Here is a 288358-nt window from a genome sequence, read left to right as displayed (position 1 = left end):
TGCAGGGTGTTGGTAGTGTAGTGGTGCAGCCTCGGTAGTGCAGGGTGTTGGTAGTGTAGTGGTGCAGCCTCGGTAGTGCAGGGTGTTGGTAGTGTAGTGGTGCTGCCTCGGTAGTGCAGGGTGTTGGTAGTGTAGTGGTGCAGCCTCGGTAGTGCAGGGTGTTGGTAGTGTAGTGGTGCAGCCTCGGTAGTGCAGGGTGTTGGTAGTGTAGTGGTGCAGCCTCGGTAGTGCAGGGTGTTGGTAGTGTAGTGGTGCAGCCTCGGTAGTGCACGGTGTTGGTAGTGTAGTGGTGCAGCCTCGGTAGTGCAGGGTGTTGGTAGTGTAGTGGTGCAGCCTCGGTAGTGCAGGGTGTTGGTAGTGTAGTGGTGCAGCCTCGGTAGTGCACGGTGTTGGTAGTGTAGTGGTGCAGCCTCGGTAGTGCAGGGTGTTGGTAGTGTAGTGGTGCAGCCTCGGTAGTGCAGGGTGTTGGTAGTGTAGTGGTGCAGCCTCGGTAGTGCAGGGTGTTGGTAGTGTAGTGGTGCAGCCTCGGTAGTGCAGGGTGTTGGTAGTGTAGTGGTGCAGCCTCGGTAGTGCAGGGTGTTGGTAGTGTAGTGGTGCAGCCTCGGTAGTGCAGGGTGTTGGTAGTGTAGTGGTGCAGCCTCGGTAGTGCAGGGTGTTGGTAGTGTAGTGGTGCAGCCTCGGTAGTGCAGGGTGTTGGTAGTGTAGTGGTGCAGCCTCAGTAGTGCAGGGTGTTGGTAGTGTAGTGGTGCAGCCTCAGTAGTGCAGGGTGTTGGTAGTGTAGTGGTTCAGCCTCAGTAGTGCAGGGTGTTGGTAGTGTAGTGGTGCAGCCTTGGTAGTGCAGGGTGTTGGTAGTGTAGTGGTGCAGCCTTGGTAGTGCAGGGTGTTGGTAGTGTAGTGGTGCAGCCTCCATGGTGCCCTGACTTCATGTTAACTGCTATGGATTCCCCCGTATACCATGTATTATGTCTTCCATTCACTCATAAGTGCTGACAGGTATTTCCTGCTGATTGGTCACTGTCAGCGCGCTGCGTTCTACATTATTTAGGAGCAGGTGTATACTGTAGCCCCCTTTGTTGTTAGTAATATTCAGCTGAGATTTGTGTTCTTGTCTGTGACGCCACTGGCATATGTATAATGGGTGTAAGAAATGCGGGGAACATGGGCCCCTGGGTATGGGGGGCCACACACTACATGCTCATACTTACTACTCTGTCAGTCCAGTGCCAGCTTCAGAGCTGCCCATATCACCGGGATAATGGCTGCCACGGCTATTTTCCATTGATTCATGCTTGCGCAATAGAGGTGTCCCCAGGAACGTGGCACGTTGGGTGGTCTCTGCTTTGTTTGAGCCCCCAGATTGTCTGATGAATCCACAGTAATGGTCAGTGTTATATTGTTTGTGTAGAGGATGAGTCCTAGGTCTACTGTGTGAGGTTTATGGCCACTTTCTGATGACTCCACACTGGCCACGGTTGGCACAAGAGGTGGTGTTGGAGAACTTCCCCTTTGAAGAGAGTTGTCACTGTCAGTAAGGAATGACCTGTGAACCTTCCTTGTGGTGGGACACAATGTTGTGCTAGAAAAGGTGAGTTTGGTTCTCCACAACACTAGAGGCACCTGGGACTTACCTGTAGGTCACCTGCACTTGGTTACATGGAGTTTGGGATGTAGCTGATTGTTGACAATGATGTTTTGTCCACCCGTCATATTTATTCAGTTAACAGAGCTGTAAATAATGTGTCTGTGTTCTTCTTTATTTGGGTTAAGTTCATTGGGGGGATTGAGTGGTTGTTTTTTGTGCCTATTCAAAGCCATGAACCACTAGGAACCTATTCCATGTCCATTTGCTCTCTACCTAACCCCTTCGCAGGTTCTTACAGCAGTTACAGCCTGCAGACTCGGCATCTCAGCCTTACCCTTGGTTTGCAGCACAGGTGCCGTCCTCAGCAGGGTTTCTGGAGGTTGGGGAGAAGTCGCATTGATGTACACGTCTTCCTCATCTTCCTGCTTAGTGTACACTGAGGATAATGACAGACAATAATCAGCGGATTACAAAAAGAAACATTCTGTAATGCGTAAAATTCTTATGTCCACTTTCGGCAATAAAAAGCGAAAGCATTTTATTACTCATCTGTGGCCGGGAACCCAGGCCGGCATAGCTGAGATCTCAGGGGATTAATCCCTTATGCTGGGGCGCCATTTTCACATAATCTAGGCTAATACTAGTGGCTGCAGCGATCAGTAAGTCAACTCCCGGTTCGGGGGAGAGTGAATGTATTATAGAAGATCTGTACTGGGGGACTGGTGTAGTTAAATGTTGCAGCTGACAGGGAAAGATTCCAGGCTGCCGTGCAGGGTTAAGCACTTGTATTACAACTGTTGTAAATGCTACCAAAACCTCCTGCACAACATGTATCTGGTAATGAACTTCACAATTGTGTAAGACCCCTATAGCCCACGAGAGGGTCTTCTGCCTATAGCAGCTGCCCGTTGTTCTCTTAATGTTTGATATACACATCGGTACTTAGGACACCACCAGGACTTAAACCTCTAGCTTTTGCGGCTTAGTCAATTGGCTGGAGACCGCTGGATTATTGGATGGAGTAGTAACTGCAGGCAATCTCAGAATGGCAAGAAAACCATTAACAGGATCATGACTGTAGGATACTAGATGTGTTCAGGATTCAGGTGCAAGGTGTGCCAAGGATCCCCCAGTATAGTAATATGCATACTTGCCTACCTGACCCTCTCCATGAGGGAGAAAATGCTCTGTTCCTGGACTTTCCTGGTAATGTATGAGACACCTTTCTTATCAATTACCTAGCTCACCACAGGTGAAATGTAGCTAAGGAATGAGTGCACAGATTTGAAACAGCTGGAATGCAGTACAAGGATATAACATATAGAATACTTTTGATTGTAGTGAACATCCACTGTAATAAAAATATGCTCAGTACTTGTATTAGAGCAACAGAGTAATAATTTATAAAACAAGAAACCTCAGTCCAAGGCTGAATGATCTGCAGAGATTACACAGAGATCCAATATGAGATAGCAGTGGTAATTAGCCAGGGTTTCCAGTGAGGCACAGGGAGGCACAGGGAGGCATAGGTGAGATCCACAACAATAGTTAATGCTCTGCGCATACAGCAAATACTTAAAGCAGCAAGGACAAGGTATAATAGTACCGGCACTTAGCTGAGAGAACACTAGGAACATGGCTAGGTACGGCAGGAACCGTTTCAGGAGCAGGGACTGACTGACAAGGCTTCCAACAAAACATGGAGACTGGAACAGGAACTAGAAGCTGGAAACAGAACCTATCACCGGCAAGGCTGTCCAGGGCTGGCTGCCTTTTACCAGGAGCAGGGACCAATGGCTGAGAGCCAGGCAGACAAGACCATCTTAATGACCGAATAGATTGCAACTGGAAGCTGCACGTACAGATGGGTCCATGTTTATCTTGACCTTTAATAGGATTAACTGAGACTGGGCAGTCGGATTTAAACCCCTGATGTAATGACTTAATCCCCTGCTGTATTGTTCTCTGAATTGTATTGCAGCTGAGAACAATAGATGAAGGGTTTATGTAAATAAACCATGGTGTGCCTAGACGCAGCACAGAAGCCAAGATAACTGAGGATCTATCTGTACATAAGCAGCTGACTATGAACAGCCGGGACCACAATCCTTAGTGCCTAGCAATGACCAGGACTCCCTATCAAGATGAGCTGTGGCGGCGTCTCATACCAGTATCTGCTGATAATGAAGCTTTTCCACCCACACTAAAAACTAGAGATGTGCGGCGGGCACTTTTCATGTTTTGTGTTTTGGTTTTGGGTCTAATTTCCCGCTCGTGTTTTGGTTTTGGTTTTGGATCTGGATGATTTTTGGGGGGGAAACATAAAAACAGCTAAAATTTTGGGGTAATTTTGATCCTACGGTATTATTAACCTCAATAACCATAATTTCCACTCATTTCCAGTCTATTCTGAACACCTCATACCTCACAATATTGTTTTTAGGCCAAAAGGTTGCACCGAGGTTGCTGGATGACACAAGTGTGCGGCACAAACACCTGGCCCATCTAGGAGTGGCACTGTAGCCCCACTGCACTAATGGCGGATACCGGATGCACATCTAACACCAGCATATTTGTTATGGCCTCAGTAATCCACTTTGCAACAGGGTATATATATATATATATATATATATATATATATATATATACGCCAGTACCACTGTAATTATACGGCAGGATCACTGGAGTTATACGGCAGTATCACTGGAATTATATGGCAGTACTGCTGGATATATACGGCAGTATCAATGGACATATACGGCAGCATCACTGGACATATACGGCAGGATCACTGGACTGTACTTATACGCCAATATCACTGTAATTATACGGCAGGATCACTGGAATTATACGCCAGTATCACAGGAATTATACGCCAGTATCACAGGAATTATACGCCAGTATCACAGGAATTATACGTCAGTATCACTGGAATTATACACCAGTATCACAGGAATTATACGCCAGTATCACGGGAATTATACGCCAGTATCACAAGAATTATACGCCAGTATCACGGGAATTATACGCCAGTATCACGGGAATTATACAGCTATATCACTAGAATTATACAGCAATATAACTAGAATTATACGCCAGTATCACGGGAATTATACGCCAGTATCACGGGAATTAAACGCCAGTATCACTGGAATTATACGCCAGTAACACTGGATATATGGCAGCAGAGGACACCACCACTGTGACTGGTCACTAGACTGATGCTGCACAAGACACTACCCCTGGTCTGGTGCAAGACAACACAGCAAAACTGCAAGGGACTTATACAGCAGCACTGGGGACATATAGCAGCAGAGGACACCAACACTGTGACTGGCTGGACTGATGCAGCACAATACACTGACTACACTGGACTGGACTGAGCAGCACAACACAGCACAAGACTCGTCACCCCCACTTTCCCGCCCCCACACAGACACTGAGGATGAAGACACGTCCTCTCACTACACTCTTCGAGACTGGAGTGAAAATGGCCTCGAAGCGCGGCTCCTTATATGGAATACAAACCCCGCGAGAATCCGACAGCGGGATGATGACGTTTTGTCTCATTCTGGTTTCCGAGTCAGGCGGGAAAATCCGAGCCTGACTCGGATCCGGGCTCGTGATGTGAAGTCCAGTAGGGTTCAGTTCTCTGAGAACCAAACCTGCTCATCTCTACTAAAAACCAATCACATCACCAAGCAAAACACATGACCCAGCTACCGTGAAGTTATAGGTGAGAAAAGACTCACTATGTCAGGAACAAGCAGAATAAGGTCACCCAGGCAACACATACTGTATATAATATCCCGCATCCTGAGGAATCCAAATGTATAACATACATAAATCCACTCCTGTCCACGAACCTAAACTACCACTTTACTTTCAGCCAAACATTAAAACAATACAGAACAAAGAAAATAACTTGGATATTTGAGATGTGTGCAAGGCAGCTTTAACTGGACCAATCTCCTAGGTATGTCACCACACCCAATGCAAATGTTTGACCCAAAATTGATCAGGGGGTAGCACCTGTATAAGTGCCCAATAGTGAATAATAAGAGAAATTATATATTATACATCCCTTATGTGTGTATAATGGGAATCCTTCCTCTGTTCCATAATTTCTTTGCTTGGTCAATATCTTGATGGATTGTATCTCAGTTCAGGGGTGTGGTATGTTGGGTTGACCACATTTAGGTCGACAATGTCTAGGTCGACCACTATTGGTCGACAGTAAGTAGGTTGACATGGTTTCTAGGTCAACAGAGACTCTATGTCGACATGTACTAGGTCGACATGACAGAAGGTCGACCTGGGTTTTTTCATTTTTTTTTGTCATTTTCTCCGTAGAGTGACTGGGAACCCCAATTAGTGCACTGTGTCCCCTTGCATAGCTCACTTCACCCTTTATTTTTAGAGTGATGTGGAAACACACTTACAACACCATTGGAATGGATATTTAAAGTTATGGTGGAACACAAAGAAACCCAGATAGGAGTTTATCTTCCAGTAAATCCATGAATGTGGTACACATATTACATTAAAACCACCTGTGTAAAGTGAAAGATACCAGTACCTTTATGTGTTACACCTATTTACCTTTTGAAGTGAGTTTGGTACGCACTATTTCATCTGTTCGGTGAAGGTCTCAAAGGGTGATTGAGAAGATATAAAGATACCTTGACACACATCATTCTTGGGGTTCCACTGTGAATTGGGGTACGCACCCCCTGGCTAAATGTGTTTTTATCCATTCTCTAACCATTACAGGCGTTTGAGATTTTGGAATTTGAACTAAAAGATTTTGGAGCACACAGTATTACACATTGCTGTTTATTTAATTGTTCCCTTGCATTCCATCAAGATACTGGACAAGCTAAGAAATTAAGGAACAGAGGAAGTTTTCCCATTATACACACGCAAGGGATGTATAATATATAATTTCTCTTATTATTCACTATTGGGCCCTTATACAGGTGCTAGTCCCCGATCAACTTTGGGTCAAACATTAAAACAATGCTAATCAAAACTGATAATAATCCCAAACTGTGTTTATTATTCTCAAACCTATCCAGCATTATATGTTTTAAATTTAATTATGTATTAAATATAATAAATAAAATGCTCACACCTATTCCTTGGTGGTCTAGGGGGATCTAGAGCCCTACATTGGCTGCTAGGTCCACCTGTCCCTTACCAGTAAACCATCATGACCTCCTCTGCAAGCTCATGAGTGAGAGTGAGATCAGGAGGTGCAGGTAGAACCGGCCAGCACAGCTAGATTACTTTCACACCATCCTTAAGTGGCTGCAGCTCATTTACAAGGAAACGGCTGCCTGGAATGGCTATATTATCCCATGGATGGGCCACTAGGCTTTCAGATATATCACGTCCCCCCTGACACCTCACTCTGTCACCCCACTACAGCTGACATTTGGGAAGCAGAGCTTATGCCGTCAGTTACTCCTTCTATGCTCACATGGACACAGATACTCAGTTGAAATAAAGTGTACAGAACTGGGTCTAAATGTACTCACCTCCGCGTTGCCGGTGGTCCGGGTCTTTCAGCAGGTCTGCCCATTTTTAAAGCAGCAACCAGGTTGGTTTTGCCTTGTAAGTGATTGCTGCTTTACCAGCCAATCAGCTACTAACTTTCATTTTTCTAACACAGCCTGTGACATGACAGTTTGGAGCTGATTAGCTGGTACTTTATCTCAATCCAAGTCTTAGTAAATAGACCTCATAGTAACTAATCTGCAAAAGTGTTTCATTCTGAAAAGTTGACTATTATCTCTGAATAATCTCTTACATCTGAAACAGCATCTTGCGACCTAGGGAATGATTTTTTGCAGCACCCGAGGCCAAGTTTCCTATTGAGAAATTTAGAAAGAAATATGAAATGAAGTGAATTGTGTTTGTAGGTCATCCTTAGGGCGGGATGTATTAAAATACATCGCCGCCCCTCGCCGCCTGCCGCAGCGATGCTGTACTAACATATGTGATTAACATCACAATGCGGTGCAGAGACCGCCCGCAATACCTGTGAGAAGGATTGCGGAGGTTCTCTGTGGGTACCATCACCTCCCAGACCCGGGAGGTGACGTGTGCAGGGAGTCCCCGCGCTCCTCATTCTCCCCCTGCTGCCGGAAGGACAAATGGCCGTGCTGCGGGTGAGAAGGAGGAGTGGGGCTGCACTAGTATCACAGAGGCAGCGGCTTACTGCTCACAGGTATGCGGGGATGGTCATCGCGAGTGGCGCAGGGTGGTGAGATGCGGCGCCGGTAAGAATCCCATAGGCTTCTATAGGGTATTGCTATCAAAAGATGGCGATACCCAAGGTGTCGAAAACCCTGCGGCCGGGGTTTAGTACATTGACCATAAATAATTTGAATTGGTCCTGGATCACCAACTCAGAGCACCCCTGCAAGTGTTTTGAGGCGCCCTAGGCTGCGGCACACAGTTTAAGAACCACTGTATTAAGAATTAAGACATCGGGGGTAATTCAGATCTGATCGCTGTTCTGAGAATACGCAAGGCGGACCATTATCAACTGCAGGTCAGTGCACACACCAGCAGGTAATCTGCCGCAGGGCAGTGCACACACCAACAGGTAATCTGCCGCAGGTCAGTGCACACACCAGCAGGTAATCCACTGCAGGTAAATGCACACACCAGCAGGTAATCCGCTGCAGGTCAGTGCACACACCAGCAGGTAATCTGCCACAGGTCAGTGCACACACCAGCAGGTAATCTGCCACAGGTCAGTGCACACACCAGCAGGTAATCTGCCACTGGTCAGTGCACACACCAACAGGTAATCCGCTGCAGGTCAGTGCACACACCAGCAGGTAATCCGCTGCAGGTGAGTGCACACACTAGCAGGTATTCCGCCGCAGGTCAGTGCACACACCAGCAGGTAATCCGCTGCAGGTCAGTGCACACACCAGCAGGTAATCTGCCGCAGGTTAGTGCACACACCAGCAGGTAATCCGCTGCAGGTCAGTGCACACACCAACAGGTAATCCGCCGCAGGTGAGTGCACACACTAGCAGGTATTCCGCCGCAGGTCAGTGCACACACCAGCAGGTAATCCGCTGCAGGTCAGTGCACACACCAGCAGGTAATCTGCCGCAGGTTAGTGCACACACCAGCAGGTAATCCGCTGCAGGTCAGTGCACACACCAACAGGTAATCTGCCGCAGGTGAGTGCACACACTAGCAGGTATTCCGCCGCAGGTCAGTGCACACACCAGCAGGTAATCCGCTGCAGGTCAGTGCACACACCAACAGGTAATCTGCCACAGGTCAGTGCACACACCAACAGGTAATCCGCTGCAGGTCAGGGCACTCCAGCAGGTAATCCACCGCAGGTCAGTGCACACACCAACAGGTAATCTGCCACAGGTCAGTGCACACACCAACAGGTAATCCGCTGCAGGTCAGTGCACACACCAACAGGTAATCTGCCGCAGGTCAGTGCACACACCAACAGGTAATCCGCTGCAGGTCAGTGCACACACCAGCAGGTAATCTGCCGCAGGGCAGTGCACACACCAGCAGGTAATCCACCGCAGGTCAGTGCACACACCAACAGGTAATCTGCCACAGGTCAGTGCACACACCAGCAGGTAATCCACTGCAGGTCAGTGCACACACCAACAGGTAATCCGCTGCAGGTCAGTGCACACACCAGCAGGTAATCTGCCACAGGTCAGTGCACACACCAACAGGTAATCCACTGCAGGTCAGGGCACTCCAGCAGGTAATCCACCGCAGGTCAGTGCACACACCAACAGGTAATCTGCCACAGGTCAGTGCACACACCAACAGGTAATCCGCTGCAGGTCAGTGCACACACCAACAGGTAATCTGCCGCAGGTCAGTGCACACACCAGCAGGTAATCTGCCGCAGGGCAGAGCACACGCCAGCAGGTAATCCACCGCAGGTCAGTGCACACACCAACAGGTAATCTGCCACAGGTCAGTGCACACACCAACAGGTAATCCGCTGCAGGTCAGTGCACACACCAGCAGGTAATCTGCCACAGGTCAGTGCACACACCAACAGGTAATCCGCTGCAGGTCAGGGCATTCCAGCAGGTAATCCGCTGCAGGTCAGTGCACACACCAACAGGTAATCTGCCGCAGGTCAGTGCACACACCAGCAGGTAATCCACCGCAGGTCAGTGCACACACCAACAGGTAATCTGCCACAGGTCAGTGCACACACCAACAGGTAATCCGCTGCAGGTCAGTGCACACACCAACAGGTAATCTGCCGCAGGTCAGTACACACACCAGCAGGTAATCCTCCGCAGGTCAGTGCACACACCAGCAGGTAATCCTCCGCAGGTCAGTGCACACACCAGCAGGTAATCCTCCGCATGTCAGTGCACTCCAGCAGGTAATCCACCGCAGGTCAGGGCACACACCAACAGGTAATCCGCCGCAGGTCAGTACACACACCAGCAAGTATTCCGCCGCAGGTCAGTGCACACACCAACAGGTAATCTGCCGCAGGTCAGTGCACACACCAACAGATAATCCTGCCGATATATAAAAGTTCACTTATAATTTGTTAATAACATCTGAATGATGATTCGTCACCACAGAATTACACGGCAACAGCAAAGCCATCACACGTTTGCAGATACAGTAGGAAAAAGGGATTTTCTGTACATTGGGGTAGATGTATGATGCAGCGCTATGCGGCTTAGTGGTATCAGAGCACATTTTGTGCTGCAGAACCTGCTTCTCCCCATGTACTAATCCAATGCTGTGAAATCGCCCCTATCATTGGGGGTAATTCAGAGCTGATCGCTGGGCAATGATTTTTGCAGCGCTGCGATCGGATAGTGTACAGGGGAGTGTATTGTCGCTGTGTAAGTGTGTGATCGCATGTATAGCAGAGCGGTACAAACTGATTTTGTGCAGTCTCTGCGCAGCACAGGACTTACTCAGCCGCTGCGATCACTTCAGCCTGTCCGGGACCGGATTTGATGTCAGACACCCGCCCTGCAAACGCTTGGACACGCCTGCGTTTTTCCGGATACTCCCTGAAAACGGTCAGTTGCCACCCACAAATGCCCTCGTCCTGTCAGTCTCCCTGCGACCGGCTGTGCGAATGGATTCTTTGCACAAACCCATCGCTGAGCGGCGATCCGCTTTGTAGCCGTGCAACGCGCCTGCGCATTGCGGTGCATACGCATGCGCCGTTTATGTCTGATCGCCCGCTGTACGAAAATGCACAGCCGCGATCAGATCTGAATCAGAGCGTCGATGTGCAAGCAAATGTATGACTGGTCAGTGGCACGACGGGTCTGACCACTGCAGCTATCGATTTCAGCAGCAGCACAGCGTTATCCGCATGCACAGCACACACCGGCGCACGTGCGCAATCTATGCAGCCACAGCGGACAGAGGGATAGAGCACATGGAGTTATATCACGCTCCCTTCTTGGCAAAACATAGAATAATACATCCTGCCAGTGTCAGGACCCACACATACTAAATGGGGAAAGCGGGTAAAAACAATAAAGGATCGATAGCCGCATATTAATACATCTCTCCTTTATTTATTTATTTATCTATTAATGTATTGATTTATTAACAGTTTCTTATATAGCGCCTAATTCAGACCTGATCGTAGATGTGCGAAAAAACGCACATCTACAATCAAAATCTCGTCCGTTTGGGGGGACGCCCAGCACAGGGCAAGACCGCCCCGCATGCCAGACCCTAAGCGGTGATGCTTTAGCACCTGCCAAGTAGCTCCCTATGCCACCTGCCATGATTTTGACCGCAGCGGCTGCATATGACGTCACACAGCCGCCGCGGCCCGCCCCACAATGGTCCGGACAGCACCTCTCAACACCGCTGACACCCCCCCAACCACCTCTGCCTGTCAATCAGGCAGAGGCGATGGCACAAGTGAGATGCCTTCACATCTTACTGTGCCCACACGGCATAGGGATTCAGCCTGAGATTGCTGCCACGACCAGGTCTGAATTAGGCCCATAGCGCAGCATATTCCGTTGCACTTTAGAATTGGAACAATAGAGATAACACGAAATTGGGTAATAACAGACAGACATAGAGGTACGAGGGCCCTGCTCGCAAGCTTACACTCTATAGGGAAATAGGCATTGATACACAATGGTAGGTGCTACCTATTGCATAATGGTCCACCAGATTACAGAGGGCTGTACAATATGGTCACACAGATATGGTGGCTTGGGGTTAGGAGGGAGGGAAAGTGAAGGAAGAGAAGATATGTGAGGACTGTACAGAGGGGATGCAACTGGATAGGGAAGTTTCTGAAGGTTATGTGCGCGGTTCCAGGGAGCTTAGTGTTCTGGGAACGCATGAAGGTTTGGAGACTAGAGGAGAGTCTGATGAGAAACGCTTTCACGTATTAACTTGCAGTTTGGTATTATAAACACAACTGGAGATAAGATCCCACTGAGATCCCAACTTGCAGTTTGGTACGGAGAGTCTTAAAACGTCAGAGCTTTAGGAGCACAATGTACCTCTGAGGTAGGTGCTCCCAGCATTACTTGTAGAACACAAATGTTTCAGGAAAGACTCTTATGTGGGACATTCTTTGATATACTGTAAATAAGTACTAACACATAACTGTTATTGTATTACCTGTGGCTAATATTTATGGTTCTAAATATCCAAAAAATAATAATTTAAAAGTCAACCAGAAGAGTATCCCCTGTGCTGATCCACTATGCAAACCGTTATATGGACAGGGAACTGTAATCTATTGTGTATGGGGGATCCGGTCAGGATCCCTCATACACAATACTGATGCTGAAATCCCAACACTGCTAGGAATTCTGGCATCCCAAATAGGAATGCAATCCCGGGATTACATACATGTGTGGGTGTCCTGCTCTCCTATGTCAGACAAGAAGGAGGCAATTGTGCACGTGTTACTGCAGGATTACATACTCAGGTTCCGGGGCCACACACATGATAACAGCCAGTGCCGTTTCTAGCGGCGGGCGAGCCGTGCCCACGGGGCAACCGCAGCAGTACTAGTTTGCTCTTATCTGCTCTCCCTCCTCCCTCTCATAGTACTCCACTCAGGGGGTGTCATTTCGTGAATTGACACGTTTGCGTAGTGATGTCACGACGCAACTGTGTTATTTTACGACAGTCTGCCCCCAAGTGGAGTACTATGGGAGAGAGGAGGGAGAGCAGGATAGAGGAACTGGTGGCTGACACTAGTGAGTATACACCCCTGGCAACGAGCATTACCCCTGACAACAAGTATTACCCCTGTCAATGAGCATTACACACCGTTAGGAGCGAGCATGACACCCAGTGTCAGAGCTGAAACCCCTGGCAAAGAGCATGGAACATCTAGCAACGAGCATGGAAGCCCTGGCAATGAGCATGGGACCACTGGCAATGAGCATGGAACACCTAGCAATGAGCATGCAACCCCTGGCAATGAGTATGGAACACCTAGCAATGAGCATGGAACCCCTGGCCATGAGCATGGAACCCCTGGCAACGAGTATGGAACCCCTGGTAATGAGCATGGAACCCCTGGCAATGAGCATTGAACCCCTGGCAATGAGCATGGAACACCTGGCAATGAGTATGGAACCCCTGGTAATGAGCATGGACCCGTGGCAACAACCATGGAACCCCTGGCAATGAGTATGGAACCCCTGGCAATGAGCATGGAACACCTAGCAATGAGCATGGAACCCCCTGGCAATGAGCATGGAACCCCTGATAACAAGCATGGAACCCCTGGCAACGAGTATGGAACCTCTGGCAATCAGCATGGAACACCTAGCAATGAGCATGGAACCCCTGGCAATGAGCATGGAACACCTAGCAACGAGCATGGAACCCCTGGCAATGAGTATGGAACACCTAGCAATGAGCATGGAACCCCTGGTAACAAGCATGGAACCCCTGGCAACGAGTATGGAGCCCCTTGCAATCAGAATGGAACACCTAGCAATGAGCATGGAACCCCTGGCAATGAGCATGGAACACCTAGCAACGAGCATGGAACCCCTGGCAATGAGCATGGAACACCTAGCAATGAGCATGGAACCCTTGGCAATGAGCATGGAACCCCTGGCAATGAGCATAGGAGCCCTGGAAATGAGCATGGGAGCCCTGGCAACGAGCATGGAACCCCTGGCAACGAGCATGGAACCCCCGGCAACGAGCATGGAACCCCTGGCAATGAGTATGGAACACCTAGCAACGAGCATGGAACCCCTGGCAATGAGCATGGAACCCCTGGAAACGAGCATGGGAGTCCTGGCATTGAGCATGGAACCCCTGGCAATGAGTATGGAACACCTAGCAACAAGCATGGAACCCCTGGCAACGAGCAATGGGGAACCCCTGGCAATGAGCATGGAACCCCTGGCAATCAGCATGGAACACCTACTAATGAGCATGGAACCCCTGGTAATGAGTATGGAACATCTAGCAACAAGCATGGAACACCTAGCAATGAGCATGGAACCCTTGGAAACGAGCATGGTAGCCCTGGCATCGAGCATGGAACCCCTGGCAATGAGCATGGAACCCCTGGAAACGAGCATGGGACCCCTGGTAATGAGCATGGAACTCCTGGCAACAAGCATGGAACCCCTGGAAACGAGCATGGGACCCCTGGCAATGAGCATGGAACCCCTGGCAACGAGCATGGAACCCCTGGTAATGAGCATGGGACCCCTGACAACAAGCATGGAAGCCCTGGCAACGAGCATGGAACCCCTGGTAATGAGCATGGAACTCCTGGCAACAAGCATGGAACCCTTGGAAACGAGCATGGAACCCCTGGTAATGAGCATGGAACCCCTGGAAACGAGCATGGGACCCCTGGCAATGAGCATGGAACCCCTGGTAATGAGCATGGAACCCCTGGAAACTAGCATGGAACCCCTGGAAACTAGCATGGAAGCCCTGGCAATGAGCATGGAACCCCTGGTAATGAGCATGGAACCCCTGGAAACTAGCATGGAAGCCCTGGCAATGAGTACGGAACCCCTGGTAATGAGCATGGAACCCCTGGAAACTAGCATGGAAGCCCTGGCAACAAGCATGGAACACCTGGAAACGAGCATGAAACCCCTGGCAATGAGAAGGTAATTTAAAAGTAATTAGAAGCTTTACTGTAGGGCATAATGTATCATGGACACTGCGGTTGTGGCATAATATGGTGCAGGGGGTGTAATATGGTGTAAGGGGCATTACTGTGTGGGGCTTAATATGGTCTGTTGGTACAGGGTCAAAAACGGATGTAATGTAGTCTTTTCCTTTGAGACCTCGCCTGTTTTAGCGAGGCCATGCCTGATTTACGTGAGGCCACGCCCCCTCACAGGGAGCGCAAAATCATTATATGTATAGGGGGGGCATTTTTTACTCTTCACACTGGGAGCCGAATTGTCTAGAACCAGCCCTGGTAACAGCTGTGAGTATAATCACACATCACACCTTGAAGACTTATTACATATACGCACATCATTATCTCCCATTATAAGCAGGCTGGACCGCACGGGCGGTCACACAGGGGCCACATGCCAAGAGGGGGACGCAATCCATCATTTTCTATCCCCTGAGTAACGTCATGTTAGTCCCCTGTAAAGAGCGGTTGCCGCAGCGGTTTCTAGTTGCCGTATATACAGCGACACCATTGCTCATGTGATACAGTTATTCCTATCTTCACAGATTGTATCAGTACAGCTTAAAGAGAATTAACCCATTATCATTCAGTTTCCCTCCTGTCCAATCTATATGTCCTTGACATTTTCACCATTGTTTAAGCTGCAATCTGACACCAGAATCCCGACACTGCTCTGAACGCCGACGCCAGCCTCCTGTAAGTGCAGGTGCCATACCTGAGGTCTGAGATTACCGCCCCTGGAGATGAGGAACCACAACCTTGCTAGACTGTGACGTTACAGCATCTTTCTATTCCGGTGTAGACCAAACCTCCAATACAGCGTAATTACCTGCCCTCATCTCCTGGTCGCTGACGCTCATCACGCCCCCCGCAGGTGGATCTGTCGCTGGTCAGGCTGTTCTGCGAGCTGCACGTTAGGAACTCTGCCGGACTGTGCTGAGACTCTGCGGTAAAACCTTTTATTATGTATTTCCCCAGACTAATATGACCACGATTAGAGAAAAGGGGAAATGAGCGTCCTGTGTGCAGATACGGTGATAAAATGGTGTGATGGCATCTTGTAGATAGTTACAGCCAGCCTCCACCACTGTTACGTGATAAATGTCTATTTATAAACAGAAGGAGTCTCCCTCAGCAAGAAAACGCAGTTCGGGAAAGAGAGACGTAAAACCTCTTTTTGGGGGAGATCTTATTAAATGAGTCCAGTTAAAATATAACTTTTAATAAATACTTAATAAATTCATAGAAACAGACATGTATTATATCTAGAGAAAATTTCTTGAACAAGCATGCTATTGGGTGAAACGCGCGTCAGACTTCCGGTATTCTTCTGGTTTCCGGCGACTCATGGTGCGCACACAGTCACCGGTCCAGGACACCTCAGCAGAGAAAAATTACCTTCAGCATTATAAGCGGCTACAGGAGCACAGGAATCCCTTTACTCGTTTCCACGTTCTGTCATCAGCACGGAGCGGTGATGTCACCCTGCAATGTCGGATGATAACAGGCCCAGTGCCGTAACTAGACATTTTAGCGCTGTGTGCAAGAAACAGCATCAGCGCTCTCCCCCCATATACAAAACAGGGTCAATGTGCAAGCCAAAAATATAGGGGTGTGACTTCATGGGGAAGGGGCGTGGCCACAGAGCTCATTTTTACACATTACATAAGGCAGAGCTCCATTTTAAACAGTACGGCAGGTATAATCCCCTTTTACACATTACGGCAGGAAGAGGTCCCCTTTTTTACACATTAGGCAGGCAGAGTCCCCTATTTTTTTACACATTACTGTAGCAGAGTCCCCCTTTTTACACATTAAGCGAGCAGAGTCCACCTTTTTTATACATTTCATCAGCAGAGTCCCTCTTTTTATACATTAGGCAGGCAGAGTCCCCATTTTTTACAAATTAGGCAGGCAGAGTTCCTCTTTTTTACACTTTATGGCAGTAGAGTCCCCCTTTTTTACACATTAGGCAGGCAGAGTCCCTTTTTTTACACATTAGGCAGGCAGAGTCCCCTTTTTTACGCATTACAGTAGCAGAGTCCACCTTCTTACACATTAAGCAAGCAGAGTCCACCTTTTTTTACACATTACATCAGCATAGTCTCCTTGTTTTTACACATTAGGCAGACAGAGTCCCCCTTTTTTACAAATTAAGCAGGCAGAGGGGCGGGGTGTGTTTGTGTCATCAGCAGAGTTCCCCTTTTTTCCATATTAAGCAGGCAGAGGAGTGGTGGTGGTGTTTGTGTGTGTGTGTGTGTTTTTTACTCGCCTGAGGGTAGGCCACGATCCAGCATCCACACAACTCGGTCTGGCAGCAGCTACACATCGCCGGCGGGACAAGCTGGGCTCAGGGATGGAGTTGGGGAAATGGCGCCAGTGGCCTCAGGAGACAGCCGGCGGCGCCAGCGGTACTCAGCCTCGGAGTGGAGGGATGCTGCTCTCACTTGGCGGCTGCGCCAGACCTCCCAGTCCCTTGCACACACAGCCGAACTTAGGGACGGCAGCGGCGGGGCAGGGGGAAGGTGTGTACTGCCAGATGTCAGATACGACAGCACTCAGTGGTGGGTATACAAGAGGCGGGACACAAGCAGGAGCAAACGCAAGATTTTTATTGGGGGGTTTCCGTATGTATATTATACACACATGTCATTGGTAGATAGATAGATAGATAGATAGATAGATAGATAGATAGATAGATAGATAGATAGATAGACAGACAAAATTATGGTGTTAATGAAAAGAATCCTAAAAAAAATTGCAAGACAGAAATTTATTTATATATATATCGCTTGGCTCCGGCACTCAAAAAACAGATAGATCTGTGACAGATGCTCTCACATATAAATCGACATACTCATACAAAGGCTCTGTACAATGATCGGCACAACACGCAGTACTCTCAAATCATTTGTGCCGTTCATTGGGTGTCATTCCGACCCGTTCTCACACAGCGGTTTATCGCTGTGGTGCGAATGGGTGAGGAATGCGCATGCGCGGCGGCAGCAGTGCGCGTGCGCGATGTTGCCCGTTGACAGGGGTCGCCGGGTTACATCGCGTCTTACAAAGGAAGTGGTCGCAGAACCGGCCGCAAAGAAGATTGACAGGCAGAAGGCGTGCCAGGGCGGATCTGGACCGTTTGGAGCCGTTTTCGGGGAGTGGTGAGTAAAACGCAGGCGTGTCCAGAAGAACGGAGGGCGGATGTCTGACGTCAAAGCCGGCTCCAGCATCGCACGGATCGTCGCACAGGGTTAGTAGGTACAGGGCTGGTCATCTTTTGCTTGAAATTTTTTAGCTTAGCAGGGCTGCACAAAGGTCGCACCCCTGCTAAGCTACAATCCACTCCCCCATAGGCGTGGGCTAGATGATCGCAGCAGCAGCTAAAAGTTGCTGGCTGCGATCAACTCGGAATGACCACCATTGTACAGAGTGCTGGTCGGTGAAGAACCTCCTCCCTCTCTCTTCCCTTGCGCACTGCCCGACAATTGGTGGGATCAGCAGCCAGCGCTTCCTTTACTTTACGTAAAGCCACAGTTTCCTGATGTGGAAGCGCTAGCAGCACAAACAGGCAGGAAGTGGCCGGCAGCTCTGATCGGGTCTGCGGCTGGTGTGGAGACGGAGACAAGGCTGTCTCCATCTCTGAAGTTTTTTGGTCCATTAGAGTGGGTTTCTGGGTACTCAGAAACCCCCCCTGCATGCGCCACTGACATGCAGCGGCGGCAGGACATGAAGTAGTGACTGAGTGACTGGCAAAAACGGCCGTACGGGGGGGTATAATGCCAGATGGTGCGCCTTCACTGCAGTTGCGCTGTGGACAATGCACCATTGGCACACACCTACAGGGTCGGACTGGCCCACAGGGGTTCCAGGGAAACCACTGGTAGGCCCCACTGCCCGAGGGCCCACTCCTTCCTCTAGGGACCAGGCGTCAGACTGTGCACTTGTATTATACACGGTAGATATGTTGCATTACACTGCACTAAACTATTGTGTATTTCAAGCCTCTTTGTAGGCTGGCCACACCCCCTTTATAGGCTGGCCACACCCCTAAGTATGGGCCTCTATAACTGCATCCCCCTGGTGGGCCTTTCATGGCCCAGTCCGACACTGCACACCTAGTTTCGGTAGCTGCACTGATTGGTGACAGCAGAAACGGCTCTATCCTTTCTCACTCTGCGATTAACCCTCTCATCATCCATTCACTGCAAGAAATGACACACGGAAGACAGTAGAGGTTAATTGGAGGGATAAGCGCAGTCTAATGTTTTCATTTAATTCTGTGCACATACTCTAATGCGGTGGTTGCTGTATACAAGTGTAATGAAAATAAGATAAGTAATAACATAGTGATTGGATACATTGTACATGTATTTGTTACCCCTGTGTGACCTACAGTAGTGAAATCGATGATATCTGAGACACAACAGTACACTTGAATGTTGCGCTGAGTTTATATCATATTGTGTTTAAGTGATTCACATCGGTGGAAATGGTTTACAGTGAGGTTGGGATCCCTGTGTGAAGTCATCTGTGATTATTGATACATATGTGTATAAATCGTGAAGTATGAGATATAGAGTGACAGTGTTTGGAGACCCTGCACATATGTAATGGCGTTTATGTGATCTGCAACAGTAAAACAGAAGCATCTGACACACAATGATATATTGGTTTTCTGCGCTGATGATGCATCATATGATGCTTATATGATCTCAATCAGGGGTGGGGAACCTTTTTTCTACCAAGGGCCATTTGGATATTTATAAAATCGTTCGGGGCCCATGCAAAAATTATCAACTTAATAATTAGCCTTCCCCCAGTAGATATGCCCCCAGTAGTTATGCCCCAGTAGATATGCCCCTAGTCAGTTGTTATGCCCCAGTAGATATGCCCCTAGTCAGTTGTTATGCCCCAGTAGATATGCCCTCAGTCACTTATTATGCCCCATCACTTGTTATGCCCCATTAGATATGCCACCCGTAAGTTGTTATGCCCCATTAGATATGCCACCCGTAAGTTGTTATGCCCCATTAGATATGCCCCATAGTAGCGACGCTTACACACACACACACATTAAAAGAAAAAAACACAATACTCACCAGCCCCGCTCCTGCTTCCAGACCGCTGCCCTCCGCCTGCACGCCCGCACCTCAGAACTATGGGAGAGAAGTCATGACGTCTCTCCCGTAACGCCGCACGGCAGCACACGCACACTGCCGGAGCTCAGGAGTGAGCTCCTGCCCCCGGCTGCTACTGAGGGTAAGAAGCCAGGCGCCCACTAGTAACAAAATCTCAGCGGGCGCCCGGCTAGGTGAGCCTGGCCGGGCCGAATCAAGTGGCTCTGCGGGCCTTATATGGCCCTCGGGCCTGAGGTTCCCCACCCCTGATCTGAATCAATGAGACTGGAGATTTCAGATACACCGTGACAGTGAGACCGGATATCAGTGCGGAAGGCCATTACTGAGACATACATGTGTAAGCCGTGACGCAGTTATTAGTAAAAGAATCTCCCAGGGATACTCTCCTGTCTGATGTATATAGAATAGAAGCGCTTCAGCACTTTTCTTGGGAAGATTGTTGGAAATTGTATGGAACAATGAGCCGAATTCAGACCAGATCGCTGCAGTGCGTATTCGCACAGCAGCCGAGCGGGTCTGTACTGCGCATGTGCCGGAGCCGCAGTGTGCCGGCGCATGCCAGACAGCCGACGGCCATCTCAGGCCAGCGATCGCCTTTGCCTGATTGACAGGTAGAGGCGGTCGCTGGGCGGGAGGGGCCGGGCCGGCGGCGTCGGGATGGCGTTTTAAGGGCGTGACCCGGGCAGCGACGTTAGCTACCTGCCAGCGCGCAGGAGCTGCTCGTCAAGTACAATAGCATCGCCGACGTGCGATGCTTTTGTACTTGTGCAGGTGGGGGGGGGGGGGGGGGCTAGGGCTAGACATACGGGGTGAACTAACCCTGTGCTGGGCGTTCCCTCCTGGGCTTCTGCGTTTTCTTGCTGAGGGAGACGCCTTCTGTTTATTCAGTCATTGTTAAACCAAGGGACGCAACGCCAACACTACAATATATAGTGGAATTATCCCCTTATACATATTATATGTTGGTACATACCAATGTGTACATAATATTGTGAGAAATTACTATTGTCTGGTGCGGGATCAATATACTTGTTCCTAGTCAAATGTCTATGTCTTATTCCATTAACCCTTTCTCCTTTATGTCAGTGCACTACTGTTGGGTTATTAAAACACTTCAGGTTTTTTTTATACTCCCAGTCCCTGATAAGGATTACTCTATATATTTATTATTGACATCTTCAGAATAATGGCTAAACCCAACGGGATCACCTCTCCTTCTAGTGGTCAAGTTCTGGTTCTCCAGGTACGTGTATAACAAGGCGATTTCAACATCCCTATTGACATCCCCACACAATCTCCTGCCTCTAAACTCCTTAACCTCACCTCTTCACTTGGTCTCTCCCAGTGGACCTCCTCACCCTCCCATGTGAATGGGAACTCACTGGATCTGGTCTTCACTCACTGCTGTGATATTTCTGATTTTTCCAACTCCCCATTTCCCCTCTCTGACCACCACCTGCTCTCCTTTAACCTATCTCTCTCGACTTCCCCATCTCTACCTCCTAAGGCTACCATCACTAAGCGTAACATTGAAGCTATTGACACCACATTCCTTTCCTCCCTGTTTGACTCACTTCTCTCTCCTCTTCTCTCTCTCACATGCCCTGAACAAGCCACTTCCACATACAATGCTTCCCTTACTTCTGCTCATGACTCTGTTGCTCCACCAACCACTATTCACCCTCGCAAATTAACACCTCAACCCTGGCACACCAAATGCACCAGATATCTGCAAAAATGCTCACGTACTGCTGAGTGACACTGGAGGAAATCACGCTCTAAGGCAGACTTCCTCCATTTCAAACTTATGCTTTCATCCTTCAGTGCTGCCCTTTCTCTTGCTAAACAGTCATACTTCAAGAACCTCATCTCCTCCCAGTCTTCCAACCCCCGGCGCCTCTTTGCCACTCTCAACTCACTCCTCTGCCCACCTCCACCTCGTCTCCCTTCCTCACTCTCTGCTCTTGACTTTGCCACTTACTTCACATCCAAAATTGACTCCATACGTCAGGACATCACATCACACCAGACCATCAGTAACCAGCCTTCTCCCATCCCTTACCAACCCTCCCCATCCCTCGCACCAACTCTGTCATCTTTCTCCCATGCATCTGGAGAGGAAGTCATGGCCCTCATTCATTCCTGTCCCCTCACCACCTCCCCACTTGACCCTATCCCCTCCCGCCTCCTCCGCTACCTCTCTTCTTCTGCTTGTTCCCATCTTTCCCACCTTCTCAATCTTTCCCTATCATCAGGCACTGTCCCCTCTGCCTTCAAGCATGCACTCATCTCTCCTATTCTTAAAAAACCTACCCTTGATCCAAACACTCTCTCCAACTACCGACCCATCTCTCTCCTCCCTTTTGCCTCCAAACTCCTTGAGCGTATTGTCTACAACCGCCTTACTTCCTTTCTTTCCTCACACTCACTGCTTGACCCATTCCAGTCTGGCTTCCGTCCTCTCCACTCCACTGAAACTGCCTTTACAAAAGTATGCAATGACCTCCATGCTGCTAAATCTAAGGGACACTACTCTCTACTTATTCTACTTGATCTCTCTGCTGCTTTTGACACTGTGGACCATCCACTTCTACTGCAAATCCTTCACTCCATTGGTCTGCGTGACACTGCCCTCTCTTGGTTGTCGTCCTACCTTTCTGACCGTTCATTCTCTGTCTCCTCTCATGACTCCACCTCCCCCTCACTTCCACTAACTGTAGGGGTACCCCAAGGTTCTGTCCTTGGTCCTCTTCTCTTCTCTCTCTATACGTCCTCACTAGGTAAGCTCATTAGTTCTTTTGGCTTCCAATATCATCTCTATGCTGATGACACTCAAATCTATCTTTCCTCTCCAGACCTCTCCCCTACTCTCCTCACTCGTATCTCCAACTGTCTCTCTGCTACCTCTTCCTGGATGTCCCAGCGCTTTCTTACACTTAACATGTCTAAGACCGAGCTGATCATCTTCCTCCCTCCCGCATACCCTCACCTCCTACAATCTCATTATCTATTGATGGCACTACTATCTCCTCTACCCCCCAAGTGCGCTGTCTTGGAGTAATCCTTGACTTCTCCCTCTCCTTCAATCCACACATTCAGCACCTCTCACAAACCTGCCGTTTTCATCTAAAAAATATTTCCAGGATCAGACCCTTTCTCACCCAGGATGCTACTAAGACTCTTATCCACTCACTGGTCATCTCCAGACTGGACTACTGTAATCTCCTCCTGACTGGCATTCCTGACAAATACCTCTCTCCACTCCAATCTATCCTCAATGCTGCTGCCCGGCTCATTTTCCTCACCAAACGCACTACGTCCACCTCTCCTCTCTTACTAGACCTTCACTGGCTCCCCTTCCCTTTCAGAATCCATTTCAAGCTTCTCACACTTGCTTACAAAGCCCTCACCCACTCCTCTCCCATCTACATCTCTGATCTTATCTCGCTTTACACTCCCACCCGTCCTCTTCGCTCTGCTAATGCTCGCCGACTCTCCTGCCTACGGATTACTTCCTCCCACTCCTACCTCCAAGATTTTTCACGCGCTGCACCACTTCTCTGGAATTCCCTACCTCTCCCCTTCAGACTCTCCACCTCTCTACAAAACTTCAAACAGGCTCTCAAGACCCATTTCTTCACCATACCCAGCCACATCTCATCCTAAACCTCTGTTCCACGCTCTCTATGTACCCCATCTGTCTCACCCCTGTCTGTCTACCCCTCCCCTTTAGAATGTAAGCTCTCACGAGCAGGGCCCTCTTCCCCTCATGTGCTTACCCTTTTCTTACTTTAATAATCTTCAGCTGCACCAAATCCAGCAGTCTTCTGCCACCTGATACTTATTCCAGTGTCATCTGCTGATGTAACTATGTTTATTTACCCTGTACTTGTCCTATATTGTCGTCAACTGTAAGTTGCTGTTTTCCTGTTTGATTATTTGTTTATGTACTCTGTAATTGGGCACTGCGGAACCCTTGTGGCGCCATATAAATAAAGGATAATAATAATAATAATCGTATTTATGTACAGTGTAATATGTCTGATCTGTGGCCACGCTGGTGGGATCTGATGACACATTGTCTCACGCACAGCCAGACCTAAAGGGGCAGCACGCCCAGGAGGCCAGGCAGAGCAGAGGACCGGTACAGTATTGGAGCAAGGTGTCCTGATTGCTAGACCCATGGAGGTTGCAATCAGTCATGACATCTGCTGTGACCAGGGTTCATTGATGAAACCCTTCATCCAGAGTAGAGGTGGGCACGGACCCACCGTGTTTGGTTTTGGATCTTGGTTTCTTGAAAAATTGATAATAAAATTGGGAGACAAAATTATATTGCGATTGGGCGTGGCTGTGTGATGCCATAACGTCACGTGCCGGCAGCCAGGACCAGGAGAAAGGAGGCGGCTATACTGTCTCCTGCATATATGCTGCCATTGTCTGCTTGACTGTCAATATACAGTACTGGTGGAGTGTGTCTCTTAAATGGCAGGCGGATACCTCTAATTGTGAATGATGTAAGATTATTATGTGTGCTGCAATTAATACTTTTATTATTATACTCACCGTGTTGCGGACCTTGTTTTTTTATTGATCAGAGACTACTAAGTGAAACCTAGGGGGGGGGGGGGGGGGGAACAAACCCAAGAGGGAGCTGCAACAAGTGACGTTCTATAGTTCTACAGTACACTAACCTCAACACATGATGATATACTTTCTGCTTTGCATACGTATATATATATATATATATATCCAATACCGGCGGCACTCCAAAAGAAAAGACAGTACTCAACTGCTTTCAAGCAACGTTTCAGCGCTTTATTGCGCTTTTGTCAAGCATGAAGTAACAAACAAGACTTACCACATTTATACCCCCAGCTCCCCGGCACCACAAAGACGCCAGTGTTCTCTTCCGGTCAATCAGCCCGGGACGTTGAAACACTACGTCATTTTCACATAATTTAAAGTGCACTGTGCATAATAAAACAAAAGTGACAATATAAAAAACAGAACCAAATGTATCACATTAAGAACATACAGCAGCAATATTAATCCTCAAGTAGTTACTCAAAATATATCTAACAAAGATAATTATTATACGGACTCCACCAAACGTTCGAGCCACAAACTTGATATTAAAGTTACTTTGTATCTGTCAACATAATAGTAGCTTGACCATAAACACAATCCAGTGTATATAATTCATCAGATCTCATATAAGATTAGATATTACGAATACCCCATGTTTACAATGGATACTAATTAAAGAAAGCATTGCAGCCCCAAGGATTCATTTAACCCCTTCGGGGCCAATGTGTCAAGTCGGTTAATCCATCTTGATTCTAAGCGCAATAAGGATTTAGGCCGATCTCCCCCCCGAACCGAGGCCGGTACATGGTCTATAATACGGTAGCGCAATGTAGACAAATTATGTAGGGTAAATCATTGAAAGAAGCACTCCCGTATTCACAGTTCCTGAGGGCTCCCAGGTTATCTAGTGAGAGACAAGAGGGTATGAAACAAGTTGATACAACTTACACTAAATTTGTTCAAAGAGGTTATGATGTAGCAATTCTTCACAGTGGCAAACGCAGGATTTGCATGGGGGGGTGGTTTCCAGAACTGGGTGGAGCCAATCACGGGGGTGGGGACTGGAGTGACCCAGTACATGCTGGGTCCGTAAAACTAGTGTGTCTGTGTGTGTGTGTGTGTGTGTGTGTGTGTGTGTGTGTGTGTGTGTATATATACATATATATATATATATATATATACATATCTACACATATATATACCGTATATACACACATATATATATATGTATATATATATATATATATATATACATACATACATATACACAGATACATAGCATATTAAACATGCATACATATATACATACATACATACAGTACACGTATATATACACATGTATATATATATATATATATATATATATATCATATGTGTGTGTGTGTGTTTATATGTATGTATATACATGTGTATATATGTATGCACATGGATATATATGTACTGTAATTAAAATAAAGTAAACTTTTATTAAGCACTTACAAGTGCCACCAGGAAGACAGCAGGCTGCAGAGGACGCTAGACAGCCATTAATAATACTCATGCAACTATAAAAAATAAAAAAAAGGTGTTTTTTTTGGGTGGAGGGGGGTTTCTGGGTGCTCGGAAACCCCCCCTGGGTGCGCCACTGCTTCAGAAGTTAAAAAAGAAAGCGTTGCCAATCCCTATACACCAATTAAATAATTATAGCACTAAAAAGATTAAAACCATAAAACATATTTGGGTAAACAAGTTTAATCATATGAGTGGCTATATCAAAAAGGAGGCTAAGAAATTGTGGCCGATTATCTCTACAGATAAAGATCTAACTCCCTTCCACGACACCCGACTGATGCCATGCTATCAGAGAGGGAAAAATCTTAAAGACTACCTTGTACGTAATGACATTACAGGTATGGGTAAATCAAAGAATACTACAACTTTTTTGAGAAGAAAAAGAAATGGTTGTTTCAAGTGTCCGAACTGTACAACATGTGGATACTTGCAACCGGGAACATTCTTTTACCATCCTTATTCTGGTGAAAAGTTTAATATCCGCTTCCCGTTGATGTGTACCTCGAGTTTTGTCATATATACTATTACGTGTCCCTGTGCTAAAATGTACGTAGGAAAAACGGATTGTCAGTTTAAGACCCGCAAGGCTCAACATCGCCATGCTATCAGGAACGCACTGGCTTCAGGCGTAAGTGAACAGCCTGTCGCCAGACATTTTGTTACTGATAAACATAATTTGTCTACATTGCGCTACCGTATTATAGAGCATGTACCGGCCTCGGTTCAGGGGGGGGGGGGGGGGAGATCGGTCTAAATCCTTATTGCGCTTAGAATCAAGATGGATTAACCGACTTGACCCATTGGCCCCGAAGGGGTTAAATGAATCCTTGGGGCTGCAATGCTTTCTTTAATTAGTATCCATTGTAAACATGGGGTATTCGTAATATCTAATCTTATATGAGATCTGATGAATTATATACACTGGATTGTGTTTATGGTTAAGCTACTATTATGTTGACAGATACAAAGTAACTTTAATATCAAGTTTGTGGCTCGAACGTTTGGAGGAGTCCGTATAATATTTATCTTTGTTAGATATATTTTGAGTAACTACTTGAGGATTCATATTGCTGCTGTATGTTCTTAATGTGATACATTTGGTTCTGTTTTTTATATTGTCACTTTTGTTTTATTATGCACAGTGCACTTTAAATTATGTGAAAATGACGTAGTCTTTCAACGTCCCGGGCTGATTGACCGGAAGTGAACACTGGCGTCTTTGTGGTGCTGGGGAGCTGGGGGTATAAATGTGGTAAGTCTTGTTTGTTATTTCATGCTTGACAAAAGCGCAATAAAGCGCTGAAACGTTGCTTTAAAGCAGTTGAGTACTGTCTTTTCTTTTGGAGTGCCGCTGGAATTGGATGTATGCTTTGTTACCCGAGTGTAATAAAACTTGGAAGGCACCTAGCACCTATTAGTGCATAAAGCAAAGGAGTGCCGGTATCCTGTTTATATATATATATATATATATATATATATAGTGATGTGCACCGGAAATTTTTCGGGTTTTGTGTTTTGGTTTTGGACTCGGTTCCGCGGCCGTGTTTTGGATTTGGACGCGTTTTGGCAAAACCTCCCTGAAAATTTTTTGTCGGATTCGGGTGTGTTTTGGATTCGGGTGTTTTTTTACAAAAAACCCTCAAAAACAGCTTAAATCATAGAATTTGGGGGACATTTTGATCCCATAGTATTATTAACCTCAATAACCATAATTTCCACTCATTTCCAGTCTATTCTGAACACTTCACAATATTATTTTTAGTCCTAAAATTTGCACCAAGGTGGCTGTGTGGCTAAGCTAAGCGACCCAAGTGGCCGACACAAACACCTGGCCCATCTAGGAGTGGCACTGCAGTGTCAGACAGGATGACACTTTAAAAAATTAGCCCCAAACATCACATGATGCAAAGATAAATAAAAAAAAAAAGAGGTGCAAGATGGAATTGTCCTTGGGCCCTCCCACCCACCCTTATGTTGTATAAACAGGACATGCACACTTTAACAAACCCATCATTTCAGCAACAGGGTCTGCCACACGACTGTGACTGAAATGACTGGTTGGTTTGGGCCCCCACCAAAAAAGAAGCAATCAATCTCTCCTTGCACAAACTGGCTCTACAGAGGCAAGATCTCCACCTCCTCCTCATCGTCCAATTCCTCACCCCTTTCACTGTGTACATCCCCCTCCTCACAGATTATTAATTCGTCCCCACTGGAATCCACCATCTCAGGTCCCTGTGTACTTTCTGGAGGCAATTGCTGGTGAATGTCTCCACGGAGGAATTGATTATAATTCATTTTGATGAACATCATCTTCTCCACATTTTCTGGAAGTAACCTCGTACGCCGATTGCTGACAAGGTGAGCGGCTGCACTAAACACTCTTTCGGAGTACACACTTGTGGGAGGGCAACTTAGGTAGAATAAAGCCAGTTTGTGCAAGGGCCTCCAAATTGCCTCTTTTTCCTGCCAGTATAAGTACGGACTGTGTGACGTGCCTACTTGGATGCGGTCACTCATATAATCCTCCACCATTCTTTCAATGGTGAGAGAATCATATGCAGTGACAGTAGACAACATGTCAGTAATCGTTGGCAGGTCCTTCAGTCCGGACCAGATGTCAGCACTCGCTCCAGACTGCCCTGCATCACCGCCAGCGGGTGGGCTCGGAATTCTTAGCCTTTTCCTCGCAGCCCCAGTTGCGGGAGAATGTGAAGGAGGAGCTGTTGACGGGTCACGTTCCGCTTGACTTGACAATTTTCTCACCAGCAGGTCTTTGAACCTCTGCAGACTTGTGTCTGCTGGAAAGAGAGATACAACGTAGGTTTTAAATCTAGGATCGAGCACGGTGGCAAAAATGTAGTGCTCTGACTTCAACAGATTGACCACCCGTGAATCCTGGTTAAGTGAATTAAGGGCTCCATCCACAAGTACCACATGCCTAGTGGAATCGCTCTGTTTTAGCTCCTCCTTCAATGTCTCCAGCTTCTTCTGCAAAAGCCTGATGAGGGGATTGACCTGACTCAGGCTGGCAGTGTCTGAACTGACTTCACGTGTGGCAAGTTCAAAGGGTTGCAGAACCTTGCACAACGTTGAAATCATTCTCCACTGCGCTTGAGTCAGGTGCATTCCCCCTCCTTTGCCTATATCGTGGGCAGATGTATAGGCTTGAATGGCCTTTTGCTGCTCCTCCATCCTCTGAAGCATATAGAAGGTTGAATTCCACCTCGTTACCACCTCTTGCTTCAGATGATGACAGGGCAGGTTCAGGACTGTTTGCTGGTGCTCCAGTCTTCGGCACGCGGTGGCTGAATGCCGAAAGTGGCCCGCAATTCTTCGGGCCACCGACAGCATCTCTTGCACGCCCCTGTCGTTTTTTAAATAATTCTGCACCACCAAATTCAATGTATGTGCAAAACATGGGACATGCTGGAATTTGCCCATATTTAATGCACACACAATATTGCTGGCGTTGTCCGATGTCACAAATCCCCAGGAGAGTCCATTTGGGGTAAGCCATTCTGCGATGATGTTCCTCAGTTTCCGTAAGAGGTTGTCAGCTGTGTGCCTCTTATGGAAAGCGGTGATACAAAGCGTAGCCTGCCTAGGAACGAGCTGGCGTTTGCGAGATGCTGCTACTGGTGCAGCCGCTGCTGTTGTTGCTGCGGGAGGCAATACATCTACCCAGTGGGCTGTCACAGTCATATAGTCCTGACCCTGCCCTGCTCCACTTGTCCACATGTCCGTGGTTAAGTAGACATTGGGTACAACTGCATTTTTTAGGACACTGGTGACTCTTTTTCTGAGGTCTGTGTACATTTTCGATATTGCTTGCCTAGAGAAATGGAACCTAGATGGTATTTGGTACCGGGGACACAGTATTTCAATCAAGTCTGTAGTTGCCTATGAACTAACGGTGGATAACGGAAACACGTTTCTCACCGCCCAGGCTGCCAAGGCCTCAGTTATCCGCTTTGCAGCAGGATGACTGCTGTGATATTTCATCTTCCTCGCAAAGGACTGTTGGACAGTCAATTGCTTACTGGAAGTAGTACAAGTGGTCGTCCGACTTCCCCTCTGGGATGACGATCGACTCCCAGCAGCAAGAACAGCAGCGCCAGCAGCAGGAGGCGTTACACTCAAGGATGCATCGGAGGAATCCCAGGCAGGAGAGGACTCGTCAGACTTGACAGTGACTTGGCCTGCAGGACTATTGGCATTCCTGGGTAAGGAGGAAATTGACACTGAGGGAGTTGGTGGTGTGGTTTGCAGGAGCTTGGTTACAAGAGGAAGGGATTTAGTGGTCAGTGGACTGCTTCCGCTGTCATCCAAAGTTTTTGAACTTGTCACTGTCTTATGATGAATGCGCTGCAGGTGACGTATAAGGGAGGATGTTCCGAGGTGGTTAACGTCCTTACCCCTACTTATTACAGCTTGAGAAAGGCAACACACGGCTTGACACCTGTTGTCCGCATTTGTGTTGAAATAATTCCACACCGAAGAGCTGATTTTTTTGTAATTTGACCAGGTATGTCAATGGCCATATTCCTCCCACGGACAACAGGTGTCTCCCCAGGTGCCTGACTTAAACAAACCACCTCACCATCAGAATCCTCCTTGTCAATTTCCTCCCCAGTGCCAGCAACACCCATATCCTCATCCTGGTGTACTTCAACAGTGACATCTTCAATTTGACTATCAGGAACTGGACTGCGGGTGCTCCTTCCAGCACTTGCAGGGGGCGTGCAAATGGTGGAAGGCGCCACCTCTTCCCGTCCAGTGTTGGGAAGGTCAGGCATCGCAGCCGACACAATTGGACTCTCCTTGGGGATTTGTGATTTAGAAGAACGCACAGTTCTTTGCTGTGCTTTTGCCAGCTTAAGTCTTTTCATTTTTCTAGCGAGAGGATGAGTGCTTCCATCCTCATGTGAAGCTGAACCACTAGCCATGAACATAGGCCAGGGCCTCAGCCGTTCCTTGCCACTCTGTGTCGTAAGTGGCATATTGGCAAGTTTACGCTTCTCCTCAGACGCTTTTAATTTTGATTTTTGGGTCATTTTACTGAACTTTTGTGTTTTGGATTTTACATGCTCTCTACTATGACATTGGGCATCGGCCTTGGCAGACGACGTTGATGGCATTTCATCGTCTCGGCCATGACTAGTGGCAGCAGCTTCAGCACGAGGTGGAAGTGGATCTTGATCTTTCCCTATTATACCCTCCACATTTTTGTTCTCCATTTTTTAATGTGTGGAATTATATGCCAGTATATCAATAGCAATGGCCTACTACTATATATACTGCGCACAACTGAAATGCACCACAGGTATGGATGGATAGTATACTTGACGACACAGAGGTAGGTAGAGCAGTGGCCCACTGTACCGTACTGCTATATATTATATACTGGTGGTCAGCAAACTGTGCAAAACTGAAATGCACCACAGGTATGGATGGATAGTATACTTGACGACACAGAGGTAGGTAGAGCAGTGGCCTACTGTACCGTAATGCTATATATTATATACTGGTGGTCAGCAAACTGTGCAAAACTTAAATGCACCACAGGTATGGATGGATAGTATACTTGACGACACAGAGGTAGGTAGAGCAGTGGCCTACTGTACCGTACTGCTATATATTATATACTGGTGGTCAGCAAACTGTGCAAAACTTAAATGCACCACATGTATGGATGGATAGTATACTTGACGACACAGAGGTAGGTAGAGCAGTGGCCTACTGTACCGTACTGCTATATATTATATACTGGTGGTCAGCAAACTGTGCAAAACTTAAATGCACCACAGGTATGGATGGATAGTAAACTTGACGACACAGAGGTAGGTAGAGCAGTGGCCTACTGTACCGTACTGCTATATAATATATACTGGTGGTCAGCAAACTGTGCAAAACTGAAATGCACCACAGGTATGGATGGATAGTATACTTGACGACACAGAGGTAGGTAGAGCAGTGGCCTTCTGTACCGTACTCCTATATATTATATACTGGTGGTCAGCAAAATTATGCACTGTACTCCTACTATATACTACAATGCAGCACAGATATGGAGCGTTCTTCAGGCAGAGAACGTATAATACTGGTGGTCACTGGTCAGCAAAACTCTGCACTGTACTCCTCCTATATAATATACTGGTGGTCCCCAGTACCCACAATAAAGCAGTGTGAGCACAGATATATGCAGCACACTGAGCACAGATATGGAGCATTTTTCAGGCAGACAACGTATACTGGTGGTCACTGGTCAGCAAAACTCTGCACTGTACTCCTCCTATATAATATACTGGTGGTCCCCAGTACCCACAATAAAGCAGTGTGAGCACAGATATATGCAGCACACTGAGCACAGATATGGAGCGTTTTTCAGGCAGACAACGTATAATACTGGTGGTCACTGGTCAGCAAAACTCTGCACTGTACTCCTCCTATATAATATACTGGTGGTCCCCAGTCCCCACAATAAAGCAGTGTGAGCACAGATATATGCAGCACACTGAGCACAGATATGGAGCGTTTTTCAGGCAGACAACGTATACTGGTGGTTACTGGTCACTGGTCAGCAAAACTCTGCACTGTACTCCTCCTATATAATACTGCTGGTCCCCAGTCCCCACAATAAAGCAGTGTGAGCACAGATATATGCTGTAGTGATGAGCGGGTTCGGTTCCTCGGAATCCGAACCCCCCCGAACTTCAGCCTTTTTACACGGGTCCGAGGCAGACTCGGATCTTCCCGCCTTGCTCGGTTAACCCGAGCGCGCCCGAACGTCATCATCCCGCTGTCGGATTCTCGCGAGGCTCGGATTCTATCGCGAGACTCGGATTCTATATAAGGAGCCGCGCGTCGCCGCCATTTTCACACGTGCATTGAGATTGATAGGGAGAGGACGTGGCTGGCGTCCTCTCCGTTTAGAATAGAAATAGATAGAGAGTGAGAGTGAGACACTTGATTTACTGGAGCTTAGGAGTACTCAGAGAGTGCAGAGTTTACTAGTGACTGACCAGTGACCACCAGTGCAGTTTTATTATTATTTAATATAATCCGTTCTCTGCCTGAAAAAAAACGATACACAGTGACACAGTATACCATATCTGTGCTCAGCCTCAGTGTGCTGCATCATCTATGTATATCTGACTGCTGAGTGCTCACTGCTCACACAGCTTAATTGTGGGGGAGACTGGGGAGCAGTTATAGCAGGAGTACATTAACAGTGCACACTTTTGCTGCCAGAGTGCCACTGCTAGTGTGACTGACCAGTGACCACTGACCACCAGTATATTGTGATTGTCTGCCTGAAAAAATTAAACACTCGTCGTGTGGTGTTTTTATTCTATAAACGCATTCTGCTGACAGTGTCCAGCAGGTCCGTCATTATATAATATATACCTGTCCTGCAGTAGTGATATATATATATTTTTTATATCATTATCATCCAGTCTATATTAGCAGCAGACGCAGTACGGTAGTCCACGGCTGTAGCTACCTCTGTGTCGGCAGTCGCTCGTCCATCCATAATTGTATACCACCTAACTGTGGTGTTTTTTTTTTTTCTATCTTCTTGATACTAGTAGCTTACTTTAGGAGTCTGCAGTGCTGACAGTGTCCAGCAGGTCCGTCATTATATAATATATACCTGTCCGGCTGCAGTAGTGATATATATATATTTTTTATATCATTATCATCCGGTCTATATTAGCAGCAGACGCAGTACGGTAGTCCACGGCTGTAGCTACCTCTGAGTCGGCAGTCGCTCGTCCATCCATAATTGTATACCACCTACCTGTGGTGTTTTTTTTTTTTCTATCTTCTTGATACTAGTAGCTTACTTTAGGAGTCTGCGGTGCTGACAGTGTCCAGCAGGTCCGTCATTATATAATATATACCTGTCCGGCTGCAGTAGTGATATATATATATTTTTTATATCATTATCATCCAGTCTATATTAGCAGCAGACGCAGTACGGTAGTCCACGGCTGTAGCTACCTCTGTGTCGGCAGTCGCTCGTCCATCCATAATTGTATACCACCTACCTGTTGTGTTTTTTTTTTTTCTATCTTCTTGATACTAGTAGCTTACTTTAGGAGTCTGCAGTGCTGACAGTGTCCAGCAGGTCCGTCATTATATAATATATACCTGTCCGGCTGCAGTAGTGATATATATATATTTTTTATATCATTATCATCCGGTCTATATTAGCAGCAGACGCAGTACGGTAGTCCACGGCTGTAGCTACCTCTGTGTCGGCAGTCGCTCGTCCATCCATAATTGTATACCACCTACCTGTTGTGTTTTTTTTTTCTATCTTCTTGATACTAGTAGCTTACTTTAGGAGTCTGCAGTGCTGACAGTGTCCAGCTGGTCCGTCATTATATAATATATACCTGTCCGGCTGCAGTCGTGATATATATATTTTTTTTATATCATTATCATCCAGTCTATATTAGCAGCAGACGCAGTACGGTAGTCCACGGCTGTAGCTACCTCTGTGTTGGCAGTCGCTCGTCCATCCATAATTCTATACCACCTACCTGTGGTGTTTTTTTTCTTCTATCTTCTTGATACTAGTAGCTTACTTTAGGAGTCTGCAGTGCTGACAGTGTCCAGCAGGTCCGTCATTATATAATATATACCTGTCCGGCTGCAGTAGTGATATATATATATTTTTTATATCATTATCATCCAGTCTATATTAGCAGCAGACGCAGTACGGTAGTCCACGGCTGTAGCTACCTCTGTGTCGGCAGTCGCTCGTCCATCCATAATTGTATACCACCTACCTGTTGTGTTTTTTTTCTTTCTATCTTCTTGATACTAGTAGCTTACTTTAGGAGTCTGCAGTGCTGACAGTGTCCAGCAGGTCCGTCATTATATAATATATACCTGTCCGGCTGCAGTAGTGATATATATATATTTTTTATATCATTATCATCCAGTCTATATTAGCAGCAGACGCAGTACGGTAGTCCACGGCTGTAGCTACCTCTGTGTTGGCAGTCGCTCGTCCATCCATAAGTATACTAGTATCCATCCATCTCCATTGTTTACCTGAGGTGCCTTTTAGTTGTGCCTATTACAATATGGAGAACAAAAATGTTGAGGTTCCAAAAATAGGGAAAGATCAAGATCGACTTCCACCTCGTGCTGAAGCTGCTGCCACTAGTCATGGCCGAGACGATGAAATGCCAGCAACGTCGTCTGCCAAGGCCGATGCCCAATGTCATAGTACAGAGCATGTCAAATCCAAAACACCAAATATCAGTAAAAAAAGGACTCAAAAATCTAAAATAAAATTGTCGGAGGAGAAGCGTAAACTTGCCAATATGCCATTTACCACACGGAGTGGCAAGGAACGGCTGAGGCCCTGGCCTATGTTCATGGCTAGTGGTTCAGCTTCACATGAGGATGGAAGCACTCAGCCTCTCGCTAGAAAAATGAAAAGACTCAAGCTGGCAAAAACACAGCAAAGAACTGTGCGTTCTTCGAAATCACAAATCCACAAGGAGAGTCCAATTGTGTCGTTTGCGATGCCTGACCTTCCCAACACTGGACGTGAAGAGCATGCGCCTTCCACCATTTGCACGCCCCCTGCAAGTGCTGGAAGGAGCACCCGCAGTCCAGTTCCTGATAGTCAGATTGAAGATGTCAGTGTTGAAGTACACCAGGATGAGGAGGATATGGGTGTTGCTGGCGCTGGGGAGGAAATTGACCAGGAGGATTCTGATGGTGAGGTGGTTTGTTTAAGTCAGGCACCCGGGGAGACACCTGTTGTCCGTGGGAGGAATAGGGCCATTGACATGCCTGGTGAAAATACCAAAAAAATCAGCTCTTCGGTGTGGAAGTATTTCAACAGAAATGCGGACAACATTTGTCAAGCCGTGTGTTGCCTTTGTCAAGCTGTAATAAGTAGGGGTAAGGACGTTAACCACCTCGGAACATCCTCCCTTATACGTCACCTGCAGCGCATTCATCATAAGTCAGTGACAAGTTCAAAAACTTTGGGCGACAGTGGAAGCAGTCCACTGACCAGTAAATCCCTTCCTCTTGTAACCAAGCTCACGCAAACCACCCCACCAACTCCCTCAGTGTCAATTTCCTCCTTCCCCAGGAATGCCAATAGTCTTGCAGGCCATGTCACTGGCAATTCTGACGAGTGCTCTCCTGCCTGGGATTCCTCCGATGCATCCTTGCGTGTAACGCCTACTGCTGCTGGCGCTGCTGTTGTTGCTGCTGGGAGTCGATGGTCATCCCAGAGGGGAAGTCGTAAGAGCACTTTTACTACTTCCACCAAGCAATTGACTGTCCAACAGTCCTTTGCGAGGAAGATGAAATATCACAGCAGTCATCCTGCTGCAAAGCGGATAACTGAGGCCTTGGCATCCTGGGCGGTGAGAAACGTGGTTCCGGTATCCATCATTACTGCAGAGCCAACTAGAGACTTGTTGGAGGTACTGTGTCCCCGGTACCAAATACCATCTAGGTTCCATTTCTCTAGGCAGGCGATACCGAAAATGTACACAGACCTCAGAAAAAGACTCACCAGTGTCCTAAAAAATGCAGTTGTACCCAATGTCCACTTAACCACGGACATGTGGACAAGTGGAGCAGGGCAGGCTCAGGACTATATGACTGTGACAGCCCACTGGGTAGATGTATGGACTCCCGCCGCAAGAACAGCAGCGGCGGCACCAGTAGCAGCATCTCGCAAACGCCAACTCTTTCCTAGGCAGGCTACGCTTTGTATCACCGCTTTCCAGAATACGCACACAGCTGAAAACCTCTTACGGCAACTGAGGAAGATCATCGCGGAATGGCTTACCCCAATTGGACTCTCCTGTGGATTTGTGGCATCGGACAACGCCAGCAATATTGTGTGTGCATTAAATCTGGGCAAATTCCAGCACGTCCCATGTTTTGCACATACCTTGAATTTGGTGGTGCAGAATTATTTAAAAAACGAGAGGGGCGTGCAAGAGATGCTGTCGGTGGCCAGAAGAATTGCGGGACACTTTCGGCGTACAGGCACCACGTACAGAAGACTGGAGCACCACCAAAAACGCCTGAACCTGCCCTGCCATCATCTGAAGCAAGAAGTGGTAACGAGGTGGAATTCAACCCTCTATATGCTTCAGAGGTTGGAGGAGCAGCAAAAGGCCATTCAAGCCTATACAACTGAGCACGATATAGGAGGTGGAATGCACCTGTCTCAAGCGCAGTGGAGAATGATTTCAACGTTGTGCAAGGTTCTGCAACCTTTTGAACTTGCCACACGTGAAGTCAGTTCAGACACTGCCAGCCTGAGTCAGGTCATTCCCCTCATCAGGCTTTTGCAGAAGAAGCTGGACACATTGAAGGAGGAGCTAACACAGAGCGATTCCGCTAGGCATGTGGGACTTGTGGATGGAGCCCTTAATTCGCTTAACAAGGATTCACGGGTGGTCAATCTGTTGAAATCAGAGCACTACATTTTGGCCACCGTGCTCGATCCTAGATTTAAAACCTACCTTGGATCTCTCTTTCCGGCAGACACAAGTCTGCTGGGGTTCAAAGAACTGCTGGTGATAAAATTGTCAAGTCAAGCGGAACGCTACCTGTCAACATCTCCTCCTTCACATTCTCCCGCAACTGGGGGTGCGAGGAAAAGGCTCAGAATTCCGAGCCCACCCGCTGGCGGTGATGCAGGGCAGTCTGGAGCGACTGCTGATGCTGACATCTGGTCCGGACTGAAGGACCTGACAACGATTACGGACATGTCGTCTACTGTCACTGCATATGATTCTCTCCCCATTGAAAGAATGGTGGAGGATTATATGAGTGACCGCATCCAAGTAGGCACGTCAGACAGTCCGTACTTATACTGGCAGGAAAAAGAGGCAATTTGGAGGCCCTTGCACAAACTGGCTTTATTCTACCTAAGTTGCCCTCCCACAAGTGTGTACTCCGAAAGAGTGTTTAGTGCCGCCGCTCACCTTGTCAGCAATCGGCGTACGAGGTTACATCCAGAAAATGTGGAGAAGATGATGTTCATTAAAATGAATTATAATCAATTCCTCCGTGGAGACATTCACCAGCAGCAATTGCCTCCACAAAGTACACAGGGAGCTGAGATGGTGGATTCCAGTGGGGACGAATTGATAATCTGTGAGGAGGGGGATGTACACGGTGATATATCGGAGGATGATGATGAGGTGGACATCTTGCCTCTGTAGAGCCAGTTTGTGCAAGGAGAGATTAATTGCTTCTTTTTTGGTGGGGGCCCAAACCAACCCGTCATTTCAGTCACAGTCGTGTGGCAGACCCTGTCACTGAAATGATGGGTTGGTTAAAGTGTGCATGTCCTGTTTATACAACATAAGGGTGGGTGGGAGGGCCCAAGGACAATTCCATCTTGCACCTCTTTTTTCTTTCATTTTTCTTTGCGTCATGTGCTGTTTGGGGAGTATTTTTTGGAAGGGCCATCCTGCCTGACACTGCAGTGCCACTCCTAGATGGGCCAGGTGTTTGTGTCGGCCACTAGGGTCGCTTAGCTTAGTCGTCACACAGCTACCTCATTGCGCCTCTTTTTTTCTTTGCGTCATGTGCTGTTTGGGGAGTATTTTTTGGAAGGGCCATCCTGCGTGACACTGCAGTGCCACTCCTAGATGGGCCAGGTGTTTGTGTCGGCCACTAGGGTCGCTTAGCTTAGTCGTCACACAGCTACCTCATTGCGCCTCGTTTTTTATTTGCGTCATGTGCTGTTTGGGGAGTATTTTTTGGAAGGGCCATCCTGCCTGACACTGCAGTGCCACTCCTAGATGGGCCCGGTGTTTGTGTCGGCCACTAGGGTCGCTTAGCTTAGTCGTCACACAGCTACCTCATTGCGCCTCTTTTTTTCTTTGCGTCATGTGCTGTTTGGGGAGGTTTTTTTGGAAGGGCCATCCTGCGTGACACTGCAGTGCCACTCCTAGATGGGCCAGGTGTTTGTGTCGGCCACTTGTGTCGCTTAGCTTAGCCATCCAACGACCTCGGTGCAAATTTTAGGACTAAAAATAATATTGTGAGGTGTGAGGTGTTCAGAATAGACTGGAAATGAGTGGAAATTATGGTAATTGAGGTTAATAATACTATGGGATCAAAATGACCCCGAAATTCTATGATTTAAGCTGTTTTTTAGGGTTTTTTGAAAAAAACACCCGAATCCAAAACACACCCGAATCCGCCAAAAAAAATTCGGTGAGGTTTTGCCAAAACGCGTTCGAACCCAAAACACGGCCGCGGAACCGAACCCAAAACCAAAACACAAAACCCGAAAAATTTCCGGTGCACATCACTACCAATTAGGCAAAGATGTTTGTACCCTGTCCCTTACTGTCTTATTGAGCCCGTCCATTACCACAGAGACAGTCACCTCCCTGTAATTCGCATCGTTCCCTGTATCTGATACCCCCATGTATCTATCTATTATTTGTAAAGCCCTATGGAAATATTCAGATGCCATTTCATTTTCTCTCTGTTTTATGGTGAACATTCTTCTCCACTTAACAGTAGTGGGGAAATACAACTCTAGTTGCATGTAAATTCGTTCCATGTTCTCCTGATTGTGTTCGTCAGTCATAGAACCATCCGACTCTAATCTACAATCAGTGATAAATTTTTGGGTGTCAATATTAGGGGGTAGGCACGCTTTCAAAAGTATCCGCCAATCTTTGTTTGCAGGTTCATAGGCATTACACAGACCTTTTACATACTTCTGACATCTGGCTAAATGCTTCCGGGGATCGGGGAATTCTAAAATGATTGACCGAAGTTCTGATCTGGACCACGGGCAATACATTGCATTATTCCTGGTGAGGATTACTCCCTGACTATTGGTTCCCCCATTGGGAGTTACTATTTCCAAGACAGGATGTAATCCTACCATTCTATTCCTAACCTGCTCACTGCGAGGTGTTAATGTCACTGTGTAATGAACAGTCTCACACTTACCGATGTCTGTGATCTCACCAGTCCTTTCAATAAAGAATACTGTTACTGCTCTTACCAGTTGGACAGGCCCCACCTGCATTTCCTGTAAGGCAATTGCCTGGATGAGGGCTGAGAGTGGCATGGATGCATAATTTTCCTCTGACCTATGACCTTGGAGAGAGTTCAAAACAGAATACAACTTGCAAGGGTTAAGGTTAACACATTGATTCTGCATTCTACTATCATTTACAGATATACCATTTAGAGATGAGCGCCTGAAATTTTTCGGGTTTTGTGTTTTGGTTTTGGGTTCGGTTCCGCGGCCGTGTTTTGGGTTCGAACGCGTTTTGGCAAAACCTCACCGAATTTTTTTTGTCGGATTCGGGTGTGTTTTGGATTCGGGTGTTTTTTTCCAAAAACACTAAAAAACAGCTTAAATCATAGAATTTGGGGGTCATTTTGATCCCAAAGTATTATTAACCTCAAAAACCATAATTTACACTCATTTTCAGTCTATTCTGAATACCTCACACCTCACAATATTATTTTTAGTCCTAAAATTTGCACCGAGGTCGCTGTGTGAGTAAGATAAGCGACCCTAGTGGCCGACACAAACACCGGGCCCATCTAGGAGTGGCACTGCAGTGTCACGCAGGATGTCCCTTCCAAAAAACCCTCCCCAAACAGCACATGACGCAAAGAAAAAAAGAGGCGCAATGAGGTAGCTGTGTGAGTAAGATTAGCGACCCTAGTGGCCGACACAAACACCGGGCCCATCTAGGAGTGGCACTGCAGTGTCACGCAGGATGTCCCTTCCAAAAAACCCTCCCCAAACAGCACATGACGCAAAGAAAAAAAGAGGCGCAATGAGGTAGCTGTGTGAGTAAGATTAGCGACCCTAGTGGCCAACACAAACACCGGGCCCATCTAGGAGTTGCACTGCAGTGTCACGCAGGATGGCCCTTCCAAAAAACCCTCCCCAAACAGCACATGACGCAAAGAAAAAAAGAGGCGCAATGAGGTAGCTGTGTGAGTAAGATTAGCGACCCTAGTGGCCGACACAAACACCGGGCCCATCTAGGAGTGGCACTGCAGTGTCACGCAGGATGGCCCTTCCAAAAAACCCTCCCCAAACAGCACATGACGCAAAGAAAAAAAGAGGCGCAATGAGGTAGCTGACTGTGTGAGTAAGATTAGCGACCCTAGTGGCCGACACAAACACCGGGCCCATCTAGGAGTGGCACTGCAGTGTCACGCAGGATGTCCCTTCCAAAAAACCCTCCCCAAACAGCACATGACGCAAAGAAAAAAAGAGGCGCAATGAGGTAGCTGTGTGAGTAAGATTAGCGACCCTAGTGGCCGACACAAACACCGGGCCCATCTAGGAGTGGCACTGCAGTGTCACGCAGGATGTCCCTTCCAAAAAACCCTCCCCAAACAGCACATGACGCAAAGAAAAAAAGAGGCGCAATGAGGTAGCTGACTGTGTGAGTAAGATTAGCGACCCTAGTGGCCGACACAAACACCGGGCCCATCTAGGAGTGGCACTGCAGTGTCACGCAGGATGTCCCTTCCAAAAAACCCTCCCCAAACAGCACATGACGCAAATAAAAAAAAGAGGCGCAATGAGGTAGCTGACTGTGTGAGTAAGATTAGCGACCCTAGTGGCCGACACAAACACCGGGCCCATCTAGGAGTGGCACTGCAGTGTCACGCAGGATGTCCCTTCCAAAAAACCCTCCCCAATCAGCACATGATGCAAAGAAAAAGAAAAGAAAAAAGAGGTGCAAGATGGAATTGTCCTTGGGCCCTCCCACCCACCCTTATGTTGTATAAACAAAACAGGACATGCACACTTTAACCAACCCATCATTTCAGTGACAGGGTCTGCCACACGACTGTGACTGATATGACGGGTTGGTTGGACCCCCCCCAAAAAAGAAGCAATTAATCTCTCCTTGCACAAACTGGCTCTACAGAGGCAAGATGTCCACCTCATCTTCACCCTCCGATATATCACCGTGTACATCCCCCTCCTCACAGATTATCAATTCGTCCCCACTGGAATCCACCATCTCAGCTCCCTGTGTACTTTGTGGAGGCAATTGCTGCTGGTCAATGTCTCCGCGGAGGAATTGATTATAATTCATTTTAATGAACATCATCTTCTCCACATTTTCTGGATGTAACCTCGTACGCCGATTGCTGACAAGGTGAGCGGCGGCACTAAACACTCTTTCGGAGTACACACTTGTGGGAGGGCAACTTAGGTAGAATAAAGCCAGTTTGTGCAAGGGCCTCCAAATTGCCTCTTTTTCTTGCCAGTATAAGTACGGACTGTGTGACGTGCCTACTTGGATGCGGTCACTCATATAATCCTCCACCATTCTATCAATGTTGAGAGAATCATATGCAGTGACAGTAGACGACATGTCCGTAATCGTTGTCAGGTCCTTCAGTCCGGACCAGATGTCAGCATCAGCAGTCGCTCCAGACTGCCCTGCATCACCACCAGCGGGTGGGCTCGGAATTCTGAGCCTTTTCCTCGCACCCCCAGTTGCGGGAGAATGTGAAGGAGGAGATGTTGACAGGTCGCGTTCCGCTTGACTTGACAATTTTGTCACCAGCTGGTCTTTCAACCCCAGCAGACCTGTGTCTGCCGGAAAGAGAGATCCAAGGTAGGCTTTAAATCTAGGATCGAGCACGGTGGCCAAAATGTAGTGCTCTGATTTCAACAGATTGACCACCCGTGAATCCTTGTTAAGCGAATTAAGGGCTGCATCCACAAGTCCCACATGCCTAGCGGAATCGCTCCCTTTTAGCTCCTTCTTCAATGCCTCCAGCTTCTTCTGCAAAAGCCTGATGAGGGGAATGACCTGACTCAGGCTGGCAGTGTCTGAACTGACTTCACGTGTGGCAAGTTCAAAGGGCATCAGAACCTTGCACAACGTTGAAATCATTCTCCACTGCACTTGAGACAGGTGCATTCCACCTCCTATATCGTGCTCAATTGTATAGGCTTGAATGGCCTTTTGCTGCTCCTCCAACCTCTGAAGCATATAGAGGGTTGAATTCCACCTCGTTACCACTTCTTGCTTCAGATGATGGCAGGGCAGGTTCAGTAGTTTTTGGTGGTGCTCCAGTCTTCTGTACGTGGTGCCTGTACGCCGAAAGTGTCCCGCAATTTTTCTGGCCACCGACAGCATCTCTTGCACGCCCCTGTCGTTTTTTAAAAAATTCTGCACCACCAAATTCAAGGTATGTGCAAAACATGGGACGTGCTGGAATTTGCCCATATTTAATGCACACACAATATTGCTGGCGTTGTCCGATGCCACAAATCCACAGGAGAGTCCAATTGGGGTAAGCCATTCCGCGATGATCTTCCTCAGTTGCCGTAAGAGGTTTTCAGCTGTGTGCGTATTCTGGAAAGCGGTGATACAAAGCGTAGCCTGCCTAGGAAAGAGTTGGCGTTTGCGAGATGCTGCTACTGGTGCCGCCGCTGCTGTTCTTGCGGCGGGAGTCCATACATCTACCCAGTGGGCTGTCACAGTCATATAGTCCTGACCCTGCCCTGCTCCACTTGTCCACATGTCCGTGGTTAAGTGGACATTGGGTACAACTGCATTTTTTAGGACACTGGTGAGTCTTTTTCTGACGTCCGTGTACATTCTCGGTATCGCCTGCCTAGAGAAGTGGAACCTAGATGGTATTTGGTAACGGGGGCACACTGCCTCAATAAATTGTCTAGTTCCCTGTGAACTAACGGCGGATACCGGACGCACGTCTAACACCAACATAGTTGTCAAGGACTCAGTTATCCGCTTTGCAGTAGGATGACTGCTGTGATATTTCATCTTCCTCGCAAAGGACTGTTGAACAGTCAATTGCTTACTGGAAGTAGTACAAGTGGGCTTACGACTTCCCCTCTGGGATGACCATCGACTCCCAGCGGCAACAACAGCAGCGCCAGCAGCAGTAGGCGTTACACGCAAGGATGCATCGGAGGAATCCCAGGCAGGAGAGGACTCGTCAGAATTGCCAGTGACATGGCCTGCAGGACTATTGGCATTCCTGGGGAAGGAGGAAATTGACACTGAGGGAGTTGGTGGGGTGGTTTGCGTGAGCTTGGTTACAAGAGGAAGGGATTTACTGGTCAGTGGACTGCTTCCGCTGTCACCCAAAGTTTTTGAACTTGTCACTGACTTATTATGAATGCGCTGCAGGTGACGTATAAGGGAGGATGTTCCGAGGTGGTTAACGTCCTTACCCCTACTTATTACAGCTTGACAAAGGGAACACACGGCTTGACACCTGTTGTCCGCATTTCTGGTGAAATACCTCCACACCGAAGAGCTGATTTTTTTGGTATTTTCACCTGGCATGTCAACGGCCATATTCCTCCCACGGACAACAGGTGTCTCCCCGGGTGCCTGACTTAAACAAACCACCTCACCATCAGAATCCTCCTGGTCAATTTCCTCCCCAGCGCCAGCAACACCCATATCCTCCTCATCCTGGTGTACTTCAACACTGACATCTTCAATCTGACTATCAGGAACTGGACTGCGGGTGCTCCTTCCAGCACTTGCAGGGGGCGTGCAAATGGTGGAAGGCGCATGCTCTTCACGTCCAGTGTTGGGAAGGTCAGGCATCGCAACCGACACAATTGGACTCTCCTTGTGGATTTGGGATTTCAAAGAACGCACAGTTCTTTGCGGTGCTTTTGCCAGCTTGAGTCTTTTCAGTTTTCTAGCGAGAGGCTGAGTGCTTCCATCCTCATGTGAAGCTGAACCACTAGCCATGAACATAGGCCAGGGCCTCAGCCGTTCCTTGCCACTCCGTGTGGTAAATGGCATATTGGCAAGTTTACGCTTCTCCTCCGACAATTTTATTTTAGGTTTTGGAGTCCTTTTTTTACTGATATTTGGTGTTTTGGTTTTGACATGCTCTGTACTATGCCATTGGGCATCGGCCTTGGCAGACGACGTTGCTGGCATTTCATCGTCTCGGCCATGACTAGTGGCAGCAGCTTCAGCACGAGGTGGAAGTGGATCTTGATCTTTCCCTAATTTTGGAACCTCAACATTTTTGTTCTCCATATTTTAATAGGCACAACTAAAAGGCACCTCAGGTAAACAATGGAGATGGATGGATTGGATACTAGTATACAATTATGGACGGGCTGCCGAGTGCCGACACAGAGGTAGCCACAGCCGTGAACTACCGCACTGTACTGTGTCTGCTGCTAATATATAGACTGGTTGATAAAGAGATAGTATACTCGTAACTAGTATGTATGTATAAAGAAAGAAAAAAAAACCACGGTTAGGTGGTATATACAATTATGGACGGGCTGCCGAGTGGCGACACAGAGGTAGCCACAGCCGTGAACTACCGCACTGTACTGTGTCTGCTGCTAATATATAGACTGGTTGATAAAGAGATAGTATACTCGTAACTAGTATGTATGTATAAAGAAAGAAAAAAAAACCACGGTTAGGTGGTATATACAATTATGGACGGGCTGCCGAGTGCCGACACAGAGGTAGCCACAGCCGTGAACTACCGCACTGTACTGTGTCTGCTGCTAATATATAGACTGGTTGATAAAGAGATAGTATACTCGTAACTAGTATGTATGTATAAAGAAAGAAAAAAAAACCACGGTTAGGTGGTATATACAATTATGGACGGGCTGCCGAGTGCCGACACAGAGGTAGCCACAGCCGTGAACTACCGCACTGTACTGTGTCTGCTGCTAATATATAGACTGGTTGATAAAGAGATAGTATACTCGTAACTAGTATGTATGTATAAAGAAAGAAAAAAAAACCACGGTTAGGTGGTATATACAATTATGGACGGGCTGCCGAGTGCCGACACAGAGGTAGCCACAGCCGTGAACTACCGCACTGTACTGTGTCTGCTGCTAATATATAGACTGGTTGATAAAGAGATAGTATACTCGTAACTAGTATGTATGTATAAAGAAAGAAAAAAAAACCACGGTTAGGTGGTATATACAATTATGGACGGGCTGCCGAGTGCCGACACAGAGGTAGCCACAGCCGTGAACTACCGCACTGTACTGTGTCTGCTGCTAATATATAGACTGGTTGATAAAGAGATAGTATACTCGTAACTAGTATGTATGTATAAAGAAAGAAAAAAAAACCACGGTTAGGTGGTATATACAATTATGGACGGGCTGCCGAGTGCCGACACAGAGGTAGCCACAGCCGTGAACTACCGCACTGTACTGTGTCTGCTGCTAATATAGACTGGTTGATAAAGAGATAGTATACTACTAATATTATATACTGGTGGTCAGGTCACTGGTCCCTAGTCACACTGGCAGTGGCACTCCTGCAGCAAAAGTGTGCACTGTTTAATTTTAATATAATATTATGTACTCCTGGCTCCTGCTATAACCTATAACTGGCACTGCAGTAGTGCTCCCCAGTCTCCCCCACAATTATAAGCTGTGTGAGCTGAGCAGTCAGACAGATATATAATATATATAGATGATGCAGCACACTGGCCTGAGCCTGAGCAGTGCACACAGATATGGTATGTGACTGACTGAGTCACTGTGTGTATCGCTTTTTTCAGGCAGAGAACGGATATATTAAATAAACTGCACTGTGTGTCTGGTGGTCACTCACTATATAATATATTATGTACTCCTGGCTCCTGCTATAACCTATAACTGGCACTGCAGTAGTGCTCCCCAGTCTCCCCCACAATTATAAGCTGTGTGAGCTGAGCAGTCAGACAGATATATATAATATTATATATAGATAATAGATGATGCAGCACACTGGCCTGAGCCTGAGCAGTGCACACAGATATGGTATGTGACTGACTGAGTCACTGTGTGTATCGCTTTTTTCAGGCAGAGAACGGATATATTAAATAAACTGCACTGTGTGTCTGGTGGTCACTCACTATATAATATATTATGTACTCCTGGCTCCTGCTATAACCTATAACTGGCACTGCAGTAGTGCTCCCCAGTCTCCCCCACAATTATAAGCTGTGTGAGCTGAGCAGTCAGACAGATATATATAATATTATATATAGATAATAGATGATGCAGCACACTGGCCTGAGCCTGAGCAGTGCACACAGATATGGTATGTGACTGAGTCACTGTGTGCTGTGTATCGCTTTTTTCAGGCAGAGAACGGATTATATTATGTACTCCTGGCTCCTGCTATAACCTATAACTGGCACTGCAGTAGTGCTCCCCAGTCTCCCCCACAATTATAAGCTGTGTGAGCTGAGCAGTCAGACAGATATATATAATATTATATATAGATAATAGATGATGCAGCACACTGGCCTGAGCCTGAGCAGTGCACACAGATATGGTATGTGACTGAGTCACTGTGTGCTGTGTATCGCTTTTTTCAGGCAGAGAACGGATTATAAATAAAAGTGGTGGTCACTGGTCACTATCAGCAAAACTCTGCACTGTACACTACTGAGTACTCCTAATGCTCCCCAAAATTAGTAAATCAAGTGTCTCTCTAATCTATTCTAATTCTAAACGGAGAGGACGCCAGCCACGTCCTCTCCCTATCAATCTCAATGCACGTGTGAAAATGGCGGCGACGCGCGGCTCCTTATATAGAATCCGAGTCTCGCGATAGAATCCGAGCCTCGCGAGAATCCGACAGCGTCATGATGACGTTCGGGCGCGCTCGGGTTAACCGAGCAAGGCGGGAAGATCCGAGTCGCTCGGACCCGTGAAAAAAAACATGAAGTTCTGGCGGGTTCGGATTCAGAGAAACCGAACCCGCTCATCTCTAATACCATTGACTGTAGCCATCTTTTCCCCTTCGACCTGTGTCGGTAATGGTGTGTTCGTGCCCTCATTTCTGCTAGGTTTGGAACTTGCTTTGCGAGTTTGTTTCCTTTGCACCTCCCCCTCTTGTTGCCACAAGTTTAAACAATCTGTATGTCTAATCCTTTGTTTTCTGGATTTTATCAGACATATCCTAATCCTTATATTCTGTAATACCTCTGGTTCAAAGCTGCCCACCCTAGGGAATGATACCCTATCTTTGTCAGTCATACGTACCCATTCATCACAATAAACTTCAGCGTGTGGACCATATTTCCCACACATTATAAACCTCGCTGACCCCTTGGGCAGCGGCTCTCCAGCCTGAACCCTAGCTACCATACGTCTCTCACTTGAGCAACTGGCTCCCATAATTGTGGGCCTTTTCCCACAAACACCAAAATACTCAATGCAAGCAGACAGTGAAAGTTCTCCGAGCGCTCTTCACCCGCTCTCGCCCACGTTGGCCAGTACTACGATACACTGTCGATAGTGAATCGCAATGTACCCAACCTAGGGCCCCTAACTGGCTTCTATTTACTGGAAGTTTTTAGGAGTGACATACCTTTTCCAGTAAATATCTGCCATTGGAGATTTTCCTGAGAGAGACCAGTGAAAACTCCCTATGCACTTGCACACAAATCACGCTTGCGTATGCTCTACACAGCGCTGATGATACCGTGATTTTACGCAAAAGCTCGTAAAGGGGTATCAAGATGCGCTATGTATTGCACCCACAAACATGCGGTCCAATCACACAGCGTATAGGTACTTGTTACCTACCCGCTCTACGACCACTGGAATCGAATCACAAGCTGCGAAACCTCAGCTGGAGCATATCAAAAAAACTACATGGGTCACAAATCACAATTCCCTACCACGCTCTTGTGCAAGTCTCCTCACGACTTGCGTACTTTACTATCTATACTAACGTGAGTCAGCCGCCTCACGCCACCAAGCCTCCACTCACTTGGTGTACCAATGACAGGATCATGAATTCCCGGGTTCAAATCCTCTCACTCCACTTTCAGCTCACACAAATACACAGCATTTTTCTGTACAGAAAATTTCCTCTCTTTCTGATCGTCAGCTTTTACCCCAGAGGCAATACAGTTTAAACAAAATTCTTATACTAATCTGCTTTCGAAACCGGATAGTTATGTGCTATTGTATTTAAAGTATACTACCCCACCTTTTAATTGAAGGAACTATCGTGTAATTTGTACTTAGCGTCCGCACTCTTACACACTTTGTGTAAACACGCGACCATGCATGCCTTTTACGCTGCGTGCGCGGTCCTGTACTTTGTCCGGGCCACGTGTACAAAACGTGCGTCCACAATAAAACAAATCACACAGTCTCTATAAATGTGAGCAATACTAACTATAATCGCTCACTTAACACAACCCACACTTGTTCTGTATAACCCTTTACGACTGTTTTTATAATGACTCCCTTAAATACATTTACTTCAAATTTATCTATATAACAAACAAATGTATCCGATTTCACACAGATCTATAATGACTGCAATAATCTATAATTTAAATGATATGATTCAGATTGGATAGCTATCTTGCAGAACATACACTGATATGAATATACACATATTTATAATAATATTATATATATGTACCATTCACTGGGCTTCTAATGAGACACCTTACCTCTTCACTGCCTCTAATTTGCATATCAAAGATATTTGCTGTTCACTACTAAAAAAAGGTAGTTACACAGGTTAATTTGCATTTCAATGGCTATACTCCCTAGTAAGCAGACTCTACAGGTCTTGGAAGAAAGAAAGAAAAAGAAAAAAACCAAAACTCTTTTTTTTTCTTTTTCACAGACAAGAAGGAAAAAAAATTCACTTATCTCACCATTTACTCTCACTAGGCCCAATTTAAACTATTTGTAATTGACTATTGCATGGGTTAAATAAATTCATTCGTAACTCATAAATGATGCTGGATGTGACAAAGGAAACTGATTGTTCTGAGCACACTGAAAATCAGCTATTTAGAAAGTGACCTTCCTAAAATGGCCACTGCTCCTCCCCCTTCCACATCCATGAGGTTTACACAAGATGGTGGACAGGCCATGTGGTTAGTCCAAAATGGAGGACATCACACTCCACACTGGTACCAATGTTACTTTAGGCCTGAGTTTAAAAAAGTATACAAAATTTCTAAGCATGCTAACACAGCCATGTCATGGATATGCAGCAACTTTTAAATGTACTTTTAAATCTACTTAACAGATAAACAATCCAATCTGAATCAAACACAATATGACTTATTTGACCTTTGTTTTGCAACAATATGTGAGAGGGTATGCAAAGTATAGGTACGCCCTGTGTACGGTTTTTTTTTTGCCAAGAAAAATTACACAGATTTTTTAAAATAGCTTTTTTCCTGTTTACCTATAGGTTCTATCAGCACCTCTGCAGATCAGACAGAGCAGACGCAATCTAACAGCACACAAATAGGGTTTTTAGAACATCCAACAACCAGAAAAAGGTTTAACGTAGATATCTTTCCACCTTTTGCTGATAGATTAAAGTCTGCTATGACCTGCTAGCCTGTGAGCATGTGAAAACCGGATGAGCTCCCAATTGTAAATGTTGATTTACTTACAGGCCTAAAAGCTATACTTTAAATACACTTAATCCGCTTTAATATTAAGCCGCTGCGGCCGCTGTAATTACCTTTCACCCTTATATTGTTCACAAACCTTACGTACACAAGATCGTACCGTGTACGCACTCTACGTACGTACGCCGAAAGGGCGTGGTGACTACACAGTTTGCGTACACAGGCCTATACGCTGTTAGCACAATGCAGCAGCCCAAGTGGCTGCAAATACACTTTAAACCTTAGCAAGGAAATGGGACACGACACCAATTGTAATTCAAAAACTATGTTGAGGTCCAACCCACAATGGTTATCTTTACTAGTAGGGGGTTACAACAATATTACAATACAATTAGAGAAAAAAGGCTACAGTCAATGGTACATACGTTTGGGTTTCGCCTGCGCTTCCCGGTCCGGTCCTCAATCATCAAGGTAGATGATCTTCAGAGTCTGTGAGAGTGACCTGGCCTGCAGCTGGCTATTTATACATTTGTCCAAAACCTAACACAATGGAAACTGTAATCTCTTTGTCCATTGGACACAGGGATGGTTATTTACAGTACAGGAGAGGTCATAGGTCAGTTTGAATAGGTGGGCGATGTCTGTTCCAGGTGCAGATGCAGATGTTCTCCTCTGGGTTCCCGCCGCATATCAAGTGTACAGTAAATACAGTTATTATGTATATTCTGTTCCTGCGCATAACTATTCTCAGGAGCGTGCGATCTTCTGCAAACTAACACCGGAATATTGCTCTTAAAATACCTTACAGCTGAATACCAGACACCACCTTATAACCTAGTTCTGTCCCCACCTATCCTGTAAAGGTGAATCCCTTTGTTCTTATACCATTTAAACATGTGTAACTCGTTGGTGTGGTGCAGGGAGACTATGTGTACATTGTGCACTATGTGGATGAAATATGTAATGTGTTTTTATGGCTTTTCCATGCGATTACAAACACTACCGTAATTACTCATACCACGCGCTAATACGCAGGACCGCGGGAGCGACCATACGCAAATTGATAAGATGCGCACACACGGCAGAGCAAGTACGCGCACGGAGGCCATCTGTGTGTAGTTTGTACGTGATGTGTGTACTGCAATATTTTTCGACTTCAACAGGGTGTATGTAAGTGTGTTTGTTTCAGTAAAGTGTATAAGTGTGACTGTCAGTGTGTTTGTGTCAGTAAGTTTATGTGTGTGTGTGTGTGTGTGTCTGTTCCAGTGACCGATATACAATACATGGTACATTCCAGAGACCAATATACATTAAATGGAGTATTCCAGGGACCATGTGCCATAGACTGATATAAACTACAGGGAGTATTCCAGGGGACAATATACTGTATAATACATGGTGCATTCAAGAAACCAATATAAATATATTAAAGGGAGTATTCCAGGGACCCATATCCAACACAGTGATCATTAAAGAGACAAAAATACAATACAGGGTGCATTCCAGAGAACAATATACAATACAAAGAGCATTCCAGAGAACAATATACAATACAAAGAGCATTCCAGAGAACGCTATACAATACAAAGAGCAATTCAGAAACAGACACACAATACATTGAGCTTACCAAAGAACAATATACACAGCCAGTGGCGGATCCAGGGGGGGGGGCACTCGGGCCCGTGCCCCCCCTGTCATTTGTGGCAGTGTTTTACTTTTTTTTTAATTGGCCTCAGCTCTGCTGCAATCTCCCCGTAATAGAGCCAGCGGGCACTAGGGCACGAGTTCCAGCGCAAGCGTCCCGGCGGTCAGAGCCGGATTACGGAAGGGGGGCTCTGAGGGTAAGTACACCGAACCCCCATCTGAAAGGGAGCCCTGCCACCCGCCACGGATCGGATTTCTATTACCGACCCGTGGCGTAGTGCTGTGCTCCCGACCGACTGCCGTCGTATTCACACGGTCAGCCGCCAGCGCTGCACTGCACCTCCTCCTGCCTCGTAACCAATGCAACCCGGCACCCACACACGGTGTGAACACGTCACGTCACACTGTGCGCTGCCGCTCTCTCCTCCTGTACCGCGCCGCACGCTGCCGCTCTCTCCTCCTGTGCCTGCTGTTTATGAGCACCGTTAGGACTGGAGTCACAAACGCTCACTCCTGTCCTAGGATGCCAGCCAGTGGGGCAAAGCCACAAGGTATTTGCTAAGTAAATGTGGGAGGGGAGGGGGGGCTGCAAGTTTGTCAGGGAATCCTTCATTGTTTCTTTCCTGACACAAAGTTATGTTCCTGTATCTCCCCCTCAGCACCCTCACCCTCCCTGTCTCTCCCCCTCAGCACCCTCACCCTCCCTGTCTCACCCCTCAGCACCCTCATCCTCCCTGTCTCTCCACCTCAGCATCCTCACCTTCCCTGTCTCTCCCCCTCAGCACCCTCACCCTCCCTGTCTCTACCCCTCAGCACCCTCACCCTCCCTGTCTCACCCCTCAGCACCCTCACCCTCCCTGTCTCTCCCCCTCAGCATCCTCACCCTTCCTGTCTCTCCCCCTCAGCACCCTCACCCTCCCTGTCTCTCCCCCTCAGCACCCTCACCCTCCCTGTCTCACCCCTCACCCTCCCTGTCTCTCCCCCTCAGCACCCTCACCCTCCCTGTCTCTCCCCCTCAGCACCCTCACCCTCCCTGTCTCACCCCTCAGCACCCTCATCCTCCCTGTCTCTCCCCCTCAGCACCCTCACCCTCCCTGTCTCTCCCCCTCAGCATCCTCACCCTCCCTGTCTCTCCCCCTCAGCATCCTCACCCTCCCTGTCTCTCCCCCTCAGCACCCTCACCCTCCCTGTCTCTCCCCCTCAGCACCCTCACCCACCCTGTCTCTCCCCTCAGCACCCTCACCCTCCCTGTCTCTCCCCCTCAGCACCCTCACCCTCCCTGTCTCACCCCTCAGCACCCTCATCCTCCCTGTCTCTCCACCTCAGCATCCTCACCTTCCCTGTCTCTCCCCCTCAGCACCCTCACCCTCCCTGTCTCTACCCCTCAGCACCCTCACCCTCCCTGTCTCACCCCTCAGCACCCTCACCCTCCCTGTCTCTCCCCCTCAGCATCCTCACCCTTCCTGTCTCTCCCCCTCAGCACCCTCACCCTCCCTGTCTTTCCCCCTCAGCACCCTCACCCTCCCTGTCTCACCCCTCACCCTCCCTGTCTCTCCCCCTCAGCACCCTCACCCTCCCTGTCTCTCCCCCTCAGCACCCTCACCCTCCCTGTCTCACCCCTCAGCACCCTCATCCTCCCTGTCTCTCCCCCTCAGCACCCTCACCCTCCCTGTCTCTCCCCCTCAGCATCCTCACCCTCCCTGTCTCTCCCCCTCAGCATCCTCACCCTCCCTGTCTCTCCCCCTCAGCATCCTCACCCTCCCTTTCTCTCCCCCTCAGCACCCTCACCCTCCCTGTCTCTCCCCCTCAGCACCCTCACCCACCCTGTCTCTCCCCTCAGCACCCTCACCCTCCCTGTCTCTCCCCCTCAGCATCCTCCCCCTCCCTGTCTCTCCCCCTCAGCACCCTCCCCCTCCCTTTCTCTTCCCCTCAGCACCCTCCCCCACCCTGTCTCTCCCCCTTTTTATGTGTATGTGGTATATTATGCAAGATGACAATACACATTTTTTTGTATAAAAAAAAATGAAAACTTTTTTTTTTTTTTTTGCAACCTGTGCCCCTTTCCCTCCCCACTTATATGTGTGTCATAGGGGCCCACATCACACTGACTTATATGTCACCCTCTCTCTGTCACCTACTGCCAGTCATCCTCTCCCTGTCACCCACTGCCAGTCTCCGTGTCACCCACTGCCAGTCTCCCAGGCATCCACTGCTAGTCACTCTATACCCAGTCACATTCTCCCACTCACCCTCTCTCCCACTGCCAGTCACTCTCCATCAACCACTAGCTGTCACCAACTGACAGTCACTCTCCCTGTCACCTACTGCAAATCGCTCTCTCTCACACACTCTCCCTGTCCTGTGAGGCCACACCCCTTGTAGTGGGGGGACACCCCTTTTCTGGGAGTGCATGCGCTGCAGTCGCACGCAAATGTACTTGCCCCTTCCATGGTGCCCCCCCTGTCATTTTCTTCTGGATCCGCCCCTGTACACAGCCAACCCCTATTCAACAAGCTATTCTTAGGAAATAAGCCATTATCATCTGTCTGTCCAGTTATGACTTGTAAGACCCTGATAGTACCTAAGGAACCTAAGAAAAAAAGTTGTTGCAATAATCCGCAATACACCAGAATATACAAGAAAAGTATTTTTATTTTTTTTTGCAATTATAGCTATAGCATAGTCGTTCCAAACTTTCTTCAGTCACTGTTCCCTGGAATATCATAATTTTTTTCATAGCACCGCCAGGACACAAGTTTCTTACAGAAAAATTCAGCAAAAATTATTAAATTAAGTAAATTGTGTTTACAGTATATGTCAATCAGAACCGTCTTAACAGTATTGTAGGTCAGGTGCAAAGCGCTACAGTCCTGTCCATCTCTCCACCTGCTTCCATACAGTGAATGTCTGACAGAACTCTGATTGGTGGATAGCTACAGCCATCCACCAATCAGCATGATGACAGCCACTCACTGTCTGGCTGCAGGCTGGGAGGAGGCAGGAAGAGAATGCTGCCTCACCACATGCTTCTGCTCGGAGGCCCCTAGAATTCTGGTGCCCTAGGCAGCTGCCCTGTGTGCCTATATATTCAGATGGCCCTGATGTCATCCTTAGGGTCAGTTATGTGGTGGTAGACAGGACTGTGTGAATGGCATTAGAACGCTGTTGGGGGGGCGTGGTCCGGACAATGCAGGTGTGTCCAGCCACTGTGACCCAAAATATGGCGGGTAGATGCCTGCCAGCGCAGCAGGATGCGCAGGCGGAGAGCTACTCAGCAGGTTCAAAAGCATCACCCCCGTGCAATGCTTTTGCGCTTGTGCAGGGGGGATGGGGGGCAGGGCCTGACATGCGGGGCTGACTAGCCCTGTGCTGGGCGTCCCCCCACGTCAGAGAATCTGATCGTAGATGTACTAAATTTATCTCATCTACGATCATCTCTGAATCCCCCCCTTAGTTCATTTTACCACAAGGTCACCCGGACATCAATAATCTTACTGAGCCTCAAAGTTCTTTTCAATATATTGTTTATTATTTCACAGTAGAATATATGAGCTCAATTCCTACATATAATTCTTATTATATTTTCTAAATATTGCATTTTTTCTAATTTTTGTGCAACTTACCATACATTCTTGAAAACATGAAAAGACACACAGCATACACATCCTACTGACCAATGCGGTCCTCTAATGGCGGATAGATCAATGGAAGGTGGTGTTCTTCAATCACTTTTTTCCTAAACGTTAGAGGAAATCTGCGCCGCTTGTCAGGTATTAGCGGAGAAGGTGGCTATGGGGACCTGAGCTCGGAGGGCCCGCCTTTACAATAAACGTTACATGTGTTATATACATATTTCACCATGGGTTGGTACATAAGGGCCCTTACAAACTTTGGCCTTATATCTAGGTATGCCCCTGGACCTGCTCATTGTAATGTGGCATGATATGAACTAGAGGAACTGTAAGGTGGCAGAATATGAACCGGGGACACTGTATATCATAATGTGAATTTGTGGTACTGTGTTGCATAACATGTCCTGGCAGCCCTACAAAGCGACATAACATGAAGAAGGGCACTACCATGATTCCTAAAATATACTATGGCACTACTATGGGGCACAACATTAACTAGGGCACTGCTATGGGGTACAACATTAACTAGGGCACTGCTATGGGGCACAACGTTAACTAGGGCACTGCTATGGGGCACAACATTAACTAGGGCACTGCTATGGGGCACAACGTTAACTAGGGCACTGCTATGGAGCACAACGTTAACTAGGGCACTGCTATGGGGCACAACGTTAACTAGGGCACTGCTATGGGGCACAACATTAACTAGGGCACTGCTATGGAGCACAACGTTAACTAGGGCACTGCTATGGGGCACAACATTAACTAGGGCACTACTATGGGGCACAACATTAACTAGGGCACTGCTATGGGGCACAACATTAACTAGGGCACTGCTATGGGGCACAACATTAACTAGGGCACTGCTATGGAGCACAACGTTAACTAGGGCACTGCTATGGGGCACAACATTAACTAGGGCACTGCTATGGGGCACAACATTAACTAGGTCACTACTATGGGGCACAACATTAACTAGGGCACTGCTATGGGGCACAACATTAACTAGGTCACTACTATGGGGCACAACATTAACTAGGGCACTGCTATGGGGCACAACATTAACTAGGGCACTGCTATGGAGCACAACGTTAACTAGGGCACTGCTATGGGGCACAACATTAACTAGGGCACTGCTATGGAGCACAACGTTAACTAGGGCACTGCTATGGGGCACAACATTAACTAGGGCACTGCTATGGGGCACAACATTAACTAGGTCACTACTATGGGGCACAACATTAACTAGGGCACTGCTATGGGGCACAACATTAACTAGGTCACTACTATGGGGCACAACATTAACTAGGGCACTGCTATGGGGCACAACATTAACTAGGGCACTGCTATGGGGCACAACATTAACTAGGGCACTGCTATGGGGCACAACATTAACTAGGGCACTGCTATGGGGCACAACGTTAACTAGGGCACTGCTTGGGGCACAACGTTAACTAGGGCACTGCTATGGGGCACAACGTTAACTAGGGCACTGCTATGGGGCACAACATTAACTAGGTCACTACTATGGGGCACAACATTAACTAGGTCACTACTATGGGGCACAACGTGGGGGCACTACTATGGGGCACAACGTTAACTAGGGCATCCCATAGCCAACCTGTACAGGGGACAAGTGTTGTGCAATTAAACAATACTTAAAGCATGGCCTCTATAAGAGGAGATATATAATATTTCAAGTGGTTCCAGTCTACAAAACTTGCTTAAACTTTTGCAAAACCCCAACCGAAACTTTTTGTAAAACCCCAACCGAAACCATCCCCCAAAATTATTTTATTTACAGGACAGGATGGAGGTGTAGTGACAGAGCTGTGTGTGTGTGTGTGTGTGTGTGTGTGTGTGTGAGGTTAGTACAGGAATAGCAGAGAGATACAGGACAGGATGGAGATGTAGTGACAGAGCTGTATGTGTGGGGTTAGTACAGGAATAGCAGAGAGATACAGGACAGGATGGAGGTGTAGTGACAGAGCTGTGTGTGTGTGGTCAGTATAGGAATAGTAGAGATATAAAGGGCAGGATGGAGGTGTAGTGACAGAGCTGTGTGTGTGTGTGTGTGTGTGTGTGTGGGGTCAGTACAGGAATAGTAGAGAGATACAGGACAGGATGGAGGTGTAGTGACAAATATGTGTGTGTGTGTGTGTGTGTGTGTGTGTGTGTGTGTGTGAGGTTAGTACAGGAATAGCAGAGAGATACAGGACAGGATGGAGATGTAGTGACAGAGCTGTATGTGTGGGGTTAGTACAGGAATAGCAGAGAGATACAGGACAGGATGGAGGTGTAGTGACAGAGCTGTGAGTGTGGGGTCAGTACAGGAATAGTAGAGATATACAGGGCAGGATGGAGGTGTAGTGACAGAGCTGTGTGTGTGTGTGTGTGTGTGTGTGTGTGTGTGTGTGTGTGTGTGTGTGTGTGTGTGTGGGGTCAGTACAGGAATAGTAGAGAGATACAGGACAGGATGGAGGTGTAGTGACAGATGTGTGTGGGGTCAGTACAGGAATAGTAGAGAGATACAGTATAGGATGGAGGTGTAGTGACAGTGCTGTGTGTGGGATCAGTACAGGAAAAGTAGAGAGATACAGGACAGGATGGAGGTGTAGTGACAGAGCTGTGTGTGTGAGGTCAGTACAGGAATAGTAGAGAGATACAGGATAGGATGGAGGTGTAGTGACAGAGCTGTCCTGTATCTCTCTACTTTTCCTGTACTGCTGCTGCTCCCAGGCAGGTGAGCTCAGGTTGTTGGTGCTTTTTCGAGTAGTCTCCTTCGGCAGAGGCTAGGACCCCCACCCAGCACTAGACATTGTCAGTAGCTAGTTCAGGGTCAGTGTGGCAGCAGCTGGTTGCATGGGTTGGAACCCAAGGTGGAGGAGGAGAATAGGTGAGAGCTGGTGGCTTGCATGTTGAAGCAGTTTGGTGAAGCAGAGAGGTATCCATTCTGGCAGGCCCTAGTTGGGAAGGCCGGATAGGAGCAATAGGCCTTAGGCCTTTCTGAGAGGCTGGTAGTCCAGTACAGAGACAGGCTTGAGGACTCCGCATTTATAGGAGTATAAACCAAGTCCTCTCAGAGGGTGAGAGGAGGTGGCAGAGGCCTCAGGCACATCTCCTGGATCCTGTAGTGATAAGGTCGGTCCTGCTCAGATTCCATTGTCTTTGGGGATCTGAGCTGAGAAAGTGAAAGTGAAAGAGAAAGTGGTCCTCAGATCCACGTTGCTGCCAACCATCATGTGTAGTGAGGAATCCATGGAGAAGTAGACCATAGAAAGTCAACAGCACTGCAGTGCCTGGTTGCTGGGTGAGGTAGTGACTAGCCCGGTTACTCTAGATCATCTCGGGGGAACTGTTTATGGGAAATGTTTTGCCCCTGAATGGAGATCTCGCCTGGTGTGACCACTAAGTACAATAGCAAAAAACTCTTAATAGATGGACTGAATGATGCAAGACGGAGTGGATGGCTAAATAACTTTGTCTTAATGTGACTGGCCTGCAGAATGGGACCAGGGTGGATGTCCTGAATGATGGAGGCCCAGAATGAAGACATTAAATATGTTGGTCCAGAATGTAAGGCATACAATGTGATGGTTCAGAGATGAAAGCACAGTCTAAGGCATTAATTATGGAGGAATGGAAGGTCTTGATGATGAAGGTTCTTAAGGATGGAGGTCCAAAGTAGTGGGCATAACTCATGCAGAACCTGAGTGAATGGCATTATTGTTGGTGATTCATTATTACGTAAATGAATACATGTGAGCAGCTGTATATGGATGACATTCCACAATGTTCCTATATCTGCGGCATCACATGGAGATCTACGGTAATATGGTAAGGAAACTGAAATGGTCATTAGTAGATACATTTACTATCAGACTAATATCCTGAGCAGTCGTTGTGCTGGTACAGGGAAAAGGGGAATCCTGGCTAATGGCTGCTATATTAAATTTTCATTTCACATATGTACAGAAAGCGCCGAGAGCAGTGGTCATCATTCCACGAGTAGTTAGTGTCATCATAACTCCAAAACTGAGCGCAGTCCTCACCTCCTCCGAGACCATGACCAAACCAGTTATCCGGTTGATCAGACCGCCAAAACCTGAAATACACAACCGAGAACGGTGACAAAAATACTAGTCTACTAATTATATATAACTGCCCCTACTAAATATACTGTAACACCCCAATACCCCGCCTCCTATTACACATTCTCTAATACCCCAACACCCCCGCCTCCTACTTCACATTCTATAATACCCCATTATCCTGCCTCCTATTACACTTTCTCTAATACCCCAAAACCCCCGTCTCCTACTACACATTCTATAATACCCCATAATTCTGCCTCCTACTACACATTCTCTAATACCCCAACACCCCGCCTCCTACTACACATTTTATAATACCCCATTGTCCTGCCTCCTACTACACATTCTATAATACCCCATTATCCTGCCTCTTACTACACATTCTATACTACCCCATTATCCTGCCTCCTACTACACATTCTATACTACCCCATTATCCTGCCTCCTACTACACATTCTATACTACCCCATTATCCTGCCTCCTACTACACATTCTATACTACCCCATTATCCTGCCTCCTACTACACATTCTATACTACCCCATTATCCTGCCTCCTACTACACATTCTATACTACCCCAATATCCTGCCTCCTACTACACATTCTATACTACCACATTATCCTGCCTCCTACTACACATTCTATACTACCCCATTATCCTGCCTCCTACTACACATTCTATACTACCCCATTATCCTGCCTCCTACTACACATTCTATACTACCCCATTATCCTGCCTCCTACTACACATTCTATACTACCCCAATATCCTGCCTCCTACTACACATTCTATACTACCCCAATATCCTGCCTCCTACTACACATTCTATACTACCACATTATCCTGCCTCCTACTACACATTCTATACTACCCCAATATCCTGCCTCCTACTACACATTTTATAATACCCCATTGTCCTGCCTCCTACTACACATTCTATAATACCCCATTATCCTGCCTCTTACTACACATTCTATACTACCCCATTATCCTGCCTCCTACTACACATTCTATACTACCCCATTATCCTGCCTCCTACTACACATTCTATACTACCCCAATATCCTGCCTCCTACTACACATTCTATACTACCCCAATATCCTGCCTCCTACTACACATTCTATAATACCCCATTATACTGCCTCCTACTACACATTCTATACTACCCCATTATCCTGCCTCCTACTACACATTCTATACTACCCCATTATCCTGCCTCCTACTACACATTCTATACTACCCCATTATCCTGCCTCCTACTACACATTCTATAATACCCCATTATCCTGCCTCTTACTACACATTCTATACTACCCCATTATCCTGCCTCCTACTACACATTCTATACTACCCCATTATCCTGCCTCCTACTACACATTCTATACTACCCCAATATCCTGCCTCCTACTACACATTCTATACTACCCCAATATCCTGCCTCCTACTACACATTTTATAATACCCCATTGTCCTGCCTCCTACTACACATTCTATAATACCCCATTATCCTGCCTCTTACTACACATTCTATACTACCCCATTATCCTGCCTCCTACTACACATTCTATACTACCCCATTATCCTGCCTCCTACTACACATTCTATACTACCCCAATATCCTGCCTCCTACTACACATTCTATACTACCCCAATATCCTGCCTCCTACTACACATTCTATAATACCCCATTATACTGCCTCCTACTACACATTCTATACTACCCCATTATCCTGCCTCCTACTACACATTCTATACTACCCCATTATCCTGCCTCCTACTACACATTCTATACTACCCCATTATCCTGCCTCCTACTACACATTCTATAATACTCCATTATCCTGCCTCTTACTACACATTCTATACTACCCCATTATCCTGCCTCCTACTACACATTCTATACTACCCCATTATCCTGCCTCCTACTACACATTCTGTAATACCCCATTATCCTGCCTCCTACTACACATTCTATAATACCCCATTATCCTGCCTCCTACTACACATTCTATATTACCCCATTATCCTGCCTCCTACTACACATTCTCTAATACCCCAACACCCCCGCCTCCTACTTCACATTCTATAATACCCCATTATCCTGCCTCCTATTACACTTTCTCTAATACCCCAAAACCCCCGTCTCCTACTACACATTCTATAATACCCCATAATTCTGCCTCCTACTACACATTCTCTAATACCCCAACACCCCGCCTCCTACTACACATTTTATAATACCCCATTGTCCTGCCTCCTACTACACATTCTATAATACCCCATTATCCTGCCTCTTACTACACATTCTATACTACCCCATTATCCTGCCTCCTACTACACATTCTATACTACCCCATTATCCTGCCTCCTACTACACATTCTATACTACCCCATTATCCTGCCTCCTACTACACATTCTATACTACCCCATTATCCTGCCTCCTACTACACATTCTATACTACCCCATTATCCTGCCTCCTACTACACATTCTATACTACCCCAATATCCTGCCTCCTACTACACATTCTATACTACCACATTATCCTGCCTCCTACTACACATTCTATACTACCCCATTATCCTGCCTCCTACTACACATTCTATACTACCCCATTATCCTGCCTCCTACTACACATTCTATACTACCCCATTATCCTGCCTCCTACTACACATTCTATACTACCCCAATATCCTGCCTCCTACTACACATTCTATACTACCCCAATATCCTGCCTCCTACTACACATTCTATACTACCCCATTATCCTGCCTCCTACTACACATTCTGTAATACCCCATTATCCTGCCTCCTACTACACATTCTATAATACCCCATTATCCTGCCTCCTACTACACATTCTATATTACCCCATTATCCTGCCTCCTACTACACATTCTCTAATACCCCAACACCCCCGCCTCCTACTTCACATTCTATAATACCCCATTATCCTGCCTCCTATTACACTTTCTCTAATACCCCAAAACCCCCGTCTCCTACTACACATTCTATAATACCCCATAATTCTGCCTCCTACTACACATTCTCTAATACCCCAACACCCCGCCTCCTACTACACATTTTATAATACCCCATTGTCCTGCCTCCTACTACACATTCTATAATACCCCATTATCCTGCCTCTTACTACACATTCTATACTACCCCATTATCCTGCCTCCTACTACACATTCTATACTACCCCATTATCCTGCCTCCTACTACACATTCTATACTACCCCATTATCCTGCCTCCTACTACACATTCTATACTACCCCATTATCCTGCCTCCTACTACACATTCTATACTACCCCATTATCCTGCCTCCTACTACACATTCTGTACTACCTCATTATCCTGCATCCTACTACACATTCTATACTACCCCATTATCCTGCCTCCTACTGCACATTCTATACTACCCCATTATCCTGCCTCCTACTACACATTCTATACTACCCCATTATCCTGCCTCCTACTACACATTCTATACTACCCCAATATCCTGCCTCCTACTACACATTCTATACTACCTCATTATCCTGCATCCTACTACACATTCTATACTACCCATTATCCTGCCTCCTACTACACATTCTATACTACCCCATTATCCTGCCTCCTACTACACATTCTATACTACCCCATTATCCTGCATCCTACTACACATTCTATACTACCCCATTATCCTGCCTCCTGCTACACATTCTATACTACCTCATTATCCTGCCTCCTACTACACATTCTATACTACCTCATTATCCTGCCTCCTACTACACATTCTATAATACCCCATTATCCTGCCTCCTACTGCACATTCTATATTACCCCAATATCCTGCCTCCTACTACACATTCTATACTACCCCAATATCCTGCCTCCTACTACACATTCTATAATACCCCATTATACTGCCTCCTACTACACATTCTATACTACCCCATTATCCTGCCTCCTACTACACATTCTATACTACCCCATTATCCTGCCTCCTACTACACATTCTATACTACCCCATTATCCTGCCTCCTACTACACATTCTATAATACCCCATTATCCTGCCTCTTACTACACATTCTATACTACCCCATTATCCTGCCTCCTACTACACATTCTATACTACCCCATTATCCTGCCTCCTACTACACATTCTATACTACCCCATTATCCTGCCTCCTACTACACATTCTATACTACCCCATTATCCTGCCTCATACTACACATTCTATAATAACCCATTATCCTGCCTCCTACTACACATTCTATACTACCCCATTATCCTGCCTCCTAATACACAATCTATACTACCCCATTATCCTGCCTCATACTACACATTCTATACTACCCCATTATCCTGCCTCATACTACACATTCTATACTGCCCCATTATCCTGCCTCCTACTACACATTCTATACTACCCCATTATCCTGCCTCATACTACACATTCTATAATAACCCATTATCCTGCCTCCTACTACACATTCTATACTACCCCATTATCCTGCCTCATACTACACATTCTATAATAACCCATTATCCTGCCTCCTACTACACATTCTATACTACCCCATTATCCTGCCTCCTACTACACATTCTATATTACACCATTATCCTGCCTCCTACTACACATTCTATACTACCCCATTATCCTGCCTCCTACTACACATTATATACTATCCCATTATCCTGCCTCCTACTACACATTCTATACTACCCCATTATCCTGCCTCCTACTACACATTCTATACTACCCCATTATCCTGCCTCCTACTACACATTCTATACTACCCCATTATCCTGCCTCCTACTACACATTCTATACTACCCCATTATCCTGCCTCCTACTACACATTCTATAATACCCAATTATCCTGCCTCCTACTACACATTCTATACTACCCCATTATCCTGCCTCCTACTACACATTCTATAATACCCCATTATCCTGCCTCCTACTACACATTCTATACTGCCCCGTTATCCTGTCTCCTACTACACATTCTATACTACCCCATTATCCTGCCTCCTACTACACATTCTATACTACCCCATTATCCTGCCTCCTACTACACATTCTATACTACCCCATTATCCTGCCTCCTACTACACATTCTGTAACACCCCATTATCCTGCCTCCTACTACACATTCTATACTACCCCATTATCCTGCCTCCTACTACACATTCTATACTACCCCATTATCCTGCGTCCTACTACACATTCTATACTACCCCATTATCCTGCCTCCTACTACACATTCTATACTACCTCATTATCCTGCCTCCTACTACACATTCTATACTACCTCATTATCCTGCCTCCTACTACACATTCTATACTACCCCATTATCCTGCCTCCTACTACACATTCTATACTACCCCATTATCCTGTATCCTACTACACATTCTATACTACCCCATTATCCTGCCTCCTACTACACATTCTATACTACCCCATTATCCTGCCTCCTACTACACATTCTATACTGCCCCATTATCCTGCCTCCTACTACACATTCTATACTACCCCATTATCCTGCCTCCTACTACACATTCTATATTACACCATTATCCTGCCTCCTACTACACATTCTATACTACCCCATTATCCTGCATCCTACTACACATTCTATACTACCCCATTATCCTGCCTCCTACTACACATTCTATACTACCCCATTATCCTGCCTCCTACTACACATTCTATAATACCCCATTATCCTGCCTCCTACTACACATTCTATACTACCCCATTATCCTGCCTCCTACTACACATTCTATAATACCCCATTATCCTGCCTCCTACTACACATTCTATACTGCCCCATTATCCTGCCTCCTACTACACATTCTACACTACCCCATTATCCTGCCTCCTACTACACATTCTATACTACCCCATTATCCTGCCTCCTACTACACATTCTATACTACCCCATTATCCTGCCCCCTACTACACATTCTATACTACCCCATTATCCTGTATCCTACTACACATTCTATACTACCCCATTATCCTGCCTCCTACTACACATTCTATACTACCCCATTATCCTGCCTCCTACTACACATTCTATACTGCCCCATTATCCTGCCTCCTACTACACATTCTATACTACCCCATTATCCTGCCTCCTACTACACATTCTATAATACCCCATTATCCTGCCTCCTACTACACATTCTATACTACCCCATTATCCTGCCTCCTACTACACATTCTATACTGCCCCATTATCCTGCCTCCTACTACACATTCTATACTACCCCAATATCCTGCCTCCTACTACACATTCTATACTACCCCATTATCCTGCCTCCTACTACACATTCTATATTACCCCATTATCCTGCCTCCTACTACACATTCTATAATACCCCATTATCCTGCCTCCTACTACACATTCTATACTACCTCATTATCCTGCCTCCTACTACACATTCTATACTACCCCATTATCCTGCCTCCTACTACACATTCTATAATACCCCATTATCCTGCCTCCTACTACACATTCTATACTACCCCATTATCCTGCCTCCTACTACACATTCTATACTATCCCATTATCCTGCCTCCTACTACACATTCTATACTACCTCATTATCCTGCCTCCTACTACACATTCTATACTACCCCATTATCCTGCCTCCTACTACACATTCTATACTACCCCATTATACTGCCTCCTACTACACATTCTATACTACCCCATTATCCTGCCTCCTACTACACATTCTATACTACCCCATTATCCTGCCTCCTACTACACATTCTATACTACCCCATTATACTGCCTCCTACTACACATTCTATACTACCCCATTATCCTGCCTTCTACTACACATTCTATACTACCCCATTATCCTGTATCCTACTACACATTCTATACTACCCCATTATCCTGCCTCCTACTACACATTCTATACTACCCCATTATCCTGCCTCCTACTACACATTCTATACTACCCCATTATCCTGCCTCCTACTACACATTCTGTAATGTCCCATTATCCTGCCTCCTACTACACATTCTATACTACCCCATTAGCCTGCCTCTTACTACACATTCTATACTACCCCATTATCCTGCCTCCTACTACACATTCTATAATGTCCCATTATCCTGCCTCCTACTACACATTCTATACTACCCCATTATCCTGCCTCTTACTACACATTCTATAATACCCCATTATCCTGCCTCCTACTACACATTCTAAACTACCTCATTATCCTGCCTCCTACTACACATTCTATAATACCCCATTATCCTGCCTCCTACTACACATTCTATACTACCCCATTATCCTGCCTCCTACTACACATTCTATACTACCCCATTATCCTGCCTCCTACTACACATTCTATACTACCCCATTATCCTGCCTCCTACTACACATTCTATACTACCCCATTATACTGCCTCCTACTACACATTCTATAATACCCCATTATCCTGCCTCCTACTACACATTCTATACTACCCCATTATCCTGCCTCCTACTACACATTCTATACTACCCCAATATCCTGCCTCCTACTACACATTCTATACTACCCCATAATCCTGCCTCCTACTGCACATTCTATACTACCCCATTATCCTGCCTCCTACTACACATTCTATACTACCCCATTATCCTGCCTCCTACTACACATTCTATACTACCCCAATATCCTGCCACCTAATACACATTCTATACTACCCCATTATCCTGCCTCCTACTACACATTCTATACTACCATATTATCCTGCCTCCTACTACACATTCTATACTACCCCATTATCCTGCCTCCTACTACACATTCTATACTACCCCATTATCCTGCATCCTACTACACATTCTATACTACCCCATTATCCTGCCTCCTACTACACATTCTATACTACCCCATTACCCTGCCTCCTACTACACATTCTATACTACACCATTATCCTGCATCCTACTACACATTCTATACTACCCTATTATCCTGCCTCCTGCTACACATTCTATACTACCTCATTATCCTGCCTCCTACTACACATTCTATAATACCCCATTATCCTGCGTCCTACTACACATTCTATACTACCCCATTATCCTGCCTCCTACTACACATTCTATACTACCTCATTATCCTGCCTCCTACTACACATTCTATAATACCCCATTATCCTGCGTCCTACTACACATTCTATACTACCCCATTATCCTGCCTCCTACTACACATTCTATACTACCCCATTATCCTGCCTCCTACTACACATTCTATACTACCCCATTATCCTGCCTCCTACTACACATTCTATACTACCCCATTATCCTACCTCCTACTACACATTCTATACTACCCCATTATCCTGCCTCCTACTACACATTCTATAATACCTCATTATCCTGCCTCCTACTACACATTCTATAAAACCCCATTATCCTGCCTCCTACTACACATTCTATACTACCCCATTATCCTGCCTCCTACTACACATTCTATACTACCACATTATCCTGCCTCCTACTACACATTCTATACTACCTCATTATCCTGCCTCCTACTACACATTCTATAATACCTCATTATCCTGCCTCCTACTACACATTCTATACTACCCCATTATCCTGCCTCCTACTACACATTCTATAATACCCCATTATCCTGCCTCCTACTACACATTCTATACTACCCCATTATCCTGCCTCCTACTACACATTCTATACTACCTCATTATCCTGCCTCCTACTACACATTCTATACTACCCCATTATCCTGCGTCCTACTACACATTCTATACTACCCCATTATCCTGCCTCCTACTACACATTCTATACTACCTCATTATCCTGCCTCCTACTACACATTCTATACTACCTCATTATCCTGCCTCCTACTACACATTCTATACTACCCCATTATCCTGCCTCCTACTACACATTCTATACTACCCCATTATCCTGCCTCCTACTACACATTCTATATTACCCCATTATCCTGCCTCCTACTACACATTCTATACTACCCCATTATCCTGCCTCCTACTACACATTCTATACTACCCCATTATCCTGCCTCCTACTCCACATTCTATACTACCCCATTATCCTGCCTCCTACTACACATTCTATAATACCCCATTATCCTGCCTCCTACTACACATTCTATACTACCCCATTATCCTGCCTCCTACTACACATTCTATACTACCTCATTATCCTGCCTCCTACTACACATTCTGTAAAACCCTTTTATCCTGCCTCCTACTACACATTCTATAATACCCCATTATCCTGCATCCTACTACACATTCTATACTATCCCATTATCCTGCCTCCTACTACACATTCTATACTACCCCATTATCCTGCCTCCTACTACACATTCTATACTACCCCATTATCCTGCCTCCTACTTCACATTCTATAATACCCCATTATCCTGCGTCCTACCACACATTCTATACTACCCCATTATCCTGCGTCCTACTACACATTCTATACTACCCCATTATCCTGCCTCCTACTTCACATTCTATAATACCCCATTATCCTGCGTCCTACCACACATTCTATACTACCCCATTATCCTGCGTCCTACCACACATTCTATACTACCCCATTATCCTGCGTCCTACTACACATTCTATACTACCCCATTATCCTGCCTACTGCTACACATTCTATACTACCCCATTATCCTGCATCCTACTACACATTCTATACTACCCCATTATCCTGCCTCCTACTACACATTCTATACTACCCCATTATCCTGCCTCCTACTACACATTCTATACTACCCCATTATCCTGCCTCCTACTACACATTCTATAATACCCCATTATCCTGCCTCCTACTACACATTCTATACTACCCCATTATCTTGCCTCCTACTACACATTCTATAATACCCCATTATCCTGCCTCCTACTACACATTCTGTAATACCCAATGATCCTGCCTCCTACTACACATTCTGTAATAACCCATTATCCTTCCTCCTACTACACATTCTATACTATCCCATTATCCTGCCTCCTACTACACATTCTATACTACCCCAATATCCTGCCTCCTACTACACATTCTATACTACCCCATTATCCTGCCTCCTACTACACATTCTATACTACCCCATTATCCTGCCTCCTGCTACACATTCTATACTACCCCATTATCCTGCCTCCTACTACACATTCTATAATACCCCTTTATCCTGCCTCCTACTACACATTCTGTAATACCCCATTATCCTGCCTCCTACTACACATTCTATACTACCCCATTATCCTGCCTCCTGCTACACATTCTATACTACCCCATTATCCTGCCTCCTACTACACATTCTATACTACCCCATTATCCTGCCTCCTACTACACATTCTATAATACCCCATTATCCTGCCTACTGCTACACATTCTGTAATACCCCATTATCCTGCCTCCTACTACACATTCTATACTACCCCATTATCCTGCCTCCTGCTACACATTCTATACTACCCCATTATCCTGACTCCTACTACACATTCTATAATACCCCTTTATCCTGCCTCCTACTACACATTCTGTAATACCCCATTATCCTGCCTCCTACTACACATTCTATACTACCCCATTATCCTGCCTCCTACTACACATTCTATAATACCCCTTTATCCTGCCTCCTACTACACATTCTATAATACCCCATTATCCTGCCTCCTACTACACATTCTATACTACCCCATTATCTTGCCTCCTACTACACATTCTGTAATACCCCATTATCCTGCCTCCTACTACACATTCTATACTACCCCATTATCCTGCCTCCTACTACACATTCTATAATACCCCTTTATCCTGCCTCCTACTACACATTCTATAATACCCCATTATCCTGCCTCCTACTACACATTCTATACTACCCCATTATCCTGCCTCCTACTACACATTCTATATTACCCCATTATCCTGCCTCCTACTACACATTCTATAATGTCCCATTATCCTGCCTCCTACTACACATTCTATACTAACCCATTATCCTGCCTCCTACTACACATTCTATACTACCCCATTATCCTGCCTCCTACTACACATTCTATACTACCCCATTATCCTGCCTCCTACTACACATTCTATACTACCCCATTATCCTGCCTCCTACTACACATTCTATACTACCTCATTATCCTGCCTCCTACTACACATTCTGTAAAACCCTTTTATCCTGCCTCCTACTACACATTCTATAATACCCCATTATCCTGCATCCTACTACACATTCTATACTATCCCATTATCCTGCCTCCTACTACACATTCTATACTACCCCATTATCCTGCCTCCTACTACACATTCTATACTACCCCATTATCCTGCCTCCTACTTCACATTCTATAATACCCCATTATCCTGCGTCCTACCACACATTCTATACTACCCCATTATCCTGCGTCCTACTACACATTCTATACTACCCCATTATCCTGCCTCCTACTACACATTCTATAATACCCCATTATCCTGCCTCCTACTACACATTCTATACTACCCCATTATCCTGCCTCCTACTACACATTCTATACTAACCCATTATCCTGCCTCCTACTACACATTCTATACTACCCCATTATCCTGCCTCCTACTACACATTCTATACTACCCCATTATCCTGCCTCCTACTACACATTCTATACTACCCCATTATCCTGCCTCCTACTACACATTCTATACTACCTCATTATCCTGCCTCCTACTACACATTCTGTAAAACCCTTTTATCCTGCCTCCTACTACACATTCTATAATACCCCATTATCCTGCATCCTACTACACATTCTATACTATCCCATTATCCTGCCTCCTACTACACATTCTATACTACCCCATTATCCTGCCTCCTACTACACATTCTATACTACCCCATTATCCTGCCTCCTACTTCACATTCTATAATACCCCATTATCCTGCGTCCTACCACACATTCTATACTACCCCATTATCCTGCGTCCTACTACACATTCTATACTACCCCATTATCCTGCCTCCTACTTCACATTCTATAATACCCCATTATCCTGCGTCCTACCACACATTCTATACTACCCCATTATCCTGCGTCCTACCACACATTCTATACTACCCCATTATCCTGCGTCCTACTACACATTCTATACTACCCCATTATCCTGCCTACTGCTACACATTCTATACTACCCCATTATCCTGCATCCTACTACACATTCTATACTACCCCATTATCCTGCCTCCTACTACACATTCTATACTACCCCATTATCCTGCCTCCTACTACACATTCTATACTACCCCATTATCCTGCCTCCTACTACACATTCTATAATACCCCATTATCCTGCCTCCTACTACACATTCTATACTACCCCATTATCTTGCCTCCTACTACACATTCTATAATACCCCATTATCCTGCCTCCTACTACACATTCTGTAATACCCAATGATCCTGCCTCCTACTACACATTCTGTAATAACCCATTATCCTTCCTCCTACTACACATTCTATACTACCCCATTATCCTGCCTCCTACTACACATTCTATACTACCCCAATATCCTGCCTCCTACTACACATTCTATACTACCCCATTATCCTGCCTCCTACTACACATTCTATACTACCCCCATTATCCTGCCTCCTGCTACACATTCTATACTACCCCATTATCCTGCCTCCTACTACACATTCTATAATACCCCTTTATCCTGCCTCCTACTACACATTCTGTAATACCCCATTATCCTGCCTCCTACTACACATTCTATACTACCCCATTATCCTGCCTCCTGCTACACATTCTATACTACCCCATTATCCTGCCTCCTACTACACATTCTATACTACCCCATTATCCTGCCTCCTACTACACATTCTATAATACCCCATTATCCTGCCTACTGCTACACATTCTGTAATACCCCATTATCCTGCCTCCTACTACACATTCTATACTACCCCATTATCCTGCCTCCTGCTACACATTCTATACTACCCCATTATCCTGACTCCTACTACACATTCTATAATACCCCTTTATCCTGCCTCCTACTACACATTCTGTAATACCCCATTATCCTGCCTCCTACTACACATTCTATACTACCCCATTATCCTGCCTCCTACTACACATTCTATAATACCCCCTTTATCCTGCCTCCTACTACACATTCTATGATACCCCATTATCCTGCCTCCTACTACACATTCTATACTACCCCCATTATCTTGCCTCCTACTACACATTCTGTAATACCCCATTATCCTGCCTCCTACTACACATTCTATACTACCCCATTATCCTGCCTCCTACTACACATTCTATAATACCCCTTTATCCTGCCTCCTACTACACATTCTATAATACCCCATTATCCTGCCTCCTACTACACATTCTATACTACCCCATTATCCTGCCTCCTACTACACATTCTATATTACCCCATTATCCTGCCTCCTACTACACATTCTATAATGTTCCCATTATCCTGCCTCCTACTACACATTCTATACTACCCCATTATCCTGCCTCCTACTACACATTCTATACTACCTCATTATCCTGCCTCCTATTACACATTCTATACTACCCCATTATCCTGCCTCATACTACACAATCTATACTACCCCATTATCCTGCGTCCTACTACACATTCTATACTACCCCATTATCCTGCCTCCTACTACACATTCTATACTACCCCATTATCCTGCCTCCTACTACACATTCTGTAATACCCCATTATCCTGCCTCCTACTACACATTCTATACTACCCCATTATCCTGCCTCCTACTACACATTCTATAATACCCCATTATCCTGCCTCCTGCTACACATTCTATAATACCCCTTTATCCTGCCTCCTACTACACATTCTATAATACCCCATTATCCTGCCTCCTGCTACACATTCTATAATACCCCCTTTATCCTGCCTCCTACTACACATTCTATAATACCCCATTATCCTGCCTCCTACTACACATTCTATAATACCCCATTCTCCTGCCTCCTACTACACATTCTATACTACCCCATTATCCTGCCTCCTACTACACATTCTATACTACCCCCATTATCCTGCCTCCTACTACACATTCTATACTACTCCATTATCCTGCCTCCTACTACACATTCTATACTACCCCATTATCCTGCCTCCTACTACACATTCTATACTACCCCCATTATCCTGCTTCCTACTACACATTCTGTAATACCCCATTATCCTGCCTCCTACTACACATTCTATACTACCCCATTATCCTGCCTCCTACTACACATTCTATACTACCCCCATTATCCTGCCTCCTACTTCACATTCTATAATACCCCATTATCCTGCGTCCTACCACACATTCTATACTACCCCATTATCCTGCGTCCTACTACACATTCTATACTACCCCATTATCCTGCCTCCTGCTACACATTCTATAATACCCCTTTATCCTGCCTCCTACTACACATTCTATAATACCCCATTATCCTGCCTCCTACTACACATTCTATACTACCTCATTATCCTGCCTCCTATTACACATTCTATACTACCCCATTATCCTGCCTCATACTACACAATCTATACTACCCCATTATCCTGCGTCCTACTACACATTCTATACTACCCCATTATCCTGCCTCCTACTACACATTCTATACTACCCCATTATCCTGCCTCCTACTACACATTCTGTAATACCCCATTATCCTGCCTCCTACTACACATTCTATACTACCCAATTATCCTGCCTCCTACTACACATTCTATAATACCCCATTATCCTGCCTCCTACTACACATTCTATAATACCCCATTCTCCTGCCTCCTACTACACATTCTATACTACCCCATTATCCTGCCTCCTACTACACATTCTATACTACCCCATTATCCTGCCTCCTACTACACATTCTATACTACTCCATTATCCTGCCTCCTACTACACATTCTATACTACCACCATTATCCTGCCTCCTACTACACATTCTATACTACCCCCATTATCCTGCTTCCTACTACACATTCTGTAATACCCCATTATCCTGCCTCCTACTACACATTCTGTAATACCCCATTATCCTGCCTCCTACTACACATTCTATACTACCCCATTATCCTGCCTCCTACTACACATTCTATAATACCCCATTATCCTGCCTCCTGCTACACATTCTATAATACCCCTTTATCCTGCCTCCTACTACACATTCTATAATACCCCATTATCCTGCCTCCTGCTACACATTCTATAATACCCCTTTATCCTGCCTCCTACTACACATTCTATAATACCCCATTATCCTGCCTCCTACTACACATTCTATAATACCCCATTCTCCTGCCTCCTACTACACATTCTATACTACCCCATTATCCTGCCTCCTACTACACATTCTATACTACCCCATTATCCTGCCTCCTACTACACATTCTATACTACTCCATTATCCTGCCTCCTACTACACATTCTATACTACCCCATTATCCTGCCTCCTACTACACATTCTATACTACCCCATTATCCTGCGTCCTACCACACATTCTATACTACCCCATTATCCTGCGTCCTACCACACATTCTATACTACCCCATTATCCTGCGTCCTACTACACATTCTATACTACCCCATTATCCTGCCTACTGCTACACATTCTATACTACCCCATTATCCTGCATCCTACTACACATTCTATACTACCCCCATTATCCTGCCTCCTACTACACATTCTATACTACCCCATTATCCTGCCTCCTACTACACATTCTATACTACCCCATTATCTTGCCTCCTACTACACATTCTATAATACCCCATTATCCTGCCTCCTACTACACATTCTGTAATACCCAATGATCCTGCCTCCTACTACACATTCAGTAATACCCCATTATCCTGCCTCCTACTACACATTCTATACTACCCCATTATCCTGCCTCCTACTACACATTCTATACTACCCCATTATCCTGCCTCCTACTACACATTCTATAATACCCCATTATCCTGCCTCCTACTACACATTCTATACTACCCCATTATCCTGCCTCCTACTACACATTCTATAATACCCCATTATCCTGCCTCCTACTACACATTCTATACTACCCCATTATCCTGTCTCCTACTACACATTCTATAATACCCCATTATCCTGCCTCCTACTACACATTCTATAATACCCCTTTATCCTGCCTCCTACTACACATTCTGTAATACCCCATTATCCTGCCTCCTACTACACATTCTATACTACCCCATTATCCTGCCTCTACTACACATTCTATACTACCCCATTATCCTGCCTCCTACTACACATTCTATACTACCTCCTACTACACATTCTATACTACCCCATTATCCTGCCTCCTACTACACATTCTATACTACCCCATTATCCTGCATCCTACTACACATTCTATACTACCCCATTATCCTGCCTCCTACTACACATTCTATACTACCCCATTATCCTGCCTCCTACTACACATTCTATACTACCCCATTATCCTGCCTCCTACTGCACATTCTATAATACCCCTTTATCCTGCCTCCTACTACACATTCTATAATACCCCATTATCCTGCCTCCTACTACACATTCTATACTACCCCATTATCCTGCCTCCTACTACACATTCTATAATACCCCATTATCCTGCCTCCTACTACACATTCTATATTACCCCATTATCCTGCCTCCTACTACACATTCTATAATACCCCATTATCCTGCCTCCTACTACACATTCTGTAATACCCCATTATCCTGCCTCCTACTACACATTCTATAATACCCCATTATCCTGCCTCCTACTACACATTCTACACTACCCCATTATCCTGCCTCCTACTACACATTCTGTAATACCCCATTATCCTGCCTCCTACTACACATTCTATAATACCCCATTATCCTGCCTCCTACTACACATTCTATATTACCCCATTATCCTGCCTCCTACTACACATTCTATAATACCCCATTATCCTGCCTCCTACTACACATTCTGTAATACCCCATTATCCTGCCTCCTACTACACATTCTATATTACCCCATTATCCTGCCTCCTACTACACATTCTATAATACCCCATTATCCTGCCTCCTACTACACATTCTATATTACCCCATTATCTTGCCTCCTACTACACATTCTGTAATACCCCATTATCCTGCCTCCTACTACACATTCTATACTACCCCATTATCCTGCCTCCTACTACACATTCTATAATACCCCTTTATCCTGCCTCCTACTACACATTCTATAATACCCCTTTATCCTGCATCCTACTACACATTCTATACTACCCCATTATCTTGCCTCCTACTACACATTCTGTAATACCCAATGATCCTGCCTCCTACTACACATTCTGTAATACCCCATTATCCTGCCTCATACTACACATTCTATACTACTGCATTATCCTGCCTCCTACTACACATTCTATACTACCCCATTATCCTGCCTCCTACTACACATTCTATACTACCCCATTATCCTGCTTCCTACTACACATTCTGTAATACCCCATTATCCTGCCTCCTACTACACATTCTATACTATCCCATTATCCTGCCTCCTACTACACATTCTATACTACCCCATTATCCTGCCTCCTACTACACATTCTATACTACCCCAGTATCCTGCCTCATACTACACATTCTATACTACCCCATTATCCTGCCTCCTACTACACATTCTATACTACCCCAATATCCTGCCTCTTACTACACATTCTATACTACCCCATTATCCTGCCTCCTACTACACATTCTATACTACCCCATTATCCTGCCTCCTACTTCACATTCTATACTACCCCATTATCCTGCCTCCTACTACACATTCTATAATACCCCATTATCCTGCCTCCTACTACACATTCTATAATACCCCATTATCCTGCCTCATACTACACATTCTATACTACCCCATTATCCTGCGTCCTACTACACATTCTATAATACCCCATTATCCTGCCTCCTACTACACATTCTATAATACCCCATTATCCTGCCTCCTACTACACATTCTATAATACCCCATTATCCTGCCTCATACTACACATTCTATACTACCCCATTATCCTGCCTCCTACTTCACATTCTATACTACCCCATTATCCTGCCTCCTACTACACATTCTATACTACCCCATTATCCTGCCTCCTACTACACATTCTATACTACCCCATTATCCTGCATCCTACTACACATTCTATAATAACCCATTATCCTGCCTCCTACTACACATTATATACTACCCCATTATCCTGCCTCCTACTACACATTCTATACTACCCCATTATCCTGCGTCCTACTACACATTCTATAATACCCCATTATCCTGCTTCCTACTACACATTCTATACTACCCCAATATCCTGCCTCCTTCTACACATTCTATACTACCCCAATATCCTGCCTCCTACTACACATTCTATAATACCCCATTATCCTGCCTCCTACTACACATTCTATAATACCCCATTATCCTGCCTCCTATTACACATTCTATAATACCCCATTATCCTGCCTCCTATTACACATTCTATACTACCCCATTATCCTGCCTCATACTACACATTCTATAATACTGCATTATCCTGCCTCCTACTACACATTCTATAATACCCCCATTATCCTGCCTCCTACTACACATTCTATACTACCCCATTATCCTGCTTCCTACTACACATTCTATACTACCCCATTATCCTGCCTCCTACTACACATTCTATACTACCCCATTATCCTGCCTCCTACTACACATTCTATACTACCACATTATCCTGCCTCCTACTACACATTCTATACTACCCCATTATCCTGCCTCATACTACACATTCTATACTACCCCATTATCCTGCCTCATACTACACATTCTATACTGCCCCATTATCCTGCCTCCTACTACACATTCTATACTACCCCATTATCCTGCCTCATACTACACATTCTATAATAACCCATTATCCTGCCTCCTACTACACATTCTATACTACCCCATTATCCTGCCTCATACTACACATTCTATAATAACCCATTATCCTGCCTCCTACTACACATTCTATACTACCCCATTATCCTGCCTCCTACTACACATTCTATATTACACCATTATCCTGCCTCCTACTACACATTCTATACTACCCCATTATCCTGCCTCCTACTACACATTATATACTATCCCATTATCCTGCCTCCTACTACACATTCTATACTACCCCATTATCCTGCCTCCTACTACACATTCTATACTACCCCATTATCCTGCCTCCTACTACACATTCTATACTACCCCATTATCCTGCCTCCTACTACACATTCTATACTACCCCATTATCCTGCCTCCTACTACACATTCTATAATACCCAATTATCCTGCCTCCTACTACACATTCTATACTACCCCATTATCCTGCCTCCTACTACACATTCTATAATACCCCATTATCCTGCCTCCTACTACACATTCTATACTGCCCCATTATCCTGCCTCCTACTACACATTCTATACTACCCCATTATCCTGCCTCCTACTACACATTCTATACTACCCCATTATCCTGCCTCCTACTACACATTCTATAGTACCCCATTATCCTGCCTCCTACTACACATTCTGTAATACCCCATTATCCTGCCTCCTACTACACATTCTATACTACCCCATTATCCTGCCTCCTACTACACATTCTATACTACCCCATTATCCTGCGTCCTACTACACATTCTATACTACCCCATTATCCTGCCTCCTACTACACATTCTATACTACCTCATTATCCTGCCTCCTACTACACATTCTATACTACCTAATTATCCTGCCTCCTACTACACATTCTATACTACCCCATTATCCTGCCTCCTACTACACATTCTATACTACCCCATTATCCTGTATCCTACTACACATTCTATACTACCCCATTATCCTGCCTCCTACTACACATTCTATACTACCCCATTATCCTGCCTCCTACTACACATTCTATACTGCCCCATTATCCTGCCTCCTACTACACATTCTATACTACCCCATTATCCTGCCTCCTACTACACATTCTATATTACACCATTATCCTGCCTCCTACTACACATTCTATACTACCCCATTATCATGCATCCTACTACACATTCTATACTACCCCATTATCCTGCCTCCTACTACACATTCTATACTACCCCATTATCCTGCCTCCTACTACACATTCTATAATACCCCATTATCCTGCCTCCTACTACACATTCTATACTGCCCCATTATCCTGCCTCCTACTACACATTCTACACTACCCCATTATCCTGCCTCCTACTACACATTCTATACTACCCCATTATCCTGCCTCCTACTACACATTCTATACTACCCCATTATCCTGCCCCCTACTACACATTCTATACTACCCCATTATCCTGTATCCTACTACACATTATATACTACCCCATTATCCTGCCTCCTACTACACATTCTATACTACCCCATTATCCTGCCTCCTACTACACATTCTATACTGCCCCATTATCCTGCCTCCTACTACACATTCTATACTACCCCATTATCCTGCCTCCTACTACACATTCTATAATACCCCATTATCCTGCCTCCTACTACACATTCTATACTACCCCCATTATCCTGCCTCCTACTACACATTCTATACTACCCCATTATCCTGCCTCCTACTACACATTCTATACTACCCCAATATCCTGCCTCCTACTACACATTCTATACTACCCCATTATCTTGCCTCCTACTACACATTCTATATTACCCCATTATCCTGCCTCCTACTACACATTCTATACTACCCCATTATCCTGCCTCCTACTACACATTCTATAATACCCCATTATCCTGCCTCCTACTACACATTCTATACTACCCCATTATCCTGCCTCCTACTACACATTCTATACTACCCCATTATCCTGCCTCCTACTACACATTCTATACTACCCCATTATCCTGCCTCCTACTACACATTCTATACTACCCCATTATCCTGCCTCCTACTACACATTCTATACTACCCCATTATCCTGCCTCCTACTACACATTCTATACTACCCCATTATCCTGCCTCCTACTACACATTCTATACTACCCCATTATCCTGCCTCCTAATACACATTATATAATAACCCATTATCCTGCCTCCTACTACACATTCTATACTACCCCATTATCCTGCCTCCTGCGACACATTCTATACTACCCCATTATCCTGCCTCCTACTACACATTCTATACTACCCCATTATCCTGCCTCCTACTACACATTCTATACTACCCCATTATCCTGCCTCCTACTACACATTCTATACTACCTCATTATCCTGCCTCCTACTACACATTCTATACTACCCCATTATCCTGCCTCCTACTACACATTCTATACTACCCCATTATACTGCCTCCTACTACACATTCTATACTACCCCATTATCCTGCCTCCTACTACACATTCTATACTACCCCATTATCCTGCCTCCTACTACACATTCTATACTACCTCATTATCCTGCATCCTACTACACATTCTATACTACCCCATTATCCTGCCTCTTACTACACATTCTATACTACCCCATTATCCTGCCTCCTACTACACATTCTATACTACCCCATTATACTGCCTCCTACTACACATTCTATACTACCCCATTATCCTGCCTCCTACTACACATTCTATACTACCCCATTATCCTGCCTCCTACTACACATTCTATACTACCTCATTATCCTGCATCCTACTACACATTCTATACTACCCCATTATCCTGTATCCTACTACACATTCTATACTACCCCATTATCCTGCCTCCTACTACACATTCTATACTACCCCATTATCCTGCCTCCTACTACACATTCTATACTACCCCATTATCCTGCCTCCTACTACACATTCTGTAATGTCCCATTATCCTGCCTCCTACTACACATTCTATACTACCCCATTATCCTGCCTCTTACTACACATTCTATACTACCCCATTATCCTGCCTCCTACTACACATTCTATAATGTCCCATTATCCTGCCTCCTACTACACATTCTATACTACCCCATTATCCTGCCTCTTACTACACATTCTATAATACCCCATTATCCTGCCTCCTACTACACATTCTATACTACCTCATTATCCTGCCTCCTACTACACATTCTATAATACCCCATTATCCTGCCTCCTACTACACATTCTATACTACCCCATTATCCTGCCTCCTACTACACATTCTATACTACCCCATTATCCTGCCTCCTACTACACATTCTATACTACCCCATTATCCTGCCTCCTACTACACATTCTATACTACCCCATTATACTGCCTCCTACTACACATTCTATACTACCCCATTATCCTGCCTCCTACTACACATTCTATAATACCCCATTATCCTGCCTCCTACTACACATTCTATACTACCCCATTATCCTGCATCCTACTACACATTCTATAATACCCCATTATCCTGCCTCCTACTACACATTCTATACTACCCCATTATCCTGCCTCCTACTACACATTCTATACTACCCCATTATCCTGCCTCCTACTACACATTCTATACTACCCCATTATCCTGCCTCCTACTACACATTATATACTACCCCATTATCCTGCCTCCTACTACACATTCTATACTACCCCATTATCCTGCCTCCTACTACACATTCTATACTACCCCATTATCCTGCCTCCTACTACACATTCTATACTACCCCATTATCCTGCCTCCTACTACACATTCTATACTACCCCATTATCCTGCCTCCTACTACACATTCTATACTACCCCATTATCCTGCCTCCTGCTACACATTCTATACTACCCCATTATCCTGCTTCCTACTACACATTCTATACTACCCCATTATCCTGCCTCCTACTACACATTCTGTAATGTCCCATTATCCTGCCTCCTACTACACATTCTATACTACCCCATTATCCTGCCTCTTACTACACATTCTATACTACCCCATTATCCTGCCTCCTACTACACATTCTATAATGTCCCATTATCCTGCCTCCTACTACACATTCTATACTACCCCATTATCCTGCCTCTTACTACACATTCTATAATACCCCATTATCCTGCCTCCTACTACACATTCTATACTACCTCATTATCCTGCCTCCTACTACACATTCTATAATACCCCATTATCCTGCCTCCTACTACACATTCTATACTACCCCAGTATCCTGCCTCCTACTACACATTCTATACTACCCCATTATCCTGCCTCCTACTACACATTCTATACTACCCCATTATCCTGCCTCCTACTACACATTCTATACTACCCCATTATCCTGCCTCCTACTACACATTCTATAATACCCCATTATCCTGCCTCCTACTACACATTCTATAATACCCCATTATCCTGCCTCCTACTACACATTCTATAATACCCCATTATCCTGCCTCCTACTGCACATTCTATACTACCCCATTATCCTGCCTCCTACTACACATTCTATACTACCCCATTATCCTGCCTCCTACTACACATTCTATACTACCCCATTATCCTGCCTCCTACTACACATTCTATACTACCCCATTATCCTGCCTCCTACTACACATTCTATACTACCCCAATATCCTGCCTCCTACTACACATTCTATACTACCCCATTATCCTGCCTCCTACTGCACATTCTATACTACCCCATTATCCTGCCTCCTACTACACATTCTATACTACCCCATTATCCTGCCTCCTACTACACATTCTATACTACCCCAATATCCTGCCTCCTAATACACATTCTATACTACCCCATTATCCTGCCTCCTACTACACATTCTATACTACCATATTATCCTGCCTCCTACTACACATTCTATACTACCCCATTATCCTGCCTCCTACTACACATTCTATACTACCTCATTATCCTGCATCCTACTACACATTCTATACTACCCCATTATCCTGCCTCCTACTACACATTCTATACTACCCCATTATCCTGCCTCCTACTACACATTCTATACTACCCCATTATCCTGCATCCTACTACACATTCTATACTACCCCATTATCCTGCCTCCTGCTACACATTCTATACTACCTCATTATCCTGCCTCCTACTACACATTCTATAATACCCCATTATCCTGCCTCCTACTGCACATTCTATATTACCCCATTATCCTGCCTCCTACTACACATTCTATACTACCCCATTATCCTGCCTCCTACTACACATTCTATACTACCCCATTATCCTGCCTCCTACTACACATTCTATACTACCCCATTATCCTGCCTCCTACTACACATTCTATACTACCCCAATATCCTGCCTCCTACTACACATTCTATACTACCCCATTATCCTGCCTCCTACTGCACATTCTATACTACCCCATTATCCTGCCTCCTACTACACATTCTATACTACCCCATTATCCTGCCTCCTACTACACATTCTATACTACCCCAATATCCTGCCACCTAATACACATTCTATACTACCCCATTATCCTGCCTCCTACTACACATTCTATACTACCCCATTATCCTACCTCCTACTACACATTCTATACTACCCCATTATCCTGCCTCCTACTACACATTCTATACTACCCCATTATCCTACCTCCTACTACACATTCTATACTACCCCATTATCCTGCCTCCTACTACACATTCTATAATACCTCATTATCCTGCCTCCTACTACACATTCTATAAAACCCCATTATCCTGCCTCCTACTACACATTCTATACTACCCCATTATCCTGCCTCCTACTACACATTCTATACTACCACATTATCCTGCCTCCTACTACACATTCTATACTACCTCATTATCCTGCCTCCTACTACACATTCTATAATACCTCATTATCCTGCCTCCTACTACACATTCTATACTACCCCATTATCCTGCCTCCTACTACACATTCTATAATACCCCATTATCCTGCCTCCTACTACACATTCTATACTACCCCATTATCCTGCCTCCTACTACACATTCTATACTACCTCATTATCCTGCCTCCTACTACACATTCTATACTACCCCATTATCCTGCGTCCTACTACACATTCAATACTACCCCATTATCCTGCCTCCTACTACACATTCTATACTACCTCATTATCCTGCCTCCTACTACACATTCTATACTACCTCATTATCCTGCCTCCTACTACACATTCTATACTACCCCATTATCCTGCCTCCTACTACACATTCTATACTACCCCATTATCCTGCCTCCTACTACACATTCTATACTACCCCATTATCCTGCCTCCTACTACACATTCTATACTACCCCATTATCCTGCCTCCTACTACACATTCTATACTACCCCATTATCCTGCCTCCTACTACACATTCTATACTACCCCATTATCCTGCCTCCTACTACACATTCTATAATACCCCCTTATCCTGCCTCCTACTACACATTCTATACTACCCCATTATCCTGCCTCCTACGACACATTCTATACTACCTCATTATCCTGCCTCCTACTACACATTCTATACTACCCCATTATCCTGCCTCCTACTACACATTCTATACTACCCCATTATCCTGCCTCCTACTACACATTCTATAATACCCCATTATCCTGCCTCCTACTACACATTCTATAATACTGCATTATCCTGCCTCCTATTACACATTCTATACTACCCCATTATCCTGCCTCCTACTACACATTCTATACTAACCCATTATCCTGCCTCCTACTACACATTCTATACTACCCCATTATCCTGCCTCCTACTACACATTCTATACTACCCCATTATCCTGCCTCCTACTACACATTCTATACTACCCCATTATCCTGCCTCCTACTACACATTCTATACTACCTCATTATCCTGCCTCCTACTACACATTCTGTAAAACCCTTTTATCCTGCCTCCTACTACACATTCTATAATACCCCATTATCCTGCATCCTACTACACATTCTATACTATCCCATTATCCTGCCTCCCACTACACATTCTATACTACCCCATTATCCTGCCTCCTACTACACATTCTATACTACCCCATTATCCTGCCTCCTACTTCACATTCTATAATACCCCATTATCCTGCGTCCTACCACACATTCTATACTACCCCATTATCCTGCGTCCTACTACACATTCTATACTACCCCATTATCCTGCCTCCTACTTCACATTCTATAATACCCATTTATCCTGCGTCCTACCACACATTCTATACTACCCCATTATCCTGCGTCCTACCACACATTCTATACTACCCCATTATCCTGCGTCCTACTACACATTCTATACTACCCCATTATCCTGCCTACTGCTACACATTCTATACTACCCCATTATCCTGCATCCTACTACACATTCTATACTACCCCATTATCCTGCCTCCTACTACACATTCTATACTACCCCATTATCCTGCCTCCTACTACACATTCTGTAATACCCAATGATCCTGCCTCCTACTACACATTCTGTAATACCCCATTATCCTTCCTCCTACTACACATTCTATACTACCCCATTATCCTGCCTCCTACTACACATTCTATACTACCCCAATATCCTGCCTCCTACTACACATTCTATACTACCCCATTATCCTGCCTCCTACTACACATTCTATACTACCCCATTATCCTGCCTCCTGCTACACATTCTATACTACCCCATTATCCTGCCTCCTACTACACATTCTATAATACCCCTTTATCCTGCCTCCTACTACACATTCTGTAATACCCCATTATCCTGCCTCCTACTACACATTCTATACTACCCCATTATCCTGCCTCCTGCTACACATTCTATACTACCCCATTATCCTGCCTCCTACTACACATTATATACTACCCCATTATCCTGCCTCCTACTACACATTCTATAATACCCCATTATCCTGCCTACTGCTACACATTCTGTAATACCCCATTATCCTGCCTCCTACTACACATTCTATACTACCCCATTATCCTGCCTCCTGCTACACATTCTATACTACCCCATTATCCTGACTCCTACTACACATTCTATAATACCCCTTTATCCTGCCTCCTACTACACATTCTGTAATACCCCATTATCCTGCCTCCTACTACACATTCTATACTACCCCATTATCCTGCCTCCTACTACACATTATATACTACCCCATTATCCTGCCTCCTACTACACATTCTATAATACCCCATTATCCTGCCTACTGCTACACATTCTGTAATACCCCATTATCCTGCCTCCTACTACACATTCTATACTACCCCATTATCCTGCCTCCTGCTACACATTCTATACTACCCCATTATCCTGACTCCTACTACACATTCTATAATACCCCTTTATCCTGCCTCCTACTACACATTCTGTAATACCCCATTATCCTGCCTCCTACTACACATTCTATACTACCCCATTATCCTGCCTCCTACTACACATTCTATAATACCCCATTATCCTGCCTCCTACTACACATTCTATATTACCCCATTATCCTGCCTCCTACTACACATTCTATAATGTCCCATTATCCTGCCTCCTACTACACATTCTATACTACCCCATTATCCTGCCTCCTACTACACATTCTATACTACCTCATTATCCTGCCTCCTATTACACATTCTATACTACCCCATTATCCTGCCTCATACTACACAATCTATACTACCCCATTATCCTGCGTCCTACTACACATTCTATACTACCCCATTATCCTGCCTCCTACTACACATTCTATACTACCCCATTATCCTGCCTCCTACTACACATTCTATACTACCCCATTATCCTGCCTCCTACTACACATTCTATACTACCATATTATCCTGCCTCATACTACACATTCTATACTACCCCATTATCCTGCCTCATACTACACATTCTATACTACCATATTATCCTGCCTCATACTACACATTCTATACTACCTCATTATCCTACCATATACTACACATTCTATACTACCCCATTATCCTGCCTCCTACTACACATTCTATAATACCCCTTTATCCTGCCTCCTACTACACATTCTATACTACCCCATTATCCTGCCTCCTACTACACATTCTATACTACCCCATTATCCTGCCTCCTACTACACATTCTATACTACCCCATTATCCTGCCTCCTACTACACATTCTATAATACCCCATTATCCTGCCTCCTACTACACATTCTATACTACCCCATTATCCTGCCTCCTACTACACATTCTATAATACCCCATTATCCTGCCTCCTGCTACACATTCTATAATACCCCTTTATCCTGCCTCCTACTACACATTCTATAATACCCCATTATCCTGCCTCCTGCTACACATTCTATAATACCCCTTTATCCTGCCTCCTACTACACATTCTATAATACCCCATTATCCTGCCTCCTACTACACATTCTATAATACCCCATTCTCCTGCCTCCTACTACACATTCTATACTACCCCATTATCCTGCCTCCTACTACACATTCTATACTACCCCATTATCCTGCCTCCTACTACACATTCTATACTACTCCATTATCCTGCCTCCTACTACACATTCTATACTACCCCATTATCCTGCCTCCTACTACACATTCTATACTACCCCATTATCCTGCTTCCTACTACACATTCTGTAATACCCCATTATCCTGCCTCCTACTACACATTCTATACTACCCCATTATCCTGCCTCCTACTACACATTCTATACTACCCCATTATCCTGCCTCCTACTTCACATTCTATAATACCCCATTATCCTGCGTCCTACCACACATTCTATACTACCCCATTATCCTGCGTCCTACTACACATTCTATACTACCCCATTATCCTGCCTCCTACTTCACATTCTATAATACCCCATTATCCTGCGTCCTACCACACATTCTATACTACCCCATTATCCTGCGTCCTACCACACATTCTATACTACCCCATTATCCTGCGTCCTACTACACATTCTATACTACCCCATTATCCTGCCTACTGCTACACATTCTATACTACCCCATTATCCTGCATCCTACTACACATTCTATACTACCCCATTATCCTGCCTCCTACTACACATTCTATACTACCCCATTATCCTGTCTCCTACTACACATTCTATACTACCCCATTATCTTGCCTCCTACTACACATTCTATAATACCCCATTATCCTGCCTCCTACTACACATTCTGTAATACCCAATGATCCTGCCTCCTACTACACATTCTGTAATACCCCATTATCCTGCCTCCTACTACACATTCTATACTACCCCATTATCCTGCCTCCTACTACACATTCTATACTACCCCATTATCCTGCCTCCTACTACACATTCTATAATACCCCATTATCCTGCCTCCTACTACACATTCTATAATACCCCTTTATCCTGCCTCCTACTACACATTCTGTAATACCCCATTATCCTGCCTCCTACTACACATTCTATACTACCCCATTATCCTGCCTCCTACTACACATTCTATACTACCCCATTATCCTGCCTCCTACTACACATTCTATACTACCCCATTATCCTGCCTCCTACTACACATTCTATACTACCCCATTATCCTGCCTAGTACTACACATTCTATACTACCTAATTATCCTGCCTCATACTACACATTTTATAATACCCCATTATCCTGCCTCCTACTACACATTCTATACTACCCCATTATCCTGCCTCCTACTACACATTCTATACTACCCCATTATCCTGCCTCCTGCTACACATTCTGTAATACCCCATTATCCTGCCTACTACTACACATTCTATATTACCCCATTATCCTGCCTCCTACTACACATTCTGTAATACCCCATTATCCTGCCTCCTACTACACATTCTATAATACCCCATTATCCTGCCTCCTACTACACATTCTATAATACCCCATTATCCTGCCTCCTACTACACATTCTATACTACCCCATTATCCTGCCTCCTGCTACACATTCTATACTACCCCATTATCCTGCCTCCTACTACACATTCTATACTACCCCATTATCCTGCCTCCTACTACACATTCTATAATACCCCATTATCCTGCCTCCTACTACACATTCTATACTACCCCATTATCCTGCCTCCTACTACACATTCTATACTACCCCATTATCCTGCCTCCTACTACACATTCTATACTACCCCATTATCCTGCCTCCTACTACACATTCTATACTACCCCATTATCCTGCCTCCTACTACACATTCTATACTACCCCAATATCCTGCCTCCTACTACACATTCTATACTACCCCATTATCCTGCCTCCTACTGCACATTCTATACTACCCCATTATCCTGCCTCCTACTACACATTCTATACTACCCCATTATCCTGCCTCCTACTACACATTCTATACTACCCCAATATCCTGCCTCCTAATACACATTCTATACTACCCCATTATCCTGCCTCCTACTACACATTCTATACTACCATATTATCCTGCCTCCTACTACACATTCTATACTACCCCATTATCCTGCCTCCTACTACACATTCTATACTACCTCATTATCCTGCATCCTACTACACATTCTATACTACCCCATTATCCTGCCTCCTACTACACATTCTATACTACCCCATTATCCTGCCTCCTACTACACATTCTATACTACCCCATTATCCTGCATCCTACTACACATTCTATACTACCCCATTATCCTGCCTCCTGCTACACATTCTATACTACCTCATTATCCTGCCTCCTACTACACATTCTATAATACCCCATTATCCTGCCTCCTACTGCACATTCTATATTACCCCATTATCCTGCCTCCTACTACACATTCTATACTACCCCATTATCCTGCCTCCTACTACACATTCTATACTACCCCATTATCCTGCCTCCTACTACACATTCTATACTACCCCATTATCCTGCCTCCTACTACACATTCTATACTACCCCAATATCCTGCCTCCTACTACACATTCTATACTACCCCATTATCCTGCCTCCTACTGCACATTCTATACTACCCCATTATCCTGCCTCCTACTACACATTCTATACTACCCCATTATCCTGCCTCCTACTACACATTCTATACTACCCCAATATCCTGCCACCTAATACACATTCTATACTACCCCATTATCCTGCCTCCTACTACACATTCTATACTACCATATTATCCTGCCTCCTACTACACATTCTATACTACCCCATTATCCTGCCTCCTACTACACATTCTATACTACCCCATTATCCTGCATCCTACTACACATTCTATACTACCCCATTATCCTGCCTCCTACTACACATTCTATACTTCCCCATTATCCTGCCTCCTACTACACATTCTATACTACCCCATTATCCTGCATCCTACTACACATTCTATACTACCCCATTATCCTGCCTCCTGCTACACATTCTATACTACCTCATTATCCTGCCTCCTACTACACATTCTATAATACCCCATTATCCTGCGTCCTACTACACATTCTAAACTACCCCATTATCCTGCCTCCTACTACACATTCTATACTACCTCATTATCCTGCCTCCTACTACACATTCTATAATACCCCATTATCCTGCGTCCTACTACACATTCTATACTACCCCATTATCCTGCCTCCTACTACACATTCTATACTACCCCATTATCCTGCCTCCTACTACACATTCTATACTACCCCATTATCCTGCCTCCTACTACACATTCTATACTACCCCATTATCCTACCTCCTACTACACATTCTATACTACCCCATTATCCTGCCTCCTACTACACATTCTATAATACCTCATTATCCTGCCTCCTACTACACATTCTATAAAACCCCATTATCCTGCCTCCTACTACACATTCTATACTACCCCATTATCCTGCCTCCTACTACACATTCTATACTACCACATTATCCTGCCTCCTACTACACATTCTATACTACCTCATTATCCTGCCTCCTACTACACATTCTATAATACCTCATTATCCTGCCTCCTACTACACATTCTATACTACCCCATTATCCTGCCTCCTACTACACATTCTATAATACCCCATTATCCTGCCTCCTACTACACATTCTATACTACCCCATTATCCTGCCTCCTACTACACATTCTATACTACCTCATTATCCTGCCTCCTACTACACATTCTATACTACCCCATTATCCTGCGTCCTACTACACATTCTATACTACCCCATTATCCTGCCTCCTACTACACATTCTATACTACCTCATTATCCTGCCTCCTACTACACATTCTATACTACCTCATTATCCTGCCTCCTACTACACATTCTATACTACCCCATTATCCTGCCTCCTACTACACATTCTATACTACCCCATTATCCTGCCTCCTACTACACATTATATACTACCCCATTATCCTGCCTCCTACTACACATTCTATACTACCCCATTATCCTGCCTCCTACTACACATTCTATACTACCCCATTATCCTGCCTCCTACTACACATTCTATACTACCCCATTATCCTGCCTCCTACTACACATTCTATAATACCCCATTATCCTGCCTCCTACTACACATTCTATACTACCCCATTATCCTGCCTCCTACGACACATTCTATACTACCTCATTATCCTGCCTCCTACTACACATTCTATACTACCCCATTATCCTGCCTCCTACTACACATTCTATACTACCCCATTATCCTGCCTCCTACTACACATTCTATAATACCCCATTATCCTGCCTCCTACTACACATTCTATAATACTGCATTATCCTGCCTCCTATTACACATTCTATACTACCCCATTATCCTGCCTCCTACTACACATTCTATACTAACCCATTATCCTGCCTCCTACTACACATTCTATACTACCCCATTATCCTGCCTCCTACTACACATTCTATACTACCCCATTATCCTGCCTCCTACTACACATTCTATACTACCCCATTATCCTGCCTCCTACTACACATTCTATACTACCTCATTATCCTGCCTCCTACTACACATTCTGTAAAACCCTTTTATCCTGCCTCCTACTACACATTCTATAATACCCCATTATCCTGCATCCTACTACACATTCTATACTATCCCATTATCCTGCCTCCTACTACACATTCTATACTACCCCATTATCCTGCCTCCTACTACACATTCTATACTACCCCATTATCCTGCCTCCTACTTCACATTCTATAATACCCCATTATCCTGCGTCCTACCACACATTCTATACTACCCCATTATCCTGCGTCCTACTACACATTCTATACTACCCCATTATCCTGCCTCCTACTTCACATTCTATAATACCCCATTATCCTGCGTCCTACCACACATTCTATACTACCCCATTATCCTGCGTCCTACCACACATTCTATACTACCCCATTATCCTGTGTCCTACTACACATTCTATACTACCCCATTATCCTGCCTACTGCTACACATTCTATACTACCCCATTATCCTGCATCCTACTACACATTCTATACTACCCCATTATCCTGCCTCCTACTACACATTCTATACTACCCCATTATCCTGCCTCCTACTACACATTCTATACTACCCCATTATCCTGCCTCCTACTACACATTCTATAATACCCCATTATCCTGCCTCCTACTACACATTCTATACTACCCCATTATCTTGCCTCCTACTACACATTCTATAATACCCCATTATCCTGCCTCCTACTACACATTCTGTAATACCCAATGATCCTGCCTCCTACTACACATTCTGTAATAACCCATTATCCTTCCTCCTACTACACATTCTATACTACCCCATTATCCTGCCTCCTACTACACATTCTATACTACCCCAATATCCTGCCTCCTACTACACATTCTATACTACCCCATTATCCTGCCTCCTACTACACATTCTATACTACCCCATTATCCTGCCTCCTGCTACACATTCTATACTACCCCATTATCCTGCCTCCTACTACACATTCTATAATACCCCTTTATCCTGCCTCCTACTACACATTCTGTAATACCCCATTATCCTGCCTCCTACTACACATTCTATACTACCCCATTATCCTGCCTCCTGCTACACATTCTATACTACCCCATTATCCTGCCTCCTACTACACATTCTATACTACCCCATTATCCTGCCTCCTACTACACATTCTATAATACCCCATTATCCTGCCTACTGCTACACATTCTGTAATACCCCATTATCCTGCCTCCTACTACACATTCTATACTACCCCATTATCCTGCCTCCTGCTACACATTCTATACTACCCCATTATCCTGACTCCTACTACACATTCTATAATACCCCTTTATCCTGCCTCCTACTACACATTCTGTAATACCCCATTATCCTGCCTCCTACTACACATTCTATACTACCCCATTATCCTGCCTCCTACTACACATTCTATAATACCCCTTTATCCTGCCTCCTACTACACATTCTATAATACCCCATTATCCTGCCTCCTACTACACATTCTATACTACCCCATTATCTTGCCTCCTACTACACATTCTGTAATACCCCATTATCCTGCCTCCTACTACACATTCTATACTACCCCATTATCCTGCCTCCTACTACACATTCTATAATACCCCTTTATCCTGCCTCCTACTACACATTCTATAATACCCCATTATCCTGCCTCCTACTACACATTCTATATTACCCCATTATCCTGCCTCCTACTACACATTCTATAATGTCCCATTATCCTGCCTCCTACTACACATTCTATACTAACCCATTATCCTGCCTCCTACTACACATTCTATACTACCCCATTATCCTGCCTCCTACTACACATTCTATACTACCCCATTATCCTGCCTCCTACTACACATTCTATACTACCCCATTATCCTGCCTCCTACTACACATTCTATACTACCTCATTATCCTGCCTCCTACTACACATTCTGTAAAACCCTTTTATCCTGCCTCCTACTACACATTCTATAATACCCCATTATCCTGCATCCTACTACACATTCTATACTATCCCATTATCCTGCCTCCTACTACACATTCTATACTACCCCATTATCCTGCCTCCTACTACACATTCTATACTACCCCATTATCCTGCCTCCTACTTCACATTCTATAATACCCCATTATCCTGCGTCCTACCACACATTCTATACTACCCCATTATCCTGCGTCCTACTACACATTCTATACTACCCCATTATCCTGCCTCCTACTACACATTCTATAATACCCCATTATCCTGCCTCCTACTACACATTCTATACTACCCCATTATCCTGCCTCCTACTACACATTCTATACTAACCCATTATCCTGCCTCCTACTACACATTCTATACTACCCCATTATCCTGCCTCCTACTACACATTCTATACTACCCCATTATCCTGCCTCCTACTACACATTCTATACTACCCCATTATCCTGCCTCCTACTACACATTCTATACTACCTCATTATCCTGCCTCCTACTACACATTCTGTAAAACCCTTTTATCCTGCCTCCTACTACACATTCTATAATACCCCATTATCCTGCATCCTACTACACATTCTATACTATCCCATTATCCTGCCTCCTACTACACATTCTATACTACCCCATTATCCTGCCTCCTACTACACATTCTATACTACCCCATTATCCTGCCTCCTACTTCACATTCTATAATACCCCATTATCCTGCGTCCTACCACACATTCTATACTACCCCATTATCCTGCGTCCTACTACACATTCTATACTACCCCATTATCCTGCCTCCTACTTCACATTCTATAATACCCCATTATCCTGCGTCCTACCACACATTCTATACTACCCCATTATCCTGCGTCCTACCACACATTCTATACTACCCCATTATCCTGCGTCCTACTACACATTCTATACTACCCCATTATCCTGCCTACTGCTACACATTCTATACTACCCCATTATCCTGCATCCTACTACACATTCTATACTACCCCATTATCCTGCCTCCTACTACACATTCTATACTACCCCATTATCCTGCCTCCTACTACACATTCTATACTACCCCATTATCCTGCCTCCTACTACACATTCTATAATACCCCATTATCCTGCCTCCTACTACACATTCTATACTACCCCATTATCTTGCCTCCTACTACACATTCTATAATACCCCATTATCCTGCCTCCTACTACACATTCTGTAATACCCAATGATCCTGCCTCCTACTACACATTCTGTAATAACCCATTATCCTTCCTCCTACTACACATTCTATACTACCCCATTATCCTGCCTCCTACTACACATTCTATACTACCCCAATATCCTGCCTCCTACTACACATTCTATACTACCCCATTATCCTGCCTCCTACTACACATTCTATACTACCCCATTATCCTGCCTCCTGCTACACATTCTATACTACCCCATTATCCTGCCTCCTACTACACATTCTATAATACCCCTTTATCCTGCCTCCTACTACACATTCTGTAATACCCCATTATCCTGCCTCCTACTACACATTCTATACTACCCCATTATCCTGCCTCCTGCTACACATTCTATACTACCCCATTATCCTGCCTCCTACTACACATTCTATACTACCCCATTATCCTGCCTCCTACTACACATTCTATAATACCCCATTATCCTGCCTACTGCTACACATTCTGTAATACCCCATTATCCTGCCTCCTACTACACATTCTATACTACCCCATTATCCTGCCTCCTGCTACACATTCTATACTACCCCATTATCCTGACTCCTACTACACATTCTATAATACCCCTTTATCCTGCCTCCTACTACACATTCTGTAATACCCCATTATCCTGCCTCCTACTACACATTCTATACTACCCCATTATCCTGCCTCCTACTACACATTCTATAATACCCCTTTATCCTGCCTCCTACTACACATTCTATAATACCCCATTATCCTGCCTCCTACTACACATTCTATACTACCCCATTATCTTGCCTCCTACTACACATTCTGTAATACCCCATTATCCTGCCTCCTACTACACATTCTATACTACCCCATTATCCTGCCTCCTACTACACATTCTATAATACCCCTTTATCCTGCCTCCTACTACACATTCTATAATACCCCATTATCCTGCCTCCTACTACACATTCTATACTACCCCATTATCCTGCCTCCTACTACACATTCTATATTACCCCATTATCCTGCCTCCTACTACACATTCTATAATGTCCCATTATCCTGCCTCCTACTACACATTCTATACTACCCCATTATCCTGCCTCCTACTACACATTCTATACTACCTCATTATCCTGCCTCCTATTACACATTCTATACTACCCCATTATCCTGCCTCATACTACACAATCTATACTACCCCATTATCCTGCGTCCTACTACACATTCTATACTACCCCATTATCCTGCCTCATACTACACAATCTATACTACCCCATTATCCTGCGTCCTACTACACATTCTATACTACCCCATTATCCTGCCTCCTACTACACATTCTATACTACCCCATTATCCTGCCTCCTACTACACATTCTATAATACCCCATTATCCTGCCTCCTACTAAACATTCTATACTACCCCATTATCCTGCCTCCTACTACACATTCTATAATACCCCATTATCCTGCCTCCTGCTACACATTCTATAATACCCCTTTATCCTGCCTCCTACTACACATTCTATAATACCCCATTATCCTGCCTCCTGCTACACATTCTATAATACCCCATTATCCTGCCTCCTACTACACATTCTATAATACCCCATTATCCTGCCTCCTACTACACATTCTATAATACCCCATTCTCCTGCCTCCTACTACACATTCTATACTACCCCATTATCCTGCCTCCTACTACACATTCTATACTACCCCATTATCCTGCCTCCTACTACACATTCTATACTACTCCATTATCCTGCCTCCTACTACACATTCTATACTACCCCATTATCCTGCCTCCTACTACACATTCTATACTACCCCATTATCCTGCTTCCTACTACACATTCTGTAATACCCCATTATCCTGCCTCCTACTACACATTCTATACTACCCCATTATCCTGCCTCCTACTACACATTCTATACTACCCCATTATCCTGCCTCCTACTTCACATTCTATAATACCCCATTATCCTGCGTCCTACCACACATTCTATACTACCCCATTATCCTGCGTCCTACTACACATTCTATACTACCCCATTATCCTGCCTCCTACTTCACATTCTATAATACCCCATTATCCTGCGTCCTACCACACATTCTATACTACCCCATTATCCTGCGTCCTACCACACATTCTATACTACCCCATTATCCTGCGTCCTACTACACATTCTATACTACCCCATTATCCTGCCTACTGCTACACATTCTATACTACCCCATTATCCTGCATCCTACTACACATTCTATACTACCCCATTATCCTGCCTCCTACTACACATTCTATACTACCCCATTATCCTGCCTCCTACTACACATTCTATACTACCCCATTATCTTGCCTCCTACTACACATTCTATAATACCCCATTATCCTGCCTCCTACTACACATTCTGTAATACCCAATGATCCTGCCTCCTACTACACATTCAGTAATACCCCATTATCCTGCCTCCTACTACACATTCTATACTACCCCATTATCCTGCCTCCTACTACACATTCTATACTACCCCATTATCCTGCCTCCTACTACACATTCTATAATACCCCATTATCCTGCCTCCTACTACACATTCTATACTACCCCATTATCCTGCCTCCTACTACACATTCTATACTACCCCATTATCCTGCCTCCTACTACACATTCTATACTACCCCATTATCCTGCCTCCTACTACACATTCTATAATACCCCATTATCCTGCCTCCTACTACACATTCTATAATACCCCTTTATCCTGCCTCCTACTACACATTCTGTAATACCCCATTATCCTGCCTCCTACTACACATTCTATACTACCCCATTATCCTGCCTCCTACTACACATTCTATACTACCCCATTATCCTGCCTCCTACTACACATTCTATACTACCCCATTATCCTGCCTCCTACTACACATTCTATACTACCCCATTATCCTGCATCCTACTACACATTCTATACTACCCCATTATCCTGCCTCCTACTACACATTCTATACTACCCCATTATCCTGCCTCCTACTACACATTCTATACTACCCCATTATCCTGCCTCCTACTGCACATTCTATAATACCCCTTTATCCTGCCTCCTACTACACATTCTATAATACCCCATTATCCTGCCTCCTACTACACATTCTATACTACCCCATTATCCTGCCTCCTACTACACATTCTATACTACCCCATTATCCTGCCTCCTACTACACATTCTATACTACCCCATTATCCTGCCTCCTACTACACATTCTATACTACCCCATTATCCTGCCTCCTACTACACATTCTATACTACCCCATTATCCTGCCTCCTACTACACATTCTATACTACCCATTATCCTGCCTCTTACTACACATTCTATATTACACCATTATCCTGCCTCCTACTACACATTCTATACTACCTCATTATCCTGCCTCCTACTACACATTCTATAATACCCCATTATCCTGCCTCCTACTACACATTCTATATTACCCCATTATCCTGCCTCCTACTACACATTCTATAATACCCCATTATCCTGCCTCCTACTACACATTCTATAATACCCCATTATCCTGCCTCCTACTACACATTCTATATTACCCCATTATCCTGCCTCCTACTACACATTCTATAATACCCCATTATCCTGCCTCCTACTACACATTCTGTAATACCCCATTATCCTGCCTCCTACTACACATTCTATAATACCCCATTATCCTGCCTCCTACTACACATTCTACACTACCCCATTATCCTGCCTCCTACTACACATTCTGTAATACCCCATTATCCTGCCTCCTACTACACATTCTATAATACCCCATTATCCTGCCTCCTACTACACATTCTATATTACCCCATTATCCTGCCTCCTACTACACATTCTATAATACCCCATTATCCTGCCTCCTACTACACATTCTGTAATACCCCATTATCCTGCCTCCTACTACACATTCTATATTACCCCATTATCCTGCCTCCTACTACACATTCTATAATACCCCATTATCCTGCCTCCTACTACACATTCTATATTACCCCATTATCTTGCCTCCTACTACACATTCTGTAATACCCCATTATCCTGCCTCCTACTACACATTCTATACTACCCCATTATCCTGCCTCCTACTACACATTCTATAATACCCCTTTATCCTGCCTCCTACTACACATTCTATAATACCCCTTTATCCTGCATCCTACTACACATTCTATACTACCCCATTATCTTGCCTCCTACTACACATTCTGTAATACCCAATGATCCTGCCTCCTACTACACATTCTGTAATACCCCATTATCCTGCCTCATACTACACATTCTATACTACTGCATTATCCTGCCTCCTACTACACATTCTATACTACCCCATTATCCTGCCTCCTACTACACATTCTATACTACCCCATTATCCTGCTTCCTACTACACATTCTGTAATACCCCATTATCCTGCCTCCTACTACACATTCTATACTATCCCATTATCCTGCCTCCTACTACACATTCTATACTACCCCATTATCCTGCCTCCTACTACACATTCTATACTACCCCAGTATCCTGCCTCATACTACACATTCTATACTACCCCATTATCCTGCCTCCTACTACACATTCTATACTACCCCAATATCCTGCCTCTTACTACACATTCTATACTACCCCATTATCCTGCCTCCTACTACACATTCTATACTACCCCATTATCCTGCCTCCTACTTCACATTCTATACTACCCCATTATCCTGCCTCCTACTACACATTCTATAATACCCCATTATCCTGCCTCCTACTACACATTCTATAATACCCCATTATCCTGCCTCATACTACACATTCTATACTACCCCATTATCCTGCGTCCTACTACACATTCTATAATACCCCATTATCCTGCCTCCTACTACACATTCTATAATACCCCATTATCCTGCCTCCTACTACACATTCTATAATACCCCATTATCCTGCCTCATACTACACATTCTATACTACCCCATTATCCTGCCTACTTCACATTCTATACTACCCCATTATCCTGCCTCCTACTACACATTCTATACTACCCCATTATCCTGCCTCCTACTACACATTCTATACTACCCCATTATCCTGCATCCTACTACACATTCTATAATAACCCATTATCCTGCCTCCTACTACACATTATATACTACCCCATTATCCTGCCTCCTACTACACATTCTATACTACCCCATTATCCTGCGTCCTACTACACATTCTATAATACCCCATTATCCTGCTTCCTACTACACATTCTATACTACCCCAATATCCTGCCTCCTACTACACATTCTATACTACCCCAATATCCTGCCTCCTACTACACATTCTATAATACCCCATTATCCTGCCTCCTACTACACATTCTATAATACCCCATTATCCTGCCTCCTATTACACATTCTATAATACCCCATTATCCTGCCTCCTATTACACATTCTATACTACCCCATTATCCTGCCTCATACTACACATTCTATAATACTGCATTATCCTGCCTCCTACTACACATTCTATAATACCCCCATTATCCTGCCTCCTACTACACATTCTATACTACCCCATTATCCTGCTTCCTACTACACATTCTATACTACCCCATTATCCTGCCTCCTACTACACATTCTATACTACCCCATTATCCTGCCTCCTACTACACATTCTATACTACCACATTATCCTGCCTCCTACTACACATTCTATACTACCCCATTATCCTGCCTCCTACTACACATTCTATACTACCCCATTATCCTGCCTCCTACTACACATTCTATACTACCCCATTATCCTGCCTCCTACTACACATTCTATACTACCCCATTATCCTGACTCCTACTACACATTCTATACTACCCCATTATCCTGCCTCCTACTACACATTCTATACTACCCCATTATCCTGCCTCCTACTACACATTCTATAATACCCCATTATCCTGCCTCTTACTACACATTCTATACTACCCCATTATCCTGCCTCCTACTACACATTCTATACTACCCCATTATCCTGCCTCCTACTACACATTCTATACTACCCCATTATCCTGCCTCCTACTACACATTCTATACTACCCCATTATCCTGCCTCATACTACACATTCTATATTAACCCATTATCCTGCCTCCTACTACACATTCTATACTACCCCATTATCCTGCCTCCTAATACACAATCTATACTACCCCATTATCCTGCCTCATACTACACATTCTATACTACCCCATTATCCTGCCTCATACTACACATTCTATACTGCCCCATTATCCTGCCTCCTACTACACATTCTATACTACCCCATTATCCTGCCTCATACTACACATTCTATAATAACCCATTATCCTGCCTCCTACTACACATTCTATACTACCCCATTATCCTGCCTCATACTACACATTCTATAATAACCCATTATCCTGCCTCCTACTACACATTCTATACTACCCCATTATCCTGCCTCCTACTACACATTCTATATTACACCATTATCCTGCCTCCTACTACACATTCTATACTACCCCATTATCCTGCCTCCTACTACACATTATATACTATCCCATTATCCTGCCTCCTACTACACATTCTATACTACCCCATTATCCTGCCTCCTACTACACATTCTATACTACCCCATTATCCTGCCTCCTACTACACATTCTATACTACCCCATTATCCTGCCTCCTACTACACATTCTATACTACCCCATTATCCTGCCTCCTACTACACATTCTATAATACCCAATTATCCTGCCTCCTACTACACATTCTATACTACCCCATTATCCTGCCTCCTACTACACATTCTATAATACCCCATTATCCTGCCTCCTACTACACATTCTATACTGCCCCATTATCCTGCCTCCTACTACACATTCTATACTACCCCATTATCCTGCCTCCTACTACACATTCTATACTACCCCATTATCCTGCCTCCTACTACACATTCTATAGTACCCCATTATCCTGCCTCCTACTACACATTCTGTAATACCCCATTATCCTGCCTCCTACTACACATTCTATACTACCCCATTATCCTGCCTCCTACTACACATTCTATACTACCCCATTATCCTGCGTCCTACTACACATTCTATACTACCCCATTATCCTGCCTCCTACTACACATTCTATACTACCTCATTATCCTGCCTCCTACTACACATTCTATACTACCTAATTATCCTGCCTCCTACTACACATTCTATACTACCCCATTATCCTGCCTCCTACTACACATTCTATACTACCCCATTATCCTGTATCCTACAACACATTCTATACTACCCCATTATCCTGCCTCCTACTACACATTCTATACTACCCCATTATCCTGCCTCCTACTACACATTCTATACTGCCCCATTATCCTGCCTCCTACTACACATTCTATACTACCCCATTATCCTGCCTCCTACTACACATTCTATAATACCCCATTATCCTGCCTCCTACTACACATTCTATACTACCCCCATTATCCTGCCTCCTACTACACATTCTATACTGCCCCATTATCCTGCCTCCTACTACACATTCTATACTACCCCAATATCCTGCCTCCTACTACACATTCTATACTACCCCATTATCCTGCCTCCTACTACACATTCTATACTACCCCATTATCCTGCCTCCTACTACACATTCTATACTACCCCATTATCCTGCCTCCTAATACACATTATATAATAACCCATTATCCTGCCTCCTACTACACATTTTATACTACCCCATTATCCTGCCTCCTGCTACACATTCTATACTACCCCATTATCCTGCCTCCTACTACACATTCTATACTACCCCATTATCCTGCCTCCTACTACACATTCTATACTACCCCATTATCCTGCCTCCTGCTACACATTCTATACTACCCCATTATCCTGCCTCCTACTACACATTCTATACTACCCCATTATCCTGCCTCCTACTACACATTCTATACTACCCCATTATCCTGCCTCCTACTACACATTCTATACTACCTCATTATCCTTCCTCCTACTACACATTCTATACTACCCCATTATCCTGCCTCCTACTACACATTCTATACTACCCCATTATACTGCCTCCTACTACACATTCTATACTACCCCATTATCCTGCCTCCTACTACACATTCTATACTACCCCATTATCCTGCCTCCTACTACACATTCTATACTACCCCATTATACTGCCTCCTACTACACATTCTATACTACCCCATTATCCTGCCTTCTACTACACATTCTATACTACCCCATTATCCTGTATCCTACTACACATTCTATACTACCCCATTATCCTGCCTCCTACTACACATTCTATACTACCCCATTATCCTGCCTCCTACTACACATTCTATACTACCCCATTATCCTGCCTCCTACTACACATTCTGTAATGTCCCATTATCCTGCCTCCTACTACACATTCTATACTACCCCATTATCCTGCCTCTTACTACACATTCTATACTACCCCATTATCCTGCCTCCTACTACACATTCTATAATGTCCCATTATCCTGCCTCCTACTACACATTCTATACTACCCCATTATCCTGCCTCTTACTACACATTCTATAATACCCCATTATCCTGCCTCCTACTACACATTCTATACTACCTCATTATCCTGCCTCCTACTACACATTCTATAATACCCCATTATCCTGCCTCCTACTACACATTCTATACTACCCCATTATCCTGCCTCCTACTACACATTCTATACTACCCCATTATCCTGCCTCCTACTACACATTCTATACTACCCCATTATCCTGCCTCCTACTACACATTCTATACTACCCCAATATCCTGCCTCCTACTACACATTCTATACTACCCCATTATCCTGCCTCCTACTGCACATTCTATACTACCCCATTATCCTGCCTCCTACTACACATTCTATACTACCCCATTATCCTGCCTCCTACTACACATTCTATACTACCCCAATATCCTGCCTCCTAATACACATTCTATACTACCCCATTATCCTGCCTCCTACTACACATTCTATACTACCATATTATCCTGCCTCCTACTACACATTCTAAACTACCCCATTATCCTGCCTCCTACTACACATTCTATACTACCTCATTATCCTGCATCCTACTACACATTCTATACTACCCCATTATCCTGCCTCCTACTACACATTCTATACTACCCCATTATCCTGCCTCCTACTACACATTCTATACTACCCCATTATCCTGCATCCTACTACACATTCTATACTACCCCATTATCCTGCCTCCTACTGCACATTCTATATTACCCCATTATCCTGCCTCCTACTACACATTCTATACTACCCCATTATCCTGCCTCCTACTACACATTCTATACTACCCCATTATCCTGCCTCCTACTACACATTCTATACTACCCCATTATCCTGCCTCCTACTACACATTCTATACTACCCCAATATCCTGCCTCCTACTACACATTCTATACTACCCCATTATCCTGCCTCCTACTGCACATTCTATACTACCCCATTATCCTGCCTCCTACTACACATTCTATACTACCCCATTATCCTGCCTCCTACTACACATTCTATACTACCCCAATATCCTGCCTCCTACTACACATTCTATACTACCCCATTATCCTGCCTCCTACTGCACATTCTATACTACCCCATTATCCTGCCTCCTACTACACATTCTATAATACCCCATTATACTGCGTCCTACTACACATTCTATACTACCCCATTATCCTGCCTCCTACTACACATTCTATACTACCCCATTATCCTGCCTCCTACTACACATTCTATACTACCCCATTATCCTGCCTCCTACTACACATTCTATACTACCCCATTATCCTACCTCCTACTACACATTCTATACTACCCCATTATCCTGCCTCCTACTACACATTCTATACTACCCCATTATCCTGCCTCCTACTACACATTCTATACTACCACATTATCCTGCCTCCTACTACACATTCTATACTACCTCATTATCCTGCCTCCTACTACACATTCTATAATACCTCATTATCCTGCCTCCTACTACACATTCTATACTACCCCATTATCCTGCCTCCTACTACACATTCTATAATACCCCATTATCCTGCCTCCTACTACACATTCTATACTACCCCATTATCCTGCCTCCTACTACACATTCTATACTACCTCATTATCCTGCCTCCTACTACACATTCTATACTACCCCATTATCCTGCGTCCTACTACACATTCAATACTACCCCATTATCCTGCCTCCTACTACACATTCTATACTACCTCATTATCCTGCCTCCTACTACACATTCTATACTACCTCATTATCCTGCCTCCTACTACACATTCTATACTACCCCATTATCCTGCCTCCTACTACACATTCTATACTACCCCATTATCCTGCCTCCTACTACACATTCTATACTACCCCATTATCCTGCCTCCTACTACACATTCTATAATACCCCATTATCCTGCCTCCTACTACACATTCTATAATACTGCATTATCCTGCCTCCTATTACACATTCTATACTACCCCATTATCCTGCCTCCTACTACACATTCTATACTAACCCATTATCCTGCCTCCTACTACACATTCTATACTACCCCATTATCCTGCCTCCTACTACACATTCTATACTACCCCATTATCCTGCCTCCTACTACACATTCTATACTACCCCATTATCCTGCCTCCTACTACACATTCTATACTACCTCATTATCCTGCCTCCTACTACACATTCTGTAAAACCCTTTTATCCTGCCTCCTACTACACATTCTATAATACCCCATTATCCTGCATCCTACTACACATTCTATACTATCCCATTATCCTGCCTCCTACTACACATTCTATACTACCCCATTATCCTGCCTCCTACTTCACATTCTATAATACCCCATTATCCTGCGTCCTACCACACATTCTATACTACCCCATTATCCTGCGTCCTACTACACATTCTATACTACCCCATTATCCTGCCTCCTACTTCACATTCTATAATACCCCATTATCCTGCGTCCTACCACACATTCTATACTACCCCATTATCCTGCGTCCTACCACACATTCTATACTACCCCATTATCCTGCGTCCTACTACACATTCTATACTACCCCATTATCCTGCCTACTGCTACACATTCTATACTACCCCATTATCCTGCATCCTACTACACATTCTATACTACCCCATTATCCTGCCTCCTACTACACATTCTATACTACCCCATTATCCTGCCTCCTACTACACATTCTATACTACCCCATTATCCTGCCTCCTACTACACATTCTATAATACCCCATTATCCTGCCTCCTACTACACATTCTATACTACCCCATTATCTTGCCTCCTACTACACATTCTATAATACCCCATTATCCTGCCTCCTACTACACATTCTGTAATACCCAATGATCCTGCCTCCTACTACACATTCTGTAATACCCCATTATCCTTCCTCCTACTACACATTCTATACTACCCCATTATCCTGCCTCCTACTACACATTCTATACTACCCCAATATCCTGCCTCCTACTACACATTCTATGCTACCCCATTATCCTGCCTCCTACTACACATTCTATACTACCCCATTATCCTGCCTCCTGCTACACATTCTATACTACCCCATTATCCTGCCTCCTACTACACATTCTATAATACCCCTTTATCCTGCCTCCTACTACACATTCTGTAATACCCCATTATCCTGCCTCCTACTACACATTCTATACTACCCCATTATCCTGCCTCCTGCTACACATTCTATACTACCCCATTATCCTGCCTCCTACTACACATTATATACTACCCCATTATCCTGCCTCCTACTACACATTCTATAATACCCCATTATCCTGCCTACTGCTACACATTCTGTAATACCCCATTATCCTGCCTCCTACTACACATTCTATACTACCCCATTATCCTGCCTCCTGCTACACATTCTATACTACCCCATTATCCTGACTCCTACTACACATTCTATAATACCCCTTTATCCTGCCTCCTACTACACATTCTGTAATACCCCATTATCCTGCCTCCTACTACACATTCTATACTACCCCATTATCCTGCCTCCTACTACACATTCTATAATACCCCTTTATCCTGCCTCCTACTACACATTCTATAATACCCCATTATCCTGCCTCCTACTACACATTCTATACTACCCCATTATCTTGCCTCCTACTACACATTCTGTAATACCCCATTATCCTGCCTCCTACTACACATTCTATACTACCCCATTATCCTGCCTCCTACTACACATTCTATAATACCCCTTTATCCTGCCTCCTACTACACATTCTATAATACCCCATTATCCTGCCTCCTACTACACATTCTATACTACCCCATTATCCTGCCTCCTACTACACATTCTATATTACCCCATTATCCTGCCTCCTACTACACATTCTATAATGTCCCATTATCCTGCCTCCTACTACACATTCTATACTACCCCATTATCCTGCCTCCTACTACACATTCTATACTACCTCATTATCCTGCCTCCTATTACACATTCTATACTACCCCATTATCCTGCCTCATACTACACAATCTATACTACCCCATTATCCTGCGTCCTACTACACATTCTATACTACCCCATTATCCTGCCTCCTACTACACATTCTATACTACCCCATTATCCTGCCTCCTACTACACATTCTATACTACCCCATTATCCTGCCTCCTACTACACATTCTATACTACCATATTATCCTGCCTCATACTACACATTCTATACTACCCCATTATCCTGCCTCATACTACACATTCTATACTACCATATTATCCTGCCTCATACTACACATTCTATACTACCTCATTATCCTACCATATACTACACATTCTATACTACCCCATTATCCTGCCTCCTACTACACATTCTATAATACCCCTTTATCCTGCCTCCTACTACACATTCTATACTACCCCATTATCCTGCCTCCTACTACACATTCTATACTACCCCATTATCCTGCCTCCTACTACACATTCTATACTACCCCATTATCCTGCCTCCTACTACACATTCTATAATACCCCATTATCCTGCCTCCTACTACACATTCTATACTACCCCATTATCCTGCCTCCTACTACACATTCTATAATACCCCATTATCCTGCCTCCTGCTACACATTCTATAATACCCCTTTATCCTGCCTCCTACTACACATTCTATAATACCCCATTATCCTGCCTCCTGCTACACATTCTATAATACCCCTTTATCCTGCCTCCTACTACACATTCTATAATACCCCATTATCCTGCCTCCTACTACACATTCTATAATACCCCATTCTCCTGCCTCCTACTACACATTCTATACTACCCCATTATCCTGCCTCCTACTACACATTCTATACTACCCCATTATCCTGCCTCCTACTACACATTCTATACTACTCCATTATCCTGCCTCCTACTACACATTCTATACTACCCCATTATCCTGCCTCCTACTACACATTCTATACTACCCCATTATCCTGCTTCCTACTACACATTCTGTAATACCCCATTATCCTGCCTCCTACTACACATTCTATACTACCCCATTATCCTGCCTCCTACTACACATTCTATACTACCCCATTATCCTGCCTCCTACTTCACATTCTATAATACCCCATTATCCTGCGTCCTACCACACATTCTATACTACACCATTATCCTGCGTCCTACTACACATTCTATACTACCCCATTATCCTGCCTCCTACTTCACATTCTATAATACCCCATTATCCTGCGTCCTACTACACATTCTATACTACCCCATTATCCTGCGTCCTACCACACATTCTATACTACCCCATTATCCTGCGTCCTACTACACATTCTATACTACCCCATTATCCTGCCTACTGCTACACATTCTATACTACCCCATTATCCTGCATCCTACTACACATTCTATACTACCCCATTATCCTGCCTCCTACTACACATTCTATACTACCCCATTATCCTGTCTCCTACTACACATTCTATACTACCCCATTATCTTGCCTCCTACTACACATTCTATAATACCCCATTATCCTGCCTCCTACTACACATTCTGTAATACCCAATGATTCTGCCTCCTACTACACATTCTGTAATACCCCATTATCCTGCCTCCTACTACACATTCTATACTACCCCATTATCCTGCCTCCTACTACACATTCTATACTACCCCATTATCCTGCCTCCTACTACACATTCTATAATACCCCATTATCCTGCCTCCTACTACACATTCTATACTACCCCATTATCCTGCCTCCTACTACACATTCTATACTACCCCATTATCCTGCCTCCTACTACACATTCTATACTACCCCATTATCCTGCCTCCTACTACACATTCTATAATACCCCATTATCCTGCCTCCTACTACACATTCTATACTACCCCATTATCCTGCCTCCTACTACACATTCTATAATACCCCATAATCCTGCCTCCTACTACACATTCTGTAATACCCAATGATCCTGCCTCCTACTACACATTCTTTACTACCCCATTATCCTGCCTCCTGCTACACATTCTATACTACCCCATTATCCTGCCTCCTACTACACATTCTATAATACCCCTTTATCCTGCCTCCTACTACACATTCTGTAATACCCCATTATCCTGCCTCCTACTACACATTCTATACTACCCCATTATCCTGCCTCCTACTACACATTCTATACTACCCCATTATCCTGCCTCCTACTACACATTCTATACTACCCCATTATCCTGCCTCCTACTACACATTCTATACTACCCCATTATCCTGCCTAGTACTACACATTCTATACTACCTAATTATCCTGCCTCATACTACACATTTTATAATACCCCATTATCCTGCCTCCTACTACACATTCTATACTACCCCATTATCCTGCCTCCTACTACACATTCTATACTACCCCATTATCCTGCCTCCTGCTACACATTCTGTAATACCCCATTATCCTGCCTACTACTACACATTCTATATTACCCCATTATCCTGCCTCCTACTACACATTCTGTAATACCCCATTATCCTGCCTCCTACTACACATTCTATAATACCCCATTATCCTGCCTCCTACTACACATTCTATAATACCCCATTATCCTGCCCCCTACTACACATTCTATACTACCCCATTATCCTGCCTCCTGCTACACATTCTATACTACCCCATTATCCTGCCTCCTACTACACATTCTATACTACCCCATTATCCTGCCTCCTACTACACCTTCTATACTACCCCATTATCCAGCCTCCTACTACACATTCTATACTACCCCATTATCCTGCCTCCTACTACACATTCTATAATACCCCATTATCCTGCCTCATACTACCCATTCTATACTACCCCATTATCCTGCCTCCTACTACACATTCTATAATACCCCATTATCCTGCCTCCTACTACACATTCTATACTACCCAATTATCCTGCCTCATACTACACATTCTATACTACCCCATTATCCTGCCTCCTACTACACATTCTATACTACCCCATTATCCTGCCTCCTGCTACACATTCTATACTACCCCATTATCCTGCCTCCTACTACACATTCTATAATACCCCTTTATCCTGCCTCCTACTACACATTCTGTAATACCCCATTATCCTGCCTCCTACTACACATTCTATACTACCCCATTATCCTGCCTCCTACTACACATTCTATACTACCCCATTATCCTGCCTCCTACTACACATTCTATACTACCCCATTATCCTGCCTCCTACTACACATTCTATACTACCCCATTATCCTGCATCCTACTACACATTCTATACTACCCCATTATCCTGCCTCCTACTACACATTCTATACTACCCCATTATCCTGCCTCCTACTACACATTCTATACTACCCCATTATCCTGCCTCCTACTGCACATTCTATAATACCCCTTTATCCTGCCTCCTACTACATATTCTATAATACCCCATTATCCTGCCTCCTACTACACATTCTATACTACCCCATTATCCTGCCTCCTACTACACATTCTATACTACCCCATTATCCTGCCTCCTACTACACATTCTATACTACCCCATTATCCTGCCTCCTACTACACATTCTATACTACCCCATTATCCTGCCTCCTACTACACATTCTATACTACCCCATTATCCTGCCTCCTACTACACATTCTATACTACCCATTATCCTGCCTCTTACTACACATTCTATACTACCTCATTATCCTGCCTCCTACTACACATTCTATAATACCCCATTATCCTGCCTCCTACTACACATTCTATATTACCCCATCATCCTGCCTCCTACTACACATTCTATAATACCCCATTATCCTGCCTCCTACTACACATTCTATAATACCCCATTATCCTGCCTCCTACTACACATTCTATATTACCCCATTATCCTGCCTCCTACTACACATTCTATAATACCCCATTATCCTGCCTCCTACTACACATTCTGTAATACCCCATTATCCTGCCTCCTACTACACATTCTATAATACCCCATTATCCTGCCTCCTACTACACATTCTACACTACCCCATTATCCTGCCTCCTACTACACATTCTGTAATACCCCATTATCCTGCCTCCTACTACACATTCTATAATACCCCATTATCCTGCCTCCTACTACACATTCTATATTACCCCATTATCCTGCCTCCTACTACACATTCTATAATACCCCATTATCCTGCCTCCTACTACACATTCTGTAATACCCCATTATCCTGCCTCCTACTACACATTCTATATTACCCCATTATCCTGCCTCCTACTACACATTCTATAATACCCCATTATCCTGCCTCCTACTACACATTCTATATTACCCCATTATCTTGCCTCCTACTACACATTCTGTAATACCCCATTATCCTGCCTCCTACTACACATTCTATACTACCCCATTATCCTGCCTCCTACTACACATTCTATAATACCCCTTTATCCTGCCTCCTACTACACATTCTATAATACCCCTTTATCCTGCATCCTACTACACATTCTATACTACCCCATTATCTTGCCTCCTACTACACATTCTGTAATACCCAATGATCCTGCCTCCTACTACACATTCTGTAATACCCCATTATCCTGCCTCATACTACACATTCTATACTACTGCATTATCCTGCCTCCTACTACACATTCTATACTACCCCATTATCCTGCCTCCTACTACACATTCTATACTACCCCATTATCCTGCTTCCTACTACACATTCTGTAATACCCCATTATCCTGCCTCCTACTACACATTCTATACTATCCCATTATCCTGCCTCCTACTACACATTCTATACTACCCCATTATCCTGCCTCCTACTACACATTCTATACTACCCCAGTATCCTGCCTCATACTACACATTCTATACTACCCCATTATCCTGCCTCCTACTACACATTCTATACTACCCCAATATCCTGCCTCTTACTACACATTCTATACTACCCCATTATCCTGCCTCCTACTACACATTCTATACTACCCCATTATCCTGCCTCCTACTTCACATTCTATACTACCCCATTATCCTGCCTCCTACTACACATTCTATAATACCCCATTATCCTGCCTCCTACTACACATTCTATAATACCCCATTATCCTGCCTCATACTACACATTCTATACTACCCCATTATCCTGCGTCCTACTACACATTCTATAATACCCCATTATCCTGCCTCCTACTACACATTCTATAATACCCCATTATCCTGCCTCCTACTACACATTCTATAATACCCCATTATCCTGCCTCATACTACACATTCTATACTACCCCATTATCCTGCCTCCTACTTCACATTCTATACTACCCCATTATCCTGCCTCCTACTACACATTCTATACTACCCCATTATCCTGCCTCCTACTACACATTCTATACTACCCCATTATCCTGCATCCTACTACACATTCTATAATAACCCATTATCCTGCCTCCTACTACACATTATATACTACCCCATTATCCTGCCTCCTACTACACATTCTATACTACCCCATTATCCTGCGTCCTACTACACATTCTATAATACCCCATTATCCTGCTTCCTACTACACATTCTATACTACCCCAATATCCTGCCTCCTACTACACATTCTATACTACCCCAATATCCTGCCTCCTACTACACATTCTATAATACCCCATTATCCTGCCTCCTACTACACATTCTATAATACCCCATTATCCTGCCTCCTATTACACATTCTATAATACCCCATTATCCTGCCTCCTATTACACATTCTATACTACCCCATTATCCTGCCTCATACTACACATTCTATAATACTGCATTATCCTGCCTCCTACTACACATTCTATAATACCCCCATTATCCTGCCTCCTACTACACATTCTATACTACCCCATTATCCTGCTTCCTACTACACATTCTATACTACCCCATTATCCTGCCTCCTACTACACATTCTATACTACCCCATTATCCTGCCTCCTACTACACATTCTATACTACCACATTATCCAGCCTCCTACTACACATTCTATACTACCCCATTATCCTGCCTCCTACTACACATTCTATACTACCCCATTATCCTGCCTCCTACTACACATTCTATACTACCCCATTATCCTGCCTCCTACTACACATTCTATACTACCCCATTATCCTGCCTCCTACTACACATTCTATACTACCCCATTATCCTGCCTCCTACTACACATTCTATACTACCCCATTATCCTGCCTCCTACTACACATTCTATACTACCCCATTATCCTGCCTCCTACTACACATTCTATACTACCCCATTATCCTGCCTCCTACTACACATTCTATATTACACCATTATCCTGCCTCCTACTACACATTCTATACTACCCCATTATCCTGCCTCCTACTACACATTCTATAATACCCCATAATCCTGCCTCCTACTACACATTCTATACTACCATATTATCCTGCCTCATACTACACATTCTATACTACCCCATTATCCTGCGTCCTACTACACATTCTATAATACCCCATTATCCTGCCTCCTACTACACATTCTATAATACCCCATTATCCTGCCTCCTATTACACATTCTATAATACCCCATTATCCTGCCTCCTACTACACATTCTATAATACCCCATTATCCTGCCTCCTACTACACATTCTATAATACCCCATTATCCTGCCTCCTATTACACATTCTATAATACCCCATTATCCTGCCTCCTATTACACATTCTATACTACCCCATTATCCTGCCTCATACTACACATTCTATAATACTGCATTATCCTGCCTCCTACTACACATTCTATAATACCCCCATTATCCTGCCTCCTACTACACATTCTATACTACCCCATTATCCTGCTTCCTACTACACATTCTATACTACCCCATTATCCTGCCTCCTACTACACATTCTATACTACCCCATTATCCTGCCTCCTACTACACATTCTATACTACCACATTATCCTGCCTCCTACTACACATTCTATACTACCCCATTATCCTGCCTCCTACTACACATTCTATACTACCCCATTATCCTGCCTCCTACTACACATTCTATACTACCCCATTATCCTGCCTCCTACTACACATTCTATACTACCCCATTATCCTGCCTCCTACTACACATTCTATACTACCCCATTATCCTGCCTCCTACTACACATTCTATACTACCCCATTATCCTGCCTCCTACTACACATTCTATACTACCCCATTATCCTGCCTCCTACTACACATTCTATACTACCCCATTATCCTGCCTCCTACTACACATTCTATATTACACCATTATCCTGCCTCCTACTACACATTCTATACTACCCCATTATCCGGCCTCCTACTACACATTCTGTAATACCCCATTATCCTGCCTCCTACTACACATTCTATACTACCCCATTATCCGGCCTCCTACTACACATTCTATACTATACTATCATCCTGCCTCCTACTACACATTCTATACTACCCCATTATCCTGCCTCCTACTACACATTCTATAATACCCCATTATCCTGCCTCCTACTACACATTCTATACTACCCCATTATCCTGCCTCCTACTACACATTCTATACTACCTTATTATCCTGCCTCCTACTACACATTCTATACTACCCCATTATCCTGCCTCCTACTACACATTCTATAATACCCCATTATCCTGCCTCCTACTACACATTCTATACTACCTCATTATCCTGCCTCCTACTACACATTCTATAATACCCCATTATCCTGCCTCCTACTACACATTCTATACTACCCCATTATCCTGCCTCCTACTACACATTCTATAATACCCCATAATCCTGCCTCCTACTACACATTATATACTACCATATTATCCTGCCTCATACTACACATTCTATACTACCCCATTATCCTGCGTCCTACTACACATTCTATACTACCCCATTATCCTGCCTCCTACTACACATTCTATACTACCCCATTATCCTGGCTCCTACTACACATTCTATACTACCCCATTATCCTGCCTCCTACTACACATTCTATACTACCCCATTATCCTGCGTCCTACTACACATTCTATACTACCCCATTATCCTGCCTCCTGCTACACATTCTATACTACCCCATTATCCTGCGTCCTACTACACATTCTATACTACCTCATTATCCTGCCTCCTACTACACATTCTATACTACCCCATTATCCTGCCTCATACTACACATTCTATACTACCCCATTATCCTGCCTCCTACTTCACATTCTATACTACCCCATTATCCTGCCTCCTACTACACATTCTATACTACCCCATTATCCTGCCTCCTGCTACACATTCTATACTACCCCATTATCCTGCCTCCTACTACACATTCTATAATACCCCATTATCCTGCCTCCTACTACACATTCTGTAATACCCCATTATCCTGCCTCCTACTACACATTCTATACTACCCCATTATCCTGCCTCCTACTACACATTCTATAATACCCCATTATCCTGCCTCCTACTACACATTCTATACTACCCCATTATCCTGCCTCCTACTACACATTCTATACTACCCCATTATCCTGCCTCCTACTACACATTCTATACTACCTCATTATCCTGCCTCCTACTACACATTCTATACTACCCCATTATCCTGCCTCATACTACACATTCTATACTACCCCATTATCCTGCCTCCTACTACACATTCTATATTACCCCATTATCTTGCCTCCTACTACACATTCTGTAATACCCCATTATCCTGCCTCCTACTACACATTCTATACTACCCCATTATCCTGCCTCCTACTACACATTCTATAATACCCCTTTATCCTGCCTCCTACTACACATTCTATAATACCCCATTATCCTGCCTCCTACTACACATTCTATACTACCCCATTATCCTGCCTCCTACTACACATTCTATATTACCCCATTATCCTGCCTCCTACTACACATTCTATACTACCCCATTATCCTGCCTCCTACTACACATTCTATAATACCCCTTTATCCTGCCTCCTACTACACATTCTATAATACCCCTTTATCCTGCATCCTACTACACATTCTATACTACCCCATTATCCTGCCTCCTACTACACATTCTATAATACCCCTTTATCCTGCCTCCTACTACACATTCTATAATACCCCTTTATCCTGCATCCTACTACACATTCTATACTACCCCATTAATCTGCCTCCTACTACACATTCTATAATACCCCTTTATCCTGCCTCCTACTACACATTCTATAATACCCCTTTATCCTGCATCCTACTACACATTCTATACTACCCCATTATCCTGCCTCCTACTACACATTCTGTAATACCCCATTATCCTGCCTCCTACTACACATTCTATACTACCCCAGTATCCTGCCTCATACTACACATTCTATACTACCCCATTATCCTGCCTCCTACTACACATTCTATACTACCCCAATATCCTGCCTCTTACTACACATTCTATACTACCCCATTATCCTGCCTCCTACTACACATTCTATACTACCCCATTATCCTGCCTCCTACTTCACATTCTATACTACCCCATTATCCTGCCTCCTACTACACATTCTATACTACCCCATTATCCTGCCTCCTATTACACATTCTATACTACCCCATTATCCTGCCTCCTACTACACATTCTATACTACCCCATTGTCCTGCCTCCTACTACACATTCTATAATACCCCATTATCCTGCCTCCTACTACACATTCTATACTACCCCATTATCCTGCCTCCTACTACACATTCTATACTACCCCATTATCCTGCCTCCTACTACACATTCTATAATACCCCTTTATCCTGCCTCCTACTACACATTCTATACTACCCCAATATCCTGCCTCCTACTACACATTCTATAATACCCCATTATCCTGCCTCCTACTACACATTCTATACTACCCCATTATCCTGCCTCCAACTACACATTCTATACTACCCCATTATCCTGCCTCCAACTACACATTCTATACTACCCCATTATCCTGCCTCCAACTACACATTCTATATTACCCCATTATCCTGCCTCCTACTACACATTCTATACTACCCCATTATCCTGCCTCCAACTACACATTCTATAATACCCCATTATCCTGCCTCCTACTACACATTCTATACTACCCCATTATCCTGCCTCCTACTACACATTCTATAATACCCCTTTATCCTGCCTCCTACTACACATTCTATACTACCCCAATATCCTGCCTCCTACTACACATTCTATAATACCCCATGATCCTGCCTCCAACTACACATTCTATACTACCCCATTATCCTGCCTCCAACTACACATTCTATATTACCCCATTATCCTGCCTCCTACTACACATTCTATACTACCCCATTATCCTGCCTCCAACTACACATTCTATACTACCCCATTATCCTGCCTCCTACTACACATTCTATACTACCCCATTATCCTGCCTCCTACTACACATTCTATACTACCCCATTATCCTGCCTCCTACTACACATTCTATAATACCCCATTATCCTGCCTCCTACTACACATTCTATACTACCCCATTATCCTGCCTCCAACTACACATTCTATATTACCCCATTATCCTGCCTCCTACTACACATTCTATACTACCCCATTATCCTGCCTCCTACTACACATTCTATACTACCCCATTATCCTGCCTCCTACTACACATTCTATAATACCCCATTATCCTGCCTCATACTACACATTCTATACTACCCCATTATCCTGCCTCCTACTACACATTCTATATTACCCCATTATCCTGCCTCCTACTACACATTCTATACTACCCCATTATCCTGCCTCCTACTACACATTATATACTACCCCATTATCCTGCCTCCTACTACACATTCTATACTACCCCATTATCCTGCCTCCTACTACACATTCTATAATACCCCATTATCCTGCCTCCTACTACACATTCTATAATACCCCATTATCCTGCCTCCTGCTACACATTCTATACTACCCCATTATCCTGCCTCCTACTACACATTCTATACTACCCTATTATCCTGCCTCCTACTACACATTCTATACTACCCCATTATCCTGCCTCCTACTACACATTCTATACTACCTCATTATCCTGCCTCCTACTACACATTCTATACTACCCCATTATCCTGCCTCATACTACACATTCTATACTACCCCATTATCCTGCCCCCTACTACACATTCTATAATACCCCATTATCCTGCCTCCTACTACACATTCTATACTACCCCATTATCCTGCCTCCTACTACACATTCTATACTACCCCATTATCCTGCCTCCTACTACACATTCTATACTACCCCATTATCCTGCCTCCTACTACACATTCTATACTACCCCATTATCCTGCCTCCTACTACACATTCTATACTACCCCATTATCCTGCCTCCTACTACACATTCTATACTACCCCATTATCCTGCCTCCTACTACACATTCTATATTACACCATTATCCTGCCTCCTACTACACATTCTATACTACCCCATTATCCGGCCTCCTACTACACATTCTGTAATACCCCATTATCCTGCCTCCTACTACACATTCTATACTACCCCATTATCCGGCCTCCTACTACACATTCTATACTATACTATCATCCTGCCTCCTACTACACATTCTATACTACCCCATTATCCTGCCTCCTACTACACATTCTATAATACCCCATTATCCTGCCTCCTACTACACATTCTATACTACCCCATTATCCTGCCTCCTACTACACATTCTATACTACCTCATTATCCTGCCTCCTACTACACATTCTATACTACCCCATTATCCTGCCTCCTACTACACATTCTATAATACCCCATTATCCTGCCTCCTACTACACATTCTATACTACCTCATTATCCTGCCTCCTACTACACATTCTATAATACCCCATTATCCTGCCTCCTACTACACATTCTATACTACCCCATTATCCTGCCTCCTACTACACATTCTATAATACCCCATAATCCTGCCTCCTACTACACATTCTATACTACCATATTATCCTGCCTCATACTACACATTCTATACTACCCCATTATCCTGCGTCCTACTACACATTCTATACTACCCCATTATCCTGCCTCCTACTACACATTCTATACTACCCCATTATCCTGGCTCCTACTACACATTCTATACTACCCCATTATCCTGCCTCCTACTACACATTCTATACTACCCCATTATCCTGCGTCCTACTACACATTCTATACTACCCCATTATCCTGCCTCCTGCTACACATTCTATACTACCCCATTATCCTGCGTCCTACTACACATTCTATACTACCCCATTATCCTGCCTCCTGCTACACATTCTATACTACCTCATTATCCTGCTTCCTACTACACATTCTATACTACCCCATTATCCTGCCTCCTACTACACATTCTATAATACCCCATTATCCTGCCTCCTACTACACATTCTATACTACCTCATTATCCTGCCTCCTACTACACATTCTATACTACCCCATTATCCTGCCTCATACTACACATTCTATACTACCCCATTATCCTGCCTCCTACTACACATTCTATACTACCCCATTATCCTGCCTCCTACTACACATTCTATACTACCCCATTATCCTGCCTCCTGCTACACATTCTATACTACCCCATTATCCTGCCTCCTACTACACATTCTATAATACCCCATTATCCTGCCTCCTACTACACATTCTGTAATACCCCATTATCCTGCCTCCTACTACACATTCTATACTACCCCATTATCCTGCCTCCTACTACACATTCTATAATACCCCATTATCCTGCCTCCTACTACACATTCTATACTACCCCATTATCCTGCCTCCTACTACACATTCTATACTACCCCATTATCCTGCCTCCTACTACACATTCTATACTACCTCATTATCCTGCCTCCTACTACACATTCTATACTACCCCATTATCCTGCCTCATACTACACATTCTATACTACCCCATTATCCTGCCTCCTACTACACATTCTATATTACCCCATTATCTTGCCTCCTACTACACATTCTGTAATACCCCATTATCCTGCCTCCTACTACACATTCTATACTACCCCATTATCCTGCCTCCTACTACACATTCTATAATACCCCTTTATCCTGCCTCCTACTACACATTCTATAATACCCCATTATCCTGCCTCCTACTACACATTCTATACTACCCCATTATCCTGCCTCCTACTACACATTCTATATTACCCCATTATCCTGCCTCCTACTACACATTCTATACTACCCCATTATCCTGCCTCCTACTACACATTCTATACTACCCCATTATCCTGCCTCCTACTACACATTCTGTAATACCCCATTATCCTGCCTCCTACTACACATTCTATACTACCCCAGTATCCTGCCTCATACTACACATTCTATACTACCCCATTATCCTGCCTCCTACTACACATTCTATACTACCCCAATATCCTGCCTCTTACTACACATTCTATACTACCCCATTATCCTGCCTCCTACTACACATTCTATACTACCCCATTATCCTGCCTCCTACTTCACATTCTATACTACCCCATTATCCTGCCTCCTACTACACATTCTATAATACCCCATTATCCTGTATCCTACTACACATTCTATACTACCCCATTATCCTGCCTCCTACTTCACATTCTATACTACCCCATTATCCTGCCTCCTACTACACATTCTATACTACCCCATTATCCTGCCTACTACTACACATTCTATACTACCCCATTATCCTGCCTCCTATTACACATTCTATACTACCCCATTATCCTGCCTCCTACTACACATTCTATACTACCCCATTATCCTGCCTCCTACTACACATTCTATAATACCCCATTATCCTGCCTCCTACTACACATTCTATACTACCCCATTATCCTGCCTCCTACTACACATTCTATACTACCCCATTATCCTGCCTCCTACTACACATTCTATAATACCCCTTTATCCTGCCTCCTACTACACATTCTATACTACCCCAATATCCTGCCTCCTACTACACATTCTATAATACCCCATTATCCTGCCTCCTACTACACATTCTATACTACCCCATTATCCTGCCTCCAACTACACATTCTATACTACCCCATTATCCTGCCTCCAACTACACATTCTATACTACCCCATTATCCTGCCTCCAACTACACATTCTATATTACCCCATTATCCTGCCTCCTACTACACATTCTATACTACCCCATTATCCTGCCTCCAACTACACATTCTATACTACCCCATTATCCTGCCTCCTACTACACATTCTATACTACCCCATTATCCTGCCTCCTACTACACATTCTATAATACCCCTTTATCCTGCCTCCTACTACACATTCTATACTACCCCAATATCCTGCCTCCTACTACACATTCTATAATACCCCATTATCCTGCCTCCTACTACACATTCTATACTACCCCATTATCCTGCCTCCAACTACACATTCTATACTACCCCATTATCCTGCCTCCAACTACACATTCTATACTACCCCATTATCCTGCCTCCAACTACACATTCTATATTACCCCATTATCCTGCCTCCTACTACACATTCTATACTACCCCATTATCCTGCCTCCAACTACACATTCTATACTACCCCATTATCCTGCCTCCTACTACACATTCTATACTACCCCATTATCCTGCCTCCTACTACACATTCTATACTACCCCATTATCCTGCCTCCTACTACACATTCTATAATACCCCATTATCCTGCCTCCTACTACACATTCTATACTACCCCATTATCCTGCCTCCAACTACACATTCTATATTACCCCATTATCCTGCCTCCTACTACACATTCTATACTACCCCATTATCCTGCCTCCTACTACACATTCTACACTACCCCATTATCCTGCCTCCTACTACACATTCTATACTACCCCATTATCCTGCCTCCTACTACACATTCTATAATACCCCATTATCCTGCCTCATACTACACATTCTATACTACCCCATTATCCTGCCTCCTACTACACATTCTATATTACCCCATTATCCTGCCTCCTACTACACATTCTATACTACCCCATTATCCTGCCTCCTACTACACATTATATACTACCCCATTATCCTGCCTCCTACTACACATTCTATACTACCCCATTATCCTGCCTCCTACTACACATTCTATAATACCCCATTATCCTGCCTCCTACTACACATTCTATAATACCCCATTATCCTGCCTCCTGCTACACATTCTATACTACCCCATTATCCTGCCTCCTACTACACATTCTATACTACCCCATTATCCTGCCTCCTACTACACATTCTATACTACCCCATTATCCTGCCTCCTACTACACATTCTATACTACCTCATTATCCTGCCTCCTACTACACATTCTATACTACCCCATTATCCTGCCTCATACTACACATTCTATACTACCCCATTATCCTGCCTCCTACTACACATTCTATAATACCCCATTATCCTGCCTTCTACTACACATTCTATACTACCCCATTATCCTGCCTCCTACTACACATTCTATACTACCCCATTATCCTACCTCCTACTACACATTCTATACTACCCCATTATCCTGCCTCCAACTACACATTCTATATTACCCCATTATCCTGCCTCCTACTACACATTCTATACTACCCCATTATCCTGCCTCCAACTACACATTCTATACTACCCCATTATCCTGCCTCCTACTACACATTCTATACTACCTCATTATCCTGCCTCCTACTACACATTCTATAATACCCCATTATCCTGCCTCCTACTACACATTCTATACTACCCCATTATCCTGCCTCCTACTACACATTCTATACTACCCCATTATCCTGCCTCCTACTACACATTCTATACTACCCCATTATCCTGCCTCCAACTACACATTCTATACTACCCCATTATCCTGCCTCCAACTACACATTCTATACTACCCCATTATCCTGCCTCCTACTACACATTCTATACTACCCCATTATCCTGCCTCCAACTACACATTCTATACTACCCCATTATCCTGCCTCCTACTACACATTCTATAATACCCCATTATCCTGCCTCCAACTACACATTCTATATTACCCCATTATCCTGCCTCCTACTACACATTCTATACTACCCCATTATCCTGCCTCCTACTACACATTCTATACTACCCCATTATCCTGCCTCCTACTACACATTCTATACTACCCCATTATCCTGCCTCCTACTACACATTCTATACTACCCCATTATCCTGCCTCCTACTACACATTCTATACTACCCCATTATCCTGCATCCTACTACACATTCTATACTACCCCATTATCCTGCCTCCTACTACACATTCTATAATACCCCATTATCCTGCCTCCTACTACACATTCTATACTACCCCATTATCCTGCTGTATATGGAGGGTTTATATTAATATTTATAGTTATAAACTAGAATGTATGGTGAGAGAATGTCTCGATGAAAGTTATACAAGTTACCAGGGTAATGGGTCTGTGATCTGTGCAACATCTTACTTTGGAGAAGAGTCATATGATGTCCCATCCACCCATTTCCAGCTGCCGTCCTGATCCGTGAGACCGATCCAAGTTCTTATGTCCCGGGTCATCCGGCCTATAAATTCCTTTATGAATGGTAGAAATAGAGGTTAGAAAATGTACATTTCACTGCATTCTATATACATTCTGCAGTAGCCGGGCACCAGGGGCGTTTCTACAGAGGAGGGGGCCTGTGTGCTCCTCTGAGTGGGCCCCCTCCTCTGAACGGCGCTGTAGACTCCGGCAATGTGTCGGAGCCTACTGCGCATGCGCACGTCTCTGGAAACATGGCGCCCGCCATGATCCGGAGACCAATTTGGCTACCACGCATGCGCGGCGGCCATTTTGGTGGCGATTTCCGCCGCGGACGTTGCGCCCGCTGCTGGACTCCGGTTAGGTAAGTATTTAAATGGGTGCAATGTGTGCGGTGTGGGCCTTCTCTGGCCCCAGGGGCACCGCACCCGTTATAGAAACACCAATGCCGGGCACTCTAACAAAAAATGTCCCCAAATCTCAAATTATATTTATCTATTAACGCATCTGTACTCTGCTCTCCCACAGTTACTTATACACCCATCCAGGGCCGGTGCAAGGTTTCTAGGCGCCCTAGGCAAAGCTACACAATACCGCCCCTGCCCCCTCCCCCCTTTCGGAAACCCAGCGTGCGGGTCTTAGTACATACGGGAAATGTGGATAAAACCTCCAAAATTAGGTTTTTACCACATTTTCCCATTAGTACATCCCGCAGGTTGGGTATGGTATACTGGCTGTAAGGATGCCGTTGGTCAGAATACCGATCCCAGCATTTAGACGGGCTAAAACCTGACAGGGGAGTTTAGGTAAGAGAACCCTAATCCTCCCCATAACTTTCTCTCCCTGCAGCCTAAGCCTGACCCTAATCTCTCCACCAGCATCCTAACCCTATCCCTCCATTCCCACAGCCTAACCCTCACCTCCGCCTCCTGCAGCCTAACCTTAATCCACCCCAGTGGCGGAACTAGCGAGTGGTGGGCCGAGGTGCGACAAAATGCTTTGCCCCCCCCCCCCCCCCCCACACACACACACATCCCATCCAAGTCCACCCCCTCACCCCTGGAGAAGATCTGGTGAGGGGGACCTGCTCAGGGCCAGAGAAATGGATTACTAGCAACAGTGCCGTAACTAGACATTTTAGCACTGTGTGCAAGAAACGGCATCGGAGCCCCACCCCTGCATGCAAAACAGGGGCAGTGTGGCCACAAAATACTACCAATTCATAAAACGGTGCACAGTAGTCTCCATTATTCAAATTACACTGCACAGTAGCACCACTACATCAGGTAGAGCCCCTTTTACACCTTACAGCGGACAGATTCCTCTTTTTACACATAACGGCAGACAGCGTGCACTTTTTACACATAACGGCAGACAGCGTCCCCTTTTTACACATAACGGCAGACAGCGTCCCCTTTTTACACATAACGGCAGACAGCGTCCCCTTTTTACATATAACGGCAGACAGCGTGCCCTTGTTACACATAGCGGCAGACAGGGTACACTTTTTACACATAACGGCAGACAGCGTGCCCTTGTTAAACATAGCTGCAGACAGCGTCCCCTTTTTACACATTACGGCAGACAGCGTACACGTTTTACACATAACGGCAGACAGCGTACACTTTTTACACATTACGGCAGACAGCGTCCCCTTTTTACATATAACGGCAGACAGCGTGCCCTTGTTACACATAGCGGCAGACAGGGTACACTTTTTACACATAACGGCAGACAGCGTGCCCTTGTTAAACATAGCTGCAGACAGCGTCCCCTTTTTACACATTACGGCAGACAGCGTACACTTTTTACACATTACGGCAGACAGCGTCCCCTTTTTACATATAACGGCAGACAGCGTGCCCTTGTTACACATAGCGGCAGACAGGGTACACTTTTTACACATAACGGCAGACAGCGTGCCCTTGTTAAACATAGCTGCAGACAGCGTCCCCTTTTTACACATTACGGCAGACAGCGTACACGTTTTACACATAACGGCAGACAGCGTACACTTTTTACACATTACGGCAGACTGCGTGCCCTTGTTACACATTACCGCAGACAGCGTCCCCCTTTTTACACATAGCGGCAGGCAGATTCCCCATTTTTACACATAGCGGCAGGCAGTCCCCCCTTTTTACACATTGCGGCAGGCAGATTCCCCCTTTTTACACATAGCGGCAGGCAGATTCCCCAGTTTTACACATTGCGGCAGGCAGTTCCCCCTTTTTACACATTACGGCAGGCAGATTCCCCATTTTAGCACATTGCGGCAGGCAGATTCCCCAGTTTTACACAGTGCGGCAGGCAGATTCCCCCTTTTTACACATTACGGCAGGCAGATTCCCCATTTTAGCACATTACGGCAGGCAGATTCCCCAGTTTTACACAGTGCGGCAGGCAGATTCCCCAGTTTTACACATTGCGGCAGGCAGATTACCCCTTTTTACACATTGCGACAGGCAGATTCCCCCTTTTTATACATAGCGGCAGGCAGTCCCCCATTTTTACACATAGCGGCAGACAGGGTACACTTTTTACACATAACGGCAGACAGCGTGCCCTTGTTAAACATAGCTGCAGACAGCGTCCCCTTTTTACACATTACGGCAGACAGCGTACACGTTTTACACATAACGGCAGACAGCGTACACTTTTTACACATTACGGCAGACTGCGTGCCCTTGTTACACATTACCGCAGACAGCGTCCCCCTTTTTACACATAGCGGCAGGCAGATTCCCCATTTTTACACATAGCGGCAGGCAGTCCCCCCTTTTTACACATTGCGGCAGGCAGATTCCCCCTTTTTACACATAGCGGCAGGCAGATTCCCCAGTTTTACACATTGCGGCAGGCAGTTCCCCCTTTTTACACATTACGGCAGGCAGATTCCCCATTTTAGCACATTGCGGCAGGCAGATTCCCCAGTTTTACACAGTGCGGCAGGCAGATTCCCCCTTTTTACACATTACGGCAGGCAGATTCCCCATTTTAGCACATTACGGCAGGCAGATTCCCCAGTTTTACACAGTGCGGCAGGCAGATTCCCCAGTTTTACACATTGCGGCAGGCAGATTACCCCTTTTTACACATTGCGACAGGCAGATTCCCCCTTTTTATACATAGCGGCAGGCAGTCCCCCATTTTTACACATAGTGGCAGGCAGTCCCAAGAAAGAAAGAAAGAAAGAAAGAAAGAAAGACAGAAAGAAAGAAAGAAAGAAAGAAAGAAAGAAAGAAAGAAGAATTATACTTACCCTCTCCGCTGGTCAGGCTCTTTGGTGCAGCGTCAGACGATTCCCGGGCAGTAGAGAAGGAGGAGGAGGGAGGTGAAGAAGGGAGCCGCAGCAGCGCTGTGTTATTGGTGGAGGCGCTGCTGCTGCTGCCCCTCTGCTTCACTATAGGCTGTTCTCGGAAGACAGCCTATAGTGAAGCAGAGGGGCAGCAGCAGCAGCAGCGCCTCCACCAGTAACAAAGCGCTGCTGCGGCTCCCTCCTTCACCTTCCTCCTCCTCCTTCCCCCGTCCGTGCCGCTGCTCCTCTCCGCTCCGGGCGGCTGTGCGCTGTGGGCAGCGGTTGCCCGCAGTGCACAGCGGCATGTAATGAGTCAGTTTGACTCATGACATGCTTGGGCCCCTGGACAGAGGCGGACCAGTTGAACGCACTGCTTGCACTGCCGGTAGTTCCGCCTCTGATCCCCCCACCCCCTGCAGCCTAACTGTAACCAAACTTTCGTTCGGGATCCCAGCTGTTGGGATACTGCTGTTGGCATTTTGACCACTGTCAGGATTCCGCAGGTGGCATTTGGTCCGCCAGGATGCTGAATGCTGGGATCCCAGCTACATCCCCATCCCACCCAGTGGGCTGACTCTTAGTGGGAACTCCAGGACAGGACAGGTTGCTGCTGTAATGCTGCAGGTGTACCCAGGGTGTGCAAGAACCGCTAACCCAGGGCTGGATTAAGCCTTTGGGAGGCCATAGAGCACTAAAGACAGGAGGGCCCTCTCCGTCATGTCAGCATCACATCCTTGGCTTTGCCTATCAGTCACCTTTCCAGAGCTTTGAGCATTTGGAAAACTTACCTACGTGAAGCAGGGCAGGGAGTACATACTGCTGGATGTGTAGACTACAGTAAGTGTAATGTGGCCAGGGAGAGAGAGGGAACAGAATCACATGTTGCTGCTAGTCATTACTACATGAATGTTCAGCACCCCTCTCACCCCTGGCTTGGTCTGGCTTGTGCCTCCTTATGCTTAGCCCAGTACCATGCTGGGAGCTGGCTGCACACAGTAATAACTTTGTAGACACTTTGCACTGCATTCCTCCCCCACCACCTACGAGTCTACGACCTCCGTTCACACTCACAGCACAGCCTAATAAATCATGCAGAGAGGGGCTGCCGCTGATCTCCGTAGATCACTGGGGAGGAGGTGTGTACAGTGGCATCTTCACATGCTTAGTGCTGGACTGCAATCACTGTGAGAGGATCAAGGACGGGCTTTGCTAGGGAGGAAGTAGAGGGGTCGAACCCTCCAATCGACCCTGCCTGCGCCCCCTCACATCCCCCCTCCCGTCAGTTACTGTTTATTTACCATTCGTGTTCGGGAGGGGGGCGAGGACTGCAGAGAGGAGCAGACAGTTACATAAGAAGAGGCAGCTGCCAGGTAATATGCACTTACATTGTGTCAGTGCTGCTGTGTGTGCCGGCTGATAACAGGGGGCGGCTCGGCTATGGCATCCCAGCTCCGCTCCTCATCTCTTAAAGAAGAGGAGGAGCTGAGCTAAGACAGTAATGTAGGAACATCATCGGCAGCGTGCAGTACCGCCCTCCAGTGGCCGGCGCTCATAGGCAGCTGCCTAAAGCTGCCTAGTGGTAGCGCCGGCCCTGCACCCATCTCTGTACTCTGCTCTCCCACAGTTACTTATACATCCGTCTCTGTACTCTGCTCTCCCACAGTTACTCATACACCCGTCTCTGTATTCTGCTCCCACAGTTACTTATACACCCGTCTCTGTATTCTGCTCTCCCACAGTTACTCATACACCCGTCTCTGTATTCTGCTCTCCCACAGTTACTTATACACCCGTCTCTGTACTCTGCTCTCCCACAGTTACTTATACACCCGTCTCTGTACTCTGCTCTCCCACAGTTACTTATACATCCGTCTCTGTACTCTGCTCTCCCACAGTTACTTATACACCCGTCTCTGTACTCTGCTCTCCCACAGTTACTTATACACCCGTCTCTGTACTCTGCTCTCCCACAGTTACTTATACACCCGTCTCTGTACTCTGCTCTCCCACAGTTACTTATACACTCGTCTCTGTACTCTGCTCTCCCACAGTTACTTATACACTCGTCTCTGTACTCTGCTCTCCCACAGTTACTTATACATCCGTCTCTGTACTCTGACCTCCCACAGTTACTTATACACCCGTCTCTGTACTCTGACCTCCCACAGTTACTTATACACCCGTCTCTGTACTCTGCTCTCCCACAGTTACTTATACATCCGTCTCTGTACTCTGCTCTCCCACAGTTACTCATACACCCGTCTCTGTATTCTGCTCTCCCACAGTTACTTATACACCCGTCTCTGTACTCTGCTCTCCCACAGTTACTTATACACCCGTCTCTGTACTCTGCTCTCCCACAGTTACTTATACATCCGTCTCTGTACTCTGCTCTCCCACAGTTACTTATACACCCGTCTCTGTACTCTGCTCTCCCACAGTTACTTATACACCCGTCTCTGTACTCTGCTCTCCCACAGTTACTTATACACCCGTCTCTGTACTCTGCTCTCCCACAGTTACTTATACACTCGTCTCTGTACTCTGCTCTCCCACAGTTACTTATACACTCGTCTCTGTACTCTGCTCTCCCACAGTTACTTATACATCCGTCTCTGTACGCTGCTCTCCCACAGTTACTTATACACCCGTCTCTGTACTCTGCTCTCCCACAGTTACTTATACACCCGTCTCTGTACTCTGCTCTCCCACAGTTACTTATACACCCGTCTCTGTACTCTGCTCTCCCACAGTTACTTATACACCCGTCTCTGTACTCTGCTCTCCCACAGTTACTTATACATCCGTCTCTGTACGCTGCTCTCCCACAGTTACTTATACACCCGTCTCTGTACTCTGCTCTCCCACAGTTACTTATACACCCGTCTCTGTACTCTGCTCTCCCACAGTTACTTATACACCCGTCTCTGTACTCTGCTCTCCCACAGTTACTTATACACCCGTCTCTGTACTCTGCTCTCCCACAGTTACTTATACACCCGTCTCTGTACTCTGCTCTCCCACAGTTACTTATACACCTGTCACTGTACTCTGCTCTCCCACAGTTACTTATACACCCGTCTCTGTACTCTCTGCTCTCCCACAGTTACTTATACACCTGTGTCTGTACTCTGCTCTCCCACAGTTACTTATACACCCGTCTCTGTACTCTGCTCTCCCACAGTTACTTATACACCCGTCTCTGTGCTCTGCTCTCCCACAGTTACTTATACACCCGTCTCTGTACTCTGCTCTCCCACAGTTACTTATACACCCGTCTCTGTACTCTGCTCTCCCACAGTTACTTATACACCCGTCTCTGTACTCTGCTCTCCCACAGTTACTTATACACCCGTCTCTGTACTCTGCTCTCCCACAGTTACTTATACACCCGTCTCTGTACTCTGCTCTCCCACAGTTACTCATACACCCGTCTCTGTACTCTGCTCTCCCACAGTTACTTATACACCCGTCTCTGTACTCTGACCTCCCACAGTTACTTATACACCCGTCTCTGTACTCTGCTCTCCCACAGTTACTTATACACCTGTCACTGTACTCTGCTCTCCCACAGTTACTTATACACTCGTCTCTGTACTCTGCTCTCCCACAGTTACTTATACACCCGTCTCTGTACTCTGCTCTCCCACAGTTACTTATACACCCATCTCTGTACTCTGCTCTCCCACAGTTACTTATACACCCGTCTCTGTACTCTGCTCTCCCACAGTTACTTATACACCCGTCTCTGTACTCTGACCTCCCACAGTTACTTATACACCCGTCTCTGTACTCTGCTCTCCCACAGTTACTTATACACCCGTCTCTGTACTCTGCTCTCCCACAGTTACTTATACACCCGTCTCTGTACTCTGACCTCCCACAGTTACTTATACATCCGTCTCTGTACTCTGCTCTCCCACAGTTACTCATACACCCGTCTCTGTACTCTGCTCTCCCACAGTTACTTATACACCCGTCTCTGTACTCTGACCTCCCACAGTTACTTATACACCCGTCTCTGTACTCTGCTCTCCCACAGTTACTTATACACCCGTCTCTGTACTCTGACCTCCCACAGTTACTTATACACCCGTCTCTGTACTCTGCTCCCACAGTTACTTATACACCCGTCTCTGTACTCTGCTCTCCCACAGTTACTTATACACCCGTCTCTGTACTCTGCTCTCCCACAGTTACTTATACACACATCTCTGTACTCTGCTCTCCCACAGTTACTTATACACCCATCTCTGTACTCAGCGCTCCCACAGTTACTTATACACCCGTCTCTGTACTCTGCTCTCCCACAGTTACTTATACACCCGTCTCTGTATTCTGCTCTCCCACAGTTACTTATACACCCCGTCCCTGTACTCTGCGCTCCCACAGTTTCTTATACACCCATCTCTGTACTCTGCTCTCCCACAGTTACTTATACACCCGTCTCTGCACTCTGCTCTCCCACAGTTACTTATACACCCATCTCTGTACTCTGCGCTCCCACAGTTACTTATACACCCGTCTCTGCACTCTGCTCTCCCACAGTTACTTATACACCCGTCTCTGTACTCTGCTCTCCCACAGTTACTTATACACCCGTCTCTGTGCTCTGCTCTCCCACAGTTACTTATACACCCGTCTCTGTACTCTGACCTCCCACAGTTACTTATACACCCCGTCCCTGTACTCTGCGCTCCCACAGTTACTTATACACCCGTCTCTGTACTCTGCTCTCCCACAGTTACTTATACACCCGTCTCTGTACTCTGCTCTCCCACAGTTACTTATACACTCGTCTCTGTACTCTGCTCTCCCACAGTTACTTATACACCCGTCTCTGTGCTCTGCTCTCCCACAGTTACTTATACACCCGTCTCTGTACTCTGCTCTCCCACAATTACTTATACACCCATCTGTGCTCTGCTCTCCCACAGTTACTTATACACCCGTCTCTGTGCTCTGCTCTCCCACAGTTACTAATACACCTGTCTCTGTACTCTGCTCTCCCACAGTTACTCATACACCCGTCTCTGTACTCTGTGCTCCCACAGTTACTTATACACCCATCTCTGTACTCTGCTCTCCCACAGTTACTTATACACCCGTCTCTGTGCTCTGCTCTCCCACAGTTACTCATACACCCGTCTCTGTACTCTGTGCTCCCACAGTTACTTATACACCCATCTGTGCTCTGCTCTCCCACAGTTACTTATACACCCATCTCTGTACTCTGCTCTCCCACAGTTACTTATACACCCGTCTCTGTATTCTGCTCTCCCACAGTTACTTATACACCCCGTCCCTGTACTCTGCGCTCCCACAGTTACTTATACACCCGTCTCTGCACTCTACTCTCCCACAGTTACTTATACACCCGTCTCTGTACTCTGCTCTCCCACAGTTACTTATACACTCGTCTCTGTACTCTGCTCTCCCAAAGTTACTTATACACCCGTCTCTGTGCTCTGCTCTCCCACAGTTACTTATACACCCGTCTCTGTACTCTGCTCTCCCACAGTTACTTATACACCCATCTGTGCTCTGCTCTCCCACAGTTACTTATACACCCGTGTCTGTGCTCTGCTCTCCCACAGTTACTTATACACCTGTCTCTGTACTCTGCTCTCCCACAGTTACTCATACACCCGTCTCTGTACTCTGTGCTCCCACAGTTACTTATACACCCATCTCTGTACTCTGCTCTCCCACAGTTACTTATACACCCGTCTCTGTGCTCTGCTCTCCCACAGTTACTCATACACCCGTCTCTGTACTCTGTGCTCCCACAGTTACTTATACACCCATCTGTGCTCTGCTCTCCCACAGTTACTTATACACCCGTCTCTGTGCTCTGCTCTCCCACAGTTACTCATACACCCGTCTCTGTACTCTGCTCTCCCACAGTTACTTATACACCCGTCTCTGTGCTCTGCTCTCCCACAGTTACTTATACACCCGTCTCTGTGCTCTGCTCTCCCACAGTTACTCATACACCCGTCTCTGTGCTCTGCTCTCCCACAGTTACTTATACACCCGTCTCTGTACTCTGCTCTCCCACAGTTACTCATACACCCGTCTCTGTACTCTGCCCTCCCACAGTTACTTATACACCCGTCTCTGTACTCTGCTCTCCCACAGTTACTTATACACCCGTCTCTGTACTCTGCACTCCCACAGTTACTTATACACCCGTCTCTGTATTCTGCTCTCCCACAGTTACTTATACACCCATCTCTGTACTCTGACCTCCCACAGTTACTTATACACCCGTCTCTGTACTCTGCTCTCCCACAGTTACTTATACACCCGTCTCTGTACTCTGCTCTCCCACAGTTACTTATACACCCGTCTCTGTACTCTGCTCTCCCACAGTTACTTATACACCTGCCTCTGTACTCTGCTCTCCGACAGTTACTTATACACCCGTCTCTGTACTCTGCTCTCCCACAGTTACTTATACACCCGTCTCTGTACTCTGCTCTCCCACAGTTACTTATACACCCGTCTCTGTACTCTGCACTCCCACAGTTACTTATACACCCGTCTCTGTACTCTGCTCTCCCACAGTTACTTATACACCCGTCTCTGTATTCTGCTCTCCCACAGTTACTTATACACCCCGTCCCTGTACTCTGCGCTCCCACAGTTACTTATACACCCGTCTCTGTACTCTGCTCTCCCACAGTTACTTATACACCTGCCTCTGTACTCTGCTCTCCCAGTTACTTATACACCCATCTCTGTACTCTGCTCTCCCACAGTTACTTATACACCCGTCTCTGTGCTCTGCTCTCCCACAGTAACTTATACACTTGTCTCTGTACTCTGCACTCCCACAGTTACTTATACACCCGTCTCTGTACTCTGTGCTCCCACAGTTACTTATACACCTATCTCTGTACTCTGCTCTCCCACAGTTACTTATACACTCGTCTCTGTACTCTGTGCTCCCACAGTTACTTATACACCCGTCTCTGTATTCTGCTCTCCCACAGTTACTTATACACCCGTCTCTGTACTCTGCTCTCCCACAGTTACTTATACACCCATCTCTGTACTCTGCTCTCCCACAGTTACTTATACACTCGTCTCTGTACTCTGTGCTCCCACAGTTACTTATACACCCGTCTCTGTATTCTGCTCTCCCACAGTTACTTATACACCCGTCTCTGTACTCTGCGCTCCCACAGTTACTTATACACCCGTCTCTGTCCTCTGCTCTCCCACAGTTACTTATACACCCGTCTCTGTACTCTGCTCGCCCAGTTACTTATACATCCGTCTCTGTACTCTGCTCTCCCACAATTACTTATACACCCGTCTCTGTACTCTGCTCTCCCACAGTTACTTATACACCCGTCTCTGTACTCTGCTCCCACAGTTACTTATACACCCGTCTCTGTACTCTGCTCTCCCACAGTTACTTATACACCCGTCTCTGTACTCTGCTCTCCCACAGTTACTTATACACCCATCTCTGTACTCTGCTCTCCCACAGTTACTTATACACCCGTCTCTGTACTCTGCTCTCCCACAGTTACTTATACACCCGTCTCTGTACTCTCTGCTCTCCCACAGTTACTTATACACCCATCTCTGTACTCTGCTCTCCCACAGTTACTTATACATCCGTCTCTGTACTCTGCTCTCCCACAGTTACTTATACACCCGTCTCTGTACTCTGCTCCCACAGTTACTTATACACCCGTCTCTGTACTCTGCTCTCCCACAGTTACTTATACACCTGTGTCTGTACTCTGCTCTCCCACAGTTACTTATACATCCGTCTCTGTACGCTGCTCTCCCGCAGTTACTTATACACCCATCTCTGTACTCTGCTCTCCCACAGTTACTTATACATCCGTCTCTGTACGCTGCTCTCCCACAGTTACTTATACACCCGTCTCTGTACTCTGCTCTCCCACAGTTACTTATACACCTGCCTCTGTACTCTGCTCTCCGACAGTTACTTATACACCCATCTCTGTACTCTGCTCTCCCACAGTTACTTATACACCCATCTCTGTACTCTGCTCTCCCACAGTTACTTATACACCTGCCTCTGTACTCTGCTCTCCGACAGTTACTTATACACCCATCTCTGTACTCTACTCTCCCACAGTTACTTATACACCCGTCTCTGTACTCTGCGCTCCCACATTTACTTATACACTCGTCTCTGTACGCTGCTCTCCCACAGTTACTTATACACCCGTCTCTGTACTCTGCTCTCCCACAGTTACTTATACACCCGTCTCTGTACTCTGCTTTCCCACAGTTACTTATACACCCGTCTCTGTGCTCTGCTCTCCCACAGTTACTTATACACCCGTCTCTGTACTCTGCTCGCCCAGTTACTTATACATCCGTCTCTGTACTCTGCTCTCCCACAATTACTTATACACCCGTCTCTGTACTCTGCTCTCCCACAGTTACTTATACACCCGTCTCTGTACTCTGCTCCCACAGTTACTTATACACCCGTCTCTGTACTCTGCTCTCCCACAGTTACTTATACACCCGTCTCTGTACTCTGCTCTCCCACAGTTACTTATACACCCATCTCTGTACTCTGCTCTCCCACAGTTACTTATACACCCGTCTCTGTACTCTGCTCTCCCACAGTTACTTATACACCCGTCTCTGTACTCTCTGCTCTCCCACAGTTACTTATACACCCATCTCTGTACTCTGCTCTCCCACAGTTACTTATACATCCGTCTCTGTACTCTGCTCTCCCACAGTTACTTATACACCCGTCTCTGTACTCTGCTCCCACAGTTACTTATACACCCGTCTCTGTACTCTGCTCTCCCACAGTTACTTATACACCTGTGTCTGTACTCTGCTCTCCCACAGTTACTTATACATCCGTCTCTGTACGCTGCTCTCCCACAGTTACTTATACACCCATCTCTGTACTCTGCTCTCCCACAGTTACTTATACATCCGTCTCTGTACGCTGCTCTCCCACAGTTACTTATACACCCGTCTCTGTACTCTGCTCTCCCACAGTTACTTATACACCTGCCTCTGTACTCTGCTCTCCGACAGTTACTTATACACCCATCTCTGTACTCTGCTCTCCCACAGTTACTTATACACCCATCTCTGTACTCTGCTCTCCCACAGTTACTTATACACCTGCCTCTGTACTCTGCTCTCCGACAGTTACTTATACACCCATCTCTGTACTCTACTCTCCCACAGTTACTTATACACCCGTCTCTGTACTCTGCGCTCCCACATTTACTTATACACTCGTCTCTGTACGCTGCTCTCCCACAGTTACTTATACACCCGTCTCTGTACTCTGCTCTCCCACAGTTACTTATACACCCGTCTCTGTACTCTGCTTTCCCACAGTTACTTATACACCCGTCTCTGTGCTCTGCTCTCCCACAGTTACTTATACACCCGTCTCTGTACTCTGCTCTCCCACAGTTACTTATACACCCGTCTCTGTACTCTGCTCTCCCACAGTTACTTATACACCTATCTCTGTTCTCTGCGCACCCACAGTTACTTATACACCCCTCTCTGTACTCTGCTCTCCCACAGTTACTTATACACCCGTCTCTGTGCTCTGCGCTCCCACAGTTACTTATACACCCGTCTCTGTACTCTGCTCCCACAGTTACTTATACACCCGTCTCTGTACTCTGCTCTCCCACAGTTACTTATACACCCGTCTCTGTACTCTGCTCTCCCACAGTTACTTATACACCCATCTCTGTACTCTGCTCTCCCACAGTTACTTATACACCCGTCTCTGTACTCTGCTCTCCCACAGTTACTTATACACCCGTCTCTGTACTCTCTGCTCTCCCATAGTTACTTATACACCCATCTCTGTACTCTGCTCTCCCACAGTTACTTATACATCCGTCTCTGTACTCTGCTCTCCCACAGTTACTTATACACCCGTCTCTGTACTCTGCTCCCACAGTTACTTATACACCCGTCTCTGTACTCTGCTCTCCCACAGTTACTTATACACCTGTGTCTGTACTCTGCTCTCCCACAGTTACTTATACATCCGTCTCTGTACGCTGCTCTCCCACAGTTACTTATACACCCATCTCTGTACTCTGCTCTCCCACAGTTACTTATACATCCGTCTCTGTACGCTGCTCTCCCACAGTTACTTATACACCCGTCTCTGTACTCTGCTCTCCCACAGTTACTTATACACCCGCCTCTGTACTCTGCTCTCCGACAGTTACTTATACACCCATCTCTGTACTCTGCTCTCCCACAGTTACTTATACACCCATCTCTGTACTCTGCTCTCCCACAGTTACTTATACACCTGCCTCTGTACTCTGCTCTCCGACAGTTACTTATACACCCATCTCTGTACTCTACTCTCCCACAGTTACTTATACACCCGTCTCTGTACTCTGCGCTCCCACATTTACTTATACACTCGTCTCTGTACGCTGCTCTCCCACAGTTACTTATACACCCGTCTCTGTACTCTGCTCTCCCACAGTTACTTATACACCCGTCTCTGTACTCTGCTTTCCCACAGTTACTTATACACCCGTCTCTGTGCTCTGCTCTCCCACAGTTACTTATACACCCGTCTCTGTACTCTGCTCTCCCACAGTTACTTATACACCCGTCTCTGTACTCTGCTCTCCCACAGTTACTTATACACCTATCTCTGTTCTCTGCGCACCCACAGTTACTTATACACCCCTCTCTGTACTCTGCTCTCCCACAGTTACTTATACACCCGTCTCTGTGCTCTGCGCTCCCACAGTTACTTATACACCCGTCTCTGTACTCTGCTCCCACAGTTACTTATACACCCGTCTCTGTACACTGTTCTCCCACAGTTACTTATACACCCGTCTCTGTACTCTGCTCGCCCACAGTTACTTAACCACCCGTCTCTGTACTCTGCTCTCCCACAGTTACTTATACACCCGTCTCTGTACTCTGCGCTCCCACAGTTATTTATACACCCGTCTCTGTACTCTGCTCTCCCACAGTTACTTATACACCCGTCCCTGTGCTCTGCTCTCCCACAGTTACTTATACACCCGTCTCTGTACTCTGTGCTCCCACAGTTACTTATACACCCGTCTCTGTACTCTGCTCTCCCACAGTTACTTATACACCCGTCTCTGTACTCTGCGCTCCCACAGTTACTTATACACCCGTCTCTGTACTCTGCTCTCCCACAGTTACTTATACACCCATCTCTGTACTCTGCTCGCCCAGTTACTTATACATCCGTCTCTGTACTCTGCTCTCCCCCAGTTACTTATACACCCGTCTCTGTACTCTGCTCTCCCACAGTTACTTATACACCCGTCTCTGTACTCTGCACTCCCACAGTTACTTATACACCCGTCTCTGTACTCTGCTCTCCCACAGTTACTTATACACCCGTCTCTGTACTCTGCTCTCCCACAGTTACTTATACACCCGTCTCTGTACTCTGCTCTCCCACAGTTACTTATACACCCGTCTCTGTACTCTGCGCTCCCACAGTTACTTATACACTCGTCTCTGTACGCTGCTCTCCCACAGTTACTTATACACCCGTCTCTGTACTCTGCTCTCCCACAGTTACTTATACACCCGTCTCTGTATTCTGCTCCCACAGTTACTTATACACCCGTCTCTGTACTCTGCTCTCCCACAGTTACTTATACACCCATCTCTGTACTCTGCGCTCCCACAGTTACTTATACACCCGTCTCTGTACTCTGCGCTCCCACAGTTACTTATACACCCGTCTCTGTACTCTGCTCCCACAGTTACTTATACACCCGTCTCTGTACTCTGTTCTCCCACAGTTACTTATACACCCGTCTCTGTACTCTGCTCGCCCACAGTTACTTAACCACCCGTCTCTGTGCTCTGCGCTCCCACAGTTACTTATACACCCGTCTCTGTACTCTGCGCTCCCACAGTTACTTATACACCCGTCTCTGTACTCTGCTCTCCCACAGTTACTTATACACCCGTCTCTGTATTCTGCTCCCACAGTTACTTATACACCCGTCTCTGTACTCTGCTCTCCCACAGTTACTTATACACCCATCTCTGTACTCTGCGCTCCCACAGTTACTTATACACCCGTCTCTGTACTCTGCGCTCCCACAGTTACTTATACACCCGTCTCTGTACTCTGCTCCCACAGTTACTTATACACCCGTCTCTGTACTCTGTTCTCCCACAGTTACTTATACACCCGTCTCTGTACTCTGCTCGCCCACAGTTACTTAACCACCCGTCTCTGTGCTCTGCGCTCCCACAGTTACTTATACACCCGTCTCTGTACTCTGCTCTCCCACAGTTACTTATACACCCGTCTCTGTACTCTGCTCTCCCACAGTTACTTATACACCCATCTCTGTACTCTGCTCTCCCACAGTTACTTATACACCCGTCTCTGTACTCTGCTCTCCCACAGTTACTTATACACCCGTCTCTGTACTCTGCTCTCCCACAGTTACTTATACACCCGTCTCTGTACTCTGCTCTCCCACAGTTACTTATACACCCGTCTCTGTACTCTGTCCTCCCACAGTTACTTATACACCCGTCTCTGTACTCTGCTCTCCCACAGTTACTTATACACCCGTCTCTGTACTCTGCTCTCCCACAGTTACTTATACACCCGTCTCTGTACTCTGCTCTCCCACAGTTACTTATACACCCATCTCTGTACTCTGCTCTCCCACAGTTACTTATACACCCGTCTCTGTACTCTGACCTCCCACAGTTACTTATACACTCGTCTCTGTACTCTGCTCTCCCACAGTTACTTATACACCCGTCTCTGCACTCTGCTCTCCCACAGTTACTTATACACCCGTCTCTGTACTCTGCTCTCCCACAGTTACTTATACACCCGTCTCTGTACTCTGCTCTCCCACAGTTACTCATACACCCGTCTCTGTACTCTGCTCTCCCACAGTTACTTATACACACATCTCTGTACTCTGCTCTCCCACAGTTACTTATACACCCGTCTCTGTACTCTGACCTCCCACAGTTACTTATACACTCGTCTCTGTACTCTGCTCTCCCACAGTTACTTATACACCCGTCTCTGTACTCTGCTCTCCCACAGTTACTTATACACCCGTCTCTGTACTCTGCTCTCCCACAGTTACTTATACACCCGTCTCTGTACTCTGCTCTCCCACAGTTACTTATACACCCGTCTCTGTACTCTGACCTCCCACAGTTACTTATACACTCGTCTCTGTACTCTGCTCTCCCACAGTTACTTATACACCCATCTCTGTACTCTGCTCTCCCACAGTTACTTATACACCCGTCTCTGTACTCTGCTCTCCCACAGTTACTTATACACCCGTCTCTGTACTCTGCTCTCCCACAGTTACTTATACACCCGTCTCTGTACTCTGACCTCCCACAGTTACTTATACACCCGTCTCTGTACTCTGCGCTCCCACAGTTACTTATACACCCGTCTCTGTACTCTGCTCCCACAGTTACTTATACACCCGTCTCTGTACTCTGCTCGCCCAGTTACTTATACATCCATCTCTGTACTCTGCTCTCCCACAATTACTTATACACCCGTCTCTGTACTCTGCTCTCCCACAGTTACTTATACACCCGTCTCTGTACTCTGCTCCCACAGTTACTTATACACCCGTCTCTGTACTCTGCTCTCCCACAGTTACTTATACACCCGTCTCTGTACTCTGCTCTCCCACAGTTACTTATACACCCATCTCTGTACTCTGCTCTCCCACAGTTACTTATACACCCGTCTCTGTACTCTGCTCTCCCACAGTTACTTATACACCCGTCTCTGTACTCTCTGCTCTCCCACAGTTACTTATACACCCATCTCTGTACTCTGCTCTCCCACAGTTACTTATACATCCGTCTCTGTACTCTGCTCTCCCACAGTTACTTATACACCCGTCTCTGTACTCTGCTCCCACAGTTACTTATACACCCGTCTCTGTACTCTGCTCTCCCACAGTTACTTATACACCTGTGTCTGTACTCTGCTCTCCCACAGTTACTTATACATCCGTCTCTGTACGCTGCTCTCCCACAGTTACTTATACACCCATCTCTGTACTCTGCTCTCCCACAGTTACTTATACATCCGTCTCTGTACGCTGCTCTCCCACAGTTACTTATACACCCGTCTCTGTACTCTGCTCTCCCACAGTTACTTATACACCTGCCTCTGTACTCTGCTCTCCGACAGTTACTTATACACCCATCTCTGTACTCTGCTCTCCCACAGTTACTTATACACCCATCTCTGTACTCTGCTCTCCCACAGTTACTTATACACCTGCCTCTGTACTCTGCTCTCCGACAGTTACTTATACACCCATCTCTGTACTCTACTCTCCCACAGTTACTTATACACCCGTCTCTGTACTCTGCGCTCCCACATTTACTTATACACTCGTCTCTGTACGCTGCTCTCCCACAGTTACTTATACACCCGTCTCTGTACTCTGCTCTCCCACAGTTACTTATACACCCGTCTCTGTACTCTGCTTTCCCACAGTTACTTATACACCCGTCTCTGTGCTCTGCTCTCCCACAGTTACTTATACACCCGTCTCTGTACTCTGCTCGCCCAGTTACTTATACATCCGTCTCTGTACTCTGCTCTCCCACAGTTACTTATACACCCGTCTCTGTACTCTGCTCCCACAGTTACTTATACACCCGTCTCTGTACTCTGCTCTCCCACAGTTACTTATACACCCGTCTCTGTACTCTGCTCTCCCACAGTTACTTATACACCCATCTCTGTACTCTGCTCTCCCACAGTTACTTATACACCCGTCTCTGTACTCTGCTCTCCCACAGTTACTTATACACCCGTCTCTGTACTCTCTGCTCTCCCACAGTTACTTATACACCCATCTCTGTACTCTGCTCTCCCAAAGTTACTTATACATCCGTCTCTGTACTCTGCTCTCCCACAGTTACTTATACACCCGTCTCTGTACTCTGCTCCCACAGTTACTTATACACCCGTCTCTGTACTCTGCTCTCCCACAGTTACTTATACACCTGTGTCTGTACTCTGCTCTCCCACAGTTACTTATACATCCGTCTCTGTACGCTGCTCTCCCACAGTTACTTATACACCCATCTCTGTACTCTGCTCTCCCACAGTTACTTATACATCCGTCTCTGTACGCTGCTCTCCCACAGTTACTTATACACCCGTCTCTGTACTCTGCTCTCCCACAGTTACTTATACACCTGCCTCTGTACTCTGCTCTCCGACAGTTACTTATACACCCATCTCTGTACTCTGCTCTCCCACAGTTACTTATACACCCATCTCTGTACTCTGCTCTCCCACAGTTACTTATACACCTGCCTCTGTACTCTGCTCTCCGACAGTTACTTATACACCCATCTCTGTACTCTACTCTCCCACAGTTACTTATACACCCGTCTCTGTACTCTGCGCTCCCACATTTACTTATACACTCGTCTCTGTACGCTGCTCTCCCACAGTTACTTATACACCCGTCTCTGTACTCTGCTCTCCCACAGTTACTTATACACCCGTCTCTGTACTCTGCTTTCCCACAGTTACTTATACACCCGTCTCTGTGCTCTGCTCTCCCACAGTTACTTATACACCCGTCTCTGTACTCTGCTCTCCCACAGTTACTTATACACCCGTCTCTGTACTCTGCTCTCCCACAGTTACTTATACACCTATCTCTGTTCTCTGCGCACCCACAGTTACTTATACACCCCTCTCTGTACTCTGCTCTCCCACAGTTACTTATACACCCGTCTCTGTGCTCTGCGCTCCCACAGTTACTTATACACCCGTCTCTGTACTCTGCTCCCACAGTTACTTATACACCCGTCTCTGTACTCTGCTCTCCCACAGTTACTTATACACCCGTCTCTGTACTCTGCTCTCCCACAGTTACTTATACACCCATCTCTGTACTCTGCTCTCCCACAGTTACTTATACACCAGTCTCTGTACTCTGCTCTCCCACAGTTACTTATACACCCGTCTCTGTACTCTCTGCTCTCCCACAGTTACTTATACACCCATCTCTGTACTCTGCTCTCCCACAGTTACTTATACATCCGTCTCTGTACTCTGCTCTCCCACAGTTACTTATACACCCGTCTCTGTACTCTGCTCCCACAGTTACTTATACACCCGTCTCTGTACTCTGCTCTCCCACAGTTACTTATACACCTGTGTCTGTACTCTGCTCTCCCACAGTTACTTATACATCCGTCTCTGTACGCTGCTCTCCCACAGTTACTTATACACCCATCTCTGTACTCTGCTCTCCCACAGTTACTTATACATCCGTCTCTGTACGCTGCTCTCCCACAGTTACTTATACACCCGTCTCTGTACTCTGCTCTCCCACAGTTACTTATACACCCGCCTCTGTACTCTGCTCTCCGACAGTTACTTATACACCCATCTCTGTACTCTGCTCTCCCACAGTTACTTATACACCCATCTCTGTACTCTGCTCTCCCACAGTTACTTATACACCTGCCTCTGTACTCTGCTCTCCGACAGTTACTTATACACCCATCTCTGTACTCTACTCTCCCACAGTTACTTATACACCCGTCTCTGTACTCTGCGCTCCCACATTTACTTATACACTCGTCTCTGTACGCTGCTCTCCCACAGTTACTTATACACCCGTCTCTGTACTCTGCTCTCCCACAGTTACTTATACACCCGTCTCTGTACTCTGCTTTCCCACAGTTACTTATACACCCGTCTCTGTACACTGTTCTCCCACAGTTACTTATACACCCGTCTCTGTACTCTGCTCGCCCACAGTTACTTAACCACCCGTCTCTGTACTCTGCTCTCCCACAGTTACTTATACACCCGTCTCTGTACTCTGCGCTCCCACAGTTATTTATACACCCGTCTCTGTACTCTGCTCTCCCACAGTTACTTATACACCCGTCCCTGTGCTCTGCTCTCCCACAGTTACTTATACACCCGTCTCTGTACTCTGTGCTCCCACAGTTACTTATACACCCGTCTCTGTACTCTGCTCTCCCACAGTTACTTATACACCCGTCTCTGTACTCTGCGCTCCCACAGTTACTTATACACCCGTCTCTGTACTCTGCTCTCCCACAGTTACTTATACACCCATCTCTGTACTCTGCTCGCCCAGTTGCTTATACATCCGTCTCTGTACTCTGCTCTCCCACAGTTACTTATACACCCGTCTCTGTACTCTGCTCTCCCACAGTTACTTATACACCCGTCTCTGTACTCTGCACTCCCACAGTTACTTATACACCCGTCTCTGTACTCTGCTCTCCCACAGTTACTTATACACCCGTCTCTGTACTCTGCTCTCCCACAGTTACTTATACACCCGTCTCTGTACTCTGCTCTCCCACAGTTACTTATACACCCGTCTCTGTACTCTGCGCTCCCACAGTTACTTATACACTCGTCTCTGTACGCTGCTCTCCCACAGTTACTTATACACCCGTCTCTGTACTCTGCTCTCCCACAGTTACTTATACACCCGTCTCTGTATTCTGCTCCCACAGTTACTTATACACCCGTCTCTGTACTCTGCTCTCCCACAGTTACTTATACACCCATCTCTGTACTCTGCGCTCCCACAGTTACTTATACACCCGTCTCTGTACTCTGCGCTCCCACAGTTACTTATACACCCGTCTCTGTACTCTGCTCCCACAGTTACTTATACACCCGTCTCTGTACTCTGTTCTCCCACAGTTACTTATACACCCGTCTCTGTACTCTGCTCGCCCACAGTTACTTAACCACCCGTCTCTGTGCTCTGCGCTCCCACAGTTACTTATACACCCGTCTCTGTACTCTGCGCTCCCACAGTTACTTATACACCCGTCTCTGTACTCTGCTCTCCCACAGTTACTTATACACCCGTCTCTGTATTCTGCTCCCACAGTTACTTATACACCCGTCTCTGTACTCTGCTCTCCCACAGTTACTTATACACCCATCTCTGTACTCTGCGCTCCCACAGTTACTTATACACCCGTCTCTGTACTCTGCGCTCCCACAGTTACTTATACACCCGTCTCTGTACTCTGCTCCCACAGTTACTTATACACCCGTCTCTGTACTCTGTTCTCCCACAGTTACTTATACACCCGTCTCTGTACTCTGCTCGCCCACAGTTACTTAACCACCCGTCTCTGTGCTCTGCGCTCCCACAGTTACTTATACACCCGTCTCTGTACTCTGCTCTCCCACAGTTACTTATACACCCGTCTCTGTACTCTGCTCTCCCACAGTTACTTATACACCCATCTCTGTACTCTGCTCTCCCACAGTTACTTATACACCCGTCTCTGTACTCTGCTCTCCCACAGTTACTTATACACCCGTCTCTGTACTCTGCTCTCCCACAGTTACTTATACACCCGTCTCTGTACTCTGCTCTCCCACAGTTACTTATACACCCGTCTCTGTACTCTGACCTCCCACAGTTACTTATACACTCGTCTCTGTACTCTGCTCTCCCACAGTTACTTATACACCCGTCTCTGTACTCTGCTCTCCCACAGTTACTTATACACCCGTCTCTGTACTCTGCTCTCCCACAGTTACTTATACACCCGTCTCTGTACTCTGCTCTCCCACAGTTACTTATACACCCGTCTCTGTACTCTGACCTCCCACAGTTACTTATACACTCGTCTCTGTACTCTGCTCTCCCACAGTTACTTATACACCCATCTCTGTACTCTGCTCTCCCACAGTTACTTATACACCCGTCTCTGTACTCTGCTCTCCCACAGTTACTTATACACCCGTCTCTGTACTCTGCTCTCCCACAGTTACTTATACACCCGTCTCTGTACTCTGCTCTCCCACAGTTACTTATACACCCGTCTCTGTACTCTGCTCTCCCACAGTTACTTATACACCCTTCTCTGTACTCTGCTCTCCCACAGTTACTTATACACCCGTCTCTGTACTCTGACCTCCCACAGTTACTTATACACTCGTCTCTGTACTCTGCTCTCCCACAGTTACTTATACACCCATCTCTGTACTCTGATCTCCCACAGTTACTTATACACCTGTCACTGTACTCTGCTCTACCATAGTTCCTTATACACCTGTCTCTGTACTCTGCTCTCCCACAGTTACTTATACACCTGTCTCTGTACTCTGCTCTCCCACAGTTACTTATACACCCGTATCTGTACTCTGCTCTCCCACAGTTACTTATACACCCGTCTCTGTACTCTGCTCTCCCACAGTTACTTATACACCCGTCTCTGTACTCTGTCCTCCCACAGTTACTTATACACCCGTCTCTGTACTCTGCTCGCCCACAGTTACTTATACACCCGTCTCTGTACTCTGCTCTCCCACAGTTACTTATATACCCGTCTCTGTACTCTGACCTCCCACAGTTACTTATACACTCGTCTCTGTACTCTGCTCTCCCACAGTTACTTATACACCCGTCTCTGCACTCTGCTCTCCCACAGTTACTTATACACCCGTCTCTGTACTCTGCTCTCCCACAGTTACTTATACACCAGTCTCTGTACTCTGCTCTCCCACAGTTACTCATACACCCGTCTCTGTACTCTGCTCTCCCACCGTTACTTATACACCCATCTCTGTACTCTGCTCTCCCACAGTTACTCATACACCCGTCTCTGTACTCTGACCTCCCACAGTTACTTATACACCCGTCTCTGTACTCTGCTCTCCCACAGTTACTTATACACCCGTCTCTGTACTCTGCTCTCCCACAGTTACTTATACACCCGTCTCTGTACTCTGCTCTCCCACAGTTACTTATACACCCGTCTCTGTACTCTGCTCTCCCACAGTTACTTATACACCCGTCTCTGTACTCTGCTCTCCCACAGTTACTTATACACCCGTCTCTGTACTCTGACCTCCCACAGTTACTTATACACCCGTCTCTGTACTCTGCTCTCCCACAGTTACTTATACATCCGTCTCTGTACTCTGCTCTCCCACAGTTACTTATACACCCGTCTCTGTACTCTGCTCTCACACAGTTACTAATACACCCGTCTCTGTATCCTGCTCTCCGACAGTTACTTATACACCCGTCTCTGTACTCTGTGCTCCCACAGTTACTTATACACCCGTCTCTGTACTCTGCGCTCCCACAGTTACTTATACACCCGTCTCTGTACTCTGCTCTCCCACAGTTACTTATACACCTGTCTCTGTACTCTGCTCTCCCACAGTTACTTATACACCCGTCTCTGTACTCTGCTCTCCCACAGTTACTTATACACCCGTCTCTGTGCTCTGCTCTCCCACAGTTACTTATTCACCCGTCTCTGTACTCTGATCTCCCACAGTTACTTATACACCCGTCTCTGTACTCTGCTCTCCCACAGTTACTTATACACCCGTCTCTATACTCTGCTCTCCCACAGTTACTTATACACCCGTCTCTGTACTCTGCTCACCCACAGTTACTTATACACCCGTCTCTGTATCCTGCTCTCCCACAGTTACTTATACACCCATCTGTGCTCTGCGCTCCCACAGTTACTTATACACCCGTCTCTGTACTCTGCTCTCCCACAGTTACTTATACACCTGCCTCTGTACTCTGCTCTCACACAGTTACTTATACACCCGTCTCTGTACTCTGCGCTCCCACAGTTACTTATACACCCGTCTCTGTACTCTGCTCTCCCACAGTTACTTATACACCCATCTCTGTACTCTGCGCTCCCACAGATACTTATACACCCGTCTCTGTACTCTGACCTCCCACAGTTACTTATACACTCGTCTCTGTACTCTGCTCTCCCACAGTTACTTATACACCCATCTCTGTACTCTGATCTCCCACAGTTACTTATACACCTGTCACTGTACTCTGCTCTACCATAGTTCCTTATACACCTGTCTCTGTACTCTGCTCTCCCACAGTTACTTATACACCTGTCTCTGTACTCTGCTCTCCCACAGTTACTTATACACCCGTATCTGTACTCTGCTCTCCCACAGTTACTTATACACCCGTCTCTGTACTCTGCTCTCCCACAGTTACTTATACACCCGTCTCTGTACTCTGTCCTCCCACAGTTACTTATACACCCGTCTCTGTACTCTGCTCGCCCACAGTTACTTATACACCCGTCTCTGTACTCTGCTCTCCCACAGTTACTTATATACCCGTCTCTGTACTCTGACCTCCCACAGTTACTTATACACTCGTCTCTGTACTCTGCTCTCCCACAGTTACTTATACACCCGTCTCTGCACTCTGCTCTCCCACAGTTACTTATACACCCGTCTCTGTACTCTGCTCTCCCACAGTTACTTATACACCAGTCTCTGTACTCTGCTCTCCCACAGTTACTCATACACCCGTCTCTGTACTCTGCTCTCCCACCGTTACTTATACACCCATCTCTGTACTCTGCTCTCCCACAGTTACTCATACACCCGTCTCTGTACTCTGACCTCCCACAGTTACTTATACACTCGTCTCTGTACTCTGCTCTCCCACAGTTACTTATACACCCGTCTCTGTACTCTGCTCTCCCACAGTTACTTATACACCCGTCTCTGTACTCTGCTCTCCCACAGTTACTTATACACCCGTCTCTGTACTCTGCTCTCCCACAGTTACTTATACACCCGTCTCTGTACTCTGCTCTCCCACAGTTACTTATACACCCGTCTCTGTACTCTGCTCTCACACAGTTACTAATACACCCGTCTCTGTATCCTGCTCTCCGACAGTTACTTATACACCTGTCTCTGTACTCTGTGCTCCCACAGTTACTTATACACCCGTCTCTGTACTCTGCGCTCCCACAGTTACTTATACACCCGTCTCTGTACTCTGCTCTCCCACAGTTACTTATACACCTGTCTCTGTACTCTGCTCTCCCACAGTTACTTATACACCCGTCTCTGTACTCTGCTCTCCCACAGTTACTTATACACCCGTCTCTGTGCTCTGCTCTCCCACAGTTACTTATTCACCCGTCTCTGTACTCTGATCTCCCACAGTTACTTATACACCCGTCTCTGTACTCTGCTCTCCCACAGTTACTTATACACCCGTCTCTATACTCTGCTCTCCCACAGTTACTTATACACCCGTCTCTGTACTCTGCTCACCCACAGTTACTTATACACCCGTCTCTGTATCCTGCTCTCCCACAGTTACTTATACACCCATCTGTGCTCTGCGCTCCCACAGTTACTTATACACCCGTCTCTGTACTCTGCTCTCCCACAGTTACTTATACACCTGCCTCTGTACTCTGCTCTCACACAGTTACTTATACACCCGTCTCTGTACTCTGCGCTCCCACAGTTACTTATACACCCGTCTCTGTACTCTGCTCTCCCACAGTTACTTATACACCCATCTCTGTACTCTGCGCTCCCACAGATACTTATACACCCGTCTCTGTACTCTGCTCTCCCACAGTTACTTATACACCCGTCTCTGTACTCTGCTCTCCCACAGTTACTTATACACCCGTCTCTGTACTCTGCACTCCCACAGTTACTTATACACCCGTCTCTGTACTCTGCTCTCACACAGTTACTTATACACCCGTCTCTGTACTCTGCTCTCCCACAGTTACTTATACACCCGTCTCTGTACTCTGCTCTCCCACAGTTACTTATACACCCGTCTCTGTACTCTGCGCTCCCACAGTTACTTATACACTCGTCTCTGTACGCTGCTCTCCCACAGTTACTTATACACCCGTCTCTGTACTCTGCTCTCCCACAGTTACTTATACACCCGTCTCTGTACTCTGCTCTCCCACAGTTACTTATACACCCGTCTCTGTATTCTGCTCCCACAGTTACTTATACACCCGTCTCTGTACTCTGCTCTCCCACAGTTACTTATACACCCATCTCTGTAATCTGCGCTCCCACAGTTACTTATACACCCGTCTCTGTACTCTGCGCTCCCACAGTTACTTATACACCCGTCTCTGTACTCTGCTCCCACAGTTACTTATACACCCGTCTCTGTACTCTGTTCTCCCACAGTTACTTATACACCCGTCTCTGTACTCTGCTCGCCCACAGTTACTTAACCACCCGTCTCTGTGCTCTGCGCTCCCACAGTTACTTATACACCCGTCTCTGTACTCTGCTCTCCCACAGTTACTTATACACCCGTCTCTGTACTCTGCTCTCCCACAGTTACTTATACACCCATCTCTGTACTCTGCTCTCCCACAGTTACTTATACACCCGTCTCTGTACTCTGCTCTCCCACAGTTACTTATACACCCGTCTCTGTACTCTGCTCTCCCACAGTTACTTATACACCCGTCTCTGTACTCTGCTCTCCCACAGTTACTTATACACCCGTCTCTGTACTCTGTCCTCCCACAGTTACTTATACACCCGTCTCTGTACTCTGCTCGCCCACAGTTACTTATACACCCGTCTCTGTACTCTGCTCTCCCACAGTTACTTATACACCCGTCTCTGTACTCTGCTCTCCCACAGTTACTTATACACCCGTCTCTGTACTCTGCTCTCCCACAGTTACTTATACACCCATCTCTGTACTCTGCTCTCCCACAGTTACTTATACACCCGTCTCTGTACTCTGCTCTCCCACAGTTACTTATACACCCGTATCTGTACTCTGCTCTCCCACAGTTACTTATACACCCGTCTCTGTACTCTGCTCTCCCACAGTTACTTATACACCCGTCTCTGTACTCTGTCCTCCCACAGTTACTTATACACCCGTCTCTGTACTCTGCTCGCCCACAGTTACTTATACACCCGTCTCTGTACTCTGCTCTCCCACAGTTACTTATACACCCGTCTCTGTACTCTGACCTCCCACAGTTACTTATACACTCGTCTCTGTACTCTGCTCTCCCATAGTTACTTATACACCCGTCTCTGCACTCTGCTCTCCCACAGTTACTTATACACCCGTCTCTGTACTCTGCTCTCCCACAGTTACTTATACACCAGTCTCTGTACTCTGCTCTCCCACAGTTACTCATACAACCGTCTCTGTACTCTGCTCTCCCACCGTTACTTATACACCCATCTCTGTACTCTGCTCTCCCACAGTTACTCATACACCCGTCTCTGTACTCTGACCTCCCACAGTTACTTATACACTCGTCTCTGTACTCTGCTCTCCCACAGTTACTTATACACCCGTCTCTGTACTCTGCTCTCCCACAGTTACTTATACACCCGTCTCTGTACTCTGCTCTCCCACAGTTACTTATACACCCGTCTCTGTACTCTGCTCTCCCACAGTTACTTATACACCCGTCTCTGTACTCTGCTCTCCCACAGTTACTTATACACCCGTCTCTGTACTCTGACCTCCCACAGTTACTTATACACCCGTCTCTGTACTCTGCTCTCCCACAGTTACTTATACACCCGTCTCTGTACTCTGCTCTCCCACAGTTACTTATACACCCATCTCTGTAATCTGCGCTCCCACAGTTACTTATACACCCGTCTCTGTACTCTGCGCTCCCACAGTTACTTATACACCCGTCTCTGTACTCTGCTCCCACAGTTACTTATACACCCGTCTCTGTACTCTGTTCTCCCACAGTTACTTATACACCCGTCTCTGTACTCTGCTCGCCCACAGTTACTTAACCACCCGTCTCTGTGCTCTGCGCTCCCACAGTTACTTATACACCCGTCTCTGTACTCTGCTCTCCCACAGTTACTTATACACCCGTCTCTGTACTCTGCTCTCCCACAGTTACTTATACACCCATCTCTGTACTCTGCTCTCCCACAGTTACTTATACACCCGTCTCTGTACTCTGCTCTCCCACAGTTACTTATACACCCGTCTCTGTACTCTGCTCTCCCACAGTTACTTATACACCCGTCTCTGTACTCTGCTCTCCCACAGTTACTTATACACCCGTCTCTGTACTCTGTCCTCCCACAGTTACTTATACACCCGTCTCTGTACTCTGCTCGCCCACAGTTACTTATACACCCGTCTCTGTACTCTGCTCTCCCACAGTTACTTATACACCCGTCTCTGTACTCTGCTCTCCCACAGTTACTTATACACCCGTCTCTGTACTCTGCTCTCCCACAGTTACTTATACACCCGTCTCTGTACTCTGCTCTCCCACAGTTACTTATACACCCATCTCTGTACTCTGCTCTCCCACAGTTACTTATACACCCGTCTCTGTACTCTGCTCTCCCACAGTTACTTATACACCCGTATCTGTACTCTGCTCTCCCACAGTTACTTATACACCCGTCTCTGTACTCTGCTCTCCCACAGTTACTTATACACCCGTCTCTGTACTCTGTCCTCCCACAGTTACTTATACACCCGTCTCTGTACTCTGCTCGCCCACAGTTACTTATACACCCGTCTCTGTACTCTGCTCTCCCACAGTTACTTATACACCCGTCTCTGTACTCTGACCTCCCACAGTTACTTATACACTCGTCTCTGTACTCTGCTCTCCCACAGTTACTTATACACCCGTCTCTGCACTCTGCTCTCCCACAGTTACTTATACACCCGTCTCTGTACTCTGCTCTCCCACAGTTACTTATACACCAGTCTCTGTACTCTGCTCTCCCACAGTTACTCATACAACCGTCTCTGTACTCTGCTCTCCCACCGTTACTTATACACCCATCTCTGTACTCTGCTCTCCCACAGTTACTCATACACCCGTCTCTGTACTCTGACCTCCCACAGTTACTTATACACTCGTCTCTGTACTCTGCTCTCCCACAGTTACTTATACACCCGTCTCTGTACTCTGCTCTCCCACAGTTACTTATACACCCGTCTCTGTACTCTGCTCTCCCACAGTTACTTATACACCCGTCTCTGTACTCTGCTCTCCCACAGTTACTTATACACCCGTCTCTGTACTCTGCTCTCCCACAGTTACTTATACACCCGTCTCTGTACTCTGACCTCCCACAGTTACTTATACACCCGTCTCTGTACTCTGCTCTCCCACAGTTACTTATACATCCGTCTCTGTACTCTGCTCTCCCACAGTTACTTATACACCCGTCTCTGTACTCTGCTCTCCCACAGTTACTAATACACCCGTCTCTGTATCCTGCTCTCCGACAGTTACTTATACACCCGTCTCTGTACTCTGTGCTCCCACAGTTACTTATACACCCGTCTCTGTACTCTGCGCTCCCACAGTTACTTATACACCCGTCTCTGTACTCTGCTCTCCCACAGTTACTTATACACCCGTCTCTGTATTCTGCTCCCACAGTTACTTATACACCCGTCTCTGTACTCTGCTCTCCCACAGTTACTTATACACCCATCTCTGTACTCTGCGCTCCCACAGTTACTTATACACCCGTCTCTGTACTCTGCGCTCCCACAGTTACTTATACACCCGTCTCTGTACTCTGCTCCCACAGTTACTTATACACCCGTCTCTGTACTCTGTTCTCCCACAGTTACTTATACACCCGTCTCTGTACTCTGCTCGCCCACAGTTACTTAACCACCCGTCTCTGTGCTCTGCGCTCCCACAGTTACTTATACACCCGTCTCTGTACTCTGCTCTCCCACAGTTACTTATACACCCGTCTCTGTACTCTGCTCTCCCACAGTTACTTATACACCCATCTCTGTACTCTGCTCTCCCACAGTTACTTATACACCCGTCTCTGTACTCTGCTCTCCCACAGTTACTTATACACCCGTCTCTGTACTCTGCTCTCCCACAGTTACTTATACACCCGTCTCTGTACTCTGCTCTCCCACAGTTACTTATACACCCGTCTCTGTACTCTGTCCTCCCACAGTTACTTATACACCCGTCTCTGTACTCTGCTCTCCCACAGTTACTTATTCACCCGTCTCTGTACTCTGCTCTCCCACAGTTACTTATACACCCGTCTCTGTACTCTGCTCTCCCACAGTTACTTATACACCCATCTCTGTACTCTGCTCTCCCACAGTTACTTATACACCCGTCTCTGTACTCTGACCTCCCACAGTTACTTATACACTCGTCTCTGTACTCTGCTCTCCCACAGTTACTTATACACCCGTCTCTGCACTCTGCTCTCCCACAGTTACTTATACACCCGTCTCTGTACTCTGCTCTCCCACAGTTACTTATACACCCGTCTCTGTACTCTGCTCTCCCACAGTTACTCATACACCCGTCTCTGTACTCTGCTCTCCCACAGTTACTTATACACACATCTCTGTACTCTGCTCTCCCACAGTTACTTATACACCCGTCTCTGTACTCTGACCTCCCACAGTTACTTATACACTCGTCTCTGTACTCTGCTCTCCCACAGTTACTTATACACCCGTCTCTGTACTCTGCTCTCCCACAGTTACTTATACACCCGTCTCTGTACTCTGCTCTCCCACAGTTACTTATACACCCGTCTCTGTACTCTGCTCTCCCACAGTTACTTATACACCCGTCTCTGTACTCTGACCTCCCACAGTTACTTATACACTCGTCTCTGTACTCTGCTCTCCCACAGTTACTTATACACCCATCTCTGTACTCTGCTCTCCCACAGTTACTTATACACCCGTCTCTGTACTCTGCTCTCCCACAGTTACTTATACACCCGTCTCTGTACTCTGCTCTCCCACAGTTACTTATACACCCGTCTCTGTACTCTGCTCTCCAACAGTTACTTATACACCCGTCTCTGTACTCTGCTCTCCCACAGTTACTTATACACCCTTCTCTGTACTCTGCTCTCCCACAGTTACTTATACACCCGTCTCTGTACTCTGACCTCCCACAGTTACTTATACACTCGTCTCTGTACTCTGCTCTCCCACAGTTACTTATACACCCATCTCTGTACTCTGATCTCCCACAGTTACTTATACACCTGTCACTGTACTCTGCTCTACCATAGTTCCTTATACACCTGTCTCTGTACTCTGCTCTCCCACAGTTACTTATACACCTGTCTCTGTACTCTGCTCTCCCACAGTTACTTATACACCCGTATCTGTACTCTGCTCTCCCACAGTTACTTATACACCCGTCTCTGTACTCTGCTCTCCCACAGTTACTTATACACCCGTCTCTGTACTCTGTCCTCCCACAGTTACTTATACACCCGTCTCTGTACTCTGCTCGCCCACAGTTACTTATACACCCGTCTCTGTACTCTGCTCTCCCACAGTTACTTATATACCCGTCTCTGTACTCTGACCTCCCACAGTTACTTATACACTCGTCTCTGTACTCTGCTCTCCCACAGTTACTTATACACCCGTCTCTGCACTCTGCTCTCCCACAGTTACTTATACACCCGTCTCTGTACTCTGCTCTCCCACAGTTACTTATACACCAGTCTCTGTACTCTGCTCTCCCACAGTTACTCATACACCCGTCTCTGTACTCTGCTCTCCCACCGTTACTTATACACCCATCTCTGTACTCTGCTCTCCCACAGTTACTCATACACCCGTCTCTGTACTCTGACCTCCCACAGTTACTTATACACTCGTCTCTGTACTCTGCTCTCCCACAGTTACTTATACACCCGTCTCTGTACTCTGCTCTCCCACAGTTACTTATACACCCGTCTCTGTACTCTGCTCTCCCACAGTTACTTATACACCCGTCTCTGTACTCTGCTCTCCCACAGTTACTTATACACCCGTCTCTGTACTCTGCTCTCCCACAGTTACTTATACACCCGTCTCTGTACTCTGACCTCCCACAGTTACTTATACACCCGTCTCTGTACTCTGCTCTCCCACAGTTACTTATACATCCGTCTCTGTACTCTGCTCTCCCACAGTTACTTATACACCCGTCTCTGTACTCTGCTCTCACACAGTTACTAATACACCCGTCTCTGTATCCTGCTCTCCGACAGTTACTTATACACCTGTCTCTGTACTCTGTGCTCCCACAGTTACTTATACACCCGTCTCTGTACTCTGCGCTCCCACAGTTACTTATACACCCGTCTCTGTACTCTGCTCTCCCACAGTTACTTATACACCTGTCTCTGTACTCTGCTCTCCCACAGTTACTTATACACCCGTCTCTGTACTCTGCTCTCCCACAGTTACTTATACACCCGTCTCTGTGCTCTGCTCTCCCACAGTTACTTATTCACCCGTCTCTGTACTCTGATCTCCCACAGTTACTTATACACCCGTCTCTGTACTCTGCTCTCCCACAGTTACTTATACACCCGTCTCTATACTCTGCTCTCCCACAGTTACTTATACACCCGTCTCTGTACTCTGCTCACCCACAGTTACTTATACACCCGTCTCTGTATCCTGCTCTCCCACAGTTACTTATACACCCATCTGTGCTCTGCGCTCCCACAGTTACTTATACACCCGTCTCTGTACTCTGCTCTCCCACAGTTACTTATACACCTGCCTCTGTACTCTGCTCTCACACAGTTACTTATACACCCGTCTCTGTACTCTGCGCTCCCACAGTTACTTATACACCCGTCTCTGTACTCTGCTCTCCCACAGTTACTTATACACCCATCTCTGTACTCTGCGCTCCCACAGATACTTATACACCCGTCTCTGTACTCTGCTCTCCCACAGTTACTTATACACCCGTCTCTGTACTCTGCTCTCCCACAGTTACTTATACACCCGTCTCTGTACTCTGCACTCCCACAGTTACTTATACACCCGTCTCTGTACTCTGCTCTCCCACAGTTACTTATACACCCGTCTCTGTACTCTGCTCTCCCACAGTTACTTATACACCCGTCTCTGTACTCTGCTCTCCCACAGTTACTTATACACCCGTCTCTGTACTCTGCGCTCCCACAGTTACTTATACACTCGTCTCTGTACGCTGCTCTCCCACAGTTACTTATACACCCGTCTCTGTACTCTGCTCTCCCACAGTTACTTATACACCCGTCTCTGTACTCTGCTCTCCCACAGTTACTTATACACCCGTCTCTGTATTCTGCTCCCACAGTTACTTATACACCCGTCTCTGTACTCTGCTCTCCCACAGTTACTTATACACCCATCTCTGTAATCTGCGCTCCCACAGTTACTTATACACCCGTCTCTGTACTCTGCGCTCCCACAGTTACTTATACACCCGTCTCTGTACTCTGCTCCCACAGTTACTTATACACCCGTCTCTGTACTCTGTTCTCCCACAGTTACTTATACACCCGTCTCTGTACTCTGCTCGCCCACAGTTACTTAACCACCCGTCTCTGTGCTCTGCGCTCCCACAGTTACTTATACACCCGTCTCTGTACTCTGCTCTCCCACAGTTACTTATACACCCGTCTCTGTACTCTGCTCTCCCACAGTTACTTATACACCCATCTCTGTACTCTGCTCTCCCACAGTTACTTATACACCCGTCTCTGTACTCTGCTCTCCCACAGTTACTTATACACCCGTCTCTGTACTCTGCTCTCCCACAGTTACTTATACACCCGTCTCTGTACTCTGCTCTCCCACAGTTACTTATACACCCGTCTCTGTACTCTGTCCTCCCACAGTTACTTATACACCCGTCTCTGTACTCTGCTCGCCCACAGTTACTTATACACCCGTCTCTGTACTCTGCTCTCCCACAGTTACTTATACACCCGTCTCTGTACTCTGCTCTCCCACAGTTACTTATACACCCGTCTCTGTACTCTGCTCTCCCACAGTTACTTATACACCCGTCTCTGTACTCTGCTCTCCCACAGTTACTTATACACCCATCTCTGTACTCTGCTCTCCCACAGTTACTTATACACCCGTCTCTGTACTCTGCTCTCCCACAGTTACTTATACACCCGTATCTGTACTCTGCTCTCCCACAGTTACTTATACACCCGTCTCTGTACTCTGCTCTCCCACAGTTACTTATACACCCGTCTCTGTACTCTGTCCTCCCACAGTTACTTATACACCCGTCTCTGTACTCTGCTCGCCCACAGTTACTTATACACCCGTCTCTGTACTCTGCTCTCCCACAGTTACTTATACACCCGTCTCTGTACTCTGACCTCCCACAGTTACTTATACACTCGTCTCTGTACTCTGCTCTCCCATAGTTACTTATACACCCGTCTCTGCACTCTGCTCTCCCACAGTTACTTATACACCCGTCTCTGTACTCTGCTCTCCCACAGTTACTTATACACCAGTCTCTGTACTCTGCTCTCCCACAGTTACTCATACAACCGTCTCTGTACTCTGCTCTCCCACCGTTACTTATACACCCATCTCTGTACTCTGCTCTCCCACAGTTACTCATACACCCGTCTCTGTACTCTGACCTCCCACAGTTACTTATACACTCGTCTCTGTACTCTGCTCTCCCACAGTTACTTATACACCCGTCTCTGTACTCTGCTCTCCCACAGTTACTTATACACCCGTCTCTGTACTCTGCTCTCCCACAGTTACTTATACACCCGTCTCTGTACTCTGCTCTCCCACAGTTACTTATACACCCGTCTCTGTACTCTGCTCTCCCACAGTTACTTATACACCCGTCTCTGTACTCTGACCTCCCACAGTTACTTATACACCCGTCTCTGTACTCTGCTCTCCCACAGTTACTTATACACCCGTCTCTGTACTCTGCTCTCCCACAGTTACTTATACACCCATCTCTGTAATCTGCGCTCCCACAGTTACTTATACACCCGTCTCTGTACTCTGCGCTCCCACAGTTACTTATACACCCGTCTCTGTACTCTGCTCCCACAGTTACTTATACACCCGTCTCTGTACTCTGTTCTCCCACAGTTACTTATACACCCGTCTCTGTACTCTGCTCGCCCACAGTTACTTAACCACCCGTCTCTGTGCTCTGCGCTCCCACAGTTACTTATACACCCGTCTCTGTACTCTGCTCTCCCACAGTTACTTATACACCCGTCTCTGTACTCTGCTCTCCCACAGTTACTTATACACCCATCTCTGTACTCTGCTCTCCCACAGTTACTTATACACCCGTCTCTGTACTCTGCTCTCCCACAGTTACTTATACACCCGTCTCTGTACTCTGCTCTCCCACAGTTACTTATACACCCGTCTCTGTACTCTGCTCTCCCACAGTTACTTATACACCCGTCTCTGTACTCTGTCCTCCCACAGTTACTTATACACCCGTCTCTGTACTCTGCTCGCCCACAGTTACTTATACACCCGTCTCTGTACTCTGCTCTCCCACAGTTACTTATACACCCGTCTCTGTACTCTGCTCTCCCACAGTTACTTATACACCCGTCTCTGTACTCTGCTCTCCCACAGTTACTTATACACCCGTCTCTGTACTCTGCTCTCCCACAGTTACTTATACACCCATCTCTGTACTCTGCTCTCCCACAGTTACTTATACACCCGTCTCTGTACTCTGCTCTCCCACAGTTACTTATACACCCGTATCTGTACTCTGCTCTCCCACAGTTACTTATACACCCGTCTCTGTACTCTGCTCTCCCACAGTTACTTATACACCCGTCTCTGTACTCTGTCCTCCCACAGTTACTTATACACCCGTCTCTGTACTCTGCTCGCCCACAGTTACTTATACACCCGTCTCTGTACTCTGCTCTCCCACAGTTACTTATACACCCGTCTCTGTATTCTGACCTCCCACAGTTACTTATACACTCGTCTCTGTACTCTGCTCTCCCACAGTTACTTATACACCCGTCTCTGCACTCTGCTCTCCCACAGTTACTTATACACCCGTCTCTGTACTCTGCTCTCCCACAGTTACTTATACACCAGTCTCTGTACTCTGCTCTCCCACAGTTACTCATACAACCGTCTCTGTACTCTGCTCTCCCACCGTTACTTATACACCCATCTCTGTACTCTGCTCTCCCAGTTACTCATACACCCGTCTCTGTACTCTGACCTCCCACAGTTACTTATACACTCGTCTCTGTACTCTGCTCTCCCACAGTTACTTATACACCCGTCTCTGTACTCTGCTCTCCCACAGTTACTTATACACCCGTCTCTGTACTCTGCTCTCCCACAGTTACTTATACACCCGTCTCTGTACTCTGCTCTCCCACAGTTACTTATACACCCGTCTCTGTACTCTGCTCTCCCACAGTTACTTATACACCCGTCTCTGTACTCTGACCTCCCACAGTTACTTATACACCCGTCTCTGTACTCTGCTCTCCCACAGTTACTTATACATCCGTCTCTGTACTCTGCTCTCCCACAGTTACTTATACACCCGTCTCTGTACTCTGCTCTCCCACAGTTACTAATACACCCGTCTCTGTATCCTGCTCTCCGACAGTTACTTATACACCCGTCTCTGTACTCTGTGCTCCCACAGTTACTTATACACCCGTCTCTGTACTCTGCGCTCCCACAGTTACTTATACACCCGTCTCTGTACTCTGCTCTCCCACAGTTACTTATACACCTGTCTCTGTACTCTGCTCTCCCACAGTTACTTATACACCCGTCTCTGTACTCTGCTCTCCCACAGTTACTTATACACCCGTCTCTGTGCTCTGCTCTCCCACAGTTACTTATTCACCCGTCTCTGTACTCTGATCTCCCACAGTAACTTATACACCCGTCTCTGTACTCTGCTCTCCCACAGTTACTTATACACCCGTCTCTATACTCTGCTCTCCCACAGTTACTTATACACCCGTCTCTGTACTCTGCTCACCCACAGTTACTTATACACCCGTCTCTGTATCCTGCTCTCCCACAGTTACTTATACACCCATCTGTGCTCTGCGCTCCCACAGTTACTTATACACCCGTCTCTGTACTCTGCTCTCCCACAGTTACTTATACACCTGCCTCTGTACTCTGCTCTCACACAGTTACTTATACACCCGTCTCTGTACTCTGCGCTCCCACAGTTACTTATACACCCGTCTCTGTACTCTGCTCTCCCACAGTTACTTATACACCCATCTCTGTACTCTGCGCTCCCACAGATACTTATACACCCGTCTCTGTACTCTGCTCTCCCACAGTTACTTATACACCCGTCTCTGTACTCTGCTCTCCCACAGTTACTTATACACCCGTCTCTGTACTCTGCACTCCCACAGTTACTTATACACCCGTCTCTGTACTCTGCTCTCCCACAGTTACTTATACACCCGTCTCTGTACTCTGCTCTCCCACAGTTACTTATACACCCGTCTCTGTACTCTGCGCTCCCACAGTTACTTATACACTCGTCTCTGTACGCTGCTCTCCCACAGTTACTTATACACCCGTCTCTGTACTCTGCTCTCCCACAGTTACTTATACACTCGTCTCTGTACTCTGCTCTCCCACAGTTACTTATACACCCGTCTCTGTATTCTGCTCCCACAGTTACTTATACACCCGTCTCTGTACTCTGCTCTCCCACAGTTACTTATACACCCATCTCTGTACTCTGCGCTCCCACAGTTACTTATACACCCGTCTCTGTACTCTGCGCTCCCACAGTTACTTATACACCCGTCTCTGTACTCTGCTCCCACAGTTACTTATACACCCGTCTCTGTACTCTGTTCTCCCACAGTTACTTATACACCCGTCTCTGTACTCTGCTCGCCCACAGTTACTTAACCACCCGTCTCTGTACTCTGCGCTCCCACAGTTACTTATACACCCGTCTCTGTACTCTGCTCTCCCACAGTTACTTATACACCCGTCTCTGTACTCTGCTCTCCCACAGTTACTTATATACCCATCTCTGTACTCTGCTCTCCCACAGTTACTTATACACCCGTCTCTGTACTCTGCACTCCCACAGTTACTTATACACCCGTCTCTGTACTCTGCTCTCCCACAGTTACTTATACACCCGTCTCTGTACTCTGCTCTCCCACAGTTACTTATACACCCGTCTCTGTACTCTGCTCTCCCACAGTTACTTATACACCCGTCTCTGTACTCTGCGCTCCCACAGTTACTTATACACTCGTCTCTGTACGCTGCTCTCCCACAGTTACTTATACACCCGTCTCTGTACTCTGCTCTCCCACAGTTACTTATACACCCGTCTCTGTACTCTGCTCTCCCACAGTTACTTATACACCCGTCTCTGTATTCTGCTCCCACAGTTACTTATACACCCGTCTCTGTACTCTGCTCTCCCACAGTTACTTATACACCCATCTCTGTACTCTGCGCTCCCACAGTTACTTATACACCCGTCTCTGTACTCTGCGCTCCCACAGTTACTTATACACCCGTCTCTGTACTCTGCTCCCACAGTTACTTATACACCCGTCTCTGTACTCTGTTCTCCCACAGTTACTTATACACCCGTCTCTGTACTCTGCTCGCCCACAGTTACTTAACCACCCGTCTCTGTGCTCTGCGCTCCCACAGTTACTTATACACCCGTCTCTGTACTCTGCTCTCCCACAGTTACTTATACACCCGTCTCTGTACTCTGCTCTCCCACAGTTACTTATACACCCATCTCTGTACTCTGCTCTCCCACAGTTACTTATACACCCGTCTCTGTACTCTGCTCTCCCACAGTTACTTATACACCCGTCTCTGTACTCTGCTCTCCCACAGTTACTTATACACCCGTCTCTGTACTCTGCTCTCCCACAGTTACTTATACACCCGTCTCTGTACTCTGTCCTCCCACAGTTACTTATACACCCGTCTCTGTACTCTGCTCGCCCACAGTTACTTATACACCCGTCTCTGTACTCTGCACTCCCACAGTTACTTATACACCCGTCTCTGTACTCTGCTCTCCCACAGTTACTTATACACCCGTCTCTGTACTCTGCTCTCCCACAGTTACTTATACACCCGTCTCTGTACTCTGCGCTCCCACAGTTACTTATACACTCGTCTCTGTACGCTGCTCTCCCACAGTTACTTATACACCCGTCTCTGTACTCTGCTCTCCCACAGTTACTTATACACCCGTCTCTGTACTCTGCTCTCCCACAGTTACTTATACACCCGTCTCTGTATTCTGCTCCCACAGTTACTTATACACCCGTCTCTGTACTCTGCTCTCCCACAGTTACTTATACACCCATCTCTGTACTCTGCGCTCCCACAGTTACTTATACACCCGTCTCTGTACTCTGCGCTCCCACAGTTACTTATACACCCGTCTCTGTACTCTGCTCCCACAGTTACTTATACACCCGTCTCTGTACTCTGTTCTCCCACAGTTACTTATACACCCGTCTCTGTACTCTGCTCGCCCACAGTTACTTAACCACCCGTCTCTGTGCTCTGCGCTCCCACAGTTACTTATACACCCGTCTCTGTACTCTGCTCTCCCACAGTTACTTATACACCCGTCTCTGTACTCTGCTCTCCCACAGTTACTTATACACCCATCTCTGTACTCTGCTCTCCCACAGTTACTTATACACCCGTCTCTGTACTCTGCTCTCCCACAGTTACTTATACACCCGTCTCTGTACTCTGCTCTCCCACAGTTACTTATACACCCGTCTCTGTACTCTGCTCTCCCACAGTTACTTATACACCCGTCTCTGTACTCTGTCCTCCCACAGTTACTTATACACCCGTCTCTGTACTCTGCTCGCCCACAGTTACTTATACACCCGTCTCTGTACTCTGCACTCCCACAGTTACTTATACACCCGTCTCTGTACTCTGCTCTCCCACAGTTACTTATACACCCGTCTCTGTACTCTGCTCTCCCACAGTTACTTATACACCCGTCTCTGTACTCTGCGCTCCCACAGTTACTTATACACTCGTCTCTGTACGCTGCTCTCCCACAGTTACTTATACACCCGTCTCTGTACTCTGCTCTCCCACAGTTACTTATACACCCGTCTCTGTACTCTGCTCTCCCACAGTTACTTATACACCCGTCTCTGTATTCTGCTCCCACAGTTACTTATACACCCGTCTCTGTACTCTGCTCTCCCACAGTTACTTATACACCCATCTCTGTACTCTGCGCTCCCACAGTTACTTATACACCCGTCTCTGTACTCTGCGCTCCCACAGTTACTTATACACCCGTCTCTGTACTCTGCTCCCACAGTTACTTATACACCCGTCTCTGTACTCTGTTCTCCCACAGTTACTTATACACCCGTCTCTGTACTCTGCTCGCCCACAGTTACTTAACCACCCGTCTCTGTGCTCTGCGCTCCCACAGTTACTTATACACCCGTCTCTGTACTCTGCTCTCCCACAGTTACTTATACACCCGTCTCTGTACTCTGCTCTCCCACAGTTACTTATACACCCATCTCTGTACTCTGCTCTCCCACAGTTACTTATACACCCGTCTCTGTACTCTGCTCTCCCACAGTTACTTATACACCCGTCTCTGTACTCTGCTCTCCCACAGTTACTTATACACCCGTCTCTGTACTCTGCTCTCCCACAGTTACTTATACACCCGTCTCTGTACTCTGTCCTCCCACAGTTACTTATACACCCGTCTCTGTACTCTGCTCGCCCACAGTTACTTATACACCCGTCTCTGTACTCTGCTCTCCCACAGTTACTTATACACCCGTCTCTGTACTCTGCTCTCCCACAGTTACTTATACACCCGTCTCTGTACTCTGCTCTCCCACAGTTACTTATACACCCGTCTCTGTACTCTGCTCTCCCACAGTTACTTATACACCCATCTCTGTACTCTGCTCTCCCACAGTTACTTATACACCCGTCTCTGTACTCTGCTCTCCCACAGTTACTTATACACCCGTATCTGTACTCTGCTCTCCCACAGTTACTTATACACCCGTCTCTGTACTCTGCTCTCCCACAGTTACTTATACACCCGTCTCTGTACTCTGTCCTCCCACAGTTACTTATACACCCGTCTCTGTACTCTGCTCGCCCACAGTTACTTATACACCCGTCTCTGTACTCTGCTCTCCCACAGTTACTTATACACCCGTCTCTGTACTCTGACCTCCCACAGTTACTTATACACTCGTCTCTGTACTCTGCTCTCCCACAGTTACTTATACACCCGTCTCTGCACTCTGCTCTCCCACAGTTACTTATACACCCGTCTCTGTACTCTGCTCTCCCACAGTTACTTATACACCAGTCTCTGTACTCTGCTCTCCCACAGTTACTCATACACCCGTCTCTGTACTCTGCTCTCCCACCGTTACTTATACACCCATCTCTGTACTCTGCTCTCCCACAGTTACTCATACACCCGTCTCTGTACTCTGACCTCCCACAGTTACTTATACACTCGTCTCTGTACTCTGCTCTCCCACAGTTACTTATACACCCGTCTCTGTACTCTGCTCTCCCACAGTTACTTATACACCCGTCTCTGTACTCTGCTCTCCCACAGTTACTTATACACCCGTCTCTGTACTCTGCTCTCCCACAGTTACTTATACACCCGTCTCTGTACTCTGCTCTCCCACAGTTACTTATACACCCGTCTCTGTACTCTGACCTCCCACAGTTACTTATACACCTGTCTCTGTACTCTGCTCTCCCACAGTTACTTATACATCCGTCTCTGTACTCTGCTCTCCCACAGTTACTTATACACCCGTCTCTGTACTCTGCTCTCCCACAGTTATTAATACACCCGTCTCTGTATCCTGCTCTCCGACAGTTACTTATACACCCGTCTCTGTACTCTGTGCTCCCACAGTTACTTATACACCCGTCTCTGTACTCTGCGCTCCCACAGTTACTTATACACCCGTCTCTGTACTCTGCTCTCCCACAGTTACTTATACACCTGTCTCTGTACTCTGCTCTCCCACAGTTACTTATACACCCGTCTCTGTACTCTGCTCTCCCACAGTTACTTATACACCCGTCTCTGTGCTCTGCTCTCCCACAGTTACTTATTCACCCGTCTCTGTACTCTGATCTCCCACAGTAACTTATACACCCGTCTCTGTACTCTGCTCTCCCACAGTTACTTATACACCCGTCTCTATACTCTGCTCTCCCACAGTTACTTATACACCCGTCTCTGTACTCTGCTCACCCACAGTTACTTATACACCCGTCTCTGTATCCTGCTCTCCCACAGTTACTTATACACCCATCTGTGCTCTGCGCTCCCACAGTTACTTATACACCCGTCTCTGTACTCTGCTCTCCCACAGTTACTTATACACCTGCCTCTGTACTCTGCTCTCACACAGTTACTTATACACCCGTCTCTGTACTCTGCGCTCCCACAGTTACTTATACACCCGTCTCTGTACTCTGCTCTCCCACAGTTACTTATACACCCATCTCTGTACTCTGCGCTCCCACAGATACTTATACACCCGTCTCTGTACTCTGCTCTCCCACAGTTACTTATACACCCGTCTCTGTACTCTGCTCTCCCACAGTTACTTATACACCCGTCTCTGTACTCTGCACTCCCACAGTTACTTATACACCCGTCTCTGTACTCTGCTCTCCCACAGTTACTTATACACCCGTCTCTGTACTCTGCTCTCCCACAGTTACTTATACACCCGTCTCTGTACTCTGCTCTCCCACAGTTACTTATACACCCGTCTCTGTACTCTGCGCTCCCACAGTTACTTATACACTCGTCTCTGTACGCTGCTCTCCCACAGTTACTTATACACCCGTCTCTGTACTCTGCTCTCCCACAGTTACTTATACACTCGTCTCTGTACTCTGCTCTCCCACAGTTACTTATACACCCGTCTCTGTATTCTGCTCCCACAGTTACTTATACACCCGTCTCTGTACTCTGCTCTCCCACAGTTACTTATACACCCATCTCTGTACTCTGCGCTCCCACAGTTACTTATACACCCGTCTCTGTACTCTGCGCTCCCACAGTTACTTATACACCCGTCTCTGTACTCTGCTCCCACAGTTACTTATACACCCGTCTCTGTACTCTGTTCTCCCACAGTTACTTATACACCCGTCTCTGTACTCTGCTCGCCCACAGTTACTTAACCACCCGTCTCTGTGCTCTGCGCTCCCACAGTTACTTATACACCCGTCTCTGTACTCTGCTCTCCCACAGTTACTTATACACCCGTCTCTGTACTCTGCTCTCCCACAGTTACTTATATACCCATCTCTGTACTCTGCTCTCCCACAGTTACTTATACACCCGTCTCTGTACTCTGCTCTCCCACAGTTACTTATACACCCGTCTCTGTACTCTGCTCTCCCACAGTTACTTATACACCCGTCTCTGTACTCTGCTCTCCCACAGTTACTTATACACCCGTCTCTGTACTCTGTCCTCCCACAGTTACTTATACACCCGTCTCTGTACTCTGCTCGCCCACAGTTACTTATACACCCGTCTCTGTACTCTGCTCTCCCACAGTTACTTATACACCCGTCTCTGTACTCTGCTCTCCCACAGTTACTTATACACCCGTCTCTGTACTCTGCTCTCCCACAGTTACTTATACACCCGTCTCTGTACTCTGCTCTCCCACAGTTACTTATACACCCATCTCTGTACTCTGCTCTCCCACAGTTACTTATACACCCGTCTCTGTACTCTGACCTCCCACAGTTACTTATACACTCGTCTCTGTACTCTGCTCTCCCACAGTTACTTATACACCCGTCTCTGCACTCTGCTCTCCCACAGTTACTTATACACCCGTCTCTGTACTCTGCTCTCCCACAGTTACTTATACACCCGTCTCTGTACTCTGCTCTCCCACAGTTACTCATACACCCGTCTCTGTACTCTGCTCTCCCACAGTTACTTATACACACATCTCTGTACTCTGCTCTCCCACAGTTACTTATACACCCGTCTCTGTACTCTGACCTCCCACAGTTACTTATACACTCGTCTCTGTACTCTGCTCTCCCACAGTTACTTATACACCCGTATCTGTACTCTGCTCTCCCACAGTTACTTATACACCCGTCTCTGTACTCTGCTCTCCCACAGTTACTTATACACCCGTCTCTGTACTCTGCTCTCCCACAGTTACTTATACACCCGTCTCTGTACTCTGACCTCCCACAGTTACTTATACACTCGTCTCTGTACTCTGCTCACCCACAGTTACTTATACACCCGTCTCTGTACTCTGCTCTCCCACAGTTACTTATACACCCGTCTCTGTACTCTGCTCTCCCACAGTTACTTATACACCCGTCTCTGTACTCTGCTCTCCCACAGTTACTTATACACCCGTCTCTGTACTCTGCTCTCCCACAGTTACTTATACACCCGTCTCTGTACTCTGCTCTCCCACAGTTACTTATACACCCTTCTCTGTACTCTGCTCTCCCACAGTTACTTATACACCCGTCTCTGTACTCTGACCTCCCACAGTTACTTATACACTCGTCTCTGTACTCTGCTCTCCCACAGTTACTTATACACCCATCTCTGTACTCTGATCTCCCACAGTTACTTATACACCTGTCACTGTACTCTGCTCTACCATAGTTCCTTATACACCTGTCTCTGTACTCTGCTCTCCCACAGTTACTTATACACCCGTCTCTGTACTCTGCTCTCCCACAGTTACTTATACACCCGTATCTGTACTCTGCTCTCCCACAGTTACTTATACACCCGTCTCTGTACTCTGCTCTCCCACAGTTACTTATACACCCGTCTCTGTACTCTGTCCTCCCACAGTTACTTATACACCCGTCTCTGTACTCTGCTCGCCCACAGTTACTTATACACCCGTCTCTGTACTCTGCTCTCCCACAGTTACTTATACACCCGTCTCTGTACTCTGACCTCCCACAGTTACTTATACACTCGTCTCTGTACTCTGCTCTCCCACAGTTACTTATACACCCGTCTCTGCACTCTGCTCTCCCACAGTTACTTATACACCCGTCTCTGTACTCTGCTCTCCCACAGTTACTTATACACCAGTCTCTGTACTCTGCTCTCCCACAGTTACTCATACACCCGTCTCTGTACTCTGCTCTCCCACCGTTACTTATACACCCATCTCTGTACTCTGCTCTCCCACAGTTACTCATACACCCGTCTCTGTACTCTGACCTCCCACAGTGACTTATACACTCGTCTCTGTACTCTGCTCTCCCACAGTTACTTATACACCCGTCTCTGTACTCTGCTCTCCCACAGTCACTTATACACCCGTCTCTGTACTCTGCTCTCCCACAGTTACTTATACACCCGTCTCTGTACTCTGCTCTCCCACAGTTACTTATACACCCGTCTCTGTACTCTGCTCTCCCACAGTTACTTATACACCCGTCTCTGTACTCTGACCTCCCACAGGTACTTATACACCCGCCTCTGTACTCTGCTCTCCCACAGTTACTTATACATCCGTCTCTGTACTCTGCTCTCCCACAGTTACTTATACACCCGTCTCTGTACTCTGCTCTCCCACAGTTACTAATACACCCGTCTCTGTATCCTGCTCTCCGACAGTTACTTATACACCCGTCTCTGTACTCTGTGCTCCCACAGTTACTTATACACCCGTCTCTGTACTCTGCGCTCCCACAGTTACTTATACACCCGTCTCTGTACTCTGCTCTCCCACAGTTACTTATACACCTGTCTCTGTACTCTGCTCTCCCACAGTTACTTATACACCCGTCTCTGTACTCTGCTCTCCCACAGTTACTTATACACCCGTCTCTGTGCTCTGCTCTCCCACAGTTACTTATTCACCCGTCTCTGTACTCTGATCTCCCACAGTTACTTATACACCCGTCTCTGTACTCTGCTCTCCCACAGTTACTTATACACCCGTCTCTATACTCTGCTCTCCCACAGTTACTTATACACCCGTCTCTGTACTCTGCTCACCCACAGTTACTTATACACCCGTCTCTGTATCCTGCTCTCCCACAGTTACTTATACACCCATCTGTGCTCTGCGCTCCCACAGTTACTTATACACCCGTCTCTGTACTCTGCTCTCCCACAGTTACTTATACACCTGCCTCTGTACTCTGCTCTCACACAGTTACTTATACACCCGTCTCTATACTCTGCGCTCCCACAGTTACTTATACACCCGTCTCTGTACTCTGCTCTCCCACAGTTACTTATACACCCATCTCTGTACTCAGCGCTCCCACAGTTACTTATACACCCGTCTCTGTACTCTGCACTCCCACAGTTACTTATACACCCGTCTCTGTATTCTGCTCTCCCACAGTTACTTATACACCCCGTCCCTGTACTCTGCGCTCCCACAGTTACTTATACACCCGTCTCTGTACTCTGCTCTCCCACAGTTACTTATACACCTGCCTCTGTACTCTGCTCTCCCAGTTACTTATACACCCATCTCTGTACTCTGCTCTCCCACAGTTACTTATACACCCGTCTCTGTGCTCTGCTCTCCCACAGTAACTTATACACCCGTCTCTGTACTCTGCACTCCCACAGTTACTTATACACCCGTCTCTGTACTCTGTGCTCCCACAGTTACTTATACACCCATCTCTGTACTCTGCTCTCCCACAGTTACTTATACACTCGTCTCTGTACTCTGTGCTCCCACAGTTACTTATACACCCGTCTCTGTATTCTGCTCTCCCACAGTTACTTATACACCCGTCTCTGTACTCTGCGCTCCCACAGTTACTTATACACCCGTCTCTGTCCTCTGCTCTCCCACAGTTACTTATACACCCGTCTCTGTACTCTGCTCGCCCAGTTACTTATACATCCGTCTCTGTACTCTGCTCTCCCACAATTACTTATACACCCGTCTCTGTACTCTGCTCTCCCACAGTTACTTATACACCCGTCTCTGTACTCTGCTCCCACAGTTACTTATACACCCGTCTCTGTACTCTGCTCTCCCACAGTTACTTATACACCCGTCTCTGTACTCTGCTCTCCCACAGTTACTTATACACCCATCTCTGTACTCTGCTCTCCCACAGTTACTTATACACCCGTCTCTGTACTCTGCTCTCCCACAGTTACTTATACACCCGTCTCTGTACTCTGCTCTCCCACAGTTACTTATACACCCATCTCTGTACTCTGCTCTCCCACAGTTACTTATACATCCGTCTCTGTACTCTGCTCTCCCACAGTTACTTATACACCCGTCTCTGTACTCTGCTCCCACAGTTACTTATACACCCGTCTCTGTACTCTGCTCTCCCACAGTTACTTATACACCTGTGTCTGTACTCTGCTCTCCCACAGTTACTTATACATCCGTCTCTGTACGCTGCTCTCCCACAGTTACTTATACACCCGTCTCTGTACTCTGCTCTCCCACAGTTACTTATACATCCGTCTCTGTACGCTGCTCTCCCACAGTTACTTATACACCCGTCTCTGTACTCTGCTCTCCCACAGTTACTTATACACCTGCCTCTGTACTCTGCTCTCCGACAGTTACTTATACACCCATCTCTGTACTCTGCTCTCCCACAGTTACTTATACACCCATCTCTGTACTCTGCTCTCCCACAGTTACTTATACACCTGCCTCTGTACTCTGCTCTCCGACAGTTACTTATACACCCATCTCTGTACTCTACTCTCCCACAGTTACTTATACACCCGTCTCTGTACTCTGCGCTCCCACATTTACTTATACACTCGTCTCTGTACTCTGCTCTCCCACAGTTACTTATACACCCGTCTCTGTATTCTGCTCCCACAGTTACTTATACACCCGTCTCTGTACTCTGCTCTCCCACAGTTACTTATACACCCATCTCTGTACTCTGCGCTCCCACAGTTACTTATACACCCGTCTCTGTACTCTGCGCTCCCACAGTTACTTATACACCCGTCTCTGTACTCTGCTCCCACAGTTACTTATACACCCGTCTCTGTACTCTGTTCTCCCACAGTTACTTATACACCCGTCTCTGTACTCTGCTCGCCCACAGTTACTTAACCACCCGTCTCTGTGCTCTGCGCTCCCACAGTTACTTATACACCCGTCTCTGTACTCTGCTCTCCCACAGTTACTTATACACCCGTCTCTGTACTCTGCTCTCCCACAGTTACTTATATACCCATCTCTGTACTCTGCTCTCCCACAGTTACTTATACACCCGTCTCTGTACTCTGCTCTCCCACAGTTACTTATACACCCGTCTCTGTACTCTGCTCTCCCACAGTTACTTATACACCCGTCTCTGTACTCTGCTCTCCCACAGTTACTTATACACCCGTCTCTGTACTCTGTCCTCCCACAGTTACTTATACACCCGTCTCTGTACTCTGCTCGCCCACAGTTACTTATACACCCGTCTCTGTACTCTGCTCTCCCACAGTTACTTATACACCCGTCTCTGTACTCTGCTCTCCCACAGTTACTTATACACCCGTCTCTGTACTCTGCTCTCCCACAGTTACTTATACACCCGTCTCTGTACTCTGCTCTCCCACAGTTACTTATACACCCATCTCTGTACTCTGCTCTCCCACAGTTACTTATACACCCGTCTCTGTACTCTGACCTCCCACAGTTACTTATACACTCGTCTCTGTACTCTGCTCTCCCACAGTTACTTATACACCCGTCTCTGCACTCTGCTCTCCCACAGTTACTTATACACCCGTCTCTGTACTCTGCTCTCCCACAGTTACTTATACACCCGTCTCTGTACTCTGCTCTCCCACAGTTACTCATACACCCGTCTCTGTACTCTGCTCTCCCACAGTTACTTATACACACATCTCTGTACTCTGCTCTCCCACAGTTACTTATACACCCGTCTCTGTACTCTGACCTCCCACAGTTACTTATACACTCGTCTCTGTACTCTGCTCTCCCACAGTTACTTATACACCCGTATCTGTACTCTGCTCTCCCACAGTTACTTATACACCCGTCTCTGTACTCTGCTCTCCCACAGTTACTTATACACCCGTCTCTGTACTCTGCTCTCCCACAGTTACTTATACACCCGTCTCTGTACTCTGACCTCCCACAGTTACTTATACACTCGTCTCTGTACTCTGCTCACCCACAGTTACTTATACACCCGTCTCTGTACTCTGCTCTCCCACAGTTACTTATACACCCGTCTCTGTACTCTGCTCTCCCACAGTTACTTATACACCCGTCTCTGTACTCTGCTCTCCCACAGTTACTTATACACCCGTCTCTGTACTCTGCTCTCCCACAGTTACTTATACACCCGTCTCTGTACTCTGCTCTCCCACAGTTACTTATACACCCTTCTCTGTACTCTGCTCTCCCACAGTTACTTATACACCCGTCTCTGTACTCTGACCTCCCACAGTTACTTATACACTCGTCTCTGTACTCTGCTCTCCCACAGTTACTTATACACCCATCTCTGTACTCTGATCTCCCACAGTTACTTATACACCTGTCACTGTACTCTGCTCTACCATAGTTCCTTATACACCTGTCTCTGTACTCTGCTCTCCCACAGTTACTTATACACCCGTCTCTGTACTCTGCTCTCCCACAGTTACTTATACACCCGTATCTGTACTCTGCTCTCCCACAGTTACTTATACACCCGTCTCTGTACTCTGCTCTCCCACAGTTACTTATACACCCGTCTCTGTACTCTGTCCTCCCACAGTTACTTATACACCCGTCTCTGTACTCTGCTCGCCCACAGTTACTTATACACCCGTCTCTGTACTCTGCTCTCCCACAGTTACTTATACACCCGTCTCTGTACTCTGACCTCCCACAGTTACTTATACACTCGTCTCTGTACTCTGCTCTCCCACAGTTACTTATACACCCGTCTCTGCACTCTGCTCTCCCACAGTTACTTATACACCCGTCTCTGTACTCTGCTCTCCCACAGTTACTTATACACCAGTCTCTGTACTCTGCTCTCCCACAGTTACTCATACACCCGTCTCTGTACTCTGCTCTCCCACCGTTACTTATACACCCATCTCTGTACTCTGCTCTCCCACAGTTACTCATACACCCGTCTCTGTACTCTGACCTCCCACAGTGACTTATACACTCGTCTCTGTACTCTGCTCTCCCACAGTCACTTATACACCCGTCTCTGTACTCTGCTCTCCCACAGTTACTTATACACCCGTCTCTGTACTCTGCTCTCCCACAGTTACTTATACACCCGTCTCTGTACTCTGCTCTCCCACAGTTACTTATACACCCGTCTCTGTACTCTGACCTCCCACAGGTACTTATACACCCGCCTCTGTACTCTGCTCTCCCACAGTTACTTATACATCCGTCTCTGTACTCTGCTCTCCCACAGTTACTTATACACCCGTCTCTGTACTCTGCTCTCCCACAGTTACTAATACACCCGTCTCTGTATCCTGCTCTCCGACAGTTACTTATACACCCGTCTCTGTACTCTGTGCTCCCACAGTTACTTATACACCCGTCTCTGTACTCTGCGCTCCCACAGTTACTTATACACCCGTCTCTGTACTCTGCTCTCCCACAGTTACTTATACACCTGTCTCTGTACTCTGCTCTCCCACAGTTACTTATACACCCGTCTCTGTACTCTGCTCTCCCACAGTTACTTATACACCCGTCTCTGTGCTCTGCTCTCCCACAGTTACTTATTCACCCGTCTCTGTACTCTGATCTCCCACAGTTACTTATACACCCGTCTCTGTACTCTGCTCTCCCACAGTTACTTATACACCCGTCTCTATACTCTGCTCTCCCACAGTTACTTATACACCCGTCTCTGTACTCTGCTCACCCACAGTTACTTATACACCCGTCTCTGTATCCTGCTCTCCCACAGTTACTTATACACCCATCTGTGCTCTGCGCTCCCACAGTTACTTATACACCCGTCTCTGTACTCTGCTCTCCCACAGTTACTTATACACCTGCCTCTGTACTCTGCTCTCACACAGTTACTTATACACCCGTCTCTATACTCTGCGCTCCCACAGTTACTTATACACCCGTCTCTGTACTCTGCTCTCCCACAGTTACTTATACACCCATCTCTGTACTCAGCGCTCCCACAGTTACTTATACACCCGTCTCTGTACTCTGCACTCCCACAGTTACTTATACACCCGTCTCTGTATTCTGCTCTCCCACAGTTACTTATACACCCCGTCCCTGTACTCTGCGCTCCCACAGTTACTTATACACCCGTCTCTGTACTCTGCTCTCCCACAGTTACTTATACACCTGCCTCTGTACTCTGCTCTCCCAGTTACTTATACACCCATCTCTGTACTCTGCTCTCCCACAGTTACTTATACACCCGTCTCTGTGCTCTGCTCTCCCACAGTAACTTATACACCCGTCTCTGTACTCTGCACTCCCACAGTTACTTATACACCCGTCTCTGTACTCTGTGCTCCCACAGTTACTTATACACCCATCTCTGTACTCTGCTCTCCCACAGTTACTTATACACTCGTCTCTGTACTCTGTGCTCCCACAGTTACTTATACACCCGTCTCTGTATTCTGCTCTCCCACAGTTACTTATACACCCGTCTCTGTACTCTGCGCTCCCACAGTTACTTATACACCCGTCTCTGTCCTCTGCTCTCCCACAGTTACTTATACACCCGTCTCTGTACTCTGCTCGCCCAGTTACTTATACATCCGTCTCTGTACTCTGCTCTCCCACAATTACTTATACACCCGTCTCTGTACTCTGCTCTCCCACAGTTACTTATACACCCGTCTCTGTACTCTGCTCCCACAGTTACTTATACACCCGTCTCTGTACTCTGCTCTCCCACAGTTACTTATACACCCGTCTCTGTACTCTGCTCTCCCACAGTTACTTATACACCCATCTCTGTACTCTGCTCTCCCACAGTTACTTATACACCCGTCTCTGTACTCTGCTCTCCCACAGTTACTTATACACCCGTCTCTGTACTCTGCTCTCCCACAGTTACTTATACACCCATCTCTGTACTCTGCTCTCCCACAGTTACTTATACATCCGTCTCTGTACTCTGCTCTCCCACAGTTACTTATACACCCGTCTCTGTACTCTGCTCCCACAGTTACTTATACACCCGTCTCTGTACTCTGCTCTCCCACAGTTACTTATACACCTGTGTCTGTACTCTGCTCTCCCACAGTTACTTATACATCCGTCTCTGTACGCTGCTCTCCCACAGTTACTTATACACCCGTCTCTGTACTCTGCTCTCCCACAGTTACTTATACATCCGTCTCTGTACGCTGCTCTCCCACAGTTACTTATACACCCGTCTCTGTACTCTGCTCTCCCACAGTTACTTATACACCTGCCTCTGTACTCTGCTCTCCGACAGTTACTTATACACCCATCTCTGTACTCTGCTCTCCCACAGTTACTTATACACCCATCTCTGTACTCTGCTCTCCCACAGTTACTTATACACCTGCCTCTGTACTCTGCTCTCCGACAGTTACTTATACACCCATCTCTGTACTCTACTCTCCCACAGTTACTTATACACCCGTCTCTGTACTCTGCGCTCCCACATTTACTTATACACTCGTCTCTGTACGCTGCTCTCCCACAGTTACTTATACACCCGTCCATGTACTCTGCTCTCCCACAGTTACTTATACACCCGTCTCTGTACTCTGCTTTCCCACAGTTACTTATACACCCGTCTCTGTGCTCTGCTCTCCCACAGTTACTTATACACCCGTCTCTGTACTCTGCTCTCCCACAGTTACTTATACACCCGTCTATGTACTCTGCGCTCCCACAGTTACTTATACACCCGTCTCTGTACTCTGCTCTGCCAGAGTTACTTATACACCCGTCTCTGTACTCTGCTCACCCAGTTACTTATACATCCGTCTCTGTACTCTGCTCTCCCACAGTTACTTATACACCCGTCTCTGTACTCTGCTCTCCCACAGTTACTTATACACCCGTCTCTGTACTCTGCACTCCCACAGTTACTTATACACCCGTCTCTGTACTCTGCTCTCCCACAGTTACTTATACACCCGTCTATGTACTCTGCTCTCCCACAGTTACTTATACACCCGTCTCTGTACTCTGCTCTCCCACAGTTACTTATACACCCGTCTCTGTACTCTGCGCTCCCACAGTTACTAATACACTCGTCTCTGTACGCTGCTCTCCCACAGTTACTTATACACCCGTCTCTGTACTCTGCTCTCCCACAGTTACTTATACACCCGTCTCTGTACTCTGCTCTCCCACAGTTACTTATACACCCGTCTCTGTATTCTGCTCCCACAGTTACTTATACACCCGTCTCTGTACTCTGCTCTCCCACAGTTACTTATACACCCATCTCTGTACTCTGCGCTCCCACAGTTACTTATACACCCGTCTCTGTACTCTGCGCTCCCACAGTTACTTATACACCCGTCTCTGTACTCTGCTCCCACAGTTACTTATACACCCGTCTCTGTACTCTGTTCTCCCACAGTTACTTATACACCCGTCTCTGTACTCTGCTCGCCCACAGTTACTTAACCACCCGTTTCTGTGCTCTGCGCTCCCACAGTTACTTATACACCCGTCTCTGTACTCTGCTCTCCCACAGTTACTTATACACCCGTCTCTGTACTCTGCTCTCCCACAGTTACTTATACACCCATCTCTGTACTCTGCTCTCCCACAGTTACTTATACACCCGTCTCTGTACTCTGCTCTCCCACAGTTACTTATACACCCGTCTCTGTACTCTGCTCTCCCACAGTTACTTATACACCCGTCTCTGTACTCTGCTCTCCCACAGTTACTTATACACCCGTCTCTGTACTCTGTCCTCCCACAGTTACTTATACACCCGTCTCTGTACTCTGCTCGCCCACAGTTACTTATACACCCGTCTCTGTACTCTGCTCTCCCACAGTTACTTATACACCCGTCTCTGTACTCTGCTCTCCCACAGTTACTTATACACCCGTCTCTGTACTCTGCTCTCCCACAGTTACTTATACACCCGTCTCTGTACTCTGCTCTCCCACAGTTACTTATACACCCATCTCTGTACTCTGCTCTCCCACAGTTACTTATACACCCGTCTCTGTACTCTGACCTCCCACAGTTACTTATACACTCGTCTCTGTACTCTGCTCTCCCACAGTTACTTATACACCCGTCTCTGCACTCTGCTCTCCCACAGTTACTTATACACCCGTCTCTGTACTCTGCTCTCCCACAGTTACTTATACACCCGTCTCTGTACTCTGCTCTCCCACAGTTACTCATACACCCGTCTCTGTACTCTGCTCTCCCACAGTTACTTATACACACATCTCTGTACTCTGCTCTCCCACAGTTACTTATACACCCGTCTCTGTACTCTGACCTCCCACAGTTACTTATACACTCGTCTCTGTACTCTGCTCTCCCACAGTTACTTATACACCCGTATCTGTACTCTGCTCTCCCACAGTTACTTATACACCCGTCTCTGTACTCTGCTCTCCCACAGTTACTTATACACCTGTCTCTGTACTCTGCTCTCCCACAGTTACTTATACACCCGTCTCTGTACTCTGACCTCCCACAGTTACTTATACACTCGTCTCTGTACTCTGCTCACCCACAGTTACTTATACACCCGTCTCTGTACTCTGCTCTCCCACAGTTACTTATACACCCGTCTCTGTACTCTGCTCTCCCACAGTTACTTATACACCCGTCTCTGTACTCTGCTCTCCCACAGTTACTTATACACCCGTCTCTGTACTCTGCTCTCCCACAGTTACTTATACACCCGTCTCTGTACTCTGCTCTCCCACAGTTACTTATACACCCTTCTCTGTACTCTGCTCTCCCACAGTTACTTATACACCCGTCTCTGTACTCTGACCTCCCACAGTTACTTATACACTCGTCTCTGTACTCTGCTCTCCCACAGTTACTTATACACCCATCTCTGTACTCTGATCTCCCACAGTTACTTATACACCTGTCACTGTACTCTGCTCTACCATAGTTCCTTATACACCTGTCTCTGTACTCTGCTCTCCCACAGTTACTTATACACCCGTCTCTGTACTCTGCTCTCCCACAGTTACTTATACACCCGTATCTGTACTCTGCTCTCCCACAGTTACTTATACACCCGTCTCTGTACTCTGCTCTCCCACAGTTACTTATACACCCGTCTCTGTACTCTGTCCTCCCACAGTTACTTATACACCCGTCTCTGTACTCTGCTCGCCCACAGTTACTTATACACCCGTCTCTGTACTCTGCTCTCCCACAGTTACTTATACACCCGTCTCTGTACTCTGACCTCCCACAGTTACTTATACACTCGTCTCTGTACTCTGCTCTCCCACAGTTACTTATACACCCGTCTCTGCACTCTGCTCTCCCACAGTTACTTATACACCCGTCTCTGTACTCTGCTCTCCCACAGTTACTTATACACCAGTCTCTGTACTCTGCTCTCCCACAGTTACTCATACACCCGTCTCTGTACTCTGCTCTCCCACCGTTACTTATACACCCATCTCTGTACTCTGCTCTCCCACAGTTACTCATACACCCGTCTCTGTACTCTGACCTCCCACAGTGACTTATACACTCGTCTCTGTACTCTGCTCTCCCACAGTTACTTATACACCCGTCTCTGTACTCTGCTCTCCCACAGTCACTTATACACCCGTCTCTGTACTCTGCTCTCCCACAGTTACTTATACACCCGTCTCTGTACTCTGCTCTCCCACAGTTACTTATACACCCGTCTCTGTACTCTGCTCTCCCACAGTTACTTATACACCCGTCTCTGTACTCTGACCTCCCACAGGTACTTATACACCCGCCTCTGTACTCTGCTCTCCCACAGTTACTTATACATCCGTCTCTGTACTCTGCTCTCCCACAGTTACTTATACACCCGTCTCTGTACTCTGCTCTCCCACAGTTACTAATACACCCGTCTCTGTATCCTGCTCTCCGACAGTTACTTATACACCCGTCTCTGTACTCTGTGCTCCCACAGTTACTTATACACCCGTCTCTGTACTCTGCGCTCCCACAGTTACTTATACACCCGTCTCTGTACTCTGCTCTCCCACAGTTACTTATACACCTGTCTCTGTACTCTGCTCTCCCACAGTTACTTATACACCCGTCTCTGTACTCTGCTCTCCCACAGTTACTTATACACCCGTCTCTGTGCTCTGCTCTCCCACAGTTACTTATTCACCCGTCTCTGTACTCTGATCTCCCACAGTTACTTATACACCCGTCTCTGTACTCTGCTCTCCCACAGTTACTTATACACCCGTCTCTATACTCTGCTCTCCCACAGTTACTTATACACCCGTCTCTGTACTCTGCTCACCCACAGTTACTTATACACCCGTCTCTGTATCCTGCTCTCCCACAGTTACTTATACACCCATCTGTGCTCTGCGCTCCCACAGTTACTTATACACCCGTCTCTGTACTCTGCTCTCCCACAGTTACTTATACACCTGCCTCTGTACTCTGCTCTCACACAGTTACTTATACACCCGTCTCTGTACTCTGCGCTCCCACAGTTACTTATACACCCGTCTCTGTACTCTGCTCTCCCACAGTTACTTATACACCCATCTCTGTACTCAGCGCTCCCACAGTTACTTATACACCCGTCTCTGTACTCTGCACTCCCACAGTTACTTATACACCCGTCTCTGTATTCTGCTCTCCCACAGTTACTTATACACCCCGTCCCTGTACTCTGCGCTCCCACAGTTACTTATACACCCGTCTCTGTACTCTGCTCTCCCACAGTTACTTATACACCTGCCTCTGTACTCTGCTCTCCCAGTTACTTATACACCCATCTCTGTACTCTGCTCTCCCACAGTTACTTATACACCCGTCTCTGTGCTCTGCTCTCCCACAGTAACTTATACACCCGTCTCTGTACTCTGCACTCCCACAGTTACTTATACACCCGTCTCTGTACTCTGTGCTCCCACAGTTACTTATACACCCATCTCTGTACTCTGCTCTCCCACAGTTACTTATACACTCGTCTCTGTACTCTGTGCTCCCACAGTTACTTATACACCCGTCTCTGTATTCTGCTCTCCCACAGTTACTTATACACCCGTCTCTGTACTCTGCGCTCCCACAGTTACTTATACACCCGTCTCTGTCCTCTGCTCTCCCACAGTTACTTATACACCCGTCTCTGTACTCTGCTCGCCCAGTTACTTATACATCCGTCTCTGTACTCTGCTCTCCCACAATTACTTATACACCCGTCTCTGTACTCTGCTCTCCCACAGTTACTTATACACCCGTCTCTGTACTCTGCTCCCACAGTTACTTATACACCCGTCTCTGTACTCTGCTCTCCCACAGTTACTTATACACCCGTCTCTGTACTCTGCTCTCCCACAGTTACTTATACACCCATCTCTGTACTCTGCTCTCCCACAGTTACTTATACACCCGTCTCTGTACTCTGCTCTCCCACAGTTACTTATACACCCGTCTCTGTACTCTGCTCTCCCACAGTTACTTATACACCCATCTCTGTACTCTGCTCTCCCACAGTTACTTATACATCCGTCTCTGTACTCTGCTCTCCCACAGTTACTTATACACCCGTCTCTGTACTCTGCTCCCACAGTTACTTATACACCCGTCTCTGTACTCTGCTCTCCCACAGTTACTTATACACCTGTGTCTGTACTCTGCTCTCCCACAGTTACTTATACATCCGTCTCTGTACGCTGCTCTCCCACAGTTACTTATACACCCGTCTCTGTACTCTGCTCTCCCACAGTTACTTATACATCCGTCTCTGTACGCTGCTCTCCCACAGTTACTTATACACCCGTCTCTGTACTCTGCTCTCCCACAGTTACTTATACACCTGCCTCTGTACTCTGCTCTCCGACAGTTACTTATACACCCATCTCTGTACTCTGCTCTCCCACAGTTACTTATACACCCATCTCTGTACTCTGCTCTCCCACAGTTACTTATACACCTGCCTCTGTACTCTGCTCTCCGACAGTTACTTATACACCCATCTCTGTACTCTACTCTCCCACAGTTACTTATACACCCGTCTCTGTACTCTGCGCTCCCACATTTACTTATACACTCGTCTCTGTACGCTGCTCTCCCACAGTTACTTATACACCCGTCCATGTACTCTGCTCTCCCACAGTTACTTATACACCCGTCTCTGTACTCTGCTTTCCCACAGTTACTTATACACCCGTCTCTGTGCTCTGCTCTCCAACAGTTACTTATACACCCGTCTCTGTACTCTGCTCTCCCACAGTTACTTATACACCCGTCTCTGTACTCTGCGCTCCCACAGTTACTTATACACCCGTCTCTGTACTCTGCTCTGCCAGAGTTACTTATACACCCGTCTCTGTACTCTGCTCGCCCAGTTACTTATACATCCGTCTCTGTACTCTGCTCTCCCACAGTTACTTATACACCCGTCTCTGTACTCTGCTCTCCCACAGTTACTTATACACCCGTCTCTGTACTCTGCACTCCCACAGTTACTTATACACCCGTCTCTGTACTCTGCTCTCCCACAGTTACTTATACACCCGTCTCTGTACTCTGCTCTCCCACAGTTACTTATACACCCGTCTCTGTACTCTGCTCTCCCACAGTTACTTATACACCCGTCTCTGTACTCTGCGCTCCCACAGTTACTAATACACTCGTCTCTGTACGCTGCTCTCCCACAGTTACTTATACACCCGTCTCTGTACTCTGCTCTCCCACAGTTACTTATACACCCGTCTCTGTACTCTGCTCTCCCACAGTTACTTATACACCCGTCTCTGTATTCTGCTCCCACAGTTACTTATACACCCGTCTCTGTACTCTGCTCTCCCACAGTTACTTATACACCCATCTCTGTACTCTGCGCTCCCACAGTTACTTATACACCCGTCTCTGTACTCTGCGCTCCCACAGTTACTTATACACCCGTCTCTGTACTCTGCTCCCACAGTTACTTATACACCTGTCTCTGTACTCTGTTCTCCCACAGTTACTTATACACCCGTCTCTGTACTCTGCTCGCCCACAGTTACTTAACCACCCGTTTCTGTGCTCTGCGCTCCCACAGTTACTTATACACCCGTCTCTGTACTCTGCTCTCCCACAGTTACTTATACACCCGTCTCTGTACTCTGCTCTCCCACAGTTACTTATACACCCATCTCTGTACTCTGCTCTCCCACAGTTACTTATACACCCGTCTCTGTACTCTGCTCTCCCACAGTTACTTATACACCCGTCTCTGTACTCTGCTCTCCCACAGTTACTTATACACCCGTCTCTGTACTCTGCTCTCCCACAGTTACTTATACACCCGTCTCTGTACTCTGTCCTCCCACAGTTACTTATACACCCGTCTCTGTACTCTGCTCGCCCACAGTTACTTATACACCCGTCTCTGTACTCTGCTCTCCCACAGTTACTTATACACCCGTCTCTGTACTCTGCTCTCCCACAGTTACTTATACACCCGTCTCTGTACTCTGCTCTCCCACAGTTACTTATACACCCGTCTCTGTACTCTGCTCTCCCACAGTTACTTATACACCCATCTCTGTACTCTGCTCTCCCACAGTTACTTATACACCCGTCTCTGTACTCTGACCTCCCACAGTTACTTATACACTCGTCTCTGTACTCTGCTCTCCCACAGTTACTTATACACCCGTCTCTGCACTCTGCTCTCCCACAGTTACTTATACACCCGTCTCTGTACTCTGCTCTCCCACAGTTACTTATACACCCGTCTCTGTACTTGTTATGCACACCAGTGCCTGCAGGAAAGTACTAGTGTCAGAACTGTTATGCACTCCAGTGTCTGCAGGAATGTACTGGTGTTTGAACTGTTATGCAAAACAAATGGACTCACAGACAAACTGGGGAATATGACATAACGTACACAGAAGGTGATAGGGTAACAAAATACACACACAGTGAACAGAGAAGCCCAGAGGCTAAGGAACTGGGTATCTCCCTTGTATTAGAACTGCTCAGATGTAAAAAGCAAGATGTTGTGTTTTAATACGTAGAGAACCCGAAATGCTGTTGCTAAGGGCAACAGCAAAACCCTAAAGGGTTACCAACGGGTGTGGCAGTAAACTCCTTGGTCAGAGATGGAATGATAGACACAAGGAGAGCCTCCACAATCCTGATTCTCACTTGCAGTGCACAGGTTTAAGCTTACTGCCACTAAACTGACCCCTGACACCTAGCACAGTGAGACAGGATTAGACAGGCAAGTGTTAGAATACAGCCGCAAACTTGCTAAGTTCACAGAGTAATAACAGAACCCCAGCAAGCTAAACGACTGACTCCAGTCTTACTGCTAGGTCTGGATTGGCAGAGTGTAATACCAAATCCCCAGGCCTATTTGCAGTAAGCAACAAACAAATACAAAGCTACACAGTACTGGCTAACTTTCATGAACTGACTAACCAACAGAGATTCAGCAGCATCTGCTTACCCTGAAAAGAGGCCTTATAAAGCAGGTGCTGTCCACGCCCCACTCAGACCTCACAGACTGTGAGCACAAAAACCAGCACCGGATCCCCTGCCGTGCACAGAGCCTATAACCACTGCACAGCAAAAGACCCGAACCGGAGTATCAGCTGCGCTCAGGTTACTCCACTAGCACTTGTCTCCCGGTTGCCATGACGACGTGGCAGCACAGGGCAGGAGACCCTAACAGTACCCCCCCTCTGACGAGGGGTCAAAGAACCCCTACCACCGGGTTTATCGGGGAACTGCGAGAAGAAAGAGCGTATCAGTCTGGGGGCATGAAGATCACAACTGCGCACCCACGACCGCTCCTCCGGGCCATACCCCTTCCAGTGCACCAAAAATGACAGCCGACCCCGAACCACCTTGGAGTCAAGAATCCTTTCAACAACAAACTCCCTCTGGCCACGTATCAGAAGAGGGGAAGGTCTTCCACTGGAAGAAGGATTACTAATCGCCCGTTTTAAAAGGGAACAATGAAATGTTTTATTGATACCCAAAGAACGGGGCAGATCTAACTGAAATGCCACCGGATTGATAACCCTGGTGATCTTATAAGGGCCGATGAACCGGGGCCCTAACTTATGAGATGGCTGTCTCAACTTCAAATTCTTGGTAGACAACCAGACGAAGTCTCCTAATTTGAAGCTGCAGGGTCTTTTCCGCTTATCAAAAACCCTTTTGGTCACTAATGACACAGACACAAGGGCTTTCTTCACTTTCCGCCAAATACCTCTAAGGACCGAAACCACAGAGGAACCACCAGGCGTGGAGTCCAGGGGGTCAAAAGAATTGGCCTTAGGATGATGCCCATACACACAAAGGAAGGGAGAGATCCCTGTAGCAGAGTGAGCCGCGTTGTTATAGGCAAACTCCGCCATGGACAGATGAGCAACCCAGTCAGTCTGACACTTGGAGACATAACACCTGAGGAACTGCTCCAAGGACTGGTTCACCCTTTCAGTCTGCCCATTAGACTGCGGATGGTAGCCTGACGACAAGCTGACAGAAATCTGGAGATCGGAACAAAATGCCCTCCACAATTTGGCCACAAACTGGGATCCGCGGTCAGAGACCACATCAAGTGGCAACCCGTGGAGACGCACAACATGCAGCATAAATAATTCAGACAGGCGTCTGGCTGATGGCAGCCCAACCAGTGGAACGAAGTGCGCCATCTTCGAAAACCTGTCAACGACAACCCAGATGGCTGTCATCCCCGAGGATTTGGGCAAGTCCACCACAAAATCCATTGAAATGTGGGTCCATGGCTTAGATGGGATAGAGAGTGGATGTAATGGGCCAACAGGAACCCCTCTAGGAGTCTTATTTCGGGCACAGATGTCACATGCCCGAACCCACTGATCCACATCCTTAGCCACCGAGGGCCACCACACCGCCCTAGATAGCAACTCCCGAGTTCTGGCAATACCCGGGTGACCTGCCGACTTCTTGGCATGGAATTCCAGGAACACTCGCTGTCTTAACCTAGGAGGCACAAACAAAAGACCTACCGGAAGGTCTGGAGGAGCCTGCTCCTGTGCTCTAAGGACTAATGATAAGAGGTCCTGGGTAATGCCCACTTTAATACATGATGGGGAAACAATGGGCAACGGCTCCTCGGTGGTCTCCTGGATTGGAGCAAAACTCCGCGAGAGCGCATCAGCCTTGATGTTTTTTGACCCAGGGCGATATGTTATCAAAAAATTAAAGCGAGCAAAAAACAAAGCCCATCGTGCCTGCCTGGCATTGAGACGCTTCGCTGACTCTAAATATGCCAGATTCTTATGGTCAGTGAGAATTGAGACCACAAACTTAGCCCCCTCAAGCCAGTGTCTCCACTCCTCGAGTGCATCCTTAATAGCCAACAATTCCCGGTTACCCACGTCATAATTCATCTCGGCAGGCGAAAATTTACGGGAAAAGTAAGCACAGGGATGAAGGCGATTATCAGACACTCCCATCTGAGAAAGCACTGCCCCAATACCCATCTCAGAGGCATCCACCTCCACCACAAAAGGACGCTCTGGATCTGGGTGTCGCAGCACCTTGGCCGAAACAAATGCCCTTTTGAGACGGGCAAAAGCCGCTTTAGCCTCACAAGACCAGTGAGCAACATCCGCCCCTTTCTTAGTGAGTGCCACCAAGGGCGCCACTATAGACGAAAATCCAGCGATAAATCGTCTATAAAAATTCGCAAAGCCCAGGAAACGCTGAAGCGCCTTCAAATGAGTGGGCTGCACCCAATCCAGGACTGCCTGTACCTTGGAACCCTCCATTTGGAAACCTTCTGGGGAGATAATATATCCTAGAAATGCGATTTGCTGAACTTCAAATTCGCACTTCTCCAGCTTCGCCCCAAGCCGGTGGTCTCTGAGTTTCTGGAGGACTAAGCGTACATGCTTCCGATGTTCCTCCAGGGAATGGGAGAAGATTAGGATGTCATCTAAGTATACAACTAAGAATCTATCCAAATATTCCCTGAGCACATCATTCATGAAATCCTGGAAGACTGCCGGGGCATTACAGAGCCCAAAAGGCATCACCAAATATTCATAATGCCCTGAGTGGGTATTAAAGGCAGTCTTCCATTCATCCCCCTCTCTTATTCGGATTAGATTGTACGCACCGCGTAGGTCAATCTTAGAAAAAATGGTGGCAGTACGAAGCTGGTCAAACAAGACCGAAATGAGAGGCAGTGGGTATGAGTTTTTAATCGTGATACGGTTCAATTCCCTGAAGTCGATGCAGGGTCGCAACGAACCGTCCTTTTTACCCACGAAGAAGAACCCCGACCCAACTGGAGACTGTGAAGGTCTGATAAATCCCTTAGCCAAGTTCTCCTGAATGTACTCTGCCATAGCCTGAGTCTCAGGACGTGACAGGGAGTACAACCTGCTCTTGGGAAGCTTAGCATTTGGCAACAAATCAATGGCACAGTCATAGGGGCGATGGGGAGGTAGTACCTCTGCAACTTTTTTGGAGAACACGTCCGCAAAATCTGCATAACACCCAGGCAATCCTGGCAAACTTAGCTGCGAGAGCCTGACTGGAAGGCTCAAGCAACTCCTAAAACAATCAGTACCCCAACTAAGAATCTCCCCAGAGACTAGAGATGAGCGGGTTCGGTTTCTCTGAATCCGAACCCGCCAGAACTTCATGTTTTTTTTCACGGGTCCGAGCGACTCGGATCTTCCCGCCTTGCTCGGTTAACCCGAGCGCGCCCGAACGTCATCATGACGCTGTCGGATTCTCGCGAGGCTCGGATTCTATCGCGAGACTCGGATTCTATATAAGGAGCCGCGCGTCGCCGCCATTTTCACACGTGCATTGAGATTGATAGGGAGAGGACGTGGCTGGCGTCCTCTCCGTTTAGACACTTGATTTACTAATTTTGGGGAGCATTAGGAGTACTCAGTAGTGTACAGTGCAGAGTTTTGCTGATAGTGACCAGTGACCACCACTTTTATTTATAATCCGTTCTCTGCCTGAAAAAAGCGATACACAGCACACAGTGACTCAGTCACATACCATATCTGTGTGCACTGCTCAGGCTCAGGCCAGTGTGCTGCATCATCTATATATATTATATATCTGTCTGACTGCTCAGCTCACACAGCTTATAATTGTGGGGGAGACTGGGGAGCACTACTGCAGTGCCAGTTATAGGTTATAGCAGGAGCCAGGAGTACATAATATTATATTAAAATTAAACAGTGCACACTTTTGCTGCAGGAGTGCCACTGCCAGTGTGACTAGTGACCAGTGACCTGACCACCAGTATATAATATTAGTAGTATACTATCTCTTTATCAACCAGTCTATATTAGCAGCAGACACAGTACAGTGCGGTAGTTCACGGCTGTGGCTACCTCTGTGTCGGCACTCGGCAGCCCGTCCATAATTGTATATACCAGTGACCTAACCGTGGTTTTTTTTTCTTTCTTTATACATACATACTAGTTACGAGTATACTATCTCTTTATCAACCAGTCTATATATTAGCAGCAGACACAGTACAGTGCGGTAGTTCACGGCTGTGGCTACCTCTGTGTCGGCACTCGGCAGCCCGTCCATAATTGTATATACCAGTGACCTAACCGTGGTTTTTTTTTCTTTCTTTATACATACATACTAGTTACGAGTATACTATCTCTTTATCAACCAGTCTATATATTAGCAGCAGACACAGTACAGTGCGGTAGTTCACGGCTGTGGCTACCTCTGTGTCGGCACTCGGCAGCCCGTCCATAATTGTATATACCACCTAACCGTGGTTTTTTTTTCTTTCTTTATACATACATACTAGTTACGAGTATACTATCTCTTTATCAACCAGTCTATATATTAGCAGCAGACACAGTACAGTGCGGTAGTTCACGGCTGTGGCTACCTCTGTGTCGGCACTCGGCAGCCCGTCCATAATTGTATATACCACCTAACCGTGGTTTTTTTTTCTTTCTTTATACATACATACTAGTTACGAGTATACTATCTCTTTATCAACCAGTCTATATATTAGCAGCAGACACAGTACAGTGCGGTAGTTCACGGCTGTGGCTACCTCTGTGTCGGCACTCGGCAGCCCGTCCATAATTGTATATACCACCTAACCGTGGTTTTTTTTTCTTTCTTTATACATACATACTAGTTACGAGTATACTATCTCTTTATCAACCAGTCTATATATTAGCAGCAGACACAGTACAGTGCGGTAGTTCACGGCTGTGGCTACCTCTGTGTCGGCACTCGGCAGCCCGTCCATAATTGTATATACCACCTAACCGTGGTTTTTTTTTCTTTCTTTATACATACATACTAGTTACGAGTATACTATCTCTTTATCAACCAGTCTATATATTAGCAGCAGACACAGTACAGTGCGGTAGTTCACGGCTGTGGCTACCTCTGTGTCGGCACTCGGCAGCCCGTCCATAATTGTATATACCAGTGACCTAACCGTGGTTTTTTTTTCTTTCTTTATACATACATACTAGTTACGAGTATACTATCTCTTTATCAACCAGTCTATATATTAGCAGCAGACACAGTACAGTGCGGTAGTTCACGGCTGTGGCTACCTCTGTGTCGGCACTCGGCAGCCCGTCCATAATTGTATATACCAGTGACCTAACCGTGGTTTTTTTTTCTTTCTTTATACATACATACTAGTTACGAGTATACTATCTCTTTATCAACCAGTCTATATATTAGCAGCAGACACAGTACAGTGCGGTAGTTCACGGCTGTGGCTACCTCTGTGTCGGCACTCGGCAGCCCGTCCATAATTGTATATACCACCTAACCGTGGTTTTTTTTTCTTTCTTTATACATACATACTAGTTACGAGTATACTATCTCTTTATCAACCAGTCTATATATTAGCAGCAGACACAGTACAGTGCGGTAGTTCACGGCTGTGGCTACCTCTGTGTCGGCACTCGGCAGCCCGTCCATAATTGTATATACCACCTAACCGTGGTTTTTTTTTTCTTTCTTTATACATACATACTAGTTACGAGTATACTATCTCTTTATCAACCAGTCTATATATTAGCAGCAGACACAGTACAGTGCGGTAGTTCACGGCTGTGGCTACCTCTGTGTCGGCACTCGGCAGCCCGTCCATAATTGTATATACCACCTAACCGTGGTTTTTTTTTTCTTTCTTTATACATACATACTAGTTACGAGTATACTATCTCTTTATCAACCAGTCTATATATTAGCAGCAGACACAGTACAGTGCGGTAGTTCACGGCTGTGGCTACCTCTGTGTCGGCACTCGGCAGCCCGTCCATAATTGTATATACCACCTAACCGTGGTTTTTTTTTCTTTCTTTATACATACATACTAGTTACGAGTATACTATCTCTTTATCAACCAGTCTATATATTAGCAGCAGACACAGTACAGTGCGGTAGTTCACGGCTGTGGCTACCTCTGTGTCGGCACTCGGCAGCCCGTCCATAATTGTATATACCACCTAACCGTGGTTTTTTTTTTTTTCTTTATACATACATACTAGTTACGAGTATACTATCTCTTTATCAACCAGTCTATATATTAGCAGCAGACACAGTACAGTGCGGTAGTTCACGGCTGTGGCTACCTCTGTGTCGGCACTCGGCAGCCCGTCCATAATTGTATATACCACCTAACCGTGGTTTTTTTTTTTTTCTTTATACATACATACTAGTTACGAGTATACTATCTCTTTATCAACCAGTCTATATATTAGCAGCAGACACAGTACAGTGCGGTAGTTCACGGCTGTGGCTACCTCTGTGTCGGCACTCGGCAGCCCGTCCATAATTGTATATACCACCTAACCGTGGTTTTTTTTTCTTTCTTTATACATACATACTAGTTACGAGTATACTATCTCTTTATCAACCAGTCTATATATTAGCAGCAGACACAGTACAGTGCGGTAGTTCACGGCTGTGGCTACCTCTGTGTCGGCACTCGGCAGCCCGTCCATAATTGTATATACCACCTAACCGTGGTTTTTTTTTCTTTCTTTATACATACATACTAGTTACGAGTATACTATCTCTTTATCAACCAGTCTATATATTAGCAGCAGACACAGTACAGTGCGGTAGTTCACGGCTGTGGCTACCTCTGTGTCGGCACTCGGCAGCCCGTCCATAATTGTATATACCACCTAACCGTGGTTTTTTTTTTTTTCTTTATACATACATACTAGTTACGAGTATACTATCTCTTTATCAACCAGTCTATATATTAGCAGCAGACACAGTACAGTGCGGTAGTTCACGGCTGTGGCTACCTCTGTGTCGGCACTCGGCAGCCCGTCCATAATTGTATATACCACCTAACCGTGGTTTTTTTTTTTTTCTTTATACATACATACTAGTTACGAGTATACTATCTCTTTATCAACCAGTCTATATATTAGCAGCAGACACAGTACAGTGCGGTAGTTCACGGCTGTGGCTACCTCTGTGTCGGCACTCGGCAGCCCGTCCATAATTGTATATACCACCTAACCGTGGTTTTTTTTTCTTTCTTTATACATACATACTAGTTACGAGTATACTATCTCTTTATCAACCAGTCTATATATTAGCAGCAGACACAGTACAGTGCGGTAGTTCACGGCTGTGGCTACCTCTGTGTCGGCACTCCGCAGCCCGTCCATAATTGTATATACCAGTGACCTAACCGTGGTTTTTTTTTCTTTCTTTATACATACATACTAGTTACGAGTATACTATCTCTTTATCAACCAGTCTATATATTAGCAGCAGACACAGTACAGTGCGGTAGTTCACGGCTGTGGCTACCTCTGTGTCGGCACTCGGCAGCCCGTCCATAATTGTATATACCAGTGACCTAACCGTGGTTTTTTTTTCTTTCTTTATACATACATACTAGTTACGAGTATACTATCTCTTTATCAACCAGTCTATATATTAGCAGCAGACACAGTACAGTGCGGTAGTTCACGGCTGTGGCTACCTCTGTGTCGGCACTCGGCAGCCCGTCCATAATTGTATACTAGTATCCAATCCATCCATCTCCATTGTTTACCTGAGGTGCCTTTTAGTTGTGCCTATTAAAATATGGAGAACAAAAATGTTGAGGTTCCAAAATTAGGGAAAGATCAAGATCCACTTCCACCTCGTGCTGAAGCTGCTGCCACTAGTCATGGCCGAGACGATGAAATGCCAGCAACGTCGTCTGCCAAGGCCGATGCCCAATGGCATAGTACAGAGCATGTCAAAACCAAAACACCAAATATCAGTAAAAAAAGGACTCCAAAACCTAAAATAAAATTGTCGGAGGAGAAGCGTAAACTTGCCAATATGCCATTTACCACACGGAGTGGCAAGGAACGGCTGAGGCCCTGGCCTATGTTCATGGCTAGTGGTTCAGCTTCACATGAGGATGGAAGCACTCAGCCTCTCGCTAGAAAACTGAAAAGACTCAAGCTGGCAAAAGCACCGCAAAGAACTGTGCGTTCTTTGAAATCCCAAATCCACAAGGAGAGTCCAATTGTGTCGGTTGCGATGCCTGACCTTCCCAACACTGGACGTGAAGAGCATGCGCCTTCCACCATTTGCACGCCCCCTGCAAGTGCTGGAAGGAGCACCCGCAGTCCAGTTCCTGATAGTCAGATTGAAGATGTCAGTGTTGAAGTACACCAGGATGAGGAGGATATGGGTGTTGCTGGCGCTGGGGAGGAAATTGACCAGGAGGATTCTGATGGTGAGGTGGTTTGTTTAAGTCAGGCACCCGGGGAGACACCTGTTGTCCGTGGGAGGAATATGGCCGTTGACATGCCAGGTGAAAATACCAAAAAAATCAGCTCTTCGGTGTGGAGGTATTTCACCAGAAATGCGGACAACAGGTGTCAAGCCGTGTGTTCCCTTTGTCAAGCTGTAATAAGTAGGGGTAAGGACGTTAACCACCTCGGAACATCCTCCCTTATACGTCACCTGCAGCGCATTCATAATAAGTCAGTGACAAGTTCAAAAACTTTGGGTGACAGCGGAAGCAGTCCACTGACCAGTAAATCCCTTCCTCTTGTAACCAAGCTCACGCAAACCACCCCACCAACTCCCTCAGTGTCAATTTCCTCCTTCCCCAGGAATGCCAAAAGTCCTGCAGGCCATGTCACTGGCAATTCTGACGAGTCCTCTCCTGCCTGGGATTCCTCCGATGCATCCTTGCGTGTAACGCCTACTGCTGCTGGCGCTGCTGTTGTTGCCGCTGGGAGTCGATGGTCATCCCAGAGGGGAAGTCGTAAGCCCACTTGTACTACTTCCAGTAAGCAATTGACTGTTCAACAGTCCTTTGCGAGGAAGATGAAATATCACAGCAGTCATCCTACTGCAAAGCGGATAACTGAGTCCTTGACAACTATGTTGGTGTTAGACGTGCGTCCGGTATCCGCCGTTAGTTCACAGGGAACTAGACAATTTATTGAGGCAGTGTGCCCCCGTTACCAAATACCATCTAGGTTCCACTTCTGTAGGCAGGCGATACCGAGAATGTACACGGACGTCAGAAAAAGACTCACCAGTGTCCTAAAAAATGCAGTTGTACCCAATGTCCACTTAACCACGGACATGTGGACAAGTGGAGCAGGGCAGGGTCAGGACTATATGACTGTGACAGCCCACTGGGTAGATGTATGGACTCCCGCCGCAAGAACAGCAGCGGCGGCACCAGTAGCAGCATCTCGCAAACGCCAACTCTTTCCTAGGCAGGCTACGCTTTGTATCACCGCTTTCCAGAATACGCACACAGCTGAAAACCTCTTACGGCAACTGAGGAAGATCATCGCGGAATGGCTTACCCCAATTGGACTCTCCTGTGGATTTGTGGCATCGGACAACGCCAGCAATATTGTGTGTGCATTAAATATGGGCAAATTCCAGCACGTCCCATGTTTTGCACATACCTTGAATTTGGTGGTGCAGAATTTTTTAAAAAACGACAGGGGCGTGCAAGAGATGCTGTCGGTGGCCAGAAAAATTGCGGGACACTTTCGGCGTACAGGCACCACGTACAGAAGACTGGAGCACCACCAAAAACTACTGAACCTGCCCTGCCATCATCTGAAGCAAGAAGTGGTAACGAGGTGGAATTCAACCCTCTATATGCTTCAGAGGTTGGAGGAGCAGCAAAAGGCCATTCAAGCCTATACAATTGAGCACGATATAGTAGGTGGAATGCACCTGTCTCAAGTGCAGTGGAGAATGATTTCAACGTTGTGCAAGGTTCTGATGCCCTTTGAACTTGCCACACGTGAAGTCAGTTCAGACACTGCCAGCCTGAGTCAGGTCATTCCCCTCATCAGGCTTTTGCAGAAGAAGCTGGAGGCATTGAAGAAGGAGCTAAAAGGGAGCGATTCCGCTAGGCATGTGGGACTTGTGGATGCAGCCCTTAATTCGCTTAACAAGGATTCACGGGTGGTCAATCTGTTGAAATCAGAGCACTACATTTTGGCCACCGTGCTCGATCCTAGATTTAAAGCCTACCTTGGATCTCTCTTTCCGGCAGACACAGGTCTGCTGGGGTTGAAAGACCTGCTGGTGACAAAATTGTCAAGTCAAGCGGAACGCGACCTGTCAACATCTCCTCCTTCACATTCTCCCGCAACTGGGGGTGCGAGGAAAAGGCTCAGAATTCCGAGCCCACCCGCTGGCGGTGATGCAGGGCAGTCTGGAGCGACTGCTGATGCTGACATCTGGTCCGGACTGAAGGACCTGACAACGATTACGGACATGTCGTCTACTGTCACTGCATATGATTCTCTCAACATTGATAGAATGGTGGAGGATTATATGAGTGACCGCATCCAAGTAGGCACGTCACACAGTCCGTACTTATACTGGCAGGAAAAAGAGGCAATTTGGAGGCCCTTGCACAAACTGGCTTTATTCTACCTAAGTTGCCCTCCCACAAGTGTGTACTCCGAAAGAGTGTTTAGTGCCGCCGCTCACCTTGTCAGCAATCGGCGTACGAGGTTACATCCAGAAAATGTGGAGAAGATGATGTTCATTAAAATGAATTATAATCAATTCCTCCGCGGAGACATTGACCAGCAGCAATTGCCTCCACAAAGTACACAGGGAGCTGAGATGGTGGATTCCAGTGGGGACGAATTGATAATCTGTGAGGAGGGGGATGTACACGGTGATATATCGGAGGGTGAAGATGAGGTGGACATCTTGCCTCTGTAGAGCCAGTTTGTGCAAGGAGAGATTAATTGCTTCTTTTTTGGGGGGGGTCCAAACCAACCCGTCATATCAGTCACAGTCGTGTGGCAGACCCTGTCACTGAAATGATGGGTTGGTTAAAGTGTGCATGTCCTGTTTTGTTTATACAACATAAGGGTGGGTGGGAGGGCCCAAGGACAATTCCATCTTGCACCTCTTTTTTCTTTTCTTTTTCTTTGCATCATGTGCTGATTGGGGAGGGTTTTTTGGAAGGGACATCCTACGTGACACTGCAGTGCCACTCCTAGATGGGCCAGATGTTTGTGTCGGCCACTAGGGTCGCTAATCTTACTCACACAGTCAGCTACCTCATTGCGCCTCTTTTTTTCTTTGCGTCATGTGCTGTTTGGGGAGGGTTTTTTGGAAGGGACATCCTGCGTGACACTGCAGTGCCACTCCTAGATGGGCCCGGTGTTTGTGTCGGCCACTAGGGTCGCTAATCTTACTCACACAGTCAGCTACCTCATTGCGCCTCTTTTTTTCTTTGCGTCATGTGCTGTTTGGGGAGGGTTTTTTGGAAGGGACATCCTGCGTGACACTGCAGTGCCACTCCTAGATGGGCCCGGTGTTTGTGTCGGCCACTAGGGTCGCTAATCTTACTCACACAGTCAGCTACCTCATTGCGCCTCTTTTTTTCTTTGCGTCATGTGCTGTTTGGGGAGGGTTTTTTGGAAGGGACATCCTGCGTGACACTGCAGTGCCACTCCTAGATGTGCCCGGTGTTTGTGTCGGCCACTAGGGTCGCTAATCTTACTCACACAGCTACCTCATTGCGCCTCTTTTTTTCTTTGCGTCATGTGCTGTTTGGGGAGGGTTTTTTGGAAGGGCCATCCTGCGTGACACTGCAGTGCCACTCCTAGATGGGCCCGGTGTTTGTGTCGGCCACTAGGGTCGCTAATCTTACTCACACAGCTACCTCATTGCGCCTCTTTTTTTCTTTGCGTCATGTGCTGTTTGGGGAGGGTTTTTTGGAAGGGCCATCCTGCGTGACACTGCAGTGCCACTCCTAGATGGGCCCGGTGTTTGTGTCAGCCACTAGGGTCGCTAATCTTACTCACACAGTCAGCTACCTCATTGCGCCTCTTTTTTTCTTTGCGTCATGTGCTGTTTGGGGAGGGTTTTTTGGAAGGGACATCCTGCGTGACACTGCAGTGCCACTCCTAGATGTGCCCGGTGTTTGTGTCGGCCACTAGGGTCGCTAATCTTACTCACACAGCTACCTCATTGCGCCTCTTTTTTTCTTTGCGTCATGTGCTGTTTGGGGAGGGTTTTTTGGAAGGGCCATCCTGCGTGACACTGCAGTGCCACTCCTAGATGGGCCCGGTGTTTGTGTCGGCCACTAGGGTCGCTAATCTTACTCACACAGCTACCTCATTGCGCCTCTTTTTTTCTTTGCGTCATGTGCTGTTTGGGGAGGGTTTTTTGGAAGGGACATCCTGCGTGACACTGCAGTGCCACTCCTAGATGGGCCCGGTGTTTGTGTCGGCCACTAGGGTCGCTAATCTTACTCACACAGTCAGCTACCTCATTGCGCCTCTTTTTTTCTTTGCGTCATGTGCTGTTTGGGGAGGGTTTTTTGGAAGGGCCATCCTGCGTGACAGTGCAGTGCCACTCCTAGATGGGCCCGGTGTTTGTGTCGGCCACTAGGGTCGCTAATCTTACTCACACAGCTACCTCATTGCGCCTCTTTTTTTCTTTGCGTCATGTGCTGTTTGGGGAGGTTTTTTTGGAAGGGCCATCCTGCGTGACACTGCAGTGCCACTCCTAGATGGGCCCGGTGTTTGTGTCGGCCACTAGGGTCGCTAATCTTACTCACACAGCTACCTCATTGCGCCTCTTTTTTTCTTTGCGTCATGTGCTGTTTGGGGAGGGTTTTTTGGAAGGGACATCCTGCGTGACACTGCAGTGCCACTCCTAGATGGGCCCGGTGTTTGTGTCGGCCACTAGGGTCGCTTATCTTACTCACACAGCGACCTCGGTGCAAATTTTAGGACTAAAAATAATATTGTGAGGTGTGAGGTATTCAGAATAGACTGAAAATGAGTGTAAATTATGGTTTTTGAGGTTAATAATACTTTGGGATCAAAATGACCCCCAAATTCTATGATTTAAGCTGTTTTTTAGTGTTTTTGGAAAAAAACACCCGAATCCAAAACACACCCGAATCCGACAAAAAAAATTCGGTGAGGTTTTGCCAAAACGCGTTCGAACCCAAAACACGGCCGCGGAACCGAACCCAAAACCAAAACACAAAACCTGAAAAATTTCAGGCGCTCATCTCTACCAGAGACCCAGTCAAATTGAGGATTGTGGGCCCTTAACCAGGGTAACCCCAACACCAATGGGGCAAAAGTACAGACAGTCACATAAAAGGACAATTTTTCAGAGTGTGTGGCTCCAATAAACAAAGAAATCTGGCTAGTGCAAGAGGTAATTTTACCTTGGGATAATGGTTCCCCGTTTAACCCACAAATCTCAATTTCCGATGCCAAGGGTACTAAGGGAACAGAGTGTTTTAGGGCGAATTGGCGGTCCATAAAAACCCCGTCGGCCCCACTGTCCACAAAGGCCTCAGTCTTGACAGTTTGACCGAGGATCTTCAAGGTCACCGGAATGATAAAAGTCTTCTTGGGAAATTCTGACTTCTGGCCTGACAGGATATTTCCCATCACCCTCAGGCCCTGAAGTTTTCCGGCTTTTCTGGGCATGATACTACCACATGACCTTTATTCCCACAGTACAAACACAACCCCTGCTGTCTCCTCCGCGTCTTCTCACGCGAGGAGAGGCGGGTAGCCCCAATCTGCATAGGCTCCTCAGAAAATTCCTCAGAGTCTGAGGTTCCCTTGGGAAGGAAGGAAATCTCAGTCTCCCTTTCAAGCCTACGCTCTCTCAGCCGTCTATCCACCCGGATGGATAACTGCATGAGCTGATCCAAGCTATCAGGCAAGGGATATTGTACCAGTTGGTCCTTTATCTGGTTAGAAAGACCTCTTCGGTACTGGTGTCTCAGGGCTGGGTCATTCCACTGGGTATCATGGGCCAACCTCCGAAACTCCGTACAGTAAACCTCAACTGGCCTTCGCCCTTGCTTAAGGATCGAAATCTGAGCCTCGGCTGAGGCCGTCTTGTCAGGGTCATCATACAACATGCCCAGTGCCGTAAAAAAAGCATCAACACTTTTAAGCGACGGACAGTCAGGCTGCAACCCATATGCCCAGACCTGTGGGTCTCCTTGTAGCAAGGAAATCACTATGCCCACCCGCTGAATCTCCGACCCAGAAGACTGAGGCCTAAGCCGGAAGTATAGCTTGCAGCTCTCCTTGAAACAAAAGAACTGCGAGCGATCTCCAGAAAAACGATCCGGGAGATTTACTTTCGGCTCCTTAACCCCTGCAGGTGCTGCTGCTGCGGGAGCTCCGCCAGCAGCCTGGGAGGTGTGCATTTTAATGGACAAATCATTAAATTGCCGAGTCAGGACCTGCACCTGATCGACCACCTGTTGCAACGTATTTTGAGGGGTATGCTCCATATTCCCACAAAATTTCAACAGGAGTATTAGGCTGCTGAATATGTTATGCACACCAGTGCCTGCAGGAAAGTACTAGTGTCAGAACTGTTATGCACTCCAGTGTCTGCAGGAATGTACTGGTGTTTGAACTGTTATGCAAAACAAATGGACTCACAGACAAACTGGGGAATATGACATAACGTACACAGAAGGTGATAGGGTAACAAAATACACACACAGTGAACAGAGAAGCCCAGAGGCTAAGGAACTGGGTATCTCCCTTGTATTAGAACTGCTCAGATGTAAAAAGCAAGATGTTGTGTTTTAATACGTAGAGAACCCGAAATGATGTTGCTAAGGGCAACAGCAAAACCCTAAAGGGTTACCAACGGGTGTGGCAGTAAACTCCTTGGTCAGAGATGGAATGATAGACACAAGGAGAGCCTCCACAATCCTGATTCTCACTTGCAGTGCACAGGTTTAAGCTTACTGCCACTAAACTGACCCCTGACACCTAGCACAGTGAGACAGGATTAGACAGGCAAGTGTTAGAATACAGCCGCAAACTTGCTAAGTTCACAGAGTAGTAACAGAACCCCAGCAAGCTAAACGACTGACTCCAGTCTTACTGCTAGGTCTGGATTGGCAGAGTGTAATACCAAATTCCCAGGCCTATTTGCAGTAAGCAACAAACAAATACAAAGCTACACAGTACTGGCTAACTTTCATGAACTGACTAACCAACACAGATTCAGCAGCATCTGCTTACCCTGAAAAGAGGCCTTATAAAGCAGGTGCTGTCCACGCCCCACTCAGACCTCACAGACTGTGAGCACAAAAACCAGCACCGGATCCCCTGCCGTGCACAGAGCCTATAACCACTGCACAGCAAAAGACCCGAACCGGAGTATCAGCTGCGCTCAGGTTACTCCACTAGCACTTGTCTCCCGGTTGCCATGACGACGTGGCAGCACAGGGCAGGAGACCCTAACAGTACTCTGCTCTCCCACAGTTACTCATACACCCGTCTCTGTACTCTGCTCTCCCACAGTTACTTATACACCTGCCTCTGTACTCTGCTCTCACACAGTTACTTATACACCCGTCTCTGTACTCTGCGCTCCCACAATTACTTATACACCCGTCTCTGTACTCTGCTCTCCCACAGTTACTTATACACCCATCTCTGTACTCTGCGCTCCCACAGTTACTTATACACCCGTCTCTGTACTCTGCACTCCCACAGTTACTTATACACCCGTCTCTGTATTCTGCTCTCCCACAGTTACTTATACACCCCGTCCCTGTACTCTGCGCTCCCACAGTTACTTATACACCCGTCTCTGTACTCTGCTCTCCCACAGTTACTTATACACCTGCCTCTGTACTCTGCTCTCCCAGTTACTTATACACCCATCTCTGTACTCTGCTCTCCCACAGTTACTTATACACCCGTCTCTGTGCTCTGCTCTCCCACAGTAACTTATACACCCGTCTCTGTACTCTGCACTCCCACAGTTACTTATACACCCGTCTCTGTACTCTGTGCTCCCACAGTTACTTATACACCCATCTCTGTACTCTGCTCTCCCACAGTTACTTATACACTCGTCTCTGTACTCTGTGCTCCCACAGTTACTTATACACCCGTCTCTGTATTCTGCTCTCCCACAGTTACTTATACACCCGTCTCTGTACTCTGCGCTCCCACAGTTACTTATACACCTGTCTCTGTCCTCTGCTCTCCCACAGTTACTTATACACCCGTCTCTGTACTCTGCTCGCCCAGTTACTTATACATCCGTCTCTGTACTCTGCTCTCCCACAATTACTTATACACCCGTCTCTGTACTCTGCTCTCCCACAGTTACTTATACACCCGTCTCTGTACTCTGCTCCCACAGTTACTTATACACCCGTCTCTGTACTCTGCTCTCCCACAGTTACTTATACACCCGTCTCTGTACTCTGCTCTCCCACAGTTACTTATACACCCATCTCTGTACTCTGCTCTCCCACAGTTACTTATACACCCGTCTCTGTACTCTGCTCTCCCACAGTTACTTATACACCCGTCTCTGTACTCTGCTCTCCCACAGTTACTTATACACCCATCTCTGTACTCTGCTCTCCCACAGTTACTTATACACCCGCCTCTGTACTCTGCTCTCCGACAGTTACTTATACACCCATCTCTGTACTCTACTCTCCCACAGTTACTTATACACCCGTCTCTGTACTCTGCGCTCCCACATTTACTTATACACCCGTCTCTGTACTCTGCTCCCACAGTTACTTATACACCGTCTCTGTACTCTGCTCTCCCACAGTTACTTATACACCTGTGTCTGTACTCTGCTCTCCCACAGTTACTTATACATCCGTCTCTGTACGCTGCTCTCCCACAGTTACTTATACACCCGTCTCTGTACTCTGCTCTCCCACAGTTACTTATACACCTGTGTCTGTACTCTGCTCTCCCACAGTTACTTATACATCCGTCTCTGTACGCTGCTCTCCCACAGTTACTTATACACCCGTCTCTGTACTCTGCTCTCCCACAGTTACTTATACACCTGTGTCTGTACTCTGCTCTCCCACAGTTACTTATACATCCGTCTCTGTACGCTGCTCTCCCACAGTTACTTATACACCCGTCTCTGTACTCTGCTCTCCCACAGTTACTTATACATCCGTCTCTGTACGCTGCTCTCCCACAGTTACTTATACACCCGTCTCTGTACTCTGCTCTCCCACAGTTACTTATACACCTGCCTCTGTACTCTGCTCTCCGACAGTTACTTATACACCCATCTCTGTACTCTACTCTCCCACAGTTACTTATACACCCGTCTCTGTACTCTGCTCTCCCACAGTTACTTATACACTCGTCTCTGTACGCTGCTCTCCCACAGTTACTTATACACCCGTCTCTGTACTCTGCTCTCCCACAGTTACTTATACACCCGTCTCTGTACTCTGCTTTCCCACAGTTACTTATACACCCGTCTCTGTGCTCTGCTCTCCCACAGTTACTTATACACCCGTCTCTGTACTCTGCTCTCCCACAGTTACTTATACACCCGTCTCTGTACTCTGCTCTCCCACAGTTACTTATACACCTATCTCTGTTCTCTGCGCACCCACAGTTACTTATACACCCCTCTCTGTACTCTGCTCTCCCACAGTTACTTATACACCCGTCTCTGTGCTCTGCGCTCCCACAGTTACTTATACACCCGTCTCTGTACTCTGCTCCCACAGTTACTTATACACCCGTCTCTGTACACTGTTCTCCCACAGTTACTTATACACCCGTCTCTGTACTCTGCTCGCCCACAGTTACTTAACCACCCGTCTCTGTACTCTGCTCTCCCACAGTTACTTATACACCCGTCTCTGTACTCTGCGCTCCCACAGTTATTTATACACCCGTCTCTGTACTCTGCTCTCCCACAGTTACTTATACACCCGTCCCTGTGCTCTGCTCTCCCACAGTTACTTATACACCCGTCTCTGTACTCTGTGCTCCCACAGTTACTTATACACCCGTCTCTGTACTCTGCTCTCCCACAGTTACTTATACACCCGTCTCTGTACTCTGCGCTCCCACAGTTACTTATACACCCGTCTCTGTACTCTGCTCTGCCACAGTTACTTATACACCCGTCTCTGTACTCTGCTCGCCCAGTTACTTATACATCCGTCTCTGTACTCTGCTCTCCCACAGTTACTTATACACCCGTCTCTGTACTCTGCTCTCCCACAGTTACTTATACACCCGTCTCTGTACTCTGCACTCCCACAGTTACTTATACACCCATCTCTGTACTCTGCTCTCCCACAGTTACTTATACACCCGTCTCTGTACTCTGCTCTCCCACAGTTACTTATACACCCGTCTCTGTACTCTGCTCTCCCACAGTTACTTATACACCCGTCTCTGTACTCTGCTCTCCCACAGTTACTTATACACCCGTCTCTGTACTCTGCGCTCCCACAGTTACTTATACACTCGTCTCTGTACGCTGCTCTCCCACAGTTACTTATACACCCGTCTCTGTACTCTGCTCTCCCACAGTTACTTATACACCCGTCTCTGTACTCTGCTCTCCCACAGTTACTTATACACCCGTCTCTGTATTCTGCTCCCACAGTTACTTATACACCCGTCTCTGTACTCTGCTCTCCCACAGTTACTTATACACCCATCTCTGTACTCTGCGCTCCCACAGTTACTTATACACCCGTCTCTGTACTCTGCGCTCCCACAGTTACTTATACACCCGTCTCTGTACTCTGCTCCCACAGTTACTTATACACCCGTCTCTGTACTCTGTTCTCCCACAGTTACTTATACACCCGTCTCTGTACTCTGCTCGCCCACAGTTACTTATACACCCGTCTCTGTACTCTGCTCTCCCATAGTTACTTATACACCCGTCTCTGTACTCTGACCTCCCACAGTTACTTATACACTCGTCTCTGTACTCTGCTCTCCCACAGTTACTTATACACCCATCTCTGTACTCTGCTCTCCCACAGTTACTTATACACCCGTCTCTGTACTCTGCTCTCCCACAGTTACTTATACACCCGTCTCTGTACTCTGCTCTCCCACAGTTACTTATACACCCATCTCTGTACTCTGCTCTCCCACAGTTACTTATACACCCGCCTCTGTACTCTGCTCTCCGACAGTTACTTATACACCCATCTCTGTACTCTACTCTCCCACAGTTACTTATACACCCGTCTCTGTATTCTGCTCTCCCACAGTTACTTATACACCCGTCTCTGTACTCTGCGCTCCCACAGTTACTTATACACCTGTCTCTGTCCTCTGCTCTCCCACAGTTACTTATACACCCGTCTCTGTACTCTGCTCGCCCAGTAACTTATACATCCGTCTCTGTACTCTGCTCTCCCACAATTACTTATACACCCGTCTCTGTACTCTGCTCTCCCACAGTTACTTATACACCCGTCTCTGTACTCTGCTCCCACAGTTACTTATACACCCGTCTCTGTACTCTGCTCTCCCACAGTTACTTATACACCCGTCTCTGTACTCTGCTCTCCCACAGTTACTTATACACCCATCTCTGTACTCTGCTCTCCCACAGTTACTTATACACCCGTCTCTGTACTCTGCTCTCCCACAGTTACTTATACACCCGTCTCTGTACTCTGCTCTCCCACAGTTACTTATACACCCATCTCTGTACTCTGCTCTCCCACAGTTACTTATACACCCGCCTCTGTACTCTGCTCTCCGACAGTTACTTATACACCCATCTCTGTACTCTACTCTCCCACAGTTACTTATACACCCGTCTCTGTACTCTGCGCTCCCACATTTACTTATACACCCGTCTCTGTACTCTGCTCCCACAGTTACTTATACACCGTCTCTGTACTCTGCTCTCCCACAGTTACTTATACACCTGTGTCTGTACTCTGCTCTCCCACAGTTACTTATACATCCGTCTCTGTACGCTGCTCTCCCACAGTTACTTATACACCCGTCTCTGTACTCTGCTCTCCCACAGTTACTTATACACCTGTGTCTGTACTCTGCTCTCCCACAGTTACTTATACATCCGTCTCTGTACGCTGCTCTCCCACAGTTACTTATACACCCGTCTCTGTACTCTGCTCTCCCACAGTTACTTATACACCTGTGTCTGTACTCTGCTCTCCCACAGTTACTTATACATCCGTCTCTGTACGCTGCTCTCCCACAGTTACTTATACACCCGTCTCTGTACTCTGCTCTCCCACAGTTACTTATACATCCGTCTCTGTACGCTGCTCTCCCACAGTTACTTATACACCCGTCTCTGTACTCTGCTCTCCCACAGTTACTTATACACCTGCCTCTGTACTCTGCTCTCCGACAGTTACTTATACACCCATCTCTGTACTCTACTCTCCCACAGTTACTTATACACCCGTCTCTGTACTCTGCTCTCCCACAGTTACTTATACACTCGTCTCTGTACGCTGCTCTCCCACAGTTACTTATACACCCGTCTCTGTACTCTGCTCTCCCACAGTTACTTATACACCCGTCTCTGTACTCTGCTTTCCCACAGTTACTTATACACCCGTCTCTGTGCTCTGCTCTCCCACAGTTACTTATACACCCGTCTCTGTACTCTGCTCTCCCACAGTTACTTATACACCCGTCTCTGTACTCTGCTCTCCCACAGTTACTTATACACCTATCTCTGTTCTCTGCGCACCCACAGTTACTTATACACCCCTCTCTGTACTCTGCTCTCCCACAGTTACTTATACACCCGTCTCTGTGCTCTGCGCTCCCACAGTTACTTATACACCCGTCTCTGTACTCTGCTCCCACAGTTACTTATACACCCGTCTCTGTACACTGTTCTCCCACAGTTACTTATACACCCGTCTCTGTACTCTGCTCGCCCACAGTTACTTAACCACCCGTCTCTGTACTCTGCTCTCCCACAGTTACTTATACACCCGTCTCTGTACTCTGCGCTCCCACAGTTATTTATACACCCGTCTCTGTACTCTGCTCTCCCACAGTTACTTATACACCCGTCCCTGTGCTCTGCTCTCCCACAGTTACTTATACACCCGTCTCTGTACTCTGTGCTCCCACAGTTACTTATACACCCGTCTCTGTACTCTGCTCTCCCACAGTTACTTATACACCCGTCTCTGTACTCTGCGCTCCCACAGTTACTTATACACCCGTCTCTGTACTCTGCTCTGCCACAGTTACTTATACACCCGTCTCTGTACTCTGCTCGCCCAGTTACTTATACATCCGTCTCTGTACTCTGCTCTCCCACAGTTACTTATACACCCGTCTCTGTACTCTGCTCTCCCACAGTTACTTATACACCCGTCTCTGTACTCTGCACTCCCACAGTTACTTATACACCCGTCTCTGTACTCTGCTCTCCCACAGTTACTTATACACCCGTCTCTGTACTCTGCTCTCCCACAGTTACTTATACACCCGTCTCTGTACTCTGCTCTCCCACAGTTACTTATACACCCGTCTCTGTACTCTGCTCTCCCACAGTTACTTATACACCCGTCTCTGTACTCTGCGCTCCCACAGTTACTTATACACTCGTCTCTGTACGCTGCTCTCCCACAGTTACTTATACACCCGTCTCTGTACTCTGCTCTCCCACAGTTACTTATACACCCGTCTCTGTACTCTGCTCTCCCACAGTTACTTATACACCCGTCTCTGTATTCTGCTCCCACAGTTACTTATACACCCGTCTCTGTACTCTGCTCTCCCACAGTTACTTATACACCCATCTCTGTACTCTGCGCTCCCACAGTTACTTATACACCCGTCTCTGTACTCTGCGCTCCCACAGTTACTTATACACCCGTCTCTGTACTCTGCTCCCACAGTTACTTATACACCCGTCTCTGTACTCTGTTCTCCCACAGTTACTTATACACCCGTCTCTGTACTCTGCTCGCCCACAGTTACTTAACCACCCGTTTCTGTGCTCTGCGCTCCCACAGTTACTTATACACCCGTCTCTGTACTCTGCTCTCCCACAGAACCTTATACACCCGTCTCTGTACTCTGCTCTCCCACAGTTACTTATACACCCGTCTCTGTACTCTGCTCTCCCACAGTTACTTATACACCCGTCTCTGTACTCTGCTCTCCCACAGTTACTTATACACCCGTCTCTGTACTCTGCTCTCCCACAGTTACTTATACACCCGTCTCTGTACTCTGTCCTCCCACAGTTACTTATACACCCGTCTCTGTACTCTGCTCGCCCACAGTTACTTATACACCCGTCTCTGTACTCTGCTCTCCCACAGTTACTTATACACCCGTCTCTGTACTCTGCTCTCCCACAGTTACTTATACACCCGTCTCTGTACTCTGCTCTCCCACAGTTACTTATACACCCGTCTCTGTACTCTGCTCTCCCACAGTTACTTATACACCCATCTCTGTACTCTGCTCTCCCACAGTTACTTATACACCCGTCTCTGTACTCTGACCTCCCACAGTTACTTATACACTCATCTCTGTACTCTGCTCTCCCACAGTTACTTATACACCCGTCTCTGCACTCTGCTCTCCCACAGTTACTTATACACCCGTCTCTATACTCTGCTCTCCCACAGTTACTTATACACCCGTCTCTGTACTCTGCTCTCCCACAGTTACTCATACACCCGTCTCTGTACTCTGCTCTCCCATAGTTACTTATACACACATCTCTGTACTCTGCTCTCCCACAGTTACTTATACACCCGTCTCTGTACTCTGACCTCCCACAGTTACTTATACACTCGTCTCTGTACTCTGCTCTCCCACAGTTACTTATACACCCGTCTCTGTACTCTGCTCTCCCACAGTTACTTATACACCCGTCTCTGTACTCTGCTCTCCCACAGTTACTTATACACCCGTCTCTGTACTCTGACCTCCCACAGTTACTTATACACTCGTCTCTGTACTCTGCTCTCCCACAGTTACTTATACACCCGTCTCTGTACTCTGCTCCCACAGTTACTTATACACCCGTCTCTGTACTCTGTTCTCCCACAGTTACTTATACACCCGTCTCTGTACTCTGCTCGCCCACAGTTACTTAACCACCCGTTTCTGTGCTCTGCGCTCCCACAGTTACTTATACACCCGTCTCTGTACTCTGCTCTCCCACAGTTACTTATACACCCGTCTCTGTACTCTGCTCTCCCACAGTTACTTATACACCCATCTCTGTACTCTGCTCTCCCACAGTTACTTATACACCCGTCTCTGTACTCTGCTCTCCCACAGTTACTTATACACCCGTCTCTGTACTCTGCTCTCCCACAGTTACTTATACACCCGTCTCTGTACTCTGCTCTCCCACAGTTACTTATACACCCGTCTCTGTACTCTGTCCTCCCACAGTTACTTATACACCCGTCTCTGTACTCTGCTCGCCCACAGTTACTTATACACCCGTCTCTGTACTCTGCTCTCCCACAGTTACTTATACACCCGTCTCTGTACTCTGCTCTCCCACAGTTACTTATACACCCGTCTCTGTACTCTGCTCTCCCACAGTTACTTATACACCCGTCTCTGTACTCTGCTCTCCCACAGTTACTTATACACCCATCTCTGTACTCTGCTCTCCCACAGTTACTTATACACCCGTCTCTGTACTCTGACCTCCCACAGTTACTTATACACTCATCTCTGTACTCTGCTCTCCCACAGTTACTTATACACCCGTCTCTGCACTCTGCTCTCCCACAGTTACTTATACACCCGTCTCTGTACTCTGCTCTCCCACAGTTACTTATACACCCGTCTCTGTACTCTGCTCTCCCACAGTTACTCATACACCCGTCTCTGTACTCTGCTCTCCCATAGTTACTTATACACACATCTCTGTACTCTGCTCTCCCACAGTTACTTATACACCCGTCTCTGTACTCTGACCTCCCACAGTTACTTATACACTCGTCTCTGTACTCTGCTCTCCCACAGTTACTTATACACCCGTCTCTGTACTCTGCTCTCCCACAGTTACTTATACACCCGTCTCTGTACTCTGCTCTCCCACAGTTACTTATACACCCGTCTCTGTACTCTGACCTCCCACAGTTACTTATACACTCGTCTCTGTACTCTGCTCTCCCACAGTTACTTATACACCCGTCTCTGTACTCTGCTCTCCCACAGTTACTTATACACCCGTCTCTGTACTCTGACCTCCCACAGTTACTTATACACTCGTCTCTGTACTCTGCTCTCCCACAGTTACTTATACACCCATCTCTGTACTCTGCTCTCCCACAGTTACTTATACACCCGTCTCTGTACTCTGACCTCCCACAGTTACTTATACACTCATCTCTGTACTCTGCTCTCCCACAGTTACTTATACACCCGTCTCTGCACTCTGCTCTCCCACAGTTACTTATACACCCGTCTCTGTACTCTGCTCTCCCACAGTTACTTATACACCCGTCTCTGTACTCTGCTCTCCCACAGTTACTCATACACCCGTCTCTGTACTCTGCTCTCCCATAGTTACTTATACACACATCTCTGTACTCTGCTCTCCCACAGTTACTTATACACCCGTCTCTGTACTCTGACCTCCCACAGTTACTTATACACTCGTCTCTGTACTCTGCTCTCCCACAGTTACTTATACACCCGTCTCTGTACTCTGCTCTCCCACAGTTACTTATACACCCGTCTCTGTACTCTGCTCTCCCACAGTTACTTATACACCCGTCTCTGTACTCTGACCTCCCACAGTTACTTATACACTCGTCTCTGTACTCTGCTCTCCCACAGTTACTTATACACCCGTCTCTGTACTCTGCTCTCCCACAGTTACTTATACACCCGTCTCTGTACTCTGACCTCCCACAGTTACTTATACACTCGTCTCTGTACTCTGCTCTCCCACAGTTACTTATACACCCGTCTCTGTACTCTGCTCTCCCACAGTTACTTATACACCCGTCTCTGTACTCTGCTCTCCCACAGTTACTTATACACCCGTCTCTGTACTCTGCTCTCCCACAGTTACTTATACACCCGTCTCTGTACTCTGCTCTCCCACAGTTACTTATACACCCGTCTCTGTACTCTGCTCTCCCACAGTTACTCATACACCCGTCTCTGTACTCTGCTCTCCCACAGTTACTTATACACACATCTCTGTACTCTGCTCTCCCACAGTTACTTATACACCCGTCTCTGTACTCTGACCTCCCACAGTTACTTATACACTCGTCTCTGTACTCTGCTCTCCCACAGTTACTTATACACCCGTCTCTGTACTCTGCTCTCCCACAGTTACTTATACACCCGTCTCTGTACTCTGCTCTCCCACAGTTACTTATACACCCGTCTCTGTACTCTGACCTCCCACAGTTACTTATACACTCGTCTCTGTACTCTGCTCTCCCACAGTTACTTATACACCCGTCTCTGTACTCTGCTCTCCCACAGTTACTTATACACCCGTCTCTGTACTCTGCTCTCCCACAGTTACTTATACACCCGTCTCTGTACTCTGCTCTCCCACAGTTACTTATACACCCGTCTCTGTACTCTGCTCTCCCACAGTTACTTATACACCCGTCTCTGTACTCTGCTCTCCCACAGTTACTTATACACCCTTCTCTGTACTCTGCTCTCCCACAGTTACTTATACACCCGTCTCTGTACTCTGACCTCCCACAGTTACTTATACACTCGTCTCTGTACTCTGCTCTCCCACAGTTACTTATACACCCATCTCTGTACTCTGATCTCCCACAGTTACTTATACACCTGTCACTGTACTCTGCTCTACCATAGTTCCTTATACACCTGTCTCTGTACTCTGCTCTCCCACAGTTACTTATACACCCGTCTCTGTACTCTGCTCTCCCACAGTTACTTATACACCCGTATCTGTACTCTGCTCTCCCACAGTTACTTATACACCCGTCTCTGTACTCTGCTCTCCCACAGTTACTTATACACCCGTCTCTGTACTCTGTCCTCCCACAGTTACTTATACACCCGTCTCTGTACTCTGCTCGCCCACAGTTACTTATACACCCGTCTCTGTACTCTGCTCTCCCATAGTTACTTATACACCCGTCTCTGTACTCTGACCTCCCACAGTTACTTATACACTCGTCTCTGTACTCTGCTCTCCCACAGTTACTTATACACCCGTCTCTGCACTCTGCTCTCCCACAGTTACTTATACACCCGTCTCTGTACTCTGCTCTCCCACAGTTACTTATACACCAGTCTCTGTACTCTGCTCTCCCACAGTTACTCATACACCCGTCTCTGTACTCTGCTCTCCCACCGTTACTTATACACCCATCTCTGTACTCTGCTCTCCCACAGTTACTCATACACCCGTCTCTGTACTCTGACCTCCCACAGTTACTTATACACCCGTCTCTGTACTCTGCTCTCCCACCGTTACTTATACACCCATCTCTGTACTCTGCTCTCCCACAGTTACTCATACACCCGTCTCTGTACTCTGACCTCCCACAGTTACTCATACACCCGTCTCTGTACTCTGACCTCCCACAGTTACTTATACACCCGTCTCTGTACTCTGCTCTCCCACAGTTACTTATACACCCGTCTCTGTACTCTGCTCTCCCACAGTTACTTATACACCCGTCTCTGTACTCTGCTCTCCCACAGTTACTTATACACCCGTCTCTGTACTCTGACCTCCCACAGTTACTTATACACCCGTCTCTGTACTCTGCTCTCCCACAGTTACTTATACATCCGTCTCTGTACTCTGCTCTCCCACAGTTACTTATACACCCGTCTCTGTACTCTGCTCTCCCACAGTTACTAATACACCCGTCTCTGTATCCTGCTCTCCGACAGTTACTTATACACCCGTCTCTGTACTCTGTGCTCCCACAGTTACTTATACACCCGTCTCTGTACTCTGCGCTCCCACAGTTACTTATACACCCGTCTCTGTACTCTGCTCTCCCACAGTTACTTATACACCTGTCTCTGTACTCTGCTCTCCCACAGTTACTTATACACCCGTCTCTGTACTCTGCTCTCCCACAGTTACTTATACACCCGTCTCTGTGCTCTGCTCTCCCACAGTTACTTATTCACCCGTCTCTGTACTCTGATCTCCCACAGTTACTTATACACCCGTCTCTGTACTCTGCTCTCCCACAGTTACTTATACACCCGTCTCTATACTCTGCTCTCCCACAGTTACTTATACACCCGTCTCTGTACTCTGCTCACCCACAGTTACTTATACACCCGTCTCTGTATCCTGCTCTCCCACAGTTACTTATACACCCATCTGTGCTCTGCGCTCCCACAGTTACTTATACACCCGTCTCTGTACTCTGCTCTCCCACAGTTACTTATACACCTGCCTCTGTACTCTGCTCTCACACAGTTACTTATACACCCGTCTCTGTACTCTGCGCTCCCACAGTTACTTATACACCCATCTCTGTACTCTGCTCTCCCACAGTTACTTATACACCCGTCTCTGTACTCTGACCTCCCACAGTTACTTATACACTCATCTCTGTACTCTGCTCTCCCACAGTTACTTATACACCCGTCTCTGCACTCTGCTCTCCCACAGTTACTTATACACCCGTCTCTGTACTCTGCTCTCCCACAGTTACTTATACACCCGTCTCTGTACTCTGCTCTCCCACAGTTACTCATACACCCGTCTCTGTACTCTGCTCTCCCATAGTTACTTATACACACATCTCTGTACTCTGCTCTCCCACAGTTACTTATACACCCGTCTCTGTACTCTGACCTCCCACAGTTACTTATACACTCATCTCTGTACTCTGCTCTCCCACAGTTACTTATACACCCGTCTCTGTACTCTGACCTCCCACAGTTACTTATACACTCGTCTCTGTACTCTGCTCTCCCACAGTTACTTATACACCCGTCTCTGTACTCTGCTCTCCCACAGTTACTTATACACCCGTCTCTGTACTCTGCTCTCCCACAGTTACTTATACACCCGTCTCTGTACTCTGACCTCCCACAGTTACTTATACACTCGTCTCTGTACTCTGCTCTCCCACAGTTACTTATACACCCGTCTCTGTACTCTGCTCTCCCACAGTTACTTATACACCCGTCTCTGTACTCTGACCTCCCACAGTTACTTATACACTCGTCTCTGTACTCTGCTCTCCCACAGTTACTTATACACCCGTCTCTGTACTCTGCTCTCCCACAGTTACTTATACACCCGTCTCTGTACTCTGCTCTCCCACAGTTACTTATACACCCGTCTCTGTACTCTGCTCTCCCACAGTTACTTATACACCCGTCTCTGTACTCTGCTCTCCCACAGTTACTTATACACCCGTCTCTGTACTCTGCTCTCCCACAGTTACTCATACACCCGTCTCTGTACTCTGCTCTCCCACAGTTACTTATACACACATCTCTGTACTCTGCTCTCCCACAGTTACTTATACACCCGTCTCTGTACTCTGACCTCCCACAGTTACTTATACACTCGTCTCTGTACTCTGCTCTCCCACAGTTACTTATACACCCGTCTCTGTACTCTGCTCTCCCACAGTTACTTATACACCCGTCTCTGTACTCTGCTCTCCCACAGTTACTTATACACCCGTCTCTGTACTCTGACCTCCCACAGTTACTTATACACTCGTCTCTGTACTCTGCTCTCCCACAGTTACTTATACACCCGTCTCTGTACTCTGCTCTCCCACAGTTACTTATACACCCGTCTCTGTACTCTGCTCTCCCACAGTTACTTATACACCCGTCTCTGTACTCTGCTCTCCCACAGTTACTTATACACCCGTCTCTGTACTCTGCTCTCCCACAGTTACTTATACACCCGTCTCTGTACTCTGCTCTCCCACAGTTACTTATACACCCTTCTCTGTACTCTGCTCTCCCACAGTTACTTATACACCCGTCTCTGTACTCTGACCTCCCACAGTTACTTATACACTCGTCTCTGTACTCTGCTCTCCCACAGTTACTTATACACCCATCTCTGTACTCTGATCTCCCACAGTTACTTATACACCTGTCACTGTACTCTGCTCTACCATAGTTCCTTATACACCTGTCTCTGTACTCTGCTCTCCCACAGTTACTTATACACCCGTCTCTGTACTCTGCTCTCCCACAGTTACTTATACACCCGTATCTGTACTCTGCTCTCCCACAGTTACTTATACACCCGTCTCTGTACTCTGCTCTCCCACAGTTACTTATACACCCGTCTCTGTACTCTGTCCTCCCACAGTTACTTATACACCCGTCTCTGTACTCTGCTCGCCCACAGTTACTTATACACCCGTCTCTGTACTCTGCTCTCCCATAGTTACTTATACACCCGTCTCTGTACTCTGACCTCCCACAGTTACTTATACACTCGTCTCTGTACTCTGCTCTCCCACAGTTACTTATACACCCGTCTCTGCACTCTGCTCTCCCACAGTTACTTATACACCCGTCTCTGTACTCTGCTCTCCCACAGTTACTTATACACCAGTCTCTGTACTCTGCTCTCCCACAGTTACTCATACACCCGTCTCTGTACTCTGCTCTCCCACCGTTACTTATACACCCATCTCTGTACTCTGCTCTCCCACAGTTACTCATACACCCGTCTCTGTACTCTGACCTCCCACAGTTACTTATACACCCGTCTCTGTACTCTGCTCTCCCACCGTTACTTATACACCCATCTCTGTACTCTGCTCTCCCACAGTTACTCATACACCCGTCTCTGTACTCTGACCTCCCACAGTTACTCATACACCCGTCTCTGTACTCTGACCTCCCACAGTTACTTATACACCCGTCTCTGTACTCTGCTCTCCCACAGTTACTTATACACCCGTCTCTGTACTCTGCTCTCCCACAGTTACTTATACACCCGTCTCTGTACTCTGCTCTCCCACAGTTACTTATACACCCGTCTCTGTACTCTGACCTCCCACAGTTACTTATACACCCGTCTCTGTACTCTGCTCTCCCACAGTTACTTATACATCCGTCTCTGTACTCTGCTCTCCCACAGTTACTTATACACCCGTCTCTGTACTCTGCTCTCCCACAGTTACTAATACACCCGTCTCTGTATCCTGCTCTCCGACAGTTACTTATACACCCGTCTCTGTACTCTGTGCTCCCACAGTTACTTATACACCCGTCTCTGTACTCTGCGCTCCCACAGTTACTTATACACCCGTCTCTGTACTCTGCTCTCCCACAGTTACTTATACACCTGTCTCTGTACTCTGCTCTCCCACAGTTACTTATACACCCGTCTCTGTACTCTGCTCTCCCACAGTTACTTATACACCCGTCTCTGTGCTCTGCTCTCCCACAGTTACTTATTCACCCGTCTCTGTACTCTGATCTCCCACAGTTACTTATACACCCGTCTCTGTACTCTGCTCTCCCACAGTTACTTATACACCCGTCTCTATACTCTGCTCTCCCACAGTTACTTATACACCCGTCTCTGTACTCTGCTCACCCACAGTTACTTATACACCCGTCTCTGTATCCTGCTCTCCCACAGTTACTTATACACCCATCTGTGCTCTGCGCTCCCACAGTTACTTATACACCCGTCTCTGTACTCTGCTCTCCCACAGTTACTTATACACCTGCCTCTGTACTCTGCTCTCACACAGTTACTTATACACCCGTCTCTGTACTCTGCGCTCCCACAGTTACTTATACACCCGTCTCTGTACTCTGCTCTCCCACAGTTACTTATACACCCATCTCTGTACTCTGCGCTCCCACAGTTACTTATACACCCGTCTCTGTACTCTGCTCTCCCACAGTTACTTATACACCCGTCTCTGTACTCTGCTCTCCCACAGTTACTTATACACCCGTCTCTGTACTCTGCTCTGCCACAGTTACTTATACACCCGTCTCTGTACTCTGCTCGCCCAGTTACTTATACATCCGTCTCTGTACTCTGCTCTCCCACAGTTACTTATACACCCGTCTCTGTACTCTGCTCTCCCACAGTTACTTATACACCCGTCTCTGTACTCTGTGCTCCCACAGTTACTTATACACCCGTCTCTGTACTCTGCTCTCCCACAGTTACTTATACACCCGTCTCTGTACTCTGCGCTCCCACAGTTACTTATACACCCGTCTCTGTACTCTGCTCTGCCACAGTTACTTATACACCCGTCTCTGTACTCTGCTCGCCCAGTTACTTATACATCCGTCTCTGTACTCTGCTCTCCCACAGTTACTTATACACCCGTCTCTGTACTCTGCTCTCCCACAGTTACTTATACACCCGTCTCTGTACTCTGCACTCCCACAGTTACTTATACACCCGTCTCTGTACTCTGCTCTCCCACAGTTACTTATACACCCGTCTCTGTACTCTGCTCTCCCACAGTTACTTATACACCCGTCTCTGTACTCTGCTCTCCCACAGTTACTTATACACCCGTCTCTGTACTCTGCTCTCCCACAGTTACTTATACACCCGTCTCTGTACTCTGCGCTCCCACAGTTACTTATACACTCGTCTCTGTACGCTGCTCTCCCACAGTTACTTATACACCCGTCTCTGTACTCTGCTCTCCCACAGTTACTTATACACCCGTCTCTGTACTCTGCTCTCCCACAGTTACTTATACACCCGTCTCTGTATTCTGCTCCCACAGTTACTTATACACCCGTCTCTGTACTCTGCTCTCCCACAGTTACTTATACACCCATCTCTGTACTCTGCGCTCCCACAGTTACTTATACACCCGTCTCTGTACTCTGCGCTCCCACAGTTACTTATACACCCGTCTCTGTACTCTGCTCCCACAGTTACTTATACACCCGTCTCTGTACTCTGTTCTCCCACAGTTACTTATACACCCGTCTCTGTACTCTGCTCGCCCACAGTTACTTATACACCCGTCTCTGTACTCTGCTCTCCCATAGTTACTTATACACCCGTCTCTGTACTCTGACCTCCCACAGTTACTTATACACTCGTCTCTGTACTCTGCTCTCCCACAGTTACTTATACACCCATCTCTGTACTCTGCTCTCCCACAGTTACTTATACACCCGTCTCTGTACTCTGCTCTCCCACAGTTACTTATACACCCGTCTCTGTACTCTGCTCTCCCACAGTTACTTATACACCCATCTCTGTACTCTGCTCTCCCACAGTTACTTATACACCCGCCTCTGTACTCTGCTCTCCGACAGTTACTTATACACCCATCTCTGTACTCTACTCTCCCACAGTTACTTATACACCCGTCTCTGTATTCTGCTCTCCCACAGTTACTTATACACCCGTCTCTGTACTCTGCGCTCCCACAGTTACTTATACACCTGTCTCTGTCCTCTGCTCTCCCACAGTTACTTATACACCCGTCTCTGTACTCTGCTCGCCCAGTAACTTATACATCCGTCTCTGTACTCTGCTCTCCCACAATTACTTATACACCCGTCTCTGTACTCTGCTCTCCCACAGTTACTTATACACCCGTCTCTGTACTCTGCTCCCACAGTTACTTATACACCCGTCTCTGTACTCTGCTCTCCCACAGTTACTTATACACCCGTCTCTGTACTCTGCTCTCCCACAGTTACTTATACACCCATCTCTGTACTCTGCTCTCCCACAGTTACTTATACACCCGTCTCTGTACTCTGCTCTCCCACAGTTACTTATACACCCGTCTCTGTACTCTGCTCTCCCACAGTTACTTATACACCCATCTCTGTACTCTGCTCTCCCACAGTTACTTATACACCCGCCTCTGTACTCTGCTCTCCGACAGTTACTTATACACCCATCTCTGTACTCTACTCTCCCACAGTTACTTATACACCCGTCTCTGTACTCTGCGCTCCCACATTTACTTATACACCCGTCTCTGTACTCTGCTCCCACAGTTACTTATACACCGTCTCTGTACTCTGCTCTCCCACAGTTACTTATACACCTGTGTCTGTACTCTGCTCTCCCACAGTTACTTATACATCCGTCTCTGTACGCTGCTCTCCCACAGTTACTTATACACCCGTCTCTGTACTCTGCTCTCCCACAGTTACTTATACACCTGTGTCTGTACTCTGCTCTCCCACAGTTACTTATACATCCGTCTCTGTACGCTGCTCTCCCACAGTTACTTATACACCCGTCTCTGTACTCTGCTCTCCCACAGTTACTTATACACCTGTGTCTGTACTCTGCTCTCCCACAGTTACTTATACATCCGTCTCTGTACGCTGCTCTCCCACAGTTACTTATACACCCGTCTCTGTACTCTGCTCTCCCACAGTTACTTATACATCCGTCTCTGTACGCTGCTCTCCCACAGTTACTTATACACCCGTCTCTGTACTCTGCTCTCCCACAGTTACTTATACACCTGCCTCTGTACTCTGCTCTCCGACAGTTACTTATACACCCATCTCTGTACTCTACTCTCCCACAGTTACTTATACACCCGTCTCTGTACTCTGCTCTCCCACAGTTACTTATACACTCGTCTCTGTACGCTGCTCTCCCACAGTTACTTATACACCCGTCTCTGTACTCTGCTCTCCCACAGTTACTTATACACCCGTCTCTGTACTCTGCTTTCCCACAGTTACTTATACACCCGTCTCTGTGCTCTGCTCTCCCACAGTTACTTATACACCCGTCTCTGTACTCTGCTCTCCCACAGTTACTTATACACCCGTCTCTGTACTCTGCTCTCCCACAGTTACTTATACACCTATCTCTGTTCTCTGCGCACCCACAGTTACTTATACACCCCTCTCTGTACTCTGCTCTCCCACAGTTACTTATACACCCGTCTCTGTGCTCTGCGCTCCCACAGTTACTTATACACCCGTCTCTGTACTCTGCTCCCACAGTTACTTATACACCCGTCTCTGTACACTGTTCTCCCACAGTTACTTATACACCCGTCTCTGTACTCTGCTCGCCCACAGTTACTTAACCACCCGTCTCTGTACTCTGCTCTCCCACAGTTACTTATACACCCGTCTCTGTACTCTGCGCTCCCACAGTTATTTATACACCCGTCTCTGTACTCTGCTCTCCCACAGTTACTTATACACCCGTCCCTGTGCTCTGCTCTCCCACAGTTACTTATACACCCGTCTCTGTACTCTGTGCTCCCACAGTTACTTATACACCCGTCTCTGTACTCTGCTCTCCCACAGTTACTTATACACCCGTCTCTGTACTCTGCGCTCCCACAGTTACTTATACACCCGTCTCTGTACTCTGCTCTGCCACAGTTACTTATACACCCGTCTCTGTACTCTGCTCGCCCAGTTACTTATACATCCGTCTCTGTACTCTGCTCTCCCACAGTTACTTATACACCCGTCTCTGTACTCTGCTCTCCCACAGTTACTTATACACCCGTCTCTGTACTCTGCACTCCCACAGTTACTTATACACCCGTCTCTGTACTCTGCTCTCCCACAGTTACTTATACACCCGTCTCTGTACTCTGCTCTCCCACAGTTACTTATACACCCGTCTCTGTACTCTGCTCTCCCACAGTTACTTATACACCCGTCTCTGTACTCTGCTCTCCCACAGTTACTTATACACCCGTCTCTGTACTCTGCGCTCCCACAGTTACTTATACACTCGTCTCTGTACGCTGCTCTCCCACAGTTACTTATACACCCGTCTCTGTACTCTGCTCTCCCACAGTTACTTATACACCCGTCTCTGTACTCTGCTCTCCCACAGTTACTTATACACCCGTCTCTGTATTCTGCTCCCACAGTTACTTATACACCCGTCTCTGTACTCTGCTCTCCCACAGTTACTTATACACCCATCTCTGTACTCTGCGCTCCCACAGTTACTTATACACCCGTCTCTGTACTCTGCGCTCCCACAGTTACTTATACACCCGTCTCTGTACTCTGCTCCCACAGTTACTTATACACCCGTCTCTGTACTCTGTTCTCCCACAGTTACTTATACACCCGTCTCTGTACTCTGCTCGCCCACAGTTACTTAACCACCCGTTTCTGTGCTCTGCGCTCCCACAGTTACTTATACACCCGTCTCTGTACTCTGCTCTCCCACAGAACCTTATACACCCGTCTCTGTACTCTGCTCTCCCACAGTTACTTATACACCCGTCTCTGTACTCTGCTCTCCCACAGTTACTTATACACCCGTCTCTGTACTCTGCTCTCCCACAGTTACTTATACACCCGTCTCTGTACTCTGCTCTCCCACAGTTACTTATACACCCGTCTCTGTACTCTGTCCTCCCACAGTTACTTATACACCCGTCTCTGTACTCTGCTCGCCCACAGTTACTTATACACCCGTCTCTGTACTCTGCTCTCCCACAGTTACTTATACACCCGTCTCTGTACTCTGCTCTCCCACAGTTACTTATACACCCGTCTCTGTACTCTGCTCTCCCACAGTTACTTATACACCCGTCTCTGTACTCTGCTCTCCCACAGTTACTTATACACCCATCTCTGTACTCTGCTCTCCCACAGTTACTTATACACCCGTCTCTGTACTCTGACCTCCCACAGTTACTTATACACTCATCTCTGTACTCTGCTCTCCCACAGTTACTTATACACCCGTCTCTGCACTCTGCTCTCCCACAGTTACTTATACACCCGTCTCTATACTCTGCTCTCCCACAGTTACTTATACACCCGTCTCTGTACTCTGCTCTCCCACAGTTACTCATACACCCGTCTCTGTACTCTGCTCTCCCATAGTTACTTATACACACATCTCTGTACTCTGCTCTCCCACAGTTACTTATACACCCGTCTCTGTACTCTGACCTCCCACAGTTACTTATACACTCGTCTCTGTACTCTGCTCTCCCACAGTTACTTATACACCCGTCTCTGTACTCTGCTCTCCCACAGTTACTTATACACCCGTCTCTGTACTCTGCTCTCCCACAGTTACTTATACACCCGTCTCTGTACTCTGACCTCCCACAGTTACTTATACACTCGTCTCTGTACTCTGCTCTCCCACAGTTACTTATACACCCGTCTCTGTACTCTGCTCCCACAGTTACTTATACACCCGTCTCTGTACTCTGTTCTCCCACAGTTACTTATACACCCGTCTCTGTACTCTGCTCGCCCACAGTTACTTAACCACCCGTTTCTGTGCTCTGCGCTCCCACAGTTACTTATACACCCGTCTCTGTACTCTGCTCTCCCACAGTTACTTATACACCCGTCTCTGTACTCTGCTCTCCCACAGTTACTTATACACCCATCTCTGTACTCTGCTCTCCCACAGTTACTTATACACCCGTCTCTGTACTCTGCTCTCCCACAGTTACTTATACACCCGTCTCTGTACTCTGCTCTCCCACAGTTACTTATACACCCGTCTCTGTACTCTGCTCTCCCACAGTTACTTATACACCCGTCTCTGTACTCTGTCCTCCCACAGTTACTTATACACCCGTCTCTGTACTCTGCTCGCCCACAGTTACTTATACACCCGTCTCTGTACTCTGCTCTCCCACAGTTACTTATACACCCGTCTCTGTACTCTGCTCTCCCACAGTTACTTATACACCCGTCTCTGTACTCTGCTCTCCCACAGTTACTTATACACCCGTCTCTGTACTCTGCTCTCCCACAGTTACTTATACACCCATCTCTGTACTCTGCTCTCCCACAGTTACTTATACACCCGTCTCTGTACTCTGACCTCCCACAGTTACTTATACACTCATCTCTGTACTCTGCTCTCCCACAGTTACTTATACACCCGTCTCTGCACTCTGCTCTCCCACAGTTACTTATACACCCGTCTCTGTACTCTGCTCTCCCACAGTTACTTATACACCCGTCTCTGTACTCTGCTCTCCCACAGTTACTCATACACCCGTCTCTGTACTCTGCTCTCCCATAGTTACTTATACACACATCTCTGTACTCTGCTCTCCCACAGTTACTTATACACCCGTCTCTGTACTCTGACCTCCCACAGTTACTTATACACTCGTCTCTGTACTCTGCTCTCCCACAGTTACTTATACACCCGTCTCTGTACTCTGCTCTCCCACAGTTACTTATACACCCGTCTCTGTACTCTGCTCTCCCACAGTTACTTATACACCCGTCTCTGTACTCTGACCTCCCACAGTTACTTATACACTCGTCTCTGTACTCTGCTCTCCCACAGTTACTTATACACCCGTCTCTGTACTCTGCTCTCCCACAGTTACTTATACACCCGTCTCTGTACTCTGACCTCCCACAGTTACTTATACACTCGTCTCTGTACTCTGCTCTCCCACAGTTACTTATACACCCATCTCTGTACTCTGCTCTCCCACAGTTACTTATACACCCGTCTCTGTACTCTGACCTCCCACAGTTACTTATACACTCATCTCTGTACTCTGCTCTCCCACAGTTACTTATACACCCGTCTCTGCACTCTGCTCTCCCACAGTTACTTATACACCCGTCTCTGTACTCTGCTCTCCCACAGTTACTTATACACCCGTCTCTGTACTCTGCTCTCCCACAGTTACTCATACACCCGTCTCTGTACTCTGCTCTCCCATAGTTACTTATACACACATCTCTGTACTCTGCTCTCCCACAGTTACTTATACACCCGTCTCTGTACTCTGACCTCCCACAGTTACTTATACACTCGTCTCTGTACTCTGCTCTCCCACAGTTACTTATACACCCGTCTCTGTACTCTGCTCTCCCACAGTTACTTATACACCCGTCTCTGTACTCTGCTCTCCCACAGTTACTTATACACCCGTCTCTGTACTCTGACCTCCCACAGTTACTTATACACTCGTCTCTGTACTCTGCTCTCCCACAGTTACTTATACACCCGTCTCTGTACTCTGCTCTCCCACAGTTACTTATACACCCGTCTCTGTACTCTGACCTCCCACAGTTACTTATACACTCGTCTCTGTACTCTGCTCTCCCACAGTTACTTATACACCCGTCTCTGTACTCTGCTCTCCCACAGTTACTTATACACCCGTCTCTGTACTCTGCTCTCCCACAGTTACTTATACACCCGTCTCTGTACTCTGCTCTCCCACAGTTACTTATACACCCGTCTCTGTACTCTGCTCTCCCACAGTTACTTATACACCCGTCTCTGTACTCTGCTCTCCCACAGTTACTCATACACCCGTCTCTGTACTCTGCTCTCCCACAGTTACTTATACACACATCTCTGTACTCTGCTCTCCCACAGTTACTTATACACCCGTCTCTGTACTCTGACCTCCCACAGTTACTTATACACTCGTCTCTGTACTCTGCTCTCCCACAGTTACTTATACACCCGTCTCTGTACTCTGCTCTCCCACAGTTACTTATACACCCGTCTCTGTACTCTGCTCTCCCACAGTTACTTATACACCCGTCTCTGTACTCTGACCTCCCACAGTTACTTATACACTCGTCTCTGTACTCTGCTCTCCCACAGTTACTTATACACCCGTCTCTGTACTCTGCTCTCCCACAGTTACTTATACACCCGTCTCTGTACTCTGCTCTCCCACAGTTACTTATACACCCGTCTCTGTACTCTGCTCTCCCACAGTTACTTATACACCCGTCTCTGTACTCTGCTCTCCCACAGTTACTTATACACCCGTCTCTGTACTCTGCTCTCCCACAGTTACTTATACACCCTTCTCTGTACTCTGCTCTCCCACAGTTACTTATACACCCGTCTCTGTACTCTGACCTCCCACAGTTACTTATACACTCGTCTCTGTACTCTGCTCTCCCACAGTTACTTATACACCCATCTCTGTACTCTGATCTCCCACAGTTACTTATACACCTGTCACTGTACTCTGCTCTACCATAGTTCCTTATACACCTGTCTCTGTACTCTGCTCTCCCACAGTTACTTATACACCCGTCTCTGTACTCTGCTCTCCCACAGTTACTTATACACCCGTATCTGTACTCTGCTCTCCCACAGTTACTTATACACCCGTCTCTGTACTCTGCTCTCCCACAGTTACTTATACACCCGTCTCTGTACTCTGTCCTCCCACAGTTACTTATACACCCGTCTCTGTACTCTGCTCGCCCACAGTTACTTATACACCCGTCTCTGTACTCTGCTCTCCCATAGTTACTTATACACCCGTCTCTGTACTCTGACCTCCCACAGTTACTTATACACTCGTCTCTGTACTCTGCTCTCCCACAGTTACTTATACACCCGTCTCTGCACTCTGCTCTCCCACAGTTACTTATACACCCGTCTCTGTACTCTGCTCTCCCACAGTTACTTATACACCAGTCTCTGTACTCTGCTCTCCCACAGTTACTCATACACCCGTCTCTGTACTCTGCTCTCCCACCGTTACTTATACACCCATCTCTGTACTCTGCTCTCCCACAGTTACTCATACACCCGTCTCTGTACTCTGACCTCCCACAGTTACTTATACACCCGTCTCTGTACTCTGCTCTCCCACCGTTACTTATACACCCATCTCTGTACTCTGCTCTCCCACAGTTACTCATACACCCGTCTCTGTACTCTGACCTCCCACAGTTACTCATACACCCGTCTCTGTACTCTGACCTCCCACAGTTACTTATACACCCGTCTCTGTACTCTGCTCTCCCACAGTTACTTATACACCCGTCTCTGTACTCTGCTCTCCCACAGTTACTTATACACCCGTCTCTGTACTCTGCTCTCCCACAGTTACTTATACACCCGTCTCTGTACTCTGACCTCCCACAGTTACTTATACACCCGTCTCTGTACTCTGCTCTCCCACAGTTACTTATACATCCGTCTCTGTACTCTGCTCTCCCACAGTTACTTATACACCCGTCTCTGTACTCTGCTCTCCCACAGTTACTAATACACCCGTCTCTGTATCCTGCTCTCCGACAGTTACTTATACACCCGTCTCTGTACTCTGTGCTCCCACAGTTACTTATACACCCGTCTCTGTACTCTGCGCTCCCACAGTTACTTATACACCCGTCTCTGTACTCTGCTCTCCCACAGTTACTTATACACCTGTCTCTGTACTCTGCTCTCCCACAGTTACTTATACACCCGTCTCTGTACTCTGCTCTCCCACAGTTACTTATACACCCGTCTCTGTGCTCTGCTCTCCCACAGTTACTTATTCACCCGTCTCTGTACTCTGATCTCCCACAGTTACTTATACACCCGTCTCTGTACTCTGCTCTCCCACAGTTACTTATACACCCGTCTCTATACTCTGCTCTCCCACAGTTACTTATACACCCGTCTCTGTACTCTGCTCACCCACAGTTACTTATACACCCGTCTCTGTATCCTGCTCTCCCACAGTTACTTATACACCCATCTGTGCTCTGCGCTCCCACAGTTACTTATACACCCGTCTCTGTACTCTGCTCTCCCACAGTTACTTATACACCTGCCTCTGTACTCTGCTCTCACACAGTTACTTATACACCCGTCTCTGTACTCTGCGCTCCCACAGTTACTTATACACCCATCTCTGTACTCTGCTCTCCCACAGTTACTTATACACCCGTCTCTGTACTCTGACCTCCCACAGTTACTTATACACTCATCTCTGTACTCTGCTCTCCCACAGTTACTTATACACCCGTCTCTGCACTCTGCTCTCCCACAGTTACTTATACACCCGTCTCTGTACTCTGCTCTCCCACAGTTACTTATACACCCGTCTCTGTACTCTGCTCTCCCACAGTTACTCATACACCCGTCTCTGTACTCTGCTCTCCCATAGTTACTTATACACACATCTCTGTACTCTGCTCTCCCACAGTTACTTATACACCCGTCTCTGTACTCTGACCTCCCACAGTTACTTATACACTCGTCTCTGTACTCTGCTCTCCCACAGTTACTTATACACCCGTCTCTGTACTCTGCTCTCCCACAGTTACTTATACACCCGTCTCTGTACTCTGCTCTCCCACAGTTACTTATACACCCGTCTCTGTACTCTGACCTCCCACAGTTACTTATACACTCGTCTCTGTACTCTGCTCTCCCACAGTTACTTATACACCCGTCTCTGTACTCTGCTCTCCCACAGTTACTTATACACCCGTCTCTGTACTCTGACCTCCCACAGTTACTTATACACTCGTCTCTGTACTCTGCTCTCCCACAGTTACTTATACACCCGTCTCTGTACTCTGCTCTCCCACAGTTACTTATACACCCGTCTCTGTACTCTGCTCTCCCACAGTTACTTATACACCCGTCTCTGTACTCTGCTCTCCCACAGTTACTTATACACCCGTCTCTGTACTCTGCTCTCCCACAGTTACTTATACACCCGTCTCTGTACTCTGCTCTCCCACAGTTACTCATACACCCGTCTCTGTACTCTGCTCTCCCACAGTTACTTATACACACATCTCTGTACTCTGCTCTCCCACAGTTACTTATACACCCGTCTCTGTACTCTGACCTCCCACAGTTACTTATACACTCGTCTCTGTACTCTGCTCTCCCACAGTTACTTATACACCCGTCTCTGTACTCTGCTCTCCCACAGTTACTTATACACCCGTCTCTGTACTCTGCTCTCCCACAGTTACTTATACACCCGTCTCTGTACTCTGACCTCCCACAGTTACTTATACACTCGTCTCTGTACTCTGCTCTCCCACAGTTACTTATACACCCGTCTCTGTACTCTGCTCTCCCACAGTTACTTATACACCCGTCTCTGTACTCTGCTCTCCCACAGTTACTTATACACCCGTCTCTGTACTCTGCTCTCCCACAGTTACTTATACACCCGTCTCTGTACTCTGCTCTCCCACAGTTACTTATACACCCGTCTCTGTACTCTGCTCTCCCACAGTTACTTATACACCCTTCTCTGTACTCTGCTCTCCCACAGTTACTTATACACCCGTCTCTGTACTCTGACCTCCCACAGTTACTTATACACTCGTCTCTGTACTCTGCTCTCCCACAGTTACTTATACACCCATCTCTGTACTCTGATCTCCCACAGTTACTTATACACCTGTCACTGTACTCTGCTCTACCATAGTTCCTTATACACCTGTCTCTGTACTCTGCTCTCCCACAGTTACTTATACACCCGTCTCTGTACTCTGCTCTCCCACAGTTACTTATACACCCGTATCTGTACTCTGCTCTCCCACAGTTACTTATACACCCGTCTCTGTACTCTGCTCTCCCACAGTTACTTATACACCCGTCTCTGTACTCTGTCCTCCCACAGTTACTTATACACCCGTCTCTGTACTCTGCTCGCCCACAGTTACTTATACACCCGTCTCTGTACTCTGCTCTCCCATAGTTACTTATACACCCGTCTCTGTACTCTGACCTCCCACAGTTACTTATACACTCGTCTCTGTACTCTGCTCTCCCACAGTTACTTATACACCCGTCTCTGCACTCTGCTCTCCCACAGTTACTTATACACCCGTCTCTGTACTCTGCTCTCCCACAGTTACTTATACACCAGTCTCTGTACTCTGCTCTCCCACAGTTACTCATACACCCGTCTCTGTACTCTGCTCTCCCACCGTTACTTATACACCCATCTCTGTACTCTGCTCTCCCACAGTTACTCATACACCCGTCTCTGTACTCTGACCTCCCACAGTTACTTATACACCCGTCTCTGTACTCTGCTCTCCCACCGTTACTTATACACCCATCTCTGTACTCTGCTCTCCCACAGTTACTCATACACCCGTCTCTGTACTCTGACCTCCCACAGTTACTCATACACCCGTCTCTGTACTCTGACCTCCCACAGTTACTTATACACCCGTCTCTGTACTCTGCTCTCCCACAGTTACTTATACACCCGTCTCTGTACTCTGCTCTCCCACAGTTACTTATACACCCGTCTCTGTACTCTGCTCTCCCACAGTTACTTATACACCCGTCTCTGTACTCTGACCTCCCACAGTTACTTATACACCCGTCTCTGTACTCTGCTCTCCCACAGTTACTTATACATCCGTCTCTGTACTCTGCTCTCCCACAGTTACTTATACACCCGTCTCTGTACTCTGCTCTCCCACAGTTACTAATACACCCGTCTCTGTATCCTGCTCTCCGACAGTTACTTATACACCCGTCTCTGTACTCTGTGCTCCCACAGTTACTTATACACCCGTCTCTGTACTCTGCGCTCCCACAGTTACTTATACACCCGTCTCTGTACTCTGCTCTCCCACAGTTACTTATACACCTGTCTCTGTACTCTGCTCTCCCACAGTTACTTATACACCCGTCTCTGTACTCTGCTCTCCCACAGTTACTTATACACCCGTCTCTGTGCTCTGCTCTCCCACAGTTACTTATTCACCCGTCTCTGTACTCTGATCTCCCACAGTTACTTATACACCCGTCTCTGTACTCTGCTCTCCCACAGTTACTTATACACCCGTCTCTATACTCTGCTCTCCCACAGTTACTTATACACCCGTCTCTGTACTCTGCTCACCCACAGTTACTTATACACCCGTCTCTGTATCCTGCTCTCCCACAGTTACTTATACACCCATCTGTGCTCTGCGCTCCCACAGTTACTTATACACCCGTCTCTGTACTCTGCTCTCCCACAGTTACTTATACACCTGCCTCTGTACTCTGCTCTCACACAGTTACTTATACACCCGTCTCTGTACTCTGCGCTCCCACAGTTACTTATACACCCGTCTCTGTACTCTGCTCTCCCACAGTTACTTATACACCCATCTCTGTACTCTGCGCTCCCACAGTTACTTATACACCCGTCTCTGTACTCTGCTCTCCCACAGTTACTTATACACCCGTCTCTGTACTCTGCTCTCCCACAGTTACTTATACACCCGTCTCTGTACTCTGACCTCCCACAGTTACTTATACACTCGTCTCTGTACTCTGCTCTCCCACAGTTACTTATACACCCGTCTCTGCACTCTGCTCTCCCACAGTTACTTATACACCCGTCTCTGTACTCTGCTCTCCCACAGTTACTTATACACCAGTCTCTGTACTCTGCTCTCCCACAGTTACTCATACACCCGTCTCTGTACTCTGCTCTCCCACCGTTACTTATACACCCATCTCTGTACTCTGCTCTCCCACAGTTACTCATACACCCGTCTCTGTACTCTGACCTCCCACAGTTACTTATACACCCGTCTCTGTACTCTGCTCTCCCACCGTTACTTATACACCCATCTCTGTACTCTGCTCTCCCACAGTTACTCATACACCCGTCTCTGTACTCTGCTCTCCCACAGTTACTTATACACCCGTCTCTGTACTCTGCTCTCCCACAGTTACTTATACACCCGTCTCTGTACTCTGCTCTCCCACAGTTACTCATACACCCGTCTCTGTACTCTGCTCTCCCACAGTTACTTATACACACATCTCTGTACTCTGCTCTCCCACAGTTACTTATACACCCGTCTCTGTACTCTGACCTCCCACAGTTACTTATACACTCGTCTCTGTACTCTGCTCTCCCACAGTTACTTATACACCCGTCTCTGTACTCTGCTCTCCCACAGTTACTTATACACCCGTCTCTGTACTCTGCTCTCCCACAGTTACTTATACACCCGTCTCTGTACTCTGACCTCCCACAGTTACTTATACACTCGTCTCTGTACTCTGCTCTCCCACAGTTACTTATACACCCGTCTCTGTACTCTGCTCTCCCACAGTTACTTATACACCCGTCTCTGTACTCTGCTCTCCCACAGTTACTTATACACCCGTCTCTGTACTCTGCTCTCCCACAGTTACTTATACACCCGTCTCTGTACTCTGCTCTCCCACAGTTACTTATACACCCGTCTCTGTACTCTGCTCTCCCACAGTTACTTATACACCCTTCTCTGTACTCTGCTCTCCCACAGTTACTTATACACCCGTCTCTGTACTCTGACCTCCCACAGTTACTTATACACTCGTCTCTGTACTCTGCTCTCCCACAGTTACTTATACACCCATCTCTGTACTCTGATCTCCCACAGTTACTTATACACCTGTCACTGTACTCTGCTCTACCATAGTTCCTTATACACCTGTCTCTGTACTCTGCTCTCCCACAGTTACTTATACACCCGTCTCTGTACTCTGCTCTCCCACAGTTACTTATACACCCGTATCTGTACTCTGCTCTCCCACAGTTACTTATACACCAGTCTCTGTACTCTGCTCTCCCACAGTTACTTATACACCCGTCTCTGTACTCTGTCCTCCCACAGTTACTTATACACCCGTCTCTGTACTCTGCTCGCCCACAGTTACTTATACACCCGTCTCTGTACTCTGCTCTCCCATAGTTACTTATACACCCGTCTCTGTACTCTGACCTCCCACAGTTACTTATACACTCGTCTCTGTACTCTGCTCTCCCACAGTTACTTATACACCCGTCTCTGCACTCTGCTCTCCCACAGTTACTTATACACCCGTCTCTGTACTCTGCTCTCCCACAGTTACTTATACACCAGTCTCTGTACTCTGCTCTCCCACAGTTACTCATACACCCGTCTCTGTACTCTGCTCTCCCACCGTTACTTATACACCCATCTCTGTACTCTGCTCTCCCACAGTTACTCATACACCCGTCTCTGTACTCTGACCTCCCACAGTTACTTATACACCCGTCTCTGTACTCTGCTCTCCCACCGTTACTTATACACCCATCTCTGTACTCTGCTCTCCCACAGTTACTCATACACCCGTCTCTGTACTCTGACCTCCCACAGTTACTCATACACCCGTCTCTGTACTCTGACCTCCCACAGTTACTTATACACCCGTCTCTGTACTCTGCTCTCCCACAGTTACTTATACACCCGTCTCTGTACTCTGCTCTCCCACAGTTACTTATACACCCGTCTCTGTACTCTGCTCTCCCACAGTTACTTATACACCCGTCTCTGTACTCTGACCTCCCACAGTTACTTATACACCCGTCTCTGTACTCTGCTCTCCCACAGTTACTTATACATCCGTCTCTGTACTCTGCTCTCCCACAGTTACTTATACACCCGTCTCTGTACTCTGCTCTCCCACAGTTACTAATACACCCGTCTCTGTATCCTGCTCTCCGACAGTTACTTATACACCCGTCTCTGTACTCTGTGCTCCCACAGTTACTTATACACCCGTCTCTGTACTCTGCGCTCCCACAGTTACTTATACACCCGTCTCTGTACTCTGCTCTCCCACAGTTACTTATACACCTGTCTCTGTACTCTGCTCTCCCACAGTTACTTATACACCCGTCTCTGTACTCTGCTCTCCCACAGTTACTTATACACCCGTCTCTGTGCTCTGCTCTCCCACAGTTACTTATTCACCCGTCTCTGTACTCTGATCTCCCACAGTTACTTATACACCCGTCTCTGTACTCTGCTCTCCCACAGTTACTTATACACCCGTCTCTATACTCTGCTCTCCCACAGTTACTTATACACCCGTCTCTGTACTCTGCTCACCCACAGTTACTTATACACCCGTCTCTGTATCCTGCTCTCCCACAGTTACTTATACACCCATCTGTGCTCTGCGCTCCCACAGTTACTTATACACCCGTCTCTGTACTCTGCTCTCCCACAGTTACTTATACACCTGCCTCTGTACTCTGCTCTCACACAGTTACTTATACACCCGTCTCTGTACTCTGCGCTCCCACAGTTACTTATACACCCGTCTCTGTACTCTGCTCTCCCACAGTTACTTATACACCCATCTCTGTACTCTGCGCTCCCACAGTTACTTATACACCCGTCTCTGTACTCTGCTCTCCCACAGTTACTTATACACCCGTCTCTGTACTCTGCTCTCCCACAGTTACTTATACACCCGTCTCTGTACTCTGACCTCCCACAGTTACTTATACACTCGTCTCTGTACTCTGCTCTCCCACAGTTACTTATACACCCGTCTCTGCACTCTGCTCTCCCACAGTTACTTATACACCCGTCTCTGTACTCTGCTCTCCCACAGTTACTTATACACCAGTCTCTGTACTCTGCTCTCCCACAGTTACTCATACACCCGTCTCTGTACTCTGCTCTCCCACCGTTACTTATACACCCATCTCTGTACTCTGCTCTCCCACAGTTACTCATACACCCGTCTCTGTACTCTGACCTCCCACAGTTACTTATACACCCGTCTCTGTACTCTGCTCTCCCACCGTTACTTATACACCCATCTCTGTACTCTGCTCTCCCACAGTTACTCATACACCCGTCTCTGTACTCTGACCTCCCACAGTTACTCATACACCCGTCTCTGTACTCTGACCTCCCACAGTTACTTATACACCCGTCTCTGTACTCTGCTCTCCCACAGTTACTTATACACCCGTCTCTGTACTCTGCTCTCCCACAGTTACTTATACACCCGTCTCTGTACTCTGCTCTCCCACAGTTACTTATACACCCGTCTCTGTACTCTGACCTCCCACAGTTACTTATACACCCGTCTCTGTACTCTGCTCTCCCACAGTTACTTATACATCCGTCTCTGTACTCTGCTCTCCCACAGTTACTTATACACCCGTCTCTGTACTCTGCTCTCCCACAGTTACTAATACACCCGTCTCTGTATCCTGCTCTCCGACAGTTACTTATACACCCGTCTCTGTACTCTGTGCTCCCACAGTTACTTATACACCCGTCTCTGTACTCTGCGCTCCCACAGTTACTTATACACCCGTCTCTGTACTCTGCTCTCCCACAGTTACTTATACACCTGTCTCTGTACTCTGCTCTCCCACAGTTACTTATACACCCGTCTCTGTACTCTGCTCTCCCACAGTTACTTATACACCCGTCTCTGTGCTCTGCTCTCCCACAGTTACTTATTCACCCGTCTCTGTACTCTGATCTCCCACAGTTACTTATACACCCGTCTCTGTACTCTGCTCTCCCACAGTTACTTATACACCCGTCTCTATACTCTGCTCTCCCACAGTTACTTATACACCCGTCTCTGTACTCTGCTCACCCACAGTTACTTATACACCCGTCTCTGTATCCTGCTCTCCCACAGTTACTTATACACCCATCTGTGCTCTGCGCTCCCACAGTTACTTATACACCCGTCTCTGTACTCTGCTCTCCCACAGTTACTTATACACCTGCCTCTGTACTCTGCTCTCACACAGTTACTTATACACCCGTCTCTGTACTCTGCGCTCCCACAGTTACTTATACACCCGTCTCTGTACTCTGCTCTCCCACAGTTACTTATACACCCATCTCTGTACTCTGCGCTCCCACAGTTACTTATACACCCGTCTCTGTACTCTGCTCTCCCACAGTTACTTATACACCCGTGTCTGTACTCTGCGCTCCCACAGTTACTCATACACCCGTCTCTGTGCTCTGCTCTCCCACAGTTACTCATACACCCGTCTCTGTACTCTGCTCTCCCAGTTACTTATACACCCGTCTCTGTACTCTGCTCTCCCACAGTTACTTATACACCCGTCTCTGTAGTCTGCTCTCCCACAGTTACTTATACACCCGTCTCTGTACTCTGCGCTCCCACAGTTACTTATACACCGGTCTCTGTACTCTGTCCTCCCACAGTTACTTATACACCCGTCTCTGTACTCTGCTCTCCCACAGTTACTTATACACCCGTCTCTGTACTCTGCTCTCCCACAGTTACTTATACACCCGTCTCTGTACTCTGCTCTCCCACAGTTACTTATACACCCGTCTCTGTACTCTGTGCTCCCACAGTTACTTATACACCCGTCTCTGTGCTCTGCTCTCCCACAGTTACTTATACACCCGTCTCTGTACTCTGCTCTCCCACAGTTACTTATATACCCGTCTCTGTACTCTGCTCTCCCACAGTTACTTATACAGCCGTCTCTGTACTCTGCTCTCCCACAGTTACTTATATACCCGTCTCTGTACTCTGCTCTCCCACAGTTACTTATACACTCGTCTCTGTACTCTGCTCTCCCACAGTTACTTATACACCCGTCTCTGTACTCTGCTCTCCAACAGTTACTTATACACCCGTCTCTATCCTCTGCTCTCCCACAATTACTTATACACCCGTCCCTGTGCTCTGCTCTCCCACAGTTCCTTATACACCTGTCTTCCCGTCTCTGTACTCTGCACTCCCACAGTTCCTTATACACCTGTCTCTGTACTCTGCTCTCCCACAGTTACTAATACACCCGTCTCTATACTCTGCTTTCCAACAGTTACTTATACACCCGTCTCTGTACTCTGCTCTCCCACAATCACTTATACACCCCGTCCCTGTGCTCTGCTCTCCCACAGTTCCTTATACACCCGTCTCTGTAGTCTGCACTCCCACAGTTCCTTATACACCCGTCTCTGTGTAATATTCTTGCTCTCTTACATCTTCCTCACATGTAATGATCTCCAGTTGTCCAGGGTTGCTCCCTAATTCCTCACCTGCTCCTCAGCGCTGGTGATTACGACCAGATGAGCTTTTTTGTCCTCACAGTCCTTCTTGGCCCCGTCCCATGTTCGGATTCTCCTGGACAGGTAATAGCAGCTCATTGCGTAGTGACTCCAGTCAATGCTGCAGAGAGGGTCCTGTGTCCCTGCGGGAAGTGATAACGAGTTAGGATGGACTCGGAACATTATCGGTGGCTATTACTGAAGGTTTGTGCTGTGTTGCTGGCACCTAAATTGAAAGTGTATTGTAATCTATATTATGTAGAGTATAAAAAAAATCGTTAAACTTTGTATCATGATGTTACAGCAGGTTTATCAACTATTGTGGAAAAAGAAAAACGTCGGGATAAAAAACATAATTGTATCTTTTGTGTGTTCATCATGAAACAAATCACTGATATGTGTTGTAGACACAAAGCAGCTCCTGCACTATCTAGCCCAGACAAAGAGAGCCGTGCTCATGTATGGCTGATCCCATGGGCTTCTCAGAGGTTACACATCGATCCTGGAAGACTCACCTGCCTCCATCCGCTTCCCCCGCACCACCCCACTGAGGCTAGTGCGCTGATGGGGCCCAGTCATATGACAAGAAATGCTGTCATATAGGTTGTGTGTTACCAAGATGGCCGTCAGACATAGTACTGCGTATGCGCAGCATCGACTTTTTACTGTGTAGAGTGACAGTGGGAGATAGACGTCTCCGAGACCTGCCTAGTGTAAAAGGGAAACAGGCTTGGTGGGTAAATATCCTGGTTGGTGCAGACAATGATCAGATCTGGGTGACTTGGTGTTATTGGGAAACAGGTTGGTGGGTAAATATCCTGGTTGGTGCAGATATTGATCAGATCTGTGTGACTTGGTGTTATTGGGAAATATGTTGGTGGGTAAATATCCTGGTTGGTGCAGACAATGACCAGATCTGGGTGAATTGGTGTTACAGGGAAACAGGCTTGGTGGGTAAATATCCTGGTTGGTGAAGACAATGATCAGATCTGGGTGACTTGGTGTTACAGGGAAACAGGCTTGGTGGGTAAATATCCTGGTTGGTGCAGGCAATGATCAGATCTGCGTGACTTGGTATTATTGAGAAACAGGCTTGGTGGGTAAATATCCTGGTTAGTGCAGGTATTGATCAGATCTCTGTGACTTGGTGTAATTGGGAAACAGGTTGGTGGGTAAATATCCTGGTTGGTGCAGATATTGATCAGATCTGTGTGACTTGGTGTTATTGGGAACCAGGCTTGGTGGGCAAGTGTGCTAGTGGTTGAAGACAGATTTATAGGACTGAGTTTTATTGGGAAATAAACTTGGTGGGTAAGCATGGGAGAGTGGGAGAGGTATGCACTTACCAGGTTGTGGTTAAGTATCCTGGTGCGTGAAGACAGTGGTCAGATTTGTGTGATAGGGTGATATTGGGAAGCCGGCTTGGTGTGTACGTATCCCGGTGCATGGAAACATATACTCACCATTTTCTTTCCGCATCTCTTCTCTCATTTTTCCAACAGCATCTAATATCCTCTGAATATCGCTCTGAAATGATCCTGAGATACGGAGAACAGCGGTTACTGACTGGTCCCCCCGGCGTATAACACAATGCCCCCCCATAGGTTACACCAGCTTTTTCTCACCCGCCCAATCCCCATAAGAAGCAGCGATCACTATCTCCCACTATAACACCTCATATTACCCGTGTCCCAGCCACCAGCCTCCCAGACCTGGCGCCAGTCACCGCAGCACTACAGTACCAGTATAATAGGTAAGTACCGCTGCCCAGCCACCAGCCTCCCAGACCTGGCGCCAGTTACCGCAGCACTACAGTACCAGTATAATAGGTAAGTATCGCTGCCCAGCCACCAGCCTCCCAGACCTGGCGCCAGTCACCGCAGCACTACAGTACCAGTATAATAGGTAAGTACCGCTGCCCAGCCACCAGCCTCCCAGACCTGGCGCCAGTCACCGCAGCACTACAGTACCAGTATAATAGGTAAGTATCGCTGCCCAGCCACCAGCCTCCCAGACCTGGCGCCAGTTACCGCAGCGCTACAGTACCAGTATAATAGGTAAGTATCGCTGCCCAGCCACCAGCCTCCCAGACCTGGCGCCAGTCACCGCAGCACTACAGTACCAGTATAATAGGTAAGTATCGCTGCCCAGCCACCAGCCTCCCAGACCTGGCGCCAGTCACCGCAGCACTACAGTACCAGTATAATAGGTAAGTATCGCTGCCCAGCCACCAGCCTCCCAGACCTGGCGCCAGTCACCGCAGCACTACAGTACCAGTATAATAGGTAAGTACCGCTGCCCAGCCACCAGCCTCCCAGACCTGGCGCCAGTTACCGCAGCGCTACAGTACCAGTATAATAGGTAAGTACCGCTGCCCAGCCACCAGCCTCCCAGACCTGGCGCCAGTTACCGCAGCGCTACAGTACCAGTATAATAGGTAAGTACCGCTGCCCAGCCACCAGCCTCCCAGACCTGGCGCCAGTTACCGCAGCACTGCAATACCAGTATAATAGGTAAGTACCGCTGCCCAGCCACCAGCCTCCCAGACCTGGCGCCAGTCACCGCAGCACTACAGTACCAGTATAATAGGTAAGTACCGCTGCCCAGCCACCAGCCTCCCAGACCTGGCGCCAGTTACCGCAGCACTACAGTACCAGTATAATAGGTAAGTACCGCTGCCCAGCCACCAGCCTCCCAGACCTGGCGCCAGTTACCGCAAGCACTACAGTACCAGTATAATAGGTAAGTACCGCTGCCCAGCCACCAGCCTCCCAGACCTGGCGCCAGTTACCGCAGCACTACAGTACCAGTATAATAGGTAAGTATCGCTGCCCAGCCACCAGCCTCCCAGACCTGGCGCCAGTTACCGCAGCACTACAGTACCAGTATAATAGGTAAGTACCGCTGCCCAGCCACCAGCCTCCCAGACCTGGCGCCAGTCACCGCAGCACTACAGTACCAGTATAATAGGTAAGTACCGCTGCCCAGCCACCAGCCTCCCAGACCTGGCGCCAGTCACCGCAGCACTACAATACCAGTATAATAGGTAAGTACCGCTGAGAGACCCAGGTAAAGTTGCAGCAATGTAAAAGCCATATAATGATCTATATAAAGCGTTGGCTGAGCCCCTCTGCACTCAGATCTGTGTCATCGCCGCGTCTCGTACCTGTGACTTCATCAGACAGAATCCTCGCCACCGATGCGCTTATCTCCGTCAGTTTGCTCATCATGGTTGTATCTGGGGAGTAGGGTGCAGAGATGTTATAGGATTTTCCCCGGCTTTGCCATCCGCTCACTTCATGGCAGTCATTATAAACTGCTTGTTGCGCACATGCCAGCCTGCCCCCTTATACAAAGCCCCTTACATGCAGCCGCACCAAACAGCCCATCCTGGCACGCTGGGTCCCGTGAGACTCTGCTAGTGGCGGGCGACATGCTTGACAAAAATGCGACTTAGCGCAGATTTATATTAGTACTTATAATTTATATAAATAGAGTAACGGGGGCACAAATCATTACTGTTAGAGTAACGGGGCACAGATCATTACTGTTAGAGTAACGGGGGCCCAGATCATTACTGTCAGAGTAACGGGGGCACAGATCATTACTGTCAGAGTAACGGGGACATAGATCATTACTGTTAGAGTAACGGGGACACAGATCAATACTGTCAGAGTAACGGGGGCACAGATCATTACTGTCAGAGTAACGGGGACATAGATCATTACTGTTAGAGTAACGGGGACATAGATCATTACTGTTAGAGTAACGGGGACACAGATCATTACTGTCAGAGTAACGGGGCACAGATCATTACTGTTAGAGTAACGGGGGCACAGATCATTACTGTTAGAGTAACGGGGGCACAGATCATTACTGTTAGAGTAACGGGGACATAGATCATTACTGTCAGAGTAACGGGGCACAGATCATTACTGTTAGAGTAACGGGGCACAGATCATTACTGTTAGAGTAACGGGGGCCCAGATCATTACTGTCAGAGTAACAGGGACATAGATCATTACTGTTAGAGTAACGGGGACACAGATCATTACTGTCAGAGTAACGGGGCACAGATCATTACTGTTAGAGTAACGGGGGCACAGATCATTACTGTTAGAGTAACGGGGGCACAGATCATTACTGTTAGAGTAACGGGGACATAGATCATTACTGTCAGAGTAACGGGGCACAGATCATTACTGTTAGAGTAACGGGGGCCCAGATCATTACTGTCAGAGTAACGGGGGCACAGATCATTACTGTCAGAGTAACGGGGACATAGATCATTACTGTCAGAGTAACGGGGCACAGATCATTACTGTTAGAGTAACGGGGGCACAGATCATTACTGTTAGAGTAAAGGGGGCACAGATCATTACTGTCAGAGTAACGGGGCACAGATCATTACTGTCAGAGTAACGGGGCACAGATCATAACTGTCAGAGTAACGGTGACACAGATCATTACTGTTAGAGTAACGGGGCACTGATCATTACTGTTAGAGTAACGGGGCACAGATCATTACTGTTAGAGTAACGGGGACACAGATCATTACTGTTAGAGAAACGGGGGCACAGATCATTACTGTCAGAGTAACGGGGCACAGATCATTACTGTCAGAGTAACGGGGACACAGATCATTACTGTTAGAGTAACGGGGCACAGATCATTACTGTCAGAGTAACGGGGCACAGATCATTACTGTCAGAGTAACGGGGACACAGCTCATTACTGTTAAAGTAACGGGACACAGATCATTACTGTTAGAGTAACGGGGGCACAGATCATTACTGTCAGAGTAACGGGGCATAGATCATTACCGTTAGAGTAACGGGGGCACAGATCATTACCGTTAGAGTAACGGGGGCACAGATCATTACCGTTAGAGTAACGGGGGCACAGATCATTACCGTTAGAGTAACGGGGGCACAGATCATTACCGTTAGAGTAACGAGGGCACAGATCATTACTGTTAGAGTAACGGGGGCACAGATCATTACTGTTAGAGTAACGGGGGCACAGATCATTACCGTTAGAGTAACGGGGGCACAGATCATTACTGTTAGAGTAACGAGGGCACAGATCATTATTGTTAGAGTAACGAGGGCACAGATCATTACTGTTAGAGTAACGGGGGCACAGATCATTACTGTTAGAGTAACGGGGGCACAGATCATTACCGTCAGAGTAACGGGGCACAGATAATTACCGTTAGAGTAACGGGGGCACAGATCATTACAGTAACAGGGGCACAGATCATTACTGTTAGAGTAACGGGGACACAGATCATTACTGTTAGAGAAACAGGGGGCACAGATCATTACTGTCAGAGTAACGGGGCACAGATCATTACTGTCAGAGTAACGGGGACACAGATCATTAATGTTAGAGTAACGGGGCACAGATCATTACTGTCAGAGTAACGGGGATACAGCTCATTACTGTTAGAGTAACGGGGACACAGCTCATTACTGTGAAAGTAACGGGGCACAGATCATTACTGTCAGAGTAACGGGGACACAGCTCATTACTGTTAAAGTAACGGGGCACAGATCATTACTGTCAGAGTAACGGGGACACAGATCATTACTGTTAGAGTAACGGGGGCACAGATCATTACTGTCAGAGTAACGGGGCATAGATCATTACCGTTAGAGTAACGGGGGCACAGATCATTACCGTTAGAGTAACGGGGGCACAGATCATTACCGTTAGAGTAACGGGGGCACAGATCATTACCGTTAGAGAACGGGGGCACAGATCATTACCGTTAGAGTAACGAGGGCACAGATAATTACTGTTAGAGTAACGGGGGCACAGATCATTACTGTTAGAGTAACGGGGGCACAGATCATTACCGTTAGAGTAACGGGGGCACAGATCATTACTGTTAGAGTAACGAGGGCACAGATCATTACTGTTAGAGTAACGAGGGCACAGATCATTACTGTTAGAGTAACGGGGGCACAGATCATTACTGTTAGAGTAACGGGGGCACAGATCATTACCGTCAGAGTAACGGGGCACAGATAATTACCGTTAGAGTAACGTGGGCACAGATCATTACAGTAACAGGGGCACAGATCATTACTGTTAGAGTAACGGGGACACAGATCATTACTGTTAGAGAAACGGGGGCACAGATCATTACTGTCAGAGTAACGGGGCACAGATCATTACAGTCAGAGTAACGGGGACACAGATCATTACTGTTAGAGTAACGGGGCACAGATCATTACTGTCAGAGTAACGGGGATACAGCTCATTACTGTTAGAGTAACGGGGCACAGATCATTACTGTCAGAGTAACGGGGACGCAGATCATTACTGTTAGAGTAACGGGTGCACAGATCATTACTGTTAGAGTAAAGGGGGACAGATCATTACCGTTAGAGTACCGGGGGCAAAGATCATTACCGTTAGAGTAACGGGGGCACAGATCAATACTGTTAGAGTAACGAGGGCACAGATCATTACTGTTAGAGTAACGGGGGCACAGATCATTACTGTTAGAGTAACGAGGGCACAGATCATTACTGTTAGAGTAACGGGGCACAGATCATTACTGTTAGAGTAACGGGGCACAGATCATTACTGTCAGAGTAACGGGGATACAGCTCATTACTGTTAGAGTAACGGGGCACAGATCATTACTGTCAGAGTAACGGGGAAGCAGATCATTACTGTTAGAGTAACGGGTGCACAGATCATTACTGTTAGAGTAACGGGGACACAGATCATTACTGTTAGAGTAACGGGGCACAGATCATTACTGTCAGAGTAACGGGGATACAGCTCATTACTGTTAGAGTAACGGGGCACAGATCATTACTGTCAGAGTAACGGGGACGCAGATCATTACTGTTAGAGTAACGGGTGCACAGATCATTACTGTTAGAGTAACGGGGCACAGATCATTACCGTTAGAGTACCGGGGGCAAAGATCATTACCGTTAGAGTAACGGGGGCACAGATCATTACTGTTAGAGTAACGAGGGCACAGATCATTACTGTTAGAGTAACGGGGGCACAGATCATTACTGTTAGAGTAACGGGGGCACAGATCATTACCGTTAGAGTAACGGGGGCACAGATCATTACTGTTAGAGTAACGGGGGCACAGATCATTACCGTTAGAGTAACGGGGGCACAGATCATTACTGTTAGAGTAACGAGGGCACAGATCATAACTGTTAGAGTAACGGGGGCACAGATCATTACTGTTAGAGTAACGGGGGCACAGATCATTACTGTCAGAGTAACGGGGCACAGATCATTACCGTTTGAGTAACGGGGGCACAGATCATTACCGTTAGAGTAACGGGGGCACAGATCATTACTGCCAGAGTAACGGGGCACAGATCATTACTGTTAGAGTAACGGGGGCCCAGATCATTACTGTCAGAGTAACGGGGGCACAGATCATTACTGTTAGAGTAACGGGGACACAGATCATTACTGTCAGAGTAACGGGGCACAGATAATTACCGTTAGAGTAACGGGGGCCCAGATCATAACTGTCACAGTAACGGGGCACAGATCATTACTGTCAGAGTAACGGGGACATAGATCATTACTGTCAGAGTAACGGGGCACAGATCATTACTGTTAGAGTAACGGGGGCACAGATCATTACTGTTAGAGTAACGGGGGCACAGATCATTACTGTCAGAGTAAAGGGGCACAGATCATTACTGTCAGAGTAACGGGGCACAGATCATTACTGTCAGAGTAACGGGGACACAGATCATTACTGTTAGAGTAACGGGGGCACAGATCATTACTGTGAGAGTAACGGGGGCACAGATCATTACCGTTAGAGTAACGGGGGCACAGATCTTTACTGTTAGAGTAACGGGGGCACAGATCATTACCATTAGAGTAACGAGGGCACAGATCATTACTGTTAGAGTAACGGGGGCACAGATCATTACTGTTAGAGTAACGGGGGTACAGATCATTACCGTTAGAGTAACGGGGGCACAGATCATTACTGTTAGAGTAACGGGGGCACAGATCATTACCATTAGAGTAACGGGGGCACAGATCATTACTGTTAGAGTAACGAGGGCACAGATCATTACTGTTAGAGTAACGAGGGCACAGATCATTACTGTTAGAGTAACGGGGGCACAGATCATTACTGTTAGAGTAACGGGGGCACAGATCATTACCGTCAGAGTAACGGGGCACAGATAATTACCGTTAGAGTAACGGGGGCACAGATCATTACAGTAACAGGGGCACAGATCATTACTGTTAGAGTAACGGGGACACAGATCATTACTGTTAGAGAAACGGGGGCACAGATCATTACTGTCAGAGTAACGGGGCACAGATCATTACTGTCAGAGTAACGGGGACACAGATCATTACTGTTAGAGTAACGGGGCACAGATCATTACTGTCAGAGTAACGGGGATACAGCTCATTACTGTTAGAGTAACGGGGCACAGATCATTACTGTCACAGTAACAGGGACGCAGATCATTACTGTTAGAGTAACGGGTGCACAGATCATTACTGTTAGAGTAACGGGGCACAGATCATTACCGTTAGAGTACCGGGGGCAAAGGTCATTACCGTTAGAGTAACGGGGGCACAGATCATTACTGTTAGAGTAACGAGGGCACAGATCATTACTGTTAGAGTAACGGGGGCACAGATCATTACTGTTAGAGTAACGAGGGCACAGATCATTACTGTTAGAGTAACGGGGCACAGATCATTACTGTCAGAGTAATGGGGATACAGCTCATTACTGTTAGAGTAACGGGGCACAGATCATTACTGTCAGAGTAACGGGGACACAGATCATTACTGTTAGAGTAACGGGTGCACAGATCATTACTGTTAGAGTAACGGTAGCACAGATCATTACCGTTAGAGTACCGGGGGCAAAGATCATTACCGTTAGAGTAACGGGGGCACAGATCATTACTGTTAGAGTAACGAGGGCACAGATCATTACTGTTAGAGTAACGGGGGCACAGATCATTACCGTTAGAGTAACGGGGGCACAGATCATTACCGTTAGAGTAACGGGGGCACAGATCATTACCGTTAGAGTAAAGGGGGCACAGATCATTACCGTTAGAGTAACGGGGGCACAGATCATTACTGTTAGAGTAACGAGGGCACAGATCATTACTGTTAGAGTAACGGGGGCACAGATCATTACTGTTAGAGTAACGGGGGCACAGATCATTACTGTCAGAGTAACGGGGCACAGATCATTACCGTTAGAGTAACGGGGGCATAGATCATTACCGTTAGAGTAACGGGGGCACAGATCATTACTGTTAGAGTAACGAGGGCACAGATCATTACTGTTAGAGTAACGAGGGCACAGATCATTACCGTTAGAGTAACGGGGGCACAGATCATTACTGTCAGAGTAACGGGGCACAGATCATTACTGTTAGAGTAACGGGGGCCCAGATCATTACTGTCAGAGTAACGGGGGCACAGATCATTACTGTTAGAGTAACAGGGACACAGATCATTACTGTCAGAGTAACGGGGCACAGATCATTACTGTTAGAGTAACGGGGGCCCAGATCATTACTGTCAGAGTAACGGGGGCACAGATCATTACTGTCAGAGTAACGGGGACATAGATCATTACTGTCAGAGTAACGGGGCACAGATCATTACTGTTAGAGTAACGGGGGCACAGATCATTACTGTTAGAGTAACGGGGGCACAGATCATTACTGTTAGAGTAACGGGGGCACAGATCATTACTGTCAGAGTAACAGGGCACAGATCATCACTGTCAGAGTAACGGGGCACAGATCATTACTGTCAGAGTAACGGGGACACAGATCATTACTGTTAGAGTAACGGGGGCACAGATCATAACTGTTAGAGAAACGGGGCACTGATCATTACTGTTAGAGTAACGGGGGCACAGATCATTACTGTTAGAGTAACGGGGACACAGATCATTACTGTTAGAGAAACGGGGGCACATATCATTACTGTCAGAGTAACGGGCCACAGATCATTACTGTCAGAGTAACGGGGACACAGATCATTACTGTTAGAGTAACGGGGCACAGATCATTACTGTCAGAGTAACGGGCACAGATCATTACTGTCAGAGTAATGGGGACACAGCTCATTACTGTTAAAGTAACGGGGCACAGATCATTACTGTCAGAGTAACAGGGACACAGATCATTACTGTTAGAGTAACGGGGGCACAGATCATTACTGTCAGAGTAACGGGGCACAGATCATTACCGTTAGAGTAACGGGGGCACAGATCATTACCGTTAGAGTAACGGGGGCACAGATCATTACCGTTAGAGTAACGGGGGCACAGATCATTACCGTTAGAGTAACGAGGGCACAGATCATTACTGTTAGAGTAACGGGGGCACAGATCATTACTGTTAGAGTAACGGGGGCACAGATCATTACCGTTAGAGTAACGGGGGCACAGATCATTACTGTTAGAGTAACGAGGGCACAGATCATTACTGTTAGAGTAACGAGGGCACAGATCATTACTGTTAGAGTAATGGGGGCACAGATCATTACTGTCAGAGTAACGGGGCACAGATCATTACCGTTAGAGTAACGGGGGCACAGATCATTACAGTAACAGGGGCACAGATCATTACTGTTAGAGTAACGGGGCACAGATCATTACTGTCATAGTAACGGGGATACAGCTCATTACTGTTAGAGTAACGGGGCACAGATCATTACTGTCAGAGTAATGGGGACGCAGATCATTACTGTTAGAGTAACGGGTGCACAGATCATTACTGTTAGAGTAACGGGGCACAGATCATTACCGTTAGAGTACCGGGGGCAAAGATCATTACCGTTAGAGTAACGGGGGCACAGATCATTACTGTTAGAGTAACGGGGGCACAGATCATTACCGTTAGAATAACGGGGGCACAGATCATTACTGTTAGAGTAACGAGGGCACAGATCATTACTGTTAGAGTAACGGGGGCACAGATCATTACTGTTAGAGTAACGGGGGCACAGATCATTACTGTCAGAGTAACGGGGCACAGATCATTACCGTTAGAGTAACGGGGGCACAGATCATTACCGTTAGAGTAACGGGGGCACAGATCTTTACTGTCAGAGTAACGGGGCACAGATCATTACTGTTAGAGTAACGGGGGCCCAGATCATTACTGTCAGAGTAACGGGGGCACAGATCATTACTGTTAGAGTAACGGGGACACAGATCATTACTGTCAGAGTAACGGGGCACAGATAATTACCGTTAGAGTAACGGGGGCCCAGATCATTACTGTCAGAGTAACGGGGGCACAGATCATTACTGTCAGAGTAACGGGGACATAGATCATTACTGTCAGAGTAACGGGGCACAGATCATTACTGTTAGAGTAACGGGGGCACAGATCATTACTGTTAGAGTAACGGGGGCACAGATCATTACTGTCAGAGTAACGGGGCACAGATCATTACTGTCAGAGTAACGGGGCACAGATCATTACTGTCAGAGTAACGGGGACACAGATCATTACTGTTAGAGTAACGGGGGCACAGATCATTACTGTGAGAGTAACGGGGGCACAGATCATTACCGTTAGAGTAACGGGGGCACAGATCATTACTGTTAGAGTAACGGGGGCACAGATCATTACCATTAGAGTAACGAGGGCAGAGATCATTACTGTTAGAGTAACGGGGGCACAGATCATTACTGTTAGAGTAACGGGGGCACAGATCATTACCGTTAGAGTAACGGGGGCACAGATCATTACTGTTAGAGTAACGGGGGCACAGATCATTACCACTAGAGTAACGGGGGCACAGATCATTACTGTTAGAGTAACGAGGGCACAGATCATTACTGTTAGAGTAACGAGGGCACAGATCATTACTGTTAGAGTAACGGGGGCACAGATCATTACTGTTAGAGTAACGGGGGCACAGATCATTACCGTCAGAGTAACGGGGCACAGATAATTACCGTTAGAGTAACGGGGGCACAGATCATTACAGTAACAGGGGCACAGATCATTACTGTTAGAGTAACGGGGACACAGATCATTACTGTTAGAGAAACGGGGGCACAGATCATTACTGTCAGAGTAACGGGGCACAGATCATTACTGTCAGAGTAACGGGGACACAGATCATTACTGTTAGAGTAACGGGGCACAGATCATTACTGTCAGAGTAACGGGGATACAGCTCATTACTGTTAGAGTAACGGGACAAAGATCATTACTGTCACAGTAACGGGGACGCAGATCATTACTGTTAGAGTATTGGGTGCACAGATCATTACTGTTAGAGTAACGGGGCACAGATCATTACCGTTAGAGTACCGGGGGCAAAGATCATTACCGTTAGAGTAACGGGGGCACAGATCATTACTGTTAGAGTAACGAGGGCACAGATCATTACTGTTAGAGTAACGGGGGCACAGATCATTACTGTTAGAGTAACGAGGGCACAGATCATTACTGTTAGAGTAACGGGGCACAGATCATTACTGTCAGAGTAATGGGGATACAGCTCATTACTGTTAGAGTAACGGGGCACAGATCATTACTGTCAGAGTAACGGGGACGCAGATCATTACTGTTAGAGTAACGGGTGCACAGATCATTACTGTTAGAGTAACGGGGGCACAGATCATTACCGTTAGAGTACCGGGGGCAAAGATCATTACCGTTAGAGTAACGGGGGCACAGATCATTACTGTTAGAGTAACGAGGGCACAGATCATTACTGTTAGAGTAACGGGGGCACAGATCATTACCGTTAGAGTAACGGGGGCACAGATCATTACCGTTAGAGTAACGGGGGCACAGATCATTACCGTTAGAGTAACGGGGGCACAGATCATTACCGTTAGAGTAACGGGGGCACAGATCATTACTGTTAGAGTAACGAGGGCACAGATAATTACTGTTAGAGTAATGGGGGCACAGATCATTACTGTTAGAGTAACGGGGGCACAGATCATTACTGTCAGAGTAACGGGGCACAGATCATTACCGTTAGAGTAACGGGGGCACAGATCATTACCGTTAGAGTAACGGGGGCACAGATCATTACTGTCAGAGTAACGGGGCACAGATCATTACTGTTAGAGTAACGGGGGCCCAGATCATTACTGTCAGAGTAACGGGGGCACAGATCATTACTGTTAGAGTAACGGGGACACAGATCATTACTGTCAGAGTAACGGGGCACAGATCATTACTGTTAGAGTAACGGGGGCCCAGATCATTACTGTCAGAGTAACGGGGGCACAGATCATTACTGTCAGAGTAACGGGGACATAGATCATTACTGTCAGAGTAACGGGGCACATATCATTACTGTTAGAGTAACGGGGGCACAGATCATTACTGTTAGAGTAACGGGGGCACAGATCATTACTGTTAGAGTAACGGGGGCACAGATCATTACTGTCAGAGTCACAGGGCACAGATCATTACTGTCAGAGTAACGGGGCACAGATCATTACTGTCAGAGTAACGGGGACACAGATCATTACTGTTAGAGTAACGGGGGCACAGATCATAACTGTTAGAGAAACGGGGCACTGATCATTACTGTTAGAGTAACGGGGGCACAGATCATTACTGTTAGAGTAACGGGGACACAGATCATTACTGTTAGAGAAACGGGGGCACAGATCATTACTGTCAGAGTAACGGGCCACAGATCATTACTGTCAGAGTAACGGGGACACAGATCATTACTGTTAGAGTAACGGGGCACAGATCATTACTGTCAGAGTAACGGGCACAGATCATTACTGTCAGAGTAATGGGGACACAGCTCATTACTGTTAAAGTAACGGGGCACAGATCATTACTGTCAGAGTAACAGGGACACAGATCATTACTGTTAGAGTAACGGGGGCACAGATCATTACTGTCAGAGTAACGGGGCACAGATCATTACCGTTAGAGTAACGGGGGCACAGATCATTACCGTTAGAGTAACGGGGGCACAGATCATTACCGTTAGAGTAACGAGGGCACAGATCATTACTGTTAGAGTAACGGGGGCACAGATCATTACGGTTAGAGTAACGGGGGCACAGATCATTACCGTTAGAGTAACGGGGGCACAGATCATTACTGTTAGAGTAACGAGGGCACAGATCATTACTGTTAGAGTAACGAGGGCACAGATCATTACTGTTAGAGTAATGGGGGCACAGATCATTACTGTCAGAGTAACGGGGCACAGATCATTACCGTTAGAGTAACGGGGGCACAGATCATTACAGTAACAGGGGCACAGATCATTACTGTTAGAGTAACGGGGACACAGATCATTACTGTTAGAGAAAGGGGGGCACAGATCATTACTGTCAGAGTAACGGGGCACAGATCATTACTGTCAGAGTAACGGGGACACAGATCATTACTGTCAGAGTAACGGGGACACAGATCATTACTGTTAGAGTAACGGGGGCACAGATCATTACCGTTAGAGTAACGGGGGCACAGATCATTACCGTTAGAGTAACGGGGGCACAGATCATTACTGTTAGAGTAACGGGGGCACAGATCATTACCGTTAGAGTAACGGGGGCACAGATCATTACTGTTAGAGTAACGGGGGCACAGATCATTACCGTTAGAGTAACGGAGGCACAGATCATTACTGTTAGAGTAACGAGGGCACAGATCATTACTGTTAGAGTAATGGGGGCACAGATCATTACTGTTAGAGTAACGGGGCACAGATCATTACCGTTAGAGTAACGGGGGCACAGATCATTACCGTTAGAGTAACGGGGGCACAGATCATTACTGTCAGAGTAACGGGGCACAGATCATTACTGTCAGAGTAACGGGGACACAGATCATTACTGTTAGAGTAACGGGGCACAGATCATTACTGTCAGAGTAACGGGGATACAGCTCATTACTGTTAGAGTAACGGGGCACAGATCATTACTGTCACAGTAACGGGGACGCAGATCATTACTGTTAGAGTAACGGGTGCACAGATCATTACTGTTAGAGTAACGGGGCACAGATCATTACTGTTAGAGTACCGGGGGCAAAGATCATTACCGTTAGAGTAACGGGGGCACAGATCATTACTGTTAGAGTAACGAGGGCACAGATCATTACTGTTAGAGTAACGGGGGCACAGATCATTACTGTTAGAGTAACGAGGGCACAGATCATTACTGTTAGAGTAACGGGGCACAGATCATTACTGTCAGAGTAATGGGGATACAGCTCATTACTGTTAGAGTAACGGGGCACAGATCATTACTGTCAGAGTAATGGGGACGCAAATCATTACTGTTAGAGTAACGGGTGCACAGATCATTACTGTTAGAGTAACGGGGCACAGATCATTACTGTCAGAGTAATGGGGATACAGCTCATTACTGTTAGAGTAATGGGGCACAGATCATTACTGTCAGAGTAACGGGGACGCAGATCATTACTGTTAGAGTAACGGGTGCACAGATCATTACTGTTAGAGTAACGGGGGCACAGATCATTACCGTTAGAGTACCGGGGGCAAAGATCATTACCGTTAGAGTAACGGGGGCACAGATCATTACTGTTAGAGTAACGAGGGCACAGATCATTACTGTTAGAGTAACGGGGGCACAGATCATTACCGTTAGAGTAACGGGGGCACAGATCATTACCGTTAGAGTAACGGGGGCACAGATCATTACCGTTAGAGTAACGGGGGCACAGATCATTACCGTTAGAGTAACGGGGGCACAGATCATTACTGTTAGAGTAACAAGGGCACAGATCATTACTGTTAGAGTAATGGGGGCACAGATCATTACTGTTAGAGTAACGGGGGCACAGATCATTACTGTCAGAGTAACGGGGCACAGATCATTACCGTTAGAGTAACGGGGGCACAGATCATTACCGTTAGAGTAACGGGGGCACAGATCATTACTGTCAGAGTAACGGGGCACAGATCATTACTGTTAGAGTAACGGGGGCCCAGATCATTACTGTCAGAGTAACGGGGGCACAGATCATTACTGTTAGAGTAACGGGGACACAGATCATTACTGTCAGAGTAACGGGGAACAGATCATTACTGTTAGAGTAACGGGGGCCCAGATCATTACTGTCAGAGTAACGGGGGCACAGATCATTACTGTCAGAGTAACGGGGACATAGATCATTACTGTGAGAGTAACGGGGCACAGATCATTACTGTTAGAGTAACGGGGGCACAGATCATTACTGTTAGAGTAACGGGGGCACAGATCATTACTGTTAGAGTAACGGGGGCACAGATCATAACTGTTAGAGAAACGGGGCACTGATCATTACTCTTAGAGTAACGGGGGCACAGATCATTACTGTTAGAGTAACGGGGACACAGATCATTACTGTTAGAGAAACGTGGGCACAGATCATTACTGTCAGAGTAACGGGCCACAGATCATTACTGTCAGAGTAACGGGGACACAGATCATTACTGTTAGAGTAACGGGGCACAGATCATTACTGTCAGAGTAACGGGCACAGACCATTACTGTCAGAGTAATGGGGACACAGCTCATTACTGTTAAAGTAACGGGGCACAGATCATTACTGTCAGAGTAACAGGGACACAGATCATTACTGTTAGAGTAACGGGGGCACAGATCATTACTGTCAGAGTAACGGGGACGCAGATCATTACTGTTAGAGTAACGGGGGCACAGATCATTACTGTTAGAGTAACGGGGCACAGATCATTACTGTCAGAGTAACGGGGACGCAGATCATTACTGTTAGAGTAACGGGTGCACAGATCATTACTGTTAGAGTAACGGGGCACAGATCATTACCGTTAGAGTACCGGGGGCAAAGATCATTACCGTTAGAGTAACGGGGGCACAGATCATTACTGTTAGAGTAACGGGGGCACAGATCATTACCGTTAGAGTAACGGGGGCACAGATCATTACTGTTAGAGTAACGAGGGCACAGATCATTACTGTTAGAGTAACGGGGGCACAGATCATTACTGTTAGAGTAACGGGGGCACAGATCATTACTGTCAGAGTAAAGGGGCACAGATCATTACCGTTAGAGTAACGGGGGCACAGATCATTACCGTTAGAGTAACGGGGGCACAGATCTTTACTGTCAGAGTAACGGGGCACAGATCATTACTGTTAGAGTAATGGGGGCCCAGATCATTACTGTCAGAGTAACGGGGGCACAGATCATTACTGTTAGAGTAACGGGGACACAGATCATTACTGTCAGAGTAACGGGGCACAGATAATTACCGTTAGAGTAACGGGGGCCCAGATCATTACTGTCAGAGTAACGGGGGCACAGATCATTACTGTCAGAGTAACGGGGACATAGATCATTACTGTCAGAGTAACGGGGCACAGATCATTACTGTTAGAGTAACGGGGGCACAGATCATTACTGTTAGAGTAACGGGGGCACAGATCATTACTGTCAGAGTAACGGGGCACAGATCATTACTGTCAGAGTAACGGGGCACAGATCATTACTGTCAGAGTAACGGGGACACAGATCATTACTGTTAGAGTAACGGGGGCACAGATCATTACTGTGAGAGTAACGGGGGCACAGATCATTACCGTTAGAGTAACGGGGGCACAGATCATTACTGTTAGAGTAACGGGGGCACAGATCATTACCATTAGAGTAACGAGGGCACAGATCATTACTGTTAGAGTAACGGGGGCACAGATCATTACTGTTAGAGTAACGGGGGCACAGATCATTACCGTTAGAGTAACGGGGGCACAGATCATTACTGTTAGAGTAACGGGGGCACAGATCATTACCATTAGAGTAACGGGGGCACAGATCATTACTGTTAGAGTAACGAGGGCACAGATCATTACTGTTAGAGTAACGAGGGCACAGATCATTACTGTTAGAGTAACGGGGGCACAGATCATTACTGTTAGAGTAACGGGGGCACAGATCATTACCGTCAGAGTAACGGGGCACAGATAATTACCGTTAGAGTAACGGGGGCACAGATCATTACAGTAACAGGGGCACAGATCATTACTGTTAGAGTAACGGGGACACAGATCATTACTGTTAGAGAAACGGGGGCACAGATCATTACTGTCAGAGTAACGGGGCACAGATCATTACTGTCAGAGTAACGGGGACACAGATCATTACTGTTAGAGTAACGGGGCACAGATCATTACTGTCAGAGTAACGGGGATACAGCTCATTACTGTTAGAGTAACGGGGCACAGATCATTACTGTCACAGTAACGGGGACGCAGATCATTACTGTTAGAGTATTGGGTGCACAGATCATTACTGTTAGAGTAACGGGGCACAGATCATTACCGTTAGAGTACCGGGGGCAAAGATCATTACCGTTAGAGTAACGGGGGCACAGATCATTACTGTTAGAGTAACGAGGGCACAGATCATTACTGTTAGAGTAACGGGGGCACAGATCATTACTGTTAGAGTAACGAGGGCACAGATCATTACTGTTAGAGTAACGGGGCACAGATCATTACTGTCAGAGTAATGGGGATACAGCTCATTACTGTTAGAGTAACGGGGCACAGATCATTACTGTCAGAGGAACAGGGACGCAGATCATTACTGTTAGAGTAACGGGTGCACAGATCATTACTGTTAGAGTAACGGGGGCACAGATCATTACCGTTAGAGTACCGGGGGCAAAGATCATTACCGTTAGAGTAACGGGGGCACAGATCATTACTGTTAGAGTAACGAGGGCACAGATCATTACTGTTAGAGTAACGGGGGCACAGATCATTACCGTTAGAGTAACGGGGGCACAGATCATTGCCGTTAGAGTAACGGGGGCACAGATCATTACCGTTAGAGTAACGGGGGCACAGATCATTACCGTTAGAGTAACGGGGGCACAGATCATTACTGTTAGAGTAACGAGGGCACAGATCATTACTGTTAGAGTAATGGGGGCACAGATCATTACTGTTAGAGTAACGGGGGCACAGATCATTACTGTCAGAGTAACGGGGCACAGATCATTACCGTTAGAGTAACGGGGGCACAGATCATTACCGTTAGAGTAACGGGGGCACAGATCATTACTGTCAGAGTAACGGGGCACAGATCATTACTGTTAGAGTAACGGGGGCCCAGATCATTACTGTCAGAGTAACGGGGGCACAGATCATTACTGTTAGAGTAACGGGGACACAGATCATTACTGTCAGAGTAACGGGGCACAGATCATTACTGTTAGAGTAACGGGGGCCCAGATCATTACTGTCAGAGTAACGGGGGCACAGATCATTACTGTCAGAGTAACGGGGACATAGATCATTACTGTCAGAGTAACGGGGCACATATCATTACTGTTAGAGTAACGGGGGCACAGATCATTACTGTTAGAGTAACGGGGGCACAGATCATTACTGTTAGAGTAACGGGGGCACAGATCATTACTGTCAGAGTCACAGGGCACAGATCATTACTGTCAGAGTAACGGGGCACAGATCATTACTGTCAGAGTAACGGGGACACAGATCATTACTGTTAGAGTAACGGGGGCACAGATCATAACTGTTAGAGAAACGGGGCACTGATCATTACTGTTAGAGTAACGGGGGCACAGATCATTACTGTTAGAGTAACGGGGACACAGATCATTACTGTTAGAGAAACGGGGGCACAGATCATTACTGTCAGAGTAACGGGCCACAGATCATTACTGTCAGAGTAACGGGGACACAGATCATTACTGTTAGAGTAACGAGGGCACAGATCATTACTGTTAGAGAAACGGGGGCACAGATCATTACTGTCAGAGTAACGGGCCACAGATCATTACTGTCAGAGTAACGGGGACACAGATCATTACTGTTAGAGTAACGGGGCACAGATCATTACTGTCAGAGTAACGGGCACAGATCATTACTGTCAGAGTAATGGGGACACAGCTCATTACTGTTAAAGTAACGGGGCACAGATCATTACTGTCAGAGTAACAGGGACACAGATCATTACTGTTAGAGTAACGGGGGCACAGATCATTACTGTCAGAGTAACGGGGCACAGATCATTACCGTTAGAGTAACGGGGGCACAGATCATTACCGTTAGAGTAACGGGGGCACAGATCATTACCGTTAGAGTAACGGGGGCACAGATCATTACCGTTAGAGTAACGAGGGCACAGATCATTACTGTTAGAGTAACGGGGGCACAGATCATTACGGTTAGAGTAACGGGGGCACAGATCATTACCGTTAGAGTAACGGGGGCACAGATCATTACTGTTAGAGTAACGAGGGCACAGATCATTACTGTTAGAGTAACGAGGGCACAGATCATTACTGTTAGAGTAATGGGGGCACAGATCATTACTGTCAGAGTAACGGGGCACAGTTCATTACCGTTAGAGTAACGGGGGCACAGATCATTACAGTAACAGGGGCACAGATCATTACTGTTAGAGTAACGGGGACACAGATCATTACTGTTAGAGAAAGGGGGGCACAGATCATTACTGTCAGAGTAACGGGGCACAGATCATTACTGTCAGAGTAACGGGGACACAGATCATTACTTTTAGAGTAACGGGGGCACAGATCATTACCGTTAGAGTAACGGGGGCACAGATCATTACCGTTAGAGTAACGGGGGCACAGATCATTACCGTTAGAGTAACGGGGGCACAGATCATTACCGTTAGAGTAACGGGGGCGCAGATCATTACTGTTAGAGTAACGAGGGCACAGATCATTACTGTTAGAGTAATGGGGGCACAGATCATTACTGTTAGAGTAACGGGGGCACAGATCATTACTGTCAGAGTAACGGGGCACAGATCATTACCGTTAGAGTAACGGGGGCACAGATCATTACCGTTAGAGTAACGGGGGCACAGATCATTACTGTCAGAGTCACAGGGCACAGATCATTACTGTTAGAGTAACGGGGGCACAGATCATTACTGTCAGAGTAACGGGCCACAGATCATTACTGTCAGAGTAACGGGGACACAGATCATTACTGTTAGAGTAACGGGGGCACAGATCATTACCGTTAGAGTAACGGGGGCACAGATCATTACCGTTAGAGTAACGGGGGCACAGATCATTACCGTTAGAGTAACGGGGGCGCAGATCATTACTGTTAGAGTAACGAGGGCACAGATCATTACTGTTAGAGTAACGGGGGCACAGATCATTACTGTCAGAGTAACGGGGCACAGATCATTACCGTTAGAGTAACGGGGGCACAGATCATTACCGTTAGAGTAACGGGGGCACAGATCATTACTGTCAGAGTCACAGGGCACAGATCATTACTGTTAGAGTAACGGGGGCACAGATCATTACTGTCAGAGTAACGGGCCACAGATCATTACTGTCAGAGTAACGGGGACACAGATCATTACTGTTAGAGTAACGGGGGCACAGATCATTACCGTTAGAGTAACGGGGGCACAGATCATTACCGTTAGAGTAACGGGGGCACAGATCATTACCGTTAGAGTAACGGGGGCGCAGATCATTACTGTTAGAGTAACGAGGGCACAGATCATTACTGTTAGAGTAATGGGGGCACAGATCATTACTGTTAGAGTAACGGGGGCACAGATCATTACTGTCAGAGTAACGGGGCACAGATCATTACCGTTAGAGTAACGGGGGCGCAGATCATTACTGTTAGAGTAACGAGGGCACAGATCATTACTGTTAGAGTAATGGGGGCACAGATCATTACTGTTAGAGTAACGGGGGCACAGATCATTACTGTTAGAGTAACGAGGGCACAGATCATTACTGTTAGAGAAACGGGGGCACAGATCATTACTGTCAGAGTAACGGGCCACAGATCATTACTGTCAGAGTAACGGGGACACAGATCATTACTGTTAGAGTAACGGGGCACAGATCATTACTGTCAGAGTAACGGGCACAGATCATTACTGTCAGAGTAATGGGGACACAGCTCATTACTGTTAAAGTAACGGGGCACAGATCATTACTGTCAGAGTAACAGGGACACAGATCATTACTGTTAGAGTAACGGGGGCACAGATCATTACTGTCAGAGTAACGGGGCACAGATCATTACCGTTAGAGTAACGGGGGCACAGATCATTACCGTTAGAGTAACGGGGCACAGATCATTACTGTTAGAGTAACGGGGGCCCAGATCATTACTGTCAGAGTAACGGGGGCACAGATCATTACTGTCAGAGTAACGGGGACATAGATCATTACTGTCAGAGTAACGGGGCACATATCATTACTGTTAGAGTAACGGGGGCACAGATCATTACTGTTAGAGTAACGGGGGCACAGATCATTACTGTTAGAGTAACGGGGGCACAGATCATTACTGTCAGAGTCACAGGGCACAGATCATTACTGTCAGAGTAACGGGGCACAGATCATTACTGTCAGAGTAACGGGGACACAGATCATTACTGTTAGAGTAACGGGGGCACAGATCATAACTGTTAGAGAAACGGGGCACTGATCATTACTGTTAGAGTAACGGGGGCACAGATCATTACTGTTAGAGTAACGGGGACACAGATCATTACTGTTAGAGAAACGGGGGCACAGATCATTACTGTCAGAGTAACGGGCCACAGATCATTACTGTCAGAGTAACGGGGACACAGATCATTACTGTTAGAGTAACGAGGGCACAGATCATTACTGTTAGAGAAACGGGGGCACAGATCATTACTGTCAGAGTAACGGGCCACAGATCATTACTGTCAGAGTAACGGGGACACAGATCATTACTGTTAGAGTAACGGGGCACAGATCATTACTGTCAGAGTAACGGGCACAGATCATTACTGTCAGAGTAATGGGGACACAGCTCATTACTGTTAAAGTAACGGGGCACAGATCATTACTGTCAGAGTAACAGGGACACAGATCATTACTGTTAGAGTAACGGGGGCACAGATCATTACTGTCAGAGTAACGGGGCACAGATCATTACCGTTAGAGTAACGGGGGCACAGATCATTACCGTTAGAGTAACGGGGGCACAGATCATTACCGTTAGAGTAACGGGGGCACAGATCATTACCGTTAGAGTAACGAGGGCACAGATCATTACTGTTAGAGTAACGGGGGCACAGATCATTACGGTTAGAGTAACGGGGGCACAGATCATTACCGTTAGAGTAACGGGGGCACAGATCATTACTGTTAGAGTAACGAGGGCACAGATCATTACTGTTAGAGTAACGAGGGCACAGATCATTACTGTTAGAGTAATGGGGGCACAGATCATTACTGTCAGAGTAACGGGGCACAGTTCATTACCGTTAGAGTAACGGGGGCACAGATCATTACAGTAACAGGGGCACAGATCATTACTGTTAGAGTAACGGGGACACAGATCATTACTGTTAGAGAAAGGGGGGCACAGATCATTACTGTCAGAGTAACGGGGCACAGATCATTACTGTCAGAGTAACGGGGACACAGATCATTACTTTTAGAGTAACGGGGGCACAGATCATTACCGTTAGAGTAACGGGGGCACAGATCATTACCGTTAGAGTAACGGGGGCACAGATCATTACCGTTAGAGTAACGGGGGCACAGATCATTACCGTTAGAGTAACGGGGGCGCAGATCATTACTGTTAGAGTAACGAGGGCACAGATCATTACTGTTAGAGTAATGGGGGCACAGATCATTACTGTTAGAGTAACGGGGGCACAGATCATTACTGTCAGAGTAACGGGGCACAGATCATTACTGTTAGAGTAACGGGGGCACAGATCATTACCGTTAGAGTAACGGGGGCACAGATCATTACTGTCAGAGTAACGGGGCACAGATCATTACTGTCAGAGTAACGGGGACACAGATCATTACTGTTAGAGTAACGGGGCACAGATCATTACTGTCAGAGTAACGGGGATACAGCTCATTACTGTTAGAGTAACGGGGCACAGATCATTACTGTCACAGTAACGGGGACGCAGATCATTACTGTTAGAGTAACGGGTGCACAGATCATTACTGTTAGAGTAACGGGGCACAGATCATTACTGTTAGAGTACCGGGGGCAAAGATCATTACCGTTAGAGTAACGGGGGCACAGATCATTACTGTTAGAGTAACGAGGGCACAGATCATTACTGTTAGAGTAACGGGGGCACAGATCATTACTGTTAGAGTAACGAGGGCACAGATCATTACTGTTAGAGTAACGGGGCACAGATCATTACTGTCAGAGTAATGGGGATACAGCTCATTACTGTTAGAGTAACGGGGCACAGATCATTACTGTCAGAGTAATGGGGACGCAGATCATTACTGTTAGAGTAACGGGTGCACAGATCATTACTGTTAGAGTAACGGGGCACAGATCATTACTGTCAGAGTAATGGGGATACAGCTCATTACTGTTAGAGTAATGGGGCACAGATCATTACTGTCAGAGTAACGGGGACGCAGATCATTACTGTTAGAGTAACGGGTGCACAGATCATTACTGTTAGAGATCATTACTGTTAGAGTAACGAGGGCACAGATCATTACTGTTAGAGTAACGGGGCACAGATTACTATTACACTGTATTTAGGAAATACTTTTGTCACAGTGCAATACAGTATCCTGTGGCGTTATCTTCCGTTATAGCATTACGTTTCTGAGGCCTTTGTGTTATTGTACAGTAACGGTTGGTGCAACAAAGTAGGGTGTAAGATATCAGCAGTAATTCATTATTTATAAAATAAAGACCCCGTCACACACCCTCTCTCTCCTAATTACATATCCCCGGATGATATTCAGCAAAACCAAGGATGAAAGGGGTAGTAAGGAGCCTGACCATTATACGTGGCTGGTGGAGAGTGAGGGGTAAGAGGTGGAAGTGGTAGTAAGGAGCCTGACCATTACACGTGTCTGGTGGAGAGTAAGGGTTAAGATGTGGAAGGGATAGTAAGGAGCCCGACCATTATACGTGGCTGGTGGAGAGTAAGGGTTAAGAGGTGGAAGGGGTAGTAAGGAGCCTGACCATTATACGTGTCTCGTAAAAGGGGTAGTAAGGAGCCTGACCATCTTATACGTGTCTGGTGGAAAGTTAGGGGTAAGAGGTGGAAGGGGTAGTAAGGAGCCTGACCATTACACGTGGCTGGTGGAGAGTAAGGGTTAAGAGGTGGAAGGGATAGTAAGGAGCCCGACCATTATACGTGGCTGGTGGAGAGTAAGGGTTAAGAGGTGGAAGGGGTAGTAAGGAGTCTGACCATTATACGTGGCTGGTGGAGAGTAAGGGTTAAGAGGTGGAAGGGATAGTAAGGAGCCCGACCATTATACGTGGCTGGTGGAGAGTAAGGGTTAAGAGGTGGAAGGGATAGTAAGGAGCCCGACCATTATACGTGGCTGGTGGAGAGTAAGGGTTAAGAGGTGGAAGGGGTAGTAAGGAGCCTGACCATTACACATGTCTGGTGGAGAGTAAGGGTTAAGAGGTGGAAGGGGTAGTAAGGAGCCTGACCATTATACGTGTCTCGTAAAAGGGGTAGTAAGGAGCCTGACCATCTTATACGTGTCTGGTGGAAAGTTAGGGGTAAGAGGTGGAAGGGGTAGTAAGGAGTCTGACCATTATACGTGGCTGGTGGAGAGTGAGGGGTAAGAGATGGAAGGGGTAGTAAGGAGCCTGACCATTACACGTGTCTGGTGGAGAGTAAGGGTTAAGAGGTGGAAGGGGTAGTAAGGAGCCTGACCATTATACGTGTCTGGTGGAAGGGGTAGTAAGGAGCCTGACCATTATACGTGTCTGGTGGAAAGTTAGGGGTAAGAGGTGGAAGGGGTAGTAAGGAGCCTGACCATTAAACATGGCTGGTGGAGAGTAAGGGTTAATAGGTGGAAGGGGTAGTAAGGAGCCTGACCATTACACGTGGCTGGTTGAGAGTAAGGGTTAAGAGGTGGAAGGGGTAGTAAGAAACCCGACCATTATACGTGGCTGGTGGAGAGTAAGGGTTAAGAGGTGGAAGGGGTAGTAAGGAGCCTGACCATTATACGTGTCTGGTGGAAAGTTAGGGGTAAGAGGTGGAAGGGGTAGTAAGGAGTCTGACCATTATACGTGGCTGGTGGAGAGTAAGGGTTAAGAGGTGGAAGGGATAGTAAGGAGCCCGACCATTATACGTGGCTGGTGGAGAGTAAGGGTTAAGAGGTGGAAGGGGTAGTAAGGAGCCTGACCATTACACATGTCTGGTGGAGAGTAAGGGTTAAGATGTGGAAGGGGTAGTAAGGAGCCTGACCATTATACGTGTCTCGTAAAAGGGGTAGTAAGGAGCCTGACCATCTTATACGTGTCTGGTGGAAAGTTAGGGGTAAGAGGTGGAAGGGGTAGTAAGGAGCCTGACCATTAAACATGGCTGGTGGAGAGTAAGGGTTAATAGGTGGAAGGGGTAGTAAGGAGCCTGACCATTACAAGTGGCTGGTGGAGAGTGAGGGGTAAGAGGTGAAAGGGGTAGTAAGGAGTCCGACCATTATACGTGGCTGGTGGAGAGTGAGGGGTAAGAGGTGGAAGGGGTAGTAAGGAACCTGACCATTATACGTGGCTGTGGCAGAGGTAGTAAGGAGCCTGACCATTATACGTGTCTGGTGGAAGGGGTAGTAAGGAGCCTGAACATGATACGTGTATGGTGGAAAGTGAGGGGTAAGAGGTGGAAGGGATAGTAATGAGCCTGACCATTATACGTGTCTGGTGGAAGGGGTAGTAAGGAGCATGACCATTATACGTGGCTGGTGGAGAGTGAGGGGTAAGAGGTGGAAGGGGTAGTAAGGAGCCTGACCATTATACGTGTCTGGTGGAAGGGGTAGTAAGGAGCCTGACCATCATAAGTGTCTGGTGGAAAGTTAGGGGTAAGAGGTGGAAGGGGTAGTAAGGAGCCTGACCATTAAACATGGCTGGTGGAGAGTAAGGCTTAATAGGTGGAAGGGGTAGTAAGGAGCCTGACCATTACACGTGGCTGGTGGAGAGTAAGGGTTAAGAGGTGGAATGGGTAGTAAGGAGCCCGACCATTATACGTGGCTGGTGGAGAGTAAGGGTTAAGAGGTGGAAGGGGTAGTAAGGAGCCTGACCATTATACGTGTCTTGTGGAAAGTTAGGGGTAAGAGGTGGAAGGGATAGTAAGGAGTCTGACCATTATACGTGGCTGGTGGACAGTAAGGGTTAAGAGGTGGAAGGGGTAGTAAGGAGCCTGACCATTATACGTGTCTGGTGGAAGGGGTAGTAAGGAGCCTGACCATTATACGTGTCTGGTGGAAAGTTAGGGGTAAGAGGTGGAAGGGGTAGTAAGGAGCCTGACCATTAAACATGGCTGGTGGAGAGTAAGGGTTAATAAGTGGAAGGGGTAGTAAGGAGCCTGACCATTACACGTGGCTGGTGGAGAGTAAGGGTTAAGAGGTGTAAGGGGTAGTAAGGAGCCTGACCATTATACGTGGCTGGTGGAGAGTGAGGGTTAAGAGGTGGAAGGGGTAGTAAGGAGCCTGACCATTATACGTGTCTGGTGGAAAGTTAGGGGTAAGAGGTGGAAGGGGTAGTAAGGAGTCTGACCATTATACGTGGCTGGTGGAGAGTGAGGGGTAAGAGATGGAAGGGGTAGTAAGGAGTCTGACCATTACAAGTGGCTGGTGGAGAGTGAGGGTTAACAGGTGGAAGGGGTAGTAAGGTACCTGACAATTATACGTGGCTGTTGGAGAGTGAGGGGCAAGAGGTGGAAGAGGTAGTAAGGAGCCTGACCATTATACGTGTCTGGTGGAAGGGGTAGTAAGGAGCCTGAACATGATACGTATCTGGTGGAAGGGATAGTAATGAGCCTGACCATTATACGTGTCTGGTGGAAGGGGTAGTAAGGAGCATGACCATTATACGTGGCTGGTGGAGAGTGAGGGGTAAGAGGTGGAAGGGGTAGTAAGGAGCCTGACCATGATACGTGTCTGGTGGAAAGTTAGGGGTAAGAGGTGGAAGGGATAGTAATGAGCCTGACCATTATATGTGTCTGGTGGAAAGTAAGGGGTAAGAGATGGAAGGGGTAGTAAGGAGAATGACCATTATACATGGCTGGTGGAGAGTGAGTGTTAAGAGGTGGAAGTGGTAGTAAGGAGCCTGACCATTACACGTGGCTGGTGGAGAGTAAGTGTTAAGAGGTGGAAGGGGTAGTAAGGAGCCTGACCATTACACGTGGCTGGTAGAGAGTAAGGGTTAAGAGGTGGAAGGGGTAGCAAGGAGCCTGACCATTATACGTGTCTGGTGGAAAGTTAGGGGTAAGAGGTAGAAGGGGTAGTAAGGAGTATGACCATTACACGTGGCTGGTGGAGAGTGAGGGTTAAGAGGTGGAAGGGGTAATATGGAGCCTGATCATTATACGTGGCTGGTGGAGAGTCAGGGGTAAGAGGTGGAAGGGGTAGTAAGCAGCCTGGCCATTATACGTGGCTGGTGGAGAGTGAGGGATAAGAGGTGGAAGGGGTAGTATGGAGCCTGATCATTACACGTGGCTGGTGGAGAGTGAGGGGTAAGAGGTGGAAGGGGTAGTTAGGAGCCCGACAATTATACGTGGCTGGTGGAGAGTGAGGGGTAAGAGGTGGAAGGGGTAGTAAGGAGCCTGACCATTATACGTGGCTGGTGGAGAGTGAGGGGTAAGTGATGGAAGGGGTAGTAAGGTGCCTGACCATTTTACATGGCTGGGGAAGAGTGAGGGGTAAGAGGTGGAAGGGGAAGTATGGAGCCTGATCATTACACTTGGCTGGTGGAAAGTGAGGGTTAAGAGGTGGAAAGGGTAGTAAGGAACCTGACCATTATACGTGGCTGTTGGAGAGTGAGGGGTAAGAGGTGGAAGAGGTAGTAAGGAGCCTGACCATTATACGTGTCTGGTGGAAGGGGTAGTAAGGAGCCTGACCATTATACGTGTCTGGTGGAAGGGGTAGTATGGAGCCTGACCATTATACGTGTCTGGTGGAAAGTTAGGGGTAAGAGGTGGAAGGGGTATTATGGAGCCTGATCATTACACGTGGCTGGTGGAGAGTGAGGGGTTAGAGGTGGAAGGGGTAGTAAGGAGCCTGACCATTATACGTGTCTGGTGGAAAGTTAGGGGTAAGAGGTGGAAGGGGTAGTAAGGAGCATGACCATTATACGTGTCTGGTGGAAGTGGTAGTAAGGAGCCTGACCATTACACATGGCTGGTGGAAAGTTAGGGGTAAGAGGTGGAAGGGGTAGTAAGGAGTCTGACCATTACACGTGGCTGGTGGAGAGTGAGGGGTAAGAGGTGGAAGGGGTAGTATGGAGCCTTATCACTACACGCGGCTGGTGAAGAGTGAGGGGTAAGAGGTGGAAGTGGTAGTAAGGAGCCCTACCATTATACGTGGCTGGTGGAGGGTAATAGGTGGAAGGGGTAGTATGGAGCCTGATCATTACATGTGGCTGGTGGAGAGTGAGGTGTAAAAGGTGGAAGGGGTAGTAAGTAGCCTGACCATTATACGTGTCTGGTGGAAAGTTAGGGGTAAGAGGTGGAAGGAGTAGTAAGGAGCCTGACCATTATACGTGGCTGGTGGAGAGTGACCGGTAAGATGTGGAAGGGGTACTAAGGAGCCTCACCATTATTCGTGTCTGGTGGAAAGTTAGGGGTAAGAGGTGGAAGGGGTAGTAAGAAGCCCGACCATTATACGTGGCTGGTGGAGAGTGAGGGGTAAGAGGTGGAAGGGATAGTATGGAGCCTGATCATTACACGTGGCTGGTGGAGAGTGAGGGGTAAGAGGTGGAAGGGGTAGTAAGGAGCCTAACCATTATACGTGTCTGGTGGAAGGGGTAGTAAGGAGCCTGACCATTACACGTGTCTGGTGGAAAGTTAGTCATAAGAGGTGAAAGGGGTAGTAAGGAGCATGACCATTATACGTGGCTGGTGGAGAGTGAGGGGTAAGAGATGGAAGGGGTAGTAAGGAGCATGACCATTATACGTGGCTGGTGGAGAGTGAGTGTTCAGAGGTTTAAGGGGTATTAAGGAGCCTGACCATTACACGTGGCTGGTGGAGAGTAAGGGTTAAGAGGTGGAAGGGGTAGTAAGGAGCCTGACCATTACACGTGGCTGGTGGAGAGTAAGTGTTAAGAGGTGGAAGGGGTAGTATGGAGCCTGACCATTATACGTGTCTGGTGGAAAGTTAGAGGTAAGAGGTGGAAGGGTTAGTAAGGAGTCTGACCATTACACGTGGCTGGTGGAGAGTGAGGGGTAAGAGGTGGAAGGGGTAGTAAGGAGCATGACCATTATACGTGGCTGGTGGAAAGTTAGGGGTAAGAGGTGGAAGGGGTAGTAAGGAGCCCGACCATTATACGTGGCTGGTGGAGAGTGAGGGGTAAGAGGTGGAAGGGATAGTGTGAAACCTGATCATTACACGTGTCTGGTGGAAAGTTAGGGGTAAAAGGTGGAAAGGGTAGTAAGGAGTCTGACCATTACACGTGGCTGGTGGAGAGTGAGGGGTAAGAGGTGGAAGGGGTAGTATGGAGCCTGATCATTACACGTGGCTGGTGAAGAGTGAGAGGTAAGAGGTGGAAGGGAGAGTAAGGAGCCCTACCATTATATGTGGCTGGTGAAGAGTGGGGGGTAAGAGGTGGAAGGGGTGGTATGGAGCCTGATCATTACACGTGGCTGGTGGAGAGTGAGGGGTAAAAGGTGGAAGTGGTAGTAAGGAGCCTGACCATTATACGTGTCTGGTGGAAAGTTAGGGGTAAGAGGTGGAAGGAGTAGTAAGGAGCCTGACCATTATACGTGGCTGGTGGAGAGTGACCGGTAAGATGTGGAAGGGGTACTAAGGAGCCTGACCATTATACGTGGTTGGTGGAGAGTGAGGGGTAAAAGGTGGAAGGGGTAGTAAGGAGCTTGCCCATTATACATGGCTGGTGGAGAGTGAGGGGTAAGAGATGGAAGGGGTAGTAAGGAGTCTGACCATTATACGTGGCTGGTGGAGAGTGAGGGGTAAGAGATGGAAGGGGGAGTAACGAGTCTGACCATTATACGTGGCTGGTGGAGAGTGAGTGGTAAGAGGTGGAAGGGGTAGTAAGGAGCTTGCCCATTATACATGGCTGGTGGAGAGTGAGGGGTAAGAGGTGGAAGGGGTAGTAAGGTGACTGACCATTATATGTGGCTGGTGAAGAGTGAGGGGTAAGAGGTGGAAGGTGTAGTAAGGAGTCTGACCATTATACGTGGCTGGTGGAGAGTGAGGGGTAAGAGGTGGAAGGGGCAGTAAGGAGTCTGACCACCCCCTCACATACTGCCAGTCACATTCATAACCCCTATTTCCATCTTTTTGCCTTTCTCCAGCCACACTAAGGTGCCAGTCTCTGTGCCCCTAGTCAGTGGTGGCAGTGGGAAAGTGGTAGCGGTAACACAGAACATGTAACTGAATAAATGTTGATAGTCTTACAAGAACAGTAGTCGGAGAAGTGGTGCTATAGCATATCCCAGCCAACACTGACCACGGCTCAGAGTTCCATCTCTTGGCCATCATTCTCCTCTATTATAAATCCACTATCTCTCACCTTTAGAGCGGTCCTTTATCGTTGCCTCAATGTCCTTCAGCTTCTCCTTCATTACAGCACCTGTGGGCAGGAAATAGTTACAGGATAAGAGGACTGAGCACGGACTCTGTCCTGACCACCCCTGACCCCTGACTCACCATCCTGAGACAGACGCACCACTATTGAGTTTAGACTGGCACTCAGATTTCCAAGCTTGGATTCGAAGCTCTGCTCTGTCCGGTTTACCCCATTGTCTATGGTAGAGAAACAAGCCAACGTTTATTCTCAGTAATTATGAGTGATCCTGATACAGAGTCAGGGTAGGACAGATAACAGGGGTATGTAGCCTAAAGGAGCATGCAGGGGTAAGTTACTGTATGGGAGTGGAATGAATCCAACACTCAGTGGTCCTGTACCCGGGGTATATGGATACCTTCAATGCTTTGGAGACTTTAAAGAGTCTGACTAAACATGGTGGTGAGTTCCAGAGGTGGGCACGTGGAGGTAAGTGTGATAAGAAATGATGCTGGGTAGAGGTGAGGTGGAGATCACAGGAGAAGCGGAGAGGGCAGGAGGGAGCGCGGAGACACATGGGCCCTCATTCCGAGTTGTTCGCTCGCTAGCTGCTTTTAGCAGCATTGCACACGCTAGGCCGCCGCCCTCTGGGAGTGTATCTTAGTTTAGCAGAATTGCGAACGAAAGATTAGTAGAATTGCTACTAAATAATTCCCTGCAGTTTCTGAGTAGCTTCAGACCTACTCCTAGACTGCGATCAGCTCGGTCCGTTTAGTTAGTGGTTTGACGTCACAAACACGCCCTGCGTTCGGCCAGCCACTCCCTCGTTTCTCCAGACACTCCCGCGTTTTTTCCTGACACGCCTGCGTTTTTTAGCACACTCCCAGAAAACGCTCAGTTACCACCTAGAAACGCCCCTTTCCTGTCAATCATTCACCGATCAGCAGAGAAACTGAAAAGCGCCGCAGGATCCACAGCAAATCTACTGTGTGCCTTGCGCTTGCGCATTTTGCAACAAATCGCAGCATAGCGAAAATCGGCAACGAGCAAACAACTCGGAATGAGGGCCACGGTTAGGTATTTAGATGGTTTGGAGCTTTATATGCTAGGTGAGGCGTTTGGACTGGAATCTCGGATGTACTGTATTGGGAGCTAGTAAAGCAGGTTGCAGAAGCCATGGCATTAGAGAGGAAAATGAGATGAGTAGCATTAAGTATTGTTTACAGTGGGGAGAAGCGATAGAGAGAGAGAGGACAGAGAGAGGACAGAGAGGAGAAGGTAGAATAAAAGGAAATGATGAGTGCATAGATGAGAGTTTTGGTAGCACCAGGGAAAGAGAAAGCCGGATTGTGGAAAGGTCCTTGAACTGGAAGCGGCAAGACTGAGAGATGGCCTGAATGTAACAGAGAGTGGAGGTGAGGAGGACACAGAGTTCTGTGGACTTGGAGAACAGAAGAGAGGGTGATGTTATCAACACAGAGAGGGATGGTTTGGAGGGACCATGCAAGGGCAGAAGACAATGAGATTTTTCTTGGCCATATTAAGTGTCAGGAAGCACTGGGACTTCACATCCATGAGTAGATGGCAGAAAGGTAGTGATGGGTGCTGGAGATAATGGAAGGAGAGAGGCCAGAGAAGAAAGCGTCTTCATATTATACCGTAGATGGTGTCGGTGACCGAAGGAGATTATGGAATTTCTAAGGGTATAGGTGCAGAGCGAGAAGAGAATGGGCGCCAAGATGAATCCTTGTGGGATGTCAGACGGAGGTAGAGAATGAAAATGAGAAGTTGCTGAGGTAGGAGGAGAACCGCCAGAGGACAGAGTTACAGTGGCTGATGGGGAGGAGGATACTCAGGGCAGGGTGGTTGGCAGTGTCAACACTAACAGGCAAACCAAGGAGGATGATAAGAGAGAAGTGGCCATAGGTCATATTTGGTGAGGGCAGTTTCTGAGGATTGGGTGAGAAGAACCTCACTGAAGAGGGTGAGCAGGGGGTTGAAGGAAAGGAATGTGGTGAGGCATAGGGGAGCAGAGTACTAGTTAGCAAGTCTAGGTCAAGCGAGGCTTTCTTAAGGATGTGAAAGACAAGGGGGTATTGAAGTATTAGGGGCAGAGCAGGAAAGAGTGACAGATGGGTGAGAGCAAGCGTAATGAGTGGATGGGAGAGAATGGGGTCGGGACAGGTCAATGTCGGGGGGAGAAGATAGAAAGGGCGCTGAGATAGGTGTGGGAGTGTGGAGGTGGTATGGTGGAGGTGCAAATGGCTTCTAGGTGGCAAAGTAGAGAGCAGAGAGTTGGGAGCAGAGGAGACAGACGAGGAATGCACAGAAGCAATGTGTAGAATTAGAGGGGAAAGGCATTGACACAAAACTTTTTGCTGGGAGACAAGGCAGAGCCGATGTAAGAGAGCAGGGTGGTGAGAGGGTGAAAGCCAGGACCACAGAGTCATGAGTAGAAGTGTAACTGTAGTAGTGTGAGACGCTTGGTCAGGGCAGGAGAAGGCGGAGATGGGAGAGAGGAAGATGTCCGGCAATGGGGGTAGTTAGTGAAGTCAGAGATGTTGCACTGGTGATAGAACACTAGGTGAAAGGAGTGACGGCTGGAGTGGGAGGTGAGAGGTCCACTGGGAAACATCAGAGATGAGTGGGAGCAGTTTAGAAGGAGCTTCATGCGTGAGACTGGATACTGGGGTATGGAGCTCACCTGTGATATGGGAGGAAGGTTAGGGGAACAGAAGTGGGGCATCCAGGCAGCATGATGATCAAGCACTGGAGCTGAGTTTGGGCAGATCCTGGGGGGTATTTTTAGGCAAGAAAATGTAAAGGATGGAGACTACCTGCAGGACATACAGAAGCCACGGAGCAGAAGGGACGAGACTTCCTCAGACAGTGTGTGAGCAGGATACAATGTCTCCCAGTGTGGAACCTCTACAGCAGGGGTGGGGAACCTCAGGCTCGGGGGCCGTATAAGGCCCACAGAGCCACTTGATCAGGCCCGTCCATGCTCACCTAAACGAGGGAGATGCCGGGCGCACGCTGAGATTTTGTTACTAGCGGACGCCCGGCTTCTTCCCCTCAGCAGCAGCCGGAGGCAGGAGCCCACTCCTGAGCTCCGGCTTCCGGCTCTGGCAGTATGCGTGTGCTGCTGTGCGGTGCTATGGGACAGATGTCATGACGTCTCTCCCATAGTTCTGAGGTGCGGGCGTGCAGGCGGAGGGCAGCAGTCCGGAGCCAGGAGCAGGGCTGGTGAGTATTGTGGTTTTTTTTTCTTTTAATGTGTGTGTGTGTGTGTGTGTGTGTGTGTGTGTGTGTGTGTGTGTGTGTGTGTGTGTGTGTGTGTGTGTGTAAGCGTTGCTACTAGGGGGCATATCTAATGGGGCATAACAACTGACTGGAGGCATATCTAATGGGGCATAACAACTGACTGGAGGCATATCTAATGGGGCATAACAACTGACTGGAGGCATATCTAATGGGGCATAACAACTGACTGGAGGCATATCTAATGGGGCATAACAACTGACTGGAGGCATATCTAATGGGGCATAACAACTGACTGGAGGCATATCTAATGGGGCATAACAAGTGACGGGGCATATCTGATGGGGCATAACAAGTGACAGGGCATATCTAATGGGGCATAACAACTGACTGGAGGCATATCTAATGGGGCATAACAACTGACTGGAGGCATATCTAATGGGGCATAACAAGTGACTGGGGGCATATCTAATGGGGCATAACAACTGACTGGGGGCATATCTAATGGGGCATAACAAGTGACGGGGCATATCTAATGGGGCATAACAACTGACTGGAGGCATATCTAATGGGGCATAACAACTGACTGGAGGCATATCTAATGGGGCATAACAAGTGACTGGGGGCATATCTAATGGGGCATAACAACTGACTGGAGGCATATCTAATGGGGCATAACAAGTGACGGGGCATATCTAATGGGGCATAACAAGTGACAGGGCATATCTAATGGGGCATAACAAGTGACTGGGGGCATATCTAATGGGGCATAACAAGTGACTGAGGGCATATCTAATGGGGCATAACAAGTGACCGGGGGAATATCTAATGGGGCATAACAAGTGACTGGAGGCATATCTAATGGGGCATAACAACTGACTGGAGGCATATCTAATGGGGCATAACAAGTGACTGGGGGCATATCTAATGGGGCATAACAACTGACTGGAGGCATATCTAATGGGGCATAATAAGTGACAGGGCATATCTAATGGGGCATAACAAATGACAGGGCATATCTAATGGGGCATAACAAGTGACTGGGGGCATATCTAATGGGGCATAACAAGTGACTGAGGGCATATCTAATGGGGCATAACAAGTGACCGGGGGAATATCTAGTGGGGCATAACAAGTGACCGGGGGCATATCTAATGGGGCATAACAAGTGACCGGGGGAATATCTAATGGGGCATAACAAGTGACTGGGGTCATATCTAATGGGGCATAACAAGTGACTGGGGGTATATCTAATGGGGCATAACAAGTGACTGGGGGCATATCTAATGGGGCATAACAACTGACTGGGGGCATATCTATTGGGGCATATCTACTGGGGCATAACTACTGACTGGGGGCATAACTACTGACTTGGGGTATATCTACTGGGGGCAGGCTAATTATTAAGTTGATAATTTTTGTATGGCCCCCCGAAGGATTTTATAAATATCCAAAAGGCCCTTGAAGAAAAAAGGTTCCCCACCCCTGGTCTACAGGCTGTGACCATGGATTGGTTTACAGGGACCCCTCCCTATCAGGACTGTATTATCCATAAGGCTGACTAGGCTGAAGCCTAGGGGCCCCGCAGGAACTAGGGCTCAGTAAAATACTTATTATTTATACTTTATTTTGGCTAGGTCTCTGTGTCCGTGTGATTACTGAGAGTGTAAATAAAGGCGTGAGCTCTGCTTCCCAAACATCTGCCTGAGAGTTTGACACGGGGATGGGTAGTGAGGGGGCTCGAAATACCTGAAGGTCTAGGGGCCCGACCATGGGATAATCAACTTTAAATGAGCCCCTTAATACTGGGATATCTTCTGTACACCACAACGGGGAGCGTACACTCCGCGATCAGCAGATTGTGCTAAAGGTGTTCCTAAAGAATGAGCTGATGCCCCACCCTCAGTGGGGTCCTTCATTATAGTGGGAGTATACCATCCAGGAAGGTCTACAGAAGAGTAGTCTTTTGACCCTCATTACACATTTATATACAAGAACATACCCCCCTCCGGTTCCTCACATCTCCCCTTACCTGTCTCCTCTCTTTACACCTTTTCCTCACCTGTCACCATTGTACCCCTATCCATCCTGCTCCCTGTCCCGTCTTTGAGGTCCCCCTCTTCATATCTCCTTCCCATGTTACCTCTGTTTTCCCGCTGCATGTCATACGTTATGTAACGGGGAGCAGTACACCCTGAGTAACAGTAGCACCACTAACAGAGACCTTTCCCTTCCTCCCTGAGGTGAGCGCAATACTAAGAACTATGAACTAGAACTATGTAGGAGGTACTGGGGACACCTGTCAGGAGGTACTGGGGACACCTGTCAGGGGGTACTGGGGACACCTGTCAGGAGGTGCTGGGGACACCTTGTCAGGAGGTGCTGGGGACACCTGTCAGGAGGTACTGGGGACACCTGTCAGGAGGTACTGGGGACACCTTTCAGGAGGTACTGGGGACACCTGTCAGGAGTTTCTGGGGACACCTTGTCAGGAGGTACTGGGGACACCTTGTCAGGAGGTGCTGGGGACACCTTGTCAGGAGGTGCTGGGGACACCTTGTCAGGAGGTACTGGGGACACCTTGTCAGGAGTTACTGGGGACACTTTGTCAGGAGTTTCTGGGGACACCTTGTCAGGAGGTACTGGGGACACCTTGTCAGGAGTGCTGGGGACACCAGTCGGGAGGTGCTGGGGACACCTGTCGGGAGGTGCAGGGGACACCTGTCGGGAGGTGCTGGGGACACCTGTCGGGAGGTGCTGGGGACACCTGTCGGGAGGTACTGGGGACACCTTGTCAGGAGTTTCTGGGGACACCTTGTCAGGAGGTACTGGGGACCCCTTGTCAGGAGGTACTGGGGACACCTTGTCAGGAGGTACTGGGGACACCTTGTCAGGAGTTTCTGGGGACACCTTGTCAGGAGGTACTGGGGACCCCTTGTCAGGAGGTACTGGGGACCCCTTGTCAGGAGGTACTGGGGACACCTTGTCAGGAGGTGCTGTGGACACCTTTCAGGTGATACTGGGGACACCTTGTCAGGAGGTACTGGGGACACCTTGTCAGGAGGTGCTGGGGACACCTTGTCAGGAGGTGCTGGGGACACCTTGTCAGGAGGTGCTAGGGACACCTTGTCAGGAGGTACTGGGGACACCAGTCAGGAGGTGATGGGGACACCTGTCAGGAGGTACTGGGGACACCTTGTCAGGAGTTTCTGGGGACACCTTGTCAGGAGGTACTGGGGACACCTTGTCAGGAGGTACTGGGGACACCTTGTCAGGAGGTACTGGGGACACCTTGTCAGGAGGTACTAGGGACACCTTGTCAGGAGATACTGGGGACACCTTGTCAGGAGGTACTGGGGACACCTTTCAGGTGATACTGGGGACACCTTGTCAGGAGGTGCTGGGGACACCTGTCAGGAGGTACTGGGGACACCTTGTCAGGAGGTGCTGGGGACACCTTGTCAGGAGGTGCTGGGGACACCTTGTCAGGAGGTACTGGGGACACCTGTCAGGAGGTGATGGGGACACCTGTCAGGAGGTACTGGGGACACCTTGTCAGGAGTTTCTGGGGACACCTTGTCAGGAGGTACTGGGGACACCTTGTCAGGAGGTACTGGGGACACCTTGTCAGGAGGTACTGGGGACACCTTGTCAGGTGGTGCTGCGGACACCTTTCAGGTGATACTGGGGACACCTTGTCAGGAGGTACTGGGGACACCTTGTCAGGAAGTACTGGGGACACCTTGTCAGGAGGTACTGGGGACACCTTTTGTCAGGAGGTACTGGGGACACCTTTTGTCAGGAGGTACTGGGGACACCTTTTGTCAGGAGGTACTGGGGACACCCTTTGTCAGGAGTTTCTGGGGACACCTTGTCAGGAGGTACTGGGGACACCTTGCCAGGAGGTACTGGGGACACCTTGCCAGGAGTTTCTGGGGACACCTTGTCAGGAGTTTCTGGGGACACCTTGTCAGGAGGTACTGGGGACACATTGTCAGGGGGTGCTGGGGACACCTTGTCAGGAGGTACTGGGGACACCTTGTCAGGTGGTGCTGGGGACACCTTGTCAGGAGGTACTGGGGACACCATGTCAGGAGGTACTGGGGACACCTTGTCAGGGGGTACTGGGGACACCTGTCAGGAGGTGCTGGGGACACCTTGTCAGGAGGTGCTGGGGACACCTTGTCAGGAGGTACTGGGGACACCTTGTCAGGAGGTGCTGGGGACACCTTGTCAGGAGTTTCTGGGGACACCTTGTCAGGAGGTACTGGGGACACCTTGTCAGGAGGTAATGGGGACACCTTGTCAGGAGGTACTGGGGACACCTTGTCAGGGGGTGCTGGGGACACCTTGTCAGGAGGTGCTGGGGACACCTTGTCAGGAGGTGCTGGGAACACCTTGTCAGGAGTTTCTGGGGACACCTTGTCAGGAGGTGCTGGGGACACCTGTCAGGAGGTACTGGGGACACCTTGTTAGGAGGTGCTGGGGACACCTTGTCAGGAGGTACTGGGGACACCTCTCAGGAGGTGCTGGGGACACCTTGTCAGGAGGTGCTGGGGACACCTTGTCAGGAGGTACTGGGGACACCTGTCAGGAGGTGCTGGGGACACCTTGTCAGGAGGTAATGGGGACACCTTGTCAGGAGGTACTGGGGACACCTTGTCAGGAGGTACTGGGGACACCTTGTCAGGAGGTGCTGTGGACACCTTTCAGGTGATACTGGGGACACCTTGTCAGGAGGTATTGGGGACACCTTGTCAGGAGGTGCTGGGGACACCTTGTCAGGAGGTACTGGGGACACCTGTCAGGAGGTGCTGGGGACACCTGTCAGGAGGTGCTGGGGACACCTGTCAGGAGGTACTGGGGACACCTTGTCAGGAGGTACTGGGGACACCTTGTCAGGAGGTACTGGGGACACCTTGTCAGGTAGTGCTGCGGACACCTTTCAGGTGATACTGGGGACACCTTGTCAGGAGGTACCGGGGACACCTTGTCAGGAGGTACCGGGGACACCTTGTCAGGAGGTACCGGGGACACCTTTTGTCAGGAGGTACTGGGGACACCTTTTGTCAGGAGGTACTGGGGACACCTTTTGTCAGGAGGTACTGGGGACACCTTTTGTCAGGAGTTTCTGGGGACACCTTGTCAGGAGGTACTGGGGACACCTTGTCAGGAGGTACTGGGGACACCTTGCCAGGAGGTACTGGGGACACCTAGTCAGGAGTTTCTGGGGACACCTTGTCAGGAGTTTCTGGGGACACCTTGTCAGGAGGTAATGGGGACACCTTGTCAGGAGGTACTGGGGACACATTGTCAGGGGGTGCTGGGGACACCTTGTCAGGAGGTACTGGGGACACCTTGTCAGGGGGTGCTGGGGACACCTTGTCAGGAGGTACTGGGGACACCTTGTCAGGAGGTACTGGGGACACCTTTTCAGGGGGTACTGGGGACACCTGTCAGGAGGTACTGGGGACACCTTGTCAGGAGGTGCTGGGGACACCTTGTCAGGAGGTACTGGGGACACCTTGTCAGGAGGTGCTGGGGACACCTTGTCAGGAGTTTCTGGGGACACCTTGTCAGGAGGTACTGGGGACACCTTGTCAGGAGGTACTGGGGACACCTTGTCAGGAGGTACTGGGGACACCTTGTCAGGGGGTGCTGGGGACACCTTGTCAGGAGGTGCTGGGGACACCTTGTCAGGAGGTGCTGGGAACACCTTGTCAGGAGTTTCTGGGGACACCTTGTCAGGAGGTGCTAGGGACACCTGTCAGGAGGTACTGGGGACACCTTGTCAGGAGGTGCTAGGGACACCTTGTCAGGAGGTACTGGGGACACCTGTCAGGAGGAGCTGGGGACACCTTGTCAGGAGGTGCTGGGGACACCTTGTCAGGGGGTACTGGGGACACCTGTCAGGAGGTGCTGGGGACACCTTGTCAGGAGGTACTGGGGACACCTTGTCAGGAGGTACTGGGGACACCTTGTCAGGAGTTTCTGGGGACACCTTGTCAGGAGGTACTGGGGACACCTTGTCAGGAGGTACTGGGGACACCTTGTCAGGAGGTGCTGTGGACACCTTTCCGGTGATACTGGGGACACCGTGTCAGGAGGTACAGTGGGACACCTTGTCAGGAGGTACTGGGGACACCTTGTCAGGAGGTACTGGGGACACCTTGTCAGGAGGTGCTGGGGACACCTTGTCAGGAGGTGCTGGGGACACCTTGTCAGGAGGTACTGGGGACACCTGTCAGTAGGTACTGGGGACACCTTGTCAGGAGGTACTGGGGACACCTTTCAGGTGATACTGGGGACACCTTGTCAGGAGGTGCTGGGGACACCTGTCAGGAGGTACTGGGGACACCTTGTCAGGAGGTGCTGGGGACACCTTGTCAGGAGGTGCTGGGGACACCTTGTCAGGAGGTGCTGGGGACACCTGTCAGGAGGTGCTGGGGACACCTGTCAGGAGGTGCTGGGGACACCTGTCAGGAGGTACTGGGGACACCTTGTCAGGAGTTTCTGGGGACACCTTGTCAGGAGGTACTGGGGACACCTTGTCAGGAGGTACTGGGGACACCTTGTCAGGAGGTACTGGGTACACCTTGTCAGGAGGTACTTGTCAGGAGGTACTGGGGACACCTTGTCAGGAGGTACTGGGGACACCTTGTCAGGAGGTGCTGGGGACACCTTGTCAGGAGGTACTGGGGACACCTTGTCAGGAGGTACTGGGGACACCTTGTCAGGTGGTGCTGCGGACACCTTTCAGGTGATACTGGGGACACCTTGTCAGGAGGTACTGGGGACAACTTGTCAGGAGGTACTGGGGACACCTTGTCAGGAGGTACTGGGGACACCTTTTGTCAGGAGGTACTGGGGACACCTTTTGTCAGGAGGTACTGGGGACACCTTTTGTCAGGAGGTACTGGGGACACCTTGTCAGGAGGTACTGGGGACACCTTTTGTCAGGAGGTACTGGGGACACCTTTTGTCAGGAGGTACTGGGGACACCTTGTCAGGGGGTGCAGGGGACACCTGTCAGGAGGTACTGGGGACACCTGTCAGGAGATACTGGGGACACCTTGTCAGGAGGTGCTGGGGACACCTTGTCAGGGGGTGCTGGGGACACTTTTCAGGAGGTAGAGACACCTTTTCAGGAGGTAGAGACACCTTGGAGTTTACCCTCAGGAAAATTCTAAGGTGGTCATTCCGAGTTGTTTGCTCGCTAGCTGTTTTTAGCAGCCGTGCAAACGCTATGCCGCTGGGAGTGTATGTTATCTTAGCAGAAGTGCGCATGAAAGGATTTCAGAGCGGCTACAAAGTTTTTTTTTGTGCAGTGTCAGAGTAGCTTCAGACCTACTCAGCGCTTGCGATCACTTCAGACTATTCAGTTCCGGATTTGATGTCTCACACCCGCGCTGCATACACCCAGCCACGCCTGCGGTTTTCCTGACACGCCTGCGTTTTTCCGAACACTCCCTGAAAACGGTCAATTGCCACCCAGAAACGCCCTCTTCATGTCAATCACCCTGCGGCCAGCAGTGCGACTGAAATGCATCGCTAGACCTTGTGTGAAACTACATCGTTCACTGTAATAGTACATCACGCGTGCGCATTGTGCCGCATACGCAGAAGTGATTTTTTTGCCTGATCGCTGCGCAGCGAATGAATGACCACCTGTGTCAGACAGAACCCGAGATATCTGGCTGGGAAGAGCAATTACCAGGCTCGGATGGGGACCACTGCTTGGACATCAGATATCTCCGGCTCCCCAGGGCCGACTTTCAAATATCTGGTCCCCCTGGAAAGAGGGACCCTCAGCTGGGGCCCCTGGGCAAGTGCCCATTAAGCCCATATGAAAAGACGGCCCTGTGTACCTGTGGTAACACCCCCGCAGTGATAGATATAAGCTGAGTGTATATATTATGTGATGCGACCACTCACTTGTCAGGGCCACCACGAGGATGATGATGATGATGAGAGCAGCACACACCACGGACAGGGCGCAGATCAGATAGGGGGGCAGCGAGACCCCTCTGCTCATCGCCAAACCTGTGGGGGCAGAGAAGGAGAGACAGGAGTGGGAGCTGCTGTCCAGCAGAGCTTACAATCTAGTCTTATACTGTATGTATATATCCTGTATAATAAAAGGCTAACACTGCTCCTCACCTTTATGGGGGGAATTCATGTGTTTTGCACTCTGGCAGACACTAGATGGATTTAGACACTAAGGGGGGAGGTTGGGGTCAGGCACTAAGGGTTAGGGAGTAGATGGGATAAGTCTTACTCCACTCTATTGGGATTTACAGTATCGGGATGTCGGCATCGGTATTCTGCCCGTCGGCATCCCGTCCGCTGGGATATCATACTGAATCCCCCTGGAGATAGTAATGTGACCATCACCTCCGAGCTCTTCTCTGGGACACACCCTGCGCTATTACTGGAGCTACGCAGTGTGGCGATAGGGGCCTGGTATACACGTTATTAGTAAAAAGACAGACAGTCATTAGGTCGACACCGTATGGTCGACAGGGTCAAAAGTCCGACAGGGTCAAAAGGTCGACACCCAAAAATATTGTGTTTTTTTGGGGGTTTTAAAAAAAATAAAATCCAAATTTGTTGAATTGCGTCACCTGCGGGCTCGGTGTTTCACTCTGCGCCGTTTCGCTCGACACGCGGTTACTAAATGTAATAGTTTGTGACATGGATAGTAAATGAGGGAACAGTTGTAATATCATGGAAAAACCCTAAAAAACGTGTCGACCATGCTGACCTTTTCACCCTATCGACATAATGACTGTCTGTCTACACATTGGAACCCCTATGAAATATGTCACAAGCACGTAGTATACAGGGGGCAGATGTACTAACCTGGAGAAGTGATAAACCAGTGATAAGTGCAAGGTGATAATGCACCAGCCAATCAGCTCCAATATGTAAATGGACAGTTAGGAGCTGATTGGCTGGTGCATTTATCACCTTGCACTTATCACTGGTTTCTCACTACTCCAGGTTAGTACATCTGCACTACATACAATTGCTGCAGCTGTTACTAGATGGGTCCCTAGTGTTAGGGTCAGAGTTGTCGTTAAGGTCAGGGGGTCATTCAGGTTCATTAGCAAACCAAAAAAGCCCACTAATGGGCAAAACCATGTGCAGAGAGACCTGGGTAACACCATGCTGTACTGCAGGTGGGGCAGATGTAACATATGCAGTGCAGGTGGGGCAGATGTAACATGTGCACTGCAGGGAAGGCAGATATAACATGTGCACTGCAGAGGGGGCAGATATAACATGTGCACTGCAGGTGAGGCAGATATAACATGTGCACTGCAGATGGGGCAGATGTAACATATGCAGTGCAGGTGGGGCAGATGTAACATGTGCACTGCAGGGAAGGCAGATATAACATGTGCACTGCAGAGGGGGCAGATATAACATGTGCACTGCAGATGGGGCAGATATAACATGTGCACTGCAGATGGGGCAGATGTGACATATGCAGTGCAGGTGGGGCAGATGTAACATGTGCACTGCAGGGAAGGCAGATATAACATGTGCACTGCAGAGGGGGCAGATATAACATGTGCACTGCAGATGGGGCAGATATAACATGTGCAGTGCAGGTGGGGCAGATGTAACATATGCAGTGCAGGTGGGGCAGATGTAAAATGTGCACTGCAGGGAAGGCAGATATAACATGTGCACTGCAGAGGGGGCAGATATAACATGTGCACTGCAGAGGGGGCAGATATAACATGTGCACTGCAGGTGAGGCAGATATAACATGTGCACTGCAGATGGGGCAGATATAACATGTGCACTGCAGATGGGGCAGATGTAACATATGCAGTGCAGGTGGGGCAGATGTAACATGTGCACTGCAGGGAAGGCAGATATAACATGTGCACTGCAGAGGGGGCAGATATAACATGTGCACTGCAGATGGGGCAGATATAACATGTGCAGTGCAGATGGGGCAGATGTAACATATGCAGTGCAGGTGGGGCAGATGTAACATGTGCACTGCAGGGAAGGCAGATATAACATGTGCACTGCAGAGGGGGCAGATATAACATGTGCACTGCAGATGGGGCAGATGTAACATATGCAGTGCAGGTGGGGCAGATGTAACATGTGCACTGCAGGGAAGGCAGATATAACATGTGCACTGCAGAGGGGGCAGATATAACATGTGCACTGCAGATGGGGCAGATATAACATGTGCACTGCAGATGGGGCAGATGTAACATATGCAGTGCAGGTGGGGCAGATATAACATGTGCAGTGCAGGGAAGGCAGATTAAACATGTGCACTGCAGAGGGGGCAGATATAACATGTGCACTGCAGGTGAGGCAGATATAACATGTGCACTGCAGATGGGGCAGATATAACATGTGCACTGCAGATGGGGCAGATGTAACATATGCAGTGCAGGTGGGGCAGATGTAACATGTGCACTGCAGGGAAGGCAGATATAACATGTGCACTGCAGAGGGGGCAGATATAACATGTGCACTGCAGATGGGGCAGATATAACATGTGCAGTGCAGATGGGGCAGATGTAACATATGCAGTGCAGGTGGGGCAGATGTAACATGTGCACTGCAGGGAAGGCAGATATAACATGTGCACTGCAGAGGGGGCAGATATAACATGTGCACTGCAGATGGGGCAGATATAACATGTGCACTGCAGATGGGGCAGATGTAACATATGCAGTGCAGGTGGGGCAGATGTAACATGTGCACTGCAGGGAAGGCAGATATAACATGTGCACTGCAGAGGGGGCAGATATAACATGTGCACTGCAGATGGGGCAGATATAACATGTGCACTGCAGATGGGGCAGATGTAACATATGCAGTGCAGGTGGGGCAGATGTAACATGTGCACTGCAGGGAAGGCAGATATAACATGTGCACTGCAGAGGGGGCAGATATAACATGTGCACTGCAGGTGAGGCAGATATAACATGTGCACTGCAGATGGGGCAGATGTAACATATGCAGTGCAGGTGGGGCAGATGTAACATGTGCACTGCAGGGAAGGCAGATATAACATGTGCACTGCAGAGGGGGCAGATATAACATGTGCACTGCAGATGGGGCAGATATAACATGTGCACTGCAGATGGGGCAGATGTAACATATGCAGTGCAGGTGGGGCAGATATAACATGTGCACTGCAGGGAAGGCAGATATAACATGTGCACTGCAGAGGGGGCAGATATAACATGTGCACTGCAGGGAAGGCAGATATAACATGTGCACTGCAGAGGGGGCAGATATATGTGCACTGCAGATGGGGCAGATATAACATGTGCACTGCAGATGGGGCAGATGTAACATATGCAGTGCAGGTGGGGCAGATGTAACATGTGCACTGCAGGGATGGCAGATATAACATGTGCACTGCAGAGGGGGCAGATATAACGTGCACTGCAGGGGGGGCAGATATAACATGTGCACTGCAGGCGGGGCAGATGTAACACGTGCACTGCAGGCGGGGCAGATGTAACATGTGCAGTGCAGGCGGGGCAGATATAACATGTGCACTGCAGGTGGGGCAGATATAACATGAGCACTGCAGGTGGGGCAGATATAACATGTGCACTGCAGGGGGCGGCAGATATAACATGTGCACTGCAGGCGGGGCAGATGTAACATGTGCACTGCAGGCGGGGCAGATGTAACATGTGCACTGCAGGCGGGGCAGATGTAACATGTGCACTGAAGGTGGGGCAGGTGTAACATGTGCAGAGAGAGTTAGATTTCAGTTTGAACACACCCCACCCAAATCTAACTATCCGCACATGTTACATCTGCCCCACCTGCAGTGCAGCATGGTGTTACCCAGGTCTCTCTGCACATGGTACATCTGCCACCCCCACAGTGCAGCATGGTGTTACCCAGGTTTCTCTGCACATGTTACATCTGCCCCCCCTGCAGTGCAGCATGGTGTTACCCAGGTCTCTCTGCACATGTTACATCTGCCACTCCTGCAGTGCAGCGTGGTGTTACCCAGGTCTCTCTGCACATGTTACATCTGCCCCACCTGCAGTGCAGCATGGGGTTACCCAGGTCTCTCTGTACATGTTACATCTGCCCCACCTGCAGTGCAGCATGGTGTTACCCAGGTCTCTCTGCACATGTTACATCTGCCCCCCTGCAGTACAGCATGGTGTTACCCAGGTCTCTCTGCACATGTTACATCTGCCTGACCTGCAGTACAGCATGGTGTTACCCAGGTCTCTCTGCACATGTTACATCTGCCACCCCTGCAGTGCAGCATGGTGTTACCCAGGTCTCTCTGTACATATTACATCTGCCCCACCTGCAGTGCAGCATGGTGTTACACAGGTCTCTCTGCACATGTTACATCTGCCCCATCTGCAGTGCAGCATGGTGTTACCCAGGTCTCTCTGCACATGTTACATCTGCCACCCCTGCAGTGCAGCATGGTGTTACCCAGGTCTCTCTGCACATGTTACATCTGCCACCCCTGCAGTGCAGCATGGTGTTGCCCAGGTCTCTCTGCACATGTTACATCTGCCACCCCTGCAGTGCAGCATGGTGTAACCCTGGTCTCTCTGCACATGTTACATCTGCCACCCCTGCAGTGCAGCATGGTGTTACCCAGGTCTCTCTGCACATGTTACATCTGCCACCCCTGCAGTGCAGCATGGTGTTACCCAGGTCTCTCTGTACATATTACATCTGCCCCACCTGCAGTGCAGCATGGGGTTACCCAGGTCTCTCTGTACATGTTACATCTGCCCCACCTGCAGTGCAGCATGGTGTTACCCAGGTCTCTCTGCACATGTTACATCTGCCCCACCTGCAGTACAGCATGGTGTTACCCAGGTCTCTCTGCACATGTTACATCTGCCTCACCTGCAGTACAGCATGGTGTTACCCAGGTCTCTCTGCACATGTTACATCTGCCACCCCTGCAGTGCAGCATGGTGTTACCCAGGTCTCTCTGTACATATTACATCTGCCCCACCTGCAGTGCAGCATGGTGTTACACAGGTCTCTCTGCACATGTTACATCTGCCCCATCTGCAGTGCAGCATGGTGTTACCCAGGTCTCTCTGCACATGTTACAGCTGCCACCCCTGCAGTGCAGCATGGTGTTACCCAGGTCTCTCTGCACATGTTACATCTGCCACCCCTGCAGTGCAGCATGGTGTTACCCAGGTCTCTCTGCACATGTTACATCTGCCACCCCTGCAGTGCAGCATGGTGTAACCCTGGTCTCTCTGCACATGTTACATCTGCCACCCCTGCAGTGCAGCATGGTGTTACCCAGGTCTCTCTGCACATGTTACATCTGCCACCCCTGCAGTGCAGCATGGTGTTACCCAGGTCTCTCTGTACATATTACATCTGCCCCACCTGCAGTGCAGCATGGTGTTACCCAGGTCTCTCTGCACATGTTACATCTGCCACCCCTGCATTGCAGCATGGTGTTACCCAGGTCTCTCTGCACATGTTACATCTGCCACCCCTGCAGTGCAGCATGGTGTTACCCAGGTCTCTCTGCACATGTTACATCTGCCACCCCCACAGTGCAGCATGGTGTTACCCAGGTCTCTCTGCACATGTTACATCTGCCACCCCTGCAGTGCAGCATGGTGTTACCCAGGTCTCTCTGCACATGTTACATCTGCCACCCCTGCAGTGCAGCATGGTGTTACCCAGTTGCACGCTGTTTTTGGTTTGCTAACAAGCCTGAATAACCCCCAGAAGATGAAAACCTTCATGCCGTGACTCTATCTAATAGACCGGGCGCTGTAGTGAATGAGCGGAACGCTCTCTGTACTGCGCTGCACAATAAGTGCCCACCACTGCATATAAGTGACTGGTAATAAATACATTCTTACCCATATGATATTTACCTGGCTTTCTCCACAGGCTGAATCCTGCGCTGCTGCCCGGTGCCGCGTCCTCGCGAACGTTCTGGAACTCCTGATATTCTAGTGACATGTTCTGTAAGTAGAGAACTTCATTATAAGTCTCAGGTCTACGCTCCTCATTATCAGGCGTATCCGCGCCCACGCCGCACTGGCTCCTCCTCCGCGCTGGCCGGCAGGAGGGGAATATGGAGTCGCGCTGCACATGTGCCGCATTGGTCTCGTGACGGCGGTCCTAGTACGGCTCTAGACGTAGGACAGGCTGCCGGTGTATGGGGGCAGTGATGGGAAGTGTTGGAGAAAATAGAGGCGTGTAATTTCTGCTTAGGGTGGGCGTGCCGAAACCAGCGTCTGTTTCTGCCGACACAGAGTCACTGACCTTGGGGACATTCTGAGCATCCGTCAGCGGATCTGAGACACCGGCAGTGGGCGTTTCATTACAAAAGACGGTTCCTGCAGCATAAGTGCCTGTTCTCAGACCCGCTGCCACCGACGTCCACCTCTGACCCATGCCCTCTGCCCTCACCTTCTATCAGCTCCCGTTCTCTCTCTCTCTCTCTCTCTCTCTCCCTCTCTGTCTCTGCCCTCACCTGGCGCCAGCTCTTTCTACCCTCACCTGGCGCCCGCTTTTTCTCTACCCTCACCTGGCGCCCGCTCTGTCTCTGTCCTCACCTGGCCCCAGCTCTGTCTCTGCCCTCACCTGGCCCCAGCTCTGTCTCTGCCCTCACCTGGCGCCAGCTCTTTCTGCCCTCACCTGGCGCCCGCTTTTTCTCTGTCCTCACCTGGCGCCCGCTCTGTCTCTACCCTCACCTGGTGCCCGCTCTGTCTCTACCCTCACCTGGCGCCCGCTCTGTCTCTACCCTCACCTGGTGCCCGCTCTGTCTCTGTCCTCACCTGGCGCCCGCTCTGTCTCTGCCCTCACCTGGCGCCCGCTCTGCCTCTGCCCCCACCTGGCGCCAGCTCTGTCTCTGCCCTCACCTGGCACCTGTTCTGTCTCTGCCCCCACCTGGCGCCCGCTCTGTCTCTACCCTTACCTGGCACCCGCTCTGTCTCTGCCCCCACCTGGCGCCCGCTCTGTCTCTGCCCTCACCTGGCGCCCGCTCTGCCTCTGCCCCCACCTGGCGCCCGCTCTGTCTCTGCCCTCACCTGGCGCCTGTTCTGTCTCTGCCCCCACCTGGCGCCCACTCTGTCTCTGCCCTCACCTGGCGCCCGCTCTGTCTCTGCCCTCACCTGGCGCCCGCTCTGTCTCTGCCCTCACCTGGCGCCCGCTCTGCCTCTGCCCCCACCTGGCGCCTGCTCTGTCTCTGCCCTCACCTGGCGCCTGTTCTGTCTCTGCCCCCACCTGGCGCCCGCTCTGTCTCTGCCCTCACCTGGCGCCCGCTCTGTCTCTGCCCTCACCTGGCGCCCGCTCTGTCTCTGCCCTCACCTGGCGCCCTCTCTGCCCCCACCTGGCGCCCGCTCTGCCTCTACCCCCCCATGGCGCCCGCTCTGTCTCTGCCCTCACCTGGCACCCGCTCTGTCTCTGCCCTCACCTGGCACCCGCTCTGTCTCTGCCCCCCCATGACGCCCGCTCTGTCTCTGCCCTCACCTGGCACCCGCTCTGTCTCTGCCCTCACCTGGCACCCGCTCTGTCTCTGCCCCCACCTGGCGCCCGCTCTGTCTCTGCCCTCACCTGGCCCCAGCTCTGTCTCTGCCCTCACCTGGCGCCCGCTCTGTCTCTGCCCTCACCTGGCGCCAGCTCTGTCTCTGTCCTCACCTGGCGCCCGCTCTGTCTCTGCCCTCACCTGGCCCCAGCTCTGTCTCTGCCCTCACCTTGCGGCAGCTCTGTCCTCACCTGGTGTCGGTTCTCCTCTGTATCTGTCACTGATCAGGTCTGATGTTTATGGACTGCAGAGCTTTTTATATTAAGGGAGGGGCACACAGTATTATTCTCATCTTAGTCCCCCTCCTCCCCCCCCCCCTCCCCCCCCCCCCTCCCCGCGCTCCACTCCCTCCTCCTACAGCCAAAATTCTGCAGAATTAGGAAACACATGAGATTCTCTGGATCCTTCATTGTGGTGAGTTTCCCCGATGTCCACGTGCAGCAGCTGCCGACTCATCGAGTGTGATAGCCCGGTCACCTCTATGTGTTATATATGTAGTGTGTGCGCATCGCTGGGCGGGTGTGGTATACAGGATCTACGTGCGCCGGGTCTACAGCCATTAGGGTGACCGCGTATTTTACAGCAGTGTCAAAAGGTCGACAGAGTCAAAAGACAACAGGGTCGACATGTTTTTTAGGGTTTTCCATGATATTACAACTGTTGCCTCATTTACTATCCATGTCACAAACTATTACCTCTAGTAACCGCGTAGCGAGAGAAACGGAGCGGAACGCACCACCCCGCCCGCAAGGGGACGCATTTTAGCAAATTTGGGTAAAAAAAATGTAAAAACACAAAATAAGACAATTTTTATTATGTGGGACACCAGTTGTAGAAACGCGGCCCCTCACGGGGTCACCTCACCCGCCACAGGGTCACTAAAGATCAGGACTTGTGACATGTCCAGGATGGAAACAGTCCAAACACAGGAGAGAAAAACACGTGTCGACCATACGTGTGTCATGTCGGCCATATGAACCTTTTCCAGCTTCGATCTTTCATATGTCAACCTTTGTCCATGTCGGCCTCGTACCTGTCGAACATATGGAGTCGACCAAATGGCTGTCGATCTAATGTATGTCGGCCCATAGTCAGGATCCCTAGCTGGGCACCGCTGAATTCTGTACCACGTCCATTGATGTGTCACACCGAGAGCAATGCTGGTATTTGTAGTACTCTGACACGGGGACAATACATCACCTGGGCACACTCACACCGAGGGCAATGCTGGTATTTGTAGTACTCTGACACAGGGACAATACATCACCTGGGCAGACTCACACCGAGGGCAATGCTGGTATTTGTAGTACTCTGACACCGGGACAATACATCACCTGGGCAGACTCACACCGAGGGCAATGCTGGTATTTGTAGTACTCTGACACCGGGACAATACATCACCTGGGCACACTCACACCGAGGGCAATGCTGGTATTTGTAGTACTCTGACACCGGGACAATACATCACCTGGGCACACTCACACCGAGGGCAATGCTGGTATTTGTAGTACTCTGACACGGGGACAATACATCACCTGGGCACACTCACACCGAGGGCAATGCTGGTATTTGTAGTACTCTGACACGGGGACAATACATCACCTGGGCACACTCACACCGAGGGCAATGCTGGTATTTGTAGTACTCTGACACGGGGACAATACATCACCTGGGCACACTCACACCGAGGGCAATGCTGGTATTTGTAGTACTCTGACACCGGGACAATACATCACCTGGGCAGACTCACACCGAGGGCAATGCTGGTATTTGTAGTACTCTGACACCGGGACAATACATCACCTGGGCAGACTCACACCGAGGGCAATGCTGGTATTTGTAGTACTCTGACACAGGGACAATACATCACCTGGGCAGACTCACACCGAGGGCAATGCTGGTATTTGTAGTACTCTGACACCGGGACAATACATCACCTGGGCAGACTCACACCGAGGGCAATGCTGGTATTTGTAGTACTCTGACACAGGGACAATACATCACCTGGGCAGACTCACACCGAGGGCAATGCTGGTATTTGTAGTACTCTGACACTGGGACAATACATCACCTGGGCACACTCACACCGAGGGCAATGCTGGTATTTGTAGTACTCTGACACCGGGACAATACATCACCTGGGCACACTCACACCGAGGGCAATGCTGGTATTTGTAGTACTCTGACACAGGGACAATACATCACCTGGGCACACTCACACCGAGGGCAATGCTGGTATTTGTAGTACTCTGACACAGGGACAATACATCACCTGGGCAGACTCACACCGAGGGCAATGCTGGTATTTGTAGTACTCTGACACCGGGACAATACATCACCTGGGCAGACTCACACCGAGGGCAATGCTGGTATTTGTAGTACTCTGACACCGGGACAATACATCACCTGGGCAGACTCACACCGAGGGCAATGCTGGTATTTGTAGTACTCTGACACCGGGACAATACATCACCTGGGCAGACTCACACCGAGAGCAATGCTGGTATTTGTAGTACTCTGACACCGGGACAATACATCACCTGGGCAGACTCACACCGAGGGCAATGCTGGTATTTGTAGTACTCTGACACCGGGACAATACATCACCTGGGCACACTCACACCGAGGGCAATGCTGGTATTTGTAGTACTCTGACACCGGGACAATACATCACCTGGGCACACTCACACCGAGGGCAATGCTGGTATTTGTAGTACTCTGACACGGGGACAATACATCACCTGGGCACACTCACACCGAGGGCAATGCTGGTATTTGTAGTACTCTGACACAGGGACAATACA

At 47.1% G+C, this 288358-nt stretch overlaps 1 protein-coding gene across 2 annotated transcripts; it reads right to left on the bottom strand.

Moving 5' to 3' along the window:
• Positions 1 to 54774: 54774 nt before the first annotated feature.
• On the bottom strand, positions 54775 to 285793 carry LOC134985596 (asialoglycoprotein receptor 1-like). Of its 2 annotated transcripts, none has more exons than XM_063950412.1 (10): positions 285746 to 285793; positions 283882 to 283987; positions 277937 to 278044; positions 266884 to 266979; positions 266747 to 266806; positions 238409 to 238480; positions 236706 to 236780; positions 235234 to 235385; positions 125241 to 125347; positions 54775 to 59824 (listed from the first exon to the last, which is right to left on the bottom strand). In XM_063950412.1, exons 2-10 carry the CDS (start codon positions 283982 to 283984, stop codon positions 59668 to 59670), a joined length of 930 nt encoding a protein of 309 aa, XP_063806482.1. In that variant the 5' UTR covers positions 283985 to 283987; positions 285746 to 285793; the 3' UTR covers positions 54775 to 59667. The 2 variants fall into 2 exon arrangements, with proteins under 2 accessions (XP_063806482.1, XP_063806483.1); XM_063950413.1 differs by having other exon boundaries at positions 54776 to 59824; positions 283897 to 283987.
• Between the last annotated feature and the right edge of the window lie 2565 nt (positions 285794 to 288358).

This window comes from Pseudophryne corroboree (assembly GCF_028390025.1).
Source record: "Pseudophryne corroboree isolate aPseCor3 chromosome 6 unlocalized genomic scaffold, aPseCor3.hap2 SUPER_6_unloc_1, whole genome shotgun sequence".
Lineage (NCBI taxonomy): Eukaryota > Metazoa > Chordata > Amphibia > Anura > Myobatrachidae > Pseudophryne > Pseudophryne corroboree.
The sequence above is the reverse complement of the archived record's forward strand: the minus strand, read 5'-3'. Positions and strand labels throughout refer to the sequence as shown.

What these genes read in the sequence shown, in the direction of transcription:
- LOC134985596 (XM_063950412.1), bottom strand. Translation starts at nt 283,984, where the DNA reads ATGTCACTAGAATATCAGGAGTTCCAGAACGTTCGCGAGGACGCGGCA. An exon ending in GGTGCGTCTGTCTCAGGATG is followed by an intron (nt 266,807 to 266,883) that starts GTGAGTCAGGGG and finishes TCCTGCCCACAG; the next exon opens with GTGCTGTAATGAAGGAGAAG. An exon ending in AGAGATGCGGAAAGAAAATG is followed by an intron (nt 235,386 to 236,705) that starts GTGAGTATATGT and finishes CACTTCCCGCAG; the next exon opens with GGACACAGGACCCTCTCTGC.